The sequence below is a fragment of the Copadichromis virginalis genome, linkage group LG15 (genome assembly GCF_057382275.1).
Source record: "Copadichromis virginalis isolate Kocher_CV1m ecotype Utaka linkage group LG15, C_Virginalis_male_GT1.1, whole genome shotgun sequence".
In the NCBI taxonomy this organism is placed as follows: Eukaryota; Metazoa; Chordata; class Actinopteri; order Cichliformes; family Cichlidae; genus Copadichromis; species Copadichromis virginalis.
The window spans coordinates 5125146-5413503 of NC_140632.1; the positions used below are offsets into that span (position 1 = coordinate 5125146).

Genomic DNA, 288358 nt, shown 5'->3' on the forward strand with positions numbered 1-288358 from the left:
TCTCTTTGGCACGAAGACATACGGGAGAAGATTTACGCTCTTCTGATCTGGATCAGCAACTTTAACAGGAATGAAAAGCCTGTTTCCTCACAACCGACACGCTGCTTGGATAAACACACAATTCATATTGAGCAAATGAATCACCTACTTGATATGCACAGGAGCAGTAATCATTATCTGGCTAGCTCATAAGCATTATACCCATAGCCTACCAGTAAACAAAGCTTATTAAATCACTTTTTGTCAATTAGCTCTTTGAAAAATGATCTAGGGTAAAAAATAAATAAATAAATAAATACTGTGAACATGATGGACGTGATGTGGGAATTGAAGAGTGGTATTGTCTTTGTTCTTATGCTTTACTTTGCCTTAGCTAGGAAACTATACACTGATAGCCAAGGAAATGACAAAGCAAGTGAGCTGCTAACAAGTGCTGAAGGGAATATTTACTCTTAGAAGCAGAATCAGATGTCTCATTTAAATGGACGCACTAGAATCAACAACACAGAAATGAGAATGAGTTAACTTTTTTTGTTTGTTAAATATTAGTTAAAGAAAAGTGCTCAGCAACTCTGAGAAACTTCCAGCTCTGTGGAAGCAGGTCATGCCGTACCCACGAGGAAATCGCACGCAAAACCACCCGGTGAGGTAATCCATATATGAGACAGTAATGTAATGCAACAAATATATCAGCTCTGTTATAGGGTGACACTCACTCCCATCATAATTGAATTAGGAACAAAGTGAGCTAAGATTAACCAGAGGTTCGGAATCTTCTCATCTACTGGTTAATCGCTTGGAAGGATGAGGCTGAAACAATGAAGTGGTGCAAAGCAGGAGCCAGGACTGCAGAAAGGCAGAGGTAAGCCATATAAAGCCGAAGCAAAAGAGCAGCGGCAGCGGCGGCATGTGGAAAAGGTGACTGCTGTTCTGCTTAGGCAGTGTTTGGTTGTCTTTTGTCTTTCTATCTAGTGGCCACAATTCAAAAAAAGATCTGATGTCTTCCTCCCGTGATGTGCGCTCTTATCACACCACACAGATGTCTGAGTGAATGCCAGCGGGCTCAGGTCTGTGATGGGAACTCCTAGTTATGTGCGGTGGCACCCGGTGCGAACGCCGGCTTCCAAAGGGCAGACAGATAAATTATTCAACCTGAAGTTTTGCATCAGCACGGCTCAGATGGCAGCACATGAGAGGGATTAATTCATGCAACATCCATGAGAGGACAAGGAGATGTCTCAAAGCCACGAGTTGAGTGAGGGGTGCTCATATGTGTGCGGAGAGGCAAATCGCTGCTCATTATGGAAGAATTGCTAATCGCATAATTACTAATGACTATGATATCTTTGTTTTTGAGATGCAGGTGAGAGCGAAAACAACAAAGCGATGCCTCATGGAGTGTTTGCTCTGCTTCTGTCGTGCTGTTGGGTGGTTATAGTGTTTTCAAATGATTTTGTTTGTGTGTGAATTTTAAGATCAATAACTTTTGCTTATTATCTCGGGAAAAGATGCACCGAGAGTGTCTCGGTAATATTAAATGAAATCTAATCAAATCACAACAGTGTGGCTCTCTTAGGCCTGTAATCATTATCCTGTTCTTATTCCCGCAAACGTGCAACTTTAATCATCTCGGCTGACCACGAATAAGCACAGGCACGCCATATGTTGATGGCGACTACTGTAAACAAGGTGTGCTTCTTATTGATAATGTGTCAACACCGCGCCGGTCACAGATGTGCTCACCCGCACGTTTGCCTGAATGACTTTGACAGCGCTGGCACAGCTGAATAGATATTGTTTGACTGACATGGGGAGGCCTGTCAGAGGAGAATTAGCAGACCATTAGCATTCCATGACATTTTCCCATCCGTCCAGAAAGCAGTGGTGGTCCTGTAAACAAAATGCTGTTGTGGTGCATGGCAAGGAGAAAAGGGAATAGAATGTAATGTAAAATGGCATTGTTCAGTGGCTGAGATACCAGGTGCGCATTCAAATGTGGCTCTACAGGGCAACCTCTGGCTGGCTGAAACAGAAGAGGGAGACGATAAGGGAGTGGACAAATGGGACATGCAGCAGGGTAATTGAAAGTGCTTTGGATTTTAAAGGCCAAATGCTACCAGGGGTTATCAGCAGCAGAAACAATCTGAATTTTTTATAGGAGTAACTTATTATCTGGACAAAAAGGAGGTTTGTCACGCTTCACAAAGGGTACCTGGATGGAAAAGAGATCATAAAGGCCACAAGCAAACTTAGAGTGCTTTTAAAACACTGTAAAATTGCTTTTAGCACCTTGTTTGGGGGGAAAATACCCCAAAAACGTTTGGATTTTGTGCTCAACAACCTTTTGAATAAATGCGCTCCACTCACCACCAGCCATTCCATTCACGGTAATTGTCTGTGTAATGCAACAAACAGTAATGCGGTGTTGATGTTTTTTTCCCCTCCATAAATCTGCATAAACTAAAAGAGATCACCTCTTGGATATCTGTAAAGAGGCTTACATCATCACTCATGCTGCAATTCAGAGCAAAACAAACATGAAAATCAAGGTAAGAGATGCTTTTCAGATTGCCCATAATACGCCTAGAAATTCACACACCAGTTGCCACATGGGAAAGACAACTTACTGTTTTGTCGTGTGGGGTGGTGCATACAAGTACAGTATGCCACAAATCCTACACAAATATGTAGAGTTGTGCCATTGTCTAAATTGCTGGGCAGTCCCCAGAAATCCTTGAGGCTGAAGACTCACAGTGAAATCTGCATCTCATAAAATAATATAAAAAGATCCTTTCTCCCCAGGGTCAGAGTGTGGGAAACAATACAGTTCCTTCCCTCAGGGGAAAAAATGTCTTTCAGGTACATGACACAGTGACTCCATTCCTGATATTGCTCCTACAGCAAGGCCTCTTTGTGCGGAAGAAGTAATTTGCTGCTTGGTCTTTAACTGACCTTTTAAAATGAGTGCCGTGTCACTTTATTAAGTACAGCTGGTCATCTGCTTGTTAATGGAAATATCTAATCAACTGATCCCGTGTCAGCATCCCAATGCGTTTAGGTCTGTGGACATGGTGAAGATGTTCTGCTGAAGTTCAAACCAAGCATAAGAAGACAGATGATTTAGGTGACTTTGACGGTGGCATGGGTGAGAGGTCAGATGTGGGATTTATCCACACAGACATCTTTAGGGCTGAAAGAGAATGGCCAAAAAAGAGACTGGAGATGAAAATACCTTGTTGATGTGAGAGGCCAAAGGACAGCGGTCAGACTTCTTTGAGCTGTCAATAGTAAATCAAATATCTATGTTTTACATCCAAGGTATACAGAAGAGCTTCCCTGAACCTACGTCACACTGAGCCTGACCTATAGCAGCAGAAGACCACACCAAGTGCCACTCCTGTCAACAAGAACGTGAGGGTAAAATTCACATGGGCTTACCAAAATTAGTGGAAGACTGGAAAAACGTCTTGATTTCTGCTGCAACATTCAGAGATTTGGTATGGCTAAGGTCAGAGGTGGGACCAAGTCATTGTTTTGCAAGTCTCAAGTAAGTCTCAAGTCTTTATCCTCAAGTCTCAAGTCAAGTCTCAAGTAATGTCAGGCAAGTCAGAGTCGAGTCTCAAGTCACTGGTGTAAAAGTCCGAGTCAAGTCACAAGTCTGAAACTTTGAATTTCAAGTCCTTTCGAGTCTTTAAAAAAAAAAAAAAAGAAAAAAAAATGTTGCAGTTATGCTAAATGTAAATATTAGACCATGTAATTTTAAAATCTGTGTTTTTCTCAACACATGACAAAATAGTGAACTTAGAAAATATACACAAATTGTGAAATTGCACCTCTTTAAAATGCAGCTCAATTAAACCTAGCTCCAAGAATAATTTTCACCGACAGTTCTGAGATAAGCTGCATGTTATTCTTGGATGCGGTTGTAGGATCGGCTTTAAAATTGCATGACAAAAATATCATACACATTAAAAAAAACTGTATCACCAACGTAGCCTGGAAAACATTTGCTAGTTAGATGAAGTCAGCTATCTCATCGTAGCATATTTATATGCATATTTATAATCATACGGTTCTTGGAGTGAGTGCACACACTCATGAAGTTTAGTAACTTCAGGTCACTGCAACAAGCCCAGGTACAGTTTACCGACGGATGGGTACAGGACCTTGAAATGCACCGTGTAGAACGAAAGACCATCGTACGTATCATAAGTTTACCAGTCTCACAAATTGTCGTCATAAATACACATTCCTTAACCGTTTATTAATAGGACCTTTGAGCTCAACGGTAATTAATTAGTAGTGGAAATAATTTCTGGTACGAGTTACAGAAATGTAGCAGTGACAATAATATTGTATGCTGTAATCGTACTGGGCAATTAGTGATACAAAAAACCTGTTTTATCCTGTGAATAAAAGTATATGTTTTTGTCAATGTACCATAATAACAGAAGCGAAACGCAATATTGTGTCAGGACAATTCACTATTTATGCACAATAAATAAAGGAGCATAGCGCGACAATTTCTGTTCAGCGCCAGACTTGCTTGTAACCTATCACTAATTATGTTATGAAAATGACGTATTAACTACTAAAAAACACTGACCTTCGTGTAAATGCTTGGAGCAGACTAACCTGTGAGCTGGAGTGTTCTAGGACGTTATATTTGATCTTTGAATGGCTGCAATCCAGGCCATTTTATATTTGGGGTAAAATATCAAGTCTTTTCAAGTAAACCGGTTCAAGTCCAATTCAAGTCCCAAGTCATTGGTGTAAAAGTCCAAGTCAAGTCACAAGTCTTAGAACATTTTTTCAAGTCAAGTCTAAAGTCATAAAATTAATGACTCGAGTCTGACTCGAGTCCAAGTCATGTGACTCGAGTCCACACCTCTGGCTAAGGTACACTACATTTTATGCATATTGATATTATGCTTATGCAAATGTAGAATGAAGTCTATTAAGCTAATCCAGCATGATTAGCTTAACCTGGAAACAGTTATTACCTGGTAACCTCTGAGGCTTCTTTAGTGGCCGATTCAGCAGTGAATTAATCCAACAGCCCAACTTTACAGCTCACCATGTCTACAGCCTAGTCATGATTAAATAACATTCTTTTTGGTCTTTGTAATCCCATCTCTGCTAATTTTATTTACTAAATTGGACCTCTAGAACAATCTGTGATGTTCGTGTTTTTTCGAGTATTACTAAGTAAAAAATACATAACTTTCTGTGTGGTTGTTTGCACTAAAAGACCATCTAAGAAGTCTGTGCTCCAGGTTTGATCACTGAAAATCCTAATTTTATTTGCTAGCCTAGCCTGTTTACTTGATAACTCTGCATTCAAACATTTGACTCCAAAACCCCCCAATATGGCAGCGACCAAAGTGCTGCCTCTGTGGCATACAACGTACTTCACAATCTTTTTTTGGCCACATTGTCGTGACACACCAAAGTCACCTGTTGGTGAGAGGAAGAGGAATATGAAACTAATTGCCTCTTTGCTACTAGCCCCAACTCGGCTTGACCTGACCCTGTTTGGTTTTGTTCGTTTTCCATCACAAGTAGGGATTGTAGAGAACCAGTTCTCAGTAGTCTGCTTGCCTATTGATCCATTGCCTATTGATCTATTTGCACTTGCACTTCCATTTGCAAGTGCAAATCCCCCCCCCCACCCAAAAGGACAGGATGTGTTGCCATCTGCTGCACCTGTATGAAAAAAACCCCACCTGGATAACAAAATTAAAAAAATGCCGAGTGTGAGTGTGTCTGTATGATGTACTTATAACGTACTTAAAGAGGTCCATGCCACTCCGGACCATCAAAGAACTGGGTCAACGATCAATCAGCTGAAAATACCGGCACAGTCTCCAGTGTGGATGTGGACAGTACTTTTATTTTTTATTGCACAAAAAGGATGAGAGCGCGAAGGTAAAGTGCAAACTGCATCCTGAACAGATAAAACTGCGTTATGCTGTATCCAGAACTTTGGCTCTTTTCAAGCCTCTGCACAGACATCATGCTAACACTAAGCTAGTCAAGAAGCCAGAGTGTTATTCAAGCTGAATGGATGCTGACCCCAGCCCAGCAGTCAAACCCTGAACTTCAAAGAGGTGAGCACTCAGACTGCAACCTCTATTTTCATCTTTGCTTTGTGTTCTTGGCTTTGTATTGATACCTAAATACTAAATGTCACATGAGATAGATTACTTTTTTGAGTCCAACACTCATCACAACAAAGAGTGGAAATACTTATGAAGGAGTCGCTCTCATGACCCATCCAGTGACATCACTCTCTGGCCAATCAGTGGCATCCAGTCTGTTGACATCAGCTCAACAAACTGGATGTCTGTCGGCTCAGCTGGAGCCCAGGCTGAGTAGGTACTAAAAAAATACCTGGTAACTAGAGATGGGTATCGTTTAGGTTTTATCCGATACCAGTACCAAACCGTACAAAATACAAAAAACATTTCTAAAAGACAAACAAATATTCATATAACAGAAAATGAACAGTGGGTAACGACAGCGAGACCTGGAGGGGCGTGATTGGGAGGAACGGCCTCCCTGATCTGAACCCGAGCGGTGCTCTGTTATTGGACTTCTGTGCTAATCACAGTTTGGCCATAACGAACACCCTGTTTGAACATAAGAGTGTCCATAAGTGCACGTGGCACCAGGATGCTCTAGGCCGTAGGTCGATGATCGATTTTGTAATCGTATCAGCAGACCTGCGACCATATGTTCTGGACACTCGGGTAAAGAGAGGGGCTGAGCTGTCAACTGATCACCACCTGGTGGTGAGTTGGATCAGGTGGCGGGGGAAGACGCTGGACAGACCTGGTGCACCTAAACGCGTAGTGAGGGTGTGCTGGGAACGTCTAGCAGAGGCCCCAGTCCGCGAGATCTTCAACGCACACCTCCGGCAGAGCTTCAACAGCATTCCGAGGGAGACTAGGGACATTGAGTCCGAATGGACCATGTTCAGCGTCTCCATTGCCGAAGCTGCTGCATTGAGCTGCGGCCGCAAGGTGGTTGGTGCCTGCCGTGGTGGTAATCCCCGAACCAAATGGTGGACACCAGAGGTGAAGGGAGCCACCAGGCTGAAAAAGGAGTCCTATCGGGCTTGGTTAGCCTGTGGGACTCCGGAGGCAGCCGACAGGTATCGACAGGCCAAGCGGAATGCGGCTCGGGCAGTGGCTGAAGCAAAAACTCGGGTGTGGGAGGAGTTCGGAGAGGCCATGGAAAAAGACTTTCGGGCTGCCTCGAAGAGATTCTGGCAAACCGTCAGACGTCTCAGGAGGGGAAAGCGGTGCTCTACCTGCACTGTGAATAGTGCTGGCGGAGCGCTGCTGACGTCGACTGAGAAAATTGTCAGGCGGTGGAAGGAATACTTCGAGGACCTCCTTAATCCCACTGACACGTCTTCCGAGGAGGAAGCAGAGTCTGGGGATGAGGGGAATGACCCGCCAATTTCCGGGAGCGAGGTCACTGAGGCAGTTAAACAACTCCTTGGTGGCAGAGCCCCTGGTGTTGATGAGGTCCGCCCCGAGTTCCTGAAGGCTCTGGACGTTGTAGGGCTGTCCTGGTTGACACGCCTCTGCAATGTTGCGTGGAGATCAGGGGCAGTACCTGTGGACTGGCAGACCGGGGTGGTGGTCCCCATCTTCAAGAAAGGGGACCGGAGGGTGTGTTCCAACTACAGGGGGATCACACTCCTCAGCCTCCCTGGGAAAGTCTATGCCAGGGTGCTGGAAAGGAGAGTTCGTCCGTTAGTCGAACCTCGGATACAGGAGGAACAATGCGGTTTTCGTCCTGGTCGCGGAACACTGGACCAGCTCTTTATCCTCTCCAGGATACTTGAGGGTGCATGGGAGTTTGCCCAACCAGTCTACATGTGTTTTGTGGACTTGGAGAAGGCATTCGACCGTGTCCCTCGGGGTGTCCTGTGGGAGGTGTTGCGGGAATATGGGGTGTCTGGCCCATTGCTACGGGCCATTCGATCCCTATACAACCGTTGCAAGAGCTTGGTTCGCATTGCCGGCAATAAGTCGGACTCGTTCCCGGTGGGTGATGGGCTCCGCCAGGGCTGCCCTTTGTCTCCGGTTCTGTTCATAATTTTTACAGGACAGGATTTCTAGGCGCAGCCAAGTGGCGGAGGGCTTTCGCTTTGGTGGCCTCAGAATCTCATCTCTGATTTTTGCAGATGATGTGGTTCTGTTGGCTTCATCGGGTGAGGGCCTCCAGCTCGCACTGGAGGGGTTCGCAGCCGAGTGTGAAGCAGCGGGAATGAGGATCAGCACCTCCAAATCTGAGGCCATGGTTCTCAACCGGAAAAGGGTGGAGTGCCCACTCCGGGTCGGGGATGAGTTCCTGCCCCAAGTGGAGGAGTTCAAGTATCTCGGGGTCTTGTTCGCGAGTGATGGGAGAAGGGAGCCGGAGGTCGACAGACGGATTGGGGCTGCAGCTGCAGTAATGCGGACGCTGCACCGGTCCGTCGTGGTGAAGAGGGAGCTGAGTGTAAAAGCGAAGCTCTCAATTTACCGGTCGATCTACGTCCCTACCCTCACCTATGGCCACGAGCTGTGGGTAGTGACCGAAAGAACGAGATCGCGGATACAAGCGGCAGAAATGAGCTTCCTCCGAAGGGTGGCTGGCCTCTCCCTTAGAGATAGGGTGAGAAGTTCGGCCATCCGGGAGGGGCTCAGAGTAGAGCAGCTGCTGCTCCACATCGAAAGGAGCCAGCTGAGGTGGTTCGGGCATCTGACAAGGATGCCCCCTGGGCGCCTCCTGGGTGAGGTGTTCCAGGCATGTCCCACCGGGAGGAGGCCCCGGGGCAGACCCAGGACACGCTGGAGAGATTATATCTCTCGGCTGGCCTGGGAACACCTTGGTATTCCCCCGGATAAGCTGGAGGAGGTGGCTGGGGAGAGGGAGGTCTGGGCCTCTTTGCTTAGGCTGCTGCCCCCGCGACCCGGCCCCGGACAAAGCGGATGAAAAATGGATGGATGGACAGTACCAAACCGGTACGTTTGAAACGGTGCCGGTGCTTAAACGGTGCTCAAACCGGTGCTTAAAGAATGGAGAACACAAAATTTGTCCAAAAACCTCTCATGTTCAGTTGTTTTTTTGTGAAAAGATAACAATGTTAGCCTTTTCTGCAGCTATAGGGCATATATGGTATCACTCTTGGCTGGAAGCAGTGCTTAAACAATGGAAAAAAACCCAACTTTGTCCAAAAACCTCTCATGTTTAGCTGTTTCCCAGTTTTTCTTTGGTCATTTCAGCCTTTTTGGCCAGGGTGAAGGGAGTATCTGCCATCAAACAAGAAGACAGCCGCATGTAACTACGACGGTGTTTGCTAGTTCACCTTATATGCTTTAATGTAATAACGTGGTTAGCCTACTCAACGTAAATTACACACAAACAACATTAAGCTACTCACGCAGAGAAGAACAGCTGCTGCTGCCATCGTCATCCGTCATCATTTCTGCTACACTGGCAGGGCTAGGGGCCAGGACTCTTCTCTTCGGGTTTTGGGGGGATGTTGCTAACTCCGGGCCCGATAACAGGCACCACACCTGCAGTAGATGTGCTCAGTGTGAGGTCTCACAGCAGTCTATCAAATACGGTGCATTTCTCGGCTTTTAAAAAAACGCTATGCGTCGCCATGTGTTTCATCGGATTTGAGGTGTTACCTCCTTTGCACACCTGGGCCTGCCTACTATCCTCGGAAATGTAAAATGATTGGCTAGAATCTAAAGTGTATCACATCTCAGGAAAAAAAAAGCACTGAAATGAAGCACCGAAATGTGCGCTGCTTTCTGGTCTGGTTACTACCGTTTATGTCAGAACCGGTGCCATCATGGCACCGGATACCGGTACCCATCCCTACTGGTAACAGGTATTATCACTGAGTGGAAACCCTAAAAGCTAGATGAGTTCAGCCCAGTAGATACTATTGGGGAAGAGGTTTGTTACCTGTGTTAATAGGAAACTTTTGAATTCCACACAGTGTTACAATAAAAAAAAGTTTTGTTGTTTTTCTCTTCAGTATTTCAAAGTCATTCCAGTCTGCGTTCAATACAGCAGCTTCTGCTCAGGCTGCCACTCTATAAGCTTTCCTCGCTCAGGAGGCCCCTGCTGACTAAACTTTGGATGACTTTCAAGTCCCCCCCCCCACACCATTGTTACGCCTCTGTCTTTCCTTCAGATGTCCTTTTCTCGCCACAATCAACTTGCATGCTCTCAACTGTGAGAGGAAAACAAGCACAGAAGAACCACAAACTGGGAAGTACTGTCAAAGGAACAATTTGCACAACACAAAAGCTTTTGTTGAAAGTCCTTTGAGTGGGAGACAGGTGGTCACTGTGGGAATAACTTGGCTTTCTCTTTGAAAAACTATAGGGACAGGAGTGTCGAGTACTGACTAGACACGGGAACAAGAGGATTTGTGTTAAAGCATTCAGCACATAACACAGCACATTCTGTTCCTCGTCATTATATCCTTGTCTTGTAAATTCTCACAAAGCACATAAAATATTCCTTGTCTTTATTTTTTCATTAGTTGCAGGTATGGCACAAAAAAAAAAGGATGATAAATCCAAAGAAATACAGTGGAGGAAAAAAAGTAAAAGAAGCCTGATCATATATAAATATAGAGCACAAAACAGAGAAGAGTGACAGGTCATCATTACAGGGTGTTGGCACAGAACAAGATAAATAACATCACTGGAACACAGCCTTCTCAACAACCTTGATATTACAGCATCAAATTTCATTATTTCCCGGGGTCTTTCCAAGAATGAAGTTGGGGGTGGGGGTGGCTTTCAGTGCTGGCAAACGTCTTCATTTTGTCACCTGCATGCAGTCAGCTTCACCGATGGTAAATAACCAGAGCCTGCGAGTGCTTTGCTTCAGCTTGGTTTGTGATTTCTGATCAGAACGGAAAGGAGAGGAAAGCCATCGACAGGCAGCCCGATTCACTCCAATAAAGGGGAAAGTTGGTGCCAAAAGGTGGCAGCTTTCCCGCTGGTAACGTTGACACACTGAGGAGCCGTGCCATCAAATAGTGACATCCCGCTTCTTTCCTGTAAGAGTAAAATGAAATCTTTGAAATGTGTCTGCCTTGTCCAGTTATTTAGCGAGGCTGCTGTTGAGAAATCACTCATGACTGCCAAAATCAGACAGCATGGAAGCTACTGCAGTAAGGTAGACATTTTACTATAAAAAAATACACACACAGAAAACTGGGTAGTACGTTTCAAGTTTAAGGTGACGGACATTTAGCTCCTCTTTGAGTCTGTTAAACTAATATTTATCTGAATGCCAAAAAACCTCTGCGTCTGCCAATTTTGCCAGTACTGGTTGAGCCTTACTGCAGTACCAACCCCCCCCATTGGCACCCATTCTCTTTGCTGAATCAGTACCAAGAAAGCAGGGTTGTGTGTATAGTGATAATTAGGGCTAACAGCTGCAATTATATCGTGCTAGTGCAACTGAATAATTGTTTTTCTTTAGGGGAGCTAATAGCACAATGAATGGCACGATGTGACAAAGCCCTTCTTAGGTTGAACAGAAAATGAGAACATTTCCACTCAGAGAGAAATGTTGGCACTGTTCCTTTTAGAAACCCTCAAAGCACCAGGTGATAAGTGGTTAACTACAAGGTAAGATGCTTGTAAATGCTCTTTTGCACAATATTATTACTAGATATATTATATATTATTTTTTTTTTTTGCACTAACTTGTCTTGTAGCACCTTGGTTCCTGGAGGAACGTTGTTTCGCCTCACTGTGTATTTTTAAACTGTATATGGTTGAAGTGACAATAAAGTTGAACTTGGAACTTGGAAGATTAACAATTTTCTAGGCGTTTATAGCCACAATTTAGAAGGCAAAATTAAAAATTATACGCGAATGTCTAAAATATTTAAAAAAGAAACTTTGGGATCAAATGAGAGTTGGAAACTAGTTTAGCTGCATAACTGAACAGGACTCCATTCTTTAACCTAGGATCTTTTCGCACAAGTAGTATATTGCGAGGTATGCACTTTCTGGGAATTAAGGCAATTCTTTGTTATAAATCACATATTGTCACATAGCAACGAGTCATGGTTCTATTCACATGGATAAACTTTAATCAAATTTAGCAAAGAACTGAGAAATTGTTTTAACATATTGCCAGCAATTGTGTTCAATCTGTGGCCTGCACAATCTGTGACAGACCACAACCTTAAATGCTACAGTACCTCCATTTCAGTGGTATTAATGCTTACTGGGTACATTCATGCACAACTGCATTATTCATTCATGTATTCATCAATGCATAAATGATTTTCTTTGTAAGAACTCAAGATAGAACAGCATTGAAAACTTTGCTTTCTTAATACTGCGAGACACCACCCCAGCTGACATTAGGTCATTGACTGTCCAGTTGAATGAAAGACCGGTACGTATAATTTTTGTTACACAAGGCAAACCAAACGTGTCATCTAATCAGGGAGGAGGGTGAAACTGCAGTCTAAGACAACAAACAGCATCTCTGTAAGATGCACTGCAGCCTGCTCTCCTCTCCCAACAACCAAATGTTTATTGCCTTTTCCATGCAATAAAAACTGACTTGTGATGCTTATTTTACTAGTGTTACAAAAGTTAAAAAAAAGAGAGGCAATTTCTAATGTATGCTGTGACCAACACGACGTAATGCAATGCATTACAGCCGGGCCAAACACCTTATTGGTAACGAGCCATATTTATCATGACTGCAGGCTTTAGTACTTCAGCTCTGAGCCTCCAACTCCGAGGCTGTTTTCTAGTGGGTTTGATTGCCGCATACTGAAAGGAAAACATAACGCAATCAAAAAACAAACAAAAAAACCCCCACATAACACCCAAGCTTCAAAAAAGGACCTTGGAGTGAAACTATGTTTCAGTGAGAGGAACGTGAAAATGACTATTTAGAGAAAAGGGGAGTAAAGATAGAAAATTAACTGCACGTTTTTCATAAAAATGCACCAATGTAGGATTAAGCAGCTGCTGCTGCACACAGAGGGAGATGAATCGGGTTATAAGGGCTTACCTGTAATGTAGGATATAACTATTGAGCAGACAATAAATATAGCAAGCATCACTTCCGGCATGTGGTATGCTTAAGTATTGCATGATTTTTGACTTTTATTATATTGCAGTACCTATGGTATTCCAATTATTGCACATCATGCTACAAAAAAAGGTTTATGACAAAAGTCACTTAAAAACATATGGCACTAATACCGCAACTAATAAAACAGCTGGAACAAACAGCTAATGTCATGGGTCCGGATACAGCGATAAATAACAAAACACTTGGCAAATGCAGTCACGTTAAGCTGCAGCACCTAAACTAATCTTGAAACAACTCATTTCCCCTTCTTCCTTTAAGAATACTTCACACCTTCTGCCAACACAGACACTTCTTATCATCAAAATAAAGTCGGTAAACACTCTACACTAAGAAAGTGTCACACAACACTGTTTACATGTTCAAAACAGTTAATCCCCCCCCCTCAATTGTACTTGGAGGACTTTTATCAAGGAAGAGAGCACAGCTGAGTGTGAGCTACTCACTAGCCTTACGTCCCTCAAAGGGCAGACACACGCACAAAGGGTGTGTGTGTCTGCACAGAAATGGAAATCAAAGGCACAGCGAGAACTGCGAGAGCATGGAAATAAACAATGATCCTTTTGGCAGTATAATTTCCGCCACTATTCGCCAGCCTTTTCTCAACCCGAGTGAATTTTTTTAATTTGCATGAATGTACCCAATATGCATAAAAAATGAAATATATTTATATATATAATGCACCATGAAACAAAAACAGAAATGAGGTCTGCCACTCGTAAATCTAATATACACAAAGAAGATAAACAGGAGTTTTGCATACTTTTGGTTGTTATTTTAAAGCAATAATTTGACATTTTAGGAGGAAAACAAAAAAAACCAAAAACATTTTTTGACCAGAGGAGATTAAATTTTTTTTTCATTTACTATGAACAGAGCACCAGCCAGTTAGCAGAGCACAATGGCTGGCTCTATCCAAAGATTACAAAACATGACTGCCAGCACTTCAGCTTGCTAATTACCTCATTAAATCTCTTGTTTAATGCTAAGTCTAAATACAACAGTTGGTGGTCTTACAGTGATGGGTTGGCCTATTTGGGAGCTTTGATGGCCAATGACTTCCTGTTGTTTCGACTCATTGTTTTAACATGATTTTTTTAGCAATTACGGAAACATGATATGCCATGATGAACTTCAGAGGTGCTGGTTGATTGCTTTAGTTACCCGTGCACAGATCCAGCTTACCTGATTTCCCTTATTAGGTCACACTCTGCAAGCCTGTTTCCCAAAATGCCAAATTGTTCCTTTAAACCTTTGAGTAATCTGTCAGTATATCGTATTCTTCTCATTTGCTGAGCTTTTGTTCTCACTGTGAATCGACCAGGTACTCCAGGATGTAAAAGGAACAGTCACCAGCACATCTTGAACTCATATCCATACTTAATAACAGTGACGACTTGAACGGGGCACTTTGGCACTTGTCATTACCTACTATATCACCGGAGGATATAGCAACTAGCTAATGGAGATTGTATCTGAAATTATATTATTTGGAAACTGTCAAAGTCTGTGTCAAAGTCAGACATACTTGATGTTCTTGATGTGTCCAAAACAACCTATAAAAGTCTGAAAGTTCTCATCATCAAAAGCACACAGAAAACATATGTTTTAGTAAGACAATACACCTAGTAAAGAACTCCCAAGAACTCCATTTACATTCAGTGTGATCCTAAACCTTGAAATGAAAATGTCTGAGATTAAAAAAAAAAAAACAAGAAGAAGAAGAAGAAAACAAAGAAAACAGGAATGGAGAGCAGATATTATCTGTGATCTCTGTAGTAACATCACACAGATTGTAACAATATTGTTAAGATGCCCTGAAATGCTCATCATTCTGCTCTGTTTTGATTAGCATATTTATCTTCTTTACATGTATCAGTTTCTTATCACACCTATTGTACACAGCTTGATGCTCACGCATGTACACTACCCACTCTGACTAACCCAGGCTTCCACTGAAGAGGCTACATATAGTGAACCACAACACCAAAATGAACCTTTACCCAGTTAATTTGCTTTCTCCGCCGGGTTTCCTTTTTTGTTCTTTAATGCTGTGGTTGCACTTTAAATAAGAAGATACCGAGTTTTTTAAAAAACCCCAAAACAAAGTTCAATTTTCAGTTTTGTTGCAGAGAGCGGAAAAGCCTGAATTTGTGGGAGTAGGTCACATATGTGCGAGAGAAATATAAAATGGATTTTAATATGCTGAACTGTATGTTGTGCTTCCTGTACTCCAACATAAACATATATCATAAACCTTTGAATAGAGCTTCTTTAACATTTACAAGTTATACATTTACCAAATTGGTTTGCTTCTTTTGCTTCCACCAGCTTTGATATTTCAGCAAATGCAAAGGGAGACAACAAGAAGTAAAAGGAAGTTAAGTCATCTTTAACAGAAAAAAATGAAAATAAATAAAATAAGAAACAAGACACAAGTCCTCAAAAACGTTTGTCATAACCAACAATGAACGGAATTTTTCATTTTCTTATTTTCTCTTTTTTACAATACATGTTTTTTTTTTTAAAAACCCCGCTGGTTAAGGTTATGGTCTCAGGTAGATCTTCCACAGTCAATCTTCACAGTTTGTGTAAAAGCAGAGAAACATTCTCGCTAGAGTAATAAAATATCATGACTATTATTATGGTCATTATTATCTTTTATTCTCGTATTGTTCCATAGAAATGGTGGAGGATAGGGGTGAGGCGTGTCACCCTAATGAAGCGCCTGCAGTCCCAAAGTTCCTGCTCTCCTCCCTGTACAACGCAATGTTTTATTCAGCAGTTGTTCTTTTGTTTTGTTAAAAAAAAATCTTGCCCGCAGGGGAGGAGAACTGTGGGAATGGAGAGTGGGGTAGTCATTCGGTGAAGTGTCTTTATCCTCCTCTATGATCTTAAACTGTTTTCCTGCACAAGACAACCCCCCCCAAAACCTCCCCCCCACAAAAACAGAACAAACAAGGAAATAACAAAAAAGGATCCAGAGCCTCACTTTGACCGTTGCCACTCTTTTTTCTTTTTCGTAATCCAAATTGTTTCCAAACCTGTGCTCAGGGTCTGCCAGCACTGCCTGGTTGGCTGCCCTCACATGAAACTGTGCATAGGCATAGGCTTAAGTGCATGCACACACAAAAACGCGCGCTGATACTCGCGGGCGACTGCTCCGTCGGGAGTAAAATCCGGACGCGGCACAACCCCCTCTCTCGATCTTGAACGCGCCTTGCCCTCCCATCAGCACTTGTGGGGCAAAAGAAACATGTAGAAAATAGCCCATCAGAGGAAACATGAACAGAGACTTGTTTGATGTCGATTAACACCCAGGCTCACGATTCGGTTTGTAATCTGAAGGCACTTTGTTTCATGGCAGAAAGTAAAGTGGCTTCTGTTCCACAGGCAGACCGCTGACTGAATATTCGAGTGGGGCCTCGCTAACCGGACCTTCCTCTACTCTCTGCCTGTTTTTCCTCTCCCTCCTCTGCTTTGTCTCCTTCTCATTTTTAAGCTCGAACGTCTCTCTGCCTTCCAGTCCACCTGTCTACACCTCTGCTGAGCCTTCTGCTCTTATTGTTCTGCCACCATACCGTCAGTTGGCCACTTGGACTCGTGAGCACAGTGTTAAAAGATACGTAGGCAGCTACAGGGGAGTAAGCAGACAGAACTAAATGTTGTCGGAGTCCTTGTTTTTCTACAGTACAGCACCGAGCAGATAAAGAAATGCCAAAGAATGACACGAGGCTGGGCTAAAGTGAAAAACAAGTGTCGGGGATTGGCATCTGGTGCAAGAAAATGGAGATAAAGATACACAGAGAAAGGTCTGATTGAATGTATTGATAAGCAGGGAAATGTTACTTCATATTCAAAAAGTCAGCAGTGTCTGTATTTCCTTCCGTCGTCGAAGGAAGCTTTCCGGCGCCTCATGAAATGGTTCTTGTGCTTTACAAACTACCCTCCCACGATGCTTGTGATCTCCTCCGCCGGTCCGGGCTCATTCGTCGCCGACCTGCCTTTGTGCTCGTAAAGACGTCCAGAGTTCTGCGTCAGCGGGTGTTTTTCTGTAAAAGAGGTCTCTTTAAAAAAAATGTAGCGCATCTTCTTTATTTACTTTTTGTGTAACTTTTTAATCACTTATTTTTTCTCTCTTGCTCATTTAATAACTGCGGCCTTTCTGTGGTCTGCAGTCCATGGGGGGACCCCGCTGCTTTCAGGATGCATGAATCTTTGGTGATTGGATGTTGAGGGTACAGCTCACAGACGGCGGCTCTGAATATTCGCCTCTGAGATGATGGAGAAATGGGTCACCTTTGACCTTCCAGGAGGGTCAGCACCAAGGTGACACATAGCAGCCATATATGGCAGGATGTGGACAGAGCCTTGGCGCTGAGATCTAAATGGGGGGGGGAGAAATAAGCAAACATTTCAATACAAACATGGGAAGATAAGTGGTGAAGGGAATACTGATTTTATTACTCATACTATTTAATATGGCTTTATCCATCTGTAGCATGCTGATTCACTTCAGAAATATGTTGAGTGTGTTGAATACTAAAGCTCTTCCATTTAGCCAAATACAAGACTATGCATACAGAAATATTACTAACTCAGCAGTCATGAAAGAGCTATAACATCATGATTATCCCTGTGGCTTTCACTATCTTTTAATGAGCTTTTAACTAGTAAATAATGGGCTGTTACCAGCAAAGAGCTCTGCTGCTTAAAGCTAATGAGTTGCTTGGTAACCACAACAATTGGTCAGTTCAGCTTAAAGATCTGAAGATTCGGTGTGCAGACGTAAAAGTCAAATTAATGCTCTTATCTAACATCTGTGCATGAGGCTGCAGTGCTCAGCATTGTGTTTGTGCGATGTTTTTGTTCTGTTTCTGTTCTGGGCTTTAGGTTAAATGGTGATATTAAATTCACTACATACAGCTGAGGTCAGAAGTTTAAATACACTCACCATGGGGATGAATGTCATGGTAATTATGGGCTTTTAATGATTTCTTTAAAATGATTAGACAGCATACATCTTTAATTACTGAAAAACAAGAACTGGATGCACAAGTTTTAAATGATTTTGAATTTTCTCTAATCTACACAGGGTCCAAATTATATATACACATACGTAGACCACCACTTTGGACTAGCAATTTGCACTTTGGTGAGACACTTCATTAGACAGCAACAAGCTTCCAGCGTGATTCTGGTTGGATATCTGAGCGTTCTTCTTGGCGGGATTTGCAAGATCCTTTTAAATTGTGTGGTTTCCTGGCACAGTCCTGGCTTTTAAGCATAATCTACATTCAAGAAGTTTAATGTTAGCCTGCTTTATCCATTCCAAAACCAATTTTGATATGTGTTTAGGACCATTTGGAGGTAGTTTATTATTTTATCAACTTAGTGCAGTTTCCACTTCATGGCGGGCTTGAGCATTGGTGGTTCCTGGGTTGTTCGTTAACATCCTAACCAATTTCCTATCATCTCAGAGTCACACTTTGGGTCTTGTACTTATGTATAATTGTTCAAACTGATTATGCGCAGTTGTTTGGAAAGGGCCCATTAAGCTTCTGAAATAGCCTTTCCAAAACCCCGACCTCAACACTAGTCAAAATTTGAGGACTATGCTTAAAAGCGAGGTCTGTGCCCACAAACCAACTAATTTAAATGAACTCTACTAATTATGCTAAAATAGGTGGTCAAATATCCAAGCAGAATTATACCAGAAGCTTGTTGATGGCTTCTAAAAGTGTTTGGTCGAGGTGCAACGTGGCAAGGGACAAGAAGCCCCAAATTAAAAGCCCCAAATTAAAATTACATTCATGTGTATGTAAACTCCTAACCACAAATGAAGATGACTGTGAGGGATTCAGTACTATCACAGGTGTATCCCATGTCTTTCCTAAAGTAAGCTGGGTGGCTCCAGAACACCCTGCCCACAATAGCTGGATAAATGGTAAAGCTGGATCTCCTGCTGTGCAAGAAAGCAAATATACGTTTTCTCCCATATGTTTGCTACTAACTTCTTTGAACAAATCCTAAAACAGACACAATGTAGCATTTTTCTTTCTGAGCTGGAAAATCAGTCAGAAGTCATCTCTCATCATTCCTCACGACATCTTGCTCAGTTTCCCCCTCTCACATCACGCCGAATCATGTAAGATTCATTGCGTGAGATTGAATTGCATAATTCATAACATTACTCTGTCCTCAGCCCGGGCGACTACTCCTTTACTTCCAAAATGAATTAATGCTGTCGCTTTGAACCATAATGCACCCAAATGAAAAATAACCTATACAATAACAAACTCGCAGCAACAAAAACAATGCATCTTGCGGACCGAGATCACTGTCTCTGATTGCCGTTAGATGGGCAGTTATTTTCCACCACGGACGTGAAAAATGAAAACAGATTATCTTGATTCATTTATGGCATGTTAAAGAGATGTCTAAGTCTGAACGGCTTTTGGAAATAATTCCTGCAGAATAAATAACGGGAATTAAATCAAGGAAACTGTATTTGTCTGCCAACCAATAATGCCCTGTCAATTGCAGGCCATTTTCCGTGTCCTGTTTTCTGTTTTTTACCTTCTGTTTGTTCCAGCAGCGCAATTACAGTACTCCACTCAGCCAGCGCGGCTATCATTCATGTGATTACACACCCTGTTGCCATGGCAACCATGCTTTCCCCATGAGATGGTCGTTTTATGCTGCCAGCTGTCTAAGATTAGATCCTCTCTCATAAATCTGAACCTTGTCCGGTGAGGTAGAGAGAGAGTACCTGGGACTTAGATAAGAGGGACAGAGGAGAGGATGGAGGAGGCGGATGCGTGGTGCTACTCACTGGGCGGCGGGTCTCGACACTCCCCTTCCTCCAGCGTGATATCATCAATAGCAATGTCTCCTTCAATGCCTGGTCCCCGAATCCCTTGAAGTACGACCTACAGAGAGTAGCACAAGTCATTATATTGAATCTTGAGAGACCAAAAAACCAACAAAAATAAAGAACAGGAAAAAAAGGGAAATTTGAACTGCAGTAAGATAAAGACTGAGTCAGTGCACAGTGTAATTTAGCTAAATTACACCTGGGAAAAAAACCCTTAAAAAACACAACAGCAGGTGGCAAGTATTTGCTTATAATGTCACAAAATTTAAAACCAAGACTGTTGGAAGCTGCAACTAAAGTTACCTATTTTACAACTAAAGCTGTAAAAATGATGGAAGTTCTGCAGCTTTCCATCATCCACTCACAAAGTTCAGGCTTCCTGATGGAAATGAGCGTCATACCAGACATTTTGTGGGAATGCCGGCTACTTCTCACAGCTACATCAGTGTTTAGCCCCCAGGGAAACCAATACCACACAAACACAGGCAAAGAAGAAAATAGAGGGCACCGAGGGAAACGCTACTGCATATTGAATGAAAGTTTTTTAGGCTCACCTGGAAAGACGATGTTGGGTGGATGCTTACTTTGGCCTGCTTCCAGCGGTCACCTTGATTGCCACTTAGCGACCACACGAGGCCTTCTGAAGCCGTTTGACCCTTTTGCTTTAGGAATGCATTTAGCGTTCCTGCATTGAGGAGAGAGACAGTTGGACTGTTGCCAAAACATTTTCTAATGGCTCAAAAGAAAGTATTCATATCTTGGAATTACGACTTAATAATCATTATATGTTTTCATTTTATAGTGCTAACTCCTTTTGTCCTACATTTAAACTACTTCCTCTATATTATGCCCCAAATGACAACTCACTATTATTTAATTTAAGTAGGTCATTAGAAATTAAGGTAACTGGTCGATTGTAGCCACCTCTCAGCAGTACATGAAATCCATGTGAGGGGACAATTAGGGTGTGCAAGTGGAGGGTGAATCCCATATGTTTATGTTGGAGTAACAAATATATGTATGCTTTTGCAGAGACATTCGATAGGGTATACGTTCTGCAAAGTTTAAAATTTAAGGAGCAGCAGGCAGAAAAGAAATGGAAAAAAATAGAAAAATAGCAGAATTCCAAAAACAGAGAGCCGTCTTCCAAGAGCTGCCCTTCTTTAAGCCACAGTTACAGGTAAGTACATCTGCTTTAAATACCTTTTCAACTTTATATTGACTATTGAATTCTTCATTTTCACCAGGTGACAGTCCTTTGTTGGACATATTACCACACTTGGTTTTACCGTGCTATGCAGCCTTTTTTAAACCCAATATCACGGCAAAGCGTTGAATGGACACGGTGGACCGGCATGTCTATTACACGTTTTGCCAGGATACTGGGTTGCTTTTTCTGCTCCTTACAGTGCTTTATTGTTCTAAAGTGATCTGATATGAAAAGATCCGTTACAAGGCAAAGACTGCTGTCACAGGCTTGATTTTGTAAAGTCTGACACGCTGTCAGGGGTTCAAGAGTATAGTTCCTTGTAAGATCATTTGAATTACAATATGCCAAAATAGGAACATTTGTCAGCACCAACCACTGTTGTACTTCATGTACAATTCCTTCAAAAAGTAATCAGACATCTTAACGTTTTTATTCATTTTAAAAAGAATAAAATATGCAGTCCACCTGTGATGAACTGATTTGATTGGACATAAAACAATCAAAAGCTCCCAGAAGTCACACTGCATGTGAGAACTAAAACCAAGACATGAGGTCCATGAAGTCTCTGTTGACCTCACAAAGCTGACAATGTTTGGCTGGACAATCAGTTGGTTGACCAGCCAAACTGCAAAGGGTCTTAATCGGGGATGTTCCCAGGAACTGCAGCTAAGTGGTCAAAAGATCTGTGAAGAGATGAGAGAACCAGCCAGTAGGACAACTAACTCAGAAGCAGTGCACAGAGAAGAAGGGAAGAAGTCTTGATTAAAAAGTAAATGAAAGCACTCTTGGAAACTGTCAAATGGCATTTAAAAGACTGAGAATAAAGATGAAATACCCCGTTGCACAATGCTACCATGCAATACCATGGTTCACAGCAGCATCGTGCAATGACAAGCAGACTGCTCTGGGTCAAGGAAAGGATGAAAGCCAGATATCTCAATCAAAACTCTTAAAAAATCTATTTTACGACAAAAAAAAGCTGCTGCCTTTTTTCTAAGTGGGTCTATATTATACACCACCTGACCATGTACATTAAAGAACTCCGTAGTAATCTGTTCCAGATTAATCCCAAATAAAATTGGGCTTCTGATCTAATATTCACCTGTGTATCCCGCATTTCAGATTTATGTATTCTTCTGAATACGAAGCAGAGCCAAGCAGTAGCAAAGGTTAAACTCAGGTTATATGAATTGATACATCTATTAAGTGTCTGCATGCAAAGATAAATTATTCTCTCGCTCATGATGGTCCAAATTAATTATCACTAAAGGGCAACAAGAATTTCTCGATAAATGGAAATACTTTCCCTCTAGAGGGCAGTTCTTCTGAGTTTATCATTAGTTTCAAACTATTTCTGCCAAGTTTAGTTTTCTTTTTCAGCTCAGCTGGATTTCCACTAAAGCTACAGAAAATAATCCACTGAGTGTCACTGCCAGCTCTATATTACAAAACACAACATGACAGATCTATTTCAGCAGAATTCCTATATCAGTTAACAATAACACAGATGTACTGGGTCTTACTGAGACAGAACAGACTATATACCAAGTCAAAGACTACCCTCAGTGAGGTCTCTTGTCTGGCCCCAGGCTTTGATATAAAACTGTCAGATGATGACACTGAGTGCAACCACTTTTCCCTCCTTTACAAACATACCAATTGTGTGTGTGTGTGTGTGTGTGTGTGTGTGTGTGTGTGTGTGTGTGTGTGTGTGTGTTTGTGGTATTTCTAATTTGCCATGCTGGAACAGGGAGTGCATGTATGAGAGAGAACATCATCTTTTTTGCAGTGGGCTAACAGGAGCAGCATCCAAAGACTCAAATCAGGTTAGCACTGACACCACAGCAAAGCTCAGTGCGAGCAGTGCTCTGAAGTCAAGTGGATTTCACAAATATGGGAAGCAGCACCTTTGCGTTGACTCAACCAGTGAGGCAAACTTTCATTTGATGCATCTTTGCTTCAGCTAGATGCCTCATTACTGGTAAGCCCCCACCCTGGATAGGTAAAAAAAAAGAAGAAGAGGGAAAGCTACGCTGTTCACACTCTCTCATCAGCACGGTATACACTCCCCCCCCCCGACAGCACAATCTCCATTGAGAGATGAGCTCTTGTACAGAACATGACCCGCGGTTTCATCTCCTGTGGAAGTGTTTAGGATGTAGGAGGATTCTTGCTGAGCTAACTGGCTTACATTTTCTTTGAACTCATAGCGATGTAGGTGGTTATGTCAGTGTCATCACATCCTGAGCAAAGGCATATGCTGTATATTCTTTGGAGTACTTTTTTTTTTTTTTTAAAAGGAATACCTTTGGCAGACACTTGTGAAATTTAAAAAGATCTGAGAAGAGAAAGATGTGAGTCTGGTGAACAGTGAAGAACAGCTCCTGGAAATTTTTGCAATTATGCAGTGAGGATGGTAGAGAGGTGGATTGAGGTGCTGTACCACCCTCCTTGCTAATGAAAAGATGACTCAGTTGCTTCTCAGAAGGTCAGGCTTAACGTGCGCTTGGTTGGTGTGCTTTGCTCGAGACTTAATCCTATAAACAAATGCGACATGGCCTCCAAAGGCAAACTTTGATGTGCGCTTCAGTAATTAAGTGTGACCTTGTCTCAGGTATCCACCCGCTAGCTAACTATGGAGGAGTTTCTTTGAGCCTGAGCCACTGTTCACATCAGTGCGTAGGCATGACTCTTTATCGACTGATTCTGGCCTTCAGGGATACCGTGCCACAGCCTGACTGTGACTCACGTCAACGGCACCGTGCCAAACAGTACCGAAATCTTCAAATTTCAAGATGGAGCTTTGCCTCACCGGCTGGTTTTTTAAGCCACAGCTTTAAGTGCAAAAAAGAAAAAGAAGAAGAAGCTCTCAATTATTTAAAATGCCAAAATTCCCCCAGATAACAGAAAATATGAAATGCATATATTATTTGGGCAATTTGTCATAAGCATTTACTCCTCTGGGAAGAAAATATCACAAACCAACATTCCTGAGCTTGGGGCAAATGTTTCTCACGGACGGAGAGGCAGAATACCAAATGAAGTGCCGCCATGGAGGATCTGAGCTGGGTTTCAAGTCCTTGACATTTAGCCCATTCATCATAACACGCCACAGTCTGAGCATGGGCCTCACCACAGACGGGGAGGGCAGGAGAAGAGAGGGTCTGGCTGGCGATCAATTTGAGCAAATTGGAAATGTCACGGCCTACTCAACCTCAGCGGGGAGCCGGAGGAGCTCTCATCTCCCTGCTGAGTCGCCCTCCAACACCTCTACCCTTATATTCTCTCCACCTCCCTCGCCTCCTCCTCTCCAGATGTTTGGTCTGGCCCACCTGCCTAGACACTTCCACTCTAGCTCTCCCCTGAGGACACCCGGAATGGAGCCTAAATTTCAGAGCATATGCAAGCCATGTTATCAAGTCCAGTGTAATACTTAATGACTAACCTCTCTCAGCATGTTTTGCTTAATTAAAGATATTGTTCTCCATGTTTTAGAATTAGCATTTTACAGGCACGGTGCTCATGTTTACGCTTTGTTAGTATCTGCATTTCCTATTTCTGCCTTTCGTCCTGTTATCTCGGCTACCTGTTGCTAATTTATTTTCATGTAAGTCCATTACAGAAATTCCAATTGTTAGCTCCAAACACAAAATGGAAATAAGTTAATGGGATGGATATGCTCCTTAGTCAAAGGTGGATTTGTGGATGTAGATAAAAACTTAAGATTGTACAAATAAATTATTTAGTCAGTATGTATAAACTAACCATGAACTAAATCACTCATATAAAGTGTCTCACAATATAATGTAAATAAAAACAGAATGCAATGATTTGCAAATCTAATAAACCCACATCTTTAACAAATCAGATGTTTGAACTGAGAAAATGTGATATTTTAAGAAAAATAATAACTCATTTTGGCAGGTTTTCATTGAAAAAGACATTGCAGCATATGCTACTCTAAAACCAGTGTATATCTTTGGGCATGGGGGCTTTCCAGATGTGCAACTGGCTTTTCCATAGTCCGTAATGCACCCACATACCATCTGAGATAGAGAGTTCTGAACTGATAACAGTCCCTTTACTCTTTAGTCCAGAGCATGCGGTGTCCATGTTCTCCAAAAAGAATTTCAATTTGTCTGACCACAGTATGGCCTTGGTCCATTTAAAAAGAGATTTAAAATTGTGTTTCTGGATCATGTCATCATTCGGCTTCTTCTTAACCTGCATTTGTAGACGGCAAGGTGAGCTGTGCTCACAGAAAATGATTTGTGGAAGTGTTCCTGAGCCCACGCAGAGAGAGCCCAGAGATCAGGGGCATCCAGTGTTGACTTTTAACTGTGTCACTTACACGCAAAATTGCTGAGTGCAAGTGAATCTTTTCTGATATGATGTACTGTGTATGAGATATTTAAAATCTTTGCTATTTTATGTTGAGGAACATTATTCTGAAAGAAACTTTCTGCCCCTCTTTACTTCTGAGAAACGATGCCTCTCTTAGATGCACTTTTTTAAAACACTTTTACATGTTGCTGATGCGTTGCGTTGCTACCTAACCTAACTAGTTGCAAAAAGTTGTTCAAGCTGTTTCTTTTCACTTTTCCAGCCTTTTGTTGACCCCGTCCCAACTTTTTTACGATATGTTGCTGCCATCAAATTCCAAATGGGCTATGTTTTTCATGAAACAGTAAAATGTCTCAGTTTAAACATTTTATATACTCTCTGAATGAATAAAATATGGATTTATGAGATCTGCATTTTTACATTTTACACAGCATTCCAATTAAAATTACCTTTGATATCCGTTCGTGAGCTTACAAAAATTGAAAGAAACTATTCACAATGACATTTGTGTCTAACAGTGGTTAAACAAGGAGAGCTCATTGTAGATGTCAGCACTTGAATTTGAGTTCATTTAAGGAGACCCCAAGCTGCCGGGGGGAAATGAGTACTCCCAGTTTGGTTGCGGTTAGCTGCTGGAGATTTCTGGCAGTCGCTGTGAAATCAACTGCTAAAGCCCCAGGCGTGCAGGACTAAAGAGCAGTCAGTGTTGGATTTTGCAGACAAGTCAGTGTGTTCCATGCAAACCGGTAGCTGGTAACCACAGCTGTCTGCTAATGGCTACAAAAATCACAAGTAGATTTTCAGTGCAGTTCTTTGTGACTGATTTTATCCAGGGAATTTTTGTCTTTGTAACCAGTGGTTACTAGTGGTGTGCAATACTGCATATTTTGGTATCGATCCGATTCCCATTAAATACGTGTCAGTATCGCCGATATTGATAGCGATACTTTTTAATAAATAAGGTGGATGCGTCATTGAATTGCTAAATCTTAATTAATTTTCATGAACTTAAGTGTTTTTATTATTAAATAGTTGAAACCCAGGACATAATTAGGACAAAGTTTATAATTAAATAGAAAATGCTTTATTATTGTGGCTGGTCTGCGATGCCGCTGCAGGTGATATGGACTCACCTGCACCACATCTAAAATCACGCCTCGCTGGCTTAAAACCTGTGCTCTGCTTGTGTTGCTGTTGTTGGTGGTGATGTGTACGGCTGGCAGCTGGAGAGCTGCAGTTGATGAATGTACTGTTATAGCAACGGTGTGATTATTGTAAGAATAAATGATGTTGCGAAGCATGAAAATGCCACCGGGTCTGTCGTGGTGGTTTAGTTATCAAGTTTTTTTTTTTCAAGAAAAATCTTAAATAAAAAGTGCACACAAATCAGTAAATAAGTTAAAACAAGTACTGCTGAGAAACTATAATACAAAAATTACAATTGAAATTCTAAAGAACTGGTGAAAATATAATATGTAAACAACTTAACAATCCCCAAAGCGTCTAAGTCACGTGACAACGCAAGACTTAAACACAAGGGGGAGCAAAGTGTGCCTGCTCTGCGCTGACACAGGAGCGGCGAGTCGGGCAACCTGGCTGTTTCGTCTTTGCCGAAAGCACAGCATCGCAAACAAGAGCAGAACTTAAAGTAAAGAATCGATCTCACCAGGCTAGTATCGATCCGATACCGATGCCGACTTGGTATCGATACAATCGATATTTGGATTGAGCCGCCCACCACTAGCGGTTACCAGGGGGACCAGTGACTGGTCTCTAGTCCTGTGTCACTGAGGCCTTGATAAAGGGTTGCGTTTTATTACTACTTACAAACTTTACAAAGTCCTGCACTCAGGTCCCTGTCTCAGAGTTTATAACAAAACAGACTTCAAAGGAAACAAAATAGAAGTTGGAGTAAGATATGTGACGCTGAAGAGCCAAGTCAGGTTATTAAAAGGTGAAAAAAGAAGCTGCAGAAGTTGGAGTGTGGAGACCATCAATGTCTTTCTAGGATCCTGAAGTAATTGAAGTCAAATGCTGACTATAAATGTCAAAAAGAGAGGGGAGGTGAGCTGCTGGCCTGTAGCAGTTTCACAGTTTGCTGAATTCCTCTTGAAATTCCTCTCTTGGCATTTTTTACTGTCACTGATTGATTTTTCTTTCTATACTTTATCTATTTTTAAATATCCTTTTTTCTGTACTAAAATATATTTCAGTGAAATACTATTTTTTTAGCTGCCTATCTCTGCGGGTTATTTCCCTCTGGTTTGGTGTCACTAGAATTTCACTTAAATGGCCTGAAACCAAAATGAGAACACATAAATAATGAGTCGAAGACATCAGTTTTAGTTATCTCACATGAAGAACTTGTGTGGTTAAAAAGTTTTATATTTGATATTGAATATGAATATTTTTAGAAGCACAAAGTACGCTGACTGTTTCCTCTGAGATACTGTGCCTACAATTCTGTCATGTTTTTGGTACATGTGCAATCATGTGAAAACATGTTTTTTCCACAGGACTCTATGCAGTCTTGTGAAAAACAAGTACACCCTTACTGTTTTCCACAGGAATCAAGGCAGTACAACGCAGAAAGATGCTGCTAATCAAATGCATTTGATTAAATGAACATTTCGGCAGTTTTCAGGCTTTTAGGTGAGTGTTAACAAAATGTCACAATCTTCCCAGGAGTTGATATCCAAGAGAATCCACCACAAGGTCAGACTGTGCAATGCTCACTCTACAGGCCTCATTTAGCACAATAAACGCTAAAGTTCATGACAATACAATTAGAAAAAGACTAAACAAGTACGGCTTGTTTGGAAGGGCTGCCAGGACAAAGCATCTTCTTTCCTCAAAATAACATGGCTGCAGGCTATAGATTCACAGATTAGCATCTACAAAACAACAACAACAAACAAACAAAAAAGCCCTCAGAAGACTTCTGGAACCAAGTCCATTGAACCAAAGTGGAGATATTTGACCTTACCATCAATGGACTGACCCACGAATCACAATGAATTGAAGCAATGTTATAAAAAGAAAGAGTGGGCTACAATTCTTTCACAACGATGTGAGAGACTGACAACATCATACAGGAAAGATTACTTCAAGTTATTGCTGTTAAAAGTGGTTCTACAAGCTACCGAGTCACAGAGAGCTCTTAGTTTTTCACAGACTGCTCACATGGCTTTGAAAACTCTCATTTTCACATGACTGCAGATCTTGCTGTCATTTAGATTCATTGTTTTTTAATCCTATTCCTTTATCACTTCAGCTCATATGCTAACAGTGCCTGTTTCTCACTGACATGGCTCTGGCTCCTAAACTGGACCATTAAGAATTTTCTGGGCGAATAGACTATTTCCATATTCTGCCCACCGTGATCTTCTTTCCACAAAAATAAGAATTAAGTCATGCAATGAAAAGCAAAGCTGGTTCTGCATCAACACTAGTACCGGTGCCTTAAAAAAGACACAAGATGACCCACGTCCACTGGTGACCTTTTTCGCCTTATAAAGGTGTGTAGTAGCTGATGATAGGGAGTTAGGTTGGGACAGAGAAACCCTGGAGGGCTTCAACAGTGCATAAACTGCTATTTTTGTGCTAGAGCAAAACTCCTAAATGCACTGAGCGTACAAACAGCACACATTCAAAGCAGGAGTGCTTGCGGTTGGCTGATTGGGTCTCTGGTGAAGAGAGTCAGATGTAAGCCACAGAGTGCTCCTTCAGTCGCTCCGCCATCTTCAAATGGGCCATGCAGGGTTGTTATCTACATTGTGAGATGAATGTGAGGGCTAACACCCAGAATCTGTGCGCACCCCTTTGGAAGGAGTGTGTTGCAAAAAGGAGACATCTTTTACTTGAAACATCTGACAGCTACACTTTTTGGAAAGAAAGCGCAAAGCTCCACACCAAACACACCACTGGGAGAAACTCTCAGGAAATGACTGCAATTCTGTTGCTTAGAGGAAAAAGTGCTGCTTTCTTTTTTGTTTGGCCGTGACTACTGCGTTTCCTCTCTCACAAACAAGAAGTCCTTCACAAAAAGAAAGAAAAAACTCCAGTGAAATACACATCTGCTGGACACCAAAACCAAGAACCTCATCATAATTAATGCCAGCGGTATGTCCGACAGATGCTTGATGACGTACTCTTTTAGAAATAAAATTTCATGTGGTGTTGCCTTACTGACTGTGCTTAGTTCCACGAGAATAAGAAAGCAACTCCTTTATACAGCAGAGAACTGCCAAAGCAACTTGAAATCCACTCAAAGCTGGTTTTGCTGCTTTATCAAGCAAAAACGGGGAGCAGTGATAGACTGTAGAATTGTTTAAGAAATTAAGCAGTGGTTTTAAATGAAGGCAATCATTCTTACCTATGTGTTTCCCATACATGTGGTAGAAGAAGCCAAAGCAGTAGGCAGGTGGATTGGTGATACCATAAGGGTTTTTAGGTGCTACGTTGAAAAATGGACTTATAAGCCGTGCTTGGTCTCCTTCCTTGCGCGGTCTTGACGTCTCGATGTACATGTAGAAACCTTGAAATGGATAAAAACACACATGCGGACACCAGAGTTATGAGAACAAAATAAAAGGGGTTCTACATTTTCATAAACTGTGGTCTGATCTTTCAGTGCCTTCTCATCCTCTCGTGTCAAATACTCCCGTTTTATCAGAAGAGACGGCTGTTCTTCGGATTAGATCTTAAACCAATAGGTGTGGTAATACAAACTGCCAAGAGCTGATGGTCTAATTTAAAAAAGCAGAAAAGACTTATTAGAAGTGTGGCAGTAGCTTAAGTCACAGGTTTCACAGCTGTTGCATCTTTCTCATAATTTGTTTTTTTTTTAATTACTTGCTGATTCGTTTTGCCTTTACTCCCTTTCTACCTTTGCTTGGTTAATTTTAGCCATCAAACCTACCCGGCTTCACGAGATTAATGCAGCAGGTTTGAAAAAAAAAAACAGGCAAATAAACTTTAAATATGATTGCACGCATACAAAGATCCATATGTAACATACTGGGAGTTAGATCTGTATGAGAGGAACATAATAGAGCATCTAAATCAAAACTATTGACACAGTGTGACTAAACTAATAACACAGTTTTCATGACTTTACTAAACAAACTCATCATTTATTGGCTGAGTGAATGCTGACCCCAGCCCAGCAGCCAGACCCTGAACTTTAACAGGTAACAAGCAGATGAGCAGTCAGGCTGCTTCTTCCATTTTAAGCTGTTTATATTTAGTTATATATATATATAATTATATCTCTATATATTTCTCTGAATACTTATGTTGGCCCCATCAGCAACTTCACTGTCCCTGACTGTGAAATGTCACAAACATTTCTCTTTGAATCCCTGACAAATTGTTTTATCACTGTAAATATTGCGGTAATGACACCTTCCATAATAAAGATAAGGGCCAGAGCTCACTAGTCGCAAAAAACCTGGCACAGATACAGTGAGGTTACATTTATGGTCCCTTGGTCTGACAGTGGTGGACAGCAGCAGTGATGCCTATAAGTCAGACAGCCCTCTGCGTGCGAGCCAAATTATCTGAAGCCAATCTCAGCCCAGCCACAGGCACAGGCAAGGTAGCTTGTGAGCCGCTCCACAGCCCTCCAGCCAAAATCAAATGGAATATCTCCCTCAGCTGAATCTCATATTAGATAATTATGCACAAAAAAATGAATGGGGCTGCTAATGAAATGCTGGACATTTTGAAACCATTAGGTGATTAAAGCCAATGCATTATTTACTGCCTCAGCTGCTGCTGCTGGTACCGTAGCACCATAATAGGCACCAACTGTATATTTCACCACAGACAACTTCCATCAAAGGATTCATTAAAAATCCTCTAAAAGACTCTTGCATATCCATTTTTCTTATTTATTCCTTGAATATGCAATACCTGTACATGCAGCTCTCAAGAGCGAATGCTAAACTTACTATGCAGAGTCTAATTTGGGTGCCATGGAAACAGCGACGAGGCTCATTTAGAAGATTATCTTGCAAATAAATGATGATCAAGGATCCTCACTGTTAGTTTGTGCAGCATCAAATATTTGGTGACACAATGAGCACAGCTGAAATCATCTTCTTTGAATTGTCCCATCTTATTTCGTCGTTTTGAAAAGTGACACTTGTTTTTGTGTGTTTGCAAATAAACATATGAAATAATCAAAATGCTATGTGTCGTGCACTGACCGATAATGTGATAATCACATTGCTTCACTGTCCCCTGGGGGCATTTGTGGATTCATTCATTGTGGATGGAGCACATAAGAAACAACAGTGTCCATTTAAATGTGTGCATTCAACATGCTAATTTCTAATACAACAAGCAGGTAGACTTTTTTCAGAGGCTCGCTGACAGCTGGCAAGAATGATCACTAAGGCCTAGACCAGCTGTGGTTTTTACTATTACCACAGATTTTTGCAATATCATTGCTCAGCCGTACATATAAATCACAAGATGAGAAATATTATGAAATTACTTGCCCACTGGTTAGTGAATGTTAAGGTTGGTCACGATTTGTGTTATACTCTGCAATATTTTTATCAATGCATAGAGGTTTTTGCTACAGTGTCCACTGTAATTGTAGCCTGTAACATTTATTCAGAGAAGAGAAACAATGAGTTCTTGGCAAAGACACTCTTATCATACATGATAATGACCCCGATTGCATTACAGCAACGTGGCGATCAATATACATTGTAAGCTCATCTATGATATATCACCACATCTCTATAACTGAAGGTAAAAAATATGCTCCGAATGGACCCAACCCCTCCCAAAAAACAAAACAAAAAACGCATGTATGTATTTACTAGGGTGTTAACTTACCACCATTTTTTCCCTACGATTTTTTTTCTTTTTCAAAGCAACTTAGATCACTTATGTTCACATTGCTCCCTCTTGATATGGAGGAGTAATGACATAATTACTCTGCTAATTGAATTGGTGGGGACAGGGTCACAATGCCTGCATTTTATGTTTTAATAAAACTATCAATATTTCTTTCCACTGCATTGATATTATATCGCAAAAGGAAGCCAATACAATGTACCGCCTCATTGATATTTTGTCTGACCTCTAGGGAGGGCTAACGCACAGGCAGATTGTGCTAAACAACAGGCCATTAAAAACAGCGACGTGCTGTTTTACAGTTTATGTATTTGGGGCCTTTTAAAATGCACCGATTCATCCATTTATTGTGATTATTATCTTTTCCTTGTGTTTTTCAGGAGATAACAAAGACCACTTGGCTTGGGCGATGTGTTAAAAACTTCCAACCAGCCACCCTGAGTGTAACAACTGGCAATAAGGATTGTGCGCACGTGTGTCGATTTCCGGAGTTCTCCCACTCCCAATGAACCATTTCCAGCAAATGCAATCATGGAAGAGTATTTTGAGAAAAAGAATACATAATCACCTAACTGGGATCATTTCGGTTTTGAACCAGACAAAATGGGCAATCTGAAGGACTCGGTGACCTAAGGGACTATGCAATCAGATGAAGGATACCTCTGCTTACATCCTCTGAATGAACAAACAGATAGGGCATAAGACATGCCATGATATGGTCGGGAAACTTAACCACACATACATTTTTGCTCCAATTCTTAAAGATGACTAGTAGTTCAACCTTTTAAGGATAAAGGATAAAAGATCTGATGTCTCAACAGGACCTGGAAAAACTAGTCCATGCATTCATCTTTAGCAGGCTTGATTACTGTAACAGCATCTTTACAGGTCTACCTAAAAAAATCAGTCAGACATCTACAGCTCATTCAGAACTCTGTTGCTCGAGTCCTCACTAAGACCAAAAAAGTGGACCACATCAATCCAGCTCTGAGGTCCTTACACTGGCTGCCTGTCCGTCAGAGGATAGACTGGTCTATAAAGCTCTGAATGGTTTAGGACCAAAATACATCAGTGACCTCCTGACCCAGTATGAACCTTCCAGATCCCTCAGGTCATCTGGGGCGATCATGGCTCAAGAGTTAGGAGTTCGCCTTGTAATTGGAAGGTTGCCGGTTCGAGCCCCGGCTTGGACAGTCTCGGTCGTTGTGTCCTTGGGCAAGACACTTCACCCGTTGCCTACTGGTGGTGGTCAGAGGGCCCGGTGGCGCCAGTGTCCGGCAGCCTCGCCTCTGTCAGTGCGCCCCAGGGTGGCTGTGGCTACAATGTAGCTTGCCATCACCAGTGTGTGAATGTGTGTGTGAATGGGTGGATGACTGGATATGTAAAGCGCTTTGGGGTCCTTAGGGACTAGAAAAGCGCTATATAAATACAGGCCATTTACCATTTTGGTCTTTTATCAGTTCCCAGAGTCAGAACCAGACACTGAGAAGCTGCATTCAGCTTTTATGCTCCTTATATCTGGAACAAACTCCCAGAAAGCCTCAGATCAGCTGAAACACTCAGTTTATTTAAATCCAGGTTGAAGACTCACCTATTCTCAGCTTCATTTAAATAAAGCACCAAATCCGCACTTAAGCTTAAATTTCAAAACTTACATTTTAACTACTGATTTTATCCACTGTCCTGATTTTATCTGTTTTGATTTTTGATTTTATATACTGTTTTGTTTGTTAGTTAGTTACTGTAGTTAGTTAGCTTGTTTTAATCAAATTTAAATCATGATTTTTTTTGTTTTTGTTTCTAATGTCTCTGTAAAGCACTTTGAATCACCTTGTTGTTGAATTGTGCTATATAAATAAACTTGCCTTGCCTTAACTCCAATTGATGGGTCATTTCAACTAAAGACAGCTTCACTGACATTTAATCAATGACGTATTTTGTCAAAGAAAAAAAATCATGGAATGTGCGTGATGTGGGACAACTCAACCTGCCAGTTGCAATTACTACACGCCTTGAATATTTCTTTAGAGGTTAATTATTTATCAATTTCTCTCTCAAGGGCAGGCCATCAAATTAGCAAAGTAAGACAATGAGAATCATCTCCTCCATTAATAAAAAAAGAAGTAGACTCAGCCACTAGCTAAAACAAATATGCAATACTTTTACTAGGGATAAGCAATGATTGGCTAGTCGCTGCTTGGACATGTCAAGGGTGGAAGTTTGAGCTCCTTACCTTGCTTGGAGCCACTGTGATCACCACTAGGGCCAGTGTTGGGTGTATACTTGGTGTCGCGGGTGGCTGCACTGTGTCGCGTCCAGTCAAAATCATCATTCTTGTCCTGGGTGAACATGCAGATGGGCTCCTCCTCAAAGCTGCAGTGGAACTCTCCTGGTGAATGACAGAGCACGTCGTTTCAGAAGAGTGAGAAGTTATAGTACACTGCTATGTCTTGAGTAGTGCGACACCTACTGTATATCTATGAGATTTCCTGCGGCATGTGTGCGTGTGTGCATGTGTCTCGGGGGGATACATAGACCAACCCGAGTCCTAATTACATCATGCAATCTGGTGAAAAGAATTTCTATATTAAGATGTGACCTCTCACTGACTGTGAGGGAGGTACCATTGAATGTGTTTTTCTTTTTTTCTTGACTACGACATGCAGTTCTGTTTTCTACTTAACCAGAGTCTATGAAGACAGAGTGCTCCACTGAAGAAACACCCAAAGGCGGTTTGTGTGTGCGACTATCAGACAGCCCACTACCGAAGCATGATGGATGACATTCAATAAACGCAGCCACAGCACAGTAAATAATTTCAAACTTAATATAAATCTCCTGTTAAAACATAATTTTGTGAGGTTTGGCACAGATACAGTAGAAAACTTTTATCTGAATCAGGTGAGCCTCTTGTGATTTTGAACAATCCCCGACATCCCCCCTTTTTAACAGGTTTAAAAGAAAAATGGGGTGATTGTTCTCCAATGTTTCATATCCTCTGACCAGTGAGACTTCTTTAAACCCGACAACCGCCTTTTCTACCAGCTTCCATCTTCTCTGTCGTAGGTGTGCAGGTGAAGATATTAAGTCCCCCCCACCCGTGACAACAAGTTCAATACAAGTGGAATGACTGAATGAGGGTGGAACGACGTTGTTATTGGTCACATGAAAGGGAATGTATAAGTGAATAGACTGTGATGATGAGTGCAAATCCCCATGCACTCAATTTAATGAAGGGGTAGTGGCTGGATCGACTCTGTCAAAAAGAAGAGAGAAAAAAAAACCCAAATGATGCAAAAAGCACCTGACCAGAGGACTTGGCGGTGCTAAGCGGTGTCCTCAAAGAGATAGCAAAAAACACAGCATTTAGATTCAGGACGCAGGCATGTGCTCTGATAAATATTCATTGATTTATTAAAACGTAGCTGGGAGCAGTTTGGAGTGGTGACCTTGAGAGGAGCGGGATCTGCAGCTTTTACTCAGGTAATGGAGGTAACACAGACGTAGAGGTGTGGTGTGGGTGGATGGGCCGGGGGATGGAAGAGGGCAGTGATGCTGCGAGGCAGAGAGAGAGTGAGAGAATGAGCTGGAGCGAGAGAAGAAGAGGTGGTGGAGAGGGAAAAGTGCAGCAAGGGGCCGCGTTTGAGGCACTCTTGACTCTTCTCCTCATGAGCATGCAGATTTAAATGGAGGTCTAGCTCCTGGTGCTAGACATTAACGTCCCTATCCGCAGTGAGCTAAACTAAATGTTTTCGCCTCGTGCGCCTCAGAGAGATAGGAGGATTTGGAGGATAGGCAGAGGAAGGAGGCAGGGGGGAAGGGGAGGCATGCAGGTAAGATAGTTTCCTGGAGGGATTTGGATAATGATGTTGGTGATTAGGATGTTTGCTATTATGTTGGCAATGTTTCTGTGAACACCCACCAAAATATATATCTATAAAAATAAATAAACCACGATACAAGGCAGCACACTGCCGCACAGCAAGCAATGATTAAGTCTGGATTCTCAAGGCATGAATAATGTGAATTTGTAAAGTTTCAACAATGAAACAATGCGTCATAAATGAAGCTAAACATTAAAGAATATAAACAGCTATGGCACAAATGCATGCATAATTAATGCTCACAGAGCACAGAAGGTGCAAATAAACTCATGCGCCCAGAAACACACACACCCACACACACACACAGATACACCAAACGACATCCAACATCTCATGCAAACACCGTGTCCAAAATGCACAATGTCAAATATCCTGACGCAAGCCTACCCTTTTCTAAAGGCAAGCCTTGCTCAATCATTGCTCATTTACTCCTGTTTTAGAGTCGTTTAAAAACATCTTCCAGTTCAATACTGATTATTTAAGTCGGCTCTCTATAGACGAGACAGTTACTTGGAGTATCCCCACTGTTTTCACAGCCGGTGTTGTGTCAGAAGGAGCACTCTGTCTGATGAGACATGCTAAGTGAGGTGCACATTACTTACTCAGGTGAGGGTTGATGGGAGCTGTGGAAGAGAAAGGCCAGGGATAATCGTTAGTACAAAAAATCTTAGCAGCCTGTCATTACATGAAACACTTATTAAGAGAAAATGTGCATGGAGGCACACGCCGACGTAAAAGAGGTCAACCTGTTGCACCTTCAGACTCTGTGTGGCTGCCTTGTGAGCTCTGCTATTCAGCAAGTAGCAGAGTATTACACAGGCATATATTAACCTTTTGTGAGCAACAAGGAACATATTATGTAAAGATATAGCAGAGAAATAGGTTTCTTTCTGGAGTGTGTGACCGCAGAAACAGAACACTGTTTGCAAAGTATCTGTGCTTCATCTCTGTAAAGCACTTTTGCCTTCTCACTGTAAAAACACGAAGGAAACAGACGGCACCAATCAACTCCCGCACTCAGAACAATGATTATTGAGCAGACACAAAGAGAGATGTCTGGGATTTGAAGTGGAAAAGGTGACAGCATTTATTCGCAGTCTGTTATCTAATGTAAAAGAGTGAGGGATTAGGAAGACCAGCCTGACCACATTAATAAGCTTATAGCGCAACTGCTTATCATTACTGCCATTTACTGGCTTTGCTGATGTTCTTGTCCAAGGTGACTTCCATTTAGAACACTAAGCCTATTTTATCCTTCCATTTAGGAGCCAATAAATCACAAAAATGAGTAATAATCACAAGTGTGTCTGCTAATCAGTTTCCTGCAACTTATATTCTGTCTTTTCAAACCCATCATTATGAAAACTTTGAGATCAAACGCTAACGGAAATACACCGAGGACTTCTTTTGCATTCTGTCCACCTAACCACAGTTCAATGCTTCCCTCATTGATAATTTAAGAGGCTACTGCCGCAGCAAACACATAAAGGTCAAGGGTATCACACAGAGTTGCAGCGAGCCAGTTAGTCGGCACTTCACTTTTTGCAGAGTAAATACCATTTAACCTGTCAAGAAGATTCATGGGCATTTTCATGATCGATTGCTGACCGGCTGAATAGATGCGATACATCAGCTTTACTACAAAACTATGTTGCTGGGTGATTTATGAAACCTTGCTGTTCATGGAGGGAATTGATTTTAATCCAACCAATTAAAGTGAGTAATAACAAATCATTCCTACAAAGGAAAACATGTAGTGAGAGTGGCGAAGTACAGTGGCGCTGATGAAACTGCTGTTTTTAAAAGCTCAAGTTACATAAAAAGGAGGGATTTCTGTTTATTGTTGTGTAACTCGTGGAAATGTATGTTTGCTCGGGGATAAAAGGGGAGATAGACAAAGACACATGCCGTGAAGCAACTAAAATTGCATTTTCAGCGCACACCTTCCTTGAAAACGCTTTAAGAATCTTTTATGTGACTGTGAAAATACTCGCCGCCCGACAGTCACTGCTTCCCACTGAATCTACAGTGGACTGCACAGAGCAGCACAGACTGCAGAGGGGGAGGAAATCATCCCGGCTGTTGCAGAGAAAATGTTTTAAATGACAACTTACAGCCTCGAGCCTGCGAAACGGATGCTGAGGTTTCCGACAAAACTCTATTCTTTCAGGCCCCCTCCTGCTCGCCGGCTCTCTCCATCTCAATGTCCCATTTCCTGTAACTCTCCCTCCCTCCCTCCCAAATCCCTCTTTCTTCCGATACTGTGGTTATGAAAATGTATTTCGTTGTCTGCATTTTTTTTTTTTACCTGCAGCTTCCCTCAACTGACTCACTACGCCTTAATCCAATCCAAAAGAGTGTGTCTGCTCAAGCAGTGTCTCCATACACACTAAGGAAATCAAGCTGTGCACAGAGAAGGCCCAGAGGCTACTTTTACGACTGTTTTGCATGCAAACACTCTCTCCAGATCACACTTGCATAAAACAGATAATTTTACTTCCAGTATAGATGACTATATTGGATATGGGAAAACAAACAAGCATTAAAATAAACTGCGACAGAGCTCAGCTGTTGACTCGAGCGTTTTAAATGAAGCACTTTTTTTAAAGAAACGTTGCCGCCTTGTCTGTAACTGTGTCTGAACTCCTGAAAACAAGTAGCAGACCTCAATTGCCCTTCTTCAAATGCGCTATGCCGTTAAAGCAGAGATGTGCAAAACCCTCGAGCTCACTGCAAAGGCTTTAAAAAATATCCCAGATTTTCTTCTTAATGCTGCAGCACCCTGCTTTTCCCCCCATAGCTAAAAAGCCTCAAATAATGATTGAGGATGAAATGTAATTTTGATAGTTGTCAAGATAAAAACTCCCAGTGATCACACAGTGGAGTGAAGAGCGGATTTTTCTTTTCTTTTTTTTCTTTCAAACTTCTGTTATTAGAGCACATATTAGGTGCATGATTGCCTGACTCCTGGTTTATACTTTTCCAGCTGAGAGGACAAAACAAGCTGCATGCTTGATGCATGAATGCCTTCCATCCAAATTGCCTAATTTTGATTGAAACACAAAGTGAGCTCATTGACCGCCAAAGGACATTGGTCCATGGAGGCTGTTCCGGATACAATCACTGACTTCATCTTGGCAGGATTCCCTGCCCACTGGCCTGCGGCTACATTACAAAGCAGCAGACAATTCCAAGGCTCCAGCCAAGTGTCCTCATAGACAACAGTGGCATGCCTGGTTTTATCCTTTCTTTTTTCACTGACCTCATATAATCCACACACTCCCACATTCCCATCAATCATATTTAGGGGTTATGGGTGCGTGCCATGATGTTCTGAGAAGGCCCTGTGTTGGCTCCACAGCTGCCCAACCATCAGCTGGAATAATGACAGTGTGGGTAAATGTAGTTCAGCAATCTTTCCCTCGTGTCTCCGTGACCAAAATAACAAGAGCGACATCACACCATTGTGTCCTTTTTTACAAAAGCCTACTGAGGATGCACTGCTCTGCACAAGTCCTGCAGTAACACACATGGACACACCCGAGCCATGCTGAGCCCCGTGCAAGGCTGTTCTTTCATTAGCGCACACTCACTCACTCACTCACACACACTCCTTTGTCCCACACGCCATCAAACTGTTTAACTCCTCTCTGGAGGGGAGAGGGAGGGGAAACAGGAGGACAAAGGAGGGGGGAACAACTAAGCTGTAGTGCCTCTTCACCTCACTGTGCAATACCTTGTGCAATACTTTTTGTAAATAGTCAACAGTGCAATAGACTCAATACTTGAAATGTGCAATTCACTTGTATTTTTATTTTTTATTCCTATTTATTCTATTTATCCCCTTTGTATATTTTATTTATATTTGTCTCTGTATTTATATATGTGTGTGTGTGTGTGTGTGTATATATATATATATATATATATAACAATTCTGTAACTGTAACTTCGGTCGTTGCTGTGCTTTTTGGAAGTCGAATTTCCCAGAGGAACCCACCCGAGGGATTAATAAAGTTCTATCTTATCTTATCTTATCTTATCTTACATATACATATATGCACTGATGGATTGGCATTCACTTTAATCTAAAGAACTAAGAAGTATAAATGACAGAACAAAGAAGACAAAAGGATATTTGATTTGATTTTATTGATTAGCATTCAAATATCTCAGTGAAGACAGAACAAAGATCTACCACAAAGCAAGAAAGCATGAGACAAGGCTAATCAAAAGGTATTGGCTGAAGCCATGTCATGTCACAACATGTTACAGCAGCAATCAAAACAGTTCAAATCATAAATATGCTGGTCCCAACTCTTCTACCAAAAACAAGAGTGGATTTCAAAGGAATGTCAAACGGAGGGACCATCCAGCTGAGCACGGGGAATCCATGAGTCATGCCTTGCACACTTGGTGAGCATAGATTAGCACGAAAAATGGAAACAGCAAGAATCAGCTAGCTCTGTCTGAATCTTTCAGGAGGTAAAGAATCCCAAACACCAGCACCTCTAAAGCTCAATAATTAATATGTCATATATCATTTAATTCTTACCAACTAAAAAAGAAAGAAAACAAAAAGAGTGAAAACCTCTATAGCTCAGAGATCTTTAAGGCTTTTGAGCAGTTGCCAGGCTAAAAAGAAACTCTGGGGAGTCACTGCTACAAGGCTAGCTGTTCAGTCTTTGTTCTAATCCAAGCTCACTGACTGCTGGCTTATATTTAATGAACAGATATGAAAGCTGTATTGATCTTGAATAAATGTATTCCTTTAAGTGAAAGTACTTTATAAAGCAGGACTACTGAGCATGTACAAAATACTGTATCAAAACAGCAGCTCAGGTTAAAGCATGCTTCACAGCAACACAAAGAGACAGAACCTGGGACAGCTTTACCACTGAATCACTGCTGGTCAAACAGAAACACCCCACTTACAGTGAGAAACTGAATTTAATATAAGATTTAGGGAGTTTTGCCTTGAGGAGAGGTGTTGTATATGTCACTGCAAGGTGCATAAAAATGGAATATTAAGAAACAGCAGCAGTGTTTTACTGTGACACTGTGAGGGTTGACTGGAGGCTTAAACATTAAATCCTGTGTATTGGAGGAAACAAGAGAGGAAGAGAGACATAGTGGGAGGGGAGCGTTATGAGGAACACCAAACAGATGCTGAGTTTGTCACTGCAGCAAAATTTAAAAGAGCATCTTCAGAGCTTGGTGACATAGCCATTCTTCATCTTGCAACTGGGGACACTGTAACCGCTTTTGTGTTTTCGTGCCAAGTCACAGAAAAGCTGCTACCATCGACTTTATGTGGTTCAGAATGATTGCTCGGCCTTTTGGGCAATGATGGAAAAAACTTCCTCTAATGGAGGACTTATGTTGCAATTTAACACAGGGCAGAAATGTTCAAGCTAACAGCTAACAAACAGACAAAGCCGTGTTTTTTCTGTAGGTTTTCTTCATTTTAGGGTCACAAGGAGGAAGAGACTATCCCACCGTGCAAGGCAAACACATGAAATACGTTTATCGGTTGCTGTTCAACTTCCCATTTATGCAAATACTCAAATAAATGAATAATTGAATGCAATTACCAAAGTGTCTGCTGAGTCTATGCACAAATTTAGACTGGAAGAGCCAGGGCTAAAGGTTTATTCAATCCCGCAGCCTCCTTATGGTGAAGCAACATTGCTTGCCACAAATTTAATAAAAATGCAAAAGTCATTAAATTGATTAATTTGGGTTAGTAAACCTTATTTGTGCTTGGACCCTTTGGGAGTTTCCCAAACAGTCAAATATTGGACATGTCTTTGAATCAGGACAATAGCAAATGCAGGACTGCCATGAAAATGCTACCTTAGATTTATATACCAAAGACAGGACAGGACTTAAACATAGTGATTACATAGCGATAAATAGAAGAACTTTTATGACTTTTTTTTTTCAATTCACTGTAAAATTTCAAACCCATAAAGCCTTTGTGCTACAGCCCATACACAGATGCCCCACAGGTCCATGTTCCCCAGTGAGAATGAAACTGAAGTGATAATGGAGATGGTCCTGGGCTGTATTTCACACATCAGTCTCAGAGCAGAGTGGATACGGTTCAGCCCTACATTAGCCTGCTACCGTGGCGTTATGCTGTGTGTGGGAGAACAGAGCAGCCCTAGAGTGATAATTAGTCCAGCCTCTCGCTGGGCAGGTGATTTGCACGTCAGCATTGGCTCTCCTCTTTCTATCTTTTTTCTCCTTCTTCTTCTTTTATTAATTTGTTCCCCTGTATCTCCCTTTTCTTCCCAGTCCCAACTTGGCTGCCTCCATCACTCCTTCTGCGCTACTCCCTGCCTTAATTAGCCTCAATTCCCCTCACTTCGCTTCGACTGTATTCATTTGGATTCAACTCCACTGAATTCAATTCAAGGTTGACCGGGGGAACCGCGCAGTATCACAAACTACTACAAAAATAACAGCGGAGAAAGTTTATCTGCCTCTCTCATTTCTCTCCTTTTTACCAATTCTCTTTGCAGAAGCCATGATGAGCTGCAGTGAAACTGAATTATTCACAACTGCAGCAGCACCACTCCGGAAGAACTTGGCAGTCAGTGATAGACAGAAAACAGTCAGTCACTTAGTTTCTGAAGATGTACATCTCAAGTACCTGTGCATCTGTTCACTGGTACTACTGGGCCAACTGTGGATACTACTGTAGTCTTTGTATTGTTTTTGCCAGCATGCCATCCCACAAGCTGGAGAATCTATCTCTGTTTGCAACCTGCTATTTCGTTCTGTAAAGAAATACAGTGTGTTTTGATGTATTCTCAGTGGTCGCAGTACACAAAATCCTTGTGATGTCCTTCTGGCTGCTATTTTTGGCTGCTGTACTTTTATCAGAGAGACTCTTCTGATTCAACCTCAGTTTAACCTCATTTGTTATTATTGCTTTATCTCCTTAAATCCAAGGCTACTGTCTGAGATGCCCACCTGAGAACCGTCGCAAGGCTATAAGGTCAAAATGAACAACCTTGAGCTCTATAGATGAGATATACTTAGGAGAATTTTGAAATACAAAGTCTATTTTGAGTCCTTTTCAGTCTGGAGATAACAACGAGTGACGATTTTGTTTCATCTGAATCAGAAATGTAAATAGAAGATTTTAAAAAAACAGCAATAATCAACGGGTCGGCGATCCAGATGTTACTGCTCCTGTTTTAAAAATTCTCGAGTGCAACTCTCATCTACATTTTGATGCATCAGAAATAAATCCTAGATGCATTTTAGTGGTGGCAGTAAAAGGTGGCCATTTCAGTCAGTGTGACATCCTTGGAAACCTTTGAAAAAAACTCTGCCAGTTGGGTTTTTATAACAAATTCAACCTGGACTCAGAACAAGGGGCCTCAGGGAGGACGAGGTCAGTATGACTAGATGTATTTATTTATTTAGTTACAATTTTTCAACCTTTTTCTCTCTCTCTCTCCTGTAGCTCTTGCTTTTTTCCCTTGCTGTCCCTCAGGTAACTTCACGCTTTCTCTGGAGCAACGTTAGCACTGTAGCGATCTGCAATTACTGGCTGCACCGATCTGCGCTCTGCTTGTTGTTACAAACTGCCTCCACTTCCTTTGGAACCCGGCACGCTCTGGGCAGACGGCGTCCCTCCCTGCGACTGGTTTTGTTTTGTTGTGTGTTTCCCTGTTGCGTATTAAATCATTACCAGTGCTGCCGAGCTCTTCCAAAAAAGGGTAATTATTGCAGTTTTCTCTATAAAATCTGAGTATTTGTAAAACATTTTGTGGCTTGTTTTAGAAAATTGCTACATAATTATTATTACTTTTATTACTGTAGTCTATATAAAATAAATCAAATAAAATTATTACTGTTCTATCTGGCCACCGAGTCTGGGCAAATGTACAGTAAGATTTTTATGCTTTTCATGTCAGGGTCCATGTCAGGCATGGTGAGGGCAAGAACCTTTCAAAATATTTACAATGTGAAATTGAAAAGCCATTTATTATATGAGAAACAATCCGGGGGACTAATCAGATCCTCCGACAAAGACAAAAGACAGAAAATTGCATTGTTTTGGGAGGGGGGAACCGAGCGAAGGTAGCAAAGCATGACTCATCTCTGACCAGCTCTGTTTGGTCTTGTTACCCGGGCTACATGCTTGAGTCATCTGAAGCTTCAATGTCATGATGATCTCTCAAGCACAGACACAACAAGTCAGCCTTTGCCCCGGTACAGGGGAGAGCTGACTCAAGCAATGAAGGTCACTAAGAAGGGATTAGTCAGTTGATCAGCATCCATTTGGCTCAAAGGAGAAAAGAAGCAAAGCTGGCTGAATTCGAGCTGTCTACAGATGACTGAATGTGTTACATGCAATTCAAATTACTTCAATCAGTTCCCTTTTTTTTTTCCCCACTCGCTCTTTCCTCGTACGTCTTATGCAAAATAACTCATCATCGGATCCTTGTAATGACTGCTGATGCTACGGCGAACTTTTGATATCATCATTAGTGATGAACGTACGCCGTAAGCACAAACTTCAGCGGGAGTTAAAATCTCTTGTCTCCTTTACCTTGTTTTTATCTGTTTGCTGGCTGTCAAAACACTGAAACAATGGAAAAAGTATGTAGCGCTTACCACTGTAGGTGACGATACGGATGGCGGAGTCCCCCTCGCCGAAACGCGTGATGGGCGTGAGGCGCACCTCGTAAGACTCGGGCTTTATCAGCTCAGTCAGGTTATGCGTCATGAGCTCTCCTTTGTTGATTGTTCCATCCACTGGGATCTCCTGCTCCCACCAGCGCTGGAGCCCCATCTGTGTCGGAAGAAGAACCACATGAGGTTTGGGATATTAGACATTTGCTAGTTCTGTTTATAACTAACAGATTTTCAAATAGCAAAGTGTTCCTGCTGCTGTTGAGGATTGGTATGTTCCCCTTCACCCTTTGTTCTATTTTTCCACCTTTCTGCTCCACATCTGAGCAATCAGCATCAATATGATGCAGTATATGGTATACTTGACAGACTCCTCTTTTGTTGTTACCTCCCACAGCCAAGCAGTTGGACCAGCCTTGGGTTTCTTTTTCCCGTATTTTCCTTGCTTGTATCATTTGTTCTGACTGTTAGCTCATTTTACAGACCTTACCTTTTGCTTTCATGCACCATTTGCTTCATCTAAAGTCCTCCCATGCATGAACGCTAGTCTGTAAATAAAGATCATTTGGGTTCTTGTCTCTGTGAACTGTTCACACTTTTCAAAGAGCTGTTCTCAATACTGTACCAATAACAGATCACAGGGTCTCTAATGTGATCTCATGTGATGCATCTTCACTATCAGCTATATATAGGTTCTGTATGCAGATTTACCAAATAAGGAGAGTATGTGCCATGCAAAGAAAACACATTCTCTCATTTTCCTCCAAGTGTGACCACAACTATGTAGTCCTTTAACACGACTGTATAATGTTCCATTTCATCTGCCAATTAAGACCGCCTATAGGCATCTGTGCGATTCACCAATCTGCACGATCCAAGCTGCACAACAAAAACAAATTTCTTTTGTAAGCTGATGACGGTGAGATGCTCATTAACCATATTTACTTTCGAAGCAGCTCCCAGGGTCAGAACTAAAAGACTGCTATTAAGAAGCAGCAGACACATGTTTCTATTAGCAGAAGAAACATTATCGTAGGTTTTATAGGCATTTTGTAAGTACAGTTGTGTTCTGACTGTCTGCCTGATTCCTTTAAAGAATTTCTATCATGATGTTCTGCAATTTTTTATTTTTTTTGCCATCTCTTTATAAAGGGACCTTGAATTGCCACGATTTTTCTATCTTCTCTTTCAATAATGTGCAGCAAACAGGCAAACTCCTGGCTGACTTAGTTCAGGTATCACACAAACTTTAATTCCTTTTGTGCTTTCTGATATAATGCAACCCCTCTGAAACACAAACAGCAAAGCTAGATTTGCTGGTGAGGGGCGAGTGAAGGAGGGTACATTTTATCCTCGATTATCAGATTAACAGGGCACAAAGACAAGCGATCGCGTCTGCATCACAATTAGTGACCGTACCATACAGAAAGAAGTGCACCATTAGCGGAGGGAGACAGGGATCGAATGAATGAAGGTGTGACAGCATTGAGTCAGTGTGCATGTGAGGGAACAATACCAATTAAGTAATTACTTAGAGGCTGGATGAGCCGCAATTATGGCGTGCAAGTTTCCATCACCATTAGTTTGCAGGTAAATAGGGTCCGTTGTCTCTCTGCGGTAATTACAGAGAGCGCTCTAGCCCTTACCTATGCTTTGAAAATTTTTAACTTTCCCCTTAAGCACAAAAGGCATGACAGTTAATTGCCATAAATTACACAGTGTCAGCCTGTATGTGTCTCGTCCTATGTGTGTTTCAATCCGCTAAAATAAATGATAATATGGTGAGGATATTTGCTATTGTGATATATCATAATGATGTGAGAAACTGATCAATCAGAAACTGACTACTTAAGTTGCTGCTGCTAAAAGGGTGCTTGCAAGTTATTGAATCCTCGTGTGAATGAGTGTGAAAATGCTCTTTTTCACGTAACTTTATGTAAACCTGTATTATGTACTGCATGCATTATGTTGCTGTAGTAATTTGCACATGCCCACTGGTGATGAAGTACATTACTAAATAGGCTTTTATGTTTGGCCCTGAACTGCAGCCAAGTTCTCTATCTATCTATCTAAAGAAACAATTATTTAAAAGTAATTTTTAATGAATTTTTGGAAATAGATCAGATGTTTATTATGTTCAAAAGCTGTGGCTAAAACATGAATATGAGACTTGATGTTCATCCAGTTTGCTCAAAAATTCATACATTTAAATATAAATATTAAAAATTTTATTTTTAATACCCGATTTAACCAGTAAGCACCAAAAATGAAACATTTCATGTACCTTATCTCACTGTTGTTCACAAATGCCCGTGGCATTATGTGCTTATGTTCAGGTGGCTGTATAATACTGAATAAAATTAAATATACACATTTCTGTGTGTGTGTGTGTGTGTGTGTGTGTGTGTGTGTGTGTGTGTGTGTGTGTGTGTGTGCATGGCTTTTAATATTGGTCTTGGCTAGAGCTGCTTTATAAAGGTCTCCCCCCCCCTTATTAAAAACCAACAGTGCTTAAATATGCAAATCAAATCAAACTCTAAATGCTGACTGGAAAAAAACAGAAAAACATTCAACTTTTCAGACACTTTGACACATGCACATACTTACAGGCTTATGGATTCAGCCCCATTGTTTTGATTCCCATTAATGTTCACTGAATCCACACATTTGCACTCAATTAAGGCTTCTGTTTACATCCCATTAGCTTTCAATCTCCACATTTTCCCCACAGATGTAGAGAGCCGTATTGATTTAATTTCCTTTCACTGTGGCTGCGGTTCAGGAGGGGATTTATAGGAACTTAAAAAAATAAAAAATAAAAATAAAGCTGATCAAAGCGATACTAATAGACTTGAAGACAAACTCCAGAATAACCAACTGCTGACATAACGTTAGACAAGCTGATCTACTGCAGATTACTCGCATGTAGTTAGTATGACTTCTATTGATCTGCTTGCACAATCTGACTTGTCAGATCAATTGAAAAAGAAAAGGGAAAAAAGGGAGCCGCAAGATGGCAATACATGAGCTGAAAAAAAAGTTATCTTAGGAATGGAAACAGGCAATCAAGGTTCTGGACAGACTAGAAGGGCTTGAAGCCGCAAGAGTATCAAAACAAGGCAGATATAACACTGGTTCCTTGACAGGTGCAGCGATTTGTGTTTTGTGATTCTGACCGGTGCATGCCTTTCAGCTTTGGAGTCATTTCCATTTCCCTCCCCTTCAGTCGGACCGTCTCTCATGAGGGCACTGGGCGATAAGACGGAGCAGTCCATTACAGAGGCATAAGGTCTACCAGTTCTCAAGTATTAATTCAAAACTGAGAGAAAATGATAATGATTCTCAAGGAATGGCAGGGGAGCTGCTGCTGGTTCTATAAATAGAATGAAGCGGTGTAGTCCGTGTGCCAATGCTTTCTTTACTGCACCATTTTTTCCCTTTTTTCAAAAGGTATCTTTCTTTTTTTTTCCCAATTTAGAAAAAGAGCCACTCCTCCTCCTCACTTCTTCTTTTTCATTTCCTCTTTGCATGCTGCCTCTGCCTCTTCTGGATTTCAACTTTTCTTCACCACAAGGCAATAAAAAAAAAATGTCATTATTGTCCTAAATCACTAGCAAAGGCAAAGACCATAGATAGTACACTATATGGCAAATGCCACAGGAAAAAGTCAGAATTTTCCCTTCAGTAAAGATTCTCTGACTCTGATTCTCATCTAAGACAAAGGAAGATTGGCCGTTTTACCTCGGAGCAAGCAGATAATGGTCCCCCAGATATCAAAGCAAGAAGGTGGAAAGAAATTAATTCGCCCAAACACAGATCTTCTTCTAAAACAGACTTGGGTGGTGATGCTCTCTCACTTGTTCTTCTTAAATAAAGAAATGCACATTAGATTGAAATGCTAATGTGATTTTAAATTTGCATTTGGTCCATTCTAGCACAGGTGCAGACTTTACAATCGTTACAAATGTGCACAGGACCAGCTGAAAATAGGAAAAGCAAATGTATATTCCTGGCAGGTTTTCAGACTAATCCCTGGCAAGTACACGGGCTCGGCAAGCACGACATAATTTATTACCAAATAGACCAACTGAGATAGTTGACAGAAAAATCACTGCGCTACACAAACATAACAGGTCTGAAATGTGTTCTCAAGCGTCAATTCCTTGAGGGTGTAGAGTGAGACAAACACTAAATTATATTATTCATTACAAACACAACTGTCAGGGTGTGCTCCCTAATTCGGAGCAGAAATTAGACGGATTTCACTCAAGCATGCGCCACATTTCTTCATCTTAAATTTTTTTTTTTTTAATTGTTTTTAACATGGTTGCAGATGCGCCTCCATGCAGCAAAGGCAACGTGAAATTCTGCGGCAAGTTCAACATTTCAAAAATGTGTGGTGCTGCACCTGCTGCTCTAAATTAAAAAAAGAGAAAAAAGCAAGATCAAATGTGCATCGCCATGGAGGTGGGGGACAAGACAGAGAAAGAAGAGCAGAGAGTGGAAGGTGCTCATTGATTGCCAAAAGAGAAAATGTAACCACGCCATCCATCAATGCCGCCTGCCTGTCATGTGTGGAGCTTACTTGAGAGGCAGGAAAAAGGAACACAAAAAAAGCAAAAAATAGGAGCTATGCTCGCTACTTCTAGCTGCGGGGACCCCTTTCACTCTTCTGATGGAAAGCAAAAACAGAAACAATTCATGGAAACCACAGACCATGTTGAGCTGACTGCCCCTGACAGGTTCTCAGTGATTCCTGCTCGGCGCACGAAGGCTCATTCACGTCCTGAAAAACTACACAATAAGACAGATATGAGGTTTGGCTCTATCAATCGGGTACAACACGCAAGTGCGAGCACGCTGTGCAAAAGCTTCCATCGTGTGTTTAATTTGCCAATAAGAAAGGCTTTTACATGCCTGTCGTGTGGGATGACTCTAATTTATGTATGAAGGGTTGGAAAGAGGCTGACCAATACCCGTGACAAGTTACTGTACCAGATGCCAACATTTCATGACTTTAAGACTCATGTAGTGGCTCTTCTGGCTGTGATAGTAGCTCACAGAGAATAGAAGACTGAACAATAGGAATGCAAATGAGCAGGCACCTCATAGCAGTCTTACCTGTCTGATGCCTAGTCTGTAGGCAACAATACGGTCCACAGCATTTGGGTTCATCTGGGTCCACTGTAGCTTGAAGCCATAGACCCTTGGCCTGTTCTGCCACAGAGGGTTGTAGGTATCATAGTAGAACTCCGGGGGGTAGGCTTTCCCTAGAGAGAGAAATAATTAAAAATAATGACCATATTTATCACAAAACAGATCTAGTCATAACGAGACATCAAACCTTTGGGAATCAAGGGTGCGTTTAATCACGTGTAACTATCACAATAAATACGTTTCCCTAACTTTGTTATCTTAAGTAAGCTGTACTTTGTTTTTCTAAGGAATCAAGTTTGCATTTTTTTTTCAATTCTGGGAACTAATTCAATTTTTAAGTGTATAAAATTCTTATTTCTGTGACAACTGTCACCTCCTCGTCTTGTAAACGGACAATTTTTCCAGTCCAGATTTAATAAACAGGTCAAATCAGTCTAAAAAAAACACGAACAATGTGCTAATTTCTAATCAAACAGACGGTTCATTTCAGTAATGACCAGCATTCTACAAAGAGCAGCTCAAATTAGCAGGTCAGAAATGAGCAGACCTGATGAGGAACTGAGCAATGTACTAACAAAACTAGTGCAGTGTAAGGGCAGGTTTTATGCATATGTTTCTGTCTGGAAACAGCAGGGCAATTGAAATCAACAAGAGGCAGCAGAGGAAGAATTAATATGTATTTGATGCTCATTTTTACCCTACTAATTTGAGCTGCTCTTGGTAGATTGCGTCTGTAATTACTGCGATGAGCTGGCTGCTTTGCAGTCTATAAATCTATAAATGAATGCATTGTTAACAGATCACCTACACAACTTTCCACCGCCATCAGAATACCTCTGTTTATTTTTCTTGTTTAGCAAATATGGCCCTTGGACTTCCTTTAAGCCAAAAGTAATTGACGTAGGATAACAAAGGCAGTTATCACAGCGTTGGGAAGGTTACTTTTAAAATGTATTCCACTACAGATTACACAATACATGCCCCAAAATGTATTTTGTAAGTATTCTGTTACGTTACTCAATGAGAGTAACGTATTCTGAATACTTTGGATTACTTAATATATTATCATGCTTTTTACAACTACATGAATGTCCTATTGCTATGTGATTTATTACTTTTACTAAAGGTTATTCGCCATACCAACTAGATTTTTAAATCTTAATATAAATGAGTAACAGTAGGTGGACATTAGGTAAGGCTGCACTTTTTGCAGCGATCTTATATAGAAAACTATTCCGCGCGAATATAAAACAGGTCCGCGGCTCCGAACCATAAAGGCATAAAACCGTAAAGAGACCTCTGTCTAATCCCATATGGAAAAGAAATAGTAAAAACTTACATGATTTACTCATGAAAGTCGCCACTTTCTCATTACTTTCATATATTGTTTTAGTAAGTATCCAAAACATACAAGTTTCATTATATAATTTTTCAAGGGATCTTATATGTGTTTTCACTCTTGTATGCTTTTCATACAAGTTTCACACAAGACAGATACAAACTTTATAAGATTTATATATATCTTTTCCATATGGGATACGTCGGGCTCCGTGTCGGGCTCGTAGCCGAAAACTAGCTTTACTTTTGTTGTCTGGGTCAACTTTGTATATATATATATATATATATATATATATATATATTTACATTCTTCCATCTCCCGTTTCTGGTCTGTGACATCTCTTACTTTTCGACTCTTTTTCTCCTTCCCTCGCACTCACAGACACGGACTCCACTGCCCATGAGGCTACATTCTTTAGGGCTATGCCTGTAACATTCTGCCTATTGCCTTCATATTAAATCATTTTTGTGAATAATTTTTAAAAAATTTTAAAAATATTTCTTCACGCCGCAAGTAGAGGTGACATGGGCTGGGTTTCCATCGGCGTGGACACCAAAAATATAGAGTTCATAGCCTTATGAAATAGGAAAATACCGCCGTGTAATCCATTCATTTCAACAAAGTAACTGTATTCTGAATACCGCCTTTTAAAATGGTAACTGTAATGGAATACAGTTACTTATATTTTGTATTTTAAATACGTAACGGCGGTACATGTATTCCTTTACTCCCCAACACTCTGTGTGTGTGTGTATATATATATATTTTTTTTTACATTACGCCATACTCCTGGTTTGAGTGATTCTCACCTGCCTTTTCTTCTAATAACATAGTTAACTTTGTGAGAATAAATTTTATGCCCACATGTGGCACAAACTAAATGAATCTTTCAACTTTTCAGCTTTCCGGTCACAGTAGGAAAGCTGATTTCTGACAGCTCGAGAAGGAACTGGCAGAACACGGCATTTTAATCAAGATCCAGAAACAAGCTTACAGGATGACCTTCCAGGCAAAGAATAGTAATTCACCTCAATGACACGTTGTTGTGTTTGTCCCTCTGCTTCTTGGGCTTGTTTATTGAGGGATGACAATACCCAAGGCAGATGATTTTTAATAACCATGGAAAAGACAGCAGAGCTGCCATTGTTAGCTCAAACAAAAGCGGCGCTGGGATTTTATGAACCTGTGTGAAGATTTAGCAAGCAGTTTATGAATGTCAGGCAATTGGATAAACCTGTCAAGTTAGTTTATGTCACTGACGAATTATAATAGCATTATTTGCTCCTGAGTCCTTCCCTGTGGCCTCCTTAGTGTGACAGACCCTTGAACCACTTCATCCAGTAAGATACTGGTATTCAGAGAGAGTCAGTAGAAACTTGACAGCTGATTGCTCTAAATGACACAACACTGAAGCATATTGTTGTACTGGGTGGCATTTTGTTATAATGTTGTGTACACATGCCAGTTCTTCTGTTGCTGTAAAGACATCACCAAATGCTGTTTAAGTGCAGCTTAATAGGCATGTGCTTAATAACAGGGTTTCCTGCTAAACAGCAGGTAACTTGAATTCATCAAATTCACTTTTATGTAGTTTGGTAGAAAGAAATTTGATCTCAAAGGTTTGCAGAATATTCTAGTACTAACTAAAGTTGCAGTGAGACCAAATAAAAGCCATTGTTCACTCACAGCTGTATAATCCTCAGCATCAGTTCTCATTAGAGCAAAATGGCAAAAAGTAGCTGCGCATACTGGCCTCAAACAAAATCTACTGAATATTTACGTACATTTATGGAACAATTTCATAATTTCTTTGATTGCGCTGCATCAGAGCTGAGGTTTAAACACATTCACTTTAATCACTCAAATCTCAGCCAGAAGTGGGGAAACTGCACATGTAAGACAAAAAAACAAAAACACAAAACAAGACTCGTGGTTTCATTCATCGTCTGACTGGTTTGATCAATTCTCATAATCGTCCAGTATAAAAAGCCAAAATCAGCACAGCACAAGCAGTGTGTTTGGTTCTTTGGTCTAGATAATAAATCAGGTTAATGGTGCTCTAGGCAGCATACTACAGATGACGTGGCCTTTTTCATGGATAAAGCTATTTAAAATGCAATATTCTGATCGGAAGGAAAACAATGCACATTCATCAGCCTGATAAAATAAAACCATTGTGAGTGAGAAACTAGTACAGACAAGTACAGCGAAAGAGAGAAAATTACGCAGTACTTTTTTTCTAGGTTTTATCTGTTTTATGTTGAGCTGTGGAATATGTCTCAAAAGTTCATCAGCAGTCTACTGCAAGGTAAACCTGTCTGTTATAACAGATGACACTATCTCACAAACTGCCTCGTGTCTCGCTGAGATACTAATGAAACCAGCAAAACACATTTCCCAACTAAAATAAATAAATAAATAAAAAAACAAGGATAATTACCGTCTGCACTTTGCTTGGCACTGTTTTGCCGTATAGAGCCAGCTGTGTTTACAGCATATTGTACAGCTAATGTTACATAAACCCGCCTGTCAGATAATGTCAGACTTAGTCATGCAGCATATACAGTACAGTAAAGCCGATAAGGAAAAAGAAAAAGGCTGCAATTTGCAGTAGAGAGCAGGCAGGGAATGTTAATTAAACTCACTCACATTGTTGTCTGGATCAGTAAATTAGCTTAAAGATTTCCACACAGACCCTGTTTCAGAAAAAGCCCCAAAACAAAACAGAAAAACAAAACATGAAAAGACTCTTTTCATACTTTTCTTAGAAGTTTGACACGGAAGTCTTTATACTAATGCGCCGCATTCATTAATCTTATTTTGGGGAACATTTTTTTTTCTCAAAGTACATTTCTTACAGACAAATATCACAGACTCGCACGGCAAATTATTGCCTTTTATTCAAATATACAGTGTAATGAAGCAACATGGCCTTTGCTCCTAATAATATGTTATGTGTGGTGAAGCACATTACCTAACCCACTTACACAGCCTGAAACAGATAACCCTGGGTGGGAGACATCAAACATAAAGTACAGAGGGCTTAATTGATTTTTTAAAATCCTGTTTATAACAGCATAACCAATGCAATGATTCATACAGCTCAGTGAAAGCCTTCAGGCAAGAAGTTGACCTTGTTTGCAGACTTCCTTTTTACTTTTTAAGGGTTTATGAACATGTTTTCATCTTTAGGAGTGCAGTCATATGCTAAGCAATTCCTATATGATTCTGGGCTTTTTTTGCTTTTCTTTTTATTTGGCAGGAAGTAGGCTTACATATGGATGCACAGCTGGCCGAGACAAACAAATAACACCAAAGCAGGAACTGCTAACAGACAAAGGTATTATAGGGCAGCGGTAATCACGTGGTGCCCTTATGGGAACGCAAAATAAATCTCTATGTGTCTTTTTTTCCTTAAGGGAAACAGCACAGAACTCGCAATGAGTCACTTCTACATTTACAGTCTTCCTTCCTCCTCGACTAATCAGTTCAGTACAAAAAAGGATAAACGTTTTAATCGTTGCTGATATTAAAAAGCCCAGTGACTTCCGATTTCATCCTTCTTGGTCCGTGTAAATTGAAGGCTGCTCTAGAGTGACTAATGTTGAGATATTGTGCTGATATAAAAGAAGCAGAACTACAAAAATAGGCCAGAAAATACAAAATAAAGAAAGCAGAAAAAAAAGACCCGAACAGACTGCATCTGTCCTTCAAGCCTGACAGACTTTCAGTCTGATCACAGATAACATTATTCAGATGCTTTTCACTCTGACTATATACTGTTAGGCATTATGACCAACAGGATCCATCAGTGTCAGCATGTCTCCTTGAGCTGCATGAACTATTCAGACTCATTCTCCATGTACTGCAGGGTTGCAGTTCAAGCCAGGTGAACTGGGCACAGACTTTAAAAGGCAGGCAGACGAGTTACTTAAAACCACCAAAGGTAAGGCACAAATCTGTGCTGGAGACCAAAGATGATAAGGTTTATAAATCCCTGACTCAGAGAAGAGTGCAGGTTTGAAAGCAAAATCAATTTAGCTTTTGCTTTTATTTAAAAACATAAAAAATAAAAGAGACAAAAATATCACACAAAAGCACCAGATAGTAACTTAGCAGGAGGCCCAAGGGGCCTGTTTAAGACACATCTCAAAAAGAAAAGCTGAATAAATAAAAATGAAATAAACATTACTGAAAACAGATGATAGATCAAAAAAAATAAAATATGAAAATAGCCTGAATGCAGAAAATGCACTCCAAAACAGACAAAAAATGTGAGAGTAAGTGTTTCACAATAAAAGGAAAAACATTTTCTTATGACAGCAAATCGCACTGCAGCTAACTTTTGCACTATTGGCACACAGTTTCTGCAGCATTAGGAACAATGACTGAAAAAAAGGATACTGGAACCATACAAGCACAGCATTATGTGGAATCTGAATTCATTTCACAGGCACACTCACACAATGCAGACAATGTCTATCTGAACATTGTCCCTGAGAATTTAATTGTTCCTCTCTTCTAATTTACAACTGGCTGCCAGAAATGGGGCTTAAGCAGGAAGGCGGCAGAGAAATGAGAAACACTGCTTGTTTTTTCTTTGTAAATTTCGGAAATCCAACAAAATTATAGTACTGCAGTTTGCATTGTTTGTACTGGTCAATGGAGAGAAAAGACACGTGCTGGGCAATTTTATGCAGACTTTGTTGCCTGTGCAGAGATTGGACATATGTTGGAACTCTCCAGTCATTTTACACTTAAAGATTAGATCAGTCATGCCTGTGAAATTAGCTGTATAAAGTTTTGTATGGCTCTGAAGGAAGCATTGGAAGATTTTAGGTAAAAAGATTCATTATCATCATATATTTCATATCATATGACTATAATAAATAAATGCTACTCTTGATAGATTTTCCCCTTGACTAAATAAAACTTTCTATGTATCTTAAATCCTGAAAACAAGTAGCAGACCTCAATTGCCCTCCTTTAAAAGCACTATAGGCTTTAAAAATATCCCAGATTTCTTTCTTAATGCTGCAGCACCCTGCTCTTCCCCCATAAGTAAAAAGGCTCAAATAATGATCAATGATAATCATCAGGTTAAACTTTTTTTCTAGACTGAGTCTTAAAAATATGCCAATACAAACTGGAGGCATGGCCTTTGAAAGAAATGCACAATCTGGGCACTACTGAAGGATATGTAGAAACTGTAGTTTTACATTTATTAAAACTATTATAAACAAAACATTGACCATTGTTCTGTCTTTGTAAACTCTACAATAGAATAAGTGAATTAACTGCTATAATATTTTTCTAAATACCAAGCTTGTCAGTGTTTCACTCAGATACTGTCACAGATCACATTAAAGATGGGCACACCTTTATGCCTGAAAAGTTAAGCTAATACAAAAGAGTCTTAAACCTACATTCCTTTTACTGGCCAGTAGGGGGAGACTCCTGTGGTTGCAAAAAGAAGTCCAGTTGTAATTACGCAGGAAAACAGATCATGACTCCCTTTGTGACCAAACTAAACACTTTCCTGAGGATGTATTAGACTGGAATGCTAGTTTCACACCTTAATGAATACAGAGCAATGCTTATTTTGTTTATTATGGTCAGCCTATGTTAGAAAAAACAACCCCCCCCCAAAAAAAAAAACAAAACAAAACAAAAAAAAAACAAAACAGAAGGTCTATAAGTATGCAGCATCCCTTGATCTGAGTATCAGATCTGGCTTGTCAAGTCGAGTTGATGCAATGCTTATGGCGGAGAAATTCTCTGTTTGAGAATTTACAGCAGGACTTTCCACACCAACAGTAATGTCACAGGAGCCATGTGCATCTTTACTCGAAACTCTATGATCAGTGAACATTTACTTGCTATCTATTCTGAGGAGCGTGATTTGAGCATTTGCTAACAACTCAGGGTTCCCACGACAGAGAGCCCGAGCCAAAGCTCAGTGGTACACATTACATTCCTCTGAGGGGTCTCTCCCCAGGCACAATTTAATGGCCAACTTGGCCATTAGAGCCAACTCACTGTTCCCACAGATGTCCCCATGGCTTGGCACATGGGCATCCATGCATATGCACACACACTCTCCTTTGGCACAATACACTTTTCCAGGCGACAGAATTTATGGGCTAATAATGGCCTGCTGCCTAACTATGGTGTGTTTGCATGTGTCTGTCGGCATGGTAACATGTATGCTGCTCACATGTTGACTGAATCCGAAATCCAAGGACTGTGGGCCAAAACTCCCAAATCATACTTTTCACATGCTAGCACAGCCTGAGAAGATGTCAGACATAGAGCGATGGGAGAACGTCTACTGGCTTGTCTACCTGTCTTGGTAAAGTGAGTTTAAACCGAGGTGCCATCTAATTACATGAGCTACACCAATATTTTGCAAGTCTTGTCGAGAAACAGTCTTACAAGTCGCAGACGGGAGATGATATGCACTTCTTCTACTGCAGGGTATTGCCTGATTTCATGGCATTTTAGTTTTAGAATAAAATTAAAAATTTTAACTATCGAGAGCTGGAATTAGGAGACTGAGGCATGGCAGGTTTCATAGATGATGCAATGAACCAAAGTGGATTTTCTGCACCATACTCCTGTACTCAGGGAGTTACTAAAAGAGCCTCCATACCTTTGGCAACCACTGAGTCCAGATGGTGGGAATCTGGAGCACTGGGCGGGAGGAATGGAGCAATAGAGGGCGAGAGAGGGAAGGAGGGATAGAGGATGAAAGGGAGTGGAAGTAGGAAGAGGGAGGGAGCATGAGCAATAGAAGGCAAAACCCCAGCCCTGCTGAGAAAAACAAATGGCTGGAGGGAACTAGCTGCTTCTGTCTCTCTGTTCTACCTGCTTCCCCAGGAAGGGGATTTATGGCACGCACTGTGTGTGTGTGTGTGTGTGTGTGTGGGGGGGGGGGGGGGGGGGGGGTCAAGCTGGAAAGGAGGATGAGAGAGTGGGGTTTGAAAATGAGAAAGATGAAGAATGTGGAAAAGAAAATGGACACAGAGAGAACTAAAGGCTATAAAAAAAATCAAGTGCAGCCAAGGTATGATTAGAACGCAGAAAGAGATAGAGAGAAATAGACACTATCAAAGAGAAGAGCGACCTTAGTGCCAGAGGATCAAAGTGACAAATACACCTCCTGTGACCCTGCAGCTCCTGTCTCTAATAGGAGGTCTGGGAGATTGAAACCTTGGCCAAAGTTCCTGAGGACTCTCAGTGTAGCCAAACTAATTTTGTCCTGTCATAACAAAAGACTGGGAGACGATCATATGGATCTCACAATGGAGGGAAATAATGTAACAAAAACAGATGAAAGAAGGTAAAAGAAAGACCTGACATAATGGACATGCCTAATTCAGATCAGCAATCTATGATTTATCTTTCCCTTTAGTCTTCTTTATATAAATTGTCTATCATATAAAGAGGCAGACACACACCCCAAAACAATATGAGACAAGGCCTTCTAAGCTTTTTGTTCAGCCAATTGCATCTGTCAAAACAACCCTTTAATTATCAATTGAATAGCGTACTAAAAAAATCTTCTGTTGACATGCCAACGTATGGTAAAAGAATAAAGGCTAAATGACTGTTATTAAATGCAGCTATCTGGATCAAACACAGTGACAGGCTTATAGCACTAATACCAGTATGGAGTTATGTTTCTGTGAGAGAGAAAGAGTGGAAGTAAGTAACTTAAAATAAATGACCATTAAAAAAGAAACAAAAGAAAAAAGAAAAAACAAACAAACACAAAATCGCTCCTAGCTTAGCTACTCCTAGTTTAGCAACTATAGCGCTGGTCATTTGAGGTCTGTGTAGCTTGAAATTTCTCTACATGTTGAAACAGTAAGCAGGAGGGCTCCTAGTAAAAAAATATTTCTGGGATACAGAGCTTGTTCTTTTTAGCCACGAGAAAGACAAACTTTAACACTGCTGCTATTAGCCAACTTTACTGGCTAACTAGCATGTGATACTATACTGTATTTCCAAAAGTATTCATTCACCTATTTAAATAATTGAATTCAGTTGTTCCTGCATGGCTACTGGTGTATAAAATCAAATGGCTAGCAAACTGGTTCTAAAAATATTTGTGAAAAAGTGGGTCGCTCTCAGGTCACTCAGCGAATTCTAGCGTAGTTTCGATGGGATGCCACATGCACAACAAATACAGTTGTGAAATTTCCTTGCGCACCCCTTACTGTTCCAACATGAGTACACAAAGAAAGGTTCTTAAAGACATGGATAAGTGTGGAAGAACTTCACTGGTGTGGAAGAACTTGACTGGCCTGCACAGAGTATTGAGCTCAAACTGATTAACAACTTTTGGGACAAATTAGAGTGGAGACTGTGAGCCTTACCTTCTGATCCAGCATCAGTGTCTGACCTCACAAATGCACTTCTAGAATAATGGTTAAAAAATTCTCACAAACACACCCCTAAAGCTTGTGGAAAGCCTTTCCAGATAGATGAAGGTGTTATATCTACAAAGGGTAGATTCATATGCATGTAAAGGCAGACGAGTGAATACTTCTGGCAAAGAAAGCAGGTGTGGAAAGAGTAGCTTAATGTCAGCTACATCCTCTTGCTTCAGATGAGGGAAATCTTTAGCTCAGCAACATCATTTAAACTGCAGTAGTGTAGGATTTCAGTTTGTTTATGATTTGCTGTTATTGGTTGGGCTTCATTATTGCTCCTTGTTTTTGACTAATGTAAGGTTGTGCTTTGATTCCTGTTTGTTAACACAAATTACTCCAGTATTTTGAGGGTTTTTTCTTTTGTTTTTAAAATGATAGTTATTGGTTAGTATTTATAGAGATTGTTATTTACCTTTCATTACTTGTGTTTTCTTTGTATATTGGTTTACTCTTCTAGCATCTGCAATGTTCTGTGTATCATGTGGACTGAATTTTCTGTTTATTTATTTTTTTTGTTACTTGCTCTCTTGTGCCTTCTTTTGAATTATACTTTCTATCTGTTGATTGTCTTGATTGTGTACACCTGTGTCTGGGTTTACACAGCTGTATTCACTTCCCTTGATTGGCCCTTGGTGTCTCTTTGTGAGAATATACAGCCCTGGCTCTCTTTTGTCTTTGTCACTGTATCTGTGTACCATCGCTATGCTCCTCCTTAGTGTCTAGCCTGTTAATTCCTGGAGGTTTTAGCTTTGCAGTTTGGTTCCTTCTGGATCTTAAAAAAATACCTTCAACTTCTACACACAACTTAATAAAAGGTTAGTTTTTTGTTTACTTAGGTTTTCTGAAACTCTTGGATTTGTATCTAATTCTAACCAGTATTCCTCTGAGATTTGATCACATTTATATGCATCCTAAAACTAAAAACCTTTTTTTCCCCTTGTAATGTTAAAATTGAAACATACTCCTTGAAATCCCAACAAAAAGAATTAATCTTCAGCCGTTTAGCATATATAGCCCATATTTGCCTGGAATATTAAAATGACATCTAGCATTTTCGTACATGTCAGGAAGCTAAAGTAGCTGTGGCTATCCAGCTACAGCTGATGCAATCTGCTGGCAATAGCAGTTATTCAGCTGAAATAAAAGTCTACCTCTGTGTGAAGTGAGGGGTCTTCATTTTGAAAATGACTTGTGCTGTTTCTCACATTGCATACTCCTGCTTACTATTTAAGTGTGACTACATGCTGGGAAAAGGTAAAAAAAAAAAAACACTGACAAAATTACCTGTTAAAAACCCACACTCAAAAGTTTCCACTTTGACTACAATGGAAGGAAAAGACCACCAAGAATTTTTATCCACGGCTTCTAAACTAATTGTAATGCCACGTTATGGCTCGGTCACACGAAACTAAAAAATAGTATGGCAATCTCCATGCAACTGGTGGACATTGCCCACCGATTGCATTGAGTTTTTAATAACAACATCTTTGCACAGGTCGCCTGGTGTGAAGGAACCTGTCTCTAAATTGCTCTCCAACTGCTTACCAACTACTTCTATTCTAGTTACATAAAGAAGCAGCAACTATGGCACTTTTTTAAAGGAATTTCTGAATTTGTGTTTTACATCTATCTGGTTCTGGCTGGACTGCGAATGGAAGTAGTTAATATGAGTTTCTGTTTAATTCATCAGAGCTAAATGTTGTAAATTTCTATTTCAGAAAATGCTACCCTGTAAAAGTATGCATTACACAGATAAGCATGCAGTATACATTTTGTACTGGAACTATACTAACAATATTAGACACAGTGACAAATCATTGTTCGTTCACCATGTGTCAAACAAATGTAGAAAAGCTAACATAAAGAGGAAAAGTAACTAAACCAAGCGGAAAAAGATTCTAGAAGAATAAAAAAGGAAATATGAAATGAAATGGAAACTTTTTTTTTTACCTGTAACCTGGAAAGTGCATTTGCCTGCTCCAGCCTCATTGATGACATTACAGGTGTACTCGCCCCAGCCATCACGATTTAGGCTGCGGATGGTGTACTCTGTCTCATCTCGCTGGGTGTCAAAAGCTCCCGCGTGGAGCAGCCGGTTAGAGAGAAGCCACTCGAAGCGCAACACACGGGAGGGGTGGGCTCGCAGCACTCTGCAGGTCATCACTACAGGCCTTCCAAGACCCTGACGCATCTCCATGAAAACAGGCTCCACTGTTGGAGGGTCTGAGCAGGAGACACAAAAGCTCAGGAGAGTTCACAGATATTTGACAAGGACAGAAAAGTGTGTCAAGGATGGAAAAAAAAAATAGAAAAGAAAAATACTTTGGATGAATAAAGACAAGAAGAGTGAGGTTAGGGCACCAAAGTGAGAGCAAGGACAAACACCTGGAATAAAGAAAAGGTGATACATATTTCATGAATATAACCTTGCATATTTAAAAACACAAACAAGGACATTTATTAAAATGTAAAAACACGTGCACAATGATTTCAAGCGATGTAGTTGATGTTCACTGAGGATCTACAAATGACAAAGCTGAAAAGATGTTTTTTTTTTAATTAGAAAAAAAACCCCAGGTATTATAATATGAATGTAGCAAGTGAAGCAGCGCAGAGAGAGAGAAAAAGGTGATATTTAAGCAAACTGTAGAAAACAAACTAAACTGCAAATTCAATACACTTCACCAACAGATGAAAAATGAAAACAATTGTGGAGAGACCGTAATAGCTGCCAGAAGATCAATTTTGCAAAACGACTGGGACAACTTTTGAAACAAAAACCAGTTGAACTTCACAGAAAATTGGTTATCTGGATGATAAAATACACCTGAAACTTTCAGAAAGTAAAATTAATAACTTATTTGAGTAACTGACAGGCTTTACCTCATTCCCCCCAACACAGAGTACACAGTGGTAAATAATTTAGCCACGTTTCAGTAAGCGAAGTCAGGAGCTAAACGACCTTGCTGCAACCCCGAACTTGAATCTGCAAAAGTTTAATATGTGTGGGTGATGTTTTGCAAATGTTTTGCCAGACTGTGTGCACGGTGACACGTGTGGAGGGTTTTTTGGATGAACAAAATGGGTGTAAGCACTTGTGTGTGGAAGCACTGAAAAGGTTATGAATAATTTCCCCATTTTAAGCGTCTCTGCTCCTGACACGCTCATACAGATGCTTGACAAAAGTCACGACGGGGCTTGAAAAACAACAAGAATCTGGAGGAGCAGAGACAGAATGACATGGAGCCCCTTAATTGCCTGAAATTTGCATAATTCCTGATGGAGTAAAGGAGAGGCGGTAGCTATAGCCAAGGTTTGCTGTTTTTCAAAATGTAGTCTGTTACAGATCACTGATTACCTGATTGAAACTGTAATCTGCAGCATAATCTTCGACATTATTCACACTCGGTAATATAATCTAATTACTGAGCCTTCCATATTTGATAGGGGAATGCAATTAAATGAACAGTGTATTAAAATTTACAGGATATAATTTGATAACAGTATTAACGTCATTATCCACAACCTTAATCAGCCATTTTTTTTTTCATAGGATTCGCAAAATTCTGAGGCTTTATTTTGACGGTTTGAACGTTGAATGTGTTTTCAGCAGAACCTTTTTTTCTCCACTTTTGCACTTAATTGAGTTTGCTTCACCCCAGGATCTTAGAGCAGGGGCACGTCTACGAGGCCAGTCAAGTGTACAGGGAAACGTGGGATGTAAACATCATAGTGAATGCAAAATAATACACTGGCATAAAACGGTCCAAAGTGGGATTTTCCATTCTTGCCCTCAGTGCTAATTATCTCTCAACACACAGCATCCTGCTATTCACTCATGAGCCACAATGATTAATGACACACCATTAGATCAGATAATGAGTGGCTGAAATGTAAAAATAACCAAAAAAACCTCATAACACTAGGTGATGGGAAGAGTAAACACAGATCTTTCAAGAGGTTTGGACTTAATGGAAATAGAGATACAAGTTTGTCTCCTTCACCTGATTTTGTTCACGGAGAGTAAAGTGGTTTTCACCACCTCTGAATGAAACAGCAATCAGTTCCTTCTTCAATTGAGCATTGCCTGGGCTTTTACCCAAACCCAAAAGGCTTATCTCTGACTCCAAAAAAGGTCTGGAATTCTACTTATCACATTAAAATTGTAGGTTTGTGTGGTGCAGTGAATCACAGTTAGCTCCGCAGCCTCCTTGAGTGGCACTAGACCAAATTGCAGTAAGTGCAGTTCCACTCACACAGAGAGACAAATGAAGATGCAGCAAATAAAGAAAAAAGAAAAGGGAAAATCTCTTATATAACCAAAACATCCTTTAAACAAGGGCACATGCCTCATCACCCCCTGTGCATTTCCTGTGAAACAGCTGCCCGGCGAACTCGAGGAGAAAGGAGCAGAAAGGTCCTTTGTGATATTCCCTGAGCAGTGCTCGCCATGGTTAGCGTAGCAGTGAGGGTGACGTGTGCTCAGAGTTGCAGTAAGTCGCAGGCTCGGGGAAAACCCTGAGCGCTAGCTGAAGTGCAATCCATCATCAGTCACTAGTGGGTACCTTGACAGTAATGTGGAGAAAAACAACATTTAGGAGCGCTCAGGTCTTGTCCCCATGGTCCATGAGCACGGACATCTACAGGGAGGAGGCCTGAATAAAGACTCACGTGTACCGAGAGGAAGGGGTGTGCATGTTTGTTTTGTGCATGGAAAGCTGAGGTGTATTGTGTCCACCTACGTTTCTGAAATAGTGTCCGCTTGACTGGTTAACAATAAACTTGAGCTTCAATCAAAATGGATTCCATTTTTCTTCTGCCTGTTTTGAGTGGGGAAGTGTCAGACGTTTATTTGGTCCCTATTTTTCTTTCATCTATTTTCTTGTCTGACAGTAATTCCTCAGGGCAGCCATTTTACATAAAGTTAAAGTACCCATACAATGATACAATTACAAATCTTTCATTCAAAATTTTAATTAAATGAGGCAACGTGAGTTTTAAAAATGTACTTCAAAGAAAACAAAAAAAGGCAGCATAAGGAATGCCCCAGACAAAATCTGTGACATTATTAGTCTAAGTTCCTCCCCCCAAAAAGTAGATATTAAAAACATTATGGATTCTCCAATAATGAATGACCAGCACAAACAAATAAAAAAATGGTTTTCAGTACAGGAAAGGTAAAAAGATATTGACTTGGTTGCTAAAGTGAATGGTGTATAGTGTTAATTTTCACTGCACTATTAACCTGAGATAAAACCACAGTTATGTTGGTATTATCTGATTTGTATCTGCATACTAACATCTAATTCTCGGGTGTTCAATGTAAAAATAGTTAAGACCATCACCAAAACTCAACGTTTCATGATTTTACCCCCAATAAAAAAGGAGCTGTTGCTTCTCAGTCTTGATAGGTTGACCAAAGTCAGTGAAAAAAAGTTGTGGAAATCTACATTATGCGAGATCAAAAATAGGGAAAAATGTTAAAATGCAGAGTGCCCTCTCTGCTACTGAGGTACATATAGTGTGGTGTAAAAAAGTGTTTGCCCCTTTACTTGATTTCCTAGTTTTTCATATTTGTCATACAAACACACCATGTTTCAGATCACCACACAAATTTTAGATATTAGACAAAGATAACCCAAGTAAATTCAAAATGCAGTTTTTAAATGCTGATTTCTTCGATTAAAGGTTAAATGTTATCCAGACTTACCTCGCCCTTTGTGAAAAAGTAATTGCCCCTGTTGTTAAAACATGAAGTAACTGTAACCACATTTTATGAAAAGCTGAATTCAGTTTCACTAAACATGCTCAGGCTTGATTACTGGCAGACCTGTTGAATAAAGAAATTACTCAAATAGAACCTGTCTGACAAAGTGAAGCAGGCGAAAAGAGCTCAAAAAGCAACACATCGTGCTATGACCTAAAGGATCACCTGAGAAACAAAGTCACTGACAGCCATCAGTCTGGAAAAGGTTACAAAGCATTTCTAAGACTTTGGAACTCCAGTGAACCACAGCGAGAGCCATTATCCACAAATTGAGAAAAACTTCGAATAGTGGTGAAACTTCCCAGGAGTGACCAGCCTACCAAAATTACTCCAAGAGCACATCAACAACTCATCCAGGAGGTCACGAAAGAACCCAGAACAACATTAAAGCACTGCAGGCTTCACATGTCTCCGTTAAGGCCAGAGTTCATGATTCAACAATAAGAAAGAGACTGAGCAAGAGAAGAATTGAAGGAGAAAAACACTGCTGACCAAAAATGTCTCACATTTGCCAAAAAAACATCTTGATGATCCCAGAAACCTTTAGGAAAATATTCTGTGGACTGAGGAGACAAAAGCTGAACTTTCTGGAAGGTTTGAGTGCTGTTACACCTGGAAAAGGAACATCATACCAGCAGTAAAATATGGTGGTGGTAATGTGATGGTCTGGGTCTGTTTAGCTGTCTCGGGACCTGGAAGACTTGCCGTGGTAAATGGAGCCATGAATTTTGGCGCCTACCAAAACATCTTGAAGGAGAATGTTCGGCCATCTGTCTGTGACCTCAAGCTGAAGCACACTCGGGTTCTGTACCAGGACAAGGATCCAAAACACAACAGGAAGACCACCTCTGAATGGCTTACGAAAAACAAAATGAAGACTTTGGAGTGGCCTATTCAAAGTCCTGACCTGAATCTGATTGAGATGCTGTGGCATGACCCTAAAAAGGCAGTTCATGCTCTAAAACCCTCTGATGCGGCTGAATTACAGCAATTCTGCATGGATAAGTGGGCCAAAATTTCTCCACAGTGCTGTAAAAGATTCATTGCCAGTTGTCACAATTTTGAAACTGCATTTTGTGTTTACTTGGGTTAACACGCGCACACACACACACACACACACACACCACTGTTGTTCTCTCATTATGCTACTAATATAGGTCTTAATAGCACATCTAAATTTATTGCAATTTAAGCATAGACAAACTAGACAAACCAGAAGAGGATTATGTGACATCGCACGCGCTAACTGCTCAGATATTACTGATATGTTAGGCCCCAGTCACACAGGACTAGATACCAGCTGGCAGCGTTCTGGCAATATTTGGTCACCAGGGATAAATATGTATTATCGAATTGGTGAGTCATTGTTGGGGGTTGCTGGCTAGGTGAAATCAGTCCCAAAGAGGTGTTACCCTAAAAGATTCCTTGTGATGCCTTGGTTAAAATTTTTTTGCATGCAACATGCAGATAGAAATACCCGTAAACACTTGCTAACTTCCAGCTGGTTGGCAGTAAGACTTAATAAAGTGGAATGCAAACTGGAAACGGAGAATGATTGATAACCACAACTTGTAATTTAAAGGAGAACATTCTCAATTTCCAGTTTGTGCTGCACATTCACTGCAAATGCAAACCATTAGCAACTGAATGTGACAGGTGAGACCTGAGTCTGGGAACCGCCCCTCAAGGGCGGAGCTGGTCTTTGCCCCTTCATAAGATCAGGTGTGGGCAATTAGCTATCCTCTAGCGAACCTGAAGCTGTGAGTGCTTGGTCCAAGCTGGGCAAGTTGGTGTTTTTAATTCCTTTCTATAAAAGCCTGATGCGGGTCCCACTAAACTTCTGTTAGAATGGTGGGAAACATTGCGTTCCTGTGAGAGTAGTGGACTTCACCGCCACTGACCCACATTTATTAGGGTGTGACGCAAACTTGTGGACAGAGTACAGAGCTGCTGCTTTGCCAAGTGGATTTCTGGCTGCGGGCAAAGGACCCGACACGTCACTGAATTTTAAACTGTTTTAACCTGGTGTAATTCGACAGACTGACTGCTGCGGCTGTCGATCATGTTTGTTTCTTGTTTTATTTTTCTGTATCAGTAGGCACCACAGATATTGATTCTTTTAGTGTTTTAACCCTTTTAATATATATATATATATATATATATATATATGTGTATGTGTATTATTGTCGCAGACGGTGAAGGCGCGGCGTGGAAAGCAAATCCTTTTTTTGTCTCGCCGCTTTTGCATGTACAGCGGTGGGCCTGAGTGAAGACGGCACTGAAAATTTGCCTTTTTCTATAGTGTCTTTCCCATTTGGGGTTATGTGTGAGTTGCCGTCCCTTTTTAACCTCGATTTGTTCTTAAACGGTTCCCCGCAGCGCTTATCCTACAATCATACAGTTTTATCGTTTTTATTAAAGTAAAGTTTTTAATTGTTTTTAGGTGCTGCTGTTATACTGTTACTTTTATTTTGTATTGAAAGTAAGTAAAGAAAGTAAAGTAAAACCCTTTTTAACTGACTGTGCGCCTACGGCTCTGTCCTATTTTAAATAGGTACCTATCACGAGTCACAAACGGTAATTTGCTGGTGTCCAAAGCATTTGCAAGGAGGTTTTTCGTGCAGCAATTTTACCTGGCAACTGCTAGTCAACTCTAATATGTACACATTTTTCCTTACTATGACGTCACTAGGCCTGACTGCTAAAGCTCAGCCATGCAGGGGCTTCAGTAATTAATTTCACAGCAACTTCTATTAACATTCAGCAAACACTTGCCAACCAGTTGGGTAATTTCCCCCTTGCGACTTGTCGTTATCAGGTGGTTGCTGATTGACTTCTGGGCCTGTGTGACTGGGACCGTAGCCACGGGGAGAAGATAATGACTAGTAAACATGCTATTCTAGTGAAAGCTAACATGTTTGAAGATCAAGGGCATACTGGAATTATGCCATGATGATATAGTTATATAGTTTTTTTTTTGTTTGTTTTTTTTTTAACCAGTGCAGGGGAAAAAATGGGTAAAAAACAAATGCCTTATACATTGGATTAGTTTTAGGTCATTAGATTAAGTCTTTGCTTTCATATAACACATCATATTTGATCTCCATAGGCAGTGATTTAAATAACAGTATCTGAGAGATTAGAAAGGCAATGTGTTGAAAAGATTTCAACACTGAAAATGTGGAAAAAAAAGTTGCTGAATCTGTTCAAACACCATTTTTTGTAAGGAGCCAGTTTCCAGAAAGGTTAAAATGTATTGTTATCCTTCATTGATATAGATGTTTGCGATGTTAAAAGCAGAATATTTACTTACAGTAGTGGAGTAGATACCTCCCTACATTTATTGTTTGAACTTACATGTGACATACCAGCGTTCAATTCAGAAAAATGTGACATTTTATACAACTTCAGCAGCTGTACGTGGGCGTATAAAAGCAAAACAAAAGCCTTGGGCTCAGATGCAACGAAAAGCGTTCTTGTGGGAGAATAACCTTTGTAGCATAGCATGCTTCAATATGAAGTCTTGATGGAGCAAAAAAGCATTCATTAGGAAGTCAAACAGATATATATGGAATATAAAATGATAACCCTGATTTATAATGAGCCTCTGTGTTGAATAATGTAGGGGACGCTTCTCTGCATCAGTACGCCTTACTTCCCTCATGCTACAGCCGCTGCAATCAAAAAATGAACTTGCGCACCATCTGCATTAGCATATTGTTATTAAAACATAGGGATAATTTATGAACCTAAATATACAATTAATGATAATCAATGTAGATTTTTTAGCGTGACGAGTGGCCTGGTGATCCACTAATAGGTTTAACTCACTCAGTAACCAAGTTATAAATTATTCTGTCAAAGCCGTGCACAGGCTTCTGTTTACAACCTACATATTCACTGACCTTTTCTGGTGCGGATTCGATGCGCCTGATCAATTCAATATTGTTCCACAAAAAGGGTTATTAAAATTTCATCCCCAAATGCGTGGTGTGAGCACTGCTGTAATGTAAAAGATTAATCTGCTGGTGTTAAGTTGGCGTTAGGCTAATGTGAGTCGCTCTAAAATGATTCACATTAGAGTGGGCCTCAGGGGCCGGCATTGCAGCCCTTCTTGATGCAGAAAGGAAAATTAATTAAAAACAATAATCGTGTAATTCTGCTCATTACTTTTGCCCAGGCTGTAACTTCTTTATCCTACTGTGTCTTTTTGATGTGTGTCAGATAGTCAGGTGCTTGCTCAAGGGGACTACTGCACGGTTGCATCAGGCAGGTGTCATGGGCAACGCAAGGAGCAACAGAAGGGAAGCCTGGATAAAAGATTCCTGTGCATCTGGGCCGAAGTAGAACTTGATAACTCACTCTGACAGACAGTGGTATCTAGGACAGAAGACCACTCTATACCTCTTCGTTTTCCATTTCTTTTTGCTTCTTCACTTCCTCTCTCTCAAGTCCCTGGACCATGCCAAGTCAGTTTGACTAAGAACATTAGGGTGTCACAGCTTGGGATTTGGCGTTTGCAATTCTATTAGAGCGTCGACTCTAAAGGCAAACGTCTTCCATTCCCTCTACCTCTCCTCCTGGCGTCGCCTCTGCCAGCCAACAGATGCAGGTTTTTACATATCAAAGCTGTTGACTTGCCAGAGTCATTTCTTCACGCCTCTAATGCTCTTTGCTTCAGAGGACTGTACCTCGGTCCCTTGATCAAGTTACTAAACGCGGCTTTGCACATGGCTCACCACCAAAGGCGGGTGGCTCACGCTGGGACCTGGAAATGCAGGCGAGAAAAGCATCTCAGAGGGATTGGCTTGTGCTTACACACCATGAGACAGGCCAAGTGAAAGAAGGGAGGGGGCATACCGACAGGCGTATGGAGGAAACAACAAAAGCCGGGCCAGACCGTGTTAATAAAGTAAATTCTTAAGTGGAGAAAGACGATCAAAGGTCCATGTATTTGGCAAATGCAATCCACAGCGTGCACTGAGGTGTACACAGGGTGGACGCGTTTCCCCAATATGCTCAAAGTGTGTCAAAGCAATCCAACAGTTCAAATGCAGATTGTTTGTGCTTTTGAAACTTAGGCTTTGATGCCAACTATTAATAAGTAAAAAGACTGACAAACAGAACTAGCTCTGAAGCAGGAACATGGCAGATTGATTTATCAATACCCAAGCCCTAATAAGTCTCTTCATTATGTGTTCTCCTTTGAAGATGGAGAACAGATGAAAGTGTTGTATGACATCAAGAACTGTAGCATCAGAGAGGTACTTTATTAAAATAATACTAGATAATGAGAGATAATTGCATTCTCAGAATAAATTGTGTTGAAAGGAACAGATAGAATTATCTGGAGTGAATTGATGCGCTTCACTGCGAGTCTTATACTGCGTGTGTCGATGACGCAACTCCATGCCAAGGCAAATCCATGTTTGAGAAGGAGTAGATTTAAAGGCATGCGTGTCTTTAAGCTGAGGTCTCGGAGTCTCGGTTTCCCCCTCCTTGCCTCTTGAGGCATGTCTTCTCCATCTGAGTGTCCCTAACAACAGTCACTCTCTGCAAGTGACCCTTCTGCCACAGTTGCACATACAGAGGGGAGAAAGCAGCAGCAGCTTGTGATAAGAGATGACCTTTCATGGTTGGATGTCAGAGGTGAGAAATACTGCCTGAAAGCATGTGTGATACTGACCTCGACTCTGAGATGGGGTCATTCAGAGGTTATAGAACTTCCGCTTGTTATGTTAAAAATATTGGCAAAGCTTTTAATGTCTTGGGCAACGCAAGGAGCAACAGAACTTAACTGGGGCCTACTCTAGAACCCTGGGTCTTGCCTTGAGATCATCGGTCATCCCAGACAGCTCATCAACTAGTCATACTGTGGTTAGTGAGTGTTCCTGGAGGTTGCTGACTGTAGCCAGGTGAAATTGGTCATAAAGCAAGTGCTGCATTCAAAAAAACTTCTATGTGATTTCTTGGGCCACACATTGCCTGTCGCGTGTATATTAATTGTTTTACTTATGAGATAGCTTTATGATTGCACTGTAACAGTTTTGGCATTTTTATTATTATTACAAACAAGGATTTAGATATTTGTAATTTTTTTTCATTACAGTGGTAAAATACACCTTTGTCTTGATTTTGTTGATAAACTCTGGTCATGACAGCGGCATCTTATTTACTTTAATAACCCACAGTGTTAAAGAATGTGGCCCAGGTACAGCCAGCAGACTGTATGTTTTAGGTTATGTGTTAGATACTGCATCTTTTACAGTGACATGTATTTTGCTTAATTTCATGCATACTATTTAAAAGTATTATTGGCAAAAAGACTAACCCAATTTAAACAGATCAAATTTAAATGTGTCAGAGCTTTTAAGTAGTTACTGATTTGCGGATGAAGTTGTAACATTTGAATATGAAGCAAAAGCAGAAAGAATTAATTCTGTCATGTTGACCAGAAAGCTTCAGCTTATTTGCCATAAGCTGATTTCTGGTGAGAGGGAAAAGCTGCATTATCCATTTTTGAACTATTAATAAATGAATAACAAATAAATAAAATACCTGGCTTTGCTTGTTGAATTTTGGATTCAACTATTTATTTGGTTCCAAAACACTGCCCTTGCGTGAGACAGCAGATCCAGTGAATGCTGCTAATTAATAAAAAGCATCTCAGAGTTTAAATCCGTTGTTTACTTTTCGGTGTCAGACTTGGGTTTGTGGGAAAGCCACTAACCTTTGATACGAGCTGTCATTGCTGCATAATCTTTATCAATTCAGCCCCAAATTTAAGACAGTCTTCTTCAAAGCGCATCAAAACTTCATTAACTCTCTTAATACAGACAAGGCTGTAACAGCTAAGCTGAAATGTGAACGCTACAGAAAAAGTACAATAAAACTCTTAAATAACTGAGGGTAAAGTGTGGCGCTAAGAAAACAGCAGCTGAACTTCCTCTTCAAGCAAAATATCAGTAGTTGCTTGGGTAAACTTCTGTAGTTTTCTCTTTGGCAGGTCCAGTGTTGACAATACTTGATATATGCACCAAATTCAGTGTAATATATTTCACAATGTGCTTTAAAACAGCTGTGTTGCTGCTTAGGTTCCTTTTAGGTAAAGGAGTGAATGCATTATTTGAAACAGAAGAATGTATGGATTAACTAAGTGGGCCATGGAGAAAACAATGGAAGCCATGAGAGTTTATCCATTTCCTATGATAACTTGCCAGCGACTGGTAAGCACCCAGCATGGATGGCTTTCATTTCCTTCTTATCCATCTTCCCCTCTTTCTTTGGTGGAGAAAAACCTCCCCGAATCTTCAGTGAGTGACACTTCTTTCAATTCCTGGTGCTCATCCAAAATATTCGATTTGGATGTCCATAAATGAAGACGAAATGAATACCAGTGGGAACAAATTAGCCGGTCACTAATTAGCTCTTAAGCTAATGCTGAATGTCATGTGTTAAAGGAGGGTAAAGGAGTGTCAATGAATGGTGGTGGCACACAGTCTACAGGTCATCACACAAACACACATCCAGGCCCTTTCAAATGGGGGCATCAGCATCAAGAGCTTTGTGTCTCAGTAAATATTAGTTCTGCTCAGCTCGCACTCAGCAGATAAAGTCCTCAGTGTGGGAGGCGGAGTCAGAGCAGTTTCCTCTTAGACCTGACGGAGGGTACCAGGGGACTAGACTAATTTTACAGCCTTCAGAAAGAAATTGGATGGGTGCAAATGAAAAGAAATGGGTGAATGTTCAATTCTGGTCACACTGGACTAGAATAATTACATGGTATACAAAAGAAAATACATCACAGTAACAAATGGTGCACCACATGTACAAACACATTATTTCACTGCTACAAGTTATACCACAAAAATGCATTTCCCCACAAATTTAGACACATATAGAAAATACCCACAGTCTGTCAACTCACATTGTACAATCAGCTCCACTATGGCCTCCCGGGGCTTCACGTTGAACCCATTATACTGGCTGGTCTGGCAGCGGTACGAGCCCGTCATCTCCCTGGACACATTAACAATACGCAGCACGCCGTCGTAGCTCTCCATCTGCATGCTGCCGTCTGGCATGGGCGCTTCCTTATCCGCTCGCGACCACAGGATGATCGGCTTGGGCTTCCCTGAAACAAGGCACTCCAGCTCCACTGTGTCACCCTCGCGGGCCACCAGGGGAGACTTGCCCCGTGGGACTGTCAGGTTGGGGGGAACTAAGAAAGAGAAAAACAAAGGAGGGACTGATATGGGGCTCTAGAAAGTCAGCAGGCGGGGTAAGAGGAAATAGTCAACTTGGGGAAAGTTGTGGCGAAAAAGGTATGGAGGGGGAAGCGAATGAGCATCCAAAGTTGCGATGGCAATGAAGCGGCATCTCAGCAACATACACAGCTTTTATGGAAGCACCATGCGGATATTAGCAACAGTAATGTCTAACGGCTGGGACTAGACAGTCTGAACATGTACTCTACGCAAAACCACCACGAAGGACAGCAGTGAGAAGGTTTAATGCTATCAAGCAATGGCAAACGATGAACAATGCAATGAGCGGACAAGCAAATTCTAAATAGTTAATGACAGCCTTTATTAGCTAAACAAGTCCAGGTACTAAAAAGACTAAGGAATGTAGACCATGCAGTAAACTACAGAGTAAGAGTTCTGTTTGCACATCCACTCTGAATGCATGAAGATCAGGCAGATTAGGCCTCACAAGGGATTAGTCCAGTGAAATCTAAGACATAGTTCACAATCAGCGCAGCAACCGATGTTCAACTGGATTGAATAAAACAGTTACAAAATAAACATGCAGAGGAGAAAAGTAAGACATGATATTTATATATATATATGTATATTAAAAAAAAGCAAACCAGCAGTTCAACAGTTTGTAAAGCACTCCTGTTGCCTTTGATGCCAGGAGTTAGATTGATTCCAAGCTTGTGTTTATACATGATTGTGGGTCATTGTAAATCACAAAACCGAGAGAAGAGATTTCCTTGTAACTACAAAGTCTTGATCTTCATATGAGCTATCCTTACACTTCTAATACACTCTCAGCAGTAGCAGCACTGGCATTACAATCAACAGCCAAACAGCATTGTTACTTTCACTGTCACATTTTCATCATCTCCTCACTTTCCCATCACAAAACTATTTTTCTGAGACGTTTTCCACAGCTAAAATCACTTTAACATTCATAGTTGCATCATCGCAATCAATCGTCACAGCTTTTTACTTCCCTACCCTCCTCCTATCCTAGTCGTGCAACCACTCAGTCTCAATCTAGCACCCCATAATTTAGAGCATTTACAAGAGAACCCTCCCAAAGGTGATGCAGCACTGAGCCTGGCCATGTAACAAAAATATGACCCAATAAATAGATACCTGCCTTTTTTACAACAGGTATTTTAGAGTCTGGGTGAGTGCAAACAATTAATAATAAAAAAGAGGAAGAAGAAGATTTGCAGATATCCTTGAGTGTGTTTATGTGTGCATCTGTCTTTTCTAAGTGTGGAAGGCAGGAAATCTAGCAGGTTGGATCAAATAGTCTGGTTCCTCACCAAGCATGCTGGCCAAGTAAATTTGTTTAATTAGTAAACTTGGCAAATTGCGCCGGCTCCTAGAGTGCTGTGTATGTGTATAAGTGTGTTCATATGCGAGTCCAAATCATCAACAGACTCCAGCTCTGTTTTGTAGCACTGTTCCGAAAAATAGTTTACAGCCAGCAATTTGAGGAGTGAAAATCTTCTCAGCAATGATGAAACCGTGTCGTGCTTCCCTGATGATTTTCGAATCACTGTCATTCTGCCCAAACAATGCTGCAGCTGGAATGGAGTCAAGCCACATTGGAGTTTCACAGTGATGAAATCACCAGCAATCTCACGAAAACGAAACAGAGTCCAGCTATATTTCTTTGAACCCCATTTTTTGTGTGGGTAAGAGGTGAGAATCCTGCAGACGTTTCACTGCTCCAGCTCCAGGTCAGATTCCTTTTGTCCTCCCCCCAGAGTCTTGGATAAATTATCACACTGTCAGAAACAAGGCAATCTCACGATCCTCAAGTATTAGGTTGTGCCTTTTAAAGACTCTGTGGCACTCTAAAATTAGCTCATTGTTGATAGCTCGGCAATTATGACCAAGAATTGAATAAATGCTGTAAACAGGGCATGCTGTCAGACAATCTTATTCGTGGATTTTTTTTCTTTTAAGAATGAGAACAAAGCTGCAATTATTAATTGATTTTAAAACTGGAACTAAACAATATTTAGTCTAATCTAGTCTAGTCAATGTTTGGAGTAATGTGATAAACATGCTAGCAAATGCGTGCCCACTTCCATGAGGCACGGAGAAATAAATGGGCTACAGAATCAAAACAATGAGCTGAAAAATACTAAAAAATACTAACATTCTGTAGAGTTGGATGATAATTCTCTATGATAACATCACAGTACTTTCATTTTCTGTCATTCCAATAACATCTATTACTACAGTATCTGGATAACAGGTTTTGATTACTGTAATACAAGAAATGAAAAGCTATTACCTAACTCCGCACATAAACCAGATCATGAGCCAGTGAATACCAAAAAAACATGATGGTGTGATTTGCATGAAATAATGAAGTCTGGTCATTCATAGATAAAATACTGGCATTGTGTTTGGCACTACAGAAAAAAAAAGGCCCTCCACAGAGCCAGTGGTGGCGGACCCTCATTTCATCCTTGCACATTTGCTGATTTTTTTTATTCACACAATGTCTCAATTTTAACAGCAAAGGTTTAAATCCACTTTGCTATTCAGAGCATTTCCTTGGGTTAAAACAATGAAGTAGTGAGTTTGAAAGGACAGGAGAGGAGCAGCAAGCATCCATTAGAGTGTGGAGGAGAGGTTTATTCACCGAGTTGCCATCATTACACCTGGCCTCTCCACTGCCTAGATTAGGCAGGCAATTACAGTTTGTCTACCTGTTGGGTTTGGCAACACAAATACTGGCTATCAGCTGCCATTGTCTCTCCTCACACCACAATGAAAAAAAAAAAACAGACAGGCATACACGCACTCAGAAACTCGCACATCCTTCTCTCTTGCTTACTCTGTACATTACTCTTCCTCTTGCTCTCTTTTTTCCAAGTGAACACCCTGCCTCAGTGTTTGAGTCTGACCACTGCGATGCTCAGTGTGGAAGGGAGCCTGCTACTGGTTTTCACTGTGCTCTCATTGTGCCAGAGCCATCCAAATGCCAGTGATGCCTGCAAGGCATGCCCGCTGTGTGCGTACGTCTTTGCAGCGCGCGTGCGTCCGCGCGGTTAATGTCTCTGCACGTGCACATGTGCACGTATCGCTCACTGCTTCTCTCCTCGCCCACGGGTGACACCATGCTGTGATCCTGCCTCAGTTCCTCAATGAGATGCGATGCTTCTTCTCTTTGCTACTGAGCAAAAACACTGTGCGTATGTATCTGTAGGTTTATGGGTTAAATCAAGATAGGACCTTCTAGTCTGGCCTCAGCACTGCGCTGAAACGATCCTTCAAATGTAGCTTTTAATTATGATCCATCAGCACTGCAGCAGATGCAGAACAACATGAGCTAACTGCAAAAAGGTAGAAATAACTGGCACTTTGAATTTTCTTACAGCGACAGGATCCAGAGTGATGTTTTAGAGAATAAACATTCCCACTGCCCCCTTTTTTCGGGTAAGTGCTATGACATCACTCCTCATCACCATGGCAACATAGTGCTCTCGACTAAACCAGGTCCTGCAGTGTGTGTGTGTGTGTGTGTGTGTGTGTGTGTGTGTGTGTGTGTATGCATGCATGCATGAGACTGTGTGCTCAGACAGCTTGAGGCCAATGAGTTGGTCACAATGTGACAGGACTCTGTTGCTCAGAGTCCTGATGCTCTGGGGACAGAGTGAAGAGTCCCATAGGTGCACTGTGGACATGTTTTTGAATCTGTGTGTTTCTGTGTGTCTGTTTTGGGGGAGGCTGTATCTACACCCTGAGTCGCTGAAGTGCAATAAATATACACAGATGTGTTAAATTTGGAAGAGTGCACCCACAGACTGCTGTGACACAGCAGTGACAAGACTGACATAACAATGTGTGCGCGTTTGTGTGTGTGTGTGTTTTGAGCTCTGTGACATTCCCCTGAGATTTCATAACCTACAATCAATCTCAAAAACTCTTCACATGGATCAGACTGTAGCACAGCAGATTTTATACCAGTGCCTTCTTTTTTTTTGTTTAACCAACAAAACAGAATAAAAGAAATGTCCAGTCTAAAAACAAATGCATGCAACCACTTTTCTACTGCTAAGCAGGGAACAACTCCCATGGATGGCCCACAGTTTATGTAAATTGCTCAAGGGGCCTTCACAGTAGTTAATGAGGGAGGGAGAGTGTTTCTTATTCATGTTTCTCAGATTTTCCCAGCTGCACGGGGAGGTGATTTCCCAGATGGTCACCTCCATAAAGCATGACTGCAGGTGTTGCGGTGGAGGCTATAGGCAGGTACACTGAGCACAAATGCAGCAAGTTATCTCATCTTATTCAAATATGTTGTACTCTGAAAACAATCTGAGCTATGGATACACCCCTGCTATCCAACGTCTCCAAACATCCACATAAGCGTGTTTATTAACAAACTGAAGTTTTTATTTGCGCTGACACTTTGGGCACCGGTAATCTACCACAGGAACATCACAGGTGCTGTGCTGACATATTGCGCCCAGCGCCATTGTAGAAGTGGCATCTATTGTTGTCATATGGTGGATTTCTCAGGACAGTGTCCCAGCTGTGGGACAGCTGGTAAGCCCCTTCATCGCAGTTCATCGCTCACTGTTAGTCTATTGGGTCGTTCATCCAGTTTTGGGGATTGGTTCCTGTGTGCAGTTTATAATTTCATTTTCAAACCTTGAATTAATGAATTTTCGATTTTAGATGTGAATGCTCTACAAGACCAAAGACAAACTTGTTATTCAGGCCATTTGCTCAGTTGGAAAGATTTCTATCTGTCACGTGACATTGCCTCAGCATACTGAAGGTGATGGAGCTGGGATCTGCATTAAAATGATATATGCAATTTAGATCTTTAATGAAAAAATACAACCAAATAACTAACTGCTCTCTAGGGATGTAAATAAATGGTCAACTCAGCAGAAAATGAATGTACTGTTCAATTTCGTTCCACCTCATGTTAACATGTGATGCGAATGACAAATAAAGCTCCTTGAATCCTTGAAAGCTCTGCTGTAGGTGGTCATATGAACCCTCCCTTTGAAGCTACTACCCCTCACAGTGTTTATAACATAATTATAAAGTGACTTTTCACGCTGAATTGTTCAAATAATTTTTAAAAATAATTTAAATATATGTTAATAGCCTGTTTTGTTGCTCTCCTCTGACCTGTGTTTCACAGTGTGTACCTCTTTTGCTGTGCTTTGCTCCAAACAGACACATGTGGAGTCAAGCAAAGCAGAGACCTGTGAAATGAAGGCACTATCAGTTAAGTTTATGACAACTCATCACTATCTGTATGCTTTATTTTGTAGTATGCTGCATTACAATCTGATGGCCAGAGCACAGTATCATCTGTTCTTTTAAGCAAAGCCAACCTGATTTGGTGGAAGGAAAAAAAAGAAAGCGACTGGGTGGCTTACTGTGGCCTATCAGTGCTGGGGATGGTTATTTATTTATTTTTACTCTTGTGTAAACAACCTTTCTGGTTATAAGTGATACGAAGGTTGAATTATGTGTGCCATAAAGCTTTTCAAACCAAAGTGCAAGTGCTAGCTCGTATGGCTCACTAGATTACCAGTAGTAGCTAAGCATTTCTTCCAAGGCAATCACACGCATAATTCATTTCATGCATTAAGCTTATGGAGTTAGAAAGTCCTGTTATTGACAAGAACATTCACTGTGTAGTATTTCTCAACTGCCAATGAGCTGTTACAGGATGAAGTGAGAGGTCAAACCAATGTTAGCAGCTCTCTCAGGTTCTTTGTTAAATAGGGAGCTTAATGCTCCAGCAACTACACTTAAACCTGCTACCAAAAGCCTAGCACAAGACTAAACATTTTGCCACTTTTCTACACAGATTATTGGCCAGTAACCTTGAGTGTTTTCAACCACCTAAAAACCGTTTACAGTAGTTAAAGAGACAGCAAATTACAGCTGATAACTCTGCTCATATGGCTGATATTGTAGAAAAAGTAGTAATATTGCCATCGTTACCGAGGTGGTACACTACGTGAAAACATGTATTGGACAATACCTGTTAAGTTTTGAATTCATGGGTTTTCAGTTCCATTGCCACAGATGTGTAAAATCACGCCATGCAGTCTGACAAATATTTGTGAAAGAGCAGTTTGAACTTTTTCACCCTGTAGTTGAGTCAGGATGCAGACCAGGTTTCTCTTTATAAGGGTCAGTGAATTTGCTGCTAAAACAAGCACATCAGAGTGGTCAACAGCCAGCAGTCATGTTGTCCCTATTAGAATCACATGTGGCACAGCCCTTTAGATGATGGCAGATCATGACAAATCAGAGTCAAAAAGACGACATAAAAGGAGTACACACAGAGAGCGGCGGGCCCCCCCTGCGCGTCTGATGACTCAAATTTTGTTGTAGAAAAAGGCTTGAACACTGTGTTTATTAAACCAACTCATTTCTTAATCAACTGAGCACTTGAAATTGATTTGCTTAATTAATTAACTGCAGTAATTCTTAAGATTGACAGAGACACTGGGTGGTGCCAGGATTTCAGGTGTGAGCAGGTTGCTAATTGAGGGACTCATCAAAGGCGGATTTATCACCCGCGCAAAAGGGGTGACTTTCAGTCATGATACTTCGTTTGTGATCAATCATGACGGTGATTTGTTGAATAAAAAAAAGTATCAAATGGGAGTCAAGGAAGCACAACTGTTTAAAAGATCCAAATGTAATTTAGGTTCCACTATTTTGATAATTACAATTCTGCTTTTTAGCGATTAGCTAAGTGGCTATCTGTGATCAAAATTAGCTTTAAATGTCAGAAATAAATCTGTAATTACTCGGCACGCTATTAAAATTTTATCTCTTAAATGTCCCACAGGTATTTCCGGTCTGAGTCCAAATAACATTTCAGAATGACAGTAATCACGTCATCTAACATAATCCAGCAAGACATAAACACACATTTTACACACAAGTTAATGAAAGGATTCATTTGCTTGTTCCTGTTAGAAGTTTATGGCATGTTTTACACTAATGCTCGTAACTCTTTTCAGCTGTTCACTTATCCCGTGGTTCTTAATCTTGACAGTATCCAAAGGGGAAGTCTGTGTCCTCGTTTTCAGACACTCATAAATAAGCATTAGCACCGCAATCTCCGGCAGCTCCGGCGAGGAAAGAAGCTGCTTATTTAACGAGTGTGTGAAGACGGTAAACTGCTTATTACTGCCGTTTTGCAAAAAGGGAGAAAATCGAGAAATTTGTGCTCGTCGAAGGTTGAAAGAATGGAAAAATAATAGTTTTCACTTTAATCAATGCATCCTGTGGAGTGGTCTCTGGCTAAGCGCTGGTTTCGAATCTGGAACTAGAGGCAGTGTTGGAACAGCCAGCAAGTGTGACATTGTTCAGAGAAGAGATACTTTAAAGCTCAAATGCTTTCCAATCACTTCCCCTGTACGAAACCTTGGCAAACCTGTGGTAATCTCCTCTAAACACTTTTATTAAGACTCCTAATTGCAGCTCAGGCTTTCTCCCTTCAGGAAAACAGGCAGAGGCACAGAAAAAGGGCTTATTCACCCCACAACAGGCTGCAGGCGCAAGGCGAGGCAGAGGCACAAGGCGCTTTAGTACACGGCAGCTATACATTGGCGCTCAGCTGAGACATTTCTCTGATTTGTGGCATCAATCTCGCTGAAAGAAACACGGCATCCTTTAGCAAACAGCCCAGTCACATCCAGGTAAAGCAGCAGGAATTTTAACCGGCAGAAACAAAATTCAGTATGTTATTTCCTGTGACAGGAACAGCTACTACAACGCAACTCTTTCATACTATTTCATACCCACACATTCGACCGGAACAATGAAAGCTTAAGAAGCAATAAAATCTAAGCCTTAAGGAAAGCTTTCATTTCATATGATCACAAAAGAGCCAGTCATTTCCGTGGTTATTTCCTCAGTCAGACGGCGGTGTTCTACTTATTTATTTATTTAGTTTTTTTGCACATTAAAGGATCTGTGTTAATGCACTGGCATCGCCCAGGCACTCGGAAAGAAGAGAATGTGCTACTTAAAAGATAATGAGGAAACAATCTTGGCAGATGCGATTGATCCCACTGTTTTATAGCACAGGGATTATCAAAGGATTATCTAACAATAATTATGCACACAAGGTCGACACATTGCTTTCATGTTCACGCTGAGAGTGGCAGCCAGGTGTGTGTGATAGAAAAATAGTACAGTGAAAATGGGTAAGGCTGCGCGAGGGTGTAAATGTGGCTATCACCGTGTAGGCATATGTGTGTAAAAAGGGGACGTAAAGCTTGCTGGCAACCCGATCATCAAAACATCGCACAACCCAACAGTCACTTATCAGCACAGAACACATGCCAGGAAATTCAAAGCAAGAAAAAAGAGATATCTACAATGCCAGCAGCAACACCAACTCATGGGATTCCCCTCCACCCACCCTCTACATCCCCACCCCTCGAACGGAATCTGGAAGTTTGGGATGAGCCGAGGACAACCAGGAAACTCCCTCTTGGTGTCTGCGGGGTGTGGATATAAGGGGTGATTTCTCCCAGTGGAGTTAATTGCTGATCAACACACCTTTGCAGCTCATTCACTGACCTCACATATACAACACAGATAGCACAGATAAAGACGAGCATTCCTGTGATATCACATGCATGAATGTATAATTGCTTTTTCTCTCTAACCACTGCATTCGGCTATTACTGCAAAACCTCCAGGGGATAAGAAAGCACAAAAGGTATTGTTAGCTTTACTAAATGTGCTTCGTAGCAATCTTTTAATAAATCGGTCTCTGTTCTGTTGTCCGTGAAACAGTAGCTTTTTTTTCTTTTTGGATTTTGATTGATGTTAAAATCTAAAACAGTGGATAGAAAATAGAGTCAGTTTCTTTTTTGACTATTGTGCTCAAGACTGAATACTGTTATCAAAGCTTACACATAGTTTTTACTTTCTTTTGAAACAACTGACAAACAATAGAATGTCAAAGAATCAGAAGGACACAGTACATGACTGGTTTTCTTTGAGTCAGACTCAATACGACCCATACTAAACTGTATCAGCTCGGTAGACAAGGTGGACTGGTATGTTGTTATTAATAGGCTATTAGTGCCAGCCACTTGAACCTGTTCAAGTGCACATTACCACGGATGCATAATCACCCAGTCACATGGCAGCAACTCAATGCATTCAGGCATGCAGACGTGGTCAAGACGACCTGCTGAAGTTTGAACTGAGCATCAGAATGGGGAATAAAGGTCACTGAAGCGACTTTGAACATAGTATGGGTGTTGGTGATAAACGGGCTGTTTGAGTATTAAAGAAATTGCTGATCTACTAGGATTTTCTCACAAAGCCATCTCTGGGGTTTAAAGAGAATGATCCAAAAAAAAGGAACGGGAAACTGAGGCTACAATTCGCACGGGCTAACAAAATTGGACAATAGAAGATTGGAAAAATGTTCCCTTGTTTGATGAGTGTCGATTTCCGCTTTGACATTCTGATAGTAACAACAAAGCATGAAAACATGAAGCCAGCATCAACAATTCCAGCTGCTGGTGGTGTAATGGTGTGGGGGATATTTTTCTGGCACACTCTGGGCTACTTAGTACTCTCTGGGCATCATTTAAAAGCCACAGCCTAGCTGAATATGGCTGTTGACAATATTTATCCCAATGTTTTACCCATATTCTGATGGATCTTCTGATGGCTGATTCCAGGAGGATGAAGCATCACATCACAAACCTCAGATGTGATGCTGCTCCATTAATATGAACCCACATTTCTGGGGAATGCTTCCACCAACTTTTTGAATCTATGCTGTGAGGAATTACGACAGTTCTGAAGACAAAAAGGGGGCTAATCCAGCACTAGCAAGGTGAAACTGATGAAGTGGCTGGTGAGTGCATGTTAATTGGAACAGTCCTGAAAGCAGCCAGACAGATGGAAGGGTAACGGACACTTAGTGTCTGATTAGCTGGAGCAATGGAGGCAGTTTTGATTCACAAAGTTCAATTGAACACTTATTGCGATAGAGAGCTGTTGCTACTGTAATAATGTGTGCAGGAACAGAAGTCAAAGAGACATATATATGACTATTACACAGTCTGGGAGCAAGCGTGTAGATGTAGAAACAGCCTGTAGATATAAGACATTCAAACATTCTTAAACACAACACACACACACACACACACACACACACACACAATCTGCAGATAAAGAGTTTCTTTGAAAATATTCATCTTTGAGAGCATCCATCCATTTTTCTTAAGCCTATCAAGTTCAGGGTCACGTGGGCACTGAAGACTCAAAGCTGCCAGGGTATTCCATAGTGACTCGACATTGATAGTTTGCTACATAACCGCTCACACCCTTATGGATTTTTCCCTTTAGCTTTAGCTGAAGTAAAGCCATTGCACCAGTCTATTTTAGGGTTAACAAAGAGATAATTCACATCTATGACCAATTAAGAGTTGAAAATCGACCTCTCATGCATGTCTTTGATTTGTGGGAAGAGGCTGAAATACCCAGAAATAACACGGGGAGAACATGCAAGCGCCACATGACTTGAAACTTGTGAACTTGATACAACAAATCCCCAAACCTCGCTGCAAATACGCATTTATTGTCAACCATTCTCTGAGACAGGAAAAATATGATGATTGCACCATGTTGTCAACACCATAAGTAATGCTCTATTCATCTCCACCGTGACAGGGCATCACATTGTGGCGGATATGTAATAACCTCACCAGACAGCAGTAAAAATATATGGGAACACATGAATTCGGGTGAAAGCACCCTTCAAAAGAAATCCTTTTTTTTTTCTTGTAACTTGGCAACTATATCACACAAGTCCAACATATCCAGAATATTTAATTTCACTTCACTTACCCTAAAATCAGCAAGTAAGCTCTGTGTTCGTACAGAGATGGTAATCAACTCATTGAGACAACTTAAGATTTCCCAATCTAGCTACGCTGGGAGTGGTCACATGAAAGGTCAAGCTTACTGGCAGCAATCACACTGTGTCATATTTTAAGAAGATGATGAAACAAAAATATTAGAAAAATATTGCAGCCAAAGAAAAACTCTATATAGCAGTATTGTATTGAAGTTTATTTACTCATAACAAAAGTTGCCTCAAAAGCACTGTCTGAAAATAGCTACGCATTTGAAGCATTTTTGACCAGTAAGACTTGTTATTAAAATAAGTTAGTAAAACTCTCTGAAAACTATAGACACTCTTATTACTGAAGTCCAGGATTTGGGACACTACTTTCCTGAGAACGGACCTGATAGCAGAAAGTGAATTTGTATGAGTTCATCTCTTATCTCAAACAAACTAGCTCTGGGGAAGGTTAAGTGTCCAGGATAAGCTGGTGTTGTATGCTGGTAAGAGGTAAACCACCTATGTAACAAAAAAACCTCATAGGTAAAGCTGACGTTTCCTCTCTAAGCGCCGTAATACTGCCTGCTGATCCACTTTCATTGGACTGCCACCATTTCTATCCAACTTGAGCCCCAACAACACTTGCTCTGATTCCAAACATTTTCCATGCTGAATTAACATATTATTGCAGATATTAATAATCGCTAGATAAGTATCCATCAGCTGTCCATGCTCGTCAGATACTGAATACTCATTTTCATGCCAGTTTTGACCCACGAAATGTAACATGCTTGTGAGCATATATGGTTTAACAATGCAATGGAGGATTATGTAACGCTGTGACATTACAGCGCTTTATTTTTTGACCATCATGAAATAAATATATTAAAATGATCTACAAAACTGATGGGACTGATGAGACAGTTAAAAAATTGAAGCCAACGGAGTTTGACTAACGTAGCTGTGAGAAATCAACGTGTTTGTGTCAGATCTGTTGGGGGGAGGTGTGTAGGTGTGTCGATGCCACAAAGGGGTGTGAGGCTCACCAGTTGTGGATGAGATGTTGACATCGATGCTGATCTCCGGGATGCCTCCTCCCTTCAGAGCAGCCACACAGGTGTACGTGCCGAAATCAGTGAATTTCAGGTCTATGATGTCCAGGTTGGTGGTTCCAGGTGAGATGTCAGGATCTGTCTGGGTGATGACCATACGCTCTGAGCTCCGCAGGGCACGGCCATTCTTCAGCCAGCTAAATGTCAGCTCCTCTGGAGGTGTTGCCTCCACCTGTGACATTAAAAGGCTTTATTTTTATTACACTCACTAACATTAGCTCAGTATTATACGCATAACCATGTGTGCTTAGTCTCCCGGTGTTTTCTGTTACCGTACCTGACAGGATATCTTTACTTCCCGTCCAATCTGGATGTGGTCATCGTTGTGGTAGGGATCTGGAGTGATCCAGAATCGTCCCTTTTTCAAAGCTGCAATTGAAAAAAGAAATAATTTGATAAGAATCACATTTATATTTATATTTATACACTTCACGTGTTGATTCTGCAGCATGGTGATGGAACAAACCCTGAGATATTCACAGTGGGATTTGGCTTTGGTTGTTATATTGATGTGTTTTTTGAGATCTAATCCCAATGACAGGATTTTATAGATTTTTAAAAAAATTTTCCCTGCACTTTTACTTTGCTCAACGTCCACACTTGAGCTGTAAATCACTGTTATGCATCTCAAGTGAATGCGCTATAAAGCTAAGTGTGTGTGTGTGTGTGTGTGTGTGTGTGTGTGTGTGCGCGCGTACCTGTTCAGTCAAACACAAATTGTTCAAAAAGGCAGTGAAAGCCTGCATCAAGTCACAGCTGCCTGAAATACCTGATCTGAGCAACTAACTGAGCAAAATATGATATTTGCTCCCCAAGACGTGTCATTTCTGGAGCAGGGTTGTGAAATTGTAAAAGCATCTTCAACCCAAGGTGTAAGAGTAGACGATGACAGGACATCTGCAACTGGTTTACGTAAACAACATCTGAAATTTGATCTTTTGATGGTGCAGCAGGGTCAAACAGAGAACTTAAAAGATAAAGCAGAAACCTGTGTCTGTTTGAAAGCCCAACGCTTTGAACCGGCATTAATATTGATAGCTACACATGGAAGAATCCTACGGTACTGAAGCAGGTTCACGCACACTACAAGCAAACACACACTGTGAAATTGGAGAGATACCTAACAAAATATCCACCATTTCTAATCCAATTTGGTTTGCAAACTCCATTTTCAAAGCATAGCTTCTCTGAAGAGAAAAAAGAAGATGATTTCATTATAATGCATGCTGTATTGGTTTCAAACCCTGCGTCTACTGTTCAATTCATCTCCTCAGCAAAAAAGCTGACGGCACCATGGAAATCTTTTCATCTAGCAATTCCCAAGTGACATTATCATATTCAGTTTGGTAAAGGGAAAACAAAACCTGCGTGTCAGATTTAAACACAGGAAATTCAATGTGCAAAACATTGTGACGCCTGCCAAGCTGCAAACTGAAGGAGAGACGAGTGACACACGCCTCCTTGACATGATCTTCCTCCTCACGTTTGAAATCAGTGTCGGCAGGCACAGAATCCTATTTCTGATGCATGTCAGATACAAATATTACAATCATGTCAGCGCTCTCCAAACACCAATGTGCATTTGCATTCACTCTTGTATCCCATATATCCTTATTCTCCAAGGCACTGCCTATCAATCGTGAAGTATAATTCCATAGCGCTGGCATGGAAACTGTGACAATTGACATTATACGGTGTGCATCCTTATATCTGTGACCTTTATGGATACAAAGCATTATCAGGAACCTAGATTCATTTCCTGTTTAGACTCAGCTCGGCAACACATTGAACAACTCCTTTGTGCATTCCTTAAACTCAACACAAAGAATAAGGTTATTGAGAAAATATAGAGTTCACAGTTAAACCCAGTTTGTGAGTGTATGTGTAAGGGAACACATTAGACATGTCAGAGACATCCAGAGGTAGAGACGCGTTTACATTCCGACAGTGTGAAAAGCCTTTTGGTGTCCCAGCAACATCCTATCCACACACACAATTTGCAAACACACATTTCCACATAACCATGTGAGTGGCAGTGTTGTCATAGATGACAGTGGATAAAGATTTGGATTACATGCAAACGTCTTTTTCACATTCCCACAGCTCAGATGTATTCTTCTCCTTTCTTCACTGCAACAAAATGAGGTATTTAACAGTCGCAGGTCGGACTCTACTTCACTGTGAGGCTGGGTTTCATGAAGACGTCTGTCAGGGGGTCGACCCCCACCGTCTTCTAAACTACACTCATGTCAGTGAGTAAATATAACATTAAATATACATTTGCTCATTAAAGGTCACTACTCCAGATACATTAGCTCTAAAAGTACCTGCAATATTTATATAAGATCCCATTAATACTCTATGGAAGAAAAAAAAAAACATTATTGGTCTGCTGTGTCTCCTCTATCACTGGACCTTTTTATATTAAAATGCACTATAATTCTAATGCAGATACACTCAACTGACCACATGAATCATGCGTTCACGGATGAGAGGGCCCTCTGTTGCGGTGTCTGATGCAATGTGGAGCTGTGGACCAAAAAAAACTAAACAAAAAAAAAACATTTTAGTTACTTGCATCCACTTCATATCCGTTAAATTTAGCTGATGATTCACTGGCCTGTCCATGAATGCATTTATTTTCTCCAGTGATACATTAAACAAAAAGAAAACTAAGCGGTTAAAGGTGTTCTAGATGCAGCATGAAAAACGTCAGCTTAGAAAAGCACTCACAGCACTGAGCAGAGTGTAACTGTATGAGAATGAACACATTAATGACTGTGTTAAAAACAATGCCGCAGTAATGCTGCAAGCTTTTAAGTCATAAATAGATCTTCATGCTGGTACGAGCTGCATATCAGTGGAGTTCACTGATGTAGACAGATGAAAGCATAACACTAAGTATAAGCACAAATTATGCACCTATCCATCCGTAAAATAAAAATATAGTTTCAATTTTACATCTTGAACCATGGCTTTGAACCACAGCTAATTTTGCTATATGTTTTACAGGGAAAATTGGAAATAGGTGCAGACATGTACTGAAATGTGGAAAAATACATTGGAATATCCTACATAAGGCAAAAACAGAGTTTGTACAATTGTAACAAGGTTGAAAGTTAATATTTGCTATGACCACTTTTATTCTTTCACGATGGAGGCAGGACAATGATTTTATACAGAGTGGCCCAAGATCATCAGCTAAAACTGCTTATCTTGCTGACTCAGTCCCCTGTTGCTTGTGTTGGTAAAGCTTTATTAAAGACTTAATGAATGTTAAGTTTCTTTAAGTAAATCTCTTGCATCAACTCCCTACTTGTTGCCTTTATTGAGCCAGTTATGACACTACTTTTACTAATGTTGACGTACCCCTCCCTTATTTTTGCATAGAGAAGCAGTGCACATCAAAACAGCCAGCAGTGCATATGTGCACTCATGCATATTTCAGAAATGACTCCTTCCAAGTCTCCTCCACATTCAAAAATCCTTTCCTGCCTTTTTATCTGACCATTAATATTGAATAGCAAGTAGGCATTCCTTTAAATCAACTACATTTGTGTACGAGAGAGATAAGTGGGCATTACTTCTCCAAGGTTGTAGTAAATTTTGCTGGACAGCTGCAGTGACTAAAATGGCTCCTGCTCCTTTATGCATGGGAGAGAATCTAAAACTGGAAGTATTTTAAAAGGAACCGTGATGAGTGTGTGAGGTGAGAAGTACAGAGATGGGAGACTTTATCGGGTGACGGTGCGTTGTCACTCTTCCCTCCCCAGTCCGGATAACCAATTCATGGCAAAAGTCACATGAATGTTTTATGAGGGCTTTGCTCGGAAACAGAACTTTCCCATTTGCTCTGGTGGCAAACTGTGCCCCCGACTACTGCTACACTATTTTCACAACATCATTAATATCTTACAAGAGTGCTATTGTGTGTGTATATACAGTTGGAGTCTGTGCATAAATACATATATAAATATGTATGCACCTGTAAAAAGACAAATTGTAAAAAAACGTGTGCATTTCAAAGCTATAGCCCTACCTCTGTAAACTTTGAGAAAACTTTTTTAAACTCAGTGCCCACTGACCAGCTTTTACTGTCAGGAGTATCATACAGTCATATCTGATCAAATCACTTTTATCTGTGAAGATTAGGTTTTACGATACAGCTACATGGTTCAGGCTGTTTTGCAGAAAGATGGTGGATCGCGTGAAGCAGGTATTTAGCTGAGAATGAATGGACAAATTAGACACATAACACACAATGTGTCTCAAACGGTGCACTTTTATACTGACCACTGCTATTTTGAGTATAAGTGAGTTCACACTGAAAGGTACAGCTGTGTGAAAAGACCCAAATAGTGCGCTTACAAGAAAAAAGGTTTGACACATACTGTGGTATTATTTGGATATTTATGTGGGATAAATTGCGATATAATGAAAGAAAATGTAGTGGTATGCAGTAAGAGACCTGACAGGTTAGAAAAACTGCATACACGTTGCAAGTGATGTGGGAACTAGACACCATGGAAAGTGAAAGATATTGTGTAAGTTCAAGTGAATTGGGCGAAATAACTGCCAGTGAAGGGAAGTGGGTGGAACCAAAGAAACTTTTCTCAGCTTCCAGGTGAGTGACTGAAGCGACCATCAATGAGAGTGAAGAATAGTACTGATTGAAATATATGAGGTTTACCTAGGCAACAGGAGCCTGGAACATCCGCAAGGGACCAGCAGTCACAGGCAAAGCGATGTCTGTTGAGCAACAGTGTGTAAAGAACGCAGGTAACATCAGAGTCCCAGTTCTCTGGTAAGTGCACAACTTATCATGCCCTATTTGAAACAATATCCAGCCTCAGTTTCCAGTTTATGTTGCACTTTCCGTACCGCGGAGCGAGTAGCTTGTGAGAGTGAGTGACTGCTAGAAAAACAACCACAAAGAGGTTTTTGCCAACAGGTGGAGTAATATACATTTTTCCCTATCAACTTGCCACGGGTGTGTGTGTGTGTGTGGGGGGGGGGGGGGGGGTGTCTGGGGCTTTAGCACTTGATTTCCCTGCAAATGCCATCAACTTCCAGTAACCACTTGCCAGCCGTTTGGGGAATTAAATTTTTCCCTCATGACCAGCGGTTGCCAGTGGTCTCCAAGCTGTGTGACTGGTTCTTTATTTACTTGATCCTGCATTGTGATCCTGATTGTCACTTAGAAAACCTTACTTGCTGATATGGACCACAATCTATAGCTAATAAGTGAGAGTCAGACTGGTTTACTACTTTTATCAAGCTCCCATAGTTAAGTTATGATGTCAGGGAAGTGTTTTTTCAACTCTGTAGGGAGAGGACAAGAACATATGGAAATAAACTGTAAAGAATATTATAAATATACAGTATAAGTATTTGAAAGAGCAGTTCATTGTTACCTTTAAAATGTCTTAAACTGTAATGAAGCCCTAGCTTCGCGTATCTGCTTATACACTAGATTTACGCACAAATGTCAAACACCAGCATAAGAAATCCAGCTTTATTATTGAAAGCAATGCTGGCATTGCGCAAGTCAACATATGCACAAACAAGTTCTGCATGCATTATAGATGAACTTGGAAGCCCGTTGCTTTTTATCATCATCAGAGCTTCCTGTCATTGAACCTTGACTATGGCAAAATGCTGAGTAAAACATAAATAATCTTCAGCAACTTTCTTCATGGTAATATCAAGAGATAAAAGGTTCCTCTGTTTGTACTTATATTTGCATTGCATGTTTCCTGCATCTGATTTTCTTGAGAGGTTGTATGCTGTATTCTTTTGAATCATTACCAATCATATTACAGTGTGCCCCGTGTTCCCTTTTTAGCTGTAAACTGAAGGGTTTTTGCCTGTAGCGAGCCCTTTTGATTCTCCATAGCTTTAATGGCCTGTGGGAATAATAGGTGGCCTGTACATAAAAGCGCAGATAATCACACAAAGAGAAAAGCCGTGGTTGAGGTCTTCTTCTACAGAGACCTCGTGACACACGGCGGGATTACAACGGCACCACAGGGGACCTTCTTATCCGCAATGCACACAGCACTGGCATCTTTGCTATAAGGAACACATATGTATGCGTATAATATAAAATAAATAAAGTTATTAATCATGGAAATACATACACGGAGCCACACTGCAGAAAAAAAAATGTTTGAACATGTTTTTTCCTTCACTGTCTCTCCAGTGCATCGCGTTGGCTTTGTCTGCTGGAGAAGAAAGACTTGTCTCACTCTCTTCTCACTCTGAATCATTATCCTCCTGTCTACCCATCAGCCCATCTCATTTTTCAGTCAGCCCTGTCTGTCCATCTCTCAGCAGGCGTCGTACTGCGCTCTCCATTCACTCTTGTGGAGAATATCAGCATGTGAAGCTGAGCTCATCTCTCTGAGCCAGATGGATGTCTCTAGAAACTGCCACTCACTTCATCAGCTCATCTCAAGGTTAAGCGCGGGGGGGAGGATAACGGCCAACAGGACGGTTCAAAACGCAAGGCGTTCACACGTATGCACACACATATTTGCTCCGCCAACTAAACACCTTTTCATTTCCCTCTTATCACTCTGTGTTTTCACATTAGCACCAACACATTCCCCATGCATCAGCATCTTTACAAAAATCACAGCCGCACACATCCCCATCCCTAAATGCTGCACCCAACCTTCACGCTGACCTCTGGCTTTAATTTATGTTTAAACAGGTATGCGCACATATAAAGGCATACTCACACACATACAAATACAAAGACGCATAGAACCTCTCTACGGCCACAGCGCAAGAGCCGGGACCACCTGTGCCAGTCCTGACCATCCAGCCATTCAATCTGGCATTCATGAATGGAAATATATTCAGCTTTTGACCAGAATTTATTCCAAAGCAAAGAGAGGTTTTCACAAGGCACGTCATTTTTGTTTTCCCACCACTAAACAGTCTAAACATAAACAGCAGGGAGCCCCCAGCGAAGGACTGTATTTTTGCTTCTCTGTGTATGACAGCAGCAAGCTTCCAATCAGAGTTACAAAAGTAAGGATGGCGGTTGCTCGACTTTGCACACATTTATGCTCAAATATGTGTACCCGTGTACTGTAGATGCATGCAATTAGTTGCACCAGCGTTAGCAGTTCTGAATAATGAATACCTTTGGCATAAAAGCCTGTAAGCAGCTTAAAAAGGTGTCGATGCCTAGATTTGCTGGGACATCGAGGATGAATATCTGATTTTGAATCTTGTCAAAGTGAAAGCAATACGCGTTTCTCTCACACAACACAGAAGGAAAACATATTTGCTTTGGGAATAGATGGGAAACACATGCACAGAGAGATGACTGTGTCTGTGTTGGAAGACATAAAAACACAGCGCCAGACCAACTGTCCATTTCAACACCATCTACAGACAGTTCTGTCATAATTCAACGATGCTCCATTTGAAAGCTGCCTCCTCATATTTGCCACCCTCCCTCCACCCCAAAAAGAAAGAAACAACTGAGTGCAGTGAGAGTGTCTTTGCATTGTCACAACTGATATATCACAACTGGTGTCTTTGTCGGTTATAGAATAGACTCAAGTGGCAGAGAAAAGCAGGGTATTGACCTGCATTTGAAGACATGTTGCGGATCCCTAATCCATAAAAAGGATCCTGTCAGCAGGGTGATGTGATGCCAGTAGCTCGCTGGGCCGGCTGTGGAGATGGCCAAGCCCTGGAAGGCAGTCTGGCTGGTGGGACAGTATGGCCACCGAAACTACCATCTGCTAGGGAGAGATGTGTGTTTTCACATACACAGCCCCCTTTGGCAACAGCAGTTTGCTAGGGCTTCTCAAGGACTGGAGACAAGAGTGAACAAGCTGAGATAGGCAAAGAGGAGGCCACAGGGTGACCCTGTAAATTGAGCAAAATAAACTCAGAGGAGCAGAACCAAATAATTTTGTATTTCACGTACACGTGAAGTAAAGCAATAGCTAGCCACTCATGGGTACTCTCTCCTCCAAAGTGCTTACATTTCCAAACGTTTAGCCTTCAATGCCTCTTACTTACACACGACACATTCATTAGAGATTGGCAGAGCATTGACATGTACACACGCATACTGTACACACAGGCAGGCAGACAGAAGGTCTGTTCTTTTAATCCAGCAGTTGTACCATCGTGTAGCTCAGTGAGGGAGATAGAAGCAAGGACTGCCTTTATGGCGTGGAAGTATTCAGACTGTTTTGAATTTGTGGGTGAAAAGGGAGAGCAGATCACAGTAAAATGCAAATTGCGTGTGGGTGATAGTAAGTGTCTACTTAAAATCTGAAGAAGCACCTGCTGCTAAGCAGAGCTCCAGAGTGGCCCACTGAAGAGGAGAATGACACTCCAAAACAGCACTGGATACTTTTTTAGTTCAGCTAAAGCTACAAGTAAAAAATCCAAAAGGCTGTGACTGGTTCCATAGTGCAGGACATGCTACCAATATCCAACCTGATATCACATCAATAGGGAATGAGATCAAGTCAGTAGATTCAAAAGTATATGTACAATAAGATAAAGGTCTTCTACACCAATGACATGTACAACAACAGGTCCTCATTTTTGGTAAAATTAGTAGATGACAGAGTAAATACCCTTTTAAAGAGATCAAATTTTGTAACTAGTAACGTTGAATTAAAGGTACTAATCATTAACTATTGCTAACCGACCTCAACCACTATTGCATGGAACAAAAATGCAAGTAATAGAAGGAAGCATATATTTTGTAGATCATAGGAAAATTATTTATGTGTTAGAGAAGAAGAATAAAAAGCAGCATTTACTACAGCAGTGTTTCTCTGTCGTGTATGAAGTGGGCTGTATGTGGCCCACGATGTAATATGAGTTTGACATCCCTGATGTGTATGGTTGGGTCTTTGTTAATGGTCACAACCTCATAAGATTCACCAGAAGATCAAACTCAGAAATCCTTTATCTGTACACTAGGACTGAAAGCTGGATTAAGCATAGTGGTCATTGTTCTTTACAATGTTTGGGTTATATGCTTATGTGAAATAAGGGATTTAGTATATAATGTGTAGCTGCAGGGTACTTTCAAACATCACAATTTTGGGAAATCTAGTGAATGCTTCTGCTGAATCTACATTCCATAAACAGAAGCAACGTGTGTCAGATTAATCTCTTGCAGCTTTCCGAGCATTACTTCATTTATTCCTCATAACTCTCTTTTTTGTCGTTTTGTAACCTTTTTTTTTAAGATTTAGAAAAAATCTACAGAAAATTCTGTGATGGGGGGGAAAAATAGAAAAAATCTGATTTGCTTCTAAATTCAAAGACCTAACAGTATCCATGGTGATAGAAGTTTCCCAGTAAAAATGGAAATTTAGCACAACCCCATCATGGCCCACCCACCAGCCCCCTTAATACGGCGCGATGCTGTGAGTTTTCTTTCATGCCGCGTGACACTCACTTACAGGAAGAATCACTTCGAGGGAAGCCGCAAAAGCACGAGTACGCAAAGGAGAAAAGGTTCTGAAAAAAAATGACTCACAGTTTGGTTTAAAGAAAAGCAGTCGTCAAACAGATTATAATTATCTATATCATGCTGATACGGTCGGAGCGACTGATGAGACTGATGAGACCAGCCCTTAAGTATCATGTTGTTTAAAATAAAGTACATTGTGCTGATGCTTGCGCTTAAGCCTTACAGCAGAATCTATTTTTGGTACAAATGATATGTTAAATCATTGAATCTAGGCATATATCTACCATTGCACAGCTATGACGACCACAATTATTTGGTGCATGCTAATCCCAAAATTGAAATTGAGTTAGTGACAGCTCATCAGACTCAAGAGAGCGATCCTGAGATATGTGATAGCCTCCTGAACCCACCTCCTGCCAATTAGTGATGTCAAGTTAGACAACATCGCCTCTCTTTTTAAACTAACTGTTCCTCACAGTTTATTTTCCTGTCAGATAAAAAAAAAATCAAAAGAGCATTGTTTTTGGCTTTTAGAGCATTTATTCTATTTCTAGTGTTTGGTCCAAATTAAATTTGACACCAGTGATGTTTTGCTTGACTTTGGATTGTTTTGCGTCACATGATTGTGACAAACTGAGGCATGATTCTGTCACCTCAGTTTGTCTTCCTTTCTAATTGACTCTGCTTTGATGATATCGCTCTGTGTCCAAGCTCAGCTATCATTCAAGTTATCTGATCAAAATACAGTCTTTGTGAAAAGTGTTATTTCCACTGTCTGTCGTGATTCATCCCAGAGCTGTACTGACACGAGGGACTGTTCATTAGTCAGATAAGAATGTGCCCAATTTATTTTCTTTTGTCAGAGACCTTTTATTTGCTTTATCACATGTTCATTAATTGTGTCATTTTGACTGTTGCACTCCCTTTCTATCTTTCATTTATGTCTGTTTGCTGTTTGATGTGTGATGACTCATTAATTTTATGTACCTGAATTCTTGTCAATTCTTCACCCACCCCTCCTATCTTACTGCTGTGGTCTAAACATCTAAATGGAAGTCAAAGTGATATAAGCGGGTTTTACGAGCCTTTAAGACTTAAGTCTTTCATACAAGGACGCAGTACAGTGCAAAAGTCTCAAGGCACCCAAATGTCTTTATATTTTTTTTTTAGGAAAACAGATGCAGCAATTTACTGAAAGATGCAAAAACAAATGGGAATGCAGCTTTTAAGAGAAAAACAGAGTTCACTTGTAACAAGCAGGACATGAAAGCCAATGTTTGTTTGGACCGCCTTTATTCTTTAACACCTGAACTCTCTAAGGCAGCTTTCCTGAAACTTCTTTAAGGAGTCTAGAGGAATAGTTCTCCAGGCTTGTTGAAGGAGATTCAAAGTTCTTCTTTGGATGTTTCTTTCTTTTGTTCTGTTCTCTATCAAGATGATTGTGCACAACCTCAGTAATGTTAATATTCTGGGGAGGCCAATCCCTGACTGATAGTGGTCTGCTGTGAGTGACTTTGTGTTCAGAATTCCATGAATTCCATCAATATTCCCATAACAATATAAAATGTTCAAATTTGTCATTCTTCAGCTTTTTCTTCCTCTTTCCCTTCCTGAATAATAGCTTCTTGATAGCTACCCATCAACTGAAACCATCTCTGATGGGATGCAAAAGCACTGTGTCAGGTCATTGCCGGATTCTTTCCTATTTCTTAAGGACATGACTTGCAAATAGTGTTCATGTTCTGTAGATAGTCCTCTTCAGGCCTGCCACTTCTTCTTTTTTCCATCACTTGTACAGTTTCCTCAAAATGTATCTATGTACTCACTCTATACTATGCAGAGACATGGCAAGTTTTCAGGTAAAAGCTCTTTGGGAATCACCTTGTTGGAGCAAAAATACTATTTTATGCCTGTCAAACTATTTATGGCATGTTTCATAGATTCCACTAATGAAATAGAAACAAATTACAGAAAGATAAAAAATAAACTTGGTTCTTTGCTACGTTGTTGGTTATATGTGGACACAACAGTGGCACGTCTCTTGATTCACAGGTCAATGCTATATGGTTTTAGAAATATACATATATATTCTTTTAAACATGGTCAGGTACAAGGACTCAACAGAAAAACAAAGAAAAAAAAAAGAAAAGAAAATCTTGCTCCTTGGAAGCAAAATATTAAAGAAATGAGTGGTGGTTCAAGACTTTTGCACAGTACAGTAACTCCATAATGAATATTTTTTCTGTTGCTAAGTCAATACAACTTTAAGAACAGTAACAACTATATAAAATATCCAAGTCAGAGTTATATAATGCATTAAACTTTTATATCTGGCGTGATGGCACAAATAAAATACTTATTTGTCTGCAAACCGCTGCATAACAAATCAGTGGCTGCGTATGTGTTTGCTACTAGATATTCAAGCAGAATAATGCATATTCTTCCTGTTTAACTTTTTATGAGTGCAGACAATGCTCCATAGGCTTAGACAGATGACAGAGGTCTATATATTTAAACAACACATGTTTAATAAAGGTAGTGAATTCTCTTTTATGATATTTTACTAAGATCTCATATGCAACGTACTGTGCATCCAGATGTGAGACACATCAGCGAGTGTGTCATATTTATTGCAGTGACTGCCTGCAGTGAGTGTGCTCTGACTTATTCGCTCTCCTCTTTGATGCAAGCCTTTCAGTTCTTAAGTCTTCAACTGTATGGGCACTTTCACAATACGGAGACGGGGTATATCTGTCAGGGGGACCATCAGAGATGATTTGTTGATGATTTTATTTTCAGCCTAGGGAGCATATGGCTGCATAAATAAAAGCTTCCAAACAGACTCAGCATAGCGGCGACCTGATGATGGAGCTGTGGCATAATCTCTGAGATGGAAAGAGAAAATTATGACAAACTGCACTTCTGAGCCACTCTGCTAAACTCCTGTTCATATGTCTTCCACTTATGTGCGAACAGAGAAACGTAAAGTATGATCATTGCACCAATGCTTGTTTTGTTTGTCAGGCTTAAGCTAATTAATGCATGTTTTTATTCACCTGCCTCAGATTCCTGCATTTTCTCATTCAGGGCACTGGTATCTTCTGTTATGTCACAGATAAAAGTCTGATCAAACACCATCCTTAATCCTCAAGCTTAGTAACGGCAATCGATTTAAAAGTATGAAAGTCAATTTCCTCAGGCGCTGTGCCGCATCGCTGCCGCTCTTATAGTGAAATGGCTTTTCTTTACAAATTCGAACATTGCCTTTATTAAGAATTAGTCCTCAAATACATTTTCAGCATATGACTTTTTTTTTGACATTTCTTATGCCAAGTTCATATCGAGTACAAGTGCCCATCATCTGCTGGGTATCCACTTTGATAGCGAGCCATCAGTACGACGAGCATGCAGAAAGTGGTACTCAGAAAACAGTTATTTCTGTAATGAGCTACAGCAAGATCAGATGCTCCTCTGCCTCCTGTGCCACTCAGGTGAAGAGCAGCTTGGAAAATAATGTTTTTCTGGTAATGACCAAGCAAACAGCAGTGACCCTCCTCCAGCTGCTCTTGTTAAATTTGTGATAACCACTTCTTGAATCAGTGTATTTTAATTAATGGCTTCGCACTCTCTTCCCGCTAGCATTACCTGTCACGATCCTGGGTCTTTTGACCCAGCGTTTTGAGTTTTAGTTTATGGTTTATGTTTAAGCCCTTCAGGTTTTCTAAGTTCCTTTTTTTGTTGTTATAGTTCTTTGTCATTAGAGTCCCCTTGTGTCTTCCACCCCTGTTAAGTCTCCCTTGCCCTTCATGTGTTTCATGTCTGTGTCTTACATTGTCAAGTTCAGGTTGTCATGTCTGCGTCTTATGTTTCCTGTTTTATTTTGAAGAGGTCTTGTGTTCCTGTGTTCATCGTGTTTAGTTTTGCTCTTCCACTGTGACGTCGTTATGTTCATGTGTGTCAGCTGTTCCGCCATGTGTTCCCACTTCTCTCATTAGCCTCCTGTGTGTATTTAGTCTGTGCCTTCTCATTCAGTCTTTGTCGGGTCGTCTGCGTTGTTCCCATGCCATGTCCTGCGTTCAGGTTTTCATATAGCCTCATCATCATTGCCATGTTTAGAGTTTTGTTTGTTTTTCTGTTTTCCAGGGTTTTTAATAATAATGGATTGCATTTATATAGCGCTTTTCGGGACCCCTCAAAGCGCTTATACCACTATTCATTCACTCTCACATTCATACACTGGTGAAGGCAGCTACAGTTGTAGCCACAGCTGCCTGGGGCAGACTGACAGAAGCGAGGCTGCCATATTGCACCATCGGCCCCTCAGGCCATCACCAGTAGGCGGTAGGTGAAGTGTCTTGCCCAAAGACACAACGACCGAGACTGTCCGAGCCGGGGCTCGAACCAGCAACCTTCCGATTACAAGACGAACTGCAAACTCTAAAGCCACGATCGCCCCATAGTTTCATAGTTCATGTTTCCTTTCTAGTTTACCCAGTTTAGGTTATTGCTTAGTTTGCATTGTTTTTGCCTCTTTATTTTTTACTGTTCTGTCTGCCTTAATAAACGGCTCATCATCAGTTAAGTTTGAGTTTTAGAATATCTGCACCTGAGTCCGCTCTTCACACTCCACGCAGTTTCCCACGGCAAACTGTGACAATTGCCCTCGACTGTTTTAAAATTATCCACAGCTGAAGTAAAGGTTCGATGGGTTTGTAACTTTAAACCGCACTTCTTTATCAGAAGCTATCGAGCCTGTGAATATACTTAATATAAACATATGAAGAAAACAGAGAAAATTTCAACTCTTCCTTTCAATCAGCACAAAGGGAATTTGCCTATTATTTCAGGACTGTGGCTTGTTAGTTTTATTTGTTATTTATTTATCTATTTATGTCCACATATTTGCTATAGTATACCTTTTTCCCACTTAAAATTCAAATGAATTACTACAATCCAATAAACTATTAAACAGTCACAGGCTTTTTGATTGTCCTCTTTGGCTGGTGTGGTCAGAAACAGCTACTTCGTGAAAAGAGATTAGTTGAGCATACTAAAGGGCCCATTAATGTCGTTGCAACCAGTGAGATCACCACAGCCTCGTCACCATTCATTCCAGTGTTGATTGCATGGGTACTTGCTGAAGTATTCTACTTAATGCCACTCAAAAAAACCCTGTGCATCAGCACTGGTACTGGAGCAGTGGAAGTCAAAACAGAAAGCAAAGTTACTGCAGAATTTTCTCAAAAACTCATCTTTTCAAGCTGTTACAGCATCTTACTCTGCATAAGCTGGGAATCTCTGAGCTTCTGCATTGATATTTCTTTGAAATGGCAATGAAAAGCGACACAATCGGATTCTTGTGTGTTCAACCCAACCATGCCGGCAACGGGACCTGCACGAGGTTACACCAGAATGTGGTTTGTGCCAGGGGATGTGACGTCATTTTTGCTGCATGCTGTGTGAGTGACGGGTATAAAGTGTATAATATAGCAGAGACAGACAGCATGAGACTGGATAAAATGCATATTTTTAAAAATGAGGATCCGTAAAAATTAGCCAATATTTGGTTGCACAGCAGGTTATAAGAAACACATATGTTGTCATTGTTTATTGGTTTGAAATCATTCGTAAAGTTTCCACAATATCCCCAAGCATTTCGTTTGGTTTGTGGGTATAAAATAAAAAAAGTATTGAATGGTACTGTTAGCCATATTATTCGATCTACACTCTAAGGATTTTTTTTTTTATAGTTGTGGAGGTATTGCAATAAAAAAAAGGAATTTATTGGGTTTTCAGATTCTTAGATTCCATCTGGATGCCTGTCTTCAGTATGTGGATTCTGTATGGCTTCTAAAATTGGCAGAACAGGCTTTAGGGTTAGCATTAGCAGTGTGACATGGTGTAAAAAAAGGTTGTGGGTTTCTGTTTACCAGGCTAAAGACATAGCTAGTATTAACGACCGAATGAAAATGGAAGTCTTGAAAGACACATTTTCTAAATATAAACTTTGATACTTTTGCACCTAGATAATCAAAAAAATAATATATATCTTATGTTGGGATCTATATATTGTTTTTATATGCAGGTATGCATTCTCACCTCGCACTACAATGGTAGTGGACTTCTTAGCAGGGTTTCCCACATTGTTGCTGGCCACGCAGCTGTAGACCCCCGCCTCATCTGAGGTGATGGCCGGAAGCGTAAGTGTGCCGCCCTTCACCACACTTCTTTGTGGCAGGCTGTCATTACTGCTGACCCAGGTGAGAATGGGAGGTGGCTCACCTCCAGTAGTGATGCAAACCAAGGATACTGTCTGTCCTGGATTCACCACAATAGGATCCTCTACCAGCAGTTTGATGGACGGGGATGCTGTGGAAAAAGAGAGCATCGATGATAGACTGGAGGAAGATGGACGGCTTTGGCAGTTATGACAGTTACAGAATAACTCAGCTGAGAAAATGCATGACAGTTCATCTTTCTCTTTCTACATCTTTCTTTTTTTAGGATATAATTATTTGGTTGCAATAAGCTTTCTGTGCACAAAAGTCAGTAATGATGTGGAGTACCTGTCTTATTGGTAAGTCTGAAGATAACACTGCGGTCAGGAATCCCACACACATTTCTGACAGAGGCGATGCAGCTGTAGTTAGCGTAGTCTTGGGGACGCAGATTCTTCAGCTTCAGAATCTTCGTTTCCCCCTGCAGCTCAGACGAAAAAACAACACTGGTATGCAAATGTGTGCAAAAATATGAACATAATCAAGTGAAAGGAATATAAAAAAATAGGCACTGGGAAGGAGATTACAAAGGCCAAATTGCTCCACAGAAAAGTCGATATTTATTAACACGTATGTAATTTTAATAAAGGCAGGTGAAAAAGTGCCACAGAGTTCAGACATTTGATAGTTAAATCTAAATGAAAATGATTCTGATGTTTTTCAGCAATGAGTGGATTACTCTCTAGTGAAAAGCCCTATAGCATTTTGTGCCACAGAGCTCCAGGAATACAGATGAGCACAGTAGGGGATCTCTCCAAAGAAATGGCTCGCCCATTGACAAAGTGCGTTTGATTCCAACCGGGCCTGTCGACTATGAGCCCCACCCGAAATGTTACAATAAGGATGTAAATCTTTGATCTGGCTGACTCCAGTGTGTGGGTGCAGGGATGCGTTGGGGAGGGAATCAAAGATGAGTCAGCCACATGCTGTGGCAGCACACACAACGCTGCAATCACTCACGACTTTCACACCCTTTCATTTCTGGTGAGGCTCATGGATAAATTAATTGCATTAGATGAGCCATGGACCCAACATTTCGCTTCCTTTATTTTTCCGTTACCACTTTTGCTTTGAAGCGGATATCAGGGGAACGATGCCTATGGTACTGAGGTATTCAAAATGCAATTGGTGCAACTGGTAGGAAAGACAATTTGGAAAATGCAAGGGGTTGAAGCCATTAAACCAAAGTGGTCCGAGGGATTGATGGCCATATTGATGGACAGATTGAACACTAAAGTACATAAACAGCTTTGGGAATGAGACTTAATAGGTGTCTATAGAAATTTGGGAGGAGTGTGGTGTCTATCAGCTAAAAAATATGGCATCTCTAGCTTTGTTTTCATGCTTTAACTGCATGTTTGTGAGGAAGAAAAACTAAAATTGAAACCACTTGGGCTTAAGATGTTTGGTGGTAAAAATGACTTGAGGGTATTTTTCATGCAAGCAGCAGGACACTGGCTCTGGGAAAATATCTGAGGGAGATGAATCAAAAAAATGGTTACCACATTCTGAGATGTGGTAACCATTTGAGACACTTTTTGCCTTTTTAGCTTTTTAATTCATTAATAAATCATCCACTAGACTGTTTGATTACCTACTTAAAAGCCTTGACACTCGGATCAAAATAATTTGCTAATTCCTCACAGGAAACACTAACATTTATACCTGCAAATCTGATACAGTAATAATGCAAACTTTCACCAAACAATGTGAATAAAAAAGGTCTTATCAGCCTCATTTCACATTCTTGTTGCTGGTCAAATTGTATCTAAGTGAAGTGAACTACATTAGGCCTGCGGTTGTAAATGTTAATAAGCAGTTAATAAATTGATTTTCTTTCTGACCTTTTCCATAAGCTAGCTGGACAAACAGTCGGTTGCAGTAGGCATCCTAATTAATTACAGCAAAAAAACAAAAAAAACAAAGGTTTTTTTCCACATCTTGGCAACTCCAACACTGATATTACAGCTCATCACAAATTAGAAAATGATACATTACGGCTTATTGTCATTTTATAGAAGGTAACATTTGAAAAAAGAGAATATCATAGCACACAAAAACATCAAATCCATAAGTGTTAATTATTCTAATAGCCTAAAATTGAAGCAGAAATAATGGATGAAGTGGATAATTGTGCTATTTTCGACACATTGCAGGCAAAGTTTTGCGGCCAGAGGGAAAACGTTACAGACAGCAGGACGTGGTTTCTACAATAAAGCCACACCTCTGCTCGCTTAATTATGAACTGGTTTAAAATGCCACTCCTGCATTTCTACAGCATCAGTGGGAATATAAAGCATTTTGCTGGGCTGGAAAAATTGTGCCAGAGTGAAGAAAGGAAGTCATAAAGATAAACTTAACTAAAAATCCATGGATAAAAAAGGAAAAGGAGACAAAAGGAGACAAAAGGAGACGCTGCAGCTTTGATTTAGGTCAGTTACAAGTGATTCCCTGAATAGTCTGCGGAGAGTTCAGGCAAGTTCCAATATATTGTTGAAAAATAATGTTATTAGCCATTTATATGTGCAAATTACTTGGAGTTTAGTCAGGATTTATTTGGGGTTGGATTCACGTAATGCTAATCTCTGAGTTTTGGGTTGTGTTCAAATTTCAGACCCAATTAAAGCTTTAATAGAGGGCAGGATGAAGGAGCGAGGGAAGGAGCAAAGAGGTATGAAGAGCAGGATGGAAGGGAGAAGTGTCTTTTGGGGCCCGGTTGTGCAGCGTCTTCAGACTCCTTCACCCACTCTATTAGTTCCCAGCCATCTTTCTCCATTTGGCCAAACATCAATTTCACTTTTTTTTTTTTTAATCTTTTTTCTTTTCCTCTTGCCACTTCTTAAGCCTCTTTTCCCCTCTCAGATGTCTTTTTCTCTTTGTCATAGTTTTGTATTCTCTCAGACGCTCCATTCCACATACAACTCACATCCAATTCGATCAATTAAACAAAAAAGAAAAAGAAAACTACAATTCCCTCACAAGTGGCTGAACAATCTCAATCAGTTCTTTGTTGACTGCACAAAATCCATTTTGGAACAAAGCTTCTCAATTTTCAGACTGTAAAGAAAATCCACTTGATCATCTGAAAGAACTGATTTGTGAAGAAAAGTCTTTCCGCAGCCTTTCAGCGTCTGCAAATCCTTAATATGCATGTAACTCATGAAACTGGGTTAGTGAGGCTGGTACTGCACTCTAAGGTATGCAGCAGGGTTTTATAACAAATAGCCACAACAATAATGTTATTGCCAATACATAATCAAATCACCTAAATCAAATAGAAACACTATAATTACGTGACAACGTGCTGCGTTGATTCGGTAATTAGCAACTGCCTCTTACTCATCTCGCTAAAAAAAAATGCAGAAAGGGTGTGCGGCTGTTGTGACAGTGTGATGTTGGGTTTGTTAACGCATTGTTAAATGAGGTCAAGATATATCATGATTTACATTTGTATGTGTATGCATCAGTTTTAAAGCTTTGCAGTACCTTTAAAAATATGCCACAATATGCAATAATACAGTGCATTACCGATATTAATAATGGCACTGCTAAGAAAGATGGTTTACTTTAGGTGCAGGGCTTTTTTTTTTTTTTTCGAAAGGCCATTTATATTCGTAATAAAGGCCATTGCGTAATTCATGGAGTGCAATGAAGCTTCACATCTGATGGCAAAAATAATACTTTGCTCTTTCTGTTTATTGCAACTGAAACCAAAACGCGGTCCCATGGTGAGAGAGTAATATACTGTGGGAATTTCTGGAGAATTCCAAGCCTTTTTTTGTTTGTTGGTGTTTTCCAAAACTGCTTGATTTATAATGAAAATGTTTGTTGGAATTTCTTTTGCCTTCCCATGGTTAAACAAACAGCACACACACACATGAAGGTGCCACAGCTGCGACTTAATTCTGGTCATGAGTGGATCGCTAAATAAATATGAGAGCACGCTGTGAGACAGAGTTTCAGCTAATTTAGCACCTGATAAACAGAGCTTGTGCTTTGCCTTCAGAAGGTTATTAAATGGTTTCAGATCCTCTGTACGGTATCAGCCTATTTGTTCTTTCTTTGTAGTCTCTGGGGGAGGGCACAAGGTGCATGTCTTAATGACAGGTTAGGCAAAACAGAATTCAAAGACTTTTACCAAAGGTTCACATTCAAATGCTAACAACATTAGACAACAGTCAGTAAAAAAAGACGGCTGTGGAGTCATGCTTGGAAACTTGAACCCATCTTGATGTGTTATGATGATGGTGGCAATGTCAGACAAATCTACAGACTGGTCTGTGAGCATCTGGCAACCCGAGCAGTTTTAAGTGGTTGCTGGAGGTTGCGTCAGTTGCTGGGAAAAATGCAAAAAATGCAAAATCCTCAATCATAAAGGCTGACAGACCCGTGACAACCACCTGTCACTATGGAAAAACATATGTTCTCCAGCTGGTTAAGAAAAAAGCCTCCTTGCGTTCGCTTTGGTCACGAGGATATTGCTGTGATCATGTTTTTAATGGAAGTGGTGGACTTGTCGAGCGTTGGTCAAGCAATAAAGTCGTTCTTCGTACAGCAAGTTCTGCTGTCTCTTTAAAAATGCAACACCAGAAATGTTGTCTTCAAGGTAAAAGTATCACCTTTTGTAAGAAGGGATCAGCACTAAATCATAACTTTGACTGAGAATGTAAACCCCGTCCATTTCAAGTTCATGTCGCACTTTATCAAGTTGTACTATCACTCAGCTAGTAATTAGCAAATATTTGCAGAAAAGCATGAAAATCAACAGACAACCTGCTAGCAACCAAAGCAGTCACGAGTGACAGCCAACCCCATAGGAGCCACGGCTAATTAATCAGAAAGCACGTTTCCCTAGTAACCAATGGTTGTATCACGTCCAATATGGCGGATAACCCGCGAGCCATGTCCACATGGTGTCACATAGGAAGGCGCCGTGGAAGTCTTTCTTGACATTTGCAAACACTTTGTTGATGAATTTGTTGTCTTGGCTATTACATTTGTTTCGTAATTCTTGGTCATACCATGTCCTTCTTTTAGACCTTTAAAATAGATCAACTTTCTCTACATGTGCCATTCATTTTAATTTGAGATATTCATTCAAATCACGTTCCTGTCGACTTACCTGTGTGAAAAATGGCTCATAGATCTCCACACCCTTGTCTGAGCCTTGCGTCAGGACCTCTCTCCCACGATGCCAGCTGTAGCGGACAGGCGGGTTGGAGTTAGCCACACAGCGCAGGAATACAGTCCTCTCATAGTAGAACTGTTCCTTAGCTTCTCCTATACTCTGGTGCACTGTCACCACCGGGTCATCAAGGTCTGTGAAAGGATCCCACACACACACAGAGGAGGAAGGCATTAATAAACACTTTCCCATTTTTCACTAAACAACAAATCTATAGATCAATATGTTAAAATATTTCCAAAAAATAAATAAATATAAATAAATAAATAAATATTTTATATATATATATATATATATATATATATATATATATATATATATATATATATATATATATATATATGTACACACACACACACACAATAATGGATTGCATTTATATAGCGCTTTTCTAGACACTCAACACGCTTTACAATTCTACTATTCATTCACTCTCACATTCACACACTATATTTTCCAGGATGCTGTAGCAATAACAAATCTGTACCGTAACAGCAATCACAACTATAATCGCTCACAATACGCACTTCTTGATTGTGGTTAGAGGTCTGAGTGAAGGGGTCAGAATTCTCATTGCATTAGGGGGAGCCAGCAATCTGCATGGACTCGGGGGTCAACGTGAGAAAGGAGGTGAGAAGCCCACTACCTGAACTGTTTAAGTCAATAGGATGCCGCCCAAGGGCACATTGACTTCCCAGTCAAATCGAGCTGCTCTGTGCTCCAAGTCGCACTCCATTGTGAGCTTCAAAGACGAGAGAGGATGACAAATACTGTGCACAAAAATGATGTTTGATGTCCATCACTTCAAAGAACACTGTTTGGCTGGCCTCTGATCTCATTCAGGCACTCTGTGATTTGACACATCTGTTACTCTACCCATTCCCTGACAGATCTGAAGGAAGTTTTACCCCAATACCAGACAGTTGGTTATTTGAGAAAGTGCCTGTCGTTGATTAAATGGATTCAAAGTTAATCATCTTACCCGGCTATCGCATTAAGCCTTGGCAAATGGTGTTCATCATAGCTGTGGTGTCTTTTAGCATGCTAATACTCGCCTTTTAGATTATGTCCATTTGCACGCTTAAAGAACGTGGGGAGCTAGCTGTTTCCCTTTCATCTCCATCCGAGATGCAATCAGTTTTTTCATGAGCAAAAAAAAAAAGAAAAGAAAAAAAATGAGGCAATTTAAGGAAAGGATGAGAGACACCCACGCAAGTTATTCTTCATCCTTAAAATTCTAACTGATAACAAGTGACCTATGAGGGGGGATATGATTGAGGGTGTTGATGGGGGAGTTAGTGTATCAGCCAATGTGCAACAAGGTGGATGACTGAGCTGGTGTTTTAATGTGTGAGCAAAAAAGCAAGCAAACTGCTCACGGTAAATACCCAAATATTTAATGATTATAAGCCTCTAGAGAAAAACTACACATGCTTTAGGTATCGTTAATGGATAAATTCATTCCTTTTAATTCTGCAGCTTTGGCCCACCCCTGGATTTGCAAAGGATCAGATCCTAATCAAAGGGCTGTGGGCCACAGCATCCCTCCTGGACACACCAACCAGAGAATGCTGATTCCTCGGTTTCATTAAAGACATGTTCTGCCCTACAGCCCCTTAATCAAAATCTAGCAGCGGTCAATACTTCATCCAGGATCCATTACAGTGTCTCAGGTAAGAGCAATTACCTTTGGAGGGGTGGGGAGGGAAAAAAAAGCAGGAGAGGGGGGTGATAACGCTCTAGAGAAGACAGAGCAATTGCAGGGCCATTTTAGAGGAGCAGATTGCTCTAAGTAAATACACTGATTCATTATAGAGAGGAGAAGAAGAGTATGAATCCTACATCTTATCTCTGACTCTACCCAGCGTCTGCCTCATCCGTTTCCTGCTACAAACAGTCAGTTTACCAACTGCGGCAGGAATGGAGTGATTCATTGACAGCCCTATCTACCTTGGGATACATGTGTCATTGAACATTGGACCTGATAGGAGGATGCCTTTTTTTTTTAACTTGGTGACAACGAAAGTGCCTGTATATGTGTATATTAGGTAAGGAGCAGTTTGAGCTATAAATAGGGCTGAAATGATATGCAGAGAAGGAGTGGATGCTAGGAGCGCAAAGAGATAAATATGGAAATATGGAAATGCACGCAGTGGATTAAAATTTGATGAATTTCAAACAAAATTCCACCTCCACCATCATTTTTTTTCTCCCCCCGTAAGGATTGTGCATGTGTGTGTGTGTGTGCATGTCACTCTTGTGCAATTAGCTTCTGAAGTCACGCTTGACTGATTGTGAAGCTTAAATCCGAGAGCCCACAGGAAAACTGCGGTGTACAAGCAGTCTGCGCCAGAGTTGTTAGGGTTTGTAATTGCAGGTTTATGGGTTCACAGGCCGGTAAATCTGCCCATGTACAGCTAAACGCTCTAGCGCACTAACCGTAGCATCACTCCCGCTCACCTCTATCAGCCATGACAAGTCTCCAAACTCTGGGTTTCTCTGTAATGGGAGGCGGGGGAGGCAGCATGATGCACAAAAGTGCAAACGTTAGATGCAATGTGCATGCGAGGCAGTGGAAGTCTCACAAGACGAGCATAAAAGGGTACAACGCTCGGTTTATCTTCTTTTTTTTTAATCTTCTACACTGAAAAAAAACCTCAAATAAAACCCGACATGATGATGATATTCCCATTTGACTAGCAGAAATCAGATTTGTACTTTACAGGCCTACCAAAACATTTGTTGGACAAATAGGCACAAGTGAGTGGTTTGGATAAAAGAGAAATTGAAGACTAAAGAAGTCACTTCATTATCACATCAAACCATGGCTGCTTCCCTTTCATGTCCCCCCCCACTTACCCACTGCCAAAAAAAGGCAGACACCTACATGAAAACACACGTATTGCCCCACTCCACCTACACCAACATGCCACACACAGACGCACACTTTTTCAGTGCTGTCTCCTGGGTGCTAATCTAACGTGGGTTTGTCTATTTCTTCTTGGCTTTGATGTCTTTCACCCTCTCCACCTGACTTGCCAAAGTCACCTGAGAAGAGAGAGCCTATCAGGCTTCCGGGCTGTCAGCCATGAGCAACAGAGGGTGGCGATTAATTTCACCTAATCACTGTCCCAGCATGATTACCAGCGGGAGCTGCTGACCTGAATGACATTTGTGAAATGTCTTTCATGAGTGAAAACAGCTCTCTTATGTCACTGACAAGCTCTTTGCTTTTATTTTGTGCCAAGGGACCGTGAGCAAGTGCAAGAGATGGGTGGGAGTGGGGTCGAGGTCAGAAACTAACAGAAACAAAAGAAAGAGGAAAAAAAAGGCTTGGCTAGAAAGATATAGGATTAATGGACTGTTCTAAGGAGGACTGTTTCCGGGTCTGAATTAATGGCAATCCCCCTTTTTTTAAAAACAAATTTGGACAAGTAATCCTAAAAAAATCCCCCAGAAACAAAACAATCTAAAACAAAAGAAAAAACAACAAAGTTATCCTGACATTTATCTAAGTCATAAACTTGGTCTTTAGACAGTAAGAGTGGTTGCTGAGAATGAGTCTGCCACCTGATTTAATGTCCATCAAGTATTCATGTCTTTGTTCATGTGCATAGCAAGATTTTTTAATACCCGCGAGGGCCCTTTTTTCCCTTAATGCTTTAGATTAATAACAATAAACTGAAACTATGGGCACGGAGGACTCTACATGAAATTTCTGTAATATTCTCAGGCTAATGTGTTACGCTTGGGATAAATATAGCGCACAAAGATCTAAAATTGTTGACAATATGCACTGTTATGTGTAAACACACATCAAATAAGTGAGCCCAAATACACCATGATATAGATGGTTTGTAATTACTGTTTGCTGAATGATGCACTTTATTGCATTTCATTTACGTGGGTCACAAGGTTAATAACCCACTTTAGTGATATATAACATTCATCTCATGCAGAAGCCTCTGATGGAATATGTGAATCCAGCATGTAATTTATTGTCAGAACATTTCCTTTCCCTCCATCTCTCAAACCCTCGGCAATAGTGACCTCTATCTCATTGCTACACTCCACAATAACTACCTCCTGCTAACTGTATCTATTTGGTGTCATCTGTTGCTTCACACTAAAGCGTGATTGTCGAGGCGGATGGATGAGTTTGGCGGGAGGCTGAGGGCATGATGCATCTATTTCTGCAATAAGTCCACTCTGACGACGGCGCCTGTGTAGCAGAGATATCTCAGTAAACTGAATATCATTCTCTGAGACATGAGATATGAGCGTGAGCAGTTTCATGTGCTGCTCTGCTCTCAGTGCTGTCGGGGGGATGAAAGGAGGGAGAGGAGAGAATCCACTGAGAAACTCGTTCAGACGCGATGGTGTGGCATACACATTTCTGTGCCGAGAAACAAAGAAACAGTGAGTGGACACACTGCAAAATGAGTCAGTCAGAAGCGTAATACCCACATGGCTAGATTTCCAGTGATGTTAAATATCTAAAGGCTGTTGTGACAGTTTATGGCTTGTTATATGTATACTTTACTAGCTGCAGTGCACAGTGATAAGATGAGGCTGCGTAGGTTCCTTTTTTATTTGGCTAAACATGAGGGTGGAGTGATGTCTGCTTGGCCAATGTTCCCTCAACATATTCAGCAGACCATTGTGCAAGTTGCATTTAAAGAGGGCAGAGGTATTTCTGGTTCCAGTTTATTCAATTTCTTTTTTTCATATGGCAGATATAATTTGTACTTTCTCAGTTCTGCAGCAATATGCATTCAATGACAGTCCTTGAGCCCACATAATGATTTCCACCACAGAATGTGCTGGTTATTCATCTTTTAATGAAGGTCTCCCTGAGGGCAGGTCACAGTCATTCAGTACTGGTTGTTGGCCTTGCTTGTTGTGTACAAAGACATCTCATCATATTATCCAGCGCATCGCCGGAGCACCACTTCCTGCCATAAAAGACATCTACAGGAAGCGGTGTCTGAAAAGGGCTGGGAAAATCATCAAAGACCCCAGTCACCCATCACATGGACTCTTCACCCTCCTGCCCTCTGGGAGGCGCCACAGGAGCCTCCGGACTAAGACCACCAGGTACCGGAACAGCTTCTTCCCCACAGCTGTCAGACTCCTGAACTCTGCCTCCTGACATCTGACCCACGTTAAACTCATGGACTGAACATACACACACCCACAATGGACAACTGTACCCTCAAACACAATAATAACATGGACTGAACCACCACTCACAACCACTAGCACTTTATATAGCCTCTGTAGAAACTATCTACACCCTCACTTATCTTAACTGCACTACTGTATAGCTCTGTGTAAATAATCATTCTGTACATTCGATAATCTTTAATCCTACAACTGTTTACAACTTGCATAGTTCCCATTTCTGTATAGCTGTATATCCCAGATTCTGTAAAGTTATTTATTTCATATTCTGTATAGTTTTTCATATTTATATCCTGTTCATATCCTGTACATAGCTTGTACTCACTACAGCCTGTACATACTTATAATTATAGAATATTCACAACATACTTCATACCGTGTACATTATAACATACCATAATAGAACCATTTCTGTAATATACTCACATATCTATATTATTGCTAATATATATTGTAATATATCTATATCACTAAAGCACTTCTGGATGGATGCAAACTGCATTTCGTTGCCCTGTACCTGTGCATGTGCAATGACAATAAAGTTGAATTCTATTCTATTCTAATTCTATTCTATTATGTACTGTAGATTATGGAATCCATAAATGCATTAGAAGCAGAGTTAAACTTTCTGGCACAACTTTAACTACTTTTCAGGTAGGTAAAGAAAATAAAATCATAACGAGTTAAAGCTCCTGCAACACTTGTAGCAAACAGAACAACATTACCGACTGACTGATGGCTTTTGGCTTCATCATTTGCCCAAATAGTTATTCTGAACTAGTTGCCCACACAGTCTTTCTCAAACAGGTGAACCGCTACCTATTTCTTTCATAAGTCTTTCTGACTTGCCGTGTTACTTATTAATGCTTAATAGTTGTGAGTTATTTCAACAGGTGTTTTGGTTATTCTTACACAACCCTTGCTCCTTTAGCAACTATCTGAAATGTGAGGCTAGGATTAAAATTTAAAAAAAGAATACATGTTTAAAAAAAATTAATTCCTCACTTTCAGAATTGTCTATTGTGGCAAAGATGTAATATTATTTCAAGTTGTAAAGCTGTAGAGCAAACTAAAAGAGGTAAAAGTAAATATATACATTAAAGATTTACTATTCTGGTGAGTTCTTTGTGGGGGGGATTTTTATCAACTAATGACATGCAAACTCTGCCTTTTGTGCTCTCTGCGATAAACCAGTGATTCTCCTAAAATGTTTGGGAAAAAATGATGCTCTGACTTTGTCCATTGTGCAGAAAAATGATAGGATAATCTACAAAATACTTTATCTCATTAAGGCATGAAGGCTTCCTCCTGTTTAGCTTGAGATTTGTTTGGGCAGCATAAAATTGTTGTTATCGACTGTGTTATAGAAATAGACTCGCTTTTTCCTGTCTTTAGTCTTACTGATAAACAGGCTGTAACATTAACTTCATGTTCACTTTATAGAGCAAGAACAATAACAATCTTATCACCGAGTATCTTCAGCGTGAAAGCATACAGGTGCATTTGCATTGATGCAGAGGATTAATAACAGTGCAAATATGTCACACACAACTATGGGTACCAATTTAAATTTCAGGGTTTTTTCCATTTAAGTCAAACCTTTGACTTCTATTGTGACATCCATTTAAAGAACTTTTAATAAATTTATTAAAAATCAAGTGTTTAAAGTCAAAGCCAGTAAAGCCAGAAAATTTAAAAACACACTTTTGAAAACACATCTAATAAGCCATTTCTGAAATGAATGTCAGTGACATTTACCATTTTGATTTATATTTAAAAAAAAAAAATACTTTCAGCTTAAATAAAATTTAAAAATTAGACCATTCTTGTTTGCTAATGACGTACATAAGGTCATGTGTTCTTTTATTTCTTTTTCTGCCTTGACAGCATCAGTCACAACTCACTTAATTGACGTCAGTTCATTTAAAACATTTTTGCCTGGATTGTAACTGGCACCTAGAAATATGAGAATAATAATAATAATGACTTTTAAAGAATTAAATAGGCAAAATAGGCTTGCTGCCAATTATATGAAGAACTTGTTAGTCTCCCATGTGTCTGGCACTTACTTACATCTGGGCTGCTGGTTATTCTAAAGTTTCAGCAAGTAAACAAAGATCAGCAGGCCTTTATCATTAGAGCTCTCAAACTGTGAACAGTCTGGCCAGTCAAGTCACAATGTCGACTTCTTTATTGTCTTTTTAGTTTCTTTTAAAAACGTTTTTATAGCTTTCACAACCGTCTGATAGATGGCAATGTTGGTTTTAATTTTCTTGTACATTCTTACTATTTATCTTATTTTCTTTTATCCATGTCTCAGACTTTTTAAAACATTTTTCCTTCTGTGAACCTCTTTGTAACTTTTAGAAAAGTGCTTTATAAAAAATAATAATTATCAATACTTACAAATAAATAGCAGGTTTTGTTGTGATTCCATCTGAAGAACAGTAATAAATATCTAAAACTCATTTGTAATAAAAACACTTCATTAGGTTCATTAGGTCAGATAGCTTTATGTGTGCTATTTTACGCCACTATGGGACTATAGGAATATTTGAAATGAAATATAATCAGTAGGTCAGTTATTGGCGGTCACAACAGCTGTTTTATTAAACTGTGAAGGGGCACATCTTTGACATTGGGGGGTTTATAGCTGCTTCACTGCTGTCTCTGCCAGGAACATTAACCCAGCTAGACATGCAGGGTTAAGGCTTATAAAGGGCAACACACCACCCTTGCCATGGCACTTCTTTGGCATGCCTCTGTGGCACTGACTAACAAGCATTGAATTATTCATTAAGTATTTCAACATCTCTGCGTTTATTTGAAATTAAATTTGTACTAGGGGACGGGGAGGAAGTGGCTTTCCTCTCACTTTCTCTATGAAATGTCCCTTACTGGCTACCATTCTGCCTTAGGCTACATATGCGCTCAGTCTTTTTCTCTCTATCTTGAGTCATCATAGGATATACATTAGGTATCAAAGTAATGGTCTTTCAGGCCACAGTCATCGGGTCTGGTTAAGTATAATCACTGCCAGTTGAAGTAGCAGTGCAGCCTAAGTGAATATAGATATATAGATTTTGATAATGTAGCATGATGGTGAAAAAAAATCAATTTTTATTTTCTATAAGAGCTTATTTATAAACGCTGCATAGCTTGAAGTCAAAGCTCTGAAAACAGATTATGGTTAAGTTTACAGAGAAGATGCAGTTTTCCTCCAGCAAGAAAAAAGCCATCGTTCATTTTAACTGTGCTATTTAAACTGTTGCTTGAAGAGAGAATCTAAAGAACGCTACAACTCGATGTCCCTTAGAGACAATGCTTTTCCAATTATGCTGCGCTGCGCTGTCATGTCTGTAGGTGTAAGACCAGCGCCTGTTTGTTCTATGTACTCGTGGACATTGCGTGTGATAAATGGAGGGGCATATGTCAGCAGCCTGACTGAAAGGGCTGCAACCCCTCACTTCCTCCCGGTGATGGAAATGGGGAAATAATGAGGCCTATTTCTGCTCTGTGTGAGCAGTGTTTGTGTTTGTATGTGTGTTGGGGGGGTAAGGAGTAATGAATCTCCTCTTCATCCTCTCCCTTAGACACTGGCATCTGCCTCAGCCCATCTCCTCTCTAATTCATCTCCCAAGGAAAACAAGCAGGCCACAGACCACTGATCTAAACAACAACACCTAGAAAGCCACCATTAGAGTTGGAGGCAAAGCATCAGTGACATGATGGAGTTCTTTTCTGGTTTGAGCCTAATGACCTTCTCCTGTGTTCGGTTTGGACACCCAAGGAAGGTACATCTTTTGTGAACGATGATTTGAAAGCATGTTCTCTAAATAAAAAAAAAGTAGAGCATGGTAGCAGTAGTTGGACAGCAACAAAGAAGTTGAAAAAATAAAAAGCTTATTCAAGTAAAGCAGTAAATGCCGCTTTTAAGACATGTTGTAGGCGACATGTGTGTATTTGTTGGGGAAGACAAATGACTATTTCAGACAAATGAAAGAGCACTGAATAAAGCAAAATAAATCAATGTGACCTCTATTTGCGAGCCCAAGAAGAACATTATTACTATTAGGATTTGTTGTATATTGGATATATATTGATCCAACACTAGGGAAATATGATATTCCAGCTAAAAAACAGAGATATTCCTATTTATGTATTTCATTTTGGATTTTTACATCAAATATCATGATACATCAAATATCATGATACATGGATATATCTGAATAGGTATTATTCTTAGAAACTATTGGTTGGGCTAACTGAGGAGATATGGATTTCAACTGACCTTTAGTTTGTTTGTTGGAAAAAAATTACTCAGTTATTAACTATCTAAGCCACAGCACTTAATCACATGCATACTTGTGCTAAAGTATCACGCCATGAAGTTTCATGTTTTTATTAGAAAAAAAAACACTGAATCTCCGATAATGACCACTAGGGATGGGTATTGATAAGATTTTCACGATTCCGATTCCATTTTCGATTCTGTTTAACGATTCGATTCTTTATCGATTCTTTTTAAAAAAGGAGAACACTAAGGTCGATTAGCTCAGAACTTTGTTTTTTATCTTCTCTTTGAATAAGAAATTTAGGAGTAACATGACCTTACAAACCCAACAGTGAGATCTTAAGAGATCCACAGCCTACGGCTCTTCAATGGGGTGTCACAGGGTCCCCAGGAAAAAAATTGTAAATGTAAAATAATAAAATAAATATTCGTCTGTAGCAATAACAAAGTATAACATAAATTATTCAGTAGCAATTACACAAGAATATCCAGTAATGTCCCTGCCTACAATTAAACACATTCACTTACTGAAAATCGGGAGCATCTGCTGCGGCAAATGGGTTCAAGCCTTTTACCACAAACTTAGTCACTGCTCGGTGACATTCGTCTATCCTGGCCTGAAAGGAGACGCTACCGGTAGACTGCAGCGAGAACTGCCAGCATCTGAGCCAGACTCTGTCTGTCTCTCTCATCATGGTCACCTAAATGCACAGTAATGGCAGGTTTTGTAATAAGGCAGATCGCGCTAACATAATATACACTGTTAGTTGATTATTTACCTGCCGCAGTAACGGGAGAGGATGCGCAAACGCTACCGCTGCTGCTGGTTGAGATTCACGAGTCCGGAGTGGAATTAAAAACACGATATTCATTTAAGGTTATCGCGTGTTTTGTGAGCAAATGCTTTTGCATATTCGTAGTGTTTCCTCCCTTAAATGAAATATCTACTTTGCAAGTATTGCAAGTTGCCCTGTTGTCATCCGTTCTCATAAGGTATAACCAAACTTTTGAGCGTTTGAGCCGCTTACGCGCCGTGTTTCCTGCCAGGTAAATGACACAACATGGTGACGTCATTCGGAGCGACTGGAATCGATAAGGGAATCGTTTGCAAAAATGGCAAACAATTCCAGGGAATTGAAACAGTGGGAACCGGTTCTCAACAAGAACCGGTTTTCGATACCCATCCCTATGGTAGGAGTATCAAATCCAAAAGCATTCAGAAATGAGCATCTTGTGAAGTCAAATCCTTTCGAAAGCACATAGTCGTTAGTTTTTTTTGTTTTTTTTTACATTTCAGATTGATCTTTTACTGCCTTAATGAAAAATAACAATGTCCGTCCCTGCAGACAACATTACGTTATTCACAGGATGAATAAAAAAAGAGTTCTATTGACTCAAAAAAATGAATCCAAGGTAACATAATTATCATGTTGATTTTTTAACTTTATATTTAGGTCTTTTAACTGTTTTGTTTTTTTAATGTTTCCATAAACGATGGCTGTAAGATAAACAGCTAGCTGTCATCTGTTGCCTTCTCCTCACCCAGAGAGATGTTAAAAAACAAAAAGCAGATCAGAATGAAATTCTACAAGGGATAATCACATTAGCATACACAACACAAACACACTGCAGTATGTTTTAAGCTCCTGATGGCGAGAAAAACAAAGCCAAGAGATGAGGTTGACTTCACTAGTCTGATTAAGGGCCCCTCCCTAGAGCGAGTCCTTGAAAGAGTAATGGGCAGTCATGAACTGGCTTTACCTCCATTAACCAAACCAGCAAACATTTACATAATGTACACATAATGTGTTGATTCATTCTGTCCTGATTCAAACAAGGCTCAGATAACTCACTGCGGCTGTATCGTGCTATTCATCACACCAGGTCATTTACATCCAGAAGAACTTTAAAGGCACTGCACATATATCTTGATGTACATACATTATGGGATCTTTTCAGAAAACTATACAGGTACATATGTATCCACATCACCTCATATCATAGGCTCATAGATCATGTCACATAGAAGGACTAAGATGGAGCTCATCAGCCATTTCTCGTACGTAACTTTGCTTTTAGTTTCAAAGGGATGATGGAAATTCAATTTAGGGGTTTATTACCACTGTCATGTCAGACACTGGCCATGGACTCAGTATGTTCAAAATTGAATATAACTGACTATATTTTGTGTATAGTTTGTATAATTTGTGTATTGTGTCTGTTTTGTGTATGTCTGTATCTCCAAGAACAAAAAAACAAATAAAATTCAGGGTCATGCCATATAATAAGCACAATCCACAGAGAGGGTGATGCCATAGACTTTTTCTATGGATTAATGAATAATATTGAAGCTGGCTCCTGTAAATCTGCACCGTGAAGTAAGTACTGATTTTAGATGATGTGCCTCTACTAATTAGTATTCATCACCACAAATATGCTGATTGTTTTTAACTGACTGTATCTTTTCTTCTAAATTTTTAATTTTGGAAACAATAAAAATAGTCACTATCTAATGATGACTTATCTTAACTACAATATCCTAAATTCCTACTGCATTTTCCTATGTTTCCATATATTTTAAACATTACAGCGTTTGCGTACAGTTTAGCAACATATCCAATAACGACAGCTTACATGGAAGCAGGAACAGGTACTATGTAAACCACATGTAAAAGGTACATATGGTATACAAAGGATATGCTATAGGTTCTATGACTCTATGACTATCTGTGTGACAGATGAGCTATCCATAATAGCAATTTGCTATCCTTTACTCATCCTGTCTCAATAATGGAGACAATTAATAATCATGAACAACCACAAAACTTATTGGTGCCATGTGTGTCAAGCAACCCTCCCACTTTTGGCTGATATTGATATTAATTAATACAACAACAACAAAAACAACAAAACTCAGAGGAAAGATACATGCAAATGGCTGTAAGCGACCACGCAACCACTGCTCTGTGTTTTAGCACTTGGATTACTATCAGAGGCAGGAAAAGCTTCATTAATCTAACCAGTTATATACTTAATTGCATTTTATGCTGTCTTTATGGACACTTTGTTTTTTAATAGATTTGGAACTTGGGGAATGAAGCTGTTTTAGGACATCCTGAAAAGCTATTTGCCCCTTACATCTATCCATCTATCTATCCATCTATCCATCTATGTGCACCTTGGTTAAACACTGCAATATGAGGACAGTGTTTCATTCCCATGTCTTTATAGACCATTTTCTTGTAAAAACCCCGACTTTCTGTTTGATACTTGCACGTAAGGTTAGAAACATTCAAAAGTCAGCCAGAGATGCTTTCACCCATTTCCTGGATGTTCTCCAGAGATGATAAAAAGGATATGTAGATCATTTGTTTTTATCAGTAAACAGTCAATGTAATGTTTTAATGTAATGAGAAGAGGGTCCAACACTTAACAATTGTCAGTTCTTTCAATCTCGGTTATAACTCAACCTATTGAACCTGCCTCCAGCACCTACTGCATCCAGCTGAACCCATTAATCCATAGGCTCCCCTGAGATCACCATCCCACACACTTCCCTCTGCCCATACCCAAATAAATTACCTAGTCACTTTAGAGGAGCCTCTCCTGAGTATATAAATGCAAGCAGAGAGGGCAAACATGGGTAATGAAAGGATATAGGAGTTAATAGGAAGTGCATAAGCATCACTCAAAACTCAGGTTTTATCACCGTAGTCTGTTTTTCTGAGTTAACTTTTTCTCCAGAATGCCTTTTCATGCTCTTGCTCTACATACACATTTACACCTTTCAGCAAGGCAGCCTGAATAAGACACCCAATGAAATAGCACATGCCAGTTTTACTGACCAAACTGGATAAAGAAAAGCCAGCACGTCCACAAAACAAACACCATCAGCTGCTGTTTGGTCTCTGAGCTCCTTCATGAACTCCATCGAGGAAAAGCAAACATCAAGCAGACACATTTCACCAAGTGAGCCCACCCTGCATGCTGCTGCAAAGTGTTGCACAGCTGAGGAGGCCTATGCCAAGACAAGTTAAGCCTTTTGACATGTTTGTGAGTCAGGACCTCACTGGTGAAGAGTGTGTTCATGCATAAGTGTGTGCTTGAACCCAATAGGAAGCATCAATTTTTGTTTCCTCTCACACATGAGACCATGTCACACAAAGACATGGGTGCATACTTAGTGCTTCTCACATGTCGAAAATTATTCAAGCTCAGTATTAACTCCAAGTCCATGGCGACACACACACACACACACACACACACACACACACACACACACACACACACACACAGTGTCCTTATTAAAATTCGTTGGCTTCTGCATCAGTGCTGTAGAGTGAGGGCTGCATAAGTCCTTCCAAAGATAACACAGAGAAAGCAGGCTATTGTCTCTTTTTCTAATCCTTTTGAATGAATACCGGGAAAAGTGAAGCTGCAAGTGGACGTTTCAGTGCAATGACATCTACAGCCCAGTGTTTGCACAGAAAACAGGTGTTGTCTGACAACATCAAAATCATTTGCACAACATACTTAGGCAGTGCAAAATACTTCTTTCTTGTAAACTCTGGAATTCTTTCCCTTCTCTGTATTGCATTTTTATATGCTCAATTTATTCAACGCTTGTTTAAAATTGTTTAGAGCAATACATTTTGCCAGAGCAAGCAAGGCTAGCAGTGCTTGCTCAGGGAAATTTAAAAACATGTGTTAATTAAAACATAAACCTTTTAGCAATCTCTCTCCGTAAAGCTCTCCGTGCATTTTGTTGCATGTTTGCATCCTTTCTGTAAATTACTGCTATCTCGTGGCCACATTTGGCTATTGTCTCTAGAAGCTGCCTTGGCCAAATTTAGCATGTTAGTAACAGAAACAGAGTGCAGCAAGACATAGAAGGCTGTCAGTTTACATAAAAGAATAAAAGACCAGCAACACAAAATCAGGAAATGGCATATTTCAGGAAAAGGTGACCTAGATGGAGGAGATCTAAAGACTAGTCATTTGTTTTACATTTGATCATTTGTTGGATTCATTTTAAATGACTGTGAGGTAAATCTGACAATGACTGTTTTCTGATTTGCATATTAATAATTTTTAGAATTATATTACTTTTTATTCCAGATATAACCAATGTATCAACTGCTCCACAGTGATCAAAGTGAGACCAAAGTGATGCCTTCAGATAACCTGATTTAGCCAAGACTAGACTTAAATTATGTAAAAGGCACAAGTAAGCTGCAAATCTTCACAGTGGAAGACATAGCATCTAGGCAAGGGAAAATATATTTTGTATTGTAAGCTTTCTGGCTTCTGTGCCCTGATTTCTATTGACCAATCACATTTGAATAGACTTTGGTAGCATGTAAATAAACACTGCAAAAGGATTGCAATTGCCTAAACCATACTGTCTGATGCTGAGATACATTTTTCTTTTCTTTTTGTAATACACATTTGTAAACAATAATTGCTGGGAAAACACTGAAATTTTGGCCTTGATATCGGTTATTAAACCAGAAAACCTAAACAAATGGGTCTCTAAAGACTTTTAGATTTCCCATTGGCACTTTGGGAAAAGGAGCATACATTTATTGACCAACTACCATGAAAAGGAATAGACCAGACTCCAAAAGTTCTTTCTCACAGTTTGTTTTTTGAGCAGCCTCTTCAATGTACATTTTTCCTCAGCTCGCCTTCTGGCCAAATCTCGTTTAGATATATTGTGCTGGTGATGGTCAATGAACTCCCTGAGCCTGCAATAAGCTGCCCCTGAAGAACTCTTAAGCTCTCCTCGATCAGTCACTCAATGAAACATTAGATGCTGCAGCAAAATTAATGCAGCTGAAATTAAATGAGAACACTGAAAAGACTCCCCTTCAGGAAAAAGAAGTGAGCATCTTAAGCTTAAAATCGATCAGTGTAGGAGTTGGGCAAGGTTCTTTATTAACTTTGCAGAGGACCTTCCCCATAGACCCAACTGTGGACAAACACAACTGAGGTGTCAGCAGGTATAAAATGTGCTTAGATGGACTTCTGAGCCTTGTAAATACATTAGCTTTGAGCTGGGTATATAGCTAATATCAGCTCCTCCCAGCTGGAGAGGGCAGTTATTACCATTAATTATCCCTTCCTCATATTGTCTGCTGTTCACAGAAAACTCTAACGAGAACTTTTGCGTTTCTCTGTCATTTTATTTTCATGTATCTGTTTCATGAATCTACATTTAATGTTTTTGTTTAAATCGAAATTTATTGAAAGAAAGCACAACAGGGTGAGGCTGTGTGTACAGAGGAGGGAAGCATGCTCACTGATCTAATAAAGATACACATATAATATAAGATTTCGAGTGCTTCTTTTGAAAATTGAAAACAGGACCCTTGATTCCAACCAGCAGAAGCTAAATAAATAGACTCAGAAGAAAAGAGTAAAAAGGAATCAGCTGCAGAAAGATCATTCAGGTTTTAAGCCTCTCATTGTAAACCATGCTGGGGCCCGTGTCTCGTCATGAATACTATCTTTCCTTTACAACAGAAGTGATATAGTCCATTATTGCTGGTGTTATTTGTCAGATGTAAACAAACGAGTATGAAGACAGACATGTAAGATGCAGCTGAAACAGAAAGCAAATATAATTCATGGCTTTATTGTTGTGAGGTCCGGAGCCACAATATCTATTTTAATACTAATCAGAAATTGTAGCTGCAAACCACTAAAAGCAGCGTGTACTGCAGAGGGCAACAAATTAAATTCACCCCCAGGGGACAGCTATAACGTGGCTCTGTAGAAATGATGTGCTTTTACTGGATGCGCAACATAACACATTTCTTGTGAAATACAAACATGCTGTGTTACAAGGCCAGATGCAAGGAGATTACAAGGACAGCAAACAAATGCCATGATCTAAAATATGCATGGAATATTCCGTGTGAGTGTGTGTGTTGTATAAATTACCAAATTACTGTAACCAATGGACATTGTCTATATATTAAACTATGCATACTTATTCACAGTAGCCAGCTTGTTTCATTTACATCGCTATCATTCACCAATGACAATCATCAGTTTGCTTTCAACAGCAAGAGAACTAAGGCTGCAAAATACCGTATGATGAAGCTGGATGAGAAGCCATGCCTTTCTATTATGCTAAGGTTGTGTCTCCAGTCTGTCTCGGGCTTCATTTCCACGTCTTATCCTGCACCTCTTTAGTGCAGCCAAGGTGAAATAGTACACAGAAGGAACACGGTTCTAACTGTCAGCAGCTGAGATGCATTCAGCCCCATCCTCCTGCACCACTAAGCCCTTCCACAAGCTTTCTAAACAAGTTTCAATTCCACAACTTTTGCCAGTGTCAGTCCAAATAAACAAGTACAAGAATGTAGCCCACATGCTGAAAGGGAATAAGACAGAGACATGAAAGAAGAGTGAAAAGGAGAGCAAGTTAACAATGTACTCTGTATTTATGTGGGGGACATGAGAAGAAAGCACAGAGAGGGAGAGAGAAAGAGAGGTTATAAAGGGGAACTGGATCACACAAGATGGTGCCTCATTTATTCATTGTTCAGTCATGCATACTTCGAAGAAATTATGCTTCTTTCATAAGTTGAAAAATGAGCAACACTTTTTGTGGATTTGGGGCCTCAGAGCATGCACGCTAAATGGAGAGCATCAGTGAAACTGTTTTAGACACGCGGTATTACCATAAAAATGTATATTCATCATTAACATTGTTTTCTGAGGGTAACTGTTAATCAACAGAAAATTATGAGACACTATTTAATACCAATAGCATTGAGGAACATTTGGCTCCATTTGGGACATGAAAGACTGTCCTAGAGTGTATTCCTCAACTGGTTGTGAGTGTTTGATGCTTGTTTCTGGCAGTCACTGTGAAACTGATTCCAACAGCCTCGTTCATGCAGACCTACAGACCAGTCAGTGACCACCCTGGGAAACACTGGTTACTAGGGAAAAGTGTGTATTCTGCAATTGGTTGGCAAGTTGGTTGCTGTAGGTAGGTTGACAGGAGTTGCTAGCATGGAATTGGCTGCAAATAGGTATACAGTGCTGCACCACAAACCTCCTTGTGATTGCTTTGGTAGCTAGTAGGTTGCTGCTGTTGCCAGTAGTTTGCATGGAAGACATCGACTTGATATGTCTGCGATCACCCGCAAACTGCTTGCCAAGTGGTAGCAAAACTGTTAAAAGAGAGGATTTGCCTTCAAAGTAAAAGCTGCATCGTTTGACTTGGCTGCGTTGGTTGTAGCGATAATGCACAACTCTTACTTTGAAGGCTATCATGCTCTCATTCTGACATGTATTTCACTTATTCAACAATCACAACAGAATGGGGAGTAAATGCTGAGCATTTGTAGACAAGTTAGGATTTTCCTTCTTGGGTGACTCTTGTTGCTACTGTGCTAGGGTTTTGTTTTGTTTTGTTTTTTAGGGGATAAGAGGTTTTCTACACTGTATGGAACAACAAACTGCAATGAAGGGCATTATGTGTCCTTGAGACTGAGTGCTTAGAAATGCCAATTACTTTGTACTTCACAATAAAAGTCAGTTCCAATGTTATAAACAAACTTGGACAGGATTATTTATCACAAATGATTTTCAAACTGTTTTACTAACCGAACTATGGCAAATGTATGCATTGTTAACATCCCAATGTTTTACCAGTGCATGCCAGCCTGAGCTTTTCTAAAGTCATGAGGCAGACTACAAGAAGGCTACTCTGTAAAGCACAGCACAAAAAAGACATAATCAAGTAGCTATGAAGTCATTTTCAATGAAATGTTCCCTGCTAACGCAAATTAAATCAAGCACTCGTATAATGTTGACACATAAAAAAAAGAATTTTTACTGTAAATATACTGCCTCAAATCACTGGCATCAATGCAGGGAACTGCAGGAGTATAAATCCTAACTTGTGAAAAAGTGCCTGGAATTATTGTAGGTGTTGCTGGAAACTAATCAAGAGCATCACTACCTTTTTCTTTCCTCTGTGATTGAAAATGATATTTGGAAACAAATTAAGGACACTGGGGTCATTTATTTTCAAAGATACAACATTTTTTTCCTTGCAGTCTGGCATATAAAAAGGAGAGGAAGGGACTGAGAGCTGCTGAAATCAGTGAGGCAGCTTGGAGATCTTTCAAAGGCACTAAGCAAGTCATTTTAAATGTATCTCAGTAGAATTTCATGAAGCTCAAACAGTAAGACAAGCTCTTAATTATGGCATGACTACAGATTTCTTATTGAACATTAAGTCCAGATTTGGCTATCTTTGCACAAATAAGTAGGCTGGAGGGTGTCTGATGGAGGGCAGTGACTGCTATTCCTCATCATGAAGTGAAATAGGATAATCACTGACAAATCAATAAAAGCAATAAAGTTAAGTTTGTTATGTTTGCTTAATGAATGCTAATGAACTTTTCGCATTTGTCATGCAGCTGCTTTTAAAATAAAGAATCTGCATGTACAATGACTGACTTTACATCTAAGTAACATTCTCAGGAGAGGAAGAAGAAGTTCTGTTCTTATGCACTACATCATAATAACTACTTTTTATTCACAACAGAAATATGGAACATTGCTATTTTTGGGCTATGCATCTTTGTATCGTTTCATCTGTTCACCAGCTGTCTGTGTTAACATTTTGCCTTATAAATTAATACTGCAACACCTGTTTCATTTTACATTCTAATTTCTTTGCAGGATAATAAACTGATTCAATTCTAAAGCATACATATATGCTGTTCCAGGCAAGCAAAAGGTTCTTTAGTTGTATGTTTTACTACACCACTACGAGGCTGGCATTGCTGCAAAATCAGGACTGTGAACAGAAACATTTTCAGGGTCATGGCTGTCTGGAATCTTGCCAAAATAGAATTACACTGAACAAAAATATAAACGCAACACTTTTGTTTTTGCTCCCATTCCCCATGGGATGGACATAGAGACCTAAAATTCATTCCAGATACACAATATAACCATCCCTCCCAAACAGTGGTCACAAATCAGTCCAAATGTGTGGTAGTGGGCACATCTGCTATATTGAGATAATCCATCCCACCTCACAGGTGTGCCACATCAGGATGCTGATCTGACATCATGAGTAGTGCACAGGTGTACCTCAGACTGCCCACAATAAAAGGCCACCCTGGAATGTGCAGTTTTGTCTCACAGCAAAATGCCACAGATGCCACAAGCAATGAGGGAGCGTGCAATTGGCATGCTGACAGCAGGAATGTCAACCAGATCTGTCGCCCGTGCATTGAATGTTCATTTCTCAACCATAAGCCGTCTCCACAAGCGTTTCAGAGAATATGGCAGCACATCCAACCGGCCTCACAACCGCAGACCTCGTGTAACCACACCAGCCCAGGACCTCCACATCCAGCAGGTTCACCTCCAAGATCGTCTGAGACCAGCCACCCAGACAGCGGCTGGAACAATTGGTTTGCACAACCAAACAATTTCTGCACAAACTGTCAGAAACCGTCTCAGGGACGCTCAACTGCATGCCCGTCGTCCTCATCGGGGTCTTGACCTGACTCCAGCTCGTCGCCGTAACAGACTTGTGTGGGCAAATGCTCACATTCGATGGCGTCTGGCACGTTGGAGAGGTGTGCGCTTCACGGATGAATCATGGTTCACATTGTTCAGGGCAGATGGCAGCTGAGAATGTCCCAGTTCTTGCATGGCCAGCATACTCACCGGACATGTCACCCATTGAGCATGTTCGGGATGTGCTTGACCGGCGTATACGACAGCGTGTACCAGTTCCCACGAATATCCAACAACCTCGCACAGCCATTGAAGTGGAGTGGACCAACATTCCACAGGCCACAATTGACAATCTGATAGACTCCATGCGACGATGTGTTGCACTGCATGAGGAAAATGGTGGTCACACCAGATACTGACCGGTTCTGGGTCCTCAGACCCCCAATAGCGCAAAAAACTGCACATTCCAGGGTGGCCTTTTGTTGTGGGCAGTCTGAGGTACACCTGTGCACTACTCATGATGTCAGATCAGCATCCTGATGTGGCACACCTGTGAGGTGGGATGGATTATCTCAATATAGCAGATGTGCCCACTACCACACATTTGGACTGATTTGTGACCACTGTTTGGGAGGGATGGTTATATTGTGTATCTGGAATGAATTTTAGGTCTCTACGTCCATCCCATGGGGAATGGGAGCAGTAACAAAGGTGTTGCGTTTATATTTTTGTTCAGTGTAGATGGAAGAATAAGGGTCTATTGGTCAATCCTTAGCAAGGTAACACAGATACAGTCTCTGATAGTCACACCTCTGGGCAATTTACCATTTGCAGTCTGCCGCACTTGGACTTCTTTGAAACCAGGAAGAAAAACATAATAACAACCACACACAAAAACACACACACAGAAAGAGGCTAAACTCACAAGAAAAAATACAAAGTCCGTGAACAAAACAACCACAACCTTATTACTGTAAAGCAACAATGGGCAATTGTTTTTGGGCAATGTTGGAAAATGAAAATGGTCTGTGCTGACTCAAATTCATCACACTTACAGTAGACGTCCACCCTAATGGACTTGATGGCAGGAGATCCAAGGCCGTTCTCAGCCTTGCAGTAGTAGCGGCCTCCCTGGGTCCTCTGGATCTTTGCGATGTGCAACGTTTCGTTGAAGACGCTGGAGTCCTGGAAACGATCTGACACACTACCAGCTGTCTTTGTCCACCGTATCTACAAAGAAGAAACAGTGAAAATTACTACGCGTTTCAACGACTTGACAGAAGAGACACAGAACAGACTCAGTTAAGAAGCTAATATACAGTGTAAGTATAGAATAAATACCACAGCCAACATAAACAAAAAAGGGCAGGTAAAACAGACTTGGTAAAAACTCTGAAGCTGTTGCAATCTCAAGAAAACGTTCATTTAAAGAAAAATTTTATTCTGATTGTAACAAAATTACTGTTTTTATTCCGTTTTCTTTTGATCACAATAAAGCTTTTGATCACAATAGAGGAACTCAACACTTCCTCAATTTTTTCCCTGTGAAGCGGCTACTGGAAAATAGAGCTACAATAAGGCTTTTGATGTGAAACATTCACAGTGGCATTTCATTGCCAAAAGATTAACAGCAAAAGGAAAAAGAAACCATAAACTGGATGGGAAAGAAAAATCTGTTGAAATGATTCACTAAATCTGTTAAAGAATGCAGTGAATCGTTTTAGGAAGATGGCAAACATCAACAACTATGATCAGGTTAAAGACTTCATAGCCTTGTTGTTGTGAGACTGCAAGAAAAAAACTGTAAACTGCAACAAGTGACTGTAGTCTGCATCATTTACAATGTAACATACTTGTGCACAAATCAAACAAATAATACTGTGTTAAGAAGTGATATTTAGAGGTATCCATAAACAATTTTTGTCACTAATCCACAGAGCCCACCTATACATGTAGCTTTTTCCCCAGTGTATATGTTTAGTGCTAAACTAAGCATAATCCCTCCACTGTCCGAATCCATGTTTTATGAATAGATAGATGAATAGAATAGATTTTAAGCGCCTTGAGGCGACCTTTGTTGTGATTTGGTGCCATATAAATAAAATTGAATTGAATATCTGAGCAATATTGATCTTCAAATCTAATCAATGTGGTCTGTGCAGTAGACATAATATATAATATTTAAAAACAAATTACCAAACAACATCTATAAAAATAAGTAAAATAGAAAATAGAAATGAAGGTCTGTCTGTATCTGCTGCCCTTGCTCTCCCTGCAGATGATGTAAATCAAATTCTCCGGACAGCTATGATGACCTGCATGTTTGCCACTCTGTTTTTCACATGATCCTGCATTCATTTTATGCGGGAACATTCCTTCTCGAAGCAGCTGAAAGGTTCTTTTGTGAAGCGCACAGTGTTGATTTGGTACCTAAAATCTTCATCTAACTCACTTTCCTCTGTTCCACACAAGACTGACCTCAGCATGGCCTTCTCAGCATGAGTACCTTTCACGAACTGATGAGACCCAGTTAGCCCATGGCATTGAGGTGTAATGAAAGGTGAAATAGTGTTACTCTCCAACATGAGGTTGTAATTGACTCTCCATCATCTCCCTCTCCTGTCCTCATTAAAGCATACAGCATGAACAGGTACTGTGACAACTCTGGCCCGGGGGCCACACAACCAGAACCGTGAAGCATAAAGCGCCATTCAATCCCTCATCCTAAGTAAGCTACAGATGGACTGGCTTTGCCTGCAGAGCCTTACATATCTCTGTCTAGGCAGGGGAGGCTATGAATTAGAATCCAATATCTCCACACTGTATGGTGATAGCATCATCTTGGATACTGATAACATCCCATTTTGCAGCGATAGCATCAGATGGAACAGGGATATCATTGCATGCAGGGATAGGGATTGGGTGCTATCACAGAGATTGCTGCAGCGCTGCTCTAGCTGTAGGGTTTTAACCATGACGACTCCATCCCAAGGTTACGACAGTATGAAGTTTGGTCATTTTCCAAACAGATACGAGAAAGGAAAGGGAAGGGTGGGTGGCCCAAAACCTGATAATGTTAACCTATTTCAGAGGCGTTTTTGGACCTTGGGGGTAGAGGATGACATGAAGCAAAAAATTGAAGCTTATCAGTTTCAGATTCTCTGTCTTGCTTGAGGTGTTACTTTTCAGAGAGGTAGAAATAAATTAGATACCTTTAAAATTCATATACAGAGAGTGTGTGTAAGTTACTAATTCTTTTCAACAACCTCTTCCCCCGAAAAGAAAAAAAGATTCTGCTGTCAGACTGTGCTTATATACCATCCCTTTACACAGAGGCCATACTACCATTAAAAATAAAAGCCTCTAAATTAGCACCCGGCATACAAAAGACTCCACTTGGCCTGTTTAAAATGCATTGAGAGACACTGAGAGAAAGCACTTGATGAAAAAGCCCAAACTCAGCAGCTGATAGATGCAAAAGCCACACCGTCGGAAAATCTGGGGCCCTGTTCTAACAGTTAGGGACATCATGAGTTCAGCACAACAAGCGCTAAAGTTAAATAACTTATGAGCATAAATTAGATGGGAGCAGATTTTCTGAATACTGTGTCACTACAGTGCTCTGGATTCCCTCATGCAAATACAAAGCGAGCTGGCTTACGGCGACCTCAGCAGAATTCAATATTCACCCAGCTTATACCCCCAGTCATTTTCTTTGGCTTTTGTGTAAAGAGCTTTGAGTTTTCAGAAAATGCAGTATCAATAAATGCATTGTTAGAGTGACACTAAGAAGTGGGTATTCAAATAACTCTTTATATTTTCAAAAAAAGGGAAATTGCAGCAGACCACATTATTGGTGAGCTTTCAACTCCTTCTGTACCCTCAGGCTATTTTCATTCCGGCACTCTTCTGACTTTTTTACCTCTGCCCACAAGGGGCGTCCTGAAGTATACCCGGTGAGAACAGTTTGACCCTCTTCACTCTCCTCAGTGCAATGCAAATACTCTTGATCTGAGAGGCGCTGGCAGATTTGAGCAATATGATAATTGTTCCTCCCAGCCCACTGAAAGCCTAGCTGGGGTTTTTTTTCTGTTCTCTTCAAGGACTATGTCAAACAAAACTCGTAAAGTACCTACAAGTATACAGAAGGGAATGTGCCAAACTACCCGTGGTGTACCAGCTAGTAACAGTATTCTAGCAGAATATTATTCCTGTCTGTGCCTTCTGATTAAAAAAACTGCTTTATTTCACATTTTGTGAAAGCACCATGACAAAGCGAAGTCAAACACAATAATAACGCTTTTTTTGTTTTCCTTAAATCAGACAACCCTAGCAGGAATTACAGTATTTGCTTACATGGAAAGCAGAAGCTTGTATAGATTAATATCCAACTGAATATCCCAGCAGTGTCTGAGACCACACATGCTGAGATGTCACAGCACGAGCTAATTAAAATGCACCCAGTGTCTGTTGTTATGCAGTGATCATATGCTGGAGCACGCATCTTTGGTGAATCTGCCATATTGCCTGCTGTGACGTTTCCCTCTACCGAACTCGAGACTAGTTTCTAATTGCCAGCCATCTTTTCTTTTAGACAGTGACATTGGTCCGCGCTGCACAGTGGTGCAGACAAGTGTGGCTGAGCATGACAATCAAGTGATCAGAAAAAGCAGCAGGGGGTCTACAAATTGAGAGTGCACTTACACAGCAGGTCTATATTAGAAAATACTGGCCTTCATAAAAATTGGATGATCATACTGTATGAAACGCATCGCAGTGACAGTTTTGATGTCAGAACCTGAATCAAAGAGGACAAGCACAAGACAGTGACATACACGAAAATGAAACTACATCTGCTTTTTGTTTGTTGAACTGCATAGTGTATGCTTGACTGGTGCTATTAAATTCACTTTTAAGACTATAGGTGGGTTGGATAGGGTGCGGATTAAGGGAAAGCTATCAGACAGATCCCCTTTTGATACTGCAGTTTGTATGGCAAACAGTGGAAAAATAGAAGGTTACATCATGCTCAAAAAAAGCACCATCTGCTAAAGACACTGGCACTGTAGGCTAACTGTCATGGGAGCATCCAAAACAGATCACATACTCCAAGCGGTCTGTATAAAGCGAAATATCCTAGGGCCTGAGGTCAGCTTATTTGTACTTGCTGACCCGTGGTGCTGTGAGTCGAATCTGGCTGGCCAATAATTGAAACACACACAAAAAAAGGTGTTTGCGATGTGGTTTTGCTGGCTATTGGAGCTTCTCAAACAAAGTACTGTGGACATAATGGATGGAGGCCAGGGCAGAGGAGATGGGGGCAGATGGCTTCATCATCAGGGACTCTTTGATGTCTGTTCATAGCATCAAAGACAATGAATAGATCTGGAGAACAGTGACCATGAAAGTATGAACAGGAAAAGCTGTTTATATTTATGTGGTGGTCTGACAGAGTCAAAAACACCCAAACAGTCAAAGAAAGACAAATAATATGATTAAGGAAGCAAATAAGACTTATGAAACACTGTTTTTTAAAAAGGAATGAACAAATCTATTTTTCTTTCCAGCTTTGAGTCATCTATCGATGTGCAATTCTCTAAAAAAATAATTTGTAAAATGTAAGAAAATATAAAAAAAATGTGTACAGTTTCATAGAAACCCAGAGGACATTTTTTTACATTAGATTTACATATAAATATGTTTTACATTCTTCAAAACACTGAACAACTGCACATCTTTGCAATTAAAAGCTTTAGCCAGCTGTTTGTTAATATCGCTTAATAAATGACTTCTTACCAAACTAAAACCAATTAAGTTCTTTTCCTTGAGCAAATGATTAATGGACTGCTGCAATACACAGAGATGTTAGTCCTGTAGCAGAGGAGGCACTGCATCAATGAGGATTTTTTCAAGCCATTTGATATTTGTCATCCTTTTTTATAAATTTGGTAAAGATGCAAAAATATAAATTTCAGGACTTCATGATTCTTATCTTTTTTAATTTTCTATAAATCATTAACTTGAAGATGTCAAATTGTGTGCACTCTTTGAATTACAGTTTTAGTAAAATATTTAGTTAAACAGCCAATTCAATTTAAATGTATTTATTTAGAGTCAAATAACAACAACAACAACAGATCCTAAAATACTATAGAGAAAACCCCAACAATCAACAACCTCTTATGTCCCCCTTGGCGACAGTGGGAAGGAAAAACTCCCTTTTAACAAGCAGAAACCTCTGGCAGAACCAGGCTCAGGGAGGGGCAGCCATCTGCTGTGATCGGCTGTGGGTGAGGGAAAGGAACCGGGACAAAAGACACGCTTTGGAGGACAGCCAAGCCACTTGTAGCTAAAGACAGAAAAGTCAGCAACATCACTAAGGGGGCGAATTTTGCTGGCTGACCTTCATGATCACACCCTGAGATGTCTGTGACTGTACTGAGCGAGGGTTTTCCCCTCATAGTCAAGAAGTTTATTAGATGGGGCATTGTTTGGTGCAAAACAGGGCACTGCTTATTTGCAATTTCTGAATCATAAGCTGTTGAATATACCCGAACATAAGACGTTATTATGACCAAAGCATCAGATGTTGCTTATAACCAGTATATTAGGCCGTTTCAAGTAGTATTTGAAACAGTATGAGACAACAGAGCATATTTTAGTGTTGAGAAATGTCTTATTCTTTTCCTCATAGAGCTAAGATCTGAAAATCCTTCTAGCGACATCTGTACTATACATCCCACAGAATTAGATTTAATTGGTCCCTGATTCCTCCAGATACAAATAGTCCCAGTCTTTCTGCATAGCCCAGGGTAACACCTTGAAATGCCTAACCCACAAGTCAGCAATGAAAAAACACATATGGTGTGGAGTTGACTGACAGGAACATATATTTATTTGACAATTAAATGGAAAGGCAGAGAAGTCTTGCTGCTGCTACAAGTGTGTTTGTATGTGTGCCTGTATTGGCTGGATGCATGTATGACTTTATTATTAGAAAGCCCTTGTTTTTCTTTCTGAGGTGGGTGGGCGGATAGGCACAGGGCTGACAAGGAGAACGGCTACAAGGAGGATGCTGCCTGTTTGGACACAATCCAGAGACTCCCACCAGTGAGAAGGCCTATAGGGGTGTCTCTGTAATTTAAGAAGTGTGCATATTGATAGACATGTGAAGAATTAACGGTGGCAAAATAGCCAACCACGGACCCATTTACTCTGCAGTTGGTCCTTTGTGGCGCTATACTTGGCACAGCACCCCTCAGTGTATGCATTAACCCAGCACCAGTCAAAGTCAAAGAAAGAGACTGCAATCTGAACATTAACATTGAAAAAGGCAATTTTGTGATTTGCTATTGCAGAACTAATTGAGGATTTTACTATGCTAGAGATGTGCCATGAGTCTATGTGATATCATCATCCTTGATTCAAGCTGCTATATGGAAGGATTGCTTTGGTCACCCAAAGTTAGCATCGGAGAAACCAACTGGTTTGAAAAATGCAAACTGGAAATGCCGAACATTTGCCTTGAAAGGAAAAGCTGCACCTCTTGAAATGTGTTGGCTGCAGCGGTGAGCCATCAGTTTTACTTTGAAGGAAACTGTTCTCCGTTTCCTGTTTTTGTGTCAGCGTTTTAAGTTTTGCTACCACTTGGTAGCTAGCAAGTTTCTGGTAGCAGCCAAAGCTGCAGTTTGGTGCAACATCCTCTCAGCAATCAATTTTACCTTTGACTTCTAGCAGCCTCTGACAACTGCTGGAAATATGCATTTGTCAGAGGCCTAAAGACATTGACCCGTTCCTGGGCCTGTGCAACTGAGATCTTGGTATAGATATAGAGGGCATATCTGACTTATCAGTGCTAACTTGCAAGTAAACTGTGCCTACCAATATTTTTTAAATAATGTTATATGAATTCTGAAGTCTGAGAAAAAAACAAAATGTGATTTTTGTCTTTCTTTCAGGCCTACCCTATATAATTTAGTAAAGTAAAACAAGTTATAGAAAAATGTCTTGCTATACTCTATGGTTATGATGTTTTGGTTAATATAAAGTACTGTAGACAGTTGACAAGATTACAGAGTCCAGTCAAGAGATTATAGTAGCCAGGGAAACTAACTGTATTAATGCATAATTTCAATTTATTCACCTGTTATAAGCTACGTATTTTATATATATTAATAATTTACTGTATGTATCATACCTATCATCATAAAAAACAAGATCATTTATATGATATACAGTAAATCATGTAAGAGTTAAACATGGAAATATGTATAGAAAATATCTGCTAGTATCACAGAGAAGTACATACAAAAGACACAGAAAGCAAACTCACACACACATAAAGAACTGTTCGCACTGGTTGTCTGTCTGAACTTGCACACTTGTAAAGTATCAAGACAGGACACAAAAAAGTACAACCTTTGCAAGTACTGATTATTTTCCCCTGCATTGGTCTTGAAAGATAGAGAAACTCAGCTCAATTAAAATGTGGAACTTTGGGGCAAAGAAAGGCTCAGAACACGTTCTAAGGATTAATATTTAATTCTAAAGAAAAGATGGGCTGTTACTGCCGTATTAACTTGCAAGTGTGTTTCCGATGAGGTCACACACCTTTTGGTTTTTCTTGCAACATCACAAAACCAGCCTTAGGTCTACTGCCATTCCAGATAACCACCTCAGCCTCCTAAACCACTCAGAATGAGTGTGCTCTGTCCCCAGTCCCATGCCACTACCAGAGGGGGGACAAAGCTGACACATCCCAAAGTCCAGAGAGACACAGCCGAGACCCACTGTGCCAGGGGATCTGCATGAGTCTCATAATGACTCTGTTTCAAAGGAGATCCTGCCTTTCCTGCCACAGCCCTGCATAGCTTTTGATCTCGCGCTACACTCCCACCCACTCCCTCGCTCTGCTCTGTTTTTCAAAAATTCTAATTAAGAGGAAAGACAGAGATGATGAGTGCAAAGTTGTGACCCCCTCCCGGGGACGGAAAGAGACGAACAGTGTGCCTGAAACAGTCTTATTCAAGGAGCCTCACCTTTTCAGTTGAAACATAAAAAAACCATATGCGTTTTGGTTTTGCCGTCCAGAGTTTCTGGAGATTCTGTATAATTTTTGTTATTGAGCAAATAAGATAAGATAAAAGATGAGCTTTATTAGTCCCACAGGTGGGAAATTTGTTTTGTTGCAGCAAAAGTGCAAATTTATGTAGCAGAAACTAGAAAACACTGGAATGCAATAAAATAGAATAAAATAGAATAATATATACAATAGAATAAAATAGAATACAAATGCTATATACAACTGAGTAAGAAAATACAACTTTGTCAGAAAAAGAATTGCACATATAGCAGCCTTATTGCACATATGTGGGTTTGATCAGCTGCAAAAGTCTTTGTTCAAATCAGAAGCAACATGTAATAAAAAGACACTAGCATCCCCAGGCTTCTACCTTTCTACCTATAAAACCCGGAGAGCAGTCAAATGGTGGAAGTGGAAGCTAAATTGGCTAGTCATTCATATGTATATTAGGCTGTTAAGTAGGAATTCTGGAGGTAGGGGAGTGGGGGTGGGGGAGTGGAGTGTTTCAGTTTGCCATCTTGGGGAGAAATCAACACACATGGGTGTATGTCCTTTGTTGCTGACATTTATTGATAAAAACAGTACAAAAAACCAACCATTTGTACACATATTTACAAATAATTCAACATTGTCAGCAATCACTCACAATCCTGGCACTGCCATGGTACCTGTAGTCTGCATTTACCACATGTGTATCTTTTGCAGTGAACACATCGCACAGTGGCCTGATTTTTCTTGCATTTGTGTTTGACCTGACACGTGGCTCTTTTTCCAGGGCTAGGTGTGGAGGGTTCTGCCCGAAGCAACTGATCTTTTCTTGCCTTCTTCGCAGCTACATGAGAGTGAGCCAACTCTGTTGCAAGCGCCACCAGGAAGTCCACCCGTCTTTCCTTCGTCCCGGTGCATGCTTGATACAGCACATGTGCATTCAGTGCTGCCATGTCAATCATGTTATAAAACACGGCGACTGGCCAGCGCCGTGTTCCTTTGCGGACAGTGTACTCCCGAACCATCTGGTCCATCACATCCACGCCACACTTTGTTTTGTTGTAAAGGGTGACAGTGTTTGGCTTCCTTTTGGTGGTGTTATCAGTCTGAACCACGCTGTGCATGCTGCTAAGAATATAGACTGTCTTCTTCCGTTTGGCCGCAACCTCTGCTGCCACGCTGACGGCGTATGCGGCCAAATGGAAGAAGACAGTCTATATTCTTAGCAGCATGCACAGCGTGGTTCAGACTGATAACACCACCAAAAGGAAGCCAAACACTGTCACCCTTTACAACAAAACAAAGTGTGGCGTGGATGTGATGGACCAGATGGTTCGGGAGTACACTGTCCGCAAAGGAACACGGCGCTGGCCAGTCGCCGTGTTTTATAACATGATTGACATGGAAGCACTGAATGCACATGTGCTGTATCAAGCATGCACCGGGACGAAGGAAAGACGGGTGGACTTCCTGGTGGCGCTTGCAACAGAGTTGGCTCACTCTCATGTAGCTGCGAAGAAGGCAAGAAAAGATCAGTTGCTTCGGGCAGAACCCTCCACACCTAGCCCTGGAAAAAGAGCCACATGTCAGGTCAAACACAAATGCAAGAAAAATCAGGCCACTGTGCGATGTGTTCACTGCAAAAGATACACATGTGGTAAATGCAGACTACAGGTACCATGGCAGTGCCAGGATTGTGAGTGATTGCTGACAATGTTGAATTATTTGTAAATATGTGTACAAATGGTTGGTTTTTTGTACTGTTTTTATCAATAAATGTCAGCAACAAAGGACATACACCCATGTGTGTTGATTTCTCCCCAAGATGGCAAACTGAAACACTCCACTCCCCCACCCCCACTCCCCTCCCTCCAGAATTCCTACTTAACAGCCTAATATACATATGAATGACTAGCCAATTTAGCTTCCACTTCCACCATTTGACTGCTCTCCGGGTTTTATAGGTAGGAATCCCTAAAATGATGGCTCGCGGGGGGTTTAAGTGATAAAGGTTAGGGTGACCTACTGGGTTAATAAGAACAAAATGTCATGGTCAAGTAATTCATAGCAAACCTGTTTTATGTATCTATGTGGCTCATAATAGCTCACATTTAGTCTAAAAGAGCAGATGAGACCTTATTTTTGCCATCTGCTTACTTTTTTAAACTTTTAATTGTATGTTTCTAGATTTGAATACTACAAACAATACATAGTGAGCACAAAAAAAAAAACAAACTAATTATAAGCTTATTTTCATCAGAGAAAAAAAGGTGTAAAGTTTTTTAATTAGTTCACATCACAACAGTAAATAAGAATGTGAGGAAGCCTTGCTCTCAGATGTTGAGAACCCATGTGCATTCACATGACCCAGAGTCTTTTAACTGTGGCCTGTTTCTCACTCGTTTGGCAGATGTTTTTGCTGTTTTCTGCAATCTCATTTTACTTGGAAGCTGTAATTATCAGCATACAGGTGCACAAAGCAAACGAAACCATTAATAATTAAAGGATTAAACTTTTAAGCTGATTTAGTGCAGACTTATGTGGTATGCAGCTTTGATGCTAATACAGATTTAAAAGGGAGCTTTCTGCAGAGAGGAGAGATGGATACAGAGATATGGTACAAATTAACAAACTGCCCCATGATTTGCATGTGCAACTATCTTTTCTTTCCCATGCTGTCGGTTAAGGGCAGATGAAAAGGCGCTGACTTTCCTACCTGCGGTCGAGGATGACCTGTCACCAGACAGGTGAGCTCCAGGGTCTCCCCTTCTCGTATGGTGTAGACTCTCTCGGTGTGCCTCTCCTCTTCAACATTACAGGCGTGCCCCGAGTGTATAATGCGGACCGTAGGAGGTGCTGTTTGGGGGGGGGGGGGGGGGGGGGAAGCACAAAGTGTGTTAGCATTCTGGTCGTTTCTGAAGGAATGAGTAGTTTAGTGAAGTAGATGGTGTATTGATTAAAAGGTTGTCTCACTTATAACAAGGCTATTCCAAAGCTTTGTGCACAAATTTACACTGCACCAAGCACACAAATAACTAGAGACAGGTAAAAGAATTGCAAAAAGAAGTGACACTACTTTTATAGCATTCCCCTTGGCTTAGCATTTTAAAAGCTGCCTATTAATTATTGGGGACTGGCAGTAGTAGCACTTTGTTTCTCTCTAAGTCACAGGGGTGAGCAACCAAACTTGGCACACAGGTAGGCCCATAAAGGTTCTTATCTATATCAGAAGTTGTGACAACATTGTGTCGCTAAATAACCACTCGGCAACAGGCTTCAATCATGTATTTTGAGCATTTATGCAACTGTAACACTTTATAAAAGCATCATATCATTTTTGTTTCACCAAAACAACATTTCATTTAAGTCCACAAATGTTGAATTATGCATGATGTATTATGATGCCATCCTGCTACTTAGCAACGACCTAGCAACAGTGTAAAATGACCCACTTTAAGCATATAAACAACATCTATCGCCTGTGTTCTCTTTTTTTTGTTATTGCTTTTTTGTTACTTTGCTCAGTGTGATTAGGCTCATCAGTCTGCCAAAAACACATACAGGCCTAACAGTACTATTGCACAAAATTTGTATGATTTTGTTTGGGCCAGTGATTGATTGAGTTACTTGCAGAATTTTCTTAAAAGACCTTCTCTCAGGGAAGAACTATCTTCGTTTTTGATTTTAGGGTCTTTACCTTACAGTATAAAGTGCCTTGAGGCAACTGTTGTTGTGATTGGGTGCTATATAAATGCACCTGAATTGAACTGAAGCTACTTAGAAAGGTTGGGGAGGTATTGTACGTTAGCTGTGGCAGAAGCAGTAACCGAATAAAATACGTCAAATTTCAATCAGACAGGCAGCAGTAATGACCATCTGCAAAATACTGATGGTATGCCACAGAACTAGTAATCTTGGAAAATATCTTTCACTATCTCCCCTATCCTCCGTGCCATCAGATATCAGAATTAATTTAGAACTCAGTGTAATTACATGGAAGAAGGGTTTTATTACAAAAATGATTACTTAAAAAAAAAAGAAATAAAAGATACATCAGTGCACTTCTGGAAAACACTTTGACTCAGAAAAGCATAATATTTCACGAAATGTTAATACCAGCTAAAAAAAAAACTGCCATGAGACCATATGGAGAGTGGGTGTCCATATTTAAATTACTGCGTACCTCATTTTGGAACCGAACTCATCATGTAGCACATTCATTTTTCCGCATAACTTCCTAATGCAATCTAATCAGGGATATAAAAATGCCGGAAACTGCAATATGAGCAAATTAAACTACCCACAGCTGTCTGTTCACAGCTGTAATTACCACACTGGTGTTTCTCTCCATCATTTGTTTGACCCTTGTGAGATGGTGAGAGGATTTTTGGTCTCTGCACACACCAACAGACAGTGGTGCATACGCGATGGGGGTTAAACTGAGCAGAGGAAGGAGTCATCTTAGGTAAACCACTTCAAAATATTCACTTCCACTGAGCTGTAAAAAATGCAGTTGCATGTAACCAACCCCTGACAATACTAGCATCTGTTAAGCATTTATTCCTCTCCAACTTACATGATTAGTGAAGAGGTTTGGGATGAGATGATTTAGAGAGCGGATACGGGGTATCATTAGGAGGAGGAGTACAAAATGGTGAAAAAGAAGGGGGAGAAAAACAAATTCATGCTGAAAAATCACGAGGAGTTTCAGACTGTTGCTTGCCTTTCATGTTAGAGGAGCAGCTTCCTGTGTGGGCCTCTCTAGGCAGAGCGTGCCCCAGCAGCAGAGTCAGTTCTACCTCTACCCAGGCTTCAATGCTAATGAGCACATCGCCACTCCTCCCTCAGTCTCAGTGTATCCTTCGCCATGCACTAACCGCTCGTCCCTCCCTGATACTAGCCATGCTGTTTGTTTCATCCGGGTTGTTGGCTTAATGCTCCTTCTCACTTGTCCTGCCTGTCTAAATGCCACATGGTGATGTGCACTGATACAGGTGCTAAATGCGCACGCATGAAGCCTTCCTTCTATTCCTAGCCCTTCATTGTCTTCCCTTCTCAATTTGGACACACTGGTGCTGAATTCCATGGGGGGGGGAATAAGGGTGTGAGAAATAGGCTCAGTGTAAGGGAGCTTCACGCAAGGCTGCCACTTGAAAGAAAAAAGGCTTAGAAACAAGACCCCAGGGTACTAGCTAAACAAAGTGCTAATGGCATTTACTCCATTGAACCAGTATCTCTCTAGCATAGGCTACTATCAGTCCTGGAGGAAAGTAGGGAAACACCCATAATTAATGATCTTCAGCTCCTATCACAGTTACTGCAACAGCTGCATACACAATCGCATAAACACACACTCGTTCTTTATGCAGACAACACCAGGCTTACAGCCACAAAAGCAAATAACCGTCTCTTGAGCTTACATAATGAGCATCCTAATGTTCTAACAGTGACACATATCCTTGTACAGCTACGACCTGCTTTTTCAAATCGTTTGGCCCAAAGCGTGAGCTAAAATCACTGTCATTACAACGTAATTTTCAGTTTGCGTTCGTGAAAGCCACTTGATACTTTACAAACAGTAACTATTCATATACTTAGAAAAGATATTTAGGAATGGGCAATGTGACATTAATGCTGTGGGATTTAGGGCCGGGGCTTCACAAAGTAAGACATCAGTGGACTGACAGGTCTGAGATAAAAGATGTGCTGGTTGAAGGGAAACAGGAGACAGACAAAGCTTTGAACACACCACAGCGGGTCAGAAGTGTCAGGTTATATCCCTCTAATTCTTAACTACATCCCATACAAGTTCATTACATGGAAAAAGATGATGTCTTATATACTGCAAATGGTATGTTATAAAGGGCCTGTCTAATCGTTTCTATCTACCTCCTTGCGTGCTTTGAATGGAGAATAACGATTTTTGCCTTACAGGATAGATGCAGCTAGAGCTGGGCGATATGAGATTTTTTCATATCACGATATGTTTTTTTCATTTCAGGCGATAACGATATCTATCACGATATAAGCCAAATAACTATATTTGTAAGATTTAAATGTGCCGTTGCTCACAAGTAAAATGTGAAATAATCAGCAGCTTGTTTTTAAATATTTATTTCCCATAATAAGTTCAACAGGGTAGATGTACTTAAGGAACATGAGACTTTTTCAGATAAATAAAGGCAAATATTGCAAACTACACAAAAGGCAGCCGCTAAAGCGTTTAAGTTTCAAAATAGAACAAATGAAACAGACTAAACTGTCAATTCCACTTAGAAACAAAATATTAATTCTAAAAATAAATCTTAGTTTGTTTTACAGAAGAACAGACAAAACTGACTAACTTTTGTCAATATCAAATAAACTGAGAACTAAAAGGAAATTCTCAATCTCTCCTTGTTGTATAGCTGAGCTTTTCAAACAGTTTTAACAGTTACTTTAGTCTGACAAAAGCCGAATGATGAATTAGCGCTTCCAGTCAGAGACTGAGGCTACGTCCACACGTACACGGGTGTTTTTGAAAACGGAGATTTTCCGTTTTCGTTTTGAAAAATAATCCCGTCCACACATAAAGGCAGAAATGAAGGAAAACGCTGCTATGAACATGCCAAAGCAGCAGGTGGCGCTAGATTCCTAACCGTGCAGAAATGTTGGCCAATCAGAAGTCTAGAAGCCTCGGTGGGAAAAAGTAAACAAAGCTGGGGCATAGAAGCAGAACCGAGTCGTATGTGTGGAGGGACAGTAACTGTGTGTATATGTAAGCATGTAAACACTGCAGAGAGTAGAATTAACAGTAACAGTATTGTAGAAATTCATTTCACCGAAACAATAACGTGGCGCACAGTGTGACGCATGCTCCAGTTTATTGTATTTCCAGACTTGCTTTCGGCACAATTTACAGTGCGCGCTACTCTGTTTTTTGTCAGACTTGAAATAGCCGAAATACCTTCACACTACGGAACTTCTATGGCTCTTCCGTTCGACAATCTCTCCGGCGTTGGAACCATCATCTGTTTTCTCTTCGGTCACGCTCGGTTGATTTTTCTAGTCGGCACACTCATTTCCTCCATTATGCGCTGGCTCCATTACCCGCTGGCTGCTTCCCAAACAAACACACGTGCGGCTTGGCACTTGTGCTGTACGTAACAAGTCACGCGACGTGACGCTGCGGCTGTGATTGGTTCAGCTCTGCGCTACTGAATTTGGATCGGCTGACCTTTTTTTTTTTTTTTTTTTTTTTTTTTTTTAAGAGGACAAGAGCGGCGAGGTCTATCGCGATAGCTTAATTTCTCTATCGAGTAAAAGTTATATCGCGATACATATCGTTATCGTTCTATCGCCCAGCTCTAGATGCAGCTTTTACAAATTTTTTTTAATCTTGTTATTTAACCAAGACTGGTGTGCTGCTAAGGTTGAATTACAGATTGCATCTTATATGTGTAATTATTATGACTGCCTGACATGTTATGTACAGCTGTATAAAGTGTCATATGTGCAACAGTATATTTAATCTGTAAGTAAACATCTTAAATAAAGGCGCCTAAGAAAGCAAAGTCAATTTCAGTAAAAGCTTCAAATTTAGATGCATCACATTATGTTGTATTCAGCAGTAAGTGCATGGAACATGCCAGCAGTAAGAAACTGCAGATCACACATTATTCGGACTAGCGACGGTCCAATTTGCTAATGTTTGCTAAAGCTTAACAAAGATTACTTAATTTAATCTTTCATTTTCATCTAATTTAGTTTTGCTTAGTTAGTTTCCAAACCAACAAGCCCTAATTATCTTTAGTGGGAGAAGAAACACTAAGTTCATAATTCTAAGAAATGGAAAACACAAAATGCTCTGCTGCAACTTGAAGTCCTACAGATGTGATAATAATTAATGGTGCCCGCTGGAGTTTTGCAAGCAACAAAAGTTATCATTAAGACGCATCTTGACACACAATACCATCTGGAAAGCATCTAACTGGCAACGGCTTCATTTTTCGGCATGGCAATGCTGTAACTCACTGCCAGTGCAGTAAAAGCATACCTGGACAGAAAAACACATAATGGAAGACTATCAGTCATGGACTGGCTTCCCCAGAGCCCGGACCTCAGCATCATCTTGACAGAGAATGTAACAAAGAGCTTTGTATTTCCTTCCAAGAGAGTTCAGGCTGTGTAAAGTTAGAATTGTACAAAGTAGTTTTTGCCTTTTATACTGTATTTTCATGTATGTTTGCACATTTAAATGAATCTTTGCACCTGTTTCTCATTTTCATAGAAAAATATAAAGCAACGAGGACTTGTTAAAGACTTTTTCACCATATTCTACTCTGTTTGGTTGATGTGAGGATGCTTCTTGGGTCGAGCAGGCAGGAAGCAGGACATTTGGCACCTGCTCGCTCACTGTGAATTTTCCAGACCGTTACACTTTTTACTAGCGAGCTGGCAGGTTAAAGACTGTTTAATCTTCAATCTGAATTGGACATTTACATTCCTGCTTGCAGCTCCACTACGTTGAGAAGAGTTCACAGCTAAAGGGCATGTGTGAGAACAGCTTTAGTGATTAAGCTTATCAGACACAATTTAAAAACAACCAAAAAGATGTTACAGAGTATTTTTAAACCTGAAACTGGACACTTAATCTAAGCATATTAAAATCAGTCATACAGACCTGCACAAAAAAATAAATACAGGGAGTGCAGAATTATTAGGCAAGTTGTATTTTTGAGGAATAATTTTATTATTGAACAACAACCATGTTCTCAATGAACCCAAAAAACTCATTAATATCAAAGCTGAATGTTTTTGGAAGTCGTTTTTAGTTTGTTTTTAGTTTTAGCTATTTTAGGGGGATATCTGTGTGTGCAGGTGACTATTACTGTGCATAATTATTAGGCAACTTAACAAAAAACAAATATATACCCATTTCAATTATTTATTTTTACCAGTGAAACCAATATAACATCTCCACATTCACAAATATACATTTCTGACATTCAAAAACAAAACAAAAACAAATCAGCGACCAATATAGCCACCTTTCTTTGCAAGGACACTCAAAAGCCTGCCATCCATGGATTCTGTCAGTGTTTTGATCTGTTCACCATCAACATTGCGTGCAGCAGCAACCACAGCCTCCCAGACACTGTTCAGAGAGGTGTACTGTTTTCCCTCCTTGTAAATCTCACATTTGATGATGGACCACAGGTTCTCAATGGGGTTCAGATCAGGTGAACAAGGTGGCCATGTCATTAGTTTTTCTTCTTTTATACCCTTTCTTGCCAGCCACGCTGTGGAGTACTTGGACGCGTGTGTGATGGAGCATTGTCCTGCATGAAAATCATGTTTTTCTTGAAGGATGCAGACTTCTTCCTGTACCACTGCTTGAAGAAGGTGTCTTCCAGAAACTGGCAGTAGGACTGGGAGTTGAGCTTGACTCCATCCTCAACCCGAAAAGGCCCCACAAGCTCATCTTTGATGATACCAGCCCAAACCAGTACTCCACCTCCACCTTGCTGGCGTCTGAGTCGGACTGGAGCTCTCTGCCCTTTACCAATCCAGCCACGGGCCCATCCATCTGGCCCATCAAGACTCACTCTCATTTCATCAGTCCATAAAATCTTAGAAAAACCAGTCTTGAGATATTTCTTGGCCCAGTCTTGACGTTTCAGCTTGTGTGTCTTGTTCAGTGGTGGTCGTCTTTCAGCCTTTCTTACCTTGGCCATGTCTCTGAGTATTGCACACCTTGTGCTTTTGGGCACTCCAGTGATGTTGCAGCTCTGAAATATGGCCAAACTGGTGGCAAGTGGCATCTTGGCAGCTGCACGCTTGACTTTTCTCAGTTCATGGGCAGTTATTTTGCGCCTTGGATTTTCCACACGCTTCTTGCGACCCTGTTGACTATTTTGAATGAAACGCTTGATTGTTCGATGATCACGCTTCAGAAGCTTTGCAATTTTGAGACTGCTGCATCCCTCTGCAAGATATCTCACTATTTTTGACTTTTCTGAGCCTGTCAAGTCCTTCTTTTGACCCATTTTGCCAAAGGAAAGGACGTTGCCTAATAATTATGCACACCTGATATAGGGTGTTGATGTCATTAGACCACACCCTTTCTCATTACAGAGATGCACATCACCTAATATGCTTAATTGGTAGTAGGCTTTCGAGCCTATACAGCTTGGAGTAAGACAACATGCATGAAGAGGATGATGTGGACAAAATACTCATTTGCCTAATAATTCTGCACTCCCTGTAAATAAATAAATGTGAAGATGAAGCAGTGCTATGTTCCAGCTTTATTGTATGATGTCATCAAACTGTTCATAATCTGGAGTGCTGCTGTTATTGGCTGGGAATTGCGGCCGTCTCTGAGAAATACCTTACAATTACTTGAGCTGAGCAGTGCTCAGAAGATTAGCAGCTGCCATCATCCATTTAGCCATCATCGTTACTTTGGACTTGTCATATTAAATGGTATTGAGAATCATGGAAGTTCAGTAGTACTGACTACTAAACTTCTGATATTGTGACATCCTTTCATATACATTTTCAAATTCTTCTTCAAACATGCACATCATAAAAAAACAACAGGATCCACTTGTTGAAGCACTGTTACATAACCCCCACTAGGGGTGATAAAAAACACTTCCTTCTACTGTTTTCCAGAAGTATAGCTGTATGGTGCACTAAATGAACTAGAAGTATTTGAAATAGTAATTACACAAAATGATACCATTAAGAGTAAATAACATTTATTTCTGTATAATATTGGAATATTATTTCCTCACTGTGTTTGTTTTGTAGGCTGCTCCACAGCAAAGCATGTGTGTACAAGAAATATCAGTATAATAAACACAAACGAAAAGTATAATATTAAGATGGCTTGTTTATGTGCACCACATGCACTTGTGATTAAACAGCACTGATGCGCATGTTGAGCAAATGTTGTCTTGAACCTTTGTGTCACGATGTGAAATTTGCATAAATGTAAATCTCCGCCTCTATTATCACTCCCCCTCACTATCCCCATCCACCTAACCATCTGCAGGCACAAACATCCAAACTCTCTCCACACACACACACACACACACACACACACACACACACACACACACACACACACACACACACACACACACACACACACACACACACACACACACACACACACACTAGCTTCCTGGTAATTATTAGTTTAAAGAAAAAAAAAGTGACATCATTTCCCCTGCTGCAGAAATACACAATACTGAGAGAAAATGGAGAAAAGTAGGAGAAGAGAACGAGACGAAGCTTCGCCACATATAACTGTGTGTGTTAAACTGCTAGCTTAGTACTCTCACTTCACATTCGCCTGTACCTGAGAGTGTTTGTATGTGCGTTCAAGTTTGTGTTGTGTCTTTATGTGGTTAATGAGCATCATACAGTAGAATAACTAGCCTGCCTTGGCCTCAGTTAGGGGAGATGGAGACGGCTTTATCCAGTACCGCCAGTGGAGATTAAATTGGATTTGGCTAAAAGCAGCCTTGTCACCACAGTTCTGGAGTGCTTGTGTGGCAGAGGGAGTTCTTGGCAATAGTTGAGACTCTAAATTTGACAAACAAATGAATGTGAAAAAAACTCCCAACAGCTGGGGCTCGTTGTCACTGTGGGCTTAATGTCCTCAGACCAACCCCTGAGGAACACTAACCATATCCTGCTAGTTTTCTGGCTCCGTAATCACCTTCTCAGAATGAGAGATCCAAAAAGAGAAAAACAGCACAGAGTGAGAAACAGGAGGAGAGAAACATATGCAATATGCATGGAGTAACAATTTCATGAAATAACTGTTTTGTTATCACAAAATACTCATTATATATTCTGTGCTAGCACCACTGGAAATACACTTTCTGTTGCTTTTAAAAGGACTGTTGGGGAAGAAAAGGCAATTTCAGCTGTGTGATAACACTGCACAATGCCAACATCAAAAGCTTAGTGATAACGCACAAATAAGTTCACAATTGCCATATCTGCCAAAAACAATGGCTTTTCAAAAGAAGATTTGTAAAACTGCTTAAATACTCTACAGCCAACACTTACTGTTAAATAATACAGTCTAACATGCTTTCAGCAGACTCCATTAAAACCGCATGTTAATGGAATCAGTTTGACCGGAGCCTTTTCACACAAGATGCAAGACCTCTATACACGTGCTAAACCGAAGAACAGTACAACATCAAGTATAGATGTCTGCTGAAAACAACTACAGTATCAAGTTCAACATTTGTACTGCTCAAGAGTCACCATGGTGAACAGTGTATATTGTGTACCGGGGTGTAAATCGATAAAATGTATTTTCTGTCTAAGACAGTGAATATACAAGTGTATAAAGGTCATACAGTTAGCAAACTGACTCAGTTACATAACATACACAGCATGAAAAAGGGTTACTAGCAGTATATTTAGTAGAAAAACCCTCATGTGGATTAAACCAAATACATTTGTATTTAAATATATGAGAATGTACATATATGAGTTTAACTCTAAAGCTATAAGAGTGTGTGCTTTTGTGTTTCCCACTTCAAAATGTTCATTGCCTCACCAAACAATTTGCTTTAGCTCCAAAAGACTATAAAGCAACACTTTCTGGCTATTTGCACTCTACAGACAGTACTGACATGTGAAAATGCAGTATTAGCATTCATTGGGTTCTGTGCTTCAAGCCACCTGGCAAATATTTAGTCAAATATTCACTCTAACATCTTTTAGCAGCCAAATGTTCCACTTTGTACCCCAACTAGTTGCTTAATTCAGCTTTTTGATGTTTTATGTGAATAAGCAGTGTACAATGAGCTTTATCAGTGTTTTTCTTCTTCTTTTGTTTTGTGAACAGCTGTGGGCTGCCTTTGGAAACCAGCAGGCTAATAAGAACGGTGAAGCTGTGGGTAAAAGTATCTGACAGTGTCAAATACAGAGTGGTTTCTGATTGGAAGGGACTACTCTTACTTTACATACAAAAATGTGAATTATTGGTTTTAAATATTGATTAGTGCAGTTTTAAGATTGTCAGGTTAATAATTTATAACTAAGAAAGTGTTCGAATAAGAATTCTACATTGAATAGTTATGCAAATAGAGCTTTCCAAATACAAGAAGGTGATACTGAATTATACAGCACATCCATTATTAAATTTGGACTTGGTTCAAATTCTCTCAGGTGATGCACAACAGTGCCACTGGTTATATCAGAATAAATTCTGTGGGTTTTACTTTTGAGAGTAAGTAAACATGGGCCATTGCCAAAGGCAACACATATTTAATTCTATTATTTTCTGTGCATCTCCCGTGCCTTTTGAAACTGCAAGTTTACATTGCACCCAGGCCTGGCTGCTGGATAATTGAGAAGCAACTCATCCATGGGGTCATCCATGTGTATAAGGTCTTGAAATGGTTTGCCAGCAGCACATGCATACTATTACATCAGAGGTTGTCAGAGCGTATTGATTACACACTGTAATGCACTCGCATGGAGTCTTCATCCTCCACTCTTATTGTAAATGAGACTCTGTATAGATCTGGCTTCACACTATTGGCGCAGATCATCTATCCCAGTGTGTACTGCGGGGCAAAAAACAAACACAATCTTTCGGTGCAAAGTTTGCAGCACCACAGAAAACACGTTTGTCCAGTTCAGCGGAAAAAGAAGACAGTCGTTATTAAACTGAATAGAGATGTTAAGTGGTCTTTTTTTGGCACAAGAGAACAAAGTGAGCTAGATACGCGAGTTGAGACATCTCATTAAAACGACTGAGAGGTCCGTTTGTCCGTGGACATGGATCATTACAGGAACACAAAACACACAGCTTTAGCCCTCAGAGATTTTGTTTGGAGTTAGGCAACACATACATAAAAAAACACACACACACACTAAAACACATATGCAACCACACACTGAGTCACGTATACACACATCTTGTTACTCTAAAATTAGGCCAGTGTGAAGCTGCCAAAGCCCTGCTGAGATGGGAAGAGAGAGAAAAGAGATGACGATGAAGGGTGAAGGTAGGGAGATTTAGAGGACAGATTTGTCTTTGCTCCCATATTACAGCACTTCACAGCAGGGGTTATGGAGCTTGACTGCATACAGCTGCAGCCATTATGTTTGTGCAAGCTTTATGCCATGCGAGCCATCTTCAGGAAGTGACATAAATGAGGCTGGTAACATCTGATGTTTGACTTTGAAGGGATTAGTATTCGAATTTTGGTTTTTACTCTAAGCCAAACATTTGAGGCTAACACTGTTAGACTGTTATTAAATAATTTTTTTTAAATAATTCCCAATCCTTTTGATAGTTATAAATATATTTTTTTCAGTTCCTCATCCCTCTGCAAATATGATGTTACAATTCCCGTTTCCATTTGTTTTACGTGTCATGTTCAATGTACATCACCAAAATTTGTATCCATGGCAGAATTTTTGCTCAACTCTAAATTAAAGCTAACGTTTTTGATGCCGGAGTGTGTGAACCCTAAGCCAAGTACAGAAAATTTTAAGGCAATACTTACCAAACAAGCAGCTGATGAATTTTCATAAAATGTTCTTGAAAAGATGGGGAGGAAATGTTACGTCTTCCTAAGTGAAAAAAATGCTTGTTTTCCTGCATGAGCAGTGATTAAAGGTGCTGTTAGCACTGTTTTGCCACTGTGCTGAAGAAGGGGTTGAATGATTTGAAACAAACTTGGATTGGATTAACATGAATGTGCATAACCATGTAGGGCCAAATTCAAACGAGACAGACTCATACATTACCTGCAACATTTTGCAGTGAAAGCAGAAAAGATAGGGCAGGTCTAAAAACCCCTGTTCTATCATCTGATCTAATGGCTTTGTCACCTTAAGATGCTGGCATGTGTTATAGGGCCATTAAAATGGACACGACTTGAGTTCAGTGAACACGTCCTTGCCTCGTGAATGCCGGAACAGGTTTACAAGGAATAAACTTATAGGCCTTGACAAGTACATGCTGGTAAATTTAAAATCTCATTAATGAAAGACGTCCACAGTTAAGCAGCACCTGCTAGCTCACATTATTATTAGAGAAAGTGAGATATGAAACTATATTTTGTGACCAACAGTGCTGCAAATACAAATAAAAAACTAACCCACACAGCATTAAAACATAACAGCCAGAGTATTACGGTTAAGTAAGCCTTTGTAGGCTTTTCCTATCCCATTTTACTATTCTCTCCATTCACGGTGCCACATTGGCAAAGTGGGCCTGTTGTGGCAGTTTGATTTCCCTAAACTACACTAATCGGACATCTGTAGGGAAGGATAAAGCCCAGATTGGCTGTAACAGTGGAGCAGTTATCTGTTGATAGGACTAACTCTGGCCAACACTCACACGATTGGCTGACGCAAGGCAGCAGCTCTTTTTTGTGGTTGGCTAGTAGTAAGCCAGCAACAGCTCACTGAGAAAAGGAGATCTGGCAACCCTCTGAAGATTGGGTGCAGCCCGCCAAGAAACTGTCTGATGATTGGCTGTGATGGCTCCAGAGCGAACTGATTGTCCTATCAATGCCCACAGTGCAGACTGGCTGACAGTGCTTCCTGCTGGCTGGCATTGCAATATGCAGCTATCCATAACACCTCCAGGGGGCATATGTCCATGTCTTTGAGTGTAAAGTGGGTTTGTGTGTGTGTGTGTGTATTTGCAATTGTATATCATCCATAACTTTTTCATTGGGGAGGTGTGCAGCTAAGCTCTGCCAGCAGGCTCTAACACCTCATTATTCTAAGCCAGGCAGGAAATGGGTTTTAGAGATCTCTCACTGAGCAATGCTCTTGGAAATATGGGCTACACGTCTTCCAATATCAGCGGCATAGACTGGGGAAATGCCTCTTGAGTTCAAGTTAGCTATACTACAAAAATCCACCAACTGACTAGGCACGCAGTACAATATCACAAAACACAAACTGTTACGGTCTTGTGCTAATTAATTTGGTTCTGAGAGTTTTTGAGTTTTAATGAATATGAATTTTTCCACTGAGTCTTGTTAACTGAAGGGTGCTTATTTCATGTGATGTTAAATACAGCTTGGTGAAATGATGGAGATGAAAAATAGCAGTGCCTAAAGCCTCATTAGGGGATTTTCTACATTTGGTGGAAAAACTTAAGCTAGCGTGCATGCACTGACTGGGGCATTTACGGAGTTAAAGGAGGAGAGAGAAGAACTGGATGTTAACCAAAAACAAAAACTAGTACTCCTATTTCAGTGTACATTAGCATGTATACTGAACTGAAAAAAGTCAGCCTAATTTCACACTATATGCAGGTGTAATACTAGAATAATTTAGTTTGAAGCAGTAAAAACTCACGACTGGCCAACCCACTTCATTCAGTCCCACATGTGTACTGTAGCAGAAGATCTTTCAAATGCAGCTTTTCATCTTGTACCTCATTCATACCTATAATACCTTGCCTACCATCACAACCTCATGAGCTTACATGGCAAGTTTTACCAAAGTAACCTACCAAGAAGTTTAACAAATCTCCTAATATCTTGACTTGAGATATAATACACCTGCACTGTGTAATTTGATGCACTAACAGTCCATGGGTTGAACTGGGCGTAAAATGCAAATAGTAAAACAAGATCTCTTTACAAAGTTAAACATATACATATATACAGCATCTTGCAAAAGTCTAGAGCCACTCTAATTCTTTACAGTGTACTTCCAAAGAGCAAGACTTTGTTGTAATTTTTTAGAGCAATAGTTCTCCAAGTTCTGCTTTTTCACTCATTTTCACTCCAGTACTTGTACCTGTCCATTTTCAGAAAAGGTTTTTTGTTTATTGAGCCACTTAACACTAAACGATCGTGGCTCAAGAGTTAGGAGTTCACCTTGTAATCGGAAGGTTGCCGGTTCGAGCCCCGGCTTGGACAGTCTCGGTTGTTGTGTCCTTGGGCAAGACACTTCACCCGTTGCCTACTGGTGGTGGTCAGAGGGCCCGGTGGCGCCAGTGTTCGGCAGCCTTGCCTCGGTAGCCTTGCCTCTGTCAGTGGCTACAATGTAGCTTGCCATCACCAGTGTGTGAATGGGTGGATGACTGGATGTGTAAAGCGCTTTGGGGTCCTTAGGGACTAGTAAAAGCTATACAAATACAGGCCATTTACCATTTATAAACAATACCACTTAACACTAAACGAGCACAAAAAGGTACCTAGCTCAAGGGATGAATCTGCATTGTGTCTGGACATAACAATGTTGCAAATAACCAATTTCAGATTGTATCTTGTATTTTGTTACTGGCAGCCTGGTGGAGAAACATATATTTCCTTTAGCTGAATCTATGAAAAATGCAAATGATAACACAATTCAAAAGATCTAAAAAACTATTTTTAACCAATGAAGTGATTCCTAAAGAGTTATTAGCTGGAACCTTAGCATATCTTGGTGTGCTGGGCAGTGTGTCGGTACTTCACAAATGTGAGGGAACTCGGCCCACGGAGGACAAAAAAAAGTTGCAGACCTAAAAACTATCAACATCAAATGAACAGTATCTGAAAGTCATGTTCTTAAGAATTAGGGGGAAAAAACCTAATAAAAGAACTGACACTGGACCTGAGAGATTCAACTGGACAACTTTACAGCAGGACAAAAATTCTAAATACACTGTCAATTCAATAAAACCATAATTGGATAGAAAAACTCACAGTGGATTGGACTGGTGAGATAGACTGGCCTCAACAGAACCTGCACATCAACATTGTTGAAGCAGTGTGGAATCATCTTGATGGAGAACAGAACAACTTGCAGCCAACATTCCTAGAACGACTTTGAATGTCCTTCGAGAAAAATTCCTGAAGACTACTTAAAGAAATGACATGAAAGCTTGGCCATAAGATTTCAGGCGATGCTCAGGCTGGTCATGCTCCATAGTGTTAGAATTGTTTGTTAAAATTGTACTTAAAACTGTGTTTGCCCCATGGACTGTACTTACATGTGTGATTTCAATAAATCCCTATTTCCCTTTCGCTTTTTCAAAATAGAAAGAAATGCTGGGTGGCTGAAGATATTTTCACAACACTGTATATTGTATCAAGATATTTACAGCTTTAAATCATTTATTTTAGAAAGTTTACCAAAGCATGATCCTTCAAAAACAACAGAGCAGATTGGAGCACTAGTTTTATGTTTACTCAGCTCTGTAATACTCATGCAAAACAGTATATTATGTATATGACAGTGAAAGCCAAATCACACTAGCATTCATCTCAAAGCATTGTATATTGTAAGATTAGAAACCCAAAACATTATAGGAGAAAACAAAACAAACTACTAGAGATGGACCGATCCGATATTACGTATCGGTATCGGTCCGATACTGACCTAAATTACTGGATCGGATATCGGAGAAAAATAAAAAATGTAATCCGATCCATTAAATATCACGAAAGCACCTCACAAAACTTGCAACACGCCGTAACTCACCTCAGAAGTTAGCACGTTGGAGCAGTATGCATCACGTGATAGAGCGGCTGTGGCATGCGGGACCTGTGGTGGTCTGGATAGCATGTGGAGCTTCGCTAGCAACCCGGCATTTCATCTCCGACAAAGTTATCCCCGAGAGAAGTAAAGCAAGTGTGTAAGTCCATCTCTGAATGTTTGTAAAGCATTCCTGTGTTAAGCTTAACAACTAATATATGGAGCGACTGCCTCTCTCTCTCTCTTGCTGCTACTTCAATCATGAAACTGCTTAACGATCAGCTGATCGGCTTTTCTGTCGCGAGTCCGTGTCTCTAGTTTGCTTTTGGCCCACTTTGCACCAGAAAGAGGAAACCAGCGGCTGAACAACAGCAGCACGTTTAAGCTTGATAAGCTGTTGTTAGAATTTATTTAATATTACTTTCTACTCGAGGATCTTTTTCTACCTAGCTGACGCTGGTAACTGTGCAGGGGCGGATCTAGCAAAGTTTAGCCAGGGGGGCCGATAGGGCATTAACAGAGAAAAGGGGGCACAAAGACATACTTTTCTTTCTTATTCTCTAGCTTTTAATAAATAATTATCTGACACCCAAAGTTTTAATTTGATGTAAAATGAATAGAAGTCAATTACTGTATATAGTGACTATTAAGTCTAATATATATACCCTAGTAAGCTATAGTACTTTTTCCTTTGGGAAGGTACCATCTGTGCAGTCTGCAATTTTGTTGAAGAAAGATGTTGAATCTATTTAATATTTCTTGAAAAATAATTGATTTCTGTGCATTTTTTTTTCCACACTGCATCAAATTAAGGTTGATTACGTCGATTAAGCATCATGAGGTGGAGCGTGAGGGGTGGTTCCCTATTTTTTATTTATTTATTTTTGTTGTTGCTGGGAGTTGGAACCCTATTAGTTAGGTTGCTTAATATTTATGCTAAGTACTCTTTAAAATACCAGAATAGGGAGGATGGTGTAGGTTTAAGTTTATTAGATTGATCAGTATTGCTGAACTATGAAATTTTTTTTTTTGCATACAGGTATAACAGAATAGCTTTAGTGTAGTTGTTGTTTTAAACTTGAGTATGAACTTATACAAAATGCAGCAAGATATTTAAAAAACAGTTTTGTTGATTAAAAAACACTATCGGATTCATATCGGTATCGGCAGATATCCAAATTTATGATATCGGTATCGGTATCGGACATAAAAAAGTGGTATCGTGCCATCTCTACAAACTACAGGGTAACATCATCACTGCACAGCAGAAACCTACAGAACATTGTGAAGAGCTAAATCTCAACTGTTAAATTTATGAAGCATGTGTTTCTCCACACTGGGGTTGAGATGTTTTAAATTATTTCATTAATGTTCTAAAAGTTCAAAATGATGATGTATCTACACAGAAGTGCTAACAGAAAGGGTTTATCTCAGCAACTTTTGCCTGAAGGAAGGGAAATGGGATTGCAACTACTTCTCTAACATCATCAGTTCTAGGCGAGCTGGGAAAACGTGGGTGGGCAGACTGAATGAGTCACACTTTTCTCGCGCTCATAATCAGTTTTGATGTGCCCCTGAGCAAGGCACGTACCACACTATAACTGGTACCAATAAAGACAGTGATGTGTTTGTTTTCCTTCAAAAAAGTCCACAATCCCATTAAGTTTCACCAGCTGAACACATCTTGTGAATTTCATTTTAAATTTGCTACAGTATTGGCTCTTTCCATTAGACACGCACCAGACACGGTTATGTTAAAACCGCCTGACCAAAAACAAAAAAGTTCTGTCTTTTTATTTTGCTGCTACTTCTCCTTGACCTTCAAGATTATCAGTTTCAAATGTCCCTCATAAAGCACTTGACATGTCATCCATCAGACGCAGTTATTCTCTGAATGGACTGTGCAACTAGATTGTGGCTCAATCAGTCTACAATGACATCTGATTAATTTACTTTTCACATGACTCTTACAGGACTGGAAATGCACACCAATTAAGACAGTGTTCATATTCGATGTAATTGTTCCTGTTTGTCTGAATGTCAATTATTATGAACACGATGTTTACCATCACAGATTGACTCTAGTATTAGGAACAAGGAGAGGGCAAGAAAGGAGACAGAGGAAAGCAAGCAGAAAGCTACTTCTATAAAGTCTTCGGGTTGTAACCCCCCCCCCCCCCCCCCCAAAAAAAAAAAACCAAACAAACAAACAAAAAAAAAAACAAACAAAAGCAAAACATCAGCTGCATGTCAGACATGAAATTAACCAGCCAGTGAGAAAACAACTAAAGAAATGAATTAGATATTTCAACACTTGCATGCAACAATACATAATGAGAGGGTTCACAGGTAATGCTCGACATGAATGCAGTATATAAAACAGTTAATTGTTATTTTGACAACCAGTGGTATTCAGAGCAAAAGGTGAAAGGAAGAAGAGTAAGCAGGGCACCTGTGTTGGGGTCAGGGAACCGACTGTAGGAGGAGAAGCAAGAGTGAGTAAGAGCCAGCAGAGCGGGCTAACATGTTTCATTTCAGAGGGCTATTATCACGGCAGAGGACTTCCTGGCACACACTCCCACTGAACACCAGTGTAGCAAGTCTAAATGTTAAGCACACTGTTTAATAGTCTATTACATAAATTGATATTGCTCATTGACTGTTGTCCTTGGCTGCCCACATAGTGTCAGAGGAAGAGACTCAGATGTACTATAGAGCAGAGAAGGGCTAGGCTATGTCATCACTGCTGTGTGGTGTTCAGGAACAAGGTCCCAGAAGTTCTCTTACAAATACGTTGAATTTGAAGTACACATAAACAGATGCCAGAGTTTGCAGCACCATTTCTCTCTAACACACACACAGTGTAATTTTTCCCCACTGATAATAAATGTCACATTATTGTGATGTACAGCACAGGACCACATCAGTGTTGGGCTTGGATATGTCATCACTGCTGTTTGGTGTTCAGGAACAAGGTGCCAGAAGTTCTCTTTTTGTCCACTTCTTCCATTTATGACTACACCTCCCAGAAATGATGAAGTCACAGTGAAATAAAAAACATATTCGAGCTATTATGTAGGGCTGCATCCATGGACTATTACCTTTGTCAATAAAATTGAAGAAAAAAAAAAAGAAGCTCATTTTAATTTCCTCCGGTCTAAATTGGAGTTCAGAATCTGTTTTGGAATAATATAAAATGTAAATCAAGAAAACACTTTTCTTACACTGGAGAAGCGAAATCAAGAGAATTGATTCATTTTTTCTTGACTGGCAATTGATTGCTCAGTCAAATTCTATTCTGATGCTGTATATTGTACCAAAACCCATTAAAAGTTTATACAACTGCAACCCTCTCCAGGTAATGTCTTCTTTATTTGCATCAGACATTTGTTTTCTGTACAGCTGTATTTCATTCTTTTTATTTTCTCCCAAATTTAGAAAACACTAACTTGTCTCTAGTTAAGATGAAGGCTGTCTTGTGCTGTATATAAATCAGATTTATCCAACCACCTACCTCACCATTACAACAGTTTTACACCATCAATTAAAAATATGCTGATTCTAAAAAAATGTATGGTAAGAACCATTGTTTTGGTTTATGATCTAAAGTTTTCAGTTTCAGTTTGAACATTTTGCACACGAGTTTGTTATTTTACATTTTTTAATCATATACAAAAACAAAAAAATTAGCGGCAAGTAACGTAAAAAAATAAAATGTTAGAATTTTAATAAAACCTGCTGCCTGCGACACACTTCTTGGATGGGCTGTACAATGAATCACACTCCAATATGTACCTTACCTTTTGATACAAAACTTCTGAAAACACTACCGGAGGTAGAACAGTACATATAACAGAGCAGCATAAACCTACAAGTGTTTTTCTCTATCCGCACCAACTGAAGAAGCAGAAAATCAACTGATTCACAACAACACAACAATTTTAAACACACATACTTCAGCCTTTAGTTCTCAGGTGTGTAAATGGTTTAAAAACTACTACTTGAAAGCAGTGCCAGAAAACTCTTTACACTGAATGCTTATAGCACAAGTTTAGAATGAGATTATCAGTGTGGAAGCAGTGGGCAAAGCTACACAGGGCACACTAATCAGTTGTGTGCCTAAGGCAAAGCCTTTTGAACCCCTACCACTAATCTCTGTACACAGACACACCTGGACACTGGGCATATAAGCTCACCCCTGACTGGGTTTTAGCATCACTTCATTGGAAGACAAGTGAAGTCTCTCAATTGACACCTTCACCACTGGCACATCAAGACCAACATGGACCTTACAACAAGAGTTTCTCTTCTGCTGCTGCTTCTGGGCCTCATCATGACCATGTAAGGAAATACTAACTAAAAACTAAACCTGCTTGTAAATGCTGTTTTTAATAGATGTCGCATCTCCCATAACATTGGCGCCTATCGTTATCTGTAACACAACATTATAAACGACTATCTATATTTTTTTCTGTATTATTTTCACAGGCTCATGCTGGTCACAATGGTAAGTGACCAAATCTGGTTTTGCCTCGTTGTAGCTCCATATAACTAATTGTGTCACATTCTCACTTTTCTCATTGTAAAAACACGGCTGTAACCATCCTCAGGATGAACAATGGTGAGTATCCAATCATTATATTGGAGAAAAACAGCGCTTTCTTATTTTGTCAATTGCCTAAAAAGTCATTCTTTCGTGTATTTTTATAGGATCGACAGAGTTTCTGGTGGAAGGAGATATACTCCTCCTGAAAAACATGAAATGCCCAAAGAAGATAGGAATATTGTAGTTTCAGTCACATGTAAATAAATAGATTTTGTCTAAAAGTACTGCAAATTATAAACTATAACGCTTTAATTTTTCCAAGTACTACAGCAACCATGTAGTCTGTTAGAATATTCCTTATCACTAGCTAATAGTAAAGAAGCATTCACAGACTGGATGATAAGACAAATTTCACTGCCTTCTATACATTATTTTCTCTACTTTTGTTTACTGTTTACATTTTTAGCTGTTCCTCTTTGCTGGGTCGTATCGGAGAAATGCAGGTGGTGTCACTGCAGAGGTTTGGCTGCGTCCAGCATGGCATCACCCAGAGTTGCTGCATGCACTTGGTTTCTACCATGAACACACTCGAAGCGACCGCGACGAGTACATCAGAGTCAACTGGCAAAACATCATAAAAGGTAAAAATCTCAAATGATGATTAATTGAAATCGGATTCATTGCTTAATCTTTTCAATTTATTGGTGTTTCTTCTACAGATTATTACATTGACTTCTATAAGAAGGACTCTTACAATCTCAACACTAAATATGATTACTCCTCTGTCATGCACTATGGAAGGTAAGGCTCAACAAAAACACAATCTTAAGTCAAATGTATTAAATGTAAATCTCTTTCACAGAAATATATTCTAATTAATCGGGTTTTGCAATTCTTCCTAATTATAGGACTGCCTTCGGAATTACTCCACAGTCAGAAACATTAACTCCCACCCCCAAAAATTGTGATGATTTGTGAAATAACATTTTGAAGTTTCAGTTCTACCATGATGGTCATCAATTGGGGTGGGGGGGTGCACACTCAAAATTTATCTTATAAAACCTTATTTAAAAAATGATAGTGCTAATTAGTGCAAAGTAACATAAAAATAACATGTCACAATTTAACAAAAACTATGCCACCGAGAAATAAAATAAAGCTAAATATGATGCTGGAAAGAATTTACAGCTTTGGGTTTTCTGAAGGTTATTCTCCACCTAAGAAAACTGCAGATGTGTAAAAACAAAGAAAGAAAAGCAGATTTTTTTGTGGGCTCCACTAGGCTGACATCCAGCTGAATGAGATCTACCTCTTCTTGCAGTTGCAAAGCATTAGAAATAAAGCTCAACCGAATGGATGGGTCATACATCATTGAACATTACTCGTGCTGTGCTTTGACTCCAAAACTCAAATTGGATTACCTGTGCACCCACGCGGATCCTCCAAGTGGACAGGCACAGGCATGTAGCTGGCACATACACACCGAGACGCACGTGTTCAAAATGCTTCATGCAAACATTGTAAAATATACAAATACATTGAATTTGACGTACATGGAGTTCACACATAAAACAGAAGCTCGAGTTTGTAGCACTGTTTCTCTCTAACACACACACCGTGTAATTTTCCCTCACTGATAATAAATGCCACATTATTGTGATGTACAGCAGAGGACCACGTCATTTAAAGGTTGCTGTGATGGAATCTCTTCAAAAGCGCCAGTCCTGTCATGCAAAATCAGACCCTGAAACGGTTTATGGCGCCAGAAAGCTAGACAGTACCTCTTCTTTCCTGTAAACAACAGTCTGGAGGATGATGATCTATTAGTGAGGATTTAATAAATGTAAATACTCTTGCGCTAAACAATTCATTTCTGCATTCTGAGGTTTTAGAAAATAGTTTTTTTTGCTCATTGTAGTCTGATAAACAAGACCCAGACTTCATGAGATAATCACTGTTGTGCCAGAAGAGCTTGATTAATGAATACAGGAAATTATAGCGAGTAATAGAAGAAATGATATTATTTGAAACAACACATTTTAACACAACAACCAGTTACAGCCAGAATAAAATAAAAAAGCAAATGTGCATTTTATTATGAAATGGACTGATGGAATGTGTAGCACTTAAGTTATTAGTGATCAACCTCATAGGGGGTTAAAACAAAAAGGAGCTTTGTTCTGATACCAGCAGTAAAATGAGCTGCTCTTTTGGCATAAATAGGGTGTTCTGTGTGGAAGGAAAAAAACTGCATCGTAGGTGGTTACAGCAATGTAGCTCCAAACTAAAGCAATAATCATCTGATTTCTGTTTCCTCAGCAAACAGAAATCAAGTAATAATCATGGTTTTTATTTCAAAATTACACTTGATTGCCTTTACTCAAAATTCATACAATTAATCTAAGAAATAGTGATATTAGAAGATGGTATAACCAAGATTTTTCTTGAAGTGTAAATAGAAGAACCTGAACCAGCAAATAAATGCTCATCCATGCATTGTCTTAACTGCTTTCTCAATTGGGGCATGATGGCTGTCACAGGCCAAAACGTGGGGTATACTCTGGACAGATCACTTCTCACAGGGCTAACACAGAATGACAGACAACCATTCCCACTGATATTCTCAGCCATAGCCTTTTTAAATTCAATTCAACTCAATTCAACTATATTTATATTGCGCTAAATCACAAAAACATTGGCTGCTTTATATTGTAAGGTAAACAAAAATAAAGAGAAAAAAGAGAAAACCCCAACAATCACATGACCCCCTATGAGCAAGAGCACTGGTGAGAGTGGAAACAAAAAATCCCTTTTACCAGGAATAACATGGATATCTGCCATGACCGTTTGGGACAGGAATCACCAGGTGACATAACATGCATGCCTTTCAACTGTGGGAGGAACTCTTAATACCTGAGGTACCCCTGAGCAAGGTACCGTCCCTACACACTGCTCCCCGGGCGCCTGCTTAGTGGGCTGCCCACTGCTTCACAGAGTGAATGGGTCAAATGCAGAGAAAAACAAGTAATTTCCCCATGGGGATCAATAAAGTATCCATTATTATTATTATTATTATTATTATTATTATTATTTAGGCACATGTAAGTGAGAACATGTAAACTTCACACAGAAAGGCCCAGCAAAGCCAACAGATGTAAACACAGGATCGTTTTGCCGGGAGGCTGCAATGCTCAACATTGCACCACTGTGCTGCCTACAAGACAAATATATATGTTTTCATAGAGCTCAACCTCCCACGGCTGATGTTACTAAGCATTCATGTCCAGTATATCTCTCCCTCTGCAGCATAAACAATGCACTTTTTACAGTTCTATATTCCCATTAACATTAACCAATCTGTCAAAAAGCGCACATTTTAGTCAAACTGATGTGTAATTACTGTTCTTAAAACTTACGAAAACATTTATCAAATCAGGGGTGTAACTGTCATACATTTATTATTATAAATTATTCTCTGGAATATATTATTGCTGCAAAAGAAGATAGAGATCAAAATGCAATTCAGCTTCTGTTGAAGGTGGTGAACAAGTACAGGTAAAGACTTTACCTGACTCACAGACGCTCTACTAGTAGCTCTACTTCTAAACACACACACCGCAGCCTGTTTGCAGCCAGGTTATTAAAGGTTTAAAAAACGTAAAGGCAGCGCCTTCAAAGTGTTTACATTGTATGAATCCACTGTTATATTTGTCATTTTTCAGATATTGCTTTGGGGCATAAACTTTGGGCTGTATTTTCCCAAGACAATCTCCTGCTGGTTAAAAAAGCCTTATGCTAAGCAAGTCGACACCAGCCTGTGGTCACTATAATCCCCCCAGAATAAAATTATCAGTGTGGAAACAGTGGGAAATGCTGGACAGGGCAGCTATGTGTCTAAGGCAAAGCCTTCTGAACCCCTACCATTAATCTCTGTACACAGACACACCTGGACATCTTGCATATAAGCTCACACCTGACTGGGTTTTAGCATCACTTCGTTGGAAGACAAGTGAAGTTCCTGAAGTGACACCTTGACGATCAGCATCTTCGGACCAAAATGGACCTGACAACAACAGTTTCTCTTCTTCTGCTGCTGCTTCTGGGCCTCTGTAATGCTCATCATGACCATGTAATTAATTAATTAAAAAGTAAAATTGCTTGTTAATACTGCATTTACCACATGATGCATCTCCCATAACATTGGTGATTATCTTTATCTGTAACGTAGCATTCAACACATTAAATACAACAACATTAATTACAATACAAGTGAAATTTGTTTCCATCTCCTGTTCACAGGATCATGCTGGTCAGAATGGTAAGTGAACAAATCTGGGTTAACAAATTTTGAGCTCTGTATAACTAACTGTGTCATATTGTCACTTTTCTCACTGTAACAACAACGTAGTATGACTTCTGATTTTCTTGCATTCATAGAGATCTCTGGGGAGGACATTACCACAACCATCCTCAGAATGAACAATGGTGAGCCTTTAGTCATTATATTACAAGGGGGGGGGGGGGGGGGGGGGGAATACCTTTTCTCATTATCAGTGTCAAATTTCTATGTTGAGTAAAGTAACTTACTTTTTAGAGAAAAACAGCACTTGGTTGAAAAGTCATTCTATCATTATTTCAATAGGATCTACAGATTTTCTGGTGGAAGGAGACATACTCATTCCAAGAACCAGAAATGCTTTGAAGTGCGCAAATAAGCAATACTCCTGTCGATGGCCAAAGTCTCTCACATCTGGGACTGTTGACGTTCCTTACATTCTAAGTGATAAATATGGTGGGTTTAACTGTGGTGCATGTTACAGCACAAACATTCATCTAGTGAAACACTTACGTCACTGATTAAGTTATTCACAACTGTAGATAATGGTGAGAAGAAGACCATTTTAGATGCCATGAAGGGCTTTGAAACAGCAACCTGTGTTCGCTTCATTCCACGCAGAACAGAGACCGCGTACCTAAGTATTGAACCAAAATATGGGTAAGTTATTTACTACAGCACTACTTGAAACAAAATACACTGCATGGAAATCACAGAAAATGACTGCATATGCAGTGAAAAAACAAACAGTAAATAATTTATTTTCTTAAGTATGTTCATTTAAATAATTTGTGTAAAGGAGATGTTGTAAAGTTGAGAACAGTTTCATTTAACTATCAGATCAGATTTGGTCAAAGTTTCACTCGATACATGTTAAACATCAGACTAATGTCAGCTGTCTTCCTCTGACGATCATCTCTGGCTTCTTGTACTGTTTACATTTTTAGCTGTTCCTCTTTGCTGGGTCGTGTTGGAGACAAGCAGGTGGTGTCACTGCAGAGGTTTGGCTGTGTCCAGCATGGTATCATCCAGCATGAGTTGCTGCATGCACTTGGTTTCTACCATGAACACACTCGAATCGACCGCGACCAGTACATCAGAGTCAACTGGCAAAACATCATAAAATGTAAAACTCTCAAAGCCTCAATGATGACTAATTGAAATAAGACTGTTCTGTTGCTTGGTCTTTTTAATTTATTTGTCTTTCTCCCACAGATTTTTTCAACAATTTTGACAAGATGGACACCGATAATCTCAACACTAGATATGATTACTCCTCTGTCATGCACTATGGAAGGTAAGCCTGAACAAAAACACAATCTGAAGTCAAATGTACTAAGTGTAATTGTGTTGCACAGAAACAAATTCTGTTTAATCGCCTCTTGCAATTCTTCCTAATTATAGGACTGCGTTCGGAATTACTCCACAGTCAGAAACATTAACTCCCATCCCCGATCCCAATGTTCCCATCGGCCAGATTGTTGGCATGTCTGACATCGACATTCTCAGGGTCAACATACTTTACCAGTGCAAGAAGTAAACAGGAAGAAAATATTAAAAGCATTATAATAAAGCATTGTGACATCTCCAGTTGTTTCTGAGTTTTCTGTTGTGATTGACATTCACATAATAAGAAAGGCTATTCCATATCACATATTGTTAAACTTGGTTGAATTTATTTTATTTTGCTAGTTTGACTTCTTATGGGAAATGAATAAAGCTAAATGTGATGCTGGAAAAGTCTTAAAGCTTACGTTTTCTAAAGGTTATTCTCTGCCAAGTGCAGATGTGTGAAGTAAAAGATCAAATTGGATTACCTGTGTACCCAGGTAGATCCCCCGAAGTGGACAGGCATTGATATCCAGGTGGCACATATACACAGAAAAGTACTTATATATGTTCAAAATGCTTCATGCAAACATTGGAAAATATACAAATACGTTGAATTTGAAGTACACATAAACAGATGCCAGAGTTTGCAGCACCATTTCTCTCTAACACACACAGTGTAATTTTTCCCCACTGATAATAAATGTCACATTATTGTGATGTACAGCACAGGACCACATCAGTGTTGGGCTTGGATATGTCATCACTGCTGTTTGGTGTTCAGGAACAAGGTGCCAGAAGTTCTCTTTTTGTCCACTTCTTCCATTTACTACTACACCTCCCAGAAATGATGAAGTCAAAGTGAAATAAAAAAAAAAATTGACTTATTATTTAGAGCTGGATCCATGGACTGTTGCATTTGTCAATAAACTGGAAGAAAAACATGTTTAAATTCCTCCGGTCTAAATTGGAGTTCAGAATCTGTTTTTGGAATAATGTAAAACCAAAATCAAGAAAACAATTTTCTTACACTGGAGAAGCGAAATCAAGAGAATTGATTCATTTTTTCTTGACTGGCAATTGATTGCTCAGTCAAATAAGAGTTTCACTTCTATTCTGATGCTGTATATTGTACCAAAACCTGTGTAAAACGTATACAAATGCAATCCTCTCCAGTTAATATGTAATGTGGCTTATTTAATTACATCAGACGTTTGCTTTCTGTACAGCTGCTTTTCATTCTTTTTATTTTCCTCAAAATTTAGAAAACACTGACTTGTCACTAGTTAAGATGAAGCTGTCCTGTGCTGTTTATAAATCAAACCTATTCAACCTGTTAACTATCTATTACTATAGAATTAACAGATTAATGAAAAATATGCTTGGTTTATTCAAATGCATGATGATAACCAATGTGTTGGTTTGGAAACTAACTTGAATTTTCACTTTTGCTGTTTTGGTCATCAGCTTCTTTTTTCTGTTTTGTTTTGTTTAGTCATCTAAGAAACCGGCAATTACCGGAAAGTAACCAAAAAATAAAATGCAAGAATTTCCCAGATTATATGTCTCAGACTTCTTGGATGGGCTGTACAATAAACCATGCACCAATACCTTTGTTACCTTTTGATATCAAAATTATGAAATTATATTTATTTTTATTTTTACTGTAGCTCCTATAATAGTGCCTGGAAATGCTGTTGATGAACAAAAAGAAGAAAACATTCATTTACCTAAGTTGAGTAAGTTGAATAAGCCATGTTCAAATATTTTCTCATGTTTTTGAACAAGTTTGTTTTCCTGATAACTGCAAGGTTTAAGCTAGTGATTCAGATTCAGCTGATGTGATGTCTAGCACTTACTAGCATGCAGCTACAACTGCCTGTGTTAGCTTCTCCCTATCAAATTGCAAACTTTAATAGAGCTTAAATGGGTGAGTTATGAATTGTTTGTTGCAGCCGAAGGCATTAGACATAAAGACCTGTGGTTCCGCTTTTGCTGGTATAACACTGGACATTTTGATGTATGATTCTATGGGAACTGATTTCTATTAGAGGCCTAACACACAGTGTAAGACAACCGTTCACACTGATATTCACACCCACATCCTGTTTAAAATTACCAAGTGGCCTCACATGCACACCTTTGGACTGTGGGAGGAAGTCTTCATACCTGGCATTTAGGCACAGGGATAATGTTTAAAGTTCACGCAGAGAGGCCCCAGCCACCCAACAGATTCAAACACAGGATCTTCTTGCTGTGAGACTACAGTGCTTACCACTGCACCACTGTGCTGCCCACAAAACAAATAAATATGTTTTCAGAGAGCTCAACTAACCACAGCGGATGTTACTCAGTATTCATCTACAGTAGAGGTGTCAAATATAAGGTACTGGACCAATAGTAAGCCCTCTGCCTTTGGAAAATGTGAAGAAGGACATAAACTTTGGGCTGTATTTTCCTAAATTTTACAGCTTGTCCTAATGATAAAGACCTCCCTTCTTATGGAGCAAAGTAATGAAGTAAAGTTCCGAAAAGGTCCTGTTTTTTTCACAGATGACAAAATAAATGTCTGGGTTTTTTGGTTTTTTTTTGCTTGTTTTGATTTGTTTTTTTGACAAAATAAATACATAAATTAAATAGGACCTTTTCTGGGAATTAACAAAAACATTCTGCTTTATGATGAAAGGACAATCTGGCCAATGAGCTACCAGGACTTTTTCTGTAATTTTACACTTTTGTTTCTTATGATTTTAGCCCAAAGACTCTGAAAACAGATTTCGTTCATTAACAACAGCAGCATTTGCTTATCATTAAGAAAAAAAAATGAAACTGCTTTTTGTTATATTAAAGTATCTTGAGGTTTAAATACGTTCTTTACACCGACAGAAAGATGAATTTCACTTGTCCCAATGTGAAATGAGTTTAACATCCCTAAGCTGCAGTACATCTCCCCCTCTACAAAAAAAAAACAGCACACCTTTCACTGCACCATATTTCTATTAACATTATAATAGTGGTTCTATTTTCATGTTAATCTGTCAAAAGCTGCACATTTTAGTTGAACTGATCTCTAAATACTATTTTTAAAACTTACTAAAATATTTGTTTAAAACAGCGGTGCAACTATCATAAAAATTATTCTCTGGAATATATTTTTGCTGCAAAAGAAGATAGAGATCAAAACCCATTTCAGCTTCTGTTGAAGGTGGTGAACAACTACACAATCCTGACATCCCCTGACTCACAGACGCTCTTCAATTGTCTATGTAGTGCGACTTCTACACAAACATACCCCAGCCTGTTTGCAATCAGGTTATTAATGGTTTAAAAAAATACTACTTAAAGGCAACGCCTGCAAACTCTTTACATTGCATGATTCCACTGTTATATTTGTTATTTTTAAGATAATGCTTTGGGGCAGGGTCACATCTCCCAAGACAATCTCCTGCTGGTTAAAAAAGCCTTATGCTAAGCAAGTTGACACCAGCCTGTGGTCACTCTAATCCCCCCAGAATAAAAGTATTAGTGTGGAAACAGTGGGAAATGCTGGACAGGGCAGCTATGTGTCTAAGGCAAAGCCTTCTGAACCCCTATCACTAATCTCGGTACACAGACACACCTGGACACCTTGCATATAAGTTCATCCCCGACTGGGTTTTAGCATCACTTCGTTGGAAGACAAGTGAAGTTCCTGAAGTGACACCTTGACGATCAGCATCTTTGGACCAAAATGGACCTGACAACAACAGTTTCTCTTCTTCTGCTGCTGCTTCTGGGCCTCTGTAATGCTCATCATGACCATGTAATTAATTAATTAAAAAGTAGAATTGCTTGTTAATACTGCATTTACCACATGATGCATCTCCCATAACATTGGTGATTATCTTTATCTGTAACGTAGCATTCAACACATTAAATCCAACAACATTAATTACAATACAAGTGAAATTTGTTTCTATCTTCTGTTCACAGGATCATGCTGGTCAGAATGGTAAATGAACAAATCTTGGTTCATCTCTTTGCAGCTCTGTATAACTAACTGTGTCACATTGTCACTTTTCTCATTGTAACAACAAAGCTGTATGACTTCTGATTTTCTTGCATTCATAGAGATCTCTGGGGAGGACATTACCACAACCATCCTCAGAATGAACAATGGTGAGTCTTTAGTCATTATATTACAAGAGGGGGGGGATACCTTGTCTCATTATCAGTGTCAAATGATAGAATGAAAAGTCATTCTATCATTTATTTCAATAGGATCTACAGATTCTCTGGTGGAAGGAGACATACTCATTCCAAGAACCAGAAATGCTTTGAAGTGCGCAAATAAGCAATACTCCTGTCGATGGCCAAAGTCTCTCACATCTGGGACTGTTGACGTTCCTTACATTCTAAGTGATAAATATGGTGGGTTTAACTGTGGTGCATGTTACAGCACAAACATTCATCTAGTAAAACACTTACGTCACTGATTAAGTTATTCACAACTGTAGATAATGGTGAGAAGAAGACCATTTTAGATGCCATGAAGGGCTTTGAAACAGCAACCTGTGTTCGCTTCATTCCACGCAGAACAGAGACCGCGTACCTAAGTATTGAACCAAAATATGGGTAAGTTATTTACTACAGCACTACTTGAAACAAAATACACTGCATGGAAATCACAGAAAATGACTGCATATGCAGTGAAAAAACAAACAGTAAATAATTTATTTTCTTAAGTATGTTCATTTAAATAATTTGTGTAAAGGAGATGTTGTAAAGTTGGGAACAGTTTCATTACCAGATGAGAGTTCTCATACAGTCCCACACTTTGGCTTGTTAAGCAATAAAACCATCTGGTTGAGGTTAGCAATCACTGTGGTTTCAGCTAAATAAAAATAGATACACTGTGTCTAAATTTAGGATAAATTACTGTTCTTACATCAGACTTGAAACTTTACATAAATAATCCCTTCATTTTTACAGCTACTGCATAATGCATATTGGTAGAAGAAACAAATATTGTGAACATTTATGGCAATTCTAAACATAACTTTGTAGTATTAGCTATTTGCCAATATGTTGTATCAGCATTTGTAACAAAAGTAAGGAAGAGGCACAAACCAGCCGATCCGTGCAGAGTCAGGCACAGCGTAAAAGAGTAATATACAATTTGGTGTAACACTAAAAACTTTAAAAACAATTTTAAACTGTATTGCCATGTTTGTCAAACAGTGGAAAGTTACTTTTTCAGTTCAACTTTTTTTTCCTTAGTTGTTCAAAGTTTCACTCGATACATGTTAAACATCAGACTAATGTCAGCTGTCTTCCTCTGACGATCATCTCTGGCTTCTTGTACTGTTTACATTTTTAGCTGTTTCTCTTTGCTGGGTCGTGTTGGAGACAAGCAGGTGGTGTCACTGCAGAGGTTTGGCTGTGTCCAGCATGGTATCATCCAGCATGAGTTGCTGCATGCACTTGGTTTCTACCATGAACACACTCGAAGCGACCGCGACCAGTACATCAGAGTCAACTGGCAAAACATCATAAAATGTAAAAATCTCAAAGCCTCAATGATGACTAATTGAAATAAGACTGTTCTGTTGCTTTGTCTTTTTAATTTATTTGTCTTTCTCCCACAGATTTTTTCAACAATTTTGACAAGATGGACACCGATAATCTCAACACTAGATATGATTACTCCTCTGTCATGCACTATGGAAGGTAAGCCTGAACAAAAACACAATCTGAAGTCAAATGTACTAAGTGTAATTGTGTTGCACAGAAACAAATTCTGTTTAATCGCCTCTTGCAATTCTTCCTAATTATAGGACTGCCTTCGGAATTACTCCACAGTCAGAAACATTAACTCCCATCCCCGATCCCAACGTTCCCATCGGCCAGATTGTTGGCATGTCTGACATCGACATTCTCAGGGTCAACATACTTTACCAGTGCAAGAAGTAAACAGGAAGAAAATATTAAAAGCATTATAATAAAGCATTGTGACATCTCCAGTTGTTTCTGAGTTTTCTGTTGTGATTGACATTCACATAATAAGAAAGGCTATTCCATATGAATTCAACCATATTTTTAAACTTTCCTGCCTTCATTCATTTTCATTTATTTCTTTTTGGTAGTTTTACCTTTTATGGAAGATAAATCAATAAATCCTCAGACAATTTTTTTCATCATATATGAATTATGCCTGGAAAGAAAGGTCCTTACCATGCATAATTCTCCATTACAAGTGGTATCATAACCTAAATTAGCAATATTCAGCCACCACATGTCATCCAGACTTACTGTATAAACAATATAAATGCAAACTGGTAGAGCGTCTCAGGACACACTTTGAATGAACTATTAATTCTGAAAGCTAGTAGATAATCAGAACTTATCTTTCTAAAGAAGAAGTCATACTGACTTGTTGTACCAGTGCCGTCTACGGCATCTGCTATAAGATATTAACAGTTTACTCCCACTAACACAGGTGTAACTCATAAATATACATTTTTTGATTCTGTTCTGTTCAATGTGTCACAGTTAACTCAGTGTGAGCATGTATAATACCACAGCCCCAGGCCACAAATGAAAAAAGAAAAAATAACGAACCTGGCTCACTTAGCAATGACAGCCAAAACGAACATATGCTTCACAATAGGGCTGTACAATAATCACATTTTAATCTCAATCATAAATTTCACTTATGAAACAAAATGCAAAAGCAGTCCCACACCACCTGATGATGATGTTCCTTACCATCGCTAACAGCAATATGACGAATGCACAAAGGCCAAGAAACACAGTCAAGTGTTTGATAACGTCAGTCCTCCAGCATCAACTCAGACGTCGATAAAACTAAGCCTGCACAGCACCTCAGCATATCAGACCAGCTCACAGAGATGGACCAAAATCACCATTTGGCCAAAGATATATTTCCATTAAAAATGTTGAGTAATGAAGGCTTCAGGAAAAAACAGGAAAAAACCCTATGCTATCCCCTTGTGATATTTTTTCAAAGTAAAATTACCTGCATTATATGCAAAATATAGCACAGAAGCGAACCAGAGAGGGATCTCCCAGCTGTTGAGTACCTTGCTATGAACTTTTATTATTCATTATAACCATTTTGGCCATAATCATGCATTATCCTTTTTCACACAAAAGAAGCAAGGTTGCAGGTTGAATCAACTTTAGGCAAGTATTTCAAACTGAGGCCACAGACTGACACGCCATTATTTTCCACAGACTCTGTTTCAGTTTGTGGAGGTAGCAGTGTCCAAACTAAACAGTACTGTTCACAAGCTGCTCATTTGCAAATAAGTTAATTGCTTAGTGTGTGACAAATAAATGACGGAGTGACAAAAACAGCTGACTGTCCAATCCCACTAAACATTGGAGGTCAGATAAACATGCAGATCATCTCTATATTGGGTCCGTGGGTCCACGACCAATTCTATGAAACATCCAGACTAGGTCCACAATTTGGACATCAATATGATGGTCAACATTTTCACTTTTGACTGGGTAATTTTTTTGGACGTCATGCGGATGTCTATGACAGGTGCAGGGAATTTACATGATTAATAAGTGTAATTTTTTTAATTTACAAATATCAAGATTGATACATATGAATATTGATTATTTATAAACAAACACAATTTAATATGTGTTATGCAGATTATCCACCAAATCTCCAGAGTAAAAAAAAGCAAGAGGAAAGCAAGGGTGACTAGAATTTCAAAATAAGAGCATGTGGAGTCCAGTAGAATATTCTCAGGAGAGAATCTCAGCTCAATATGTTGTCATTTTTCTCAGGTTGATGAAAAGTAAAAAAAAAATAAAATAAAATAAAAATAAAATAATGACTGCTGCAACTAGTCAACAACATAATAATATTTGGGGAGCCCTCCAAAGTATATTTTTCACTAATCATCATGAGTAGTACACCAGTAATAAAAGACTGCAGGTCAAATTATCTTGAATGTATCAACAAAGATAACTTTGTAAATGAAAATAAATATTTACATTAATTTACAAACAACTTTGTATGTGCAATAAAATTCTGTTAACAAAATAACTTAATTTTTTTCCCTGAGTGTATCTTCTCATATTTTTAGTGCCATTTACTAAGGAAATAAAGTAGGGAAACAGTGGCAAAAAACAAAGAAATGAATTTAATTAGATACAAAAAAGACTGACAGGTAAATATGTGGCAATATCTTCATAATTGAGTTCATTTCCATTTTGGTTCATAGTAATTAAGTTTGGGATTTGCACATTTGCGAAGACCTTGTTTTATCTGAGTGAATCAGTACTGCAGTACACGCAGCAAGCCAAAATTCACAAGCTGACTCTCTGTGGAAAGGCACAGATGTGGTAGTACACAAGATAAACCCCTCTCCTTCTACTCCCTAACCCTGCAGAGAATTTTTTTTTCCACTTGGCCACATCCCACGCTTTTGGATGTGTTTTGTTCACCCTTTGAAATTTTATGCAGTGTTATTCTTCTGTATTCACCCCAGTGAAAGAGAGCAGCGTTGGGCGTGAAACGCATATCAGAGGAGTTTTGGAGTGAGATAAAGAAGGAGAATGCCTGGGAGAGAGAACAGATTCCTGTTAAGCAAATTCTTCTCCTCCCATGATGTATGAATGCGCTAACAATCACAAGAGCGCTGCATGTATTTCTCCAGCGTCCTGGCTTAAATGCAGCTAAAGAAGGCCATGGCACTGGCAGTGCTCTGAGAAAGCCATGCAAATCTGAATACTTGAGATGGACACAGGTCCTTTAATGTTTCATAAAGCAGTTTCAGTTCATATCAATCGTTCTGCCCATAAAATATTAAAAATCTACTTGTTTATTGAAATATTTAACATGCTGGCTCTGTTCAGACTCCAAGAAACTCAGAGATTTTTTTTCCAGCCAGCTATAAATTAAAATTTTCCTGCAATGCCTGACTAAAATAAGATTACAGATGAGCCCACGATCCCATGACTAAAGCATAAACAGGCCAAAATACAGTGTGGTTAAAAATCATTCAATCAAAACATTCAATGAAAATGAGAGGGAGCTTTCTCAACTGCGAAGCATAAATCAAAACATATCGAAGGGAATATTTCTATCTTTCCTTAGACTGTTCGCACATTTCCCTCTTGGTTTTTATGCTACCAGAGACAGCCATTTGAAGCAAGCCTAATCTACATACCAAACATTTAGTTATACTGACTGTTATCTGATAACAGCTACAAAGAATTGTCTGTAAGGCTTTCACTGATGCTCTTTGACCATACTATAAAGGGCAGTGTGTATGTGACCAGCAGGGTCTCCTGCAGGATGTCTATTCTAATAAGAGCAGGCCAAGCGGAGCCAAATGCAGCCTGATCTGTGATGTCACTGGTAATACACTGGCAGGCCATAACCGCTGGCTGGATGAATGGCTCTTACCACCACATTATTAACACAGATCAGTGTACCTGCCTCTCTTCAAACACGATAAGCCTCAGCACACAGCTCTCCTCAGTTCGCTGCATGAGCTGCCTAATGTCCACCAACAGGAAATTAAAATGTTTGCTCTGACTCGTGCTACCATCCTGGCCAGTCTGACCTTTAAGGCTATTTTAAAATGTTCAAAAATTTTCAACAAGTCAGGCTTTCGACCTGTCTGGAGGAGAGAAAGGGATTTTGCACTCTGGGTTTCAATTTGTGCAAGTCTGTCCAAAAACTATATTCAGATGTCCTTAGATATGTTGAAAAAATCTGTGGTTTCTCTACAGTAAACCCTCTTTCCATAATGACCATGAGGAGATCCCTTTCTCCAGCAGATCCAATCTAAGAGATAACATACAAATTGACATCTAATGGCAAGAATAATAAAATATAGATAAACTCTTCATCTTTGAGACAAACTGGATCAAAAGACACAACTGCATATAAAATCTCTGTCTCTTTGTCTGCAAACTCTTCCAATCTAAGCAAATCAAACTTGGCACACAGATACATCCTGGGTCCCTGAAGGTTCTTATCTGTATCACATTTTAAAAATCATTGTATCATTTTAATTTCATAACAATAACATCAAATTCATATCCATAAAACATGAATTAGGCATGATATATTATATCATCATTTGGTTACCTCATAGCCACCTACCAAAATTGTCCATTTGTAGAGTTTATGCCCCTAAAGCACCTTATAAAAGCATTCTATCACTTTAATATAACATCATGTTATAATATATTATGATGTCATGATATAATATGACACAATGTGGCCAAGCAATCACCTAAAAATCACAGACCAAACAATCCTGTAGTATTGGCATGCACTTAAATTCAGGCTCCTTTAAAGAGTGTCGTTACTTCTGATGTGTGTTACATAGACACAAGTCATAGATTGATAGGTGTCATAGAAAAAAGTGCTCCTCGTTATAAAAAAAATGGCAGAAACCAAAGATTTTTGAACATTTTCTCACTTGAATACAAATTCACATTAGAGAGGGATTTCTTTATAGCCACTCTGGTGAAAGGAATCTCAGCTAAATTTAAATTGTAGCTAGTATTGCTGCATTGTGTTTTAAAATATCTGAAAACAAATGTGAACTTTAATACAGGCTATGCATTGATCTTACAAAATAACCTTGAGTAGCTTTTCTTTTTTTCAAACATAATTAAATAGCTGAAACAAACAAACAGAAAAAACAGAGACTGTTGTTTGTGCAGTGGATTTGATTTTGGAACATAAGAGAGAGATGAAAGCAACACTCACAAAAACAAGTACATTTAGTTAGAGATGCGGTCAACTGGCATACAAAGTCTCAGAGTCTTTCTTGTTGCCCTGCAGGGCCCAGTGGAGACGATTAGTGGGCTGAGAGATGGAGGCAAACTCTAACGTGTGCTATTGTTTAGGCTTTCATGAAGTTTCATTTAGCTCCTATTTAACAGATGCGAAGAGCCTGAGGCGCCACGTTGAAACATCTAAGGCTCATACATATAGAGCACACTGACGACTAACTGTCTGATGCCACTACACTCTGAGGTCTAATTAATATTTCATGCATTATTTTCTCTGGCACAGAGATCATGGCTGACATTACTTTAATTAAAAAAGTACAGGCAATATAAATGCATATGATCTTTACAGGTCATGTGGAAAAAGAGGAATGTTGTTTTTAAAAAAATACCCTTTGTAAATGTGTAAATCAGACTGAGGCATTAGTCTACAATCCCTTTGAGCTGTGTTCGCATAGCTGCACCGCATCTTTGTTTGTCAACACTGACGAATTGCAGCTGTCGAAAATGATGCGGTCCCATTAGTGACGGAATCCAAGCTGAGACGGAGCCAGACAGAAAGCCGCTGTGGGGACAAGATGATAACAAGGTACTCATTGGAGATGTGAGGGATGGTGCTTGCGCATCACTCTCTGTGTTTGCCTGATGAGACCGGGGCAAAGGAGGAGGAGGAGATGGAGGGGTTACGATAAAGTGAGAGCAAGGGAAGCGTGGAGAATGAGAAAGAGAGCGAAAAGTTAAGGAAGAAAAAGGATGGGTGGGAGATAACGTGACGAATTGGGGGGGCAACAAAGGCAATAGAGTGGTGGGGACAGTAATCAAAGACGTGAATGGGGCGAGTGAGATGACCACAGACAGACAGCAAAGAAGCGATACAACAACTAGCTTGTGCCATGAGAGATTGACAGGTTTATTCACAAGGAGTTACTGATCTCTCATCCTAGGGACCATATTACCTCTATGTTTAGACGCATAATAACTGCAGCAAAGGGAGTTGCTTCATTCAGTAAAACACTCAAATGCAGCAGGCATGATGTCATGCCACTGTATTAAGCCACCTTTCAATTTAACTCTAAATCTCTAAAATCATAAGGTATTAAATGTAGAGCACGACATCCAGCAACAGCTGATTATTAATTTTTTAGGCTTTCGCCAGAGGAAACACTGTGTAACAGCTTACTGCTCAGCTGCTAACACCGAAACATGAGTTAAAAAGCACTGTCGCAATGCAATATCCACACCATCTGCTACAGATTAGCTAAATACTGCTAAACAATGCAACCTCGTTATCAGTTTTAAAAGCTATTTGGACAAAACACAAGGCCGAGCTTGCACTCCAACATGTTGATAAAGAATGAATTAAAATTTTATATCACTGCTTTCCAAGTGTGAACTCTGCTGCTATTCAAATTCTGGAGCTCAATGCATAAAGGAACTAGGCAGCCAAATTGCATATAGAGTAGGATCAGGTAAAAGGTAACCGCAATATGACCGCATACAATACAGGATGAATGAACGGTCACACAGACATAAAGGAGGAAATCCAACCATGCCACACTTCTTGGAATGAACATTGTGCCTCTTATTAAAGGTGGCCAGTTTAATTTTCCTGCAAACAAACAAAAGCTATGTTTACACATTCAGGAGTAGTCACTGTAATCCACTGAATGCATTCTCGAGTGCTCACAAATGTGTTAACGGTATTTCTTTCCACGGTAAAGCCAATTTGTTTATAGCCATATTTAGTTGCTACTAGTCTTCTTCATCCCTCTCTTTGCTGCTGCACTGCTGCATATTTTGGCTTGTTGATAGGCTGAGTAATCTGAAACCACTGGAAAAAAAAGTGTGCGCACATGGGTGATACACTTTTTCATGTGTCTTTAAGACTTCTCTGAGGTACTGAAGACAGTTTGCATCAGTAATGCCAATTTTTAGAACTCTATCCCAATTGCAAACCATATTTTGAAACTTAACAACTTCCAAATGTATTACAGTAGTATTGAGAGGAACTACTTCAGTACCAAGGACAGCGCCACTGTCTGTTTTCCATTTATGATTTGTGAACAATTTAGATTCTGCCTAGGTGTCCTGGCCAATATTGTTTGGTAGTTTGTTAGTTTTGAATGAAATCAGTACTGAAGCTCAGCTGTACTTGGAAAGACAGTACATACACCAAAGTTTCTATGTCACTCACAAAACCCAACCAGCCTTGTTACTGAAAGGATGGAAGTTTGTATTGTATAATTATTACAATAGCTATACAATAACAATGTTGAATTGTGCCCCATATATGTGGCAGTTATTACTATTACTATGAATTTGAAATTGTGAGCAGTGGAGAAGGTGACAGCTTCCGATCCCCATGAAGTCTTCCAAGGCCATTCGCTCCATGTTATTTTAACAGAACTTCCCTTCCTTTCACAGGTAAGACTACAGGACTTGCTATTTCAGCTAATTAGACGCCAGTCTTTTTGTCCTTGGTGGACTTGCCAATAATTCCAGCTGAATTGCGATTGTCCAACAGCTGTTAATTACATTTTGCCACTTTTTTGAGGAATTTTCCTAATTAAGTTTTTGGTTACATATCCCAAATCCCTTTTAGCCAGTAAATTGGATCATAATTTGTAATCAAACTATATTTTAATCATAGCACATTTTTACAGTGCAGACTAAAAATCAAATGAGACTGGCAAATAGACAATAATGAGATGACAAAATTACGACGCAATCCCCAGAAGCCTAGAATCCAATTCCCAAAGGTACGACATTTATGTCTTGTAAGTGTTGAATACTTCAAGAATGTTAGCGCTCCCAGATATAGACAATAAGGGGAAATTATGTTCCTTTTTTTATCTAAATGTTTCTTTTTTCTTTGTTTACAGCATAATGTTCCTAGGAGGACATATTGTCCCTGCAGAGATTTGCTGCGCATTTAAGATATTTATAACTTAGTATACTTGTATATTTCCCAATTAAAGCTGTAATTAATGCAGCCATGTTGTGCCCCCAGGGAAAAATGTGAAACTTCGAGGATGACAAACAAAGCAAGGATCAAACTCCTAGCGCACACACCCAGACTTCCCAAACCTCCAAAACCTGGCACAAAAGGTCAAAAGTTTCTGATTGTGCTTTGAAAATGTTATTTCTATGAAATTCACTTTGATGGTATGTTTGTGGGCTCTGTGCTGTGCTGATTGTGTTTCTCCACACATCCTTTTGCCCCCAATGTACTTCCATCATATCGCCGCAGACAATTGGAAAATGTAATTTCTTCTCGTTGAATGAATGGGTTGGAGAGCACATGAACGTCCACTCGGGCGATGTATGTCTCTTTCTTGGAGCAAAGCACGCTGTCCACACGGACATGCTAAATCAGCAGAAAGGTCAAACAGTGTGGAGTAGAGAGGGAGGCCTTTAAGAACATCTTGTCTGTTTCTTTGTCCAGTCAGGGCTTTTGGGAACTATAGGCAATTGAAGCAATAACATTGTCACAGACAGGGGAAATAAGGTTTTTGTCCTGCTGTGTGAACAGTGCCTGGTACTTGGTTCCAGCATTTGAAAGCAAACTTGATTCACATCCTGCTTTACCATAAAAGTGTACATCTCTATTTGGTGAAATGTGCAAGTACGGTGGCCCTCCACTAATAGTGTAATGTATTACAAAAGTAAAGTTATCACTATTCTAGGAAATACTCTGATTTTCACCTGCAGGTTATATTACACTGATGTACTGCAGGTATCGACTACCAGCCAAGACCTAAATAAAGGATGATGGCCAAGGGTATTCTTTCAATGCTGAAAGCATTGTCATTACATTTTAAATATTATTCACTTTAAACTGATTTAAGTACTTTATTATTTTCTATATTTTATTTATACCTTGGGGTTGCCAAGATACTTTTTCAAGAATCTTCAATTTAATAGTGATCCCCACAATCCCCACATGGAAAATGACAAAAAATAAGAGATATCTTTAAAAAAAAAGATTAAAACAATACGTGCAACATTATAAATAACAACAACACTATTTTTTAAGTTCACCGATGTATTGCAAAAAAACAAAAAAGAGAGCAATATTTTAGGGTTACAATTCTCGTGGCTTTTCACTGTTGATTAAGTATAGTTGGTATTGTAGTCTTTTGTTGTTTCTGTCTAGTTGTCCATAGGCTTTTCTCAATTCAGTATTAGACTTAAGAGAAATCTAATGTTTTTAGACGCAAAAGATTGTGTTACTTAACAATTAACACTATCTATTAAAACTACAGATGGGAAAAACTACCAGTTGCTAGCTCGGACAGCTGTTTTATTATTAGCTATAGCTGCTAGCCGTTATCTCTTTGATAACAGGTAAGGCAGGTTAAAGTGGCTACTGGGTAAACACTAATAGCTAATGTTAATGCTAATGTTATGGAAACTGTTTAATGCTGTTTTATCAAAATTCCTCATAAAAACGTTGTCCAGTGTTGTGAACTTTACCTAATTCAGATGCTAGTCCTTTGAGAAGCTGTGTGCCTGCTTGTCTGCAAGTATTGCACAAAGTTATTGGATGTGATACTGTTAGAAGCAAGTATCTAATAGGATACTGATTTGTAATACTGATTAGTATCTGAATATTGAGCATTTTTTGTAAGCCTATCTTTTACTATATTTTTTGATCTGTTGATTTCACTCTGCTAAGCACTCCGACTCCCCCAATTTAGTCAATATGCCATACAAATCAAGCAGCCTTACCCTATTTTGAGTTTGTCTCAGTCGGTGATGTAAAGAACACTGTCGCCTGTTATGAGCGTTTTGCCAACAGGAAAAATACAAAATCGAATTTGATCTAATTTGAAACATCTGCCAATGCAGTACAGGTGCAGTGGTGGGAAAAAGGTTTCTAAGCAGAACACTGCATTTTAAACAAGATGATGAATAATATTTACTGCACCTGTCAGTGTTTGCAAATGAAAGTAATACAGTAATATAATGAGTAATGTAAGCACTTAACTTGTTTACCAATAATCAAGTCTAGTACTATCATTGTTTGTGAGGTAACATTGTCAGTCAAAAGTAGATTTTTATAAAGACTGAGTATACTGCTGGTCACTGGTGTATGTTTAAAAAAAATCTAGATCCAATGCTAAAATGTCCAAGCAAAAGAAATAACATATCGTTTTACATATTACTGTGTGCTTGCCCTTCTAATCTCCGTTTATTAAAGCTGACAAACAATGGAGGAAAAGGGGAACTGAGGAAGGCGTACTTCTTCCAGCAACCATCAGGGTTTAAGAAAATGCACAAGAATTCATCTCAGGAGACAGGCAATCATGTTAGCTTCATTTAGACATAACGCGGGTTTGCAGTTGATTATTTTTCAAGGGAGCGTGTGCTGAAAAATAGTGAAGATGGTGCTGGTGCACTATACCAGTGCATATGCTCATTAGCTTTTTCTTCAGTTCACCAGTTCTGATTATGAATCCTTTCATCATTTGCGTGAGTGTTTGCTTTTGCTTTGCTGGCAGTGAGAGTTAGCATATGTGTGCACAGTGACGTGTGAGAATGGCACCGTAAAAAGAGCATACACTGAGATTTTCAAAGCGAGGATGTTAGCTGAAACAATGTAGATATTCCACATTTTCTCAAATGTAAAGCTTTTCAACATAGCTCATGGTTCAGTTTCCATATCTGCACAAAAGCACAATTTTCTGAGTAGCTTTAAAGTTTATTTTTCTCGGTAGTTGTTTAGCGTGGGCAGTCTTCCACACCATTTGGCACAAGAAACTAGCTAAAATATATATATTTTTCCCTTTCCCATAACTAAGCTGACATGCTGTTGTGTGCCAGTATCATACCTCATGTGACGAGAAGCTCATTAGACCATGAAATTGAGCAATGTTACCTTGTCTAGTGTGAAACTTTTTAGGAAGAGAAATTAAGAAATGGGGAAATTGAAGAGAAGGGGGGAAAGCAGTGCAGCCAAACTACACTGTTTTCATACATTTGCCTATATAGATGCAAACTGCATAACTTATAAGCTATATGATGTTTAGATAAAATAAACCATGCTTTTGAATTTCAGAACCCCTCCTGCTTAGCCACAGATATTTTGTGCCATTTTTACCCTAAGCAGTCAGTATTCAAAGGCACACTCAGTCAGTTACATAAGACATGAGTGCAGTCTTGTCAGTCAGAAAGTATAAGCACAGCATCAAACAACATTGGAAGAAATCCTGTATGTCAAAAAAGTACTAATATTACAGAGTGCAGTATTAGGGATAAGTCTTGAGCCACCCCTCTTTTTTTCATATCTTGATTCTAAAGAGCCAGTTCATTTTTAGAAGATTTTCTTTTGTTGGTTAAGCCACTTAACTCTGTCCTCTCGAACATTTGGGCATTAAACGGCAGCTAACTCAAGAGATTAACTAATGTTGTGTCTTCACATAGCAGATAACTTAGAAAAGAACCCATTTAGATTTTTGTTAAATTGGCACCTTGCTACTTGCAGCCTGTCAAAAAAAACACATCATTTGTTCCCATTTCTTTAGTTGAATCAACAAAAAATGCCAAACATAATAAAAATTGAATTTTTGCATCAACAAGGTGATTTTCAAAGCCATCTTAGCTAGAACCTTGGCATATCTCGGCACAGTGTGCAGCATGTCCTTAACAACTTTGAGGAAACTGGACAAGTGCGGGAAAAAAGAAGAATTGACATGACTAAAAAAACCAAAAAAACAGCAGATGAACAGTATCTGAAAGTCATGTCTTTAGGAAATGAAAAAATCCAGTAAAGACCTGACACAGGACCTGAGAGATGCACCTACAGAGGTACAGTGAATAACAGTGAGTGTCCACAACAGAGGCTTTGTCATGGTTTGGCCATGCATTAAACTGATGGCATTATGAACCAAAAAGTCTGTAAGTTTGTATCCACCATGCAATACCATCTAGAAAGCTACTCATTGGCAACAGCTTTATTTATCAGTATAACACTGTTAATGCAGTAAAAGCATACCTGGATAGAAAAACACATAGTGGAACAATATCAGTCATGGACCGGACTCCCCAGAGGCCAGACCTGGACATTATTAAAGCAGTGTGGGATCATCTTGACAGAAAACAGAACAAAAGGCAGTCAACATCCAAAAAAGAGCTTTGAGTGTCCTTCAAGAAACCTGGAGAAGTGTTCCCGAAAACTACTTAAAGAAATAAGAAAGGTGGTCACACCAAAGTTTGACTTCCAAGCTCGTTACAATTGTACAAGCTCTGTTTTTGCCTTATGTCCTATATTTCTACATATCTTTGACAGATGTCAATAAATTGCTTCAACTATTCCACATGTTCCTAGCAAACTATAAAGAATTGAGAGGTGTCGCAGACTTTTGCACAGTGCTGTAAAAACAATCTGAATATCCCTCATAGGTGCAGGATGTTGTTGTAAAGTAACCCTCTAAAAAGAAAAGGTAAAAATAGATCCAGAAAGCAAGATGATTTCACGTTCAGCAATTTAAAAATGGTAAACTTAGATCAGAAACTTCGCTGAACATGCAAATGATTGGAATTTTCAGAGCAGTTGCCTCTCTATCTGACATTATGCAAGAAAAAGATGAAACATGAGAACACAAAAAGAAGTCTTATCAGTTGTAGGTCATCTGTAGATTTTCTACAAACATGTTTTCATCCCAGGGTGTCCAATTACTGCTGTTTTGTCAGATACCCCTGGAGCTAAAGAAATACACACAAGTTTTCCTGGCACCCTTGTTGGCTACCCAGTGTTTACCCATATCTGATGGAGCTGGGAGTAAGACTCATCTCACTATTACATAACCCGTTATGTCAAGGTGCTGATGTTAAAGGATGACCTTGTGACTGCCTTTTTGATTTGAATGCAAACTATGCTGGTGTGGAGGTTTTTAATTTACTGGGGCACAGAAATAAACTTCCACTCCAACATGCACTACACTTCTAGTTCTAACATACTCCAAAGTAAAAACTGCAACATTTTTGAAGTGGTTGTGCCAGAGGTGTAGTAAGGTAATAAAAAACAGTGGTGCTCCATGGAGTGTAAAATGGGAGGGTTTGGCAGCGTGCTGAAAGGGAGGACAGCGGGAGAGAGGAGAAGGAGCGCAGGTCGCTGGGGTAATTTAGCTCTGATCGCAGTGCACTGTCCTGAAGTCTGGCAGGGGAAGCCCATGCATCACACTGTAGCTTTGTCCAAAGTGCACTCTTATGATTGATTACCTCACACCCCGTTTTAATTTAAAGTCAATGGCATCTATAGATACCTGTCAAAGCGGAGCGACCTGTAATGTCTCCTCGGCAGCCAGGACCCTCAGTTCTCCAGCTGAGGAGCCACCAAATGGCAAGCAGAGCTTTAGTGGCCCGATCAGTCCGGGAAGAAAAAGAAGAAAAAGACCAGTGATCATGGCGATCATTCATCCTGCTGTTTCACTTCTAGGAAAAGGTCTCACAAGGCGTTTAGTCAAAGACGGATTATAGCAGACGAAACTGTTAACGTTGACTGACTGTACAAGTCAAACGAAACCGATGGAATTCAAATTTGGCTCTCCTGTACTTATTGTAACATTACATCATTTGTAATTTAGTATAAACCTTTAGAGGATTGGGAGTTTTCTTTGGAACTGTCAGACTTAAATGTTCATATGATAGATTTCCCTCTCTCTTTTGTGCACTTTAGTTACTCTAAGACAGCTCTGATCCAAATTGCTCTTTGTGTTCTTCACTTTTCACATTAATCTAGTGGGAGGCGCAAAAAGACATATAAGGGTTATTACAGATGAAAAATTCAATAAATGTAAAAATGGTACCCTTATTGCATTTGGCAAGTCTGGAACTTTCTGTATTACAAATGACAGCGGGCCTCATGGGGACATCAGATCACACCCCGAAAATGATTCATATCGTTAGCAATTACATTTTGTTTTTGGCAAAGACCTTATGGAGGATCTAAATCACTGAAATGAAACAATAAGATACCTCTGAATTACATTAGTGCCATATTACATCCGCTGGTTTATTAAAGGCATGCGTTCGTGGATTTTTGAAAAAATGTCACCTTTATTACCAAAAAAAACCCCCAAAAGCGATGTCATGTGAGTCATGTTGCAAAAGAACTAGTTATTCTTGGTAATCATTAATAATATAAAAGATATATATAAATATATATATATAGTTTTTTGATCTCTACACCATCCGCAAACTCTACTTATAAACAGGAGCTTGTGGCCTCTGAATATAACAGAGTTTTCATTAAAGCAAAGCCTCAGGGTCCCCGCTGGCAAAACGGCATTCTGATTCGCTGTCAGTGACCTCTAATCTTGCATTTATAATACAGGACCTTGCCCCCCGAGGGCATGGCAGGAGCCTACAGGGCTGCAGGAAGAGAGTAGCCTGAAGCTGGAAAGGGATGAATATTTCACATCTCCTCAGGTTAAAGGTCAGGCACAACAGGCACTACATATCAACACACCCACATACACATGGGACACTTCATTTATATTGCCCTGAAATGTGGATTAATGTGAGTGTTCACGCGTTCTGGTATAAGAAGTGGTACACGGCCAGGTACGCTAGACACGGTACATGTCTAATTCAGCAGGTACAAATTTAGTAGGACCTCCATGAAAAGTTGTGGTTTATGTTTTAGAGAAAGCCTTCTCAATTTTTTAAAGATGACAACAAAATGACCCCTCAGCCTTTCTCTGGAGTTTGAAAATACAGAATTGTAACTTGCTAGAGAGGTTTAAGTGGACTGGAAAAGAATTCCAGCGCCCTTAACTGATGAGTAACTAAATGTAATAGCAGCTTACAGTGTCTGTGAGCTAAATGTACCCCTGTATTTCCCAGATAGAGCAAAAAAAGAAAAAAGATGGAAATGAAGATGAGAGGCTATTTTCATAAGACTGCTCTGAAAGTGAGATTTGATAAATGGGAAATTTAAACCTTGTATGTAATGTCTGATTTTCTCTGTCTTTGTTAAATGTCTTACAAAAAAAACTACTGCAGGGTAAACTGATTAGTTTGCAGTATTACCATGAAGTTTGCAGTGATGCACTTTATTTTTGTTTTGTTATTGTTAAGATGGATGGTAGAGAATCTATATCTAAGGTGATGATGCAGATTTATTCACTGAATTCTACCTTTTAGACTGGGTTTTTATGTCTATCAGCTGAAAATCAGCCAGTGAATGGCAATGAATTCAATTCTTGCTGAATTCAGCTGGATAAATCCTCAAAGAAGAGTGAATATCAGAGTTACAGCACAGGTCAGGCGATCACAGCTGTGGCTCAGGAGGCAGAGTAGGTCATCTACCAATCGGTGGTTTGCTTCCCGGCTTGTTTAGTCTGCAGCTTGAAGCATCCTTGGACAAAATACTGAACTCAGAGTTGCCCCTGATGCATCCATCGAAGTGTCAGTGTGTGTGTGAGAATGTTAGACAAGGTGCTTAGGTATAGAGGAAAGTGCTTGTACTAATGTGTATGAGTTACTGAATGAGACTTGTAGTTTAAAAGAGTGCTTTGTGTGTTCTGTTAGTGTGGAAAAATGCTTGGTAAGTATCGGTCCATTTACAGTCTGTGCACAAGGAAACATCCACTGGAGCTAACAAAAAATATTAGAACTTTTTTCTGAGTAATTATTTTCAACATGCTCACGCTTGATCTTAGGGTTCCCACGCCTCCCAAATCCCACTTGGACCTCTGATTTGAAACCTCAGCAGTGGAAAGTTTTGGTCAGTTCAACCCAACCGTGACCCTTTACAAAATATTCCATTTAAATATTTTATGTGTCATGATGTAGCAAATGTATCTTTATATGTAAAGACTTGTGATCTGCAAGTTGGGGGGCATATCTACCAACGTGGTTACATCTGTTGTATTTTTTTATATGTAAAATATCAACAAAGCATCTATTTCACATTTCATGATAATAATAGATTCTTTTTCAAATTTATCAGAAACCCGTATTTTGAATCTTTTATCTTGTAAAATACCTGAACACAGATTTAGGGGGGGAAACGACTGTGTTCTTACAAGGAGGAACAAACGCTGTAGTTTGGAGGATACACAGAGCCATTACATGTTAGCTGTGAGCAAACTGGGGAAAAAAAACACTACACCCACTGCAAGGGAGGAGCATGTGTCTGTTTTGTTCATTTCACGCACAGTAAACTGTGCCTGATTGTGCCATGTCGCCCTGTTGCTCTAAATCTTTGTCTACACACACACGCCCTGGTATGTGCGGGCACATTTTGTGAGTCTATATGCCATACAGAATCACATTTTTGGTTACACTCCATTTCACACAGTAAGTGAGATAAGTGCCTTTGCCCTGATCATTCATCCAGAAAACACAGAGGGAGTAAATCAATGTCCAGTCGTAAAGACTAAAGGTTCAAAAGGAAGGTCTGGTGTTTCGTGGTGTACGTCAAAGGCAAGGCTGAACATCTAGCCGATACCAGGCATGCCAGATGGCAAGACAGATTTTTAATTATTTAGCTTTATCAATATGCCTTCAAAATGGCTTCCTGCTTTTAGATGAATGGGGCGTATGTTAGAGTAACAATATATAATATTAACAACGAGGCTTTCACTGCAGATTCATTGCAAGAACTGAATTATCAGATGCCCAGTCAAGTACTTGGATATCACCCAATCCCATTTGAATAATCTGAATGAGATGGCTGCGTTATCTGCCACAATCCATCAAACAAAGTATTTGAACCCAAGAACCGAGTCATTTATCAATAAATAAATACAAAATGAAAAGCAGAAGCTCTGGAAAGGTGACAAATAATGTCGTGTCAATTCCCAAGCCATAGCTGCTTCATCCAGAAACCAGCTTCATAAGACAGACAATAATTATTTTGTGTCAGTGATAGCGGGCTTGCCATTCAAAAGAGTCCAACCAAGAGAAAAGGAAAACTCCCACCACCCCTGCAAGACAAAATTCTGCCTCATCAATTACTGCAGGCATGTGCTGCTGATATCTTAAATCTAGGGGTCTGAAAGCCCAGCCGACTAACCAACGTAATGATTCATAATGGCTCCCAAATGTAGTAAAAAAATTGGAGTAACTGAGGTGAAATTAAATCACATTAATGAGCCAAATTACAACTTTGCTTCCTATTAACAAAAAAACCCTCACATTGTTACTTACTCTACAGTGAGCAATCACGAAGCAAAACACTGCGACATAAAACGGACTTCAAGTGCAACTGTGTCAGCTTAACTCAGACGTACCCTTTTACCCCGTGAATCACCCAAAGCTGCCACCTTTAATCGAAAACTTCCAACAGGATAATTTGAAAGTCAGCTCGGATTGCGGATCATAATGGCTTTTATTGCCTCGTGCATTATAGTTCATCGCCATGCGCGGAACTAAATGTGTCCCTGTTTGCGCGTACATTACACATTAAGCTTGAGAGCGCTTAAGCCAAACTGTTTCCTACTCTGTACTTAACGGCCCACTCCATGCCATAGGGATGGCAGAGCTTCTCTAATAGTTAGTGCTTAGTGACGGTAGGCATCCCTGAAATATGAAAATCAATCATGGATGATGGCTCATTTGGGCTGTCTACCAGGCAACGGCAGAGCTAGGAAATAAAAAGGGCTGAAATTCCAATTACACAGTCGATGCCCATTTGTTCCATGGATATGTGTAACCCTCTGGTTGAAGTTGTTGATGCTTCCATCACGCTGCACAATGAGCATGCTGTGGGCGTAACATATTAAATGGAATTAAGTAACTAATGAATAAATTGAGAATTGAAAAAGTGGTAAAGGAGATATAGATGCCTCTACGGGGAAATCATGAAGCTAAGAGATGACATTGTGGTGGTTGAACAAGCGGCTACCTTTAATTGATGAGAGTAACTAAAGATTCCACACTTTCAAACAGCCATCTAAAGCAATATACAGTATACAGTTCGTTTTAGAAAACAGTGGCTGAGATAAAAGTTCAACTTTAGACAGCAGCAACAAATCACAAAATGAGATCACCACGGCCCAGACTGACAGCGGCTTACGTGACCCATTTAACCTTCTTGCAAGCCATGCAAACCCCAACAATCTGTTCACTGGCCTTCCTGTCACCCACGGATGGAGAGGAATAACGGTCTGCCACGGAGTCAAACTGCTCAAAACTAATATAATTTTGCCTGGGCAATCTAATAAAACACAAGAGCCATTTTCCCTCTTTTTCTGCCCTCCTTCCATATATCCTGGCAGAATCGCTATGATTCATAAAAGCTGTGGTGGCGGCTCTCAGTATGCGATGAGCGAAAGGCACCTTGGGGAATTTTATGATCCACGACGAAGCGTCCAGGATCATTTTCTATGTATGCATGTGTCACTGCATATTAATAATGGCCTCTGTCTCTGAAAGTGCCAGCACACCTTCAAAGAAGATAATTTAATCTTCCTCCTGCTGAGCATTCTCTCCTCTCCACGCTTGCTAATACTTTCTCTTAGAATCCCAGTCAAAGGAGCCACCGCTTACACCGTGCACCTTGGTTTTTGGATAATAAACAGGAGGAAACAGATAGAAATGATAGAGGAGGAATTAAGCCCGTATTCTTAATACCACCAAGGAAGATAAACACAGAGACTTTTTTCTTATCTTTACATATGGAAATTCAGTGGCCGTATAATGTTACCAGGGCAATTTGCCAAGAGAATCTTTTACTTGGGTTTATCCATCTACTGCTGACAATCACGTGTAGCCACAAAAAATCCCCTTATTAAAAAATCCCCACTCTGCTGTCTTTTCATCTGTCCCCATTTGTGTACTATAAGATGGCAAACAAGCAAAAGAACAAAGCGGGTTGCTCTTAAGTGAGCCCCATGTGCCCTTTTACCCCTCAGAAAATGATTTTCTTTAAAGAATCTGCACCCCCGCAGTGAAGCCAACAAATAAGGAGAGCAGTGCTGGATTATACCAATACCAGCGGAATAACCTTAAATGTCCCTATGCTTTATTTTCATGTTGGAGGCTGGCAACCAGTTATTCTAAGAGGAGCTGGCTCCAAAGAAACCCACCATAAAATATAAAAGATGATCCATTATTAAATAGACTGACAAACATAATGTCAGTCAATTTTTTTATGTCACACAGTGGCCATGCAGTAGCATGCCATGACATACTGCTCTACTGTTATTGATCTCTGTCTCTCTTCCACAGCATGTCTTTCATCTTCTCTTCCTTCTCTCACCCCAACCGGAGCAGCAGATGGCCCCGCCCCTCCCTGAGCCTGGTTCTGCTGGAGGTTTCTTCCTGTTAAAATGGAGTTTTTTCTTCCCACTGCCAAAGTGCCTCCTCATAGGGGGTCATATGATTGCTGGGTTTTCCTCTGTATCCTGTGCCGATCTACTGTACAATATAAAGCGCCTTGAGGTGACTGCTGTTGTGATTTGGCGCTATATAAATAAAATTGAATTGAATTGAATTGAATTAACAGTACAGTAATGTCAGCTGATGATGTAAGTGCACCAACGTATTACATTAAGAGAACTATTAACAGTCTATGTAAGGAGGATTCATCCTGAAAAAATAAAATAAAATAAAAATATCAATGTCAAATGAATGCACATCTGGGGTAAATCTATTCAAATGCTGCAAAGAACATTTAGCATATTATCACAGAAGCTTGATCTTTTTGAATTTGATGGGTGTTACTCTGACTTCAATAAGCATCGGGGTGCAACATTCATAACCATGGCCTTTTGTCTACAGAATATCAGCAATTACTGTTTCAAAACGAGAATATGGACCCTATCCTTATTCCCTGTTTATCTTTATACGCCATTTGGAGTTTAGCTATTATCAAGAGTGCCAATATATCTGGGGGGCACTGCATAACTGAGGAGAACAGCAATAGAATAAAAATGCAAGGGACAAAACAGAGAGTATAATAGTATGTTAAAGATTTCTGGCAAAGGCATTGGCTTTGCACTGTGGCAGCCTGGTTTACAAGGCCAAAATCTATTTGCAAACATTAGACTCAGACGCAACCTTCCATAAAACTGTGCTATTACCACGGACAGAGGCAGTATTCTACATGTATTCAATGAAGCCGGAAAAAGAATATACTGCAGTAAACCTGATTTACTTTACCCCCCTTTGAGCAGAAACTGCTTAATGGAGTGTGGTGGATCTCATCTCAAACACTTCACCAGTCAGAGGTATCACAGCTCAGTAATGGATCAAGCAAAGCAGAGGTTCAGTGATGGGGTAACTGTGCCAGTGGCTGTGAGTCAAGGCCACAATCCTAACTTGCACAGGGAACAGGTTTGTTGCAGCCCTCTACAGTAGGAAGATGCACTGATGAACACTGGCTCTGGCTAATATCAGCTTTCTGGACTTGCCTTGCAATCTATCAGCACATGACAAGCCAGTCCATTTCATGCATGTCCAGCACACGCAGAGCAGTGAATACAAACAATTGTGCATGCACTCACGGCCACATGCCGTAACGCGCCGTTAGTGTGGAAGCTCCTCGCTGTCAGTGAAGACACAAAATTTGCCAAACCATGAGGGAAAGCATTTGTGATAACAGAGCAAATCAGACCATCAAATCAGTTTAATGTTCTACAAAAAATAGTATTCTCATTACTTTTTTTAAATTAAAATGTCAAATTATAATTATCTACTTGCATTCATGAACAGAAAAATTTGTTTTAATGGTTGAATGTTACGCTTGATTATTTTCAGCCTTTCAGTGTCGAGTTTAAAATTGGAGTTTAAATATATAACTTTTAGTTTCAAACAAGTTTTTGACAAATTTCTAAAATCTTTGTGTGTTCTTGCTTTGAAGACGAGTTGTCCACTAAATTTGTTAAGCACTGTATATGGTCTCAGTGATAATCTGCCAAAATCTGTATCAGCACATCACACAAAACTGTAGTCCCTGCGTCTTTAATGAAGGCCTAAATAAAGATACAGTGTTCCCAAATGAGAGGGTATTTTTTTTTTCTCTATACATAATAGCAGCACAATAAAAACCTAATCAAATTAAAGCTGGTACTTTAATCCAGAACTCATAATTTTATTTTAAATTAAATGTGCTAAAGCACAGGACGTCAAGTGAAAGGCGATATGTGTAAAAGTCTAAATAATTAGAGTCTGGACCTTATGAACAGAATGTGCTCCGAGTAGATGAACAGCATGAACACAGTTAAAATACAGCAATGCAATACTACGCAATAACACGATGCATTAATTTGACAGTAACTGACAAGCAACATTAAGAGAATCAAACAGCACCATATACTATAGGGGTATTCAACGGCACTGCAGTAGATGATGTTATTTTGTCTTCTCTCTGAACGTGTCAGTGACAAACGCTGCACTTAGTCTGCAATAAGAAAAGACATATATTGGAAATAAAACTGTTATATATCAATATATATATTTCGCATGGCTAGCTCTTATTATTTATGTGTGTTAGACCATTGTAAGCATTTTCTCCAATCAGCGAGGATCATTTTGCTTTGCAGCAGTATTGGATTTGTATATAATTTGTTCATCACTTTTGTGACTTTTCAGATATTTACTTCACTAGAATCAACACAAGCAAACTTGCTTTAAGTCTTCCATTAATCACATGTACACAATCATGGAAGTTTTTCTCTATATCGCCCGCTCCTAATTGAATCGGTTCATTTAAAAATCGAACCCTATTTCAGCTTCCTCGAGAAGATCTTTGCAGTACTCACAGCTGCAACTGGACTGTGTGTGACCATGCAATTTTATGCCATAATTTATTGAGTTTTAGCATATTATGTCATCAGACAAGCCAGTGAGCAATTCCCACAGCTGTTCCCCTCTTGGCGTTTTAATGACGTTATCATCGTGGCTTACTCCCACTTCGGCTGCGGCAAATAACCTTGTAACATGTACAACAAGCCACTTAATGGTGAAATAAATGAGTCATAGGGCTTCTCCCTCTTGTTTTCCCTGAATGAGCGTGCATATGTGTGTGTGTGTGAGAGAGAAAGAGAGAGAGAGCATGGGAGTGAAACATAAAGGAGCAGAAAGCCAGCCGTGCAAGTGTGATTCTTTCCATTTAAGTGTGAGTGAAGCGCACGGTTCAGAGTGCTCTTTTGTTCACTAACATCTTCCTTAGTAAACTGTGTTTGGGGCAATGACAAAAATCCCCTGATGTCTTTAAGGTTTCTTTCTGTCGCCACACTCTCACCTCCCCTCAAGAGTATGGAGGAGGTGAGAGAGAAAAAGCCTAAGCTGTCATCACAGTTTAGATCAGTGTCCAGCCTCAAGCCGCCGCTGCCTCCACACCCCTTGCCCTCTGCCCAAACCTCCAGCAGCCTATTACGCAATTTCTAAAACAAGGTCACGGAAATATCCCGAGATGAATCAAAATAGATAAACAACAGAGGAAGGAAAGAAAAGAAGGATCCTCTCCCTTCTCTCTCTCTTTCTGCCCATTACAGTGTGTGAATCAGCAGGAGGCCCGACTGCTGGAATAAGAGAGCTTGCAGAGGCTAACACATACAAATGTCCATGGACGACATTTACACAGGCACACACACAAATGTACATATTCACAGACAAGTGTCCGACACTGCCAGCTGGAGAGATTTTAACAGTTTTAACAGGACGTGCACCATCACGCCATCATGTTTGTGCACGTGTGACCAGTTGAGAACAATACAGCCTCTTTAAGTTCTTTTAGATTTAAGTTATCAGGACATAATGTCATCTGGTCATGAGAAAGTTTTAAGATTAATTTTAAATATAACCTAAATTTAAATTTAAACAACAACATGTGACGTTTAACACAGTGCTGCGATTTATTTAATGAGCACCTTTAGCAGCAATAAGAAGAAATCATTTTCAGTATGATGTTATCAGTCTCTCACATCATTGTGGTGTTATTAAGCTGGAAACCCTTTCAAACAAACTATACTTGTTCAGTTCTTTCTAATTGTGCTGTCATGAACTTTGACATTTTACATGCTGTAGCATCAGAGATGTAGCTCTCAAGGTTTTTTGCCGTGTCTCTGAGCATTACACAGTCTGACCTTGGGGTAAATTTGTTTGGATGTCGACTCCCAGTAAGCTTGGCAACTGTCTTGAATATATTTAATCTTCTTACTGTAGACTTCATGCTAGACTTCATATTGTTTGCAAATAGCATTGCAACAGTTGCTTCTCTAAGATCATTGCTGATGTCTTTCCTCGTTTTCACCGAGTTAAAGCACATCAGACCAGCACAGGGACTCCAATGTAATGACGATCAGTTAATCAAGCACATTAAGTTAGCAGGACCTCACTGATTCTGTATTTTGGTTTAGTTTTTATTAAATAAATAGTGACATTCTGTTATATGACACGTGTTGTTGTTCATCTGAGGTAGTATTTACTTTTTTTATGCTCTGATTTGTAAAACTGTAGACTTTAAAGAGTTTGCGCTTTCTTTTTAGCATGCTCATATGTGTGCTTGATCTAATGAGGAGAATTACTGTAAGGATTAATATTCACCTGCAGTTAAAATCTAATTTCCTAAACAAGGAATCCTCCTGAGTAAGCAACCCTATTATGACCCCCTCTTTGTCATGCATTATTAATCAACCTTCAGGTTAAAAAACTAGCTCTGGTACACTAAAGAAACGTCACACATTGTGTATTACACAGGGGATTAACATTAATAACCACAAAGGGAAAGAAAGCCTTGTAAATTTGAATGTTGAGAAGTCCAGACTACTTTGTAATGAAATCAATGACAACTGGAGCAGAAGATGAACATCACCTAAATCTCAATTAGTCGAAGAAGTTTATCAAAAACTGTTTAGTAATTAATTCGGGGCTAAGCGGCAAAGCTGTGTAGGCATCAGTAGCGTTTGTCTTTCCTTATTGATCGTTTTTCAGCTTCTTAATCTTTCTGCTTTTGCAAATGCAGTTTATGGCATCCTCTAGAAGGCAGTCATTCATTCTCAACTATGAATAATATGCTGGATTTAAAAAGAAGAACAATGCATCTTTGCCATTTTTGGATTCAAACTGAAAAAAAAGTAAAAAATGACTCCTTTAGAGTTATGTTACTTGTTGAAGGGTCAAATTACACTTTTTTTACACCGAATTTGGCCTTTTTGTGAATTTCCGAGGCATGACCTCACTTCCTGTTTACATTCTAAACAATCTAAAATTCACTTGATTAATTTTGTGACATTTTTAAAACTCTAAAATCATATTTGGCGGTCATGGATGACATCTCCCACAGTATTATCAGACAGAAGAATCAGTCAGTGAAAAAATACTAACAGCTATCATGCAAAACGCTCTACTTTTTAATTCCTTTTTGTGCTTGCTCCAAATGAGGCTCCAACTCCATATACTTTGGCTTTGACAGATCAAAGCGTTGCTAAGATGTGACCTCATTTCCTTTTTGGCAGCTCTGCCGCAGAATTCAAGTGGCTGCGACAACCGATGCATTCAAAAATCCATATGACAACTTTTGTGAGGCTTTGCCTGAAGATCATCTTTGCCAGTTTTGATGAAGAAAACGTGGTATCAGGAGAGAAGAAGAGAAAGAAGATAATGAAGGGGTGCATAAAGAAGCATTAAAAACACTAATGATGCCTATGCAGTTTCACTTCCTGACCCTGGATGAAAATAACTGTAGCTGCAATCCTTAAATATACCAGCTGTAAGAACTGAACGTGCCATGTCTGTGCCGCAAACACAGCAGCGCATCTCCACAGGAGTATCCAGTATTACAACACAATACTGCAAATAACTTAAATCCTCATTCTGCTGCTTGTTTAGAAGCTATTATTGATGTATTAATCATTCCTTACATAATCAAAGTTCAAACTACAGCAGCTAAACTGCCTTAATTAAATTCTGATGGTCTTCCATGGCTTAGGCACATCTCCACCCATCAGGGACAGTTTAACTTCCCCTCATACTTTCGAGCTTCTGCCCTAAAGCTGTATCTGCTCCACAAGTGAACAATAATTTCCCCAATCTTCCTAACAGCTGTCACTAAAAAAAAAAATCAACGTTTATTAACGAGGAAAATTGTGGTGAGCACAGTGTGCATCCTCAACTCTGTGTTCCTCTACGACTGCCACGCATGTGTACGGTCTTGTCATTACATGTTAATGGGCTTTCCCCTAACGCTACAGCAGAGCAGAGAGACAGAGCCTGTGATGGAGAGAACAGGGAACCATTTGATGTTTGCCAGTTGAAAGAATAAGCCTTCCTTTGGGTTGTGCTTTCCACAGAGGCATGCTGGGATTGAAAGAGCGCTTGCCCAGGGCTAAAGGGGATTTTTGGTGGGCGTCACACATCCAATTACCTCGGTAGCATCATAGAAATCCACGGGGAACGCACACAACAACAGACACACACATTCACAAAAGTGCACGCGTGCACCCACACATACATCAACATGTAAGACACCCACTACAGGAGGCACTCACCGCAGAGGGGGGGCAGCCACATTTTGCTATTCTGCTTCAGCTGGATCACTAGCTACAGAATTCATGAATATTATCAGCATGTGTTGATATGTGGCTTATGATATAAATATGGATAGCAATATGGAAACACCACCCAGGTCCCACCTCTTTGGAGAGCATTACTAATGCATTCAGAGACTCTATTACCAGATTTGCATGGACTCCTCTGATGAGCCAAGAGGAGCCGCACATCCACTAATATGTTGAGGTTTATTGGCGTATTTATAAGCTGTTTTGAAGTCTTCGGTTCTTGTGGCAGAAGCAGGGATTTCTAGCTGTTTAATATCCACATCAACAAACTTAACTACAAACTTAATAACTACATGGTTCCACATCAGCACACCGAGCACAGAAACCAGCAAAACTCAACTCATTTAAATCACAGCATCCTGGAATGAAAGAATTCAGTATATGTTTTATTACATCTACCTACACTAGTTAATGATTTTAATATTTCCTTTTACTTTAAAACAGGGTCCCGAAGGCAAGAGGGAAATCATATTCCACCCGACCATCCAATAAAATTGATTTTGTAGTATATTTTTAATTATACAAGATTAGTCATTTCGTTTAATAACATGATGAAATGGCCTAGAGCACCACTTCTCCTTTAGTGAAGCTGATAAATCTCTGATATCTGTGTAGTGTTAAGTCACCTGTGTCACCACAGGGAAATACACTAGATGCGTTTGATTAATACACCTACAACATAACAAAAAGAGGCACGCATTAACATTTATTTCAATCCTGCAGGTAATATGGATATCGAATGTCTGTGGTCAAAATCAGCTGGGAATCTATATTTACTATTTTTTAGAATAAATCACTAAAATACTGATGTTCTTCTTGAAGAACTTGGGACTGACACAGCAGTCCCTAAACAATCAAATCGACTATTGATCTGCAATTTCACACAATCAAGCTAACCCCCAATTGAGCTTGGAGGATAAAATCCACGGTGAGTCTGGCTGTTAGCATCAGAAAGAAAAAAAAAACGCTGTTGAGGGAAGCTTTTCTGCTTTGCGGAGAGACCTTTGATTACAACCAAAAGACAGACAGATATAAACTGTGCTCCAACATATATTTTAGCAACCGTCGCATGGTAATCACATGGCTGAAGAGGCGCTAGAAAGCTCGAACAAGACCGTTTCTTATTCTTAGGAAGTACGCTGAATAAAAAGGGAGTAATATTATTGTAAACAAGGGAAATAGCAATGGAGGGAATCTGGGAGAAGCAGAAATGATGAAAATAAGGCCAGGAGGTCAGCTTAAGCTGTGAACATGGCATTTGAGGAGGCTTCCTTTAGGCTTCAGTCAGCTTAAGATTAAACACATCTAACTGACATGAAAGACAAGTAAAAAGGACTACCAACTGTCTCTCTCTATTCAGATATTTGGGCAAGTGAGGTTGGTATTTCTTAAGACTGGGAAAACTCTGTTTGGCTCTGAATTCAACTGATTCTCACTGTTTCATATATGCATGACATTCTGTATGTTGATCTCTGTGAAACAGGAATTCGCCATAACTGCTAACATTTTAAGAGATCAGTGTCAAATATGCATGTACATCAGAGTCTGTTACCCTGTGCCCAGTATGATCACCTCATCAGAAATATACAGTCGTGTGAAAAAAGGTTTCTATGCAGTCCAGAGCAAAATTAAGCAGTCAGGTGTTGTTAAGCAAATGTACTTGATTACCTGATCATCAGTGAGTGTGAGGTCCTCTATAAAAGCTGACGTCTTGCCAGTTTGCTAGTCTGGAGCATTCAGGTATGCGCTAACACAAACCCACAATCTTTCCAGCAGTGGCAAATATACTGTCACCTCAAGACATAATCTGCAATGCTCCAAAAAGTCAAAGAGCTATATCTTAGACTCTACAGGCCTCAGTTAGCATGTTAAATGTTAAAGTTCGTGACAGCACAATTAGAAAAAGACTGAACAAGTATGGGTTGTTTGGAAGGCCTGACAAGAGAAAGCCTATTCTCTCTAAAAGAACATGGCAGCACGGCTTAGGTTTACAAAGCTGAATCTGAACAAATCACAGATCTTATGGAACTAAGTTCTTTGGACAAAATGGACAGCACTACGTTTGGCTAAAACCAAACAGCATATTAGCACAAACTCTTAACACCCACAGTGATGCAGGAGCTGTCATTTAGGTCTGCTTTGCAGCCACAGAACCTGGGCACATTATAGTCACTGAGTTGACCAACAACTCCTCTGTATACCAAATTATTTTAGAGTCAAATTTTAGGCCATCTGTCCAACAGCTAAAGTATAGCCCAGAATGGGCAATACAACAGGGCAACAAACCCAAGGAGAGCAGCAAAACTCCTACAGAACCCCCGAAAAGAACAGAGTCCTGTGAAAATCTTATTTATCATATGACTGTAACTACAGGCTGCAGCAGTGCAGACAGCAACTTTGATAATTGGTAGCAATATGCTATTTCTTGAAACAACATTTGACATCATTTCTCTAAATGTAAGTGCAATAGCCACTAAATCGCATGTGCATCATCTGATGCACTCTTCCTTATTTTTCTAAGGCTTTACCAACCTTCATATAGTCACTCTTGGTTCCTCCTTTTCTGCAACGCAATAATTTCATCTAAAGTAAATTCTATTCAACATTTATTTGCCTCAGCTCTAACACAGCCTGTTCAGCTCATTCAGTATTGTTTCAAGTGCCCATAAAAGCTGAACATAGTGGCACAGAAGAGCAGACTAATGCTTTGGTGGTCTAGGCTAATTACAGAGAGATGCAGACATGTTGTTCATGTTAGATGAAGTGGAATATACTGCAGTTATTAGTTTTATTTATATAGAAAAGCGACAATTGGGAGCACTTTATTTTGATATTTGTTTGAGCGAGAGTTACAGCAGGCTTTCTAACAAGTGTAGATATGAACAAATTGGAAGTTAGTTAGTAAAAAAGTTTAATCATGAACATTTATTGATAATTACACAGAAGAATTCTTAGTAGCAGGTAGGGTTTCTTGGGGTACAGAACAAGACAAATTTTAAATCTGTAGGTTCTGACCTGATGTCAAAAATCTGAACTGGCCAAAGAAACTGCAAGCTCTCCAAAAAGAAACACATGTGATGCTGAGCAGACACATATAGACTCGTTCAAGAGCCACCGCTAATTACTGCAGCACAAATCTTGGATTTCTAAGTGGGCGCTGCTGACAGCACGAGTCAACTAGTTTTTCTCAGATTCTGGGCATTTCTTGTTCTGAACAGCTGATGCGTGGCTACTATACTTAAATTGAGCAAAGCCTTTGCAGAAGTGTTCAGGATAAACACGAGGGAAGACAGCAGACGTGCAGGACTGGGCAAAAACTCTGCGAGATCTGCATTATACCTTCCTTCCTCCACCTTTTTCCACTGAACAAAATCTCAATGAAGAAGTGCTTTGCGTACTAGAGATGACTTTGCTTGCTTTGGCATAGGAAGCCATTAACTGACAGTGCAGGGCTTGAGGTTATCCCCATGGGTATAACAGCCTCTGGGATATACTGTGTCTGGTGGAGAGATGAAGAGAGCATGGCGCTAAAGAGATTAGTTATTACATCGTGAATTTCTGTTAGAAGAATAAGGTTTTTAGATACTATTGAGGGATACACAGAAAGCTAAATAACAAAAAAGGGCTTAGCACTCAGTTGGATATCCTTTTAAAAATGGTGGGAGGTGCAGTAAGTATAAAAGCAAGTACAAAAGCATACATAATGACTAAATCACACGTTCACAGGCACTTTCAGGCACGTTCGCCATCCATGATGAGTCCTGCTTCGACAGAATGATGTGTGAACATGGTCATAAATCACACTGCTAAATTAATATCTCAGCAAAGTGTTGCCCTAGATAGATGAAAAAGCACGCACGCACACAGAAAACGAGTACACATCCTTCCACACTCACACAAACTGCACGGTCATCTGTGTTAAAATTTCACAGTGCCTGTGCAGAGCCACAGTACAACTCCACAGGCTCGGTCTCCTTTTGCCAATAGGTTACTGCCTACATTTAAGAGAAGAGGGGAAAAATGCATTTTCACTATTAGGTGGGGAGAAGAGTTGTTAGGAGATTTATGCAAAGTTGTCTCTATAGGAAGGTCCCCCATTCTGCGTTGCATGGCATGTTTGGCATTTATTCTGAAGTGAAACTACTGAAGTCATCATTGTCAACAAAGGTACTTTGCTACTGTTCCTTCTTGTCAGAGAAGCTTAAGCAGTATTTTCTAAAAAGATAACTAAGCTCCATCCTAGAGTTGCCTCAGCAATGAAACAGTGCTGAATTTTGAAGAGACTCTGTCTCAACACCCCCACCAACCCAACCTTCTACCACCACCACCCTCGCCTCATCATCCCCTCCCAACACCACCCCCACTCCCCCGACCCACTCCACGCCACACAGCAATTTTATCTGCTCTCTTGCGCAATTGTAAGGATGCTGCGAGAAGCTTGCGCTTCTGCAATCACTTCACATTTGTTTCAGCGATTGATTTGCTGGCATGTGAGGGGAAGGAGAGAATGTGGGTAGGCTGCGAGGGAGAGAGGGAAGGAAGAAGCGAGCGAGGAAGGCAGCGGTGAAGTCAGAGGACGTGCAATGCCAGGCTCACATACTGTCACCATGACAACAGACATCACTTCACAGGAGCAGCACTTAGGAAGGATGCCTGTGTGGGCTGAAGTGACATAGTTGAAGGTTGGCATTAGCCTCTTGTGGGTGCCACAACGTACCAATCCTTCCCTGGCTTTCTTTTTTTGTTTTGTTTTTTATTTCCTGCACAGTGCTGCTAAAAGGATCTCTGTTGCTCTTGTAAGCCACCTATTGGGATTGCTGAGTGATTTGTACTTCATGTGTGTAAATGTAGGTCCTGCCAGTTTGTCTTAACAAAGACAATTCAATCGAGCAAGATGCATAACTTGAGACAGGAGTAATTCATATTCAATGAGGTGCTTTCATCATTCGTGTCACTTTGAAGCTGGGTAACATGTATAATTCTCTGTAATTTGAAGTGATGCCAATTGTGGAAATGATAACTCAAGATATAAAAACACATTCAGAGTGAAAAGAGCTTGAAAGCCAAGTCGCTGAATACATCTTAAAAATATACTGTATATACTGTATTTGCAGGCTTAACAAATATAATAGCAGTATAAGGTTAGCAGTTGTTATAGCTCATGTGATATTGAAAACCCATGAATTATCGATGTACAAAATGAATTTTGACACAGTCTTTTGCAATAACAGTCACTTTGTCTCATTCTCTGGAAGCATAAATACATCTGTTTATTCCATTTATGCACAAATTCTAAACCTGGGTAAAGGGGTATTTTCATCTGTTCTTATCAACATGCACCATATACAGTTACAGCTCCTCACTATGCATCTGGTCTTGTTTATCTATCCCTATACAGCATACAGCACTCATGAGCTGAACAAGCTGCAAAGCATATAACAGACAAACTGTGTCATGAGTATATGTTAGAAAAAATGAAATTTAGTGCGGAATGTGATTAACTAAATTCAGCTAATGAGTTTAATTTCAGATACAACAAAGCAAATACAGTGTGAGATGTTAATGAATGATTCACTTAGCTGTGAGTCAGAGCTTTTGATCCATTTTGCAGAAAACCGAAACAATCCTCACCGTGATATTGGTGGCGTGGAGTCAATCTATGGGCCGATCCATTCATTTTAGTTCTGAGATGTTCTGTGTTTACTTCACTATCTCACAGCAGCAGCTAATGGCAGGGGCTAATGTAGCACAGGAAAAGCTAACAGCAAAAGGTCAGTAATTCTGAGGTATTCGAAGCAAGGCCAAAAGCTTTTATTTGTATGTTCGGTAGGGGTGGGTGATATATCCTCAACAATATTTAAAGAAAATCTGCCATGATATCTATAACAATATACTGTAGGGAAAAATACTAAACAGCTTTATCAACACTTTCAGCTTAAAGAGAGTAGCATTTATATATCTAAGTAAATGAGGAGCATTTCCTATTCTTTGCTGATATTGTCATTAATAACAGACAGAATTCAAAGTGTGGACCTACTGAAACAAGGTGCTAGCAGCAGCGTTACTGTGATATAGCAGCAACACAGCTTTATGTCCAGTGATGCAACATGGGTCAAATGTAAGAATAAAAGTAGCCTAAGTAGCTACTTAAAGTCCCTCGTTTCCACCATGCATCACTAATTTCAAATCAAACTAGCGAGTGCTGCAGCAGTGCTCAATTGAGTCATTTGTTTCCTTTTGGGTTCAAATTCAAATTCAAATTCAAATTTTATTTGTCACGTACACAGTCATACACAGTACGATATGTAGTGAAATGCTTGGACAACTGCTCGTGACCTAAAGAAAACAAAAAAGGAAAGGCTATGAATAAGATAGGAAATAAATATGAAAAATTAAAAAGGGTAAATTTAACTAGGAAGGAATAAAATATAAATTAAGGTTAAAAATGAAATAACTGTACAACACAAATTAGAATGAAGGGTAAATTTAACTGGGAAGAATAAGATAAAATATATAAATTAAAGTTGAAAATAAAATAACTGTACAACAAAATACACAATACACAGTATAGAACTATATAAGAATGTATGAAGAAATCTAAATATAAATAAATATACACGCAATAACAGCAGCTGTACAAGGGTTGCGCATCAAAAGCTGCTAGCATCTCCTCTGCCTGAGTCTTCTTAGCCTGTTTGTACTCAACTATGTGTTTTTGCCCCAAGTGTTGAAACAAGTTTGTTCCCACCTTTACGGGGACCACTTGTCTTGCATGTTTTGGCTTTATTTATTTATTTATTAAATTTACTCTTTACGTTCATTCTGAGAGAACTTATAAGGACACTAGTTGGAACTAGAGCTGTGCACGAAAAAGGGAAAACTAGCCCAACTCCAAGTAACAGCAGTGTGCAGCAGCCTAATGAGTGTCTTTATGAACCAAATAAATAAATAGTTTTTACATACTTTTATTTCATTCGTGTTAATTTATATTCTATAAATATGTTTAAGTTGAACCATATGTTACCTAAATCACCAAAGTATGATCTACTTTACAAGTATAGTCGTTACAATAACACTGGTATCAGACCAATACATGGTATCAGTAAGCATCCAGAGTTAAGATATCATTCTCATAATAGAAATGGAAACAGCTGGCTGATTGCATCCATAGTAAATTTGTTGTTGTAACCTCTCACATTTGGAAGTGGTAATATTTACTCTGTTGTATGTTTATTCCTTCTTACTGTAAATGTTCGAGTGGAGTGTTGCATTTTTTACTCCAGTAAAGACCTACCACTATGACTGCTTACTCTGGAAATGTAATGCTCTATAAACTGACAACCGTGTTCATTCACTCTGTCTTACTAGAATTGTTTTTTTATGGGTGGAGTTCATTGAAGTCCATGCACTAATAATAAAAATAGCAACAAAACAAAATGAATGGGTGATGGAGATGTCAGTCCGACGCAGTTTTTCTATCCTCAGGTAACACATTATGGAACATCCTTCGTGGGTGGACTAACAGTATGCAGGGGATTTGAGATAATGCAAAACAGCAGCACTCCCTCACCTTCTCTAAAGAAAACTCCTCTTTTTTTTTTTATCCAATTCCCGAGTGCGAGCAGAAAATAGGAATCATTTTTCAAAGCAGATTTGCATGAGGCCAGTGTCAGAATACGCTAGCAGTGCATGTAAATCTCCATCTTTTATGCTTAAACTGGAGCCATAAATGACATTTACAGATCAGTGTCATTCATATGTAGCTGTTGGCAATGTTTACTTTATAGGTATTGAGTATAGCACAGAAAGGAAATGACATTGTGAAAGATGATGGATCACATGAAGAGTCCTTGTCTGACTGGAACATGGGATGTCACATTGCATTACATGGTCAGCATGCCCTGATACTTAAAATTGTACAAAATAAAATTCTATTACTGTCAGGAAACATATTAGGCTACTGTATTATCCACTAGCATCACTAGATGTGTTTAGACCATAGAAATGTGGAGAACCATAAGAACAATAAATATTGCACTTCCTTATCTAACTATAAGCAATCACGTCAGGGTTGGCAGATTACTTTTCTAGGCTCACTACTGCTTTTGGTCAATACTGCAGTAGTTAATAGTATTTAAATATTAATTACCTGCATCTGTCTAAATGACAGTCCCTTCACAGATGTTCCAGTTATCTCATGTAAACGGCATAAGAGACTGGGGGTGAAAAGAAAAGGGAGCATTCTGCACTGCCAAAGAGAGTCTTGTTCTGGAATTAACATCTGTCATACGTCATGTTGCAAATGCACCATAGTTATTGACCAGTCTGGCTTCTAAAGCCAAGATATTGTAGGTTTAATTTATCTGAGTTTAACCATGTGCCTGTCGACATGCGGATATTAACACTATTACATGAAATGAAATCACTACAGATAAAAGCTTTGCAATTGAACACTTTAATATTAGCAGGACCAAAGTTTGACATTTAAGATTTCAATCTTGTTTTTAATGATTCAAGGTGAAAAATGACCACTTCATGAAAATGTCAGGAGACAAAAGGAAAATATCTGTTTTGGTTCAGTGCAGGGGAGGGGGCTTCTCTGCAGATTAGAGGGCATGCAAGACTTCATTAAAAGCACAGAATAATTAAATAAACTACAAAGTAAAGGTTGGTCCAGACATGCACCAGAAAGTATCTTAATGAATGAATGAGGACAACATCATTAGCAGCAGGTTCCTGTCCTCGGTACTGTGTAGGGGAGGAAAAGTAGCTCAGGGTTTGGGGATGTGGGCTTAACAGTTCAAGCAGCCAGCCAGGTTACAATAAGCTTCTTTTGGTCTGTGGTAGGGATTTGGCCTTGAATGATCCAGAGGTAAATTGTGTTCCTGAACTTATCCAAATCCTCAAAGCAGGAGGAGGAGAGTATTACAGCTGTTCATGATGTGTGCAAAATAGCCAAAGCTGCATTATATATATTTTTTATAGTTTGGATCACAAATCTTGAAGAAAAATATTACACTCCATGAACATCCATACTGAAAGCATATTCAATTCCTACTGGCTGTGCACAACTCTATCTTGGCTTTCAACTATGGAGAAGTATTCAATTGCTTATTTCCTGTGCAGAGGACATTGTTGTAGTTGACAATACTGTTAAAATCCCCACTACTGTACAACCCTAAAGCTTACAACTCTGTGTCCAATTCTGCCTTCTGCCAAGCTACGCAAAGTATCTTTCAAAATTTCCAAAAGAGGCACAGAGAGCGCACACAGACACACATCCCACAGGATCACAACCACAGGCAACAAACATGACCTCTTGGCTTCACAGCTAAGCGCCATGTCACCGAAAAACAATTTAAGGGCCTATCCAGAGATTTACATGAGTGGTATGTCTACAACAAAAAACAGTTCAATACAAAAGAATATCTCCTGCAGCTCTGAAGCCTCAGAAAGTCTGAGAAAATTGATCATCACGTTGATGTCATAGAACTTACTCCAGCTTTGAATTGGAAGCAAAACAAGTCAATGTTAAAGGAAGAAGGAAGTTTGAAGGACAGGTCACTAGGCAGCAAGGACTAAATAAATTTGGTTACAGTAAAGTACTCTGCATTAAACTGCTATTATAGTGTACCTATTGTAATCTAAAACACAGTATAGTTTTACAGTGTTAATTGTTCGGTTTCTTTTACACCGTTCATTAAGTGTTTCTACAATAACCCCCTATAAAAGCCAATGCCTGAATTTAATTTCTTATCTTTCATAAATTTAAAGAATATAAGTTTGTCACTATTCCTGTACTCCTTGCATTGCACAGCTAAAGGAGTACTAATGCTTTCAGTATTTTAAAACACCCTGAAGATAAACACTTGCTGGGACTCATTAATTGCCTGAGAAGTCATAATCACATGTTGCTAGCTAAACATTAGCACTGCTCTGAGCCACAAAAGCCCCCCAAAACTTTAATCATATCCACACATAGAACAGGAAGCGGCATGGGTCGATTTTCTGTGTTTTTCCTCCCAGATTTGTGACCTGGGAGGCCTGATGTCTATCTGCTCAGCCTCCCATATGTTCAATTACAAGCTGGTTGTTTCATGGATACGCAACATGGGCATAGCATCTAACATGTCATTAGAATGGAAGCTCCTTGCTGTAAATAAAGATACAAAGTTCGACAAAGCAAACTGTCGGTGACAACACAGCTAATCACTTAAATCACCCTTACCAGGGTGTACTTAACCATTTTAAATAAGCAAACAAATGCAAAGTGGCTAAAGCTAAAGTTATCCAGAAGCCTCAGAATGAGCAATCAATGCATCAAAGCAGTTTTGAGGAAAATTATGGAGGTGAGTGAAAAAGAGAAAAGAGTATGTTCTATTATCTGGTGAATTTATAAACATGCTGGAAAATGATGGAGTTACTTCATATTTGTTTTTTGTGTGAATCTGTTGCACCTGCTTTTGGTTAGATTTGTAAGGTAAAGGTGGGTTTGGATCACTTCACACACCACTTTATTTTAAGCTGTTTAAATGAAAGATGATCAAGTATCTTAGAGCAGTTTGGGGAAGATTGCAAAGTTTAATAATTTCTTTAGGCAGTGAAGAAAAGTTGATTGTTGTTGCATTTGCTGTCATTTATAGTTCTTAAAAAGAAAATCAAAATTGGCAAAAATCAATATGAGCAGGTCATCCTAAATTAAAAAAAATCAGACATCAGAGGCACCCAAGTAATTGCTTTTTTACGAGTCTTATACTCCTTGCACCACACATCTATAACAGTACTGCTGTTTTCAACATTTTAAAACATCCTCAAGATGAATGCTTGCTGGGACTGATTAATTGCTTTAGGAGTCTCAGTCCTGATGCTCTGCTAGCTAAGTAACAAAAACTTGAACCAGCAACATCCCGACCAACCAAAGTCTAGGACATAAAAAATGTCCATGGACAGTGTGTTGCATTTTTACATTTTTTTCTTCAAAGGCATCAGCATTCAGGTGTATTTACAAAAGGCAGTGCATTGTTACCATGTACGGTTTGGTGATGGACTTTTACCCATACTAAAAATCAGATCTGCTCACCCTCTCTTGCTCCAGTAGGCATACTAATTGATAATAAGAATACCTGTAAAAAAAGAATAGTATTTGATGGAGCACCGCTTTAACTTGAATTTGGAGAGATTATGAAATCTGGTTTCCAAAATTCACCACAATGGAAAACATGTTTCACCTTAATCACACTGTATTAGGGTATTAAAGTAAAACTGTCAAGGATTATCCAGTGAGAACTGAGTACGGCAGGAGTGCTTCAGACTTCAAGATCAAACATTGTCTCTGCACTGTATATTCAGTGCCAATCTCAGAGGACTGGGTCCAAAGAGAACTGACATTCGGTTTGATTAAGTTGGTGCTATCTGAAGCCCCACCCAGGGGTACATAGTAATCCCCAATGTGCACAGCAAAGAGTTCCACTGCACCAGATTGCTTGTTCTGGGCTATACTGAGCTGCATATCCTATTTTACCACTGATTGAAGCACATATACTGTAGACGTCCATCCGTACAGTTTCCCTCCAGAGAGTGGGGGGAGAGACAGGAAAGAGATAGACAGGCAAGGAAACAGAGACAGAAAGTGAGAGGGAGGAGAAGCGATAGAGTTATCCGTGGTCTCATTACGGTGGGAAATGTGAGGGTCCCGATCCAAGGGAATGATGAAGGACTCTGTGGAGGAGGCCTCTGAGAACCAACAAAGACGGCTTTAGTTTCACTGGCAGAATGCATTTGCATAGCTTAGAAGCCAAAGCGTCTGAACCGGGGCTCATGAAAAGAAACCCCACCAATTGGTTGGACTTCAATGCAAACGAGAGAGAGGGAGAGCAAGTGAGAAATGGGGAGAGCAAGGCGAAGCGAGTGAGGGAGAAGTGGAATGGGAGGGGAAGCAGCAGGAACTTTTTTCTCTTAAGTAGCAAAACACAAACGAGATCGGGAACATCTGCACATCCCATGGAAGCTGTCGCCGACTGACTTTGATGCAAAGAGAACATACTGAGGAAGAACATCTCCAGAAAAGTAACACGCATAACAACACTTCCGAGATATCACAGGAGCCATGTTCCCTTGTAGTCTTTTGATATTGTTATTTAGTACAGCTTGGTTGCCATTACACATTAATGTCATTTGAGAATATTTCCAGGTTTGTACGCATTGGGATAGCTCCATTTTGCTATGATGGTGGAGCAGTTATTGGCCTACTGGATATCTGGAATGCAACAAATATTAGACGTGGGCATAATAGAGCAATCTTCTGGAGAAGTGTGAAAAAAGAGGCAAGAATTAGGGAGGGAGTGGAGTGAGAGGAGCAGATGTTGTACTTTAGTGGTGTCTCCTTTTCCCACTGTGGCCTGAAGTCATGGAGGGATGACTAGCCTTCATCAATCCTCTTTAATGACTCTGGCAGCACCACTTAACACACTAGTATGTGATTTCTTCATTACTACACCATGATTCCACCATTTACTCGGCCGATGATGACGTACAGCAATGCTCAGGGATAAAACTAATCGCTGAAAGTCTCATTTTTGCAAATTGTCCCATTTGTAAGCACTGGGGTCAATTTAGAAATTGTGGGAAGGAAAGATAGGAGATGGTTTGAGTGTAACAAAAAGAAGATAATGAAATCTAGTGGGGTGAATATTGAAATGCAGTTCACCATGTGAAACTAAGAATATCTATTGCTAATTTGTTTGTTTTTTTTACTCCAATTTCAAAGATGTGACAAATGTAGTGCAGCGCAGTGAAGCTTTGCTCTGCCTGAAAGCTTTCGTGAAATCCTGGTAACTGCTACTTTCATGTGTCAACCCTTCTCGCATTACCCAGTCACCCACTCACTGCCTTTCACCTGGTGCACAATTCCCACACCCTCCATGCGTCAGACCCTTCAGTGCATACATTGACGGGGACATGCAAATGTTTTGCCACTATCAATAATAAATGTTGACTTTTGAACCTCACCAATAGATTTTTTTTTTACTGACAGCGCTTCCCAAGAGATGCACGCAGCTTGCTTTAAGCATAGTTTAGAGGTTTTTGCCGATACCTTGTCATTTTTCAAAAGAATAGAATAACAGTTTGAGATTGAGAACCTATACCTGTCTATCTCTACCTGTGCAGCTCATCTCCCATTACTGTGTTAGTGGGATTAGAAAGCAAGACTTATGCAAATCTTTACTGAGGCACACAAATTTTGGAAAGTCGGGGGGGCTGACAGAGCTCAGGGGAACATTTTAGCCTGCACAACATACATGCAAACACAGAACGTCCAAACAGTTCCATCTGCTAAACCTTCCCCCCACCCACCCGGTCCCTTCTGCTGCTGCTACAAGCCCAACACCTACCACTCTCTCAACATCATATCAAACACTATGGGCTATGACTCCTTCTAATGAGCTTGCACATGCTGCACTGTAGACTGTTTGCTCACACCAAGAATCCACAGCTTTAATCAGACATCAGTTTTGATAGTCAGTGTCATGCCTGCCTGACCTGAATATATCTCGCAAGGCCGCTTTAGTGGTTATTGAATCGAGCAAAAGCAATGATTTCTTTAGGCATCAATGTTTGATGAGAACTTCTGCCCTCGGGCTTAATACGTAACTCGAGTAATTCGCTAACTCCAAACAACAACACCTAAAGTACAAATCTGAGACTGCTTAATGAGTGCCGCTTTGAGGTTTGAAGATGATATAAAATCAATGTGTGTGTGTGTGTGTGTGTGTGTGTGTGTGTGTGTGTGTGTGTGTGTGTGTGTGTGTGTGTGTGTGTGTGTGCGCACCCTTCGCATTTTCAGATGTGATTCAATGTGAAATAACGCTCCAACAGGTGTCAGGTGTGGGAGAAATAAGGTAATTGGAATAACTGTATAAGCAAATGAACAGTCATGCCACGGCTGCTGGGGCATATGCTGTGATTTATTATCTCATTTACCTCCTTTCTCCAGAGGAGGAGAACAGATAAAATCCTGGCGCATCATTGGTCAGATGCAACACCATGACTGTTCCTGTCATGCTCACAGTAACCTTTTCTTGCTACATCATCTCTGCGCTCACACTCACACACCATGGCAACAAAGATCTTTTGAAGCGCTTGGCAACGGCCTCTGAAACGTACAATCCCACATCTTAACTTGACCTGACAATGTCCCCTAACAGCCACTGTTACTACAGAGAGGTCAGGGCTGTCCAACTCAAGTCCATGTCCCATGTTAGGGCACATGAATCACTCAGAGTGCTGCTGTTGCTGCTGCTGCCGGTGCTCTGTGGATGACGATTCACTTGAGATGTGATCTGTGCCACTGGTTGCACAACCACAGACGGAAATGTGTGCTCCTTGCTAAGCGTGTTTATTGGGAGAGGGAGACAAATTCAGACAGACAGACATACGAAAGAGGTGGGCAGACTGATCCACCACACATGAAAACCATTCATGACTGTGCGTGCCAAGTGTCGCTGCTCAACAGATTATAGCCTTAATGGATGACATTCAAAAAAATGTATCTGGCCTAATGTAAGGTGCTTGCCACGTCCACCATTTGAATTATAACTAACAAATCATCTGCAGTCGGAAGGATTCGAGACAAAATCTAGCATGCTTCATTGTAACAATCCACTGGATGCCCCCCTCCCTCCTAAATTTAGCCTGCTCACCGACCACCGTGAGTGATGGATTGGATGAGAAAAGGGGCTGTGTATGATTGGCTACACACGCGATTTGCTGTATAACCTCGGGGCATTCGGAGCCCCCCTTATTCAAACGTGACATTCAGACCTGCTTTGTCAACCTGGGGCAAGCTGATTTTGCATTTCTTTCATTCATTCGTTTCTCCTTGTGAATTTAAAGGGGATTACAACAGGCGATTTATGAGAAACCACTTTTTCCCTTCCATTTTACAAGGTCATTATCGCATTTGGAGTAAATTGCAAAAACTCACCATACACTCCTTGACAACGGATGCCGTCCACGATGAGCGCCAACAGCCCCAAAACACAGATAGTTAGATCCATCCTTTTCACGTTAATCTCTGCATATCCAGCTCTCAAAAGCGAGAAGTCCTTTCCGGGGCGGTGTGGCTGAGGTGCATAGACACGGGCACCGCTCCGATCCACACGTAAGACTGATTTAGACCCCGACTCCCCCACCCCTCCCTCCGCCAACTGTTCGCTGTAAAGGTATGTATGGGCGCAGCAGGAGAACAGAGTCAGGTAACGGTCGGTTTAATGGGAAGTGTCACGCAATCCCAAAAAATGCGGAGCGCTCGCGGAGACACAACCACCACGGAGGACGTGGAGAAGCAGGCAGGCGCGGGGAGTGGGGCTGCAGAAAGCCTGGCCTTGGAACAAAAAAAAAAGAAAAAACTCTCCTCCACTGCAGGTAGGTGAGCTCCACCGATTCCGTAGACTTTAGCAAAGACCCGCGGGGACACGCAGGTTCTTTCGACTACAAGCGGATTGCGGCTCGGTACCCACGAACATAGCTCTCTCCACGGCTGCTGCTTCTGCTGCTTACTGCTGCGGTGACTGTGAGCTGTCAAACGAAAGCACCTCCTCTGCTTAATAATAATAATAATAATAATAATAGTAATTATAATGATAATAATAATAAAAACACTGACAGATTTGTCACTTTTCACCTTCTGCGCTTTAAAGTAGTCCAGCTGCTGCTGTATACAGTGGAGGCTCTCGCGCTCACATAGTCACATCCCGACTGCACCCCGATGCCGCGCGCTCGACTCATCTCTCCCGGTGGCAAAAAAAAGAAAAAAAAGAAAAGAAAGAAAGGCAAGGGGAGGGGAGGGTCCAGACCGGTCAGGAGCAGCCGGATGGTTTATCCACAGCTCCCCGGCGATGCTTTCGGTTGTCTCGGCGTCACCACACCACTTTTTGGCGATTTCAGGCGACGGTGGGAGCCGGATGTGCCCGCCGTGGTGCCAGTTGAGCAGCGGTCACGTTGCGCAATACGTGCTACGGAGACAGAGTGGCACCGCAACCGGTCTGTAGCTACGTCAAGAGGTGCGTGGCTTCCAGGCGCTCATCTGTATGGGAGGCTTCGCTCAGCGTCAGGAAAGGCATGAGAGGCGCAGCTGCTGGATGCTGAGAGAAGGAGAGAGAGGGGGAGAGAGAGGGAGATGGAAGCATTGGAATTCAAGAGATCTAGCTTTGACAGACCTTTGCAATCACCACCCAAAAACAGTCTACACCGCCGCCTGCTCATGTTTCACCATTCCTCCTTTATCAGACAGGGTGGATGAGGTGCTGTCTGTCATGTAGCACTCATCTGCTACAGCAGACTACTTTTGGCCCGAAATAGTGGGATGTCTGTGTTAGTCTGGTGTATGCAGCTCTTCCTACACTGTAAAAACTGTGACAAGAGGTTACTTAAAAAACCTATGGCAACAAAGTGACACTTAATTTACTTAAGTAGATTTTAATTTCAAGTGATTTATGTAAAATTTAGATAAAATGTTAATTAAATTTCAACAAAAAACAATAATAGATATTATTGACATTGTCTTTTAAATATGTGTTGAATTTAGGGACAAAATCTCAAATTGAAGGTTAAAATTGCCTAATTGTAACAAAAAATTAGTTCATTTGAAATGAATCTCTGAGAAAAATTACTTTGAATTTACTAACGATCTGGCAAAGGTTTAGTAAAAATGACTAAAATATCCATTACAAAAAAATTAAAACTTTTTGTTTTTAATTAAAACTCTAATTGGATTCACTAATTTTCCAATTAAACATTATAATTAATGACTGAATAGTAAGAGAAAATCAAATTAATTTAACTTCTTTTCTGAGTAAAATGAATCAATTTCGCAAAGACAACATTCAAACAGTAATTGTTTTTATTGTGGAATTTAAAACATATACAAAATTTATAATATAATATTTTTCTGATTAATTTAGATTGTATGCACTGAAATTCTTCACTAGTGCTTTCCCCAAAATAATAGGAAGAATAGGCCATAATTGAAAATACAGTTTCAGCCAACCTCTCGAGAATGTCAGTCTTTACTTTGGAGGTGGGCAGAAGATTTCCATTCTTTTTATACTCCTCGGTGGCTCTTTCCAGTTACATTTCAGTTTCATGTGCAGACTGTGGAATGGGGAACAGCTTTGGCCAGGGCTCACAACGTTCTGTGAACTTCTGCCTTTTGAGAATAATGGTGTCCTGAGAAGATGTGGTTGCAGCAGAGTCTGCATTGGATACAACTGGATTGGATGATGAGTCATAGTCAGTTGATCAGAGGGGCTGCCGAAAACTGGCAGGATGACCAGGGTGATGCCAACAACCTTCACAGTGTCTTTGTCTTTTATCTGGTCACTTCTGCGAATAGTGAAGTAGTCCTGAAATTTTGGTTTAAAATACTGAAGACTTAAGTTGTTTGAAATCCCAAAGGTATCCTTCACAACACCTTGCAGCTCCTCTACTGTTGGTGGGATCCCTGATGGAAGAACCAACTTCTCCGTTTGGTCATCGGTGATTACATGGAGCTTTATCTCGTTCAACCTAGAATAAAATGTAAATGGGCAGAGTTAAGTTAGATTAAGTAGGGTCAACTTTGTCATTTTCTGCTGCTTCAATTTCAAAACTAGTAGTTTAATTCAATACAATCATCCATCAAAACCTATTCAAAATGCATAGTCTACATACTGATCAGCTGAATTTAAGTTGAGGGATCTTCCAACAACTGAAAAGAACACAACATTAATAACAATCGCACTCTCCAAAGTAAAAATTTTACACACACAAATTGTTAAAGACAAATTTGAATTAATACTAAAATTGAGAAAATCTCAGTTTGATGATATTCTATTAGAGTGACTACAAGTGTTCTAAAGAGAGCGAGAGAAAAGACATATCATGCACGTTTACACGTGTTTCACTTTCACCATTGTCACACAGAGGTGGCCATACAGACTATTTCAAAGTACGGGAAATATTATACTGTGAATGAGCCCACTTTATTGTTTTGTGTTTTTTTTTCCTGTTAAGTGTTAGTGGTAATATCAAGAGCATGCAGAGACTAAAAACTGTTTCCTAGCAACACAATTTCAATTAAATGGTTTTAATTAGTGTAATATTTTCCCCAGTGGAGAAGTAAATGGTATACTTTTCAGATAAATGGTTAAAGACAGAGGCTCAACAGTATGATCCCTGATCAAACAGGCATAGGGATATGAAGCAAAACCCAGTGAGGCGTCTGCGCAATTTATGATATTAATTAATTAATAATAATTAATTAATTCATTGTGTTTTACATAAATATATAAAAGTAAACCTGATTTCTAAGCTGATTGTTTTCAGATATTTTGTGACCCAAGTTAAAATAGTCAGAATCTAGTTTGTTGTGACAAGTGATTCGTATGAATAAAAGAGTAAAATCTTTGTTTATAGCTAATTTAAAAAGAAATAATATGCTCCACTTGTTGAGACAGAAAAATTCTATTTGAAGCAGCAAGTCTCTCCTCAGCTGGAGCAGCAGCAGTGGGTAGTTTGGCGCCCTCTTCAGGTTTTTAAGACATCTAGACCCAAGAAGTCGTTAAGAGTTATACTCCCTTAATGACTAAGCCCAAATTCTGATTGAGCATGATCAATGCTTATAATAATATCAGGGGTTTCCCCTTGCTTTACAGATGTTTAGCCGAACTGTCAATATCTTGCTATCAGATAAGGAACTGAAAATAAACAATGTGCTCTTTGGAGCTAATACTGGATACATGCCATTCTGAAATGTAAAATTTTGGAATCTAAGTGATTAATCTCATCTAACTTCATCTATCAATTTTACTCACTAGTGCAATGCCAAAAGTAAGCTTTCAGATCTCATTTTCTTCCAGTGGCTGATTTCGATTTGTTTCATTTTGAGGGAAATTGAGGGATCAGGGGGTTTATTATATCTTCAGGACATCAAACCCTCTCTTGATTGATATATTTCAGTCTTTGTAAAATTATGTGCACATCTCATTTTGGAAGGCGTAATAAAAGTTGTCCTTTCATTCTCAGATACTTAAATTAAATTTCAACAACTCATTTAAAAGTGAGCGTCCAGTAAATTTTTCTATTTCTTAAGCACCTTGAGGCAAGTGGAGTAGTCTGATTTATTTTAGCTGTCACTTTTTGTAAAAAAAAAAAAAAAAAAAAAGGAAAAAAGGGAATTCTGGAAATGATTTGACATTGGATTTACAGTAACTCAAGTAACTGACAGAGCTGTTGAAAAGATTTAAAGAGGAAAAATATCAGGGTTGTCAGGACTGCTCGGAAACAGTTATGCAGTCTGGACTTGGATATGAGTCAGCTGAATGTCCTGACAAGTATAAAAAATGAGGTATTTTGTCATATGGTAGTGTGTGTGCTTTTTCGCTTACCCTCCATCTGCTGTCTGCTAATCATTCTGTTTATTACTGTACCTTTGCATCACCCATCCAATACGGACAAGAGTGGGCAACCACTAGGGAAGCTTAGACTTTAACTCCCCATCTGTCTATTGTGGATAACTCTGCACTCTATGCCCACCACCACCCCCTCGCTGTCTTCTTCTTCCCTTGTGGAATATAATGCAACCTTTATATTCATGATGTCTTATGCTACTACAGTGCCCTGACATGGGAGTGAATGCAATTATGGAGCCCGTTGTGAGCAGAGCGTCTGCATGTGTAGCATCATAGAGGGGCTCATGAATATAACATGCACTCACTACTGTTGTATTTTTGGGTGTATGGCATTTCACTAAATTTAGTCGGTCATTTTAGTGCATGAGGTGTTGGGTATGGTATGAAAGAAGACAATCTGACATTTTGGGAAAGTCTCTCTGGGCTTGGCGTTCATTTTCAAACACAGCAAATGTCCAGATGACGTCACAGCAAAACGCATGGCCGTGGTCGTCCAGGGAGACATGCGTATCTGTGAATCTGTGAGAATAAATGCTAGAGAGGGTTATGGCTTTGGTATTCCAACAATATTCTGCTCTGGTTGGCATCACACATGAGTAAATCTCAAATGGAACAACATGTATTTTTCCATCTCGCTGCCCCTTAAAAAGTCATATCAGCCAGCTACTTGTGGAAACAGTTTCACTAACTACTGTAAGTCAGTTCTCACCTTTTTTTTCTATCCGGTTCTATCCGGATGCTGTTACTTCATTTAAATTGATACATTACTGCTGGAATTCGCCTTCTGAAGTGAATCATTGTCAGCCTATATCTGGTGGGCAAGAAGGATGGCATTTGACACAAACTGCAGGAAATAAAATAGGCCTGAGCATATAGATTCAAAATAGATTTAATGGCTGAATTAGCTGTAATTACTTTTTCCGTGAACTACCTGAGGAGTCATCCAAGTCACAAGCACCAAGGGAGTATGGGATATACTTTACATTTTTGGCCGGTAGTCAGAAATTACCAATGCCTGACTCACGGCCAAGCCTGCATGCATAGTAACTCACTGTGTGCCCGCTGATGAAGTTTTTACTTTGAAAATAGGTCTCCACATAGCTGGCAGAGCAAATTCTTCTAACTGTAATGACTGCAAATCATTTGGCTTTACTGTCATTCGTGCACTTACAGTATGGCAGTGCCCTGCATGTGGTTTATCCAAATGCAGCTGGAGGGGGAAAAATGATAGAAATCATTCAGTATGAACTCTATTGACTTCAACACTGCATTTTTCAAAGTATGAAAAAGCCATGTGCAGTTTTCATTAATCAAAAAAAGTCTTTGGTTAGTTGGTGTGGAGTTGTGTTGATAAAAAACAGTTCTTGCCAAAGTGACTCCCTGGGGTTCAGGCAAAATCCCCTCAGACTGATCATTAATTGTTTAGCTATTGTGCTTTAACCATGTTAAAGAAACAAACGAAGACAAAAGGGGGGATAAAACAAATAAAAAATGACCACATTAAAAACACAGTCATGCTGCAGCGAATTAAGTGTCAACTCATGGTTGCCGGTTGTCATAGAAACTCAACAGGCTTTCTGGCTTGGAAGTTTTTAAGGAGCTTAGCTGGCGCAAAAATAGTGATGGTCAGAGCGAGTGATGGAAAGATTTAAAACAGCACAAAGACAGAGCCAGCCTGTGACTGTGACACAGCCTGAATTAGAGTTTACTAAAATGGCTAAACGGCACTTGGCTAATAGCTTAATGGACGTATTTTGGCTGCTTGTGGAAGAAAGCTATCCGCCATCATCTGTGGCACTGTCCATTCTTAACATATTGGATGAGAGGTGAGAGAGCCAAAGTGAGTATTGTGCACATGAAAAGGAAAAATCACAGAGACCACCTGTCACTGAGATGGAGTGTGAAAAAAAACACAACATTCATAATATTTGTGTACACCTCGTACACCCTAAGTATAACCTACTAGCACTGAAGAAAATAAGATTATTCCAAAATGGTTAAAGTCTTTCAGCATATAATCTTTTATAAGCCATATATTGTAGTTATCTATTGTAGTTTTGTTGGCTACCATTGTGTTGGGCTCTCTTAAAAATGTTTGGGAACTGATGCTCTAGAAATGCAGCAAAGAAGTTTTGTTACATTAATGGGATCCGTGCCACGTCTGTTCTTAGTGCATTTCTGTTGCAATTAAAGGCGCTGCCCCCATTTATATTCGCTGCAACGAAAACTCCCTTTCTGAGTGCAGTCTTTTAACATGAGCTAGCATAGGCTCTTGTGCTGAGAGGCAGACTGTAAAAATAAAAGGCAGTTCTGACAGGCATAACGCGTGTTTCTATTCTACAAATGTTCCCTCAGACACCCACGTTTTCCCTGGGTAGTGGCACTCGGTATTCACGGCAGCGGGAAGCCTGTCGGTGGTATTTACACACATAACTGGGGTGAAAAGAAATAGATTTCACAATCAGGTGCAGCAGTTCATAGCAGTTAGTATCAAGATGCCATCAGAATCCGGAAACCGCAGCCCTTTGTGATGGTCTCTGGTGAGATATCAGGTAGGTCCCAATAGAGGATGAATAATCAGTTAATTCATTGAAGTGATGCAAATTTACCTGCATATTTGAAGCCGTATGAAACTTGCCAACACTGCATGAAATGTGTAGTGCTCATAGCTGTAGCCCAAACATGTTTATATGTCACAAATATTTTCAATTGCTTTTCTTAATAAAAGGGGTGGGGGTGTGTGTGGGAGGTTTAATGAGTGCCTTCAATTTTACAAAAGGACAAGAATCTCCACAGATCGATTCATTCATCTGTCTGTCTTGTGATCAAGGAAAGCTTTTATGTCGCCTCTAATTCAGCTATACTGCAGCTATCCATTTTAACACCAGAGAACTTCCTATTGGGCTATTGATCAGCTGCACTCCAAGGGATTCGTTCCAACTCATCAGATTGATTATGTCATGGCTGTTTTGGTGAGACAGCACAGAGTTAACATGGCATGCTAATTAAGCTGTATGAACCTACTTTATTACTCGAATGGGCTGATACTTGATATCAGACAAAGACAACTGAGGTCTGTTGACTTTAAAAGGTTGTGTATGAATATATTCAATAAAAAAGTCAACAATGTTGTAAATAAAGTATGAAAAATACATAGTCTTCGATGGTTTTATGAATATTTAACAGTAATTAACCCCTCAAACACTGTTACAGTTAAGCATTTATAAGAAGAGACTATAAATGCTGAATAGTTTCTAAAACATGATGTTGTTGTACGTCAGCATGATGTATTTGTTAACATTTATAACTCCAAGAAGCCTGTGTAACTGCTGAATAATCAGTCATCCTAACAGAGTTTCAGATGACTAATTTAGTATATGACTTTTACTGTTCATTTATATACACCAGCAATATTTGCCATTAAGATAAAACGTGACACTATATCAGGGGTGCACAATTAATTCTCCCAGTCCCAGTTTCTCATGTGGACCCTTGGGAAAAGTTAATTGCCCACTCCTGTTATAGCACATTCTAATGTTACTATTTTGGTGTTGTCATAAATAGTATTGCTTCAGGTATGTCACTGCATCTGACCAATCGTGTTGAAGGAGGAAGGTATAGGTTTTTTGACTGAAAAATAAATTAATACAAAAGACAGAGCAATAAAATACTGGGCATTGTAGAACTGATTTATGCTTCTGTGGGAAATCTACACCGTAACCTACAGTAACTAAGCAACACTGTGAAAAGGTCAGTTGGAACCACTTTCTTAAACCTAATCATAGTTTTGTTTTGTGTCTGAACATAACTGACCTGTGACTGAAAACATGAAAACATTGTTAATAACACTAACAAATAAATCAATAAAAATAGTCGATCACTAAGTAAGGAAGAAATAAATAAACAAGCCACTGACATTTGGTCTCACGTGAGATGTGAACCCTTTTAGGTAAATCTCCGGTGTCTGACCCATTCGTTCAGCGAGGCCAACTCTGTTTGAGGATTGTGCCACAGATTTGACAGATAGGGATGAATACCATAAGTAATTTGTGAAATAATGGTAACCACAGGATGGAGATTTGTTGCTGACAAAAAAGTATAAAGTAGGCAAAGTTAGAGGCACCGGAATTAAAGAGTAAAAGATGAGCAAAACCTTAGAGTAACATTGACATAAAGGATTAAAACTGAGCATGTCAGAGAGATAGCTTACTTTGGAAAGTTCGGGGACAAAGAAAACAAGTCTAAATTAATTATGTGGAAATGGAGGGGTTCGTGGATGTGGAGAGAGAGGACATGCAGGTTATTGGCTGTGACAGAAACACCAACAGGACAGCTTAATTGCAATGTTTGTCCAGGAGTAGCATTCATTATGATGTTATAGGAGTAGCACCAACTTCAACATCAAATGACACACCAATCACTGATAACTAACGTGCATGATGACAGAATTATTTCTGTGGTTAGGCAAAACAACCATGTTAAAAACAGTCATGAAGCGGTAGGTATGTTGCTGTCAACATGCAGTCCACGATCAAGAGAGGCTTTTGATGAATGGAAATGTAGAGGGTTTTTTAAAAAGGTGCAAACCACTGGTTGCACTAAAGAACAGGACGGCTGGGTTAGACTTAACCAGAAAAATGTCTTTGGACATTTGAAACCAAAATGAACTTTTAAAAGAATGATGGGAAAAGAAAAGTATGGAAAAGAAGAGAAACAATTTATAGATCTAAAGCACAATATTGTCTGTCAAATATGCTGGAGGCTGTGTTATGGCAGTGGGATGTCTAGCTGCCAGTAGAACCTGTCACTAGACTCTACTGATCATGTGACTGCTGATAGAAATACCAGGATGAACTGTGAAGTGAATGCTATACTCTCTGGTCAGATTCGTGCATATAATGATCCAAAATTGATCAGTCAGAACTTCACAGTGAAAATAGATAATGACCCAAAGCATCCGGCAAAAGCAAAGAGAGATGTCCCATTTCTCAGGGCAAAGAAATGGGATTTTCTTCAATGGCCAAATGAGTCACCCAATTTTAACCTAACAGAGCAAGTGTTTGAGTTACTAAAGACAAAATTAATGCAGAGGGACCCACAAACAGGCAGCAAATGATGGTGGCCGCTGTAAAGACATAACAGTGCATCTGCGGAAACATAGCATTTGGTGATATGGGTTCTAGACTTCAGATATTGGAAAAGTGGGTTAAAATTAAAATGATTTGTAAATGATTTAAATAGTTATTGTTATGACTGCTGTCGCAATGTTGCCTCATATGCAAATCCCAGTGTGCAGGTCCCTCTCGGTGATTGGTGGATCTAGAGGACGGACTATACGGACTGGCTAGCCAGCTGGAGACGACTTGGCTGGGGGCGACCGTGGCTCAGGGGGTTGGGAATCGCATCTGTAACCGGAAGGTCGCCGGTTCGATCCCTGGGCTCTCTGTCCTGGTCGTTGTGTCCTTGGGCAAGACACTTTACCCTACCGCCTACTGGTGTTGGCCAGAGGGGCCGATGGCGCGATATGGCAGCCTCGCTTCTGTCAGTCTGCCCCAGAGCAGCTGTGGCTACAACTGTAGCTGCCTCCACCAGTGTATGAATGTGAGAGTGAATGAATAGTGGTATTGTAAAGCGCTTTGGGTGCCTTGAAAAGCGCTATATAAAATCCAATCCATTATTATTATATGATGACAACGCCATGGACAGCCAGTCATTCATCCTCAGCTTATCCCAACGAGCAGACCTTTAGCAACATGCCCAATGTGTCTGGCTTATACAGGAGTATGTAGGGGTGGGCTGCCCTTTTGTTTGATTATAGTTTTCTCCTGTTTTTTGTAGTTAAGGAGGGAAGTTGCTATCATTTGGTTTAACTCTTTTGAGTAGGTAAGTTTGTTAAATCCTTGAGATAGGCTCCTTTTGTTTATTGTTTTGGCGTTAGGTCCACCCCGAAGTTATAATCTACTCCTTGTTTTGTGTCAAATAACCTTGTAAATAAATCATTATCAAACTTTACCAGTTGAGTGATGTGGCTGCTTGGGTTCTGACGTGGATGGATCACCCTTATGTTGTTGTCTGGCCACCCCTAGACGGGCCATAACGGTTACATATTTATAATTTTATTGTTATACACATAAATGGTGATAATCTAAAAGGATTTGCTTATCCGCTGCATTTTCTACTAAAAGAGTAGCCTTTATTTAGGAAATCAAAAACAATCTATATATTGGAAATGACATGAGTTTTTTCAAATATTGTTGAGCCCCTGAAAAGGGGGGCTATGTATAAAAAAGGCTATAATTCCTGAATAGGTAATATCTAGGAGTATTGTAAAATCCTTTGAAACAAAGTTGAAAGCATGAACTTCAATCGCATCTTCATTTTTTGATTTAAAATGTACTGTGTTGGCATACATAATTTTTAGTTACACTACTAAAACTCATGCCTCTGACCAATAATCTATGTACCTAACTGTACACATATTGCATTTACAGAGGCAACACAACCTGGCATCCAGGCCTGCGCCTACACTTTAGGCATTACAGTAGAGTTCTGTGTGGAAAGTACACATTTTGGTCCACAACCTGGCGAATGTTGAAGAAATGATATGTATGCTGGTGTTGCTTTTCACCCGACGTGATGCCTCAGGTTAAAATGTAATCAGGTAAGGTTGATTTCTATGAATCTGTCCTAAACGCCTTTTGATCACACATCATTACCAAATATCTTTACTAATAATAATGTACCATATGCATTCGAAATAAGAAGAAGACCTTGACACAGAGAGCAACTTTCACTTTACACTGAGAAACTTTTTTGATGTTCTCATGGCGGTGGTAACCCACTTTCATTTCCAGGGCTGTGCTAATCACAAATACCATGACCTAAGCAAGTACAACCAAGTCACAAATATAAACCTCCTCAACTGCATCGCAAATGTGATCCCCAGTTTAGTATGCAGTGCTACTTGTCGCAGTGTCTGAGAATGTAATTATCTCTCTGTAAAGAAGGTAAAGTGAAGCCCATGTTAGCCTGGGTGTCCTTGGCTACACTGAGCCAGAAACATAAATCTTCAGAACAGATCTCATTCTGGGTACATTCATTACACTCGACCAACAGTAAATTACATTATTATCTCCACTTAAAATTACAGGTAGCAACAGAGAGGAAGTACTCATTCAAAAGTAAACTTCTGCATTTGGTTGGAATTTCAGCAGACCTCAGATCAGCACTACATTGCAAAGCAGTCGAGTCTTACCACTCGAAAAGAGCCTTTGTAATCACTGTTTGTACCTGTGCGAGTGTACAAACAGACACAGATAATTGGGTGTTTCATGAGAAAGACACCATTACAGTGTAATTATTTTCTTTATCTACGGCAGATCCTGTGCCTGATTCTGTGTGAGAGAGAGATTCTCATTGTGAATCTGAGCTCTTTCTGAAACCATAGTAGAGCCACAGGCGATAGCAGAAAGCAATGAAATATGGGTAAATATGGGTAAAGCAGGGTGTGTGAATGAAATACAAATGACCCTCCATTCAGCAGGACAGAGTTTGCCATAGATATACACCCAAATGAAAAAGAGCCACAATCACTTTAGGCTGAGTTTTGAGCAAACAAATTAATTATTTATGAACAATGAATATTGCATATTGCTCTCAAAATTGTTGTTGCCTCTCCTTCATAAGGCAGCAGATTTGATTTACACGGCTGGATTTTCACTTCCATGGAAGCTGAATTCTAATTACTTTTCTACATTGAGACATGGAGCACAAAAGCCAACAAGCACGCGGTTGATATTTGTTCATAGCACGATAATAATGTAAAACTGATTTAAAACAACAACAAAAAAAACCCAACATATCTACGTCAAATATTTGCAATTCCTTTTCTTGGCCAGTAGCATACTCATGGAGCCTTCATAGGACACCAAATAACTTTTTTTTTTATGTTCCTATCATCCGTGGACAATAAACAGCATTTCTCTGGCTGCGTCACATCATGGTGTGTCCCTATTTTCACCCAACATTGCCTTCTGATGTGCCCACTTTAAAAAGTAATCGAGTGGTCAAACAAAGCTTGAAACAGCCGCTGTGTAACCGTTGGCTTTTTCTGTTTTGCAGTATGGTTCAGATGTAGGGTAATAATAACTCTGCCATCTGCTCACTCGGTTGTCCTTTAAATGTCTTCTTTTGCTATTGGTTTACAATGAAATCATGAATTTTGTTTTAAACCTGGTGTTTCCACCTGCCCTGAATTTGCTCTGACTCCAGGGAACGCACCTCATAACATCACATCAAAATATTGAACGCAGAAGCTTTTTTCACAGAATTAGTTAGATGTGTTCAGCATCTGGCTTTTTGAAAATTCAGATTGCAGTATTTTATATAGCATCAAAATTCATATAAATTGCCCTTTTGTTGTTTTGTTGCTACCTATTCAGGGTCAGGAAGGCAAGCCGACTAGTGTGCTTTTATCAAAATGTAGCATCCACCTTGAGCAGATGATAAAACATATTTACAACAAAAGGCTATTTATTCTTCACAATTTCACCTAACCTCAGTATTTCTGGACTATGGGAGGAAAATTGTGCGACTCAGTCTGCACACACAAATACTTAGAGAATAGGTGTACTCCAACACTAGGGCTTCATAGCCAACCAGTTCAATATGATGACTGTATAGTGTAAACATGTGGTAAGACTTAAAAAGAATGGATGCAGACATCTGCAACTGGAAAAAAGGGGGAAACTAGATCTCTTTAATACAGCAGAGATATAAACGATCACTGAGCTCCATGTGTAGTCCGATAGATAATATCCTCTGATTAACTTTCTTTTGTTGTTTTTTGTATTTTAATCTGTTTAACTTTTCCGTATAAATGTAATCTGTTAAATACAAACCTATGTCATTTTTATGGGAAAAGAATTGGAAAACCAAAAAAAGAGATTTGAAAAAAAAAAGAGTGGATGCCAAATAGTCAGTTAAAGTGATATGTTCAGATACATCTTACATTTGCAGTATAACCAATAAAAGTAAAATCCAAGCTAAACATAAAGTTACTGCATATTTGAATAAGTGTAAATTAAAGTATCCAAACATTCATGCAAGGATACATGGGAATACAGTATATAACGCAAAAACTGTCACGGTTCTGGGTCTTTGTGACCCAGCATTATGAGTTCTTGTGTTTTGGTATTATTTTATATTATGGTTTTTGTTCTGAGTCCTTGGTTGTGCTCTTTTGATTATTGTGACTTCTAGCTAGGTTTAGTTCTGCCCTGGTGTTTATTCTCTTTTCCCCCGTCAGTCATGTCTCATGTCACTCTGGTCCCTGTACTCTGTGTTCCCTCCATTCTCTGTCGGTGTTGTGTCTCTGAGTTCGTCAGTGTATGTTTCCTGTTTTACTTTGAAGGTCTTATCTCATGTTAGTGTGTTCTGTTTTACTTCCTTGTCTTGTCTTGCCTAATAGGTTCCAGCTGTGTGTCCACCTGTTCCTCATTTCCTCAAGTTCCTGTCAGTGTATTTTAGTCCCTGTCAGTCCGTACTTGTTGTCGCGTCGTTAACGTCGGTTTGTCCCCATCCTGTGTTTCCCCGTGAGAGTACAGTTAGCATTTCCCAGTTTAGTTTGTATCACCTGTTTGCCTGCAATAAAGCAGAGGATTTGAGTTCACGTTTTGCCTCCGAGTCCTGCGTTTGGGTCTTCTTCTCCCGCCTGGACACAGCTAGACTTGTAGTCAAGACCGCCTAATCCGAGACCAAGACAAGACCAAGACCAGAGGGTATCGAGACCAAGACAAGACCAAGACCAAGTTGAGACGAGACCAAGACCGAGACCGAGTCGAGACGAGACCAAGACCAAGACCAAGACCGAGACAAAAAAAGTCTTTAAACTGCAGCCAGATGCTATTCTATATACATATGCAGGACACCTTAAACTAGTTTTTTAATTAAGCAGCAAGGCAGAACAAAGTCGGGCTTGTATCAAGACACAGGGACTAAACCCCAATTCAACCAGACCCAGAACTGATCCGGAATTAAAACAGGACTACAACAGTAACCAAGACAGAACCAGAATCAGAACTAGATGATAGTAGCACTAAAAATCATCATAGACCTGCACTACACTTATTTTTTAATTCTACAAAAGTACAATATTTAGATTGAGAAAAGTTTATATAATTATTTAGCCTTGTTGTGCAAACAAGCCTGCAGAACTTAATAAATATAGAATTTGAAAAGGAACAAATGGTATCTAAAAAGAAACACTAGGTACATGTTCTGATGAGTTTTGGCAAACAACCATTTGACTAACATGTGTGTCTCACCTGCTCTTGTTCCATCTCTGTTCTGTCCTCATTCTCTCCCTCTCTGCTCCTCTCTCTCTCTGCTCCTCTCTCTCCCTCTTTGTGCTGACAATCAAGCCAAACACCAACATCATCAAATACAGTGGAAACCAGATATTTACACACTCTTCAGATAAAAACACAAACACTTTTTAATTGTAACATCAAATCAGACTAAATGTTTATTTTTTTTAGATTGATAAATATAAAAAACATATTTGTTAACTTTGAGAGTAAAGAGAGAAACTATCTGTATTTCTTAATTGCAAATGGCACCAAATTGTATTCAAAATTGAGCCACACTTATGGAGCTCCACAGTTCTGTTCCTGGTGTTTTGGTTGACATCTCTTGATTTTCCCATGTCACAGAAACAGGCTCTGTGTTTTGCCTTATATGCATCCACAGCTGTGCCACCAGTTTACTCACATGGACTCTACTAACCTATCAGAAGCTTCTTCAGCTCAGAATGGAATCGTCTGGAGTTTCTTATTAATTAACAATAAACTTAGTGTATATGTACTCCTACATTTGATGAAAGTGATTAAAATAGACAGCTCCCTCTTTTTATTCTGACATTCAACTAATTCAAAAGATATTTCAACATTTATTTATCTAAAACAAAAGTTTACTCTAAATTGATGTTTAGCAGTAAAAAAAAATTGTTTTCTCCCTAAAGTGTATGTAAATATCTGGTTTCAACTGTGAATATACTGCTGTGTATTGAAATTCCTCTTGTTTTGCATAGATATACTAAACAACATCCAAAGCATAATATATAAAATAACATCTACCTGAGTTTTTTCTTTGAAAGAAGCTCCTTATGTCCATTGTTGTGTTCATCAGTACACAATTGAAACCGATTTAGAGAGTTTGTTTAGCCGTGGAGGGAAACAACTGAAAATATGAAATGTAAGCTAAGACTCTCTAAAAAAATCAGCATTGCTGTTCGGCTTTTTATTTATCCATTTGTTGATTCACTCGAAGAGCAAGTAACGCAACCAAGTGATCAGTTTGATATCAATCTTTTGTGATACACCGTCATATTTACATTATTAGTTCAGTACGAATGATTTGCTTTGGTACCTGGTCAAACTTAAGCTCTCCTCTGTCTGCAGCAAACTCGCAGGCAGCAGCTTCTCCCCCCTCGCTCACATGGGTGCTGTGCTCAGTCGCCTAGTGCCTGAGCTCGGATCATACCAAAATTAGGGGGAATTTACGACGGTGCGCTCTGTGCTTCGTGTGTTGTTTTTGTTTTATACAGTTGTCAGTCAGGCATCTAACTAAAAAATTACACTCCAAAAGACCCCATGCTTCTGAAAAAATGACCCGGGCTTAAGCCCAGTAAGCCACCCCCCCGCTCCGCTGATGGTTGACTCCAAATCTCCCGAACACTATGTCGATTTGAGAACGCAGGACCGAAACAGCGAGACCAAGACCGAGACCAAGACAAAAGTCCGTCGAGACCAAGACGAGACCAAGACCACGTAAAAGTGGTCTCAAGACCGGTCTCGAGACATCCAACTCTAGACACAGCAATCCATGACAAAAGTTTTTAACTATTCTAACAAGCTTGAAAGTCAATATTTGGTATGATCACCTTTATTCTTTAAGAAGAGTTTTAGTTATTTCTTTAATTAGTCTTCAGGAATAATTCTCCAGGCTTCTTCTCTGGATGTTGGCTGCCTTTTGTTCTGTTCTGATCCTTCACTACTTCAAATATGTTGATGGTGGTGATGGTACTCTTTTGTGTTCATAATTCCATCAATTTTACAAGAACCCCACTGGCTAAATGCAGCACCAAACCATGAGAGAGCCCCCACAATGCTTAAGAGATGTCTGCAGACACTCAGTGTTGTACCTCAGTCCTGATCTCCTCTGTACAAAAATGTCTCATCACTCCATAAAACAATTGCCACTGATTTGTAGTCAAGTTCTTGTCTAATTAGGCATACCTTTCTTCCTGTTTATCTTCATTAAGAATGGCTTCTTGACAGCCACCCTTCCACTGAGACCATTTCTGATGAGGCTTCAGCAAACAGTAGACGGAAGGGTGAGATGGATTTCTCTTGTGTCAGGTTTTGCTGGATTTTTCTTTACTGCTTGTTAAAGAAATGAGTTTCAGATATTGTTCATCTTCTCCAGATCAATGTTAAGGCCAACCACCTCTTCTTTTTTCATCCACTTATCCAGTCTTCTCACATCTGTAAAGACACAATGCATTGATATGCATTATAATGATATGAAACGTTTTGGGCCAATAGCTCACTTAAGGAATCACCTTGTTGGTGCAAAAATACTATTTTAGGCCTCTCAGTCTGTGTTATCTTTTATCTTAGATTTAACAGAGACAAAAGAAATGAAAACAAAATTATATTTTCACAGCAGTCTGCTAGAAACAAAGTGCCTGAAGTTTCAATTTAAAAGGAGTTCTTTGGAAAGTTGTTTGCCTTTTTTATGCTTGATTGATTCATAAGTCAGTGCAAAGTGGCTTAAAAGACACACACACACACACACACACACACACACACACACACACACACACACACTTATGCACGCACATTCCTCTGAAATGATCAGCTACAAAGACTGGACCAAAAAATGAATGAAAAAGCAGCCAATTGCCAAAGAAAAACTCAAGACCTCTTTAAGAAATTACAAAATACAAAGAAATGAGGGCTGACTTAAGACTATAGCACAGTGCTGGGTATATCACTTTAACCAGAATACAGCTCTGCTAATATTCAGTCTTACTTTGTTTCTGCTCCATGTGAATCAAGGTCAGCCTTTCTTCTGTTCAGAGGGTGGAGATAGTCCTTAGATTGTTTATAATAATCAGTGTCAAAAGAATGACATAACATGAATTCATGTATAACAAGTAACACAATTCACATTGGTCCCCCAGCCATGCACCCACTTGCATTATGTGTATAGCCAGAGGCATTTCTTTTCTTTTTGTTTGTGGTAAAATAGATTGAGAGCAGCGATTGATTTCAGCGTAATTGTGCAACCTTAAATGTTCATTTTTAGAACAGAGGGCACAGACCACTGATGTGTTCAGAAAATAAGACAGAGGGTGAATATTTCCACTTCTTACTTCCATAATTGCACAATTGCAGTAAAGAGCAAGTTTTTCAGCATCCAGCTATGACTCATCAGCCACTTCCAGTACTGGACAAATAGATCAGAATCTGAAGAATAAGCTTCTTGGATGCATTTATCTTTTTGAAATCAGATAGTTACTCAAGTGAAAATAGGATCTTTGGCTTGCATTGTTTGTGTAAATGTGACTCCTTAACTGTTTCTGTTCACCCCAAACAGCCAGTGTGTAAATATGTTAGCCGCAAGCTAGCTAGAAAAAGAAGCACCCACCCAAGAGTCATCTCGACTCTCATGTTTATAAAGAAGATTCATTAAAAGAAAAAAAGGGGGGAAAAGCCCCAGGATGAACACATCTTTGCTCAAGCAGAAATATTTTTCAAGGTGCACAGAGGCATCTTCACCTCAGTATGCACCGACTTGGAGTGTCTGCATCTAATCATGCCCACTTGTGTTTTTCTGTTGACTTTGATTCAACAGAAAAATACAAATAAAAATTGTATGTTGCACCTTAAAATTAGCCCTGCATTCTTTCTGAACACTTCGCAAGCATACATTAATCGCTTTTCCCATCCATGTGGGATCGGTGCCTGAAATTGAAAGCCAAAACTGTCGAACAAAGCAAAAAAACTGTCAGTGATATATGCATCTTGAGAACAGTGTGCTTTCAAAATTATATTTCATTTGAAGCTGGTCTTGTGTGAAATGTAAGTCTAATGGGCTACACTCTCTATTCTTAAACTTTTACCTGAGACTTCCTTCACTGTTAACATACAATTAATGAGAACTCCTTTCTTTTGCAAAAATTAGTAAGAAAGTGAATGAATATAAAAGCTTCCTTTTTTCCACCCTTCTCATTCTTTTTCTCATTCACAACTTGTTCTGGGATCAGCGGGAAGTGCTAGACGCTAACATACTAAGCCTGTCTTCACAGTCTGTCACAGTCTGGCGAGGGCAGACTGTATGAATTGAAAAAGGACCCAAAACGCAGACGCCAAGGAACAGGGAACAGAACTTGAAATGTTAACAAAAGGCGAGCCGTTTAATAAGGCTAGTAGAAGAGGTACAAACAAAGGGCAAGGCAAACTGAAGCAAAATTAACACAAACCTAAACTGGGGAATCTAAACAAGCAATAAGAAAAACCTAGGCAAGAAACTTGGAAGCATGGCATGGGAAACATGGCGTGGACAACAGACGACCTCACAATCACACACTGAAAACAGAGGACTTAAATACACAGGAGGTGATTAGGGGAAGTGGGAACACATGGAGGAACAGCTGAGGGTAATAAAGCAGGACGAGGCAAGGGAAGCAAAACTAGAAACACTCACATGAGACATGGACCTTCAAAGTAAAACAGGAAACACACTGACTGAATTCTAAACATGCAAACTTAACAGCAACTGGGGAGACAGAATATAGGAACCTGAAATATGGTACAAAACCATCACAGTGGACATAACATGGAACACAGGGAAGCCATATGACGAAGCCAAAGAGCAAAACCTAAGATAACCATAACTGAGATCTAGGGAAACACGAAACAGTACCACAAAGGACTCAAAACATAATCCATAATATAAAAACACGAGATCTCTCCAAAATGAAACAGGAACATGAGAGGCAGACATAACAACATAAGACAACAGACATGAAACACACGAAGGGCAAGGGAGATTTAACATAGTTGGAACACGAGGGGGAAATAATAAGAACTAGAAACACTTAGGCATGATAACAAATAAACTTAGGAAACCTGATAAGCTTAAACATACACTATGAACATCAAAAGAACTGAAACTCAAAACACTGGGTCATAAGACCCAGGACCGTGACACAGTCAAACATTTCTAGAGAAAAGGTGTAACAGTAGCAGCCAAAATTCATCCAGGAACACATAACCTGGGGGAATTTTTGGACTTGCTACGTGTCATGAAATGTTAGCAGTGTGATAGCACTTTTTTATGATGGGTGAAAGGATATGCATTTGGCTCGGTTCTTTTGTTACACGCGTTGCAGTTTTAACCACTGAACTGCAGTGTCAGTGCTTCAACAATACCTTTGTTCTTTGCACACACTGTCGTCATGAATACTGCAACGCTCACGCAGTTCAGTGATGCTCTTAGCCAAATCCTTGGTGCATTAATTTCAATCAGAGAAAGTTGCAACACATTGGTAATAATAATTTCTGAATGCTAATTATAACTACGAATCCATGTTTTAATCATAAATAATACAGCCATGAGTATAATGTTACTTTCATGCTACTTCTTCTTCTTCTTCTTCTTTTTTTAAATACGCTATTCTTTTTTGTCTTTCCAGAACTGTTCAACCCAACCTTCAGCTAAATGTGCTTTTGGGGAACTGATATGAGCTGACTTTGATGTGCTCTGCCAACATTTCGAATATTCATAATGTGATATGATGTTGTAAACTCCTCAGTAACACACTACTGGCTTTCCAAGGTAGTTAAAAACCTCATAACAGAGGATCATCTGTTAGACCTCATCTGGAAATTTAAATCTTCAGCTAAACCACCATCCTTGGGATACTTGGAGCATAAGTGGATATTAGTAGCTGATGATGAAAGGAAGTAATATTTAATTAAATGTCAAGCTCTGTCCATTCTACTTGTTTTCCCTCCCGAAGCACTATTTAGAGTCGCTGATGTACTATGCATTGCTGCAGCTGAATTTTTATTTGCCAGTAGATGTTGTGGGTCCATATACATTGAATCATCACAGGAAAGCCATGATGAAATTAGATTTAATCTCTCTGAGGTGCTAATGCAAATTGCATTTAAGATCAAGCTTGTGTTGCTCTTCACATTGCTTCGCTTGAATTAGTCTGGATTTATGCAAATGTACTGCACAACATGGATGTTTTAAGTAGGCTACATTAACTAAAATTGTAGGTGGGAAGGTAGAAGATTTCAGTCATCTCTGTCTTTCCTCCGTGAGCATGTACTTACTTCATATCATCCTTTATCACATTTTCCGGCTGTCATTTAATTGCGTGGCAGGCATCCAACACTGTTGACTCACACATTGCTAATAGAGGTAAAATGAGAGCAGGCTCCAGGGGCTGTGAAAAGGGGATATAAGTGAAAAAGTTTTTTACAGTGTTAGATTTGGCGGTTTGACAGCCTGCACTATAATCATGAGTAACTTCAAATAGTAATAGCTTTGATTTCTTTTAAAGCAGGAATTGCAAACAGGGGAATGTGTGCCTTCACTCCGCTTTAATCAGTATGGGAATAGCTGAGCACAAGTCATGAAAATAAATGAATAGCGGCACATGATGGCCTTACAATGCACCCCCCCATGTAAATACTGTACATTGTACTGCGTGTGCAGATGCTTGTGCAGACGCTTGCTTAGGAGTGTAGTTTTCTCTAGTTCGTCAATGTCAGAGAGGTCGGGAGGCTTGGTGTCTGGGGTATGTGCACCGACATGATGGGTATGTCTCCTGAGAGCAGAGCCAAGCAGAACTGTGATATGTGGAGGGGGGCCTAATTATTGCGTGATACGGGTTCAATGTGCTTTTCTCAGCGCTGCTGACCGAACACTTCTAATGGGACAAGCAGGTGTGAAAGAACATGAGGAAAGTCAAGGAGGGCTGGTTAATAAATAGATAATTACATCAGTTCACTCCTCATCTTCTCTGTCTGATTAAAGCCTACTGAGGCAGGTCTTCATTAATGAGTAGGAGCAGCTTTGTTCTCGCTGCTGGAAGACTGCCTTGACACCTCAGTGTGTTTTACTTGTACAAGAATTCGGATTGTTTCGTCGTTATCGGAAGTAGTTCTCAAAACGGTGTCGTGTTGGAAGTGCTCTGCATGTTAGAGCAACCCCAGATGAGAGAATGGGTAAAGGAAACAGTCTGCAATGAGTTACCCTCACTGTCTGCATACAAATCGGGCAGGGCGACGATGAGGCCGACAACAGATTTAACATCTCAGTGAGCTGGTGAGGATGCTGCAAGCTGGCAGCTCCCATCTTCTCTCGCTCCGCTTTTACGTCCTGTATTCACTCATCCAGCCTCCCTGGTGATGATGGTAGCTGTGGTTGAGCGGAGGTGGCAGCAGCAGGCCAGCTGGCATCCCGTTGGAAAGGCAGGTTGGGAGGGTAGCCAGCACGGATTGTCAGAGGCCTGCCAGGGATGCCAAGGAGCCGGGTGCTTTTCCTTCTTCTCAGCAAGATGCTGTAACAGGGAACACACATGGATACCCATAGAAAAAAATGTCAGAATGTAACATTTTTGAGAATTATTATAGATTAAACTCCATTTCTTATTCTGTAATCTTTTGTTTAAGCATATTATCATATTATATGAGGATTCTCAAGCCTAGAAGCATCCATGTAATGGGGACAGTAGAGAAATCTGTTTGTTTCAGTAGCATTTCTCTGATCAGTAGTTATACTTCTGTATGCAAATTTAATTTTCTTCTCAGTGATTTTCACACCTCTAAACTTGACTTTAGGGAACTGTGAATGTTTGCTGGTGACCCATTACAAGTCTGGAGAATAGCGTGGAGTGTAAAACAAAAACATTTTAATTGTGTTGCACAAAGAAAACTGATGCAACCTTTACCTGTCAACTAAACAGCAATATTAGCGGAACCGCATAGAAATTAAACAGATAGTGAACTGGCTCTACAACAAAAACTTAGTTTGTTTCGCTGTTTGTGGTTATTTAGTACTCTAAACCTTAATTTGATTTTGAATAAACCCCTGTTAGCCTTCTTGCCTCATACCAAGGAGGTCCTGGGTTCAAGTCCAGTCTGGGGCCTTTTTTACCTAGTGTTTGCATGTTGTCCCTGTGTCTGCGTGGGTTCTCTTTGGCTACTCCAGCTTCCTCCCACACTCTCTCTCTCTATCTTCCCCCCAGTCTAAAAACAATGTGTGAATGGTCGTCTGTCTGTATATGTTGGCCCTGCAACAGGTTGGTGACCTGCCCAGGGTGTACCCTAACTCTCACCCTATGACAGCTGGGATAGGCTCCAGTCTCCACCCCCACAATCTTGAATTGGATAAGTGGAAGGAAATGGATGGTTGGATCCTAGTCCACACATTAAAAGCTCCATGAGTTACAGTATTTCTGTACAAAACCTAATTCTTTCAGAAGTTGATGGCACATTTAACTCATGACAGATTGTATCTGTATCAATGTGTTGACTGATTTGCCTCACAGTGTGACATTAAATTTAGTTTTTTTGTTTGAAAAAAACAAAACAAAACAAAACCCTCTAATGAACCTAGATGAAGGATTATCCAGTCAACATCACATGCTGTGCAGCGAAAACATGTGGATATTAATTGACAAATGGTGAAAGTTGCTGAACTGTTTTCACTTTGCTACATTCTGCCCAAAAAATCTTCATAAAACCAATATGTTGGCAAGGACACATTAATTTGGTGATAGACGTATACTGGTCTTTAAGGGCTGGTTAGGTGATATCAAACAGTTTCCTCCATGGAAATTTGCTATCATGGAGAAAATGTCAGAAGCCGGAAAGTGACTGAAACAAGCTGACAGTCCTGCCTGATATCAGGTAATGTAAGCCAGGGCTTTTATTTCATCTTTAAAAATATATTGCTTTCAAGGCCTTGTGAGAAACTTGTGAGAGAAGACAGGACTTCATGTTTGAATTTAAGTTAAACTTAGTGAGTGCAGAGGCCACACAAGCGCACTAATTTTCCCATTTGATTAAACTTGTTGTTTCTGATTAAAGGTTGTCATTCATCAGTTTCAACTAATTAAGCCACAATCCTGGAGGGCTTTTCAACTCTCACTTTTTGTTTTTGTTTTCCATCCCTTTGCTCGCACAGATGCTCTCCTCCTGTCTCGCCAATCTGTCTGTCTGTACGCTTGTCAGTCTGTTCCTGTCTGTCTACACCCGTCTCTCAGTCTTTCTCTGCATCCATTAACAGAGTTCTGTGTAGTGAGGCTCAGCGGACATTACATGCGCCATCTATTTGCCAGATGCTATTGCTTACACGGTGGCAATTTCATAAGGTGCTGTGACAATTTCATTAACTTGGGGAAAATCAGACTCTCTTTCTCAGAGAAGGGGAAAATGCAGAGGCGAAGGGGGTTCGGGATCTGAAACGCTGCTGGATTAGCAAGATGGAGGAGAAATACATCACCAAGGAATTACCGAGCACAATAGACACGGCAGAACCATTCTCCTCAGTTTTAATGAGATATGCTCAGCTCATGGTACCTGCTCACCTGGGCTGTAGGTAAATGAAAATGCTCCGGTGTGGCATGCTGAATTGTTACTGACAAGAGCCTTGATCTGTTAGCGATGTGGCTGATTCTCCTATCTTCGCCGGTATGAATTTAAATTTTCAAATTGAGAGACATGGAACGATATCAGACATATCCCATTTCAGGAACATATTGTGCTCTGAGCGTAAGCTCACTGTAGGTCTTGCAGAGGAGCAAAAATATGCTGGGTTGTGCTGAAGCTGCACAGTTGCATGGTTAATGGGGCTTCATTGAAAGCAGAAGATGAGGGGTGATAGCCCTCCCTGATCACATTAGTCACACATCGATTTTGCCCCTCTATCTCCTCAGTAAAGGTGAACACACAAGACATAATCCTGTTAGCAGCTCAATTCCAGACTACTCCCCCAGATGGAAGGGTATCTATGATAAGTTTTTGTATCTGTTTACATCTGAGGTGTCGCCGGAAGAGGTGCTTACAAGTTCAATTGACAATCTACTGCTCTCTTCGTGTGAAGCTCAGAAATGCAAAAAATAAGCTGTTGTCTCTGTGTCTTTTTCACTTTGGAAGGCTATATCTTATCTATGCGCACACATACTCACACAAAAGTATACACACCAAAGTTATTACACACGCACATACTCAACTGTTCCTGACTATAGCGTGCAATTTCTGTAACAGATGAAGAGATAAACGGAATTCGTCCAAAGGCACAACTCTTAAACTCGGTGTCCAGTGATGCATAATTCATTGCTGGTCAAATTTGACAGGTTCTTATCTTCCTGTTTGGGATTTGCTGTGGAACAATGCGGCGTCTTTCAAGGCTGCATCGTCTTTGGCTGCGCTGTGAGTGCAAGCAGTCTAATTTCCATTTTTGCAGTCGTTCCACATTAGCATAGAGTCCTCCACGCAGTATTGGGTGAGTGGGTGGAGGGGGACAACTGGGGTCCTAATCAGATAGGATTAAAGACGAGAGTCTGCTGGAGCAGAACAGATTTAGGGAGAGACAGGGAGCGATAGCAAGGAGCAGAGAGGACCAGAAGAAGAGGTGTAAAAAAAGTAATTTGACCAACATGACACACGAGTCTTCCACATAACGCATAGTTTCTCTGCAGTACATCGGAACCAATTATTAGATGGCATTTGAGTCACGTCTTTTACGTTTGGATTTTTCTTTATTGTTCACATCAGTATTTCATGATCACCATGTTGGTTCACGTAAGCTCTGGAAACTCAAAGTTTATTCTACTCACCGAATTTAACATAGTTGTGCTTAGTACAATGTCATTTTGCCCTTGCAAGGTACATCAGCAAAATTGATGGTATTTCTCCTGCAACTGAAAAAAAAATGGATAGGCCATTTAGGTTGCAGTCATACAATGAAAATGTATTTTCAGACAGATATTTTATAGCGTTCAAAGTCAATGTACTGTACAGGGGCAGACAGATGAGTTTTCACACTCAGGTTGACTGACTCAGACACTTGCAATCATAAAGGCCTGAAATGGGGCCTTTGAGATGAATAGCTCCCAATCTAACAGATAATTTAGTTTGTTTTTTCTTTTTTTTTTATTAGTCTTGTTTTCCTGCTAATTCAGTTTGAATGTTGTGTCACAAATTTACATTTATGAATTTGAAAATAAAACTTTCTATAAATCGGCAAATGTGTGAGCACTCGAAACAAAAATTCAGGTCTATCGACAACAAAAGCAGCATGTGAACATATTTTAGCAATTGCATCATGATATATATATCAGAGTATATCATAGTATATTTAATTAACATGCAAAAGACTCATGGTTGGAGACCAGCAGGAGACAGAAATCCCTGTGAGGGCTGCCTCAAGGAAGGGTATCCAGTGTAAAAAAAAAAAAACAACCCGCAATTAAACACAAAATCCATGCATTGTGGTGACCTGTTGTGAATAAGGGAGCGGTGACAAAAGTGATAAGGCTGGTTAAAACAAGAACAACAACTACGCGCCTTCCTCCTCCCATCCTAAATTAGGAAGCATTTAATTTTCATTAATCTGGAGAAAAGCTTAACAAATGACAATATCTAAATCAGCATGAGTTTCTTCTGAAATTTTTAGCTTTTAAATACATCTTGTTGGCTTTCATGAACAGATGTACAGTAGTTGTTCACTTAATGGTAAGAAATCCAGCTTCTATCACATGGCTTGTGTATTGAGTCGTATGGAGGGGTGATGACCCCTGTCTCTGTTAAAGGATGACACACTGACACCTACCGAATCGATGCTGTGCTCATTCAGGTGAAGATTTGTGTGCAATGCTTCTCAATGAATTTGTGTTTCAATCCGATTGTATTAAGTGTATGCTCTACAAGGACACCACACCATTTTGTAGTCAGCTCCTGGTCTGAGTCCGACATGCACACACAATCTGCAAGTGAACAGGAGCCCACTGGTAGAAGTTATAGAAGTTCTTATAAAAGCGTTAAAGTGATTGTTCTCATTTTGGGTATTATTATATTAACATGCACATGAATAAAGTTGATGATGATGATGATGATGATGACAGAATGGAGGGTGCAGAGGAGGGGTGTTTGCGTGTATGTCTCTGTGGTTGATGGTGGAGAGTTGATATCCACATATTAAACCTGACATCATTAGTCATCTCTGGCTCCAAAGACTTCCTTCCATTTTAAAAAACACAGAGGCTCCACTAAGAGTTAGAAATGGTCTAAATTTGTAGAGCTAAAATAAAATAATAATTGTGGTCATTCTTCAGTTTAATATTCAGACATCCATAAAAGAAGAAGTTAACAGAAAGCTAGCAAGCTAGTTTTAAATGTGATATGCCATATTTTTAATTATTTCTAAATAACTTAAATTGTAAAGACTGGTATAACTCTGGATGTAAAAACAGGCAGAAAAAACAAAGAGCAGCAACATTTGGAGGGTTTGAAATGTAATGACATATCACTCAACGGCTAGCTACAGAGCAATGGCTCGGCTAATGGTAACACTTAGCAAATGGAAACTGTAGGTTGAAGCATACATTTTTCCTTAGTGAAGGTAAAAGATTAACACCATCATATGGCTGGAAGAAGATGCCCAAAAAAGGCCAAACATCACAAAATGAGGTTAGTCATTAATATGTTACTCTGTGCTTTAAATTATAGGCTAAGAGAAAGTCAAGTCCTAAGCTGAATATCTAAACAGAAATCTTAGTTAGCCCAAGAGTCAGTGTTTTCTGAAGCCCACAGGCTGTAATTATACTGTAAGGTTTAAAGCCCAAGAATTACTATTTTTAGGTGTTTTTTTTCCTACTAAATAAAACACAAAGCATTACAACGACACCCTCAATCAACCTGCAAACAAAGCGCTAACATGTTATCACTTAATAAGCAAACTGAGAAATATTCTCTGTAAATAATATATATGAAAAGAAAGATAAGAGAAGATACAAACTCTAAGAATGTCATGTCACTGAAAGACTTTAAGTGAATAAAAGTTCAATTAACTGCACGCCCACCTGCATTTTTTCTTTTAAAGAGAGAAATCTGAATCTCTGAAGAAGAAGAAGAAGAAGAAGAAGAACCATTAATGTAAAGGGCATGTGGAGATGTACTACTGTGAAGGATTTCTGCTGCAGCTTAAATGCCGTTTCGTGCTGCAGTAGCATTAACAAAGACTGCCTTTTTTGAGTTCGGTGTAAACATTCAGAACAAACAGCTAAAGCTGAAAGGCAGGTGGGGAATTCAGCAATACTTTGACTCCTTTCACATGGAGCCAATATGTAATGTGTACAAATGGTCCAATTTTGAAGTGACCCAGAGTTTACTCTTTTTTCCCCGCTAAAAATACAAGCTTAGTTCAAAACACTTCTCTCAGTATTCATATACAATGGAACGAGCATCGCTGTGTTCGTTTTTTGTGTGTGCGCTGATCAAATGGACAACAGACCATAATGCTGCAGGGACTGAATGGAATACACTTGTTTGAGTGATGAATGTTAATATTCTTGATAATAAATTGATGTCTAGTACTTTTCCAGTAGTGATTCATTGCTTTTTTTATGAGGTCAGGTTACAGCACATGGACTGAAGTGCATCATGTAGCTGATGATGTGCTCAGCTTGCTCTCTGCTGCTGCTTCATGTCTCTAGCCATGCCTAACCCAATGTGATCGCTCTCTCACGCTTCCTCTCGTACACACATACACATACAGGAAGACATTGCTGCTAGACAAATTCACCATCCAATTATTTGTTTGTCTTTTTTTTCCTTTTTTTTAGAGGGGTGGGTGGTAACATCACAATAGCACATTTCCTGTCAACTCCCACTTCTTTATTCAACAACTGATGCGTAAGACAGTTATTGTCCTGTTTATTTAGATGATTGTCTTCAATTCTACTAACATCACTTCACCGCTATCTTCTTGGCTCTGACCTTTATGTATGGGAAACATAATTTTTACATACAAACACATACACATACTGAACCTGGAATTTGTTAGTTAGGACAGTTTACAGCAGGGATGGGCAATTAATTTTCCCAAGGGTCCTTATGAGAAACTGGGACTGTTGTGCAGCCCTGCACCAATAAGCTGAACTCCATTTTGCATTTCATTTTAGCTCTTTATAAATGTATTTGTGTGGTCTTGCACAACAGCCCAAATTCTCATGTTGCCCGTGGGGAAAAATTAATTGCTCACCCCTGTTAACTGACATGCTTGAAAGCCTTGAAGGAGGTGTTATATAGTATATAGTATTATATAGGAGGACTCATATAGTCAGCTACCTTAGCTGGCTGTTTTCAAAGTGGAAGAGCAGCAGCTTTACTCTGAACCCCTTCTAAATGACTATGCCACCAGCCCACTCATTAATAGTGACCCGGACACTCTTTTTTTCAATACGTGGTATCAGACTGCGCTGCTGTAATTAGAACTTAGCTTGCATTACATTAGACTCATTCTCACTGGACATTGGATTTCACCAGGGCTGCCCTTTGCCACCAATTGTGTTCATATTTCTTTTAAAACAGACTGATCTTGTTCATAACTTTTATGGGCGCAGTATCTCGCAGAACAATTCCCGGTTTGATGGCCTCTAGATCTTGTCTCTGGTATTTGCAGATGATGTGGTTCTGTTGGCTTCATAAAGCAATGACCTCCAGCATGCACTTGGACTGTTTACAGTCAAGTGTAATGTGGCAGGGATGGGGAATTACTACCTTCAAGCTCGGGGGCACATTTACTGGTGTTTAAGTATCTCTAAGTCTTTTTCAAGTGGGGGAAGAGTGAAGAGGGAAATTGACAGGTACAAATTAGCGCAGTGATGCGGATGCATCTGGTCTACTGAGTGAAGAGCGAGCTGAGCATGAAGGCAGAGCCGTTGATTTAGTCAGTATACACTCATAATTTCATCCATGGCCAAGTGCCTTGGGGAGTGACTGGAAAAACAAGAATATGATTAAATGATTAAAAAAACATGACTAAAATAGCTATTATGCTTTTCTTGTTGTATTGTTTATTATTAATTCACTTGATGACAGTGGCACCACAGTGCCTGACATACAAAATCCCCAGTTCAAGACTGGGAATAGACACAAACCCATCGTTTATCCAGGTCACAAGTCTGTATAAATGGATAGTCTTGTGTCAAAGAGGGCATGGAAGCTGTGGTGACCACTTGGGAAAGCAGTTGAAAGTACCTCAAATTTCTGTTCGTGATACCTTTCTTTTAACGAGATATAAAAAAAAAAAGGGCAGCATTTTCAAATGTGTGTGCGTATGTGTGTGTTTGTGTGTGAGAGAGAAAGCTGTCTGAATATTTGTTTAAAAATTGCCAATGTACCTAAATTATCTTCTCTTCACAATAGCTTCTGTTTTTCTCTAGAAGTAATAAAAATATTATATGTATTTTATGCACACAAACAAAGGATTAAAAAGGATATTAGTCACATGTGTACATAACTCACTGTGTCTTTGTGTTGACGAATGCTGCGTCTTTGCACTTTGTAATATTTATAGCTCTATCAAACAATAAGAATTGACAGGCAAACACTGGAAATTAAATCTATCTTTAAAAAAAACATACACATATATAGAAATAGGAAACTATAAGCAAGCAAACTAGTAATACTTCAGTAGAAGGAACTGACTGTAATTTATTACGAAAGGGAACATTTGTTAGTGCGGTAGTTTAGAAGCTTTTGCAAATATTCGTCTTATACATCAAGATGTGGTTCTGTATTTCAGTGCTGTTCCCTTTGCAATGGTTCAGACTTTTTGTAACACAGAAGAGACTGAACACAAAGAGCTAAAGTATGCTCAAAATTGATCAAAAAGGTTATTTGCCAGTAAATCAAAATGTTGAGACTAATCTACCAGCAGACTCCATGGCCGCTTTTATCTTTAAAGGCTGAATCTAAGGGTTTGATCAGGTTCTTACAGACTTGTACTTCAATGTGCACAATAAATTTCAACATTAATAATGCAAGTGTTTTCAAATATGACATTTTTTCAATTAACTTTCAAATTCTCCAACTAATAAATCTATCTTCCCAGAATCTAAAATGGTGATTGAATTAGTGTTAGTCGATATACAAAAATCTGTCAAAAACAACCCCTGGGTTTTAAAAGATATAATTGGTTTTGCAAAATTCAACCAAGCTTTGTCATGAAATGTTCTTGCACTTGGACTAGCACGACATGTTAAGCTGTCACAAATGTAAGTATCAAGACCTATTCAAAAGAAATTACATGTACTTTCAAAAGTAACAATTTAACAGCTCATACATATGTCCTTATTTATACATCTGGACATCACCACTGGACAAGTAAAGTACATACTGTACTGTACTGTTTTTCATTCCCACCTTGAATATTCTGATTATTTTACAGACCAACTGTACAATATGTTCAGGTCAGTTTAAAGAGACGGCAGTGTGTAGATTCTATCAACTTCAAGGTCACAGTGTTCTCTGAGAAACAGCAGAAAAATATGTAAGGACAATTGAAGTTGGTATAATACACACAGCTATAATCGTGTCGCACCACAAGCAAAGACTTGCCCTGTAGGCAAAGACTCCATCTTTGCCAGGTGAGATAATCCCATGGAGGGTATTGGTATTCATCAGATTGAAAAAGACAAGACTTCACTCTGCTTTCCATCACGGTATCTCCAACCAGGAGCTTCGGTTTGACGTACCCGCCGCTGGAGGCAAAAAAAGTCTTTTCAACTTTTAAGTCAACTTTGCTCTTGCAAAGGGATCTAAATTAACATTGCTTTGTGAGGCATAAAGCATGTGGATTTGAACAGGGATTTATGATGAGCGCAGCACACAGTGAAGTTATCAGTACAGAAGCCGTTTTTACAGGAGACTTTGCAAGTCTGAGACATTACAGGCAGGTGAAAACCTATTTCTTGTGACATTAACTCTGAGAAATACTGTAGAAATTCCAGCTCCACAATAAGTGAGGCTTCATCTTAGCTGGGAGTTCAAGTTTAGTGACCGGTACTTTTAATGCAGTGACAGCAGCAATATAATGAGTCCTGAAGTTTGCTGATTCTTCTTTATGCACCCCTCACAGGAAATCACCAAAACTCTAGCTGCTCATTATCCACGTGCCTGGATATAAAATTGTCGGTGTTGATATGAGTTTTAGGTGTGCTGGAATATACACTTAAATGCATGCATAAGTGAGCACACACATACATGCGCGTGCACACTAATACACCTCACTTCTCTACCCACTCTTTCCATCTTATACATTTCCAGCATGACTGAGCTTACCACATTCCCCCACAGAGCCCTTCTCCAAACTTGCAGAGTGCTCGAGCAAACACTGTGTACTGGGCCAATTAAAACTCCTGTGGTGTGGGCGAGAGGGAATGGCAGCATGGGATGGATAGATGGGGCATAACGACCCATTTAGGTAATGACCATCTTTCCCCTCTGCCTCCCTTTTCTCCACCTATAAACCCTTCAACTCCTTCACTCTATTGTATCTCCGCACTTCCCCTTCTCTTCGTTCTCTCCTTCTCTCTTCATGTTGATTGTCTGTCACTCCCTCTGTGCTCCTGGGAGCAGCTAATTGCACCTCTTGCACTCCCCCGCTTACCCCTTGTGTGATAGGATGCCGATTGTGGCAGATGCTTACCTTAAGAGATCAATGGCGCGAGTTGCTAAACAGCTCTGCGCAGGGCTGGCTGCCACAAAGTTGGCTGTGGTCGATGCGCGTTTTGCGGCCCATTGTTGTTTTGAAGTTCAAGGGAGTTTTCGCTCAGGCATTACACGACCCTCATCTTTGTTAGCTGAAATGTGCTGTAAGGTAGAAAGCGTGCATGGCAGCAGGATTTCAAATTAATACCGTCGCTGCCGGTAATGAAGCCATCGAAAAACAAACGAGCTACGTCAGCCCAAAGGGATGAAGAAAAAAATGTTTATTTTTTTTCTTGTGTGCACAATACTTTAGTTGAAAGTTCAAGGCTTTCGCTTGCTGTCTTCTCTCATGTGTCACTGTCAGGTATCATTACGGTTCCAGTTGACAGTGTTACTGTGCGCTCCAGAATAAACTGTGAGTTGGCATAAAGGAATAATGACAGAATGTGACAAATTATCACTCACAACTTGTCAATCATACACACCCAGGGGTTGTTTGTTGTGACACAAATAGCAGCAGTAAACTTAGTCACAGGGAAGATGACATTTGCAAAGGTTTGGGTTACATCCTCTGTATGCAAGGATCTGTTTTTGTTCAACAGCCGGCTATGCCAGCAGTCCTTTGTGTATTAAACATGGTGGAAGTACTCTCTCACAAGAATGAGGCCTGGATTCACACAAAAGAAAGCAGATTGGTTATAATGGTGGCTTGCTATCACTTATTCACTCCTGTATGGTGAGACATATTTGTCTTCATGCAAACAAACACTGCCAATGACTAAATGCACAATTACTAAAGGGTATTCTATTTGTATCCTCCAAGTCTTGATTTTGGCAAAATGACTGCTTCGAGTCTCCTCCTGGCTCATTGCTGAAAGACAAAATACCTTCTTGGAGTTAAACACACTGCATGCTGTGAACGAGCTGTCGCAAGTGATGTGATTAGAGAGTAATACCCCAAAGCGCTGAACAAAGAAATGAACAGGAAGATTTTTGGGATGATGTTTGGCAAAAAGCTTTGACATCTCACACACACACACACACACACACACACACACACACACACACACACACACACACACACACACACACACACACACACACACAGGATGAAAACAAATGTCCTTTAAAACAAAATGGTTTTCTAACATCATCGCTGGCTTTAAAACTACAGCAAATTGAAAATGATCATAGGAAAGACATGCTCCTCTACCTCTCTCTCTTCTCTTTTGCACTGTGATCTTGGCTGGAATTATCAATGCCTAATTACGCTTTAAGTTTCTCATCAATTTCAAATCTAATCAAGTAGAAAATTAATATTTCAAAATCATATTTTCCGAGCAATATTCAACTCTATTCATGTCTGCTAATGAGAGAGGCTTAGACACACTCGACAGGCTGATGCACTCTTTAATTATCCCCCTTTTGCCTTCTCTCCGCATTACAAAGGACAGCTTCACTGGCCAGTTCCTTTTGACCACAACACTGAGCTCAGTACATTTGTAACTATATTACAAATTTAATATTGCTACATACATACACACACACACACACACACACACACACACACACACACACACACACACACACACACACACACACAAAAATTAATTAAAAACTGCATTTTGTGTTTACTTGGCTTATCTTTAACTAATATTAGAATTTCTTTGATGATATGATAGATGTAGTAGTTAAAAATATGCCTCAAAAATTAATCAACGAGGAAAGGAGTAAATACTTTTTTACACCATTGCACGCGTTTTGTAGATGACTGGCTGTGGTTTCTAAACCTTTCCACTTTGCAGTAATATCACCTCAGTAGAATATTGTGGAGGGAAGAAATTTCAAGAAGTGAATTGTTAATTGTGGAATTCTATTACATTATTGCACTCAAATTCATTAGAAAAACCCCTTCTTTCACAATTGTTTGTAAAGCTTTATTGCATAGTTAGGAGCTGAAATGAAAGTTTCAGAGGGGTGCCCCAATACTTTTGTCCATATAATGTATGTATATTTATTTTTTCAACAAAAATAAGAACAAATACAACTGCATTTTTGTGTGTGTTTCTAAAAAGTAAATAAGCTTCATATTAGAAGTTTTTTTGAATAATTATCCACTAGTCTTGGAACTCAAATCTGATTCTGACTAGGACCATTACCCGATTGAAAGGTCTGTCCATCCATTTATGTGTCCATCCATCCATTTAACTAACCATTTGTCTAACTAGGGTTGGGGGTGGGCTGGAGCTTATTACATCTGATGTGGTCTACACTCTGGTCAGGTCACCAGTCCATCACACAGCTAACAGAGAAACAGTCAGGGTGACTGATTTAGAACCAATTAGACTAACATGCACTTTGGTCTTTGTTGGTTGACCACTCTGGGAGAAACAAATAATGGTCTTACACTTTCTCTCTTTGTACATAGTTTCTCTGGCTGTTTGTGGAGTAACTTTTTATAGCCCAATCTCACACTGGATATGCAATGATACCCACATTCAGTATTGATATCTTGATTTCCAGAACCATATGTTGTGAGGAAAGGAGTTTCATGGTTCTCTATATTTAAAATAAGTGTTGGCATTCTATTTTAACGAGCATTGGCACTGAGTTTTAGGGAGACTTAACTATTTCAGGCTGTTGTTATTAGCTTATCCATACAAATATATTATAGTTTTGTATATTTTTTGTTTTAAAAATAAAACCAAGGTGACCAACCACACCTTGTAAACCCATTAACTGAAAACACAAATGAAGTCAAAGTAACTGATCAGCTCAAGACTTTGCTACTCACAGAAATGTGACCTGAGATCTTTTTCTTTCAGTTTTCCAGATACTGATGTAACTTGGGTGGGCTACTGAGATACATTGATGGCCACCCAAGAAAATCTGGCAGTTTTGATATTATCATCTGTCTGACATGACAATGGTGTGGATTTAATACTGGAAAATCCCCTCACTCTTCTGAAAGTGCAGTCACTAGCTGGATTTGGTCCTTCATAGCGTTTCCCTACAGGCAGGCTGCTCAGATTGCTTATGTGGTGGTCCTTGTCTCAAATGTCTTCTACCATGACTAGGTGGACTCCAACTCCACTGTTTTGGACTGTAACCTGCAAATGTACAACTCGTTCAGCTCAACCACCACAACAGCAATCCGAATAACCTGCCTGTAAGGAAACACCAGATGTAGTCCAAGGCAGTTGAGCTGTCAGACTTTTAGAAATGTTTATCAGACGTCTGCATTCTATCTGGTATCAGTGCAATAATCACTGGTATTATGCTTCTTTAATTTCCCCAATTATAAAAGGTCTGTGGTCTGATTACTGGCACTGCTACCTTTGAAGTGATTTTAATTTGCAGTTTTAAAAAATATATAATTAACCTTATTCTAAATAGCAGTACAAGAGAGTTGATTTCACCTCCTTCAACCTTTACGACCAACGAATTTTGTTGTTCGGCTGCTCAAAAGGTCGTCTTCTATTAATGAGTAGAACAACAAAGTGCATCTAATAGTGCTCTGTGCCCTTTCAATGATACAAGTGAGCTAAATAGCCAAATACATGGTGGTCACCTTGTGAGGGTTTGCTGACAACAAAGTTTGCACCTTATAGGTACAAGTCTTGAATATACATGGGGTTCTTGCAGACACAGACACACTCAAAACCTTTTTCTTTTGCATCGTTAGCACTACACTGTTGAGAAATTGTGTTTGAAGAAGATATTTCTCTGTTTGGAAGTATAAAGTCCTTCAGTAGAAACATTTATCTTGTACAGCATCAACTAGGTGACAATAAGCAGAATTTTAATTAGTGGCAAAATTTCAGAATCTGGGAATCAGGAACTCCTTTTAACAGGTAATCAGTGTAGATTACACTTCAAAATCACATATACCCAGCACTGTCAAGATGTCACCACAGTTTTAGCACGAAGCCAGGTGATTCAGGCCAGATGTAATTCCTAGCCACTCCTAGTCCTCTCCTGTTAATTAGATAATGCTTCACTTCTGCTGGCATCACACACTTGATGAACGCAGTCCTGGGAGATTACTTCTCCAGAGCAGCTGACAGGCTGGATTACCTAGACAAATTAATGGCTCTATAATTTGATTTTCCTGGGATTGCAATGTCTAAGCGACTCCAGCAGAGAGGAACAGTCTGAATCAGTCCTGCTACACAGTGGCATTAGCTAATCACATCTACATGCTAAAGAGACTTCTAAGGCAACGAAGAAACAAAAGGGGAAGGAAAGTATTTCCTGTTTCTCCCCACAGGAACTGGTCTGTGGGGAGAAACAGTGGGGTTCTTGCCTCAGACATAAGACTCCAGGTTAAATCAAACAAAGGTTGTGCTGGAGGATGTGAGAGGACAAGGTAAGAGGTAGATCTGTTTCGAATGAAAAGAGCACAGAGCTCTCTGGGTGGTCGCTTGTCCCTATCAGAGTGGCTGTTGTGGCTAGATGAGCTTCCAAACACTTTTCAGGTGTTTGTTTGATTACCATTGACTCTACTCAATGGCCACGTATGTGCACAAAATGCAAGCAAATAAAAGCAAGCATACCAACACTTTATCTCAGTCCAGTACCATTTTTAAAAAAAAGTTTTACCTTTACAAAACAAAAGCCTATTGTGCACATGTACAAACACCTCTGCACACACTATTGCAAATGGAAACAATGACATTATAAAGAACTTATGTTGCATTTTGCTGGTTCACAGCACTAATAAAGGTTGTAATGGCAGCTCTACCATTTGGACCCAGTGGCATGTAATTAAACTGTCTCATCAGGGAAGCCCAGGCCTAATGAGCCTCACACATTTCAACAAGTAAACTGCTGCTACAGAACAGTTTTGAGCTCAGGCATCCATTCACAATCTATTCTCAAGGGTAATTTCATCGGAATGAAAGTTCTGCAATGTACTAGCAAGAAAAAAGGCAAAAAATGTCACCACTCCAAAACTTAATTCATTCCTTTGCGTCAGAGCATGTGTGTTCTGTATGACTGACAGTCAGGCTCGGAGTGACGGGCAGTGAGTGACAGCCAATTGGGGAGGCTGCTCTACCTGCCCAGGAAGTCCCATCTGTGCTGACTGTGCAGATTTGATCAGCTTGTGCTGCACAGGATTGGTTTGCACACCGCCTACATACTGATGCATTCAGAGGCGATGGCAAATCAACACCTAAAATGGTCTAGCCTTGCAAAGTGTTGATGCTTCTTATATAACAACAATAGCATCTTCTGCAAGTATTTACTACAGTCATTCTTACTCAAGTGTAGAGAAAGTTTGAATTCCCACGGAAGCGCAAATAATTTTGAAGTGAGAGGTTATATTCATCTCTGTGGGAACATGATGCTGTAAGTGTTATTATGAAAGCATATAATTTTCACGGCTTCATACAGGCACCTCGCCATCAGGGGCTGGATTCAAAAATTCATGTAGCTCGTCTTTGTTCTTCTTTGGCTCATGTGTATTCATGACTAATGAAATGCAAATAACTTCTTTTAGTAACGTCCTCCATGCATGCACACTAGGCATAAAAAGATGACTCACTGTGCATTATCTTTCTCTCTAAATTAATAGTGTTGTGCAGCTCTGATAGCTGTTTACAAATGTATATAGAATTTGAAATTTATGAGAAAATAACACTAAACTAATGCAATTTAACTTTTATTCCCAAGGTACCTCGTCAGGTTTTCAAAGAGTACCAGTGAGGTAATTTAAGGCCTTGCATTCCAAACCAATTTCATATTCAAAAACCTCTTAAATAGAAAGAATAAATCACAACAGCCTGTTTCCACCCATGTCTGTCCTGTCTGTCTGTGGGATGGGTAATATTAAAGGTAAAAAAGCATCTTCAAGACTACTATCAGACAGTGATCAGTGAGCCTCTTCATCTTGGCACAGGGTGTTCTCTCAGTGGACCTCTGGTGACTTGTTCCCTCGTGTGTGGTTCACAACATTGAATTGTGGCCATTTGATCTCTGCATGCTCCCAAAGGTACAAAAAGACTCTGGCATTTGCAGACAAGGCGAAAAGGAGTGCTTTGCTACAATGTTCAAAAGGAGGGTCAAAATGTCAGGACAGAGCGGAGATGCCACTGCAAACCTCCCAAAATATCCCAGGTGGAACAGAGAGAAATAATAATTTGAAGAGGCACTGCAGATGAAGCTGTCATGAAAGCTTCAAAAGATGTGCGCCATTCAGGGACGTTCTCTGAAAAACTTTCATATAAAACAAAGATGCATAATGCTTTTATAACACAACAAGCTGTAAACACAAGACTAATATACGGTTATACATCTCCCTGAATGTGTTACTTCGGTAGCACATATACTAAAATCGAATTTCCCAGAGGAACCCACCCGAGGGATTAATAAAGTTCTATCTAATCTAATCTGAATCAATTTTAAATGATGTTTGTTTCAACTGATGAAGAATATTCACGATTTGTCTTGCTCTTGTTTGGTCTTCTGCTCTAAAAAAAAAATTCTAAATGATTTTATCAGTTTTCCATTTGCATCTATTTGCTATGCAGAATGACTTTTAGGGCATTCTTAAAGGTGTACCTTACTTTTCTTCAAGTATTTCATGACTGGTCATTGTCAGTCTCAGTTTATAGTTTGTTTGTTTTTTGTTTGTTTTTTAATTGAATCCATGACATGTTTTTAACTATGCCCACTGTTTCCTGTGCCACAACATTCTTTCTGTTCCAAAATAACCTTTCTTGCATTTATCCACATTTTGCATTAGATACTTAAGATATTGTCAATTGTGATTAGGTATAACTATCTTTCAGTTTTAAGGTTTGATGTATCAGAGTATAATAAAAAGAATCTGGTCCCTTACCATGTTCCAAAATGATTGCAATACAACCTGATAACAATACATGGAATATTACATGTTGATAGTATTTATGTAACAAAACCTAATTCAAAATACAGAAGCAGTGCCTGAAAAATCAGAGTTGTAGTGCTATTTGTTTAAGTAGCGGAGTGCATCGTTTACACATTTGGTTGCAGCATTCTCCTCGCTGGATGTGTCTTCTCTCCCTTTTTCATTCTTTCCTGTGGGATAGTTGCCTGCTTTATCTCTAACTTTGATGCCATCTCGAATTTTGAATTCAGCCACTTTTCACAGAGTTAACGTTGGAGTTATAGATATACCTGACAGCTTAGATGGCGGCAGCATTCATCCAGAGGAATCCTGCTTTTTACAAACTACTCCACTGTATGAACCTGAAATCTGAGTTTCAGCTGACATGTTTGGTGTGAAGAAGCACACAAAAAGTTATTTACCATTAGATCCTTTTCCCACTCATGGGTCGCAACTGTAATGCTAACTTTTTTTAAAGTCAGTATTATATACTGTAAGATTCAGACATTTCTCACCTTTCTCAGTCCTATTAATTGTACCAATTTTACATTTCACTGCTGTATAGTAGATATCTGACAAAGACAAACTACATTAGCCTCCTAAGACCCGAACTCTTTAATGGCATGCATTTTTAATTTTCCTTTGCTATTTGGGTTGATTGGGACCTAAAGAATGTAAAAACAAAGAATTACCTGAATTTCTTTTTTTTTTTAACCTAATTTTTGTTTTTGAGAAAAATGAGATCCACATATGAGGACATTTGTTTCAAATTTTGATAGAACAATGGCAAAAATGGAAAAATTAAGTATTTTGGTCTAGACGTCCCAAAATGTGATGTCCACATATGTGGACGCCAAGTCCTAGGAGGTTAAAGTGATTTGTGGTGTTGCTATATAGCTGCACTTGTGTTCATCTTGGAGTAAATTCTTGTGTGAAAAAATGGGTCGCTCTCAGGAGCTCAGTGAAATGTTCCTATGTGATAGGATGTCATCTGTGAAACAAGTCCAGCAATACAAAATATTCCACAGTCTACTATTAGTGATTTTATAACAAAGTGTTGATTGATTGATTGATTGAATCTTTATTTTGAACATGTTGAAAAAGTACAACAAAATAAAATAAAAAGAGACAAATGGAAGCGATCGGGAACGACAGCAATTCAGCCACGGAGTGGTAGGCCACATAAATCACAGAGAGGGATCAGTGTATGATGAGGGGCATAGTGCACAGAGATCACCAATTTCTTGCCGAGCCAATTGCTAAAGACTTCGAAACCTCATGCGGTCTTCAGATTAGCTCAAGAAGAATGAGTAGAAAGCTTCATGGAATGGGTGTTCATGGCCGAGCTCCATCTAAGCCTTATATCACCAAGCCCAATGCAAAGCACTGGATGCAATGGTGTAAAGCACCCCACCACTGGACTCTAAACCAGTAGCAAAGTGTTCTTCGCTGTCTGGCAATCCGATGGATGAGTCTGGGTTTGGAGGAAAACAGTGTTTGTTTCACTTAATTGTCCCAAGTATAAAGTTTGGTGGAGAAGGGACCTTGGACTGGGGTTGTTGTTCTTACATGTGAATTATACTTCTGCGTCAGATCTACGTCGCAATTGACCCCATAAGCAGAACCCCATTAACCCTATGTACCTTCGATGTAGCTGAGCATGCACAAATGTAACTACATGCTGGGTGGGTGCAAATCACAGTGACTTGAATCATGTCATTGCAGTGTAGGGATAAAAGGAGTTTGTGGTTACTACATAAGTTAGAACGTAGATTTCCTGCAGAATTCCAATTCAAGCTTTAGTCCCAGTGAAAGAAACTCTTAAAGTTTCATCATACCAAGACATTTTGTACATTTTTCATGCTACCAACTTCGTGGGAACAGTTTGGGGGTTGCCCCTCATATTAAACCCTGTGGATTAAGAATGGGATGTCAGTGAAGTTCATATGCATATGAAGGCAGACAAGCAAATACTTTTAACAATGTAGTGTATCAGCTCACTTTAAAAAATATCTGGATTTCATGTATGGCTGTTGTACTGTGGCTTCCCTGCAGGCTCTGAAAGGGAATCTCCTACAAATACATATTTAATGAGGTCAAGTGCAAAAATAACTGTGTCCACGGGCCAGATTTACTAACACTCCTCATCACAACAAAACCCTCTTTTGGCATTAAAAAGTTACTGTTGGATCTAATGACGACGTGCAGCATCAGTTTTACCGTGTCATCAGAAAAGTGCATTATTGTGAAAGAGGATGGCTCAAAGAAGTAAGCTCTGTGCTAAAATGTGTCTGTCGTGTAACTCTTTACTAAGTCTTTACACTGAGTCTTTAGAGCCGAGTCTCTTTGTGCTCTTAAGAAATAATAATTAGATTAATCAATTTTAAATCATGTTTTTTTTATTTGTTTTTGTTTTTTAATGTCTCTATAAAGCACTTTGAATCACCTTGTTGTTGAATTGTGCTATATAAACTTGCCTTGCCTTGCCTATTATTATTATCAAATTATTGAAACTGGACATAATTGATTAACCTGAAGGTCTTAAGTCATATGCACAGAGATCAGTATATAATTAAAATACTTGCTGGTCTTTTCTCAGCAGTGTGCACACAAAGCAGTGTCGATGCAGTTTCTTTAAATTTAAATTGCTTTCTATCAGAGCCATTCATAATGTATTGAAATGTCTGTCAAAATGGAGCTGTTAATGTGACTGTCAGTGTGTCAAATTAAAGTCTGGATCTTAGGTCTGGAATTTGATTAGGCATGCTGCTGTGTTTGGCATCAATGTCATGTTGCATGACCCAGTTCTAGCCAAGCTAATGCTGCCAGCCAGATGGCCTCACATCCAACTCTAGAATACTATATTTTACACTATACTGGGAAATTTGTGGTTGGTTCAGTGACTCCAAGGTGCCCAAGTCCTGTGCTTGCCCAAGTTCTCACACTTCCACCACCATGCTTGACAGTTGGTATGATGTTTTTGTGCTGTGTTTGGTCTTCACCAAATGAACATGTGGACAGATAGTCCCACTTTGGTGTCATGATTCAACTATGCAAATATAAGCTGTGCTGCTTTGTCCCCACAGTTGTATTATTGAAAGGTCCCTACCTTGCACTATAAAGCACCTTGAGGCAACTGTTGTTGTGATTTGGCACTGAACTGAACTGAATCGAATTAAATTAATTGAATATTCTTTTAGAGAGGTTTTTCCTGGCAATCTTTCCAAACAAGTGATGCTAAATCAGTCTTTTTCTAAATGTACTGTCTTGAATGTTTTACAATCACTAATATGGTTTTCACTGCAGAATGACAGAATTCAAATTGTAAGTGGCCTTAGAACATTTCCCAATGAAAACAGAAATTATACATTTCCATTCATAATAGATATTTTCTAAGACCACCTTTTTCAGAGATTTTCCATTGTACTAGGCAAAAGCAAAAGCTTCTTCTGTTAAGAAAATGGACATCACGTAACTAAAAATATTACTCTTGTCTCTTGCCCACGTTGGAAACAATTACCAGCAAAACTGGACTTTATAAACCCAGTTAGCTCCACCTGTTGTATACTTCATCTTGAGCTTACTGATGTCAACAGCCTTTCTTATTAACACCAACACTAAGACTCCTACTGAGAGTGCTGGCTCATGGCCTTATTCCCATCATATAAAACAAAAATTGATTTAAAATCACAGACTGTTCCACGAGTCAGTGCTTTATACACTAGTCTGTCCTGATTTCACTTGGATTTGACCTTCAGAATAACATTGTAAAGCTGGCACCAACAAACAGAACACTGTAGTCATTGAAGATGTCTCATAATCTCTCCAAATAAAATAAAAAACAAAAAACAAAACACATTACAGGTACAAAACACTGATCTCAGAAGCAATAAATTGCTTCTTAAGATTCATCGTTATGAAAGTATACACTTACAATTTCAAATAAAATGCCAGAAAATTCAATCAGTCTACCAGTATGTCTGATACTATGGAAGACACATCATCTTGAAGTGACACTGCCTCTGAGAACAAGATTTAAGCTCAGTTCTCAATACTGGACTGTTATTTGCACAATTAGCAATAAAGTACTAGTCTTCTTAACATGTACAGCATTAATGTTCTTATCACAATTTGACCTCAGAAAAAAAATAGTCAGTAGAGACAGTAAAAACACCTTACATTAAATTTTAAACAAAAGAAAACAAAAAAATAAAAGAACATTTTATACTTGCTAAGCTTCCGGGGAAATTGGCCTGTCCAAAATGCATTACTGTGTCATCTCACTGAAAGCACTGTGATGAATATCATTCCGGTATGTGAGGAAAAAAAACAATTTCTATTAGCAAGCAGCTTCGACGGCATAGAAAAAAAGTCATCCAGCTGGCTGAGCAGAGCTCTTCTCTGTCTTTGCTTTCCTCTAAGGTGCACTGTTCAATAACCCTTCATTAGTAAATTAGATGTTATCTTCTCTGACTGGATCGATAAATTATCACATAACAAGATGCTGGACTTTGATTTGCATTGCTCGTTTTGACAGCACGTAACAAACTAATTATTTCTGATGGACTCTTTGCTACATGTGACAATTTGGGGAAATGGACTGGGGGCATTTTTCTAACTTGTAAATGCTCACAGGGCTAATACACAAAAAACAAAAGCAATGACACGGTCGCATTAAAAGCTACAAGTAGACATAAAGTCCAGAAAAGCCAGTGGCGCCAAGGCTGATGTAAAGACATCTTCATTAGGACACATCAGCCAAGATTTAATCTCTGTCTAGTTCCTAGAGTGGTTTCATTGGCTTTAAAAAAAATGGGACATAAAAGAAGATTTGTGCATTTTGTTCATTTTATGTTATTATTGCACTGACCTATTCAATTCATAGACTTAGATTTTATTTTGAATATGCTTTAATAAGCATTTTCCATCCTGTCCTATATTTAATTTGCAGTTACTCTGACCAGGGCTTTTTGAGTTGCTTTTTAGGTCACTGGAAGCACGTTTGTGTGTCCATGTTGATGTAAAGTTGAATATAGAAAATGACAGTTGTTGAAATGCCATTTAGAGTAAGGTAATGGCCTGAATCAGTAGCAAATGTGTGGAGCTGTGAAATTGAAAAGAAGGGGGTGGGGCGGTGGGCAGAGAGACAGAAAGAGTGAGGGAGAGACAGAAAGACACCATGACAACGGTTACATGTTGTTCCCTAAGAATAATAGCAAGTCTGTCTGGGCCAATCAGCAACAAATGTGTTACATTTACATAGGTTTGCCCATTTAATAAAAATTGTGCAGTTTTGCGCCACAAGTAACAGGACACTGCAACTTTATGAGGGACCTCGAGACGGGTAATTCAGCACAGTGACACGTTTTTTGACTCAATTTTGTTGTCAAAGTCGTAATACAGCGGTGAAGTTGCAAGGACAGTTTTTAAGGATGTTCTGACAGCAAGGATAAGACAGTCACCTACTGAAAAGGATTGCACTAATGATTCCTGTGCTCCGTATAGGAGGAAGAAAAACAAATGTTCACAGGACAAATGAAGAATCATGCAAATCTGACATAATGTGCATTTTAAAGGTAAAGTGCACCTTTCAAATATAATATGAAATAGTTAAGATTTAACTGACCCTGACCCTCACAATGAATGAATGAAAATGGGTCTAGTAGTAGTAGTAGTAGTAGTAGTGAATAGTTATTATTAAGAATACACTCAGAAAATGCCCTATTGTTTTGTTTGTTTTTTTGTGGTTATTAGTTTGATCATTTGTTGTGATTTTTAGTAAAATTACAATACAGCTTTGCTGCTTTTATTTTGAAGGTAACTGCTATTGGTAAATCTGTGTTTTTTTCTCCTTGGCCCTGGACATGAGCCGTCCACCGTGCAACCAAATTACTCATCTTTGTATATGAGATAACGATTGAGTTTGCTTTTCCAGAGGAATTGAAAGCAATTCGCTGAATGAAAGAGACTACAGATGCAGATAACAGATGCAGCTGCATGCTTAGATAGGTTGGGTCTGAAATGGGGCAAACAGCCAGATGTTACAACAAATCTGACAGGGAAAACGAGTCTTTGAAATTTTGCAAAAACATGCATGTTTTGTTTCACAGTTGTTGCTGAAAATGTTGATTGAACAGTGAAAATATTTTGGGTGTTTTCACTATACCCAGAATTAACTTCGACTTATTGGTAAGGCCCTCCACAACAGTGGAACCAATTTCTGAAGTGGTCCCTTGGAAATAGAAATAGCCCATTGTTGAGTTAGTCATATCAGCCAAGTAAATTCAGATTTTTGTCTTTGTTTTTCTTTTTTCTGTCATCACATAGTATTAAACAAAACCTAAAACTAGCAATTAAAAACATTAACTCACTGAAATGGCTGAGGGGATGAATTAAGGGAGACGTGGTGTTTTCAATTTCATTTCATTCTGTGTTGTTATTCTACTTGGTTAGTTGTAGTTAGGAACTGGATTAACATTTGAGTCTTGTAATGTAGTCAAACCACGCTGACTATAGATCATTCTTCATTTTCATCAGAAAATGAAAAATACAGAAATAAAAAAAAGCTTGCAATGTGAGCTTACCAGACCTCTGTAGCTCCTTCCTCATCTCTTCTTGTGAAACAAAATTGATGTCATGCTCCTGTTCCTCCATGCACAAAGGAGCAGATACCTATTCCTGCTGCTTGGCTGATGCCCTACTACCACACTGTCTCGCTCTCCTCGTGTAGTGGGCCATCTCCTGGGTTCTTGTCCACACTCTTGAGACTTAGCTGGGAGACAAATGCTCTTATAAAGGCGCATACAGGTGCATCATCCTGGAGGAGCTGGACTGCCGGTGCAGCTTGAATGGTCTGCAGGTACCCTCTCATGCTACCAGTGGTTATTAAGACATTACCAAAAAAAGCAAACTACAGAAATGAGGGACAGTCTATTATTCTTTGTTATCTCTGTTTTGCATTCAAGGGAAGACAGGAGAGTGACACAGAGACAGGGTAACAACAAGGAGTGTTTGGGACTAAAGAAGGCTTCAGAGGTATGTGATAGTGAGTTCTTATTTAACTATGATAGGATGGGGAAATTCCAAAAGTAGAGGAAAAAACAAAACATGTACACTTGTAAGCTAAATGTATAAAGCATCCATTTTAAGAAATCACAGAGAGTAGAAAAGGGCTAAAGAAGAAATTTAAAAAAAAAAAAACCAACAAAAAACAAGAATGACAGAGGAAATGACTGAAAATGGTACAGATAGATGGGGGTTGAAGCAGTAGAGATCTTGTGTTGGAGAAAATGGGATTGACTGGTTGGTAAAGGGTGCTTTGGTCCCTATATAGTTACATTACTGCAGCCTCATAACGCAGGGAAGCTGCTGCCTCCACAGATATGAGGACTTCAACAGATGAATAATTCAACTGGCAAGAAGGACATATTCTTCCACAGATACAGCATATGGCATATGGATGGGTCCTTGCAAAGGACCTTAGAGACATAGTGCAGCAGGAAAGACCACAAGGTAATTCACATTGCCTTAAGATCTGACCTTACACACCCATAAAATCAGGGCTGGTAGACGTTGCTGCGTCGCTGGAAAAGACAATCTACCTTGTACTTCTTTTTACCATTCTGTATTGTAACTAGGTCTCATTAGGCAGTTTGAAAAGTACATCATGTTGTACAAAAGGTTTGTTAGCATGGAAATGCATGCAAAGCCCCACTGTGGGACACAAGCTTTCATTAATCCAGTCAGGAGAGAGTTAATGTGAGAGTTCCTGGGCATGCATTAGATGGCAGTTCTACTAATGGGAGGCAGGCTGCTAGGACCCTAGCCAACGGGGATTAGATAGAGAAGTGATCACAGGGAAGACTTCATCAGAAATGCTGAGGCACCAGGCACCTCATTACTACTGTAGCAATACAGCTTCAGCCCAGTGGTTCTGCTCTGCTCTCTACAGCACCACACACAGGAGCAGCTGATTCACACAGGCAGGCTGGGGATAATGTATAAGTGGTAACAGAATACACAGGAAGACTCACATACAGTTAAACTTGCAGATGATAAACAAACACATACGTAAGACACCTGTAAGAAGCAATGCTTGTACATTCTGTACAATAGTCATTTGTAAAGAAGGTAAACTTGTAATTCCTAAAGCACAAATCCTAGAATTCAGATGCTCAGGCAGTTAAAAGTGTGTCTGAAGCTGAGCAAATTATCATTATCGTACTTCAGACTTCAAACGCACACAATTTATATTTCATGCTGAGGGCCATAACTGTTATACAATGAATCTGAACAAAAGAAACAGTTTTTTTTTCTTTTAACATCAAAACACAGCTTCAAAGAAGTAGAATGCCAGCTGTCCTGTGAGGACAGCCAACATAAAAAGACAATTGTATGCGCCATCTTCAGACTCTTCTCAGGAACCACGGTTTCTTGTCAGGACACATTAATACGTTTTCTGCCCCACCCTGGTGGCTAGAGCTCATTTCTCATTTACTTCACAGCTCTGGTTCCATCATTAGCCTCGGTGGAAACACTGAACTGAACTAAAGTTGCATCGTACATAAGCCTCCCATAGAGCACCTACCACATTATTTTAGTTTTAGTCTGCTTTCAGTCGATTAAAGGTGGTGAGTTTGTGATAGACTTGAAATTGATTCAGTTAACTAAAATATTAAGTGTAAAAGCTTGATGTACTTCTACTGGTGACAGTTGCTGCATTTTCCTTGACATCAAATTTGAAAATTGAGCATATTTCTGTTCTTTTGTCACATTTTCATGAGAGGAAGAATCAGAGTTTAAAATTCCCTTGTAAATACTGACAGTTTACCATGTCACACAGTGCTCCAGACATTTATTTCTTCTAATATATTTTAATATTAATTTTTTTTAATTCTGAGCTTATTAAAAGATTTTCTTAGAGATATGTGATCTAACATTGCCACAATACAAACATGATTTAAAGAATATACCAAAACTGGAGCTTAAGCAAAAAATATATTTAAAAATGAGCTCAGTCTTAAACATCTGCAGTAATACTGATCCATATAACATTAATGGGGAACATTTTACTGCATAGTTAGTACTTTTTCTTTTTATTATTTAAATGCAATTCCCCAAAATTTAAACTTTTATGTGCGCTGTGGTGTTTCATACTTTTTTTTTTTCTTTTGTTAATTTTCCTCAGAGGCAGGCTCTCAAAATATACTACAACACTCATTCTCAGCTTATGGTAAAAGTATAGAGGGAATAGTAATATTAAATTTTTTTGCTAAAAAGCCAAGAAAGTCTTGTGCCGTTCTGTAAAAGTTACTGCATGCCTCTATTTGCACCACTTGTTGCCATTTTTCCCCCCATTTATCTACCTTTTGCGTAATAAAGACAGGACCAGGGAGCGTAAGCTATGACTGCATCTGTTTTACATTTGCAAAATTATAATTTGTCTGCTTTCTTCCACCCAAGACACTATGAAGACAACAGGATGTTTATCTTGAAAGCCCTATAGCTAGCGAGCACTTTTGTGTGCTCCAGATGACAACCGGTCTATCATGCCGTTTGCCACGTTCAAAAGAGAAAATGATTGCCAAACAGAAGCGACTGCAGGGTTATGGGCTATGTGAGTGGGTTCACAGGAGACAGGTTAGCACTGATGTGGCAGAGGAGAATTGGCAAAGACAGTATGTATCACAGAAGAGGGATCTGTTTCTCCTCTTGTCTTGGCAGCTTTTTATATCCGGCAACACTTCTCCATTAGGGAGGCCAGTAAGAACAAATGTGTTAGCATTTATACACATAAAACCACACCAAACACATAGCAGTTAGTAGACATAATGCTTGTCACAACAGATTGCGGACATAAAATGATCAGTCTGCGACATCCAGATTGAGAAGCCAGGCACAATTTGCGTGAAAAATAAAGACAGATGGCTCATACAAGAAAAAATGTTAACTTTGTACAAACAGCAGGAAAAAAAAACACTGTCTTTTATCCTCTGTGGAACAAAAAAGTGTGGACCAATCAAAAGTTTGAAAGATTTAGGGACAAAAGTGGAAATGCACAGCATCTTATACGATATTGGTCAACCATAGAGAAAGAAACAACATAAAATAAATAAATAAAAAAAACCCCCAAAAAACAGTAAAGTGCCTCAGACACTTTTTTTAATGACTACAGAGAAAGAAGACACTGGGGGGAGATGCTGGAGAGATTATGTCTCAACTGGCTTGGGAACACCTCAATGTCCAAAGGAGGAGGATGTTGCTTCATGTGACCCAGACCCAGATGAGCAGTAGAAAATGAAAGATTGGAGTTAATAGGCATTCTTTGTTCACTTAGCAAAGTTTAAATACATTTTTGAAGATTCACCACTCATTATTTTTGGTTTTGGTGAAACTGGTTAATCCGTTATATCAGATATTTTATGATTTAAGGACATACATTTTCTTTTTCTTTCTGCACCTTTTTCTCAAAGCATTTTATACTTTGTTAGACAATGGCCATAATTGCGTTATGTTGTAAAATAAACCTACTGTTCCACTAACCCATGACTTATGAAAAAAATTCTATTATTTTTTTTTATATGTATGAGTTTTAACTAATAGGAGATATCTAGGAGGAATTAAAAATCCATGGCAAACAGCTACGATCTAAAGAGTTTAATATACTCTTTCCTTCTTTTTTAAATTTTTTTTTCATTTAATCCCTGTAAAATGTTAAGTTTGGTGAATAGCTGAGTTTATTTAATTAAGTTATAACTATTTATTATGAAAATAATGAAAACAATCCCAACCATAATGGAGGTTAACATTGAATGTAGCCCTCCAGCCCCCTTATTTATACTGTAATTTATCCGGCTGTAATGACTTCAAGAGTTATTGTAAATTTTAATTGAAAAAAACAGACTCTTTAAACTAAGAAACTATAAGAAACTATAAAAGGAAAGTCAGGTTGTCAATGTATCAACTGATTTAAGATCTTGAGTTTAATAAACTTTTATCAAACACATTTGGCCTAACTCAAAGTGCAAACTGGGGAAAAAAAACAGAGGCTATTTCTTATTTGCATTTTTTTTCCAGAAAATAATTTAGGAATCATGTCGCTCTATATACTCTGAACCCCGTTGGAGTATGTATTACTACTGTTAGTATGTTTATAGAATAATTATAAATAACATCTCAACAAGTTCAAAACTTAAACTTATAACCACAACTTTTACAACAATATTCTGCTGTATTGTACAATACGTGTATATATTGTATTGAAAGAAATTCAGGTGTGCAGTTTTTTGTGAGTCTCCTGATGCTCTAAATCATTTCTCTTTTATTAAGGTAATGGCAGTTTTCACTCTTGAACAGCTGTGTTTAGTGGAAAAGTTGGAATAATAGTCCCCTCCCATGCATGTCATTTCAAATTGCACTCTGATTAGACACATTATATTTCACCTGTGAGTGTTTTTAATAAATAATGTGGCAGGCTCTTTAAGATAGAAAGAACCAGTTTGAAGTACACAAGAAGACAAAACTGCCATCATTGTTCTATGGCAGTTGTGTATAATCAGTGTAACCACAGTGGATGTGGCATGCATAACTACACTTTGACCATGTCTGTCATTCAAATTAGACACTGTAGATAGAAAACCACCTGTCAGCTTTAGATGGCTGCAGTGAGTTTATCAGCTGAAGAAACAACTACTTGTCGATGAGATACGCTAATGAGAATAGACATAAATATTTACTCTGCCTTTCTGGCATTATGGCCATAATTTCTCTAAAATTGTATTTGTGGAGTTCATTTATGCAGATGAATGTACATTGAAAATGAAGCTGACAAGCTAAATATCCACAGCAAGGATTTGTTTTATTCAGGAAGATTGTTCTCTCCAATTAAAGTCATGGAAATTGCAACAGTACATGCAACAAATGCACCGACCGACTGACCTGGCATACATCTCTCACACACACACACACACACACACACACACACACACACTCTCTCTCTCTCTGTGAATAGTTGCTCAAAAATTTTAGTGAATTGCCAACTATGCCCCCCATTGCGTTGATTCTCAACTTCAACCCACGGTGAGTCACCAAAATGCCAGTACAGCAGCAGGCGGGCAGACACTCCACTGATCAAGAAATCCAAGATTTCAGCACTACAGCACAGCATTGAACAATATATTACACTAAAATAGAACGCTTAGCAACAGAGACTGTCAATAGAAGATTAACTGAAACTAGTAGAAAATCTTAATGAGGCAATGATGAGTACTACTCCTCAAGCTGCACGAACTGTAGCTCCTCACGAGTTGTGTCATTCGTTAAAACATAATTTGGCTAAGATGCTTTTTGAATCCTTCCTTAAATCTGACATACAGCTCGAGATTTGTTAAATGCAGCCCAGAGTTGTTAAAGCTGCCTTTCCTCGGTTAGCATTTAAATTCCTGCAAGCTAAAACTCACAAGGGAACTATTTTTTTTCTTTGATTAATTAATTCTTGGTAAATTGTTTTGTGTTTGGTGTAAACTATATTTAGAAATAAACAAATAAAGAAATATTAAAGGTCATTACGGAGAGCCTGCACCAGATATGAGGCAGGAATGAAAGGATATTACTATGATTTGCCAAATCATAAATACAAATAAATGAGGTAATGGGTGGCATTACACCTCTCGTTCTCCTCTAAACCCAAGTCATGTTTTTATTTTCTTGTTTATTTTGATGGTTTGCAGCCACGCTGTAAAATCCAGAGGGATGTCCTTGTAGCGTGACTGTGTTAAATTAAAACCTGAGAGATACACCGGGAGAGGTGAGCTGCTGTTAGGGTCTTCTGCTTGACATGCAGAAGGAAAAGGATAGGCAGAAACTGGGGAAATTTCGCTGAAGCAATTCTCAGCCACATATTCAGCGAATCATTAATATATCATATTGCAGTCAAGATTGCTTTCCACATCAATTCATTTTTGTTTAGATATCTTGTTTCATGTGAAAGTAATCCAAAAAATACCCCAAAAGAGAAATGTAGTCATATTTTAAAAATCAGTGATTTTTTTTCACATCGCATTGCTTTGCATTTCATCACCTCTTTATTCTAGAACAATGTTCTACATGTAAACAGTGTTGTCACAACCAATTTCATGCCATTCTGTATCGTGGTATTAGATGTAAAACATAAGTCTTGAAAACAGATTCGGGTCATTTTTGAGTTATTGGTATTGTATACTGTCATTTAAATGTTAGCATTCGAGACTGGACCTAATAAAACAAACATTTGTTGTAAGAGGCATTGGTGATTCAAAATCTGTTGGGACCCAGAGCAAAGATTCCCAGGGGGCCCCTCTAACCAATGATGTCGCCACCACAAACACCAATATTCCAATAAAATGACTAAATATCACTCCAGAAATGACAGAAAACATTAATTTTGGCAACTATGCCCACGACCGGGCTGACTGGTAACAAACTGCTAATTAACTTGGCTGCTCTGTTAGCCAAGTTATAAAACGTAAGTGAATAAAAGGAATAATGTGTTGCTAGTGGAAGTTATGTTAAGTATCTCCCTCCTTAGTTAAAGCTAGATTAGTTAGCTGCACTTATTTATTTTGCATTACATTTAATCAATACTATCTGCTCAACCCACTAATGTCTTTCTTTGTTTTCTGTTCTTCATCTTTGTTTCACTCCCAGAAGGATAACTCTTCTTCATTTTTGAGTGGTTTTCGCTGTTTGTTCAAAGAGAATCATGCACACCCCCCACCCCCATGTAGTCCAGGGCCCCAAGCAGTTACAACCTGTTTTGGTGGAAAGCGGTGCCTCTCTGGTGTGAGGTATCCACTTGATGACTCTATACTGGTATCATACACGACACCTGCATGTTAAATATTAGCCACAAAATAAATAAATGCAGACTCGTGTACACACTGAGGGAAGGATTTACAGTAAAGTGACAGAAGGGAGAATGTCACTGCTTGCAGCTGCTCAAACATGTCACCTACTTTCTTGTTTGGGACTACCCATGTAATTACACAGCTGTCACACTGTAATCACTCTAATCTCTAGTGAATCACAAGGAAATAGCATGGGCCACTCACTCATTAAGAGGCATGCCTCCTCTTCATCTGCCATGTGTTTGTTTTATCAACCTGGAGTGGTAATCTCCTTCTCTGCGAAGGAAAAAAAAATAGTTTGGAAAAGAAGTAAATGTGAAAGCATCCACTGCCACTGACAGCTTGTAGGAGATCACACGCATGGAAAAACTAATCCTAGTGTAGGGATCAGCAGTTCTATACAAGGTGTCTGTGGGGAATTGTTAATCTTATGAATTAACCTGTAGTCAGGTTGGGTTAGTGCAGTGCCCACTTTTTGATGGTTGAGGGACTTTGTACAGTTTGAGCTTTGGAGGAGAGAGCTGTCAAGTTGCATTGATTAAATGCCAGCTGATGTGACAAGTTCAAAGTTTGCTGTCATGCTTCAGTATAAAATGACAACTCACAAACAGGCTAATAGCTGCATGTCAGTCAACTCCAAAATAAACAAAATCTAATATCTTTAAAACCGCTTGATTAATAATGTCTGTGTCATTTATGAGTTTAAAATTAAAAATTAAGAGGAATCTCTTTTGGCAGTGTAGAAGAATCCTTTTGTATCTTTTGTGCATTTTGTGTGGAGATATTTTATGGAAATTTGGAAGTTTGGTGACAGTTCATTTGCCATTTTCTGTGGTTTGATTTCAATTCACAATTTATCAAAAAATGGCAGCAGCTACAGAGTTTAGAAATGTTCTTTTTGGGAGTGCACAGTAGATTGGTAAGTTTCTAAATCCACAAAATGTAAGTGCAACTAGGGCTGGGCGATATATCGAGTTTAAAAAAAAAAAAATCGATATATTTTTATACGAGATATAAGATGTGACAATATCGTTTATATCGATATAGTATATGTTACGTTATAATTATACTTGTGGAGCCGCAAGTTTGCCTCTCTTTTGTCTCTACGCAACGTTACTCGGCCTCGCCTCTCTCCCCCATAGCTTAACCTGCAGGCAACGACAAGATGGACACGTCAACGCGCTAACGAGCTAACCACAGGGGCTGCATGGCCTAAAATCATTGCATTTTCTCAAAAGTTGACAGTGCGCCTTATGTATGAATTCTGGTTGTGCTTGATGACCGCGAACCGATTTTATGTGGTACACAGCGCTCAGAAATCTGTCAAAAAATGTTTTAGTACGACTTTGGTAAGCTACGGAGCTGCACCGCTTGATGGATTGTTGGAGCATTACGGCTACCGAGGAGCCTCGCGGAGTGATACGTACTGTGCTTCAACGTAATATTACCGTATTGTGTGTGTATAAGGACCATAAATGATTACTAAGAGGATTTCAAACTCCAGGCTGTCAGTCACGCAGTAGAAGTTGGGAACAGAGCAGCTGTGAAACCTGTCTCTTTGTTATTACGCTCAGCGTCTGTTAGTTTACATTTTGACTGCACAATTGTGAGCTTTTTGTTATGCACAAAAACAACATTGTTTTCTTTTATTTATGGAGCATTATTATTTAATAAATGCTCCTAATTTATTTTTGAGTAATTTTTTCATGTACATCTATGGTGTATGTTAATAAAAGTGCCTGTGTGACATCTGGGGCACAGCTTTGACTAAGAACTCTCTTTTTGTTCTTACTTTATGGCTTTAAAAAAAAAAAAAATCGAGATATATATCATATATCGCCATCCAGCTTAAAAATATCGAGATGTGAATTTTGGGTCATATCGCCCAGCCCTAAGTACAACTATTTATTTTGAAATGAAATTTTCTGAGACACATTAAAATTGTATTTTTATATTAGGAATAGAAATATAGATAAAGATAAAATAAGAACTGTCCGAATGAAAGCAGTACTTATTCCCTACAGGAAGATTAAATGTTTTTCCTCTTGCCAATAGATGGAGATTGATGCATGTGGCTGTATATGAAAGGTGGACATAGTCAATATGACCTCATCAACTGGTATGACATACTGGCCATCACTTTACCCATTAATCCCAAAGTAGCCATACTTTAAACTATAACACGTGTTGAAATTAATTGTACTCTACTAGTACATATCCATGCTACAGATTGTTGTTTTAAATACATAAATTCTAAAATGGGGCATTTTAAGTCATTGCTAGGCAACACAATGACGTTCTAACATATCAAATATTATTCAGTTTTTGTGGATATAAATTTGATGTTACTGTTGTGAAATTAAAACAACAGGATGCTTTTATAAGGCACTGCAAGTGCACACATGCAAAAAACATGTAATTTCAGCCTGTTGCTAGGTGGTTGCCAAGGAGCCTGATGGCATCACAACATATGACGCACAACTGAAGTTCTGTTGCATGAGTTATTGTCATAAAGTAAAAATGATATAATGCTTTTATGAGATGTTAGAACTGCTAAATGCAGGCTGTTTTAGCCCATTAATAGGTGGTTGCTTGGCAACATGATGACATTATATAGTCTGATAGATAAGAAGAATTTCTGACATATTGGTTTGGTCATTGTGCAGGAGTTGGCAGACATAAAACACACACAGACAGACTGATGTTTTGTGTTTTAACATATGTTACAATATGTGACCAAATGAAATGAAATGGAAATAGAGTTTAGGAGCCTTAACTCTTAGGAAAAGTATTTACTGGCATACATCAGTTGAGGTGTAATTTTCTCAAAATTTCTTCTTACAGTTTGACTTAAAATTGTGAGAAATCCTACTCTACTGGCTATTTAAAATATTGAAGGCTTTGGCCACTAGCTACACATTTGAGATCCAGAGTTATACCAAATCTAAATGGACTATAACGTGAAACAGATTAAACAGCAAGTAAAATCTTGAGAAACCAAGAAGCTGATACAAGTGAGTTTCAATGTATGTCTACCAAGCCTCTTACAGAGTTCAGCTTTTATCTATGCATATGATTTCTTTCAGTTGTTTAAAAACAAATATGCAAATTCAGGCTAGTATACTAGAAAATGCATAAATAACCTAAATGGTATTCATTATGTATTGAGTTTGCAGACATACTCTGCCAGTGGCAATGCAGAGACTGAAGATATTTTGATGGTCTTACTCAAGGAATTTTCTGCAGAAGAGAGGATTAAACGATGGTGAGGTTTTAAGGCCACAGATCTCCAGGGCCTCTAAGAAGTTAATCAAATGGGTTAGGGAAATTTATTTATACGCCCTGGTGTGATGTATGCATTTCGAATGGCAATGCGGTCAACCTAAACAACCCAATGCCTGTATGAGTGCATCTTACTTTTTACAGCTGGTATGCCCCATACATTTGTATAATTTCACTTCTCACCATAGAAAAAAAAGCATACTCTTCAAAGGGGGTTGTATAAATTGATTGGGTAAGTGCTCTTTCTATTCCCTCACCAAAGCAATGTGAACACCAGTGCTTTGCATCAGAAATAGACCTTCTTTTCAGAAGTATGGAGGGAGGAAGTGGGGGGTGGAGGAGAGAAAAAAATGCCTGTATTCAAACTGGAGGCCTTACTGAATTGATGGGCACCAGGCGTGGAGCTTTTCTGCAGGGAAATCATTTGCATAATGGGAAAGTGGTTGAAGTTGGAGCTGAGAACTCTCCTCTTGTGGGGACAGTCAGTCAGTGAAGTGGAAGAAGAGAACTATCTGATAGAAGACCAATACCAAGGTGCTCTGAGAGGGAGATGTATAACGGTGATATGCTCTCTTGCTTCCTGTCACCTGCCCATTTCATCTGCAAAACAATTTACCAACAATCTCTCAGACGTCCGCTGCTGATCTGTACTCATGAATTTGCTACTGAAAAGACTGCACCGGAATTGTTCTGTCTTCATTCGGCTAATGAATCTTACACAATGCAATATTTTCCAGCCAACTTACTATGATAAAAAGAAGGATGATTGATTGGAAAATTGAAATTCAGCCAAATATAATTTTTGAACACACTGCATCTTTAGAAACTCAGGCAAGCTTTAGCTTCAGTCAAATGCAGAGGCTCATTCTATTATCCTGTAAAACTCACACTTCATGCTCATTCAACCATGAGACCAACTAGTGATTCATAGCCATTCCCAGGTTAATAAATACACGAGACCTCAAATTTAGAAACAGTAGGCTGTACGGTTGTATTATATTTCTAATATTAGTGCACATAAAGAAGTGTAGCGCTCATGAAAAATGCCTTGATAGGGTGGATGCCAGTTTCAGAAGCATATAGACTGCAGAATGGAGAATGTGTCTTACTGCATGATTTATAGGTCTTTGGCTATTATGTGCAGCTTTATGATGTATGTGTTCACTTACCCGAAAGGAGGTATGTATAGTGTAGGCTAGTAACTGAGGATCGAAGTGAATGATGTTTGAGTCATGCATTTTTCATTACATCGTAGGTCTTGGAGGTGCTTGGTGGTTTGCTGTTTCCTAGAAAGAATTTCTTTCTACTTTATTTTAGAAAGCAAAAAAAAAAAAAAAATGGCAGTGTGAAGGAAGATTTTAGGGGATTTTAAACCAAACGTTAGATTTCACTATTTGACAAACATTTTACTTTATCTTTGTGGGTGACAGCTGGCAATCAGGTGCTGACAATTGAATATTAATAACGCAAAACCTGCAAGCTAGTTCAGGCAGAAAATTTGAGACTCACTGCAGCTGATGCTTTAAACTGAGCTTATATAATGTACAGCCTTAACTGGACAGTCTATTTAAATTGTCAAACTATTCACTGTTCACAGCTGCTATTCCTGCTGCTACAGTAGTTATTCTAAGTGTCTCTCATCTCACTGTTGCTTTTAGTTATGTTTACATGGGAACCAGTAACATTTTGACTGTAAATTAGAAAATTACAGCTATATTTTGAAATATTGATGATACATTGTATGCTATCACGCTGTACTATAGATAAAGATGTACGGCATAAGATGAAAATGTCTTTTTTTTGTTATGTAAAACGTATGGAAAACTAAACAGACACATTATGACAATCTGCACATCATCTTAGCTCCACTGCGGTATGTGGGTTCTGGTATTTAAGCTCTATTCACATTTAACAAACATGTTGTGTGAATCACAGCAGAGAAAGCAAAACTAATACATTCACATTATTCAAAAGAAGGTCACTGCTTTCAACAAGATTTTCTGAGTATATAAAAACTTGACAATGGTGTGCTAACTACTGATAGCAAGAATGGTCAATATGAAACTTAGTTTGAAGTCATTCTACTGTACATTAAAAAACTCAATGTACTATTTAGTAGGCCGTTATTGTATGGGGTTTAACCTGCTTTTGCCTTCAATACTGCTTTTGTCCTTTGTGGTGTGTTATCCTACTGGATTATGTGGTCATAATGGCACAGACATGGTAAGTGACAATACTCAAGTAGGCTGTGTTTAAATGATGCTCAGTTGGTACTAAGGGTCCCAAAGTGTGCCAGGAATATTGTGCTCCACAACATTACACTATGATGGTGTAACCATCATAGTGTCTCTGATATAAGCAGAGATGGGCAGTATCGCGTTACTGTAATCCGATTACTTTTTTCAAGTAACTAGTACAGTAAGGGATTACTATTGCAAAATAAGGTAATTAGATTACTGTTACTTTCCCATAAGCACGTTGCGTTACTGCGTTACTAAAACTGTGATTTTTTTTTGCGAGAGTGTCTCATGACAATGATGTAAGCGAGTGCGACGTTCGTGGCAACAGCTGTGTGCAGATCAACAATGGATAATAAAACGAGTGCGGCAGAGAGTATGACCGTGCAGCGTTTAAAGCGTGGAAGTACTGACCTTACTCTGAGTTTGATTCCGTAAAAAGTGACAAAAACATTAGCGTCCACTGTTCACTGCGTGGGAAGAAAACTTATTTTTACAGTGTGTAGCGCCTCTACTCAGGACCAGTACACTCTCACTTCAAATAGAGACCCTAGACATCTTACTAGGTTCAGGAGGAGGTTTTGTTTTGGGGACTCACAAAAGGAGTTGGCTTGGAAGTGAATAACTGGGACCTTTATTGCCTCAGTACCATTTATATACATATACAACACAATAACCCAAATTGCACACTAATAGTGCATTTTAAAGGTGAATACATGTAAAACAAAACAAAATAAAGACATTTAAATGGAAGATTTATACTGAACAGTATCAGAGCTCTTGGGAATGAATGAAACAGATTAAAGTGTTCCTGTTGTGAAGTTTGAATTGTCCAGTCTGAATTGTCCTTTAAAGTCGTTGAAAACCCAAACAGGTGTACTGTAGGGGAATTGTCAGTGTGCAAACCCTATTATCCGGGTAGGAAAAGTAGTGCATAGGGCTTATCTGTAATCCAGGGTTGCTTGAATCAGTTTCTCAGGCAAATCCCACAATCCGATCGCATGGCTGGCCACACCATTTCACGATCATCCAGGATCTCATTTGGGCTGTTCTCGCCGTCAGTGGTTCTCCAGAATCCTTCTAGTAGTTCAAAAAAACCAATCTACACAAACAGTGCAGAACAATCAATTTCTTTTCCCATTTTGTGTTCTTAACATGAGCTCATTAACTTCTTTTCCAAATGTATTAATCACAAATGGCATTCCCTTTAGCTTTACCAAGTTACAAGAGTTACAGTAACTTGTTTGTACCAGTATCAACAATTTTATCAAAATTCTATCACAACAAAGAACATCAGCAGCTTAAACAGTAATGTAAACAGTCATAGCAATGAAAGTGACATTCATCCTTAAGGCTTACAAGAAAATGTAACTTAATTCAGTGCAAATACTATTAAACTTGAAATATGCTCATATCTATTAAGACATAACCATTCTTTTTTTTTTTTTTCATCATTGTTTTTATTGCAGATTTTCCTTTAACACGACAGTGTCTCGACAGTAGACACAGAACAACAAAACAGTACAAACACAAAACGTACACAACAGCTCTTAAATAAGGCATAATACAAGATACAAAATACAAAATATAACATACAAGAGGTGGTGAGTCAGTCTTACAGCGCCCGGGTGGTGATCACGTGTGTAGTAGTCCTTTGAATAAGATAGCGGAAAGGTCCGGTCCAATATAGTCCAAAAAGGGGTGCCACATCCCATAGAACTGACCCACACTGTGGTGTATAACGTGTGTGAGGTATTCCAGAGGAATCAGTTCAAAAACTATTTTGCGCCAGCCACAGACAGTGGGAGTCCTATCGTTGATCCATTGTAAGAGGATATTTTTCCTGGCTGCAAATATTAGAGTGTTATACAATCTTTTGTTGGCCGCCGCTTTTAGGCGGTCACTTGGAAGACCTAGAATCAGGGACAAAGGGTCCATCTCTATATCAACGTGGAAGATTTTCCCCAGTTCACCTGTAATGTCAGCCCAGTATTCTTGAAGCTTATAACAGGACCAAAAACAGTGAGTTAAAGTCCCTACATCAGTTTTGCACTTAAGACACACAGGGGAAAGAGAGCGGCTGAAGAGGTGTCTGCGGTGAGGGGATACGTGTAATCTGTGTAAAATCTTAAATTGGATTGCTCTTGTCCGAGTACAAATTGAAATCCTTTTTGCGAGAGACCAAACGGTATCCCACTTATCTTCATCTATGGTTACCGACAGTTCCCTCTCCCACACACCTCTAATCCCCTGCGCATCAGTGGTAGTCAAAGCATTAAGCACATGGTAAAATGAACTCAGAGACACCGTCAGCCGTTGCCCAAACAAAACCCTCTCAACATCAGATACTTCAGGGTGCTCAGCAAGGGTTGTATTGTGAGTGATATAGTGTCGTATTTGCAAAAAACGAAAGAAATCCTGTCTAGGCAAGCCGTAACTGTTGGTAAGCTGTTCAAACGACATGAGTTCACCACCCGAGAAAAGGTCACCAAGAGACTTAATATTCTTATCAGACCATCGTTGAAAGCCGGGGTCCAAAGAACCCGGAGGGAAAGCAGGGTTATTCATTATAGGGGTAAAGGTTGATGTTATTCTCGATCTTCCCTCAAGACGGCGGACAATTCGCCACGCTTTTAGGGTGTTGATTGTTACAGGATTTGTACAAAGGGCCTTAATTCCGTTAAAATCATTACAAAATAATAGATCGCTCAGTTTGCATTGTGACAGAGCTGTCTCAATATCCGACCAGATTGAGGTTTTACCCCTAACCCAGTCGCTCACAAATCTTAAATGGGCAGAAAGCTGATACAATCTAATATTAGGTAGATCCAAGCCGCCCCTGGAGCTTGGCAGATGCAACACTGCCATCTTGAGTCTGGGTCTGCGCTTGTTCCAGATGAAAGAGGTGAGCCAACCATTTATGTCCTTCAGTACTCTCTTAGAGAACAAGACGGGGATCATTTGGATAGGATACAATAGCCTGGGCAGCACATTCATTTTGATCAGGGCAATGCGTCCTAGCCAGGAGACAGGAAGTGACGCCCACCGCTCTAGGTCCTGTTTGAGTTTGCCAAATAAGGGTGTGAAGTTGGCTTTGTACAATTGGTCGAGAGACGGGGTAATAAAGATCCCCAAATACACAAATCCATTAGGAGACCATTTAAAAGGAAAGGGAGGAACAGTAGCCGGCATTGTGAAAAGAGTACCGAGAGGCATGGCCTCTGACTTAGCCAAATTGATTCTATAGCCAGAGAAATGGCTAAACCTGTCAATCACCTCAATGAGACTGGGTACGGATGTTACAGGGTTAGTCAAAAGAATCAAGATGTCGTCCGCGTATAAGGTTATTTTATGACACAGCTGTCCAATCTCTAGACTACGTATTGTGGGCGTCGCCCTTATGGCCTCAGCAAGAGGCTCTATGGCCAGAGCAAATAGAAGGGGCGATAAGGGGCAGCCCTGCATAACTCCCCTATGAGTGTTGAAGTAATCAGACCTAAGTCCATTAGTCAGGACTGCTGCCTGTGGATTATTGTAGATAACTTTGACCCATTTTATAAAATTCTCCCCTAAGCCGAATTTGCCCAGAGTATACAACAAATAAGACCACTCAATTCTGTCAAATGCTTTCTCCGCATCGAGAGAAAGCACCAGGCCGTCAATAGATTTTTGCTTGAAAGCTACAATAGCGTTCAGTAAGCGTCTAACATTGGTGGCTGAGTTTCGACCCTTTATAAAGCCTGTCTGGTCCTCCCTTATCAGCACAGGTAAAAAATTTTCTAAGCGGGTGGCCAGAATTTTAGAAAGCAGTTTCCTATCTACATTCAAGAGGGCTATAGGTCTATAGGATCCGCACAAATCAGGACACTTCCCTTTCTTTAGAATTAGGGAAATGTTGGCTTCCTTCAGTGTCTGCGGGAATTCACCCGTAATGAAGGAGTGGTTGAACATATCAAGAAGCGGTTCCACAATAATATCCCGAAACTGTTTATAAAATTCACAACAGAAGCCATCAGGCCCTGGCGACTTTCCACTTCGCAGTGATTTAATAGCCTTAAACACTTCGGTCTTAGTTATAGGGCTGTTAAGGGCAGTCTTCTGTTCCTCTGACAAATTTGGTAAGTCGAATTGGGTGAAGAAATTATGCATCAGCTGCACCCCCTCCGGGACTTGTTGAGAAGAGTACAAGGCTTCGTAGAACTTCTTAACACAGTCATTTATCAGTTTGTTTTCATATATCTTGTGGCCACCTTCATCAGATATCGCTGCAATGGTATTCGATTCTGCGCGCTTCTTAACATAGTACGCCAGACATTTACCGGCCTTATCTCCATGCTCGTAGAACCTCTGTCTGGTGTATTTAAGTTTCTTCTCTGCATCTCTGGTAAGAAGGCAATTCAGCGCTGACCTGAGTGCGGTTATTTCTTGCCATAATGGTGGTGATGGGGAGGCAATATATGTTTTCTCCTTATCCATCAATTCGCTCTCTAAAGATTTTTGTTCCTCCATCCGTTGTCGCTTCTTTGTCGCAGAATACGAAATAATTAGGCCCCTCGCATAAGCTTTGCATGTTTCCCACAAAACAGAGGCAGTAGTAGCTGAGGGGGTGTTGATATCCAAAAACGCTTTAAATTCTGCAGAGAAGTGAGAGGTAAATTCCTCATCCTTAAGAATAATGGTATTAAGCCTCCAGTGGCGGGACCTATGAAGCGCAGCTTTAAGATCGAGATCCATGATTACCCTAGCGTGATCTGAGATGATTATACTTGTTATGTCGCACGATACTACTGAACCTAAGTCAGTTTTCGGGAGAAAAAAGTAATCAATTCTAGTTTGGGACCTATGCGGAGCCGAAAAAAATGTGTATTGCTTATCGGAGGGGTGAGTATATCTCCAAGCATCCACAAGTCCAAACTCGTCGCATAGAGCATGAAGCGCTTTGGCCTGAGGAGAAGGAGTTGCAATGCTGTGTGGAAATCTGTCCATAAGCGGATTTAACATTAAGTTGAAATCACCACCAATAATAACGGTAGAGTTAGGAAGAAATGGGGCTAATTCCAGAAACATTTTGGTAAGAAAGGTAGTTGGGTGGGCAGGTGGAAAATAAACATTCAGTAATAAGATATTTTGGCCTTGCAAAATCCCTTTGACTATCACGTAGCGGCCCTTCAGATCCTTAACGCAATCAGTTACTACAAAAGGTACATTTTTCCTAATCAACACTGCCACTCCTCTACTTCTTGTAGTGAAGGATGAAAAAAACACTTGTCCATATAATCCTTGTTGCAACTTCAAGTGTTCATTATTATCAAGATGTGTCTCTTGTAACATAGCAACATCTACACCGTCCTTTCTTAGACAAGTAAATATCTTCCTCCTCTTAATAGGGCTGTGAACCCCTCGTACATTCCAGGTGCATATTCGCAGCCTACTCATTATTAGACTTATTCATGTATCACACAAAGCATATTGAGCCAAAGGGTTCACCACACCCTGGTTGAAAAAATAAATAAATAAAATAAAAATAAAAAAGGCATGAAAGAGCTGTGTGACGGAACATTCAAAGAACAGTGATTTGGCAACAGCCCTACTAAACATGTAGGGAAAAACCAATCTCCTCCTGCCCGTCGGGAAAGCCGAAGGGCATTGCACGCGCGTAACTCACGCCTACCCATAGACGAAAACACAGTCCGTCCGGTGCCCGATGGGGTGGAAGATTTCACCTGGTCGCTTATAAGCAGCGAGGACGAAAAAAAAAGAGTCATATACGCCTAGATTCGGCAAGTACTCACACCGGTTAATTAAGGCATAGTGTGAAGAAAAGGAGTACTCCGGTGGTTACGGGGATTCAGGGCAGCGAGTCCGCGTAGGACGCAGCTGCCTCCGGTGTGTTAAATCTCTTCTCCTTGCCGTTGGCAAACAGCCTCAGTGTGGCGGGGTAGAGAAGCGCATAATCCACATTCTTCTTCCTCAGGCAGCTTTTCACCTCGTCGAAAGCCTTGCGTTTCTTGGCTACCGCCGCTGAATAATCATTAAAGAAGGAGACTTTGATCCGACTTGTTGGTTGGTTCGGCTGCGTAGCCAGGCGCCGAGCTGCGGCCATCACACGTTGTTTATCAGCAAAGTTGTGAAGCTTCATAATGATGGGTCTGGCGCGCTGGCTGGGGCCCGGCCTCGGTGCTAGAGAGCGGTGAGCGCGGTCTAGTTTGATCTTCCCATTTTTAGTTGTGAGCTCGAGATAGGAGGGGAGCCATGACTCCATGAAGGCGACAACATCATTTCCCTCCGTGCCCTCGGGAAGCCCGACCAGGCGAAGGTTACATCTGCGGCTGCGGTTCTCTAAATCGTCCATGTGGTCTGCCATGTCAGTTACTTGTTTTTCGAGTCGAGCCACTTTCGCCTGCAATACACCTGCCGTGTCTTCCACGCCTGAAATCCGTATCTCGGCGTCTCCCACCCGTGTCGCCAGAGCCTGGATCCGAGACGTCTGTTCACGGATTGCGGCCAGCACAGTATCAACTTTAACATCCAATAAAGTTGTAATGCTGTCAGTTATCTTACTCAGAGCCGCAAGGATATTCGGGTCGATATCACTCCCAGTTTCCTCAGCGTCAGCGGAGATTTCTGTGTCGCTGGCGTTAGCTTCTTCAGGCTCAGCCGCCATAGGACCCACAATGTCGCTAGCTTGCACAACCGGAGCTGTCTTTTTCTTAGACCTGACGTTAGGCATTTTAGAAAAATAGTCGTCCAGACTCATTATAGAGTTACTCCCACGCACATTTGTAACGTTTCACCAGGTGAACACGTATTTTAGACGGATAATCGGGGGACCTCACCGGAGCACAGCGAGACGGGTGTTCGCGCTACGACGCCATCTTGCCAACCCAACCATTCTAATATAAACAGGGCTATTGCTTCTACTTGAATACCTCCCCGATCGGAATATGGCTTCAGCGGGGTGGGGTGGCTAACAGCTATTAGCAGCTAGCATCGCATCTAGCATCGGCATCGTTTAGCTCAAAGCATTCAACACTTATAACACACTGTAAAGAACAACAGGAGAAGTGAAACAACACGCCAGATTCTCATAGCTCCCGATTGGTTTTTGTTCAAAGGTTTCTGAGCTGAATCGGCTAGTGAAATACATTATCTAACTTAACAGGTAGCTAACGAAAGCACGTGACTCACCGGGATTTTCAGACACAAATAACTTGACAGACGTTATTCCCTTTGTGGTCAGAGTTCGGGACCTAATAAAAGAGTACCTTATTAGCATTTATACGTAAAACAATCTGGTCTCATTAACCGGGTTGCAGTATTGCATACCAAGATACTTTTTCCATGCGCTCCGACACGTACTTGACCGCCATCAGAGGGAAGATCTCACAGGAAGAGAGAGGTAATACTTCCTGCGCACTAGACGCAAGGTCGTCAGAACACAAGACTGCATCACAGCGCCCCCTTGTGACAATAACAGGCTATAGCCTTAGATTACAAAAAGGGATTTTGCAGCCCTGTATTTCACATGGGTTACAAGTGGAAAAAAAAACAAACCCTAAACTTCCGAGCAAGCACTGACAGTACTCTGCCATGGGAATGTGAAACTGCCAGATCCTTCCACTGACCGCTACGACACACCTGCACCAGGGCAAACCTCCGCCTGCCCCACTCCTGCTATACAGGTGAAAATAGAGCAACAGGACTGCTGAGTCTTTGATTTTATTTATTTTCTGCTTTGTTTTACGTGCATTTATTTGAAAGAGTGAGTGTAAACACAAAAAAAATATTTTATTTTATGTGCTGGAATGTGCAGAAAATGGGTTTAAATGTTACATTTCTTCCAGTCAGAGAATGTTGCATATAATTTAATGTTTGCTTCATGTGTAAAGTTAAAAGATTAAAACAAATAAAACTAGTTTCAAAATGAGACTTTTTCATTTGATTGCATTTTATATGATGGATTATGCAGAAAAAATAGAATTGGGCTGAAAGATCTATTGCTTCAACCCTATTCAGGTTGTAAATCATTTTTTTAAAAAGTAGCTAAGTAACTAATTACTTTTGAACATAAGTAATCAGTAAAGTAACGGGATTAAATTTTGGAGAAGTAATCAGTAATTAGTTACTGTTTACTTTTTTTTAAGTAACTTGGCCAACACTGGATACAAGATAGGATGGATCCATGCTTTCACGCCGTTTGTGCCAATTTTCCTACCACTCAAATGTTGCAACGAAATTGAGACTCATCAGACCAAGAAATCGTTTGCTAATTCTGCTTTACAACTTTGGTGATCCACTGTGATTTGAAGCTTCCAGTTCTTGAATGACAGAAGTGGCATGTGATGTACTCTCCTGCTCCTGAAGCTCATGTGCCTCATGGTCCGATGCGTTATGCATTCAGCGATGCTCTTCTGCATACCTTGCCTGTAACAAGTGGTTATTTGAGTTCATATTGCCTTCCTTCTAGCTTGAAGCAGTCCAGCCCTTCTCCTATGACGTCTGGCATCAACAATGCATTTTCCCCAGAGATCTACTGCTCAGTGGATATTTTCTCTTTTTCTGATCATTTTTTGTGAACTCTGCAGATGGTTGCACGGGAAAATCCCAGTAGATCAGCAGATTCTAAAATTCGCAAATAAGCCTGTCTGGCATCAACCGTCAACAGCAGGTCATCTTGACCACGCCTACATGTCTAAATGCATTTAATTGCAGTCATGTGTTTGGTTGATTGAATATATATGTTAAAAGAAAAAGAATCAAATGACTAAATCTACCTGCAGAGCTTGACAGCCGCTGTAGTAATTATGCATCAAAAGAAGACAGCATGCCATTAAGAGAGGTGTCAGCACACCAGGGGAAAAAAAAAACAAACAATAGTGGAATACTGTACAGAGCAATATAGAATACTATTCTAGTGGATCAGTGGATTTTATCACCTATGCTACATAATATCATTAAATCTATAAAATGTGTGCTCAAGAGACTCAGATTTGCAGAAAAGATTCAGCCAATGCAGTTGCTTCTTGAACAAGATGTGGTTTATGTATTAAATAATTTATGTAGCATAGATTTCCATCCCTGATGTAAAGACACATGTCTGAAATAACAGAAGCTAACACTAAATCTTTCAGATTTAAAGTCTGATACAACTGCTGTGGTTAGAAACCGGGTGTATTTTACTTAGTTATGCATTGGATCTGACTTAAAATGTTTTTACTCTCATGCTACTACAAACAGACAGAGATGCACACACAGAAAAACACATGTGTATGGTTTAAAATCCCATGGAGATGCCCTGTATTTTCTGAGCAAGACCTCACTTGCACAGAGGCAAGTATGATTTTAGCATTTATTTTACATTCCCATCAGAAATGTGGATTCTAATGATATCTGCTGCTGCAGAATTATAGGAACTTTCAACTTTCTTCATGGTACCCTTTGAAGTCAAATAGGCAGATCATCAGGGTAAAAACAATCACTTATGATGTGCCTTAGGTACAAAGGGGAGGCATTAATTTGCCGGACCATCACATGAATATCAATTGCTTGCTTCGATAGGTTGGCCTTAGCTAAACCAGTGATGTCATTTCCCCTTGTGGTGATGTGGTGATGAATTTTCTTTGAGAATATGCCAGGCTCTTGTTTTAGTCTGACAAACTCACCATTCATAAAAGTTAAAGGCAACACCTGTCCTGTGACTTTCAGTATTTACACATAGAAAGAGAAAATGAATATCAGAGCTTTGCATCAAAAACAGGCCTCCAGTTAGAGAAAAACATGCTTTTAATTTTCTCTCTCTCAATCTCAAAGTGTGAGCTGATGAAGACACAGTCAACAACAGGATAGCACTGACATTTCCCTGGTGCTGCAACATACCCAGCAGCAGTCGAGCAACATGCTGTTTGAATTTCCATGTGTCAAGGATGTCAACGCCTTGCTAAATATCTGCTAATGACAGTATAATGATGATGAAATAGTTGTTTTAGATAGTGAATGGGTTTTGTTATTAAACTTAACTGGTTTATTGGCTGTAAAATAATGTTCCCTGATATGCATTATACAGTAGGGTGTTTGGTACGGGATGTAAGAACTATTTAAACACCAAGCATACTGGGCGTCTTGACAGCTAAACTGATGTCAAACTGAGCAAAGGCAACTGATGTAGAAGAGACAGCCTTAACTGATGAAATGTTTTTCATCTGAAGTCAAAGGGAAGCACTGTGGGATATGGTCTCCTTTGCTGTTGCACAATTGAAGTCAGGGGCATCAAGCCAGCCTACTGTAAATAATTTAGTCTCTTATACGGAGGAAGTGTTTTTCTTTATTTTATTTTTTTATTAAATATCATGAAGATGCAGCTTCATGGTATTTTTATTTTCCAACTACAGTTCAAGGGAAAACAAAATTGAATAATCCTTTCAAAATATGGAAGACCCATTCACATCCTTAGCTTCGGAAGCGAAACCAAACAAATACATCACAGACACAGAAGGTACTTTATGCTGAAAAGGTATTTGGCACAAGATCTGACAGTAGAAAAAAAAAATACTGTGGGCTCTTATCCATGCATAGAACATCAGGCGTTATGGTTTTAATTTGATATTTCAGCTGCTTTTCAATGGTATTAAAGTACTTGAGACAAAGGCACTTTCAAATACTTGATTCATGGCACCGTAGTCTGTGCCACTGGGGATGATCTTGGCTTGCAAAGCCTTTTTGGATTTGTGGAGTCAATTGGGCTGCAAGGCTGCTGCCACTTTTGTCTCCTTGAGAAAGATTTTTTAAAAGCTGCTCAGTGAAGACGATCTCGGTGTTTTGCTTTCAGTAGAGCTCTGGAGACGCTTACACAGTCAAGAGTTCGTTAGAAATCTAATTTATCATCTTTTAGGGTGAGTCAAGCATGCAACAGTTGTCTGGTGGAGTACGAACTCTCCTGGCCACATGAATTTTATTTTTTTATTTTAAGCAGAAAATTTCACAGCGGATTAAATTGTTTGATGAAGGCAAATGATTAAGGGTCAGTCTTGCTTCTTAGGGTGTATTTGCTGCATTTATCACAGTGGGATAATACTGACATCACACTGGCTCCTCAAGCAATTATTTTGTATACTTGATCTCCTCACAAAGGAGCACTTCATGATATATTATTCTCCAGGTATCAGGAGCATTTGACTGACTCCTCCTGGTGCTTATTGGTTATAAAGACTAGTGCTGTGCTAAAGAAAAACCAGCTGACACAATGTTTAAATACAATGCATTTAGGATTAATCACCATCTAGAAGAGGTCTATTTATTTCAGTAAGAAGAGATCATTTGAAAGAGCAGAACAAGATTTATTAAGACAGAGAAATGAATCAATGTATCCAGTAATTAGACAGCTGTGATACATTGGTTGATGAGAACTCTGGTGGTGACGATGAAGGCTGAGGTTTGGATAGAGCTCTGAGAGCACAGATTTAAACCACCCAGAGTGATTGTGCTTTATATCCAAATCAGCCAGACTAGCAGCGGAACACCCAGGGAAGCAGGCAGGTGAATGATTACAGATCCTGCTATTTGAATTTGCGCATAAGCTTCACATATACCTAATTTAGATAATTATAAATAAATATACAACATTTTCTTCGTTGGCGACATGTGTATTAACCCATAAGAGTCCCGACTCATTTTTGCTGTCAGAAAAACAATGGGAGTCAGTGTTAAAACTTGAATCCATGTGTACATAAAGCATTATTTATTTATTTAAATTAACTTATAATCTGCCAGAGAGTACAATGAATTCAAAGACAAGTCCCTGATTCATATGCTGCTGACTAGCTAACAATTAACCTGTAAGCTGGTGGGCCAGAGTGATTAGATGCCTCTAGTGTGAATCATTTGTTTTGAGAACAGTTGTATTCAAACCGCACCATCTTCTATTCTGAAACACCACTCTAAACAGAATATCCAGCATGTGGAAAACTGATTTGTGTGCCCTCAAGCCAAGCGCACTAAGACCACAGGACAGAACGTGGAGAGAGATCATTGTTACCAGAGTTAAGAGTCCATCCAAGGGTTTGGAAATTCACTGAAGAGGCAGGTGAACATGTTCAGTACTGCATATCATAACATACTTGAACTTTACAACATTTACAGAGGGGTGTCGTTAAGTGTTTCTACTACAAAAAAATAAATAAAAATTTAATACAGGGGTAGGCAATGAATTTTCCCCAAGGAGCCATATGACAAACTGGGTCTTTTGTCAAGACCTGCAACAATAAGTGATGAAATTAACATTGAGCAGAATAGTTCAGTTTATTGCTGTGTCCCTTTACAAGACGCTTGTTTGTTCTGGGGGTAAATATTAGAAAAGGGTATATGCTTTATCTATGATGTGAGAGTTTTACTTATTCCAAGATGCCACCTTGAGCTCCACTTTACTACAACTCCAAGGCAGCATTTTATGGAAATTTCCTCAAGGCACATTACAAGTAGAGCAACTGTGAACAACTTAAAAACAATGCTAAAATTTAAGGGGGGGGGGGCATTTAAAATTTTAAACAAGATATCATTTTTGGAAGGTGGATTTTTTGCCTTTGAGAGACAGGTAAGTTGAGGAGAGCAGTTTACCATTTGGGAAGACCTAATGTAAACTGCCTCAGGGCAGATTTGACCCCAGGTCACTTGCTCAATGCCTTGAGCTACAGTACACCAGGACCCAAACATATTTTTGACTGCCATTTGTCTGACTTTGGTCTAACACATAGCAACACTGGGGTCATAATGTGATTGCTTACATTGCACATTACTTAACCACTCCCAGCACGAATGGGTATAGGTGACATGAAGGCTTAACCACTATCTATCAAGTGTAGGTTGTGTGTAGGCAGGGTAGGACCCAAAGTGCAGATACTCAGAGGCAAAAGTGCACTCAGAAACAGCTTTAATGCAGACTCCAAAAAAAAAAACAAAAAAACTGAAAATGCAAAAATAAATTTACACAGGAAGGCAGACAGAACACACAGCATGGGATGATGGAGATCACAACACAGACAAAAGAAAACACAGGGCTTAAGTACACAGAGGGAGCAATCAGGGAATGGGAGACAGGAGGGAAACACAGCTGGGACAAATCAGGGCTAATGAGACAAGGGAAGCAAAACCAGACACATTAACATAGGACACGGACTTTCAAAGTAAAACAGGAAACACAGACTGGACTACAGACAGACTCCCAAGCAGATACTCGACAGAGGGAAGAGAGAAGTGGGACCAGGGCAGACACATAACAGAGGGAGTATGGAAACCCGAACATAAGAAGAAGAAGAAGAAGAACCGGGGAAAATAGAAATGAAAAACAGAAACCAAAAACCTTCACAGTAATAAACCAAGATGAGAACACAAATAAAGGTACAAAAATGAAAACACTGGGTCAGCGACACAGGTACCCTAACACTATCAAGCCTAAGTGTTCATCACTACTAAAACATCATGCTTCCCTTTTCCCTCAGAGGTTTGTGTGTTTGTGTGTCTTTACATCTTCACAATGTCATATCAGCTGTTGTGTTTAGTCTTGGGTACAGAATGTGACATTACCATCACGTGCAATAAAAATATGTTACACCCAAAACTGTCATCTCACTAGTGATTGGAGGACCACAGGAAAAAAATCAGAAATGAGAAAATAGCTGATATGAATTAAGGCTCTTTTTGGTACAATCTGGGTATACCACATTCAAGCCACCAACAGAACCAGACTGAGAAATGAAGGATTCCCAAAACTGCAGTTCCTCTAGTGGCCATTTGAGGTTGGCTCCAAAGACTCAGGCACTCCCCAATGACTCCCATGTTAAAATGCCCAACTGAAAGCTGTGTTTACTGACTGGTACTAACAAACTGTTACTTCTGTAGTAGTTAGTACTTACTTTTCTTTTTTCTTTATTTTTTTTTTAACTTAGTTATAAGACTCCATACACGAGTGTATAGTAGGTTATTTGATTTGATTTGTATAAGACATTCCATTTAGTTTCTGGTAAGGCTTAAAATTGGAAAGGTGGATGCTTGTTTAATAGGTGTGCGGACATAATGAGCTAATCACCTGCTAGGCATCGCCTTCACTAATGTGAGTCAGTGAACTGGTCCTCTCCAATATATAGATGCTGTTGGTGCCCACTGGAGCATTTGTAGTAAATTTACTTGAAAAATAATAGGGCGTGTTGTGTAGAGCCTGCACAGTTTGCCTGAACTGTGACTAGATTCACATTTTAATGACAACATAATACACAGTGATGCTTTCTGTGAGTCTAAAGTAGCTTCGAGTTTTTAGTTGTTGATTTAGTATGAAGTAGTACACAAGTCTCTCATTAAGGCTGTAGTTAAGATTCCTGTTATGAAGAAATACCCCTTAAAATACTATTCTTCCTCCTCCTTCTCTGTTCCTTGTTTTCCACTCATTGTAAATATTTTTACAACACTACCTTATCCCTACTAAAATAAAAGATAAATAATAATGAGAGGCGGCGTAAGGTTATATTATTTCTGATCCAGTATTGCTATAATGGATTGAAATATACAGGTCTATTTTGATCTTTGAGGATATGAGCATGATTGTTGGAAGATCATGCAAGTTGTTAATTTATGAAATGAAGTGAGTTGTTAACATTCTTGCCAAACTTCCAGTTAAAACGTTGTGAATGAGCTGTTATTGTGCAATGAGTCATTCCATTAATGACTGCTTTTACAACAAATGTTTGCTAATTACAGAGTGGCAGGGCTGGACTGGTAATCTTGCATGCCAGGCTTTCCGGGTGGGGTGACGCATTTTTGGGCCGATGGGTCAGCGTGAAGGGTCGCTGTGCAACGGCTGTACAAGCACTGACAGCAGCCCATTCATTCATTTTCATTACCGACACTAGATTACCCAATCAAATCTCTTAATGCAACAGGCCCCTCCTCTACCTTCGCTGTGCACTCATGCAGTTTGTAGAAAATGTTTAGAGTGGTAGAAGTGGTGAAGAAAAAGTATCTCATGTGAAAACAAAAAGAAAAAGAAACTAAACAAAAAATAGGTCAAGCAAAATGTGTCAAATTAACTGTCATTTTAGCTGTCAGGGCTGCTAATATACCATGAACCATAAAATGAACCAGCAACAACAAGTAACCTCACATTCACACGAGGCTGCTGCTGCCAGCACCAGCTGTGGAGAAGTGAGGAAGAGACGAAGAAGGTGAAACTAACGCAGTAATAGAATTGATGGAGGGAGAGAGATTCAACGATTCTGGTCAAATGAATGGCTACTTTGTCTGTGAGACATTGCTAATAGCTAAATAACTTTTTAACATAATCCCTTAATTTTAGGGGCTCAAAAGTAATTGGACAAATTAATAACTGAAAATAAAATGCTTAAAATAAAATTATTCTCTTAAACAAAATACACTCAACAGCCACCTTTTTAAAGTATACCTGCTCTTTAACACAAATATATTATCTGCCAAATTACTGCTGATCTGCTGGGATATGCCACACAAATATTTTCCACACAAACATCTTTAGACTTTACAGAAAATGGTCTACAAAAGAGAAAATACCCCATGAGCAGCAGTTATCAGGATGAAAACGCCTTGTTGATGCATGAGGTTAGAGTAGAATAACCAGACTGCTTCGAGCTGATAAGAAGGCAACAGCAACTCAAATAACTTCAGTCACCTGATCTCAGTCCACTGGAGCATTTTTTGGATGTGGTGGAATGAAAGATTCACGTCATGGATCAGCAGCTGACAAATCTACAGCTACTGTCTCATGCCAATATGGACCAAAATATCTGAGAAATGTTTCCAGCACTTTGTTGAATCTATGTCGGGAAGAATGAATTCATTAATTCACCAAGGACGGGGATGACTCTGCATACAGACATGCAGACAGCTGGTCCTGTGGTGCAGTCAGAATAACCAAGAGCTGAATATACTTAAAACTGTATTGATGACAGAGGACTTCCTCTCATCTACATCAACAGCACTGTGTCTTCTGTTGAAACCTTCTGGTTTCTGGGACCCACAATCTCTCAGGATCTGAAGTCTGTAGTAGTAGTCAGTACTGTACCAGTTGTGAAGGCCGTAGGCCTAATGTTAGAATTGGTTATTGACTTATTTGACTTAGCTTTGGTTAAATTTGCCTCATTTAAATCACATGTAGTTTTAGGTTAATGGCTATTCTTCTGCATTTAACATTATTCACTTGGTCCAGTCCCATATGGAAAAGAAATAGTAAAAACATATATGATTTACTCTTGAAAGTGGCCACTTTCATGAGTAAATCATATATAAATCATATAAGGCTTACATGATTTACTCATGAAAGTGGCCACTTTCTCATTACTTTCATATTTTTTTTAGTAAGTATACAAAACATACAAGTTTCATTATATAATTTTTCAAGGGATCTTATATGTGTTTTCACTCTTGTATGCTTTTCATACAAGTTTCATACAAGACAGATAAAAACTTTATAAGATTTATATATATCTTTTCCATATGGGGTTATATTTGAGAGTTTTAAAGAAAATATATTTCGCTACTAACAGTGTGGAAACATTACAAATGCAAGTGGCACATCTAACTTACAAGTAAAGATGGAATGGCAATGGCCCCATCGTGTATGTCAGCGGTCCCCAACCTTTTTTGCGCCACGGACCGGTTTATGCCCGACAATATTTTCACGGACCAGCCTTTAAGGTGTCGCGGATAAATACAACAAAATAAAACTAGTACCGGTACCGAAAAAAAGAAGATTTACTCATAACACACGTGAAAAGACCCAGGAAAACCAAGTTAACGATAAAAACGATAAAAACGATAACAAAATAACGCTGAAAACCAATAAAAACCCTGAAAACCATACATTTCACACCTGAGGCTCAACTCTCGCAGCCCGGTACCAAACAACTCACGGACCGGTACCGGTCTGAGGCCCGGGGGTTGGGGACCGCTGGTGTATGTGGTGCAGCTCATATAACTGTCAGCTGTTCATACTGATACATCTTTTCTGTCATTTGTTAACATTGAACTACCTATAAATCATAAGTCTAAATAATTTAATCACTACTAAATATGATTTGAGCATTGTTTAAAACTACACAGTCACTAAAGACTTAGACAATCACTAAAAGAAAAGGGACAACTTTCAACATTTTGCTACCAGTCAGATACATAATAACTCACATAATTATCAATAACAGGGGCTTTTAATTGTAACCATTGATATGACTGAAAAGGTAAGGCAATATTTTACCTTTAAAGAAAGAAACAGCCACAACCATCATCCACAGTGACTAATTTTATGCCTTTTGTGTAAATCGTGGTTCTTGGGACATGGCATGTAAATATCCAGAAAGAGTACCCCCTTTTTGCCATCTTTATGGCCAACCTTCGCCCCCCAGTTAATGGCGTTTGTATGGTAAAGATGCACCAAATAGGGAAAAAAAAAAACTTGCCAATTCTAACAGTGTCTGGTGACCATTAAAACATAATGTAATGTGTATATGAGTGTGCAATACGTTGCATTTACATGCATCAAAATGGCATATGTTTATGGGCTGTCCTGAGTCACACAATTTCTATATACACTACAAATACACAGAAAGAGATAATTTTTAGTCAGAGTAAAAATATTAGTCAGTTACTATGTACATGTTACCAGTTTCATGAAGATTGAACCACTCATCTAGGAGGAGTGCAGGAACAAACATACAGATATAGACTATTGGTCAAAAGTTTCAGAACAGCCAAAGTTTTCCAGTTAGTTATTGCAGTTCAAGTAATTCAAGTCCAATGAATAGCCTGAAATAGTACAAAGGTGAGTGGTGAATTTCCAAAGGTTAAAAAATGTAAGGTTACCCAAAACTGAAAAATAATGTAGCTACATTTCAGAATTATACAAAAAAGCCTTTTTTTAGGGGACACAAAATGGGTTAACAATTTAAAGCTGTTCTGCAGCAATGAAGGTTGATCAAGCCTTGAAAGCTGTGCTACTAATTCCTACAGGGAGTGCAGAATTATTAGGCAAGTTGTATTTTTGAGGAATAATTTTATTATTGAACAACAACCATGTTCTCAATGAACCCAAAAACTCATTAATATCAAAGCTGAATCTTTTTGGAAGTAGTTTTTAGTTTGTTTTTAGTTTTAGCTATTTTAGGGGGATATCTGTGTGTGCAGGTGACTATTACTGTGCATAATTATTAGGCAACTTAACAAAAAACAAATATATACCCATTTCAATTATTTATTTTTACCAGTGAAACCAATATAACATCTCCACATTCACAAATATACATTTCTGACATTCAAAAACAAAACAAAAACAAATCAGCGACCAATATAGCCACCTTTCTTTGCAAGGACACTCAAAAGCCTGCCATCCATGGATTCTGTCAGTGTTTTGATCTGTTCACCATCAACATTGCGTGCAGCAGCAACCACAGCCTCCCAGACACTGTTCAGAGAGGTGTACTGTTTTCCCTCCTTGTAAATCTCACATTTGATGATGGACCACAGGTTCTCAATGGGGTTCAGATCAGGTGAACAAGGAGGCCATGTCATTAGTTTTTCTTCTTTTATACCCTTTCTTGCCAGCCACGCTGTGGAGTACTTGGACGCGTGTGTGATGGAGCATTGTCCTGCATGAAAATCATGTTTTTCTTGAAGGATGCAGACTTCTTCCTGTACCACTGCTTGAAGAAGGTGTCTTCCAGAAACTGGCAGTAGGACTGGGAGTTGAGCTTGACTCCATCCTCAACCCGAAAAGGCCCCACAAGCTCATCTTTGATGATACCAGCCCAAACCAGTACTCCACCTCCACCTTGCTGGCGTCTGAGTCGGACTGGAGCTCTCTGCCCTTTACCAATCCAGCCATGGGCCCATCCATCTGGCCCATCAAGACTCACTCTCATTTCATCAGTCCATAAAACCTTAGAAAAACC

The 288358-nt window shown here is 39.7% G+C and overlaps 3 protein-coding genes across 9 annotated transcripts; 2 read left to right on the forward strand and 1 right to left on the reverse strand.

Annotated features, from left to right (window-relative positions):
- Positions 1-10529: 10529 nt before the first annotated feature.
- Positions 10530-211627, reverse strand: LOC146691602 (MAM domain-containing glycosylphosphatidylinositol anchor protein 2). 4 transcript variants are annotated; one of them, XM_085431484.1, is made up of 18 exons: positions 210862-211627; positions 138636-138775; positions 127905-128079; positions 106806-107002; positions 101972-102104; positions 101505-101774; positions 86217-86308; positions 85874-86111; positions 73624-73917; positions 61880-62152; positions 50117-50265; positions 44978-45155; positions 36946-36966; positions 34693-34848; positions 29962-30123; positions 20587-20717; positions 19991-20087; positions 10530-17539 (listed from the first exon to the last, which is right to left on the reverse strand). In XM_085431484.1, exons 1-18 carry the CDS (start codon positions 210932-210934, stop codon positions 17451-17453), a joined length of 2868 nt encoding a protein of 955 aa, XP_085287610.1. In that variant the 5' UTR covers positions 210935-211627; the 3' UTR covers positions 10530-17450. The 4 variants fall into 4 exon arrangements, with proteins under 4 accessions (XP_085287610.1, XP_085287608.1, XP_085287612.1 ...); XM_085431482.1 differs by having other exon boundaries at positions 73624-73944; XM_085431486.1 differs by lacking the exon at positions 36946-36966.
- Positions 162976-164800, forward strand: LOC146691603 (low choriolytic enzyme-like). Of its 3 annotated transcripts, XM_085431481.1 has the most exons (8): positions 162976-163053; positions 163224-163242; positions 163362-163409; positions 163567-163716; positions 163803-163920; positions 164208-164386; positions 164476-164557; positions 164665-164800. In XM_085431481.1, exons 1-8 carry the CDS (start codon positions 162982-162984, stop codon positions 164798-164800), a joined length of 804 nt encoding a protein of 267 aa, XP_085287607.1. In that variant the 5' UTR covers positions 162976-162981. The 3 variants fall into 3 exon arrangements, with proteins under 3 accessions (XP_085287607.1, XP_085287605.1, XP_085287606.1); XM_085431479.1 differs by lacking the exon at positions 163224-163242 and having other exon boundaries at positions 162976-163045; positions 163323-163409; XM_085431480.1 differs by lacking the exon at positions 163224-163242 and having other exon boundaries at positions 162976-163045; positions 163326-163409.
- LOC146691604 (low choriolytic enzyme-like) lies at positions 168320-170541 on the forward strand. Of its 2 annotated transcripts, XM_085431478.1 has the most exons (8): positions 168320-168391; positions 168562-168580; positions 168700-168747; positions 168850-168999; positions 169086-169203; positions 169949-170127; positions 170217-170298; positions 170406-170541. In XM_085431478.1, exons 1-8 carry the CDS (start codon positions 168320-168322, stop codon positions 170539-170541), a joined length of 804 nt encoding a protein of 267 aa, XP_085287604.1. The 2 variants fall into 2 exon arrangements, with proteins under 2 accessions (XP_085287604.1, XP_085287603.1); XM_085431477.1 differs by lacking the exon at positions 168562-168580 and having other exon boundaries at positions 168320-168383; positions 168661-168747.
- Positions 211628-288358: the final 76731 nt, after the last annotated feature.

Excerpts from the sequence above, each read along its gene's own strand:
- LOC146691603 (XM_085431479.1), top strand. The coding sequence starts at position 162,982 with ATGGACCTGACAACAACAGTTTCTCTTCTTCTGCTGCTGCTTCTGGGC. Across the intron at positions 163,046-163,322 it reads GGGCCTCTGTAATGCTCATC|AACAACGTAGTATGACTTCT; the intron begins ATGACCATGTAA and ends TCTCACTGTAAC. Across the intron at positions 164,387-164,475 it reads CTGGCAAAACATCATAAAAT|ATTTTTTCAACAATTTTGAC; the intron begins GTAAAACTCTCA and ends TTTCTCCCACAG.
- LOC146691604 (XM_085431477.1), top strand. The coding sequence starts at position 168,320 with ATGGACCTGACAACAACAGTTTCTCTTCTTCTGCTGCTGCTTCTGGGC. Across the intron at positions 168,384-168,660 it reads GGGCCTCTGTAATGCTCATC|AACAAAGCTGTATGACTTCT; the intron begins ATGACCATGTAA and ends TCTCATTGTAAC. Across the intron at positions 170,128-170,216 it reads CTGGCAAAACATCATAAAAT|ATTTTTTCAACAATTTTGAC; the intron begins GTAAAAATCTCA and ends TTTCTCCCACAG.
- LOC146691602 (XM_085431482.1), bottom strand. The coding sequence starts at position 210,934 with ATGGATCTAACTATCTGTGTTTTGGGGCTGTTGGCGCTCATCGTGGAC. Across the intron at positions 128,080-138,635 it reads CAGGTCATCCTCGACCGCAG|ATACGGTGGACAAAGACAGC; the intron begins GTAGGAAAGTCA and ends TCTTCTTTGTAG. Across the intron at positions 102,105-106,805 it reads ATGAGCCATTTTTCACACAG|GGGGAAACGAAGATTCTGAA; the intron begins GTAAGTCGACAG and ends TCTGAGCTGCAG.